The 288358-nt window shown below is 45.7% G+C and overlaps 4 protein-coding genes, 4 long non-coding RNA genes and 5 other non-coding genes across 32 annotated transcripts in view; 5 read left to right on the top strand and 8 right to left on the bottom strand.

Moving 5' to 3' along the window:
• Slc32a1 (solute carrier family 32 member 1) overlaps positions 1-4069 on the bottom strand; it is a 4852-nt gene extending 783 nt beyond the window's left edge. The window contains exons 1-2 of the mRNA XM_006971057.4: positions 3273-4069; positions 1-1147 (exon numbers count right to left, since the gene is read on the bottom strand). The exon at positions 1-1147 is cut by the window's left edge and continues 783 nt beyond it. Coding sequence (XP_006971119.1) covers positions 1-1147; positions 3273-3662 — 1537 coding nt within the window. The 5' untranslated portion in view covers positions 3663-4069. The remainder of the gene's footprint in view (positions 1148-3272) is intronic.
• Positions 4070-61853: 57784 nt separating this feature from the next.
• LOC143272787 (uncharacterized) lies at positions 61854-64093 on the bottom strand. Its single transcript, XR_013050365.1, has 3 exons — positions 63001-64093; positions 62443-62543; positions 61854-62177 (listed from the first exon to the last, which is right to left on the bottom strand). It is a non-coding gene; the product is annotated as an uncharacterized LOC143272787 (long non-coding RNA).
• Positions 64094-66626: 2533 nt separating this feature from the next.
• Positions 66627-108185, bottom strand: Arhgap40 (Rho GTPase activating protein 40). The gene is made up of 15 exons (XM_006971059.4): positions 108020-108185; positions 92768-92964; positions 88711-88928; positions 88105-88174; positions 87478-87629; positions 84605-84770; positions 80507-80598; positions 79937-80014; positions 79414-79573; positions 77230-77312; positions 75731-75934; positions 73042-73182; positions 72401-72570; positions 70930-70979; positions 66627-70023 (listed from the first exon to the last, which is right to left on the bottom strand). The coding sequence occupies exons 1-15, from the start codon at positions 108151-108153 to the stop codon at positions 69932-69934; spliced, it is 2007 nt and encodes a 668-aa protein (XP_006971121.3). The 5' UTR covers positions 108154-108185; the 3' UTR covers positions 66627-69931.
• Positions 108186-113914: 5729 nt separating this feature from the next.
• Adig (adipogenin) lies at positions 113915-119975 on the bottom strand. 2 transcript variants are annotated; one of them, XM_006971058.4, is made up of 3 exons: positions 119707-119969; positions 116180-116312; positions 113915-114166 (listed from the first exon to the last, which is right to left on the bottom strand). In XM_006971058.4, exons 1-2 carry the CDS (start codon positions 119831-119833, stop codon positions 116194-116196), a joined length of 246 nt encoding a protein of 81 aa, XP_006971120.1. In that variant the 5' UTR covers positions 119834-119969; the 3' UTR covers positions 113915-114166; positions 116180-116193. The 2 variants fall into 2 exon arrangements, with proteins under 2 accessions (XP_006971120.1, XP_015855079.1); XM_015999593.3 differs by having other exon boundaries at positions 114065-114201; positions 119707-119975.
• A 20-nt stretch (positions 119976-119995) lies between these two features.
• On the top strand, positions 119996-126260 carry LOC121828919 (uncharacterized). Its single transcript, XR_013050927.1, has 4 exons — positions 119996-120136; positions 122756-122889; positions 123038-123356; positions 125595-126260. It is a non-coding gene; the product is annotated as an uncharacterized LOC121828919 (long non-coding RNA).
• Ralgapb (Ral GTPase activating protein non-catalytic subunit beta) lies at positions 121976-213211 on the bottom strand. 16 transcript variants are annotated; one of them, XM_042276687.2, is made up of 32 exons: positions 212553-212692; positions 201298-201513; positions 196353-196555; positions 190720-190883; positions 188565-188751; positions 186254-186385; positions 183150-183328; positions 181703-181851; positions 181381-181597; positions 179220-179255; positions 177810-178011; positions 175007-175174; positions 174427-174541; positions 173647-173794; positions 172202-172266; positions 169758-169887; positions 167894-168027; positions 165866-165907; positions 164004-164186; positions 161637-161788; positions 155968-156155; positions 154085-154191; positions 152729-152881; positions 151680-151889; positions 147131-147289; positions 143368-143533; positions 140320-140442; positions 136356-136492; positions 129153-129261; positions 128430-128508; positions 126637-126785; positions 121976-125973 (listed from the first exon to the last, which is right to left on the bottom strand). In XM_042276687.2, the coding sequence occupies exons 2-32, from the start codon at positions 201481-201483 to the stop codon at positions 125780-125782; spliced, it is 4566 nt and encodes a 1521-aa protein (XP_042132621.2). In that variant the 5' UTR covers positions 201484-201513; positions 212553-212692; the 3' UTR covers positions 121976-125779. The 16 variants fall into 16 exon arrangements, with proteins under 16 accessions (XP_042132621.2, XP_042132623.2, XP_076427209.1 ...); XM_042276689.2 differs by having other exon boundaries at positions 167894-168015; XM_076571094.1 differs by lacking the exons at positions 179220-179255; positions 212553-212692 and adding an exon at positions 213020-213211 and having other exon boundaries at positions 190720-190915.
• A 24535-nt stretch (positions 213212-237746) lies between these two features.
• On the bottom strand, positions 237747-245811 carry LOC143273059 (uncharacterized). Of its 2 annotated transcripts, none has more exons than XR_013050926.1 (5): positions 245620-245811; positions 245119-245376; positions 244344-244427; positions 240863-240959; positions 237747-240775 (listed from the first exon to the last, which is right to left on the bottom strand). It is a non-coding gene; the product is annotated as an uncharacterized LOC143273059 (long non-coding RNA). The 2 variants fall into 2 exon arrangements; XR_013050925.1 differs by having other exon boundaries at positions 244349-244427; positions 245620-245741.
• LOC121829212 (small nucleolar RNA SNORA71) lies at positions 241770-241903 on the bottom strand. Its single transcript, XR_006071996.1, has one exon. It is a non-coding gene; the product is annotated as a small nucleolar RNA SNORA71 (small nucleolar RNA).
• On the bottom strand, positions 242803-242920 carry LOC121829216 (small nucleolar RNA SNORA71). The gene has a single exon (XR_006071999.1). It is a non-coding gene; the product is annotated as a small nucleolar RNA SNORA71 (small nucleolar RNA).
• A 15382-nt stretch (positions 245812-261193) lies between the features above and the next one.
• On the top strand, positions 261194-267983 carry LOC121828918 (uncharacterized). 3 transcript variants are annotated; one of them, XR_006071620.2, is made up of 6 exons: positions 261194-261348; positions 261694-261880; positions 262523-262681; positions 263953-264061; positions 266423-266489; positions 267688-267983. It is a non-coding gene; the product is annotated as an uncharacterized LOC121828918 (long non-coding RNA). The 3 variants fall into 3 exon arrangements; XR_013050923.1 differs by having other exon boundaries at positions 263893-264061; XR_013050924.1 differs by having other exon boundaries at positions 262523-262737.
• Positions 263333-263464, top strand: LOC121829215 (small nucleolar RNA SNORA71). The gene has a single exon (XR_006071998.2). It is a non-coding gene; the product is annotated as a small nucleolar RNA SNORA71 (small nucleolar RNA).
• Positions 265095-265225, top strand: LOC121829214 (small nucleolar RNA SNORA71). Its single transcript, XR_006071997.1, has one exon. It is a non-coding gene; the product is annotated as a small nucleolar RNA SNORA71 (small nucleolar RNA).
• LOC121829211 (small nucleolar RNA SNORA71) lies at positions 267107-267238 on the top strand. Its single transcript, XR_006071995.1, has one exon. It is a non-coding gene; the product is annotated as a small nucleolar RNA SNORA71 (small nucleolar RNA).
• Positions 267984-288358: the final 20375 nt, after the last annotated feature.

Below are 288358 nucleotides of genomic sequence, written 5' to 3'. Positions count from 1 at the left end.
CGAGTGAATGCACGAAGCCGGACACGCTGCAGATGCCGCCAATGACGAAGATGGCCACATCGAAGAAGACCTGGTGCCACAGCAGCTTGCGCCAGAGTAGGCGTAGGTGGAAGAGGCTGGGCAGCAGGAAGCAGAGGCCGGCGCCGGTGAGACTGCCGGTGAGGCCCATGAGCAGCGCGAAGTGCGGCACGTAGATGGCCATGAGCAGCGTGAAGACCACCAGCGCGCAGCGCAGCGTCAGCCCCCAGGACTTGAGGCGACCGTCGCCTCCGTAGCAGGCGGGGAAGAAGGCGCGGCTGCCTTCCTGGAAGAGAGACTTCTCCAGCACTTCGACCGCCGCGAAGAAGGGCAACGGGTAGGACAGCAGCGCCTTGGCCACCAGGAAGAGATTGACTACGGCGCGGATGGAGCCGGGCAGGTTATCCGTGATGACCTCCTTGGTCTCGTCGGCCCAGGTGAGATAGGCGACGAGCGCGAAGAGTCCCTTGAGCACGCAGGCGGCGATGTGCGTCCAGTTCATCATGCAGTGGAATTCGCTGGGCTGTTGCATGTTGCCTTCGAGCGAGGGCAGGAAGATCTGCGACGTGTAGCTGAACACGATGATGCCGATGGAGATGGGAAATTTCTTGACGTCGATGTAGAACTTCACCTTCTCCCAGGCCCAGTCACGCGCGCGAGAGAGACAGTAGGCGATAACCAGGATGTTGATGACGAAGTGGGCCAGCGTGCACAGCAGACTGAACTTGGACACAGCCTTGAGGTTCTTCAGAAAGGCGCAGGGCAGCAGCACCGCCGTGGCGATGATGGACCAGGACTTTTGCGACACGGGCAGCCCCGGGAAGCTATTGTACATAAGGTTGCCGCTCACGACCACGTACAATATGCACGTCATCACCAGCTCGATGATCTGCGCCACATTGACCACGCGGCCACCCAGCGTGGGGAAGCGAGGAGCGCAGCACGCGTTGGCTATGGCCACGTACGAGTCCCGCACACGCACCACCTCGCCGTCTTCGTTCTCCTCGTATAAGCATGCGATGAGGATCTTGCCGGTGTAGCAACACACCACTGCAGCGAAGATGATGAGGAACAACCCCAGGTAGCCGCCGTGGAGGATGGCGTAGGGTAGGCCCAGCACAAACATGCCCTGTGGTGCAAAGAGGCAACCAGACCCAGGAGCTCAGCGGAGGCAGCCTTGGAAGGGGACCATGCCAGTAAAGCCCAAAACTATCGCTAGGGGGCGCTAGGAGAGGAGGACTTGCTCCTAGGCCACCAGGAGGAGAGGGTGGGGGTTGAATCCTTGTGAAATGGGCCCTAACGCAGAATCGGAGCATTGAGTCAGTAGGAAGGCTAGTGCAGGAAGGGAATGGAGGAAGCTGAGGGTAGAGGGGATTATAGAGATCCTCTTAGGTGCTTCCTGGGGACACAATCAGAGGCGGGGATGGAAAGCAGGGACTAGAAGGAGCATGGTCCCAGAAGGGCGCTTTAGAAAGCTCTGGAGAGCTGGTCACCGAATTTAAGGTGGCCTGGAATGGGGTGCTCATCAACGAGGGAATACGAGAGTCTAAGGGTCAAACTAGAGGAGTGGAGGTCGGATAGAGAGGAACGGGCTGAAAACCGAAGAAAGCCAGAAAAGGAGAAATACGCAGACGCTTTGGGTAGGCTCGGGCCTTTGGGGAACGGAATGAAGGTGGGGGTACGGGCTTGGAATAAGACACCCTAGTGCAAGGCTGGAGTTGGGCCCGGGGCAAACCCTAAGAAAGGTATTAAGTGGGATCTGCGGTTGGAGATCAGAGCAGGGATGCTTCCAACCCAGGAAGCCCGATCGCTGCGGGAAGCCAAAGCCAGCGGGTTTCTAGAACCCGGTGAGATGGAAGGGCCAAAGCTCTTCAATGTCGTTTATAATTTACATAGAGAGGAAAAGCTAACGAAATATAGAATTCTCTAGGCCTGTGCACCTCCAGCCTACCTGTGTCCGAGCTACAGAACAGAACCTTGAAAGACCCGAGGAGAAGCACCCAGCAACCGCTGGGACCCCAACCCCGTCCTGTATTCTGTTAAGGCTTGTCTCTCCTATCCCTGGAATGGGAAGTGCCACGCTTGAAGACACCTATCCCTCTGAGTCTAAGGTCCAGAGAAAGCCAGCTGCCGCCTTCCACCCCTGAGAAACCTACGTTTCCTGTCTCAACGATTCAACACTCTAGAGATGCTAGGGAGCCAAGACACAGAGCCCAGGGGCTCCCAGAATCGAGGCCTCTTCCCTCCCAGAAGTTGGGGCCCAACAACCCCTGCCAGCTCCCGGGGTTGTTTTGAGCGCTCCAAATCCTTCAGCGGAGGAATTCCACGCTCCTGGTGGGACCGGGACTGGGATAGGGGTTGGGATTCGAGGTTATAGACCGCGACTTTGGAGGCCTAGGGCAGTTCTCAACCACAGGAGCGGCTTGGCGGGCAGGTGGAGGAGGAGATCCGGCTTCTGCGGTGCAGCCGGGATTTCGGAGGAGAGGAGCCAGTCTGCGCAGCTGCATAGCGCGGAGTCCCTCCGACCATAGGTGTTCCTATGTGCTAGCCTGTTTGTCTCCAACAAAGCTGCACGAGCCTGAGTGTGTGCTTGTGTGTGCAAGCGTTATAATCAAGCTAATACATGGGTACTTTCTGTGTAAAAGTACTGCTGCTATTGGGGAGCATCTTGGGGTGTAGGCAAGTGCATCTGGGGTAACCCTACGAACTGTAAATAGATGCATGTCATGCGCCTGTTTGTTCGTGGGGGAAAGGGGCTGCGGGTACGTGTCCCCCTCTGTACGTGTGCACGATTTCTGCGTGTGTCCGGAGGAGGAGACTCCCAGCTCAGCTGTCCCCCGCCCCCCTCTCCTCCGGAAAATGCAGCTGTGACTCCATTCCGGAGCCCAAGGCAAACTCTCCCTTCGGATCCTGGTTTTCTTTCTCCCTCACCCCCTCCCTCTGCCCTAAGCCTTTCCCTATTTCTCCAGCTTTTGCAGGGTCTCTGGATTTGTCTCCCCCCACCCCGCAAACATCAGCCAGACTGTCCTGCAGCAGGGGCAGTCAGAGGAGGCTCTGTGGATCTGAACAGGACACCACCTGGGGGCGTAGATTCCCACACAGCTAGGAAGGTCGGGGAAGGGGAGAAAAATTCTCCAGTGGAAGGGAGGGGGGCATTGAAGCCTAGACCTCTGCGGGTTCTTGTGGGGGCAGAGGCTGGCATTCACAGCTCAGGTGGGGGTGGTGACTGTCAGAGCTGGGAATCCCGCGCTCACCTGAATGGCGTTTGTCACGTTCCAACCCGCCTCCCACGCCGTGATCTTGGGCTTGTCTTGACCCCCGAACTCGCCACCAGCTCCCACGGCCTGGTCCTTGGAGCCAGACGGTGGCAGAGGAGCGCCGCCGCGCTGGTAATGGATGTCTCCCTCGACGGGCGGTTCGGCGCCCTCGTCTCCGCAGGGCTCGCCTTCCGATTTCAGGATGTCCATCTGCAGGCCCTGGCGATGCTCAAAGTCGAGGTCGTCGCAGTGCGCGAAGCCCACCGCCTCCTCATCCGTGGCCGCCTGAAACCCCATCCTGGCAAACATGCCGCTCACCTTGGCCTGAGACTTGTTGGACACGGATGTGGCCACATTGGTCAGCTTGCTGCGGAGCAGGGTGGCCATGGCGGCGGCGGGGCAGGAGAAAAGGACAGAAGGGGCTGGGGACGCGGCTAGCGCGTGTCAAGGCAGTGAAGGCCGCTCTCTCCGCTGGCTCTTTGCGCGGCGCCCCGGGGCGCTCTGGCTCATGACCCTCGCGCCCGGCGTTCGAGGCTGACTCCGGGTGTGATAAACTGGCTCTCGATGGGACCGGCCGGAGAGGCGACGAGTGCTCTGCAGAGCTGGCGCGGGTGCCGGCTGGGCTGCGGAGGGCGGCGGCGACGGCGGCGTCAGAGCAGCTACGCGAAGCTGGCGCGGCGCCCCCACGCGGGCGCAGCCCAATGCGCTTGCACCCCTCGAAGTCAGGCGGTGCGTGGGCGGAGGGCGGAAAGGGGATGCTGCCCAAGCCAGGGGGCGTGAGGTGGGGGCCAGGTGGAGGAAAAGGGGGCACGGAAGGTTTCGGAAGTGTGACAGGGACTGGAGAGGGGCACCCTTGGGAAGGCGGAGGGAAGGAGCACTGGGAGGCCTGGGTGGGGGCCCCCCAAGTGCTGCATTTCTGGAGGAGGTGCTAAGAGGGCGTCCTGGCCCGTCCCACCTCGTCCCCGCCGCAAGGAGGGAGGAGTTCAGTATGGGCTGGTTCTCGAGGTTCTCCACCCCCCGGCCAACCCTGCAGAGTCCCCAAGCTCTGCGGCCCCAGAACTTCTGGCTTGACATCCGGATAGCCATCAGGACAGTTGCAGGTCTCCAGCCGAGCCGGGCGGGCGGACGTCTCTCTCTCTCTCTCTTCCATCTATTACTCGCTCTTAAATCTCTCCGCAAGTCCATCTTGTGACAGAAGTTACCGTCTTGGATCACTTTGAAAGACGTTCACCCCCGGACTAGACCACCTAAGCTGTTTCTGCCGTCCAGGGATGCCACGATGGAAGCGGGTAGCTGGCCACCAACTGCTCTCCAGATGCGCAGAAAGTGGAGGCGAAAGGCTGGCAGTTCGCTTTTTCCCTCTCTCTCTTTTCATATGGAGGCTTGGAAGGAACAGGACTCCGAGGATGCCTCTCGTAGCAAATGCTTATGCCGAGAAAGACAGGATCACGGCCGGCCCCGCGAAGCAGGGCGCAGATATACGAGTGCGCTCGGCCAGGCTCGGATCATCGCCCCCTGGATTGAGAGCTTGGATGTTTCTGTTGAGTGCGTATGTGTGCGAGCACGAAGACCAAAGAGATCCAGAGACAAAGACATCGCATCAGATACCGCTGTGGGTCGGCGCTGTGTGAACTCTGAGCGTGAGGTTTGGTAACCGTGTGTATTCCGTGTGTGGTTTCGTGCGCAGTGGAGTCTCAGTGTGGAGCTGGTGTTCCTGAATGGAGTTGCCTGCGTGCGTACTGGCGTGAGTCCCTTTGTAGTCTCCATGAGGTGCTGAGGCTGCTTCGTGGAGGTCCCTGCCTGTGTCCTTCCTCAGCTAGGTTCTTTCTCTAACTCCTGAGCAATAAACCACGGGATGGGACCTGCAGCAGTCCCAGCCTAGATAAAGAAGTAGCATTGTCACTGGGCCGAGGAAAGCTGAAAGAAATGATAATGACTCCCACGACTCATGTCCCCTCTGGAGACTCTTTCTCCGTGGGAACCCCAGTCTCCCCCTCCCCTGCAGTATTCTTAAATTAGCCCAGGTCAGCGCACAAGTAGGGCGGCCTGAGGGCTTTGATCGGCGAGTAGGAGCTGCCAGGACTAGGCGGGCTACCCTTAACCCCTCCCCCTTCAACTCAAGCGCCTCACGATCTCTGGAAGAGGTCTCTGTGCCATACACGGGACGGAGTGCTCCTCATCCTTCCCCCACGCCCCCCACTTCCCTCTCATGCCCACTGCAAAAAACCCCACCTCCTGCCAAACCAAGATCAAAACCCTTCCCCCTAGCATGGCTAATTCTGGTCACCTCCAGCGACTTGATAGAGGCAAAGACAGGACCGAGATTCTTTCCCAGTAAGTAGTATGCAAGGACGATCTCCCTTCGAAAAAAGCTTGAAACAGAAGGACCCTTCAACCCAGAGGTTTGCCCTGCAGATTCCTCCAGACCAGGCTTTCCACCACCCACTCCCTCCTTGCCTCTTCTTCCTAGAGGAATTCCTCTGGCCCACCTGACATAAGTAGGCAGAAGGACCAGGTGCCTTTGCAGAGTGACCTCTGTGCCTCTCAACACACACTTTGAGATAGTCAGGGGTGCCTTCTTTGACATGCAAGTCCAAAGCACTTACCTTCTCTTCCATTTTCCTTACAGTGTTTGTTTATTTGTTTTTGTTTGTTTGTTATTATAGGACCAGAGCAGGCTCTAGGGTTCTTTCATCACTGAGAAATGGGACCATTTAGTTTTTCACTCGTTCAGTCCACCTTTTTACACCCTTAGTGTGTGTGTGTGTGTGGCTATTCTGTTGGAATTACCAGAGCAAGTGTGCCCCCCCCCAGCACTTCTCACCCCAATTCTCAACTCTGAGACCTAATTCTGAGAGAGCACTTGATTTATCCTGTCTTCCATCTTCAAATATCCCGAGAGAGCCTCTTTTCATCCCTAATTTTACAGATAAGCAAACCCTCATTCCTGTAACGAAATGAAGTGTCCTGCTCAAGGTCATCCAGAATCCAAGAGAAAGCCACCTTAGAACCCAGGGAGCTAGATGGTCCCCCCCCCCAGACCCTCCCCTGTGTAAACCTCCCTCCCCTCTCTCAGGCTTTGTTTGGTCTTTGATCCTCTACTGCCCAGAGAGATGAAATCCAAAATCAGATCTCAGTTGCTCTGGTTGAAATGAGCTGTGAGCAGCCATTGGGAAGGACCTCCATTTCCTGCTCTTTGCAGTAAATGCCTCTTCCTGGGCTGGAAGTGGCTGTGGCCGGCTCCTAAGCAGCCTGTCACTTACGTGGTAATCCTGCTTCATCATATCCCAGCTCTGGGGTGTTGGACTATCTCCCTAATTCCTCTTACTCTCATTTTCTCATCCCTACCATGTGAGAACAGCCTCATATAATTATTCAGAGAATTCAGAAAACTCTTGTATACAAAATTGTTAATGTGTGTTTTGTACCTAATATGTGGCAGCCATTGACATAGGTATTGTTGTTACTGTACCCAAATTGCTACTTATTATTGTTGTGGTGTGTGTGTGTGTGTGTGTGTGTGTGTGTGTGTGTGTACAAACAAAAAGCACATGGTTGAGTCTGAGAGTCTAATTGGGCTAGAACACTTTTTGTCTCAGCCCCCTGCCCCTTCCAGTTCTGAGCCTACCTGAGGATAAGGAAATGGTGGTCAGAAAGGGGGTCGAGGGCATGAGACCTGGCAAGTGGCCTCAGCTAGATGATGATGAGTTGGGCTGTGCTTTGATGAAACCATCAGATTCTTCTGCATGGCTTCTCTTGGGCCCCCACTATGAGAAGATTCTGCATGGGCTATGACCCTTAGTAGAAACACAGCATATACATATACAAGCTCACACACATACATGCTCATACATACATTCATACACACACAAACAATGACAAACCAAATGACAGAAACATGGAGAAATGAGAACCAGCCTACAGATTCAAGTACACTGGGAGACTCATACAGATGGACAGAACAATGGACAGAACTACATACAGATCAAGGACAGACCAACACATAGACAATGAAAGATTGGTACCAAGACTGCCCCCATACGAAGAAACGAGATACCGAGGAGTCATTCTCATATGAACACAGGGATAGATGCAAACATGGAGGATTATACACAGGCAGGCTCCCAAACATGAGGACATGAACACACAGAGAGACACACGATTCACATTGAGAATAACACTCAGGAACATCCTCCTGTGATGACTGATGGTAAAGAAGCGAGAACAAAGGAGGTGAGGGCAGGAAGACAAGAAGAAACAAGAAGGGAAAGAGACCACCAGGCAGAGCCACCAGCCAGCAGGACACAGAAGAGGCAGAGGTGCCGCGGATTTCCCCTCTGACCCCCAAATCCTGTGACTAAGAAACGGGGAGGCAGGACTTGTAGGACAGGGAGCTGAATCTGTAGCTATCCTGTCTGGGAATGGGTAGCTCTTCTAGGGCCACAGTGGGTCCCACTGCCCTGGGAGAACCTGGACTTCCTGGCAGAGTACAGAGAGAAGCTCCCAGGACTCCTTCGAAGCCTACAGATCCCAGATCAGGATTCTGGGGCCCAGGTAAAATGAGCCTCCTCTCCTGACGCATGAGCACCGTCAGTCATTGAAGCCTTTCGGGATCCAGGGAGTTAAATGTCTGCCCAGCAGAGGTGGAAGCCACTTTGGGGGAAGAGGTAGGGTTAAACAGAACTGGGCTTATCTCCCAGAGCAGGCAGTGACGTGGGGGAGGGGAGCCTGAAGCCCTTGAATTAATGGCCTGGAAAGCCATCATCATGAGCGTCATTTCGGGGCTGAATGATCACAGACAGACCCCCTTTCCCCGCCCCCACTATGGCTCAGAGCCCTCCTTTGCCTTTTCTGTCTGTGAGCCTTTTCCTGCTGAGGGCACAGGCTCTGACACCCTGCAGTTGAAGCATTCATTCTAAGGTTTTTCTAACCGCAGGAAGGAGCCATGCGGCCTTGCCCAACAGTAGAACCCGGGTTTTCCCATGCTATGTCCACAGGCACAAAGGAAGGGCCAGACAGCCAGGCAGAAGGCTCCAAGTGGGCAGTACACACATGGAACAATCGGGGGGGGGGGGGGGACAAACTAGAGGGTGTAAGGGCTGCCTTTGCTGATGACACATTCAAGTACATTAGTGACTGTAAACCTAGAAGACTTCCTTGCTGAGGTGGTGACATATCCTCTCCTGGGGACATCCAAGCAGAAGCTGAATGACAATACCCAAGGGATACTAGATTTCATGACTGTTGGGCTTCTAGATTCGTGATTTCTCTGCTGAGCATTCTAGAAAGCAACCAGGGAGCAAGACACATATGGGCATAGTCCATACCTTTGGTAACTAGCCCTTAAAGCCACAGGAAGCTGACCAGAATTGAAGGAAGAGCCCTAGACTTGATTTGTGGGTTAGACCAATGATGCTCTCCTTTGTGAAACACAGCCCACCTGTCGTGGGGGAGGGGAGCATAAAAACATGTTATCTTTATTTCTCACTGTCTCCCTACACAGCATAAAGATTCATTTTGGGTTGGTCTAAATCATCAAGGGACCATATATAATCTAACGGTCTAAGTCTGGCCCTAAATTTTGACTTCAAGGTAGATGTGGCTTCTATGCTCACGTTATCTTCTGTGTAGCTGAAAGCCAGTCTTACACACACATATGAGATGTGATTTTTATTTAGACAAGCTTAGGGACCATGATCAGATCCAGAGAGTTCCTTTTGGAACTTGAGCTCACCACATACAAGTGAGGGACATCAGGACAGAGGCTCTAGTCCCAGCACGCCATGTGAGAAGGACTCTGGACTCCAGGAGCTCAAAAGCACTATGGTCTGGCCTCCTAGACCCCTGGGCCTGCTGGGACAGAGCTGGTCTTTATCAGGAGCTGTGGGTGTGCTTGATGTTATTGAAAGCACTTGGTGGGGGTTGTTCCCCTACTGTCTCAAGGTGAGACATATTCAAATACGCCAGGGGCATCTCTCTTTTGCTAAGGTAGTCTTCTGCCACTGCAGCTGGTTTTAAATCATTACCTGCAGAACTGGACATGGGAAGATGATGCTGGATGGTTGGTGGCACCAACTAGGAGGAAAAGGAAGGCTGGGAGGGAACATGATGAGGGGTACGGTGTGTGTTGAATTACTGAGGCTAACAGAGTGCTCCTTGCTTCAGCTAGAAGCTTCTTCTCTCTCTCTCTCTCTCTCTCTCTACCTCTCTCTCTCTCTCTCTCTCTCTCTCTCTCTCTCTCTCTCTCTCTCTCTCTCTCACACACACACACACACACACACACACACACTAGTACTACTAATAAGAATTTTTAGCTAGCCTGGTCTACACAGTGAGTTTCAGGCTAGCCAAGGCTACACAGAAAAACCTTGCCTTAAAAAATTTTTTTAAAGATTTATTTTATTTGATGTGTATGGATGTTTTGCCTGCATGTATGTCTGTGTACCACATACATGTCTGTTTCCTCAGAGGTCAGAAGAAGCATCATATACCCTAGAACTGGAGTCATAGAATGTGAACCACCATGTAGGTGCTGGGAACTGAACCCAGGTCCTCTGCAAGAGCAGCAAGTGCTTTTAACTACTGAGTCATCTCTTCAGCCCAATAATAATTTTAGGTAATATTTAGTAAATGTTCATTCTCCACTAGGTCAAGACTAAATACCCAATCTGAATTACAACATCAAGTCTCAACATCGTCTTGAGTGTGGATAAGTTTCCTGTCCATTTTAGAGATGGGGACATTGGAATACAAGATTAAGTAACTTTCCCAGTGCCTCGCAGAAAGAAGGTGGTAGATCCGAGATTCAAACCCAAGAGCAGAAGGACTGACTTCCATAGCCTCAGTGCTCCAGGAAGTTCTTCTGCCAGGAAAAGCTTTTGTTTCAGGGCTCCAGGAGGGGGCTGCAACCTGTATGACTCCCTCTGGCCAGATACATCAGCTCTTGAGCATTCTACCTGCATAGACTCTGTGATGCTCAGAGAACCTTATAGACATCTGGCCTCAGTGGCTGACTCTTATGTCCTGGACTTTCCAACTTCAAGAACACAGGGCTTTTCCAACAGGATAACATAGTTTTTAGTCCTGTGCCTAACGAAGGGTCCTGGGACACTTGCTGGTTCCTAGAATGGCATGTGTGAGCTCATCCTGAGAATTGCCAAATTTCCTATTGTATTATTTTATATCTAAAACACTTACCAGCGGATTCTAAGTCTCTAGGGTGACCCAATCCTGCTTGAACTGTCATGGGTCTTATGATAAAGGGAACAGAGGGGGTCCAAACACAGAAGCACAGGGAGCTGTAGTCACCGGGCGAGTGCAATTTAATTTCAGCAGCACCCCCATCCATCACATTGCATTAATTGTGTTATTTTGAATTTGATGATTTCATAGCTCTGTATTGCAGTATTATATTGTATCTGCATTTCCAGTTGTATGTTGCTAAAAGGATAAGAGGTCTGTACCCAGCTTTCAGTCTGTGCGTATTCCAGTAACATTATAATAAAGATAACGTGTCAACTGTTGGGAAGCGGCTGTGGATTCTCTCCCCTTTTATAACTGGCTTGTGTGTTACTTGACTATGAGAAGCATGCGTTTAATTCAGTCTGACCAAGTAGAAAATAAGCTCCACACACTGGTGCCCCCCACTGCCCCTGCCACCTGGACGGGCCTCCAGCCTCCATTCATCTCCCCCACTGCTGCCTTCGAGGGGAAATATGACAGCATAATGAACAGTTGTACGACGTGCTATAAAAAGGCAATTAAGGGAACTATCAGACTGGGACAAGCCAGCGTGACCTGGTTAATAGCTCTGAGCTCTGAGTGGGGCCATGGGGAGGACGGGCTGGAGGGGGGGAGGGGGCTTGCTGTTTACAGCGAGGGGCTGAAGTTATTCCAGCAACTGTCAGATAGCAAAGGGCATCTGGCTGTCCTCATGACCTCTGGGCTCAGCGACAGCCCTAGGGTCATGCTGGTTGAGAGCAAAGCTCTGCAGTCAACCTTGTTGCTGCTGGTGTCCTTCTCCTGAGCAGGTGACCCCCTAGTCTCTTGGTCCAGTTTCCTTTGCTGTTAAATGGGTGATTATCCTGGAACTGCCCCCCAGCAGTGAGAAAAGGATGCGTTCATTGTTTTTGTTTGGTGTGCATTTATGTGTGTGTGTTCACCAGTGCAGGTGTGTGGAGGCAAGAGGGTAACATTAGGATGTCTTCTTCAGTCATTTCCTAGGATTACTTTTTGAGACAAGGTCCAGAGTGGCAGGACTTATAGAATGAATCTCTCTCTCTCTCTCTCTCTCTCTCTCTCTCTCTCTCTCTCTCTCTCTCTCTCTCTCTCTCTCTCTCTCATATATATATATAATATATATCCATATATATATATATATGGAATTTATTAGACTTACAGGTTATAGTCCAACTAACCCAACAATGACAGCTATGAACAGAGGGTTCAAGAATCCAGAAGTCACTTGGTCCACAGGCTGAATGTCTCAGCTCATCTTCAGCAGATGCTGGAATTCTGAAGAAGTAGATTCTAATGCCAGTGAAGGAATGGACTTGCTAGCAAGGTGAGAGCAAGCAGGCAAAGAGCAAGAGCTTCCTTCTTCCGTGTCCTTTTCTAGGCTTCCAGCAGAAGGTGTGGCCCAGGTTAAAGCTGTGTCTTCCCACCTCAAGATCCAGATCAAAGGTGTGTGTCTTCCTACCTCAAAAGTCTGGATTAGAAGTAGATTCACCCACTTCAAATCAAGCAAAACAATCCCTCACAGGTGTGCCCTCCATTTCTGGATTGTAGTTTATCCTAGATGTAGTCAAGTTGACAACCAAGAATAGCCATCCCAAGGTCTCCCACTGAACCTAGAGTTCACTATTGTAGATTGTCTGCCCCGCAAGTGCTTGGAATCCACCTGTCTCTGCTCCCCAGCACGGAGTTACAGGTGTGAGATGCCACTCACAGCCTCTTACATGTGTGTTGAGATCCGAACTCAGGTACTCATGCTGGCACAACAAACACTCTAGCCAGTGAGCCATCCCTCCAGCCCTGATGGGGAGCTTTTCATTGTTGAATGTCAGTGCAGGAAGTTGCTCATAGCATCCAACGGGACTTGAGTGGAGGCTTTCTGGGGTTTAACAGTGGGGTTTTCCAGTTCAATACAATCTTGGTTTGTGGCGGGTTCAAGAGGCTAATCTGCTCATCTGGCTCCTTCCCTGTCCCCAGGATGTGAGCTCTCTGTGATTTCCTATAGTCACCCATGGGTCATTTATTTCTCCTTAGGACCCTTTGTCTCACCTCCTCAACCACTCAGTCCCTGCTGCCTCCCTATTCTGTTTGTCCTTCACTTTCAGCATAAATGACATGCAGGGTGGGATCAGAAGAAACACTCACACTTGCCCTAATGCCTGCTTCACTCGGCTTCATAAAGCTGGTAGGAGGAGTGATGGCCCACAGAGGATGCAGGGCAGGGGGATACAGAGGATAGGGAGGATACAGAGGATAGGGAGGATACAGAGGATGGGGAGGATACAGAGAATGGGGAGGATACAGAGGATAGGGAGGATACAGAGGATGGGGAGGATACAGAGGATGGGGAGGATACAGAGGATAGGGAGGATAGGGAGGATACAGAGGATAGGGAGGATAGGGAGGATACAGAGGATAGGGAGGATACAGAGGATGGGGAGGATACAGAGGATGGGGAGGATACAGAGGATGGGGAGGATACAGAGGATGGGGAGGATACAGAGGATGGGGAGGATACAGAGGATGGGGAGGATACAGAGGATGGGGAGGATAAGGAGAATAGGAGGATACAGAGGATAGGGAGGTCACCTCCTGGCCCATGGTAGGGTTCAGTGAGTGCTGGTTATCAGTTAGATTTCAAGGCTTTGGGGTTGCATTTAGCATGCAGCACATGCTGGCCATAGAGTAAGTGCTTGTTAAGCATCTTTGACTGAATTGGTGAAGGAGACTTCACCTGGGCCCCATTGTCTTCTATCAGTTCTCTGAACCTGTTACCCATCAGTCCCATGGGGAAATGATCCTGCCCCAGAGAAGTACACTATCTGTGGAGTGGCCCCCACACATCCCCACGAGCATCCTGTGCCTGAATTTCTAAGAGCTCAGGCAGCACTCAGTTCTCCCACTGCACACGCTCATCTTAAAAAGGGAAACTAGTGTGCACAGGGGTCTGCACAGTCCCCATCCCCCACCCTCACCCCTGCTGCTGCGGATGGAAGTGGTTCTGACAGGCAGCCCAGTGACAAAGGAGCAATCAGCAGTCATTAGGGCTTATTTAAGGACAGCTCGAGGATTGCCTGAAAATCCCAGCATGCTCCTCACTCCAGATGAAGAGGGTCTGAGTCCCTGGGCTCTTCCTCTTCAGCACCCACCCCAGAGGAGGGCTGTGCCAGGCAAGTGGCCCAGGGCTTTATCTCCCTCAGGCCTGTGTGCCGGCATCCTGTACCACTGCAGGCTGCCTCTGTGGACACAATGTCACTCAAAGCCAAGTTTGGTCCTCATCATGGAGCTACCCGGTGTATTGCCCAGGTCTGAATCCAGGTGCTGAGAATCCAGGTGCTCAGTATGAAACCGATTTAAGAGGAAGCTCTCCACAGACCTGTGGAGAAACCACAGTAATAACAGCCAGGCAAGGACCAGATGGGGGTACCAAGTACTCACTGGGAGCATAGTTCATGTGAGTCTGAACTTGGGGAGGTGGGAATGAGTCCCTAAGCTGCCCAATTCTGTACTTCAGCAAGACTTGTCTTTTTATCCTCGTCCCTGACGGGATGTTTTCCTCTCCCTTTGGGCCTCCCATCTTCTCCAGGGAGTCGTATACAGGAGTCTTTCTGGACCATCTGCTCACAGTGGTCTGTAGAAATGGAATCTGCCCTTCTCCTGCCGTAGACTGACCCTCAGGGGTTGTATATGGGCCTAGTCTATATTCTCTTCCAAGTGTTTATTGTTCTCATGAATCAAGGATTCTTCCCATCTGATGTGCCGAGGGTCCCTCATGCATCACCTCATTGGACCCTCAACTTCAGTCATTAACTCCAGCCCAAAGGAACATTCCTGGAGGGATCCCAGGTTCTAAGGCATTGCAGGAAGGCCAGAGGCAGCATGGCTTCGGGAAGCTGGGACAGGGCCCTCTATGCTTCTCTCATTACAAGAGATTGGGCCAGAGTGGATGCTTGGCTCCAGCTGGCCAGATACCTTATGACAAAGGGACAGCCCCACCCAGGAAAGCCACCTTTGAGATGGAGGGATTGAGAGTGGTTAGCATTGAGTTTGCCATCTTGCTAAGATAAGCAGAAAGAGGTCACCCTGAGGTCCCGGGCCTGGTGCACTGTACATCAGTACTCTCTCTGTCCCCTGATAGCAGAGCATGATGCCTGCAGGACTGCTGGGAGCCTCTTGACAAGATACTGGCTCTTCCATTGCTTCCCCAGGTGGGTGTGGTTAGAATGCAATGAAAGCAGGGCAGGGGTTTCCTTTCGGCCACTCACCCTCGGTGTGTTCAGGCCTTCCCACTTCTCTTCACCCTCTTTCCCAAGGTGGCCTCTTCCCTCCCCACAGAGGTCTCTCTTGATGTCTTCATCTCTAGCAGCCACCACCAGCTCTGCCCCTCGGCCACCATGGGAGCACATCCAGGGACCACAGGCGACACACAACAGAGATGTGTAGTTTAGGGAAATGACTTTGAAAAGCCTGAGGCTCCTGGGAATCCATCTAATGCTTCTGATCCAAGATCAATAGGTGAGGAGACCCCAAGCCCATAATTAGCTTGAGTCAGCTTGAGGAGAGGGACGGGCAGGAGGTGTTCACTCAGTGTCCCCGTCGGCAGGCAAGGGACACAGCCTCTTACTTAGCCTTTCCCCAGAGCAGAAAGTCCCTGTGTTTGCTCCTTTTCTAAATTCACTCATGTTTCATGTGACTCAGGAACAAGTGCATCTGTATGTTCACAGTATGAGATGCATGTGTCAAAGACTTCCCTCCAATTCCTGTTTCCTACACACCTGATTTGAACTGCTTATTGCTTTCCCTGGAGAGGCACCATTTGCCTGTGAACACAGTGTGAACTACACAGACAGATAGCCCATTTCCCTGTCTTGTTTATTTATTTGCTTGTTTGTTTATATTTGTTTTGCTTTTTTCTAGACTATAACGAATTTCTAACACTTTGTTTTATGTGTTTACATGTATGTGCATGGGTGCACACATGCCATGATGAGAGTGTAGAGGTCAGAGGGCAACTCCCAGGAGTCATGTCTGTCTCTTGACCACATGGGCCTCTAAGATCAAACTCAAGTGGCATCAGGTTTGGTGGCAAATGCCTTAATCTGTTGAACCACCTTTATGGGCCCTTCATGTTTTTATTGGCATATAAAAGTTTACCTAAGAATGTGATTCATATAACATGCTTGGTCTGCTCACCTCCCCCTTGTCACCCTCTTTTGTCCCCTTCCCACGGATACCTGTCCCACTTTGACCCTGGTATCTTTTTAAATTTTGTTTTATTTTTTAACCTGAAGAATCTCATTATGTGTGCTTGCAGGGGCACAGGTGAGAGCGACTTCCCATTGGCTACACCACTGGAGAAAATCTCCCCTCCCCAGCAGCCGTTAACTGCTGTAGACCCTCATGGAGAGGTGGAGCCTTACGCTAAAGGATAGGAAGTTGATGGGTCAATATTCTGCTGGTCCTTCCATCTATTTATTTTTATGCAAATCACAGTATTCTCTGCCCTTTGTGTACTTTACTTTCTAAAGAGTTATCTTTGGAGTTCTTTAACTAATGTGGAAATTGGGGTCCAGGTGGGACTAGAGAGATGGCTCAGAGGTCAGAACACTTGCTGTTCTTGCAGAGGACCTGGGTTTGGTTCTCAGCACTCAAGTGCCCGTAATTGGAGTTCCAGGGGATCCAGCACCCTCTTCTGGTCTCTGTGGGCAGCAGGCATGCATGCATGCATGCATATATATAACACACAGGCAAAGCAATCATACACACAAAATAAAAATAATAGATCTTGGGTGTGTTTTGGTTTGGTTTCAATGTTTTGTTTTTTGAGGCAAGGTTTCTCTGTGTAGCCCTGACTGTCCTGGAACTCAGGTTAAAGGCATGTGCCACCACCACCCTGGCAAAAATAATAAAGCTTTCAAAACAAAATTTTCAAAAACATAGAAATTATTCATCATTTTAAGGACTGGAGAATCAACAGTGGTCTTTATTTTTCCTCTTTTCCTCTTATAAGCTTTGTGCTCTGTAGCTCAAAAATAGATTTTTCTTCCTTCTCCCTCCTGTCCTCCCTCCCTCCCTCCCTCCCTCCCTCCCTCCCTCCCTCTCCCCCTTCCTTCATTCTCTAATGCTGGGCCCTACACCAGTCCCTGTGCTTGATGCTGGGGCTACAGAAATGAATTTACTCACCCTCCTTCCTGGAGACAACGGCACCCCTCACAAGCTGTGACTGAGGGAAGGGAGGTCCTGGCCTCCCTTCATGTCTGCGCCTTGTGTCTCGCATGCCACCAATGTGACTGGAGTTCCCTTTTCTTCCCTTTGCTGTGCTGTGACCTTTGTATGTGCTGTGACCTTTGTATGCCAATCTGTCCGTCCGAATGTCCAGAGGAATCAACTGCCCCATTCAGAGGCAGCAATGGCCCAGCGAGGCCGAGAGACTTGTATGGACCTCTAACAGGGGCATGGGTCTGAGATTATTTTAACTTAATGTTTTAGGGTACTGGAAACTTAGGGTTTAATATGGGGAAAATGTAAACAGTGGAATAGGGGTAAAGGTACTCAGGAAAGATGGCTTCTGCCCAAGCAGCAAAGCCTCCCTTCCCAACAATCAAAGTCCACTTGTGGGAACCTTGGAGCACTGTACAGTGTGGCATAAGTTCATCACAACATAATTCATTTTGTCCTCCTATCCTTTCTGTTTTTTGACAGTCTCATGGAGCACAGGCGGGATAGGCTGGCCTTGAACTCCTGACCTTCCTACCTAAACCTCCCAAGGCCTAAATTTTATAAAAGAAAATCCATTGTCAGAATTTAAATGGGTCTCTGAGGGAATAAACAAACAAAAAAACCCATTGTATTTCTTTGTTCTAGTGTGGGTACCTCTGCATGCGACAGACATGTGTGTTCCGTGCTGTGTGTGCAGAGGTCAGGGGACAATGTTCAGGTGCCTGTTGGCTCTCTCCTTCCACTATGTGCATTCCAGGAGCAACATGAGTCATCATGTTGTCTAGTAAAAACACTTTTACCTGCTGAGTGGTCTCTCCAGCCCTCTGTTATGTTCTTAATACCCAGAACAGAAAACAATACCCAACCAAGCTTGCTGCCTGGGGAGGGGTGCAAAAGGCAGGATGAGAGAGAGAGAGAGAGCCCCATGGGCCTCTCATTGTGTGAATGAAGTCTCCTAATTACTTGTGAAGGCCATCTCCTGTGTCGGGAGTACCTGACACATCCCGTCCTCTAATGTTACTTAGAAGAAGGCTACAGCAGGGCCTCCCCTCAAGACACACACTCACTATTTATTAATACTTGAAGTCAGTCAGTGTCCCAGCAACCATATGAGGGGGACATGCTTGTCACCCCCACTTTGTAGATGAAGAAGCGGAGGCACAAAGAATAAGTAAGGCACCTAAGCCAAATGATTGGTGAGTAGCATAAACGGGTCTCTTTGATTCCAGAGTCTGTCCTGTTGCCACTGTGGAATACCATCCCCTAGAGACTGGTCAGCCTCTCTGGGTTTCAGCATACCTTATCAGTAAAATAGATTTCACAGGACATCAAAGGGCTGATTTAAGGATTTAAAGAGACAGTGCTTATGAGTATCATGCCTAATGACTGCCATTAATGTGATCTGAGATTATTACCAGCAATGCTGCCCTTCCTTCCCAGGCTTCAGGGAAGGAGTCACGTAGGGGCAGAGCCCTGAAAAGACTATGTTTTGTTGCCAGGAGGTGGGGATGGTGTGGAGTGAGGAAAGATCATTGTTTTAATAAACTCACTCTCCATCTCAACCCCCCTCTCCCCTCTTCTCCCCAAAGCTGGTCCTCTATTGGCATGCTAGGCTCCCTCTGGGCAGGGGAGTCTGTTCTGGTCCCATTTCCATTACACACTCCGTTGAGCATAGGAGAAGGGGAGCCAGGAGCCAGCCGGCAGTAATTAATTGCCTATTTGGACTCCTGCTGTGGCCTAGGAAGGAGGATGCTGGACAGCTCCCTCCTGGCCTGGGCCTTTGAATCTGGGAGCGCTGGTCTCTGCTCATCTGGACACAACCATCCACTCTGAATCCATGCCCAGGCTGGGAGGGACCTGGGTGGCACTGAGGCCACATCTGTTCACTTGGGGCAAAGTCAACAATGCTTTCCCTAGTATTGCTTCGGTTACCTTCTCAGAGAACGCCACCCACCATGGGGCTTTCTAGAAGGCCAGGAGGGCAGCTCTCAGTCTGAGGAAAGGGGCATCCTGAAAGCAAAGTTTTGAATCCATGGGCCTCAGTCCTGTTTTTCCTACACATTGGCTATGTGACTTTGGACAGGGCACAGTCATCTCTGGCTAGTCACCCTCCTCTGGGAAATGGGGACAGAAATGACAACAGCCCACCTTATCATAGGTTTCACTTTTGGGGTTTAGTTGCTGCAGACAACTGAGCTCTGAAAATGTTATTTATTCTGATTCTATCAAGAGAAGAGGCCACATCCCCTTAACGTTTTCTGTTATATATATATTGTAATATTGTAATAATACTGTCAATAGCTATTGAAATCAATCTCTTCGTGTTTCATTTATAAAGTAAACTATCCCATATTGGGCACACACACTGAAAGACATTGTGCTTGGTAATGTGGCACAGTACTGTCTGGTGTTTTAAGCAGCCGCTGGGGACATCTCCCTCACAAATAAGGCTGTTGACTCTCACACTCTCGTGTTTCGTCACTCCAGAGTTCATTCTCTCAGAGCATCATCTGCTCCGTCTCACACTCATCCTCCTCCAACCATGAGCTCTAGGTGAGGTCTTCCCTTTAGACTTCAGGGACAGATGTAGCCTGGCTTAGACCCCAGTGGGGAGTTTTCTACCAAAACCAGGGTGAGAGAAGTGTGTGTGTGTGTGTGTGTGTGTGTGTGTGTGTGTGTGTGTGTGTGTCGGGGAAATTGCTGTTACTTTCAAGTTACAAAGATCTAACAGAGTTTTGTTTCAATTACCCACATCAAGCGCCTCATAACAGCTCGTAATTCCACCAAATGGCCAGAGACTTTCCTGAGGACCTCAAGGCCCTGTACAGACTCCCACCTCCTCTGATGTCTTCTGCCTTTTTCATTTTACGCAGCTTGTTTATACTTGCTTCTCACTCCAGGAATTAGCGCTAGCTGTGCCCCACACCTAAGTATTCTCTCTCCCAGTATCCACCAGCTTGCCTCTCACTCCCTTTAGCCTTTACTCAAATGCCACTGCTTAGCACTTCTAGGTGGTCATATGAATGGCCCAGGCCAGCTCTCAGGACCAGAGGAAGTCTCAGGCTGAGAAGCAATGTGAACTGGGCACCTGAGATGGGCATCGGCCAATGGGCTCTGGAACTGTCCACCAAGGCTTGAGATCAGCTAGGAGGTGGGACTATGTGAGGAGGCCTCAACCATGTGCCTGAGGACATCACTGAACCAACCACTCTCCAGCCTCACCTTCCGGATGGCTTCTGAATCCTTGTCACTGTGGTGCTTGAGACAGCCACGTGTTCACTGGAGACATTCAAAATTAGGTCTGTTTGAGGCTCTCTGACTCCATCTTGAATGAATGGGCCTCAGGGCAATGGAGAGGGCAGGCTAGAATGGTGAGTGATGCTGGGTGTAGTGACACAAACTGGCACTTGTCAGAGACTGTATAGTACTGACCCTGAGACAAAGCCTGGACTCAGCCACAAGGGCCGACCTTCAGGCAGCTGGGTCCCATCAAAGAGGGGTCTTTTTTATGCCATGCATTCCTGCAGGAAACTGCCAAAGCAGATGGCGGGGCTGCCCGAGGGAGGCAGGCAGGCTTATCAGAGAGCAACACAATCTGATGGTGTCCACACTGCTCCTCGCCCAGCCTGAGCAGAGGAATCCTGTCCAGATGGAGCCGCCAGGGCTGCATCTGCTTGAGGTCTGGGCAGAGTGTGCCAGAGCTGCTGCTTCCTAGTCTTGGGTTTTCAGGGATGGCCCTGGCAAGGTGGTGACTGTGGGAGGAAGTGCTGGATGCAGGGGTGGAGGTTGGGGTGGGGTGGAATCCACACATAGCTTGTGGCCTCAAGAACAATGCTTTGGAAACGGAGACTTCAATAGATAGATTAAATGCATCAGGTACCTCAGGGGTCAAAGAAGGCCAGGTATGCTGGCATTTATCTATAATCCCAGCACTCAGAAGGCAGAGGCAGGAGGACCAGAAGTTCAAGGACAGCCTTGACTACATAATGAGTTTTAGGCTAGCCTGGATTATGTGAGACCTTGGTGGTTTGATTTGGTTTGGACATATATACGTATTTATATTTCATTGGTGTGGACAGAGGTGGCACTCCTTCTCACAGCCTTCTTCACTCTGACAGTTCCACCCACCACTCCTTGAACCCTTAGGCTAAGGGACCTTGTGGATTCATCTATTCACCTGTCTTAGGACTGGGGCTCTGAGAAGTCAACTTTGAGGCAATGGTGTAAGGGCTCATGTGTGAGGGGTGCAGGTGACTCTAAAACACTGGTAAAAGAAAAAACCAGTGAGGAAGGGAAGGGAAGGGAAGGGGGGAAGGGGAGGGGAGGGGAGAGAAGGGAAGGGAGGGGAGGGGAAGGGAAGGGAAGGGAAGGGAAGGGAAGGGAAGGGAAGGGAAGGGAAGGGAAGGGAAGGGAAGGGAAGGGAAGGGAGCCACAGAATAAACTGGGAATGGGGGGTACTGAGCCTTTTTTTTTTCTTGCTTGGACCGTTGGGGCTCAGTCCCACTGGGGATCTCTGGGAGACAGTATAAAATATACCTTTGAGTCAGACTGTCAGAGGAATGGGGTGGAGGGCTGGTTCTTTGTTCCCATCATAGACTGAGGGCTGCTCCCAGAGCAGGTGTTCCCAAGCGTTTAGTCACTGCATAGACTGGGAGAGTCAGGAGGAGGAGGAGGAGGAGGAGGAGGAGGAGGAGGAGGAGGAGGAGGAGGGAGAGGAGGAGGAGGAGGAGGAAGAGGGAGAGGAGGAGGAGGAGGAGGAGGAGGAGGAGGAGGGAGAGGAGGAGGAGGAGGAGGAGGAGGAGAAAAAGAAAAGAAAGGAAAAGAAAAGAAAAGAAATGTAACCTTTGATTACCTCCCTGGGACTCTCAAGCAAGCATCCCTGTGATTCCGAGGCTGTGGAAGCTGCCAGTCAAACCTCATTGCATACTGAAGCTTCCAGACTCTGCCTTGGGCTCGGTGGCCACTGAGATCCTCTTTGCTTATTCTTCCAGGCATTTTCTTTCCACCAATCTCTGCATCTGATACTTCCTGAGTGTCACCTCTGCCCCCGGACGGACCGTCCTAGGCTTGCCCCTTCACCTAGCAGCTGAAGAGAGAGGTGTTTTTTCAACCCACCAACGCCTATGCACATCTGGCCTGATGCTCCTCAGAGGGTCCCTGGCACATTGGGAAGGAAAACAGAGTCTCGGGTCCTTCTACTCACTAGAGCAGTGACAATAAGGACTCCCAGCCAAGCACAGTGCTCCCTGATTTCAGTGTGCAAAGTACCCAGCTCACAGCATCACATGATCGTATTGTCAGAAGGGAGCCTTTGTGTAGGACCAGACTATGCAACTCAGCCATGCAAATTCGGTGGTAATTTCACAGTGGTAATTTCAATGGTAATTGCAAGCACAGACACACAAAGGTGTCTCACAGTGAACCACCAAATCATACCCAATAAAGCACTGTTTCACATCACACACAGACTCACAGTTTATCACAACATGGAAATAAATTCTGTTTGAAAAGTACATGGTTCTCTTACCGGTGATCTTAAAATAACACAGTTACACATGACATAATGTTGTGGGGTAGACACCAGAGGAGAGTGCTCAGACATGGGAGTGTGTGTGTGTGTGTGTGTGTGTGTGTGTGTGTGAGAGAGAGAGAGAGAGAGAGAGAGAGAGAGAGAGAGAGAGAGAGAGAGAGAGAGAGAGAAACTAAGCCCATAGGAGCACGCACAGACTTCTACACACTGGCAAAAAGAAGCCCACCCTGATCATAGCCTCCATAGACCATGCAGTCATAGTCAAGGTCATGACATAACACACCCTCTTCAGTGGCATGCTGTCTTATGGCCTAGGGTAGAGAGAGGTAGTAACTTACAGCTCCAACTCACTAATGCAGCCAAAGCAGAGTAGGGAAAGAGAGTGGACAGAGTCCAATGTGAGGGCAAAGGGTGGCTTTGTTTGAACAGATGTCTCCTAAAAGAGCCTGGTATTATTTAGCTGCTTTACTGAGCTAATGGATTCCACCAGCTTGGGAGTCTGGGGGATTCATTAGTGGCCCCAAGAGCAGTTGTTTCCACCCTCGCTGATTTCTTACTTCCTGGCGGTAGCAGCAGCCTCCATCCCCGAAGCGATGCCCTGTTTGAACAAGAAGGGCAGAGCCAAGCAAATATTTGAGTCTTCAGGCTGGGTTAGCGTTTCCTGCTGGGACTGACAGCAAGCCTTTGCCAGGAAGATCCTGCTCAGCTTGGCCTGGGAGAGATGCCAGGAGCCTGGCTGGGGTCTGTCCTGTTCGTGTGCTCCTGGGATGGCCGCTCTCGCTGCCTCCTCTTTGTTCATAGCCTGCTTCTTCAAAGAACAGTCTATACTCATGGCCACTCCCTGCCCCAGCGCACAGCCCTCTGTAAGATAACTGCCACTCCACCCTCCCATGTTGTTTCACTGTGGACCGCTGAGGTCATCCTCACTCTCTTCACTTCATGGTCTTTTCTGCTTGTGACTGAATTTTTTCCTCTCTGACTTGCCACGTGTAGCAGCAGCTCCTGTTGCCTTTCCTGCCTCTCAGATCGCCTCTCCCTTCTCTTCCTGGACTTCTCTTCAGTTTTAGCCCACACCCTCCATACCTCCACACTCCTCATCAAGCTTGAGTTGAGGAAAATACTAGAACACAGGTATATTGATACCCTACTTCACAGCTCTTGGAACTACAGGAAGGAGAGGGCATCAGTGGAGGGAGGGGAGTCAGGGGCAGCAGAAGTCACCTCAGAACTAGGGCTCTAGTTGTGGGGTCAGAAGCTTTGCCGATGGGCAGTAGAGAAAGTGCTAGTGGGAAGAACCCAGAAAATGAAGATAGCAAGAGCTGGGGATATGTCTCAGTGTCAGGGTGTGTCCTCACTAAAGTTTCTATTGTTGTAACAAAACATCATGAGCATAAACAACCTGGGGAGGCAAGGGTTTCTTTCACTTCCACACCACTGTCCATCACTGAAGGAAGTCAGGACAGGAACTCAAGCAGGGCAGGAACCTAGAGTCAGGAGCTAATGCAGAGGTCATGGAGGAGTGCTGCTCACTGGCTTGCTCCTCGTGGCTTTCTCGGCCTGCTTTCTTATATTACCCAGGAACTCTAGCCCAGGGGTGCCATCCCTTCCACATCAGCCATCAATCAAGAAAACACACCACAGGCTTGCCCACGGGCCAGTCTGGTGGGACATTTTCCCAATCGGGGATCCCTCGTTTAAAATTTCTCTAGTTTGTGTCAAGTTTGCGCAGCACTGCCCAGCACGGGGCACTTGCCTAGCATATGTAGGAACTGGGTTCAACCCTTAGAATCTGGAAAACAACAGCAATCTGAAGTGCTCAGAGGCTGCCGAGGTAGGAGGGAGGGTTGCTGACAGTTTGAGGTCAGCCTTTCGTGTGTAGTAAGTTCCAGGACATAGGGTATGAGATCATGGAGGAGAGAGAGGAAAGGGGTGAGAAGGAAGAAGAAAAAAAGAAAGGAAGGAGGGAGAGAGAGAGGGAGGGAAGGAGGGAGGGAGGGAGGGAAGGAAGGAGGGAGGGAAGGAAGGAGGGAGGGAGGGAGGGAAGGAAGGAAGGAAAGAAGGAAGGAGGGAGAGAGGGAGGGAGGGAAGGAGGGAAGGAAGGAAGATGTCAGGTGTTGGTTGCAGCCCCTCTCTGGCCACTCCTCTGCCTGCTCATGATCCTGGAGAGGCTGTTGAAGCTGAGTCCATGGCTTGGATAGACCACTCACTCTATCCTGCCCACCCTGCTCTATTCCCTGGGCAGATTCTGTGGGGCAGAGACGTGGGGAGGAAACCTCTTGTCTGTTGTCCCTCATTAATACCTGGGCTCTAGAGATAACATGATTAATTCTTAAGAATAGAGGCCAGAAGACTTGGCTGCATAAGTGGTCAAAGGGCCCCAGGGTGACAGGAGGCAGCTCTTGGGGACCTCAGAGGGGATGGGGTCCTGGCAGCTATATGGGGTCAGAGACTATCTTAACCTTTGCTGCTCCTCTTTCCCTAGATAGAGGGGTTGCACTTTGTTCTCTTATCTCAGGGAGCCAGTGACAGTCTTTCCTCTAAGGCTGCTGATCACATGGCCTGTTATCTCTGGTGCCTGTCATCGCCAGGGCTGTGGGGCTGTTGATGTCTGATGAACAGCACCTGAGTGCCAAAGGGACTCTGTTCTTGGCCTTATCTCCGGCCCCAGCATCCTGCTTGGGCTCCATGTTCTGGTCCCTATGGGATGGTCACTGAACCCACAGCATTCCCTGAGGCACCTAGATAAGGCACTGTCTGAACACTGGAGCTCTGAAGTCAAAGTCTGGGGGAGGGGCAGTGACCAGCTGGCATTTCTGATCCAGGCCATTGTCTGTTGGGCACTGCAGCTGCCCTGGCCACATCACAGGCAGAGAACTTGGTTGTCTGAATGTTCCTGGATTCAACACTCAGCCCCTTGGCATCCTGGGCCTTCCCATTGTAAACTGTTTTCTCTTTCAGCTGAAGGAGAGAAATATAGGTCAGAACCAAGGACAGCGCCCCACGAGGCTTTTTGAGGAAGAGAGTGAGTGAATGGAGGGAGAGAAAAAGAGAGTCAAGAGAAAGGAGGTGAAAGTCAAGGGTGTGGTTCATGAAGGAGAGAGAGTCTCTCCAAAGGTCAAACCATGGTGAGGCATTTCTCAGTCTCCACTTTCAGCTTGCCCTGTGGTTGAAGAAAAGACAGCTCAGCAAGGAGAGACCACAGTAATAAAGACCAAAGAGAACATAACTGAATACAACAGATTGACATCTTGAATGAAAAACCAAAAATAGCTCTCCAAGCAACAAAAGAGTAGCAGAAAAAAGTTAAAAGGAGTAGAGAAAGATTTATTAGCTGCAGTGGGCAAAGAGAAGAGAGTTATTTCCAAAACAACCATGAACAAAAAAAAAAAAAAAGGGTGAAAGCTGAAAGACACAGTATGGAGTGTGCTTAACTCAAGGGTGATTAATGTGTGCCTCAGTTTCCCCATCCGCAAAGGAGGGATGCCAATAACATCTACCCCACAATTCTGAGGATAGGATTGATATTTCTGGGTACTACCTGTGCAGGGTCTGAAGAATACTCCCCAAATGAGAGTCCCATTTATCCTCAGCAAAATGTCAAACATTTTCCTCATTTAAAACACCACATGCATTGGCTGGAGAGATTAAGTGGTTAAGAGCACTGGCTGCTTTTCCAGAGGACCCGGTTTCAATTCCCAGTACCCACATGGCAGCACACAACTGTCTGTAATTCCAGTTTCAAGGGATCTGGCATCTTCTTCTAGGCCCCTCGGGTACTACATGCATGTGGTACACAGACACATATACAGGCAAATACCCTTACACATAAAATAAAAAATAAATTTAAAAATTAAAAAATATATGCAATTTTATTTTATTAACTTTCCCCCTCAGTGCTAGGATCAAACCCAGGGCTTTGAACATGCCAAGCAAATGCCCTACTGCTGAGCCCAGCCATCCCCCTCTCAAACATGGCGAGCCTGAGGCTGGAGTCTAAAGTTTCTCAAAGCAAGCAGTTCGTCACTGGACAAGCAAAACTCAAGCCACATCCCCTAGCCCTGTGGAGCAGTGTTGAATAGACACTTAAAACGACAACAAAAGAAACTTGGAGAGTGAACATATGAGTGTGGACAGAGAAGACAAGACTGGTCCTCAAAAAGATGCTGTTAGGGGGTTCTGGGTTCAGAAGTCATGACTGGGTGGAAACTAGTTCCCAGAACCAAGCCTGGCTAAGGACACACCAGCTCCCCATCTCACGTGTCTGGAAACTTTCTAGATGGGCAAAGATGTCAGTGGTCCCAGCTCCTTCCAAGTTCCAGAAGCCAATAAGACCAAGTCTGTGCCAGACATGACTGAAAGCCATTTGCCTCCTCAGATGAACCAGTGAGGCAGAAAATGCAGATAATAGAGGGAGTTAATGACAAGCTTCCCCAGCTGCTGGAGTTGGCCCCTAGGGAGGGAGGAGTCGATGAGATCTTGAGCTAGGAGTCTCAATTTCTCCATCTTTACATTCTTGCACAGATCCCTTCCTGGGCTGGCTTTCTACCCGGGACAATGAATGTGGAAACTCACATAGTGAAACAAAACCCAACAGGCTCTGGGGATGTTTGTAGGTCTGGGGGTGGGTGGGGTTGGAGGTGGGGGTGGGGCATAGTATCACCAGCTGCTTCCCAAATAGAACAACCTCAGACATCCTACCACAGAGGTGGTGAGCATGCAGAAGGGTCCTGCTCTGGAACTCATGGTTAGTAACAACAAATAATGAAAACTCACACCAAGGAGGGGAGTGTGTGTGTCAAGTACTGTGCCAGTGTATTACATATGATACTCCTGTTAGTCCCAGTAGCAATCTCTTCTAAAAAAAAATCATCCTTTTAGATTTATTTTTTTTTAATGTAGATAGGTGTTTTGCCTGGATGTATGCGTGTGCACTGTGTGTATGCCTGGTGCCCAGGGAGGTCAGAAGAAAGCACTGGATCCCCTGGAGCTGGGGTTATAGATAGAAAGGTGTGAGTTGCCACATGGGTGCTGAAAATCAAACCTGGATCCTTTAGGAAAGCAGTCAGTGCTCTCAACTGATGAGCCATCTCTCCAGCCCCCACAATGGCCTCTTAGCCACGGTCCTGTCAGCACTCTCATTTTGTGGTTGAGGAGACTAAGCTCAGAAGTGATATTATTCCCCAGGCGGGGATATAGCTTAGTGGTGGAGTACCTGACTAGCATGCACAAAGTCCTGGGTTCAAACCCATCACTGTATGAACTAGGCATGGTTGAGACTCACAGGACTTAGGAGGTGGAGGCAGGAGTTCAAGATCATTATCAGCCTAATAGTGAATTAACAGACAGTCTGGAATACATAAGACCCTGACGTTATTTTGAGAACTGTATTATTTCTATGGGGCAAAAAAAAAAAAAAAAAAAAAAAAACTCGGTGTGTTTGGGGACCAAACCTGACCCTGTGTCACCAGACACCACACTTTGCCATGTAAACCATCAGTCCGTTTCATTCGTATTCTTCAGTATTTGGCCAGTCTTGTCCTGAGGCTGTGGATGTAGCTCAGTGGTAGATCATTTGCCCAGAATGTGGTGATATTTTGCTTGTGATCTAACAAATAAAGCTTGCCTGAAGATCAGAGTGTGGAGCTAAGTCACTAGTTAGCCATAAAGGCCAGGCAATGGCGGCACACACATTTAATCCCAGCATTTGGGAGGCAGAGGCAGACAGATCTCTGTGAGTTCAAGGCTACCGTGGGCTACACAAGATTGATCCAGTCTAAAAGAGTCAGGCAGTGGTGGCACACACACCTTTAATTCCAAGGAGGTTGAGACAGGAAGTGATGTGGCTGGGCAGAGAAAGGAATATAAGGTGAAAAGAGACAGAAACTCCGGCTCTTTCAGGCTGAGGATTCAGTAGAGGTAAGAACTGTAGTGGTTGGCTGCTCTGCTTCTCTGATATCTGACTCCCTGTTTTTATCAATGAGACCAATTAGGATTCGTGCTACACCAGAATGCATCAGGTTCTGGGTTCCAGGCCAGCGCAGCAAAAAAAAAAAAGAAAGAAAGAAAGAAAGAAAGAAAGAAAGAAAGAAAGAAAGAAAGAAAGAAAGAAAGAAAGAAAAGAAAAAGAAAAAAATAGTTGTCAGTATGGGAAGAAAGTGGTCATTAAACCAAGTCTCTGTTACTTCCTTCCTCAAGGGCACTTTACCTTCACCAATGAAGCCCTGAGCTGTGTGCTCTTCTAACAGTGAGTCATGGGAATGACATTTCTGAGTTCATAGCCAACTGGAACCTCTTTCCTATGAGACAGAGTCAAGCCAGTGTTGGCTGATCTAATTCACACAATGTGCAATGGTGTCAGGAGGTTTGAATGGATGGCGATGTGACTCAGTGGCGGAGTGCATGCCTCACACAAGGCCTCGAGTTCAATCCCCATTATTTCAAAGAGAGAGGGAAGTTGTTTTAAATGCTCCTACTTCACACTACCTTCCATTGATCAGTGGTTTATGGAATGACATAGTAATAATTTATGTCATTCACTATTCAAGTTCACAAAAATCTGCCACCTCACAAGATCAACTCTAAGATTCACTGATTTGGGGTTCACAAAAAGATCAATGATTTGGGACTGACATAGTTTCAGTTTTCAGAGCAACCTTCATGCGTGGTGGCAAAGGCAGTAAGATTGCCAGGTCAAGGTTAGCCTGAGCTAGAGTGAGACTCTGTCTCAAAAAGCTGAAACCAAACCCTATCAGAGGATCATGCATTGTTGTGCATGGAGAGGACCATTAGCGTTAATGACATGGTATAGCACCCGATGCTGTGTTTCTTCTTGGCCAGCAATGAACTTATGAAAGATGCCAGGCCACTGGAGACCACAGAGCAGGCATTTGTCCCTGGGAGGGGTGGGTGCGATCAAGAGAGCATCTCACTCCGCCGTCAGCACCTCGGACAGCTCAACTGCGATTACAGGCGTCTCCAAGGAGAGCTAACTAAACAGAAAAGCATTTTTACATTATCTTTTCTCCACTTCGTTATTTAAACAAGCGCCCCTGTTCACACACATGCCTTCTCTTTACACTCTTAAGCCTCCCTCTCAGGCTGTCGGCCTCGTAGTCTGCAATTCCCCAGCAAAACGGCTAGCTACAATCCAAGCTTCAGAAATGCCAATTTTAATTAAAAGTGCAATTTTCAAATCTACCCAAAGCTCTGATAGGATATGGCATGTGTGCCTCCCCATGATCTTTCTGGCTTCTTTGTTGATTAAAATGGGTGCTGTGCTAAGTGCTTTGTCAAATCTTCACCAAAAAGAGGATGGGAAGTTGACATTTACACCTTTATACTGCAAGAAAAGTGATATATTAGATTCTCTCTTACTGCTACAAAAACCTGATATGGCTTAAGGAAGGCATTAGGGCAAAAGGTCCCCAGTGACAGCTCTGTTCTGATGCTTCAACCTTAGGGCTCTTCTTCGACTGCTGGTGCTTCTGTTAGCAGTAGAGGTGGAGGTAGGGCTGGGGGTGATAGAGGTGGGGTGGGGGCTGGGGTGATAGAGGTGGGGTGGGGTCTGGGGGTGATAGAGGTGGGGTGGGGTCTGGGGGTGATAGAGGTGGGGTGGGGGCTGGGGATGATAGAGGTGGGGTGGGGGCTGGGGTGATAGAGGTGGGGTGGGGTCTGGGGATGATAGAGGTGGGGTGGGGGGTGGGGGTGATAGAGATGGTGTAGGAATGGGGGTGATAGAGGTAGGGTGGGGGATGGGGTGATAGAGATGGTGTAGGAATGGGGTGATAGAGGTGGGGTGGGGGATGGGGTGGTAGAAGGGGTGGTGGGATGGGAGTAGGGGTGGGAGTGACAGAGGGAAGGTAGAGACAGGAGTGATGGAGGTGGATGGGAATGGGATGGATGTGGGGGTCACCACGTCCTTTTGTAATCTGTCTTCCTAGTCAGTGCCCTTTGCTCCTATTCAAAGTCCTTGAGTAGGGCCACGGTTCTCTACTATTAGTGACTACCAGAAAAACCTTCAAAAGCTCTCTTCAAGTGTGTGTGTGTGTGTGTGTGTGTGTGTAGACCACAGGGGAACAAGGGGTAATGTGATGGCTAACCTTGGCTGACAACTTGACTACATTTGGAACCAACTAAAGCTCAAGCTGCTGCGCACTCTTGTGAGGGATTTTCTTAGTCAGATTATCTGAAGCTGGAAGACCCACCCTAAATCTGGCCACACTTTGGGTGGCAGCCCACGTGAAAGGACACGGAAGGAAACTTTGATTTTGCCTGCTTGCCCTCACTCTCACTGGCAAGTTCTTCTATCATGCTCCTCTGTCATTCCTTCAGCAATATTAGAAACCATTTCTTTAGGATTCCAACAGTCTGAAGACCAGCAGGCCTCCAGGAATGCCCCTGTCCTTCAGTGCCAGGTTGAAGCTGTGGGACATCCAGCCTTGTGGACTGAACAACTAGGTTCTCAGCCTCCCCCGTGTGAGACAGTCATTGTTGAAATAACAGGACTGCATCCTATAAGCCGATCTAATAAATGCCCTTTGTATATCTTGGATCTCACCAATTTAACTAGACTGGCTGACCAGCTATTGCTCACTTCTGCTCCCCTCCCCCTCCCCCAGCACTGGGGTTACAGGGATGCTCGGCTATGAACAACATGGGATGGTGCTAGGGATCCAAACTCAGATCTTCAAGTTGCTTATCAAGCACTTCACTGTGGTGATATTTTGTTTGTGATCTAACAAATAAAGTTTGCCTGGAGATCAGGGTTCGGAGCTAGCCACTAGTCAGCCATAGAGGCCAGGCAGTGGCAGCCCACAGAGACAGACTGATCTCTGTGAGTTCAAGGCCACCCTGGGCTACACAAGATCGATCCAGTCTAAAAGAGAAACAAAGCCAGGCAGTTGTGGCACACACCTTTGATCCCAGCTCTCTGGATCTCACACCTTAATCCCAGCACTAGGGAGGTGGAGACAGGAAGTGATATGGCTGGACCGAGAGAGGAATATAAGGTGGGAGGAGACCGGAGCTCATCTCCTTTTCAGGCTGAGGGTTTGGTAGAGGTAAGAAGTCTCTCTGGTGGCTGGCTGCTTTGCTTCCCTGATCTTTCAGCATTTATTCCAATATCTGACTCCATGTTTTTATTATTAAGACTAATTAGAATTTGTGCTACACTTCACTGACTAAAACACTTCCAGCCCTGTAATCTGAATTTCAGTGAAACATTTAGTGATTCTGAAGGAAGCCTTTAAATGATGCTCTCAGAAAATCTGCTTTAATAACTCCCAGGAAATAGATTTAAGAGTCTGAGCTAAGCCGGGCGTTGGTGGCGCACGCCTTTAATCCCAGCACTCGGGAGGCAGAGCCAGGCGGATCTCTGTGAGTTCGAGGCCAGCCTGGGCTACCAAGTGAGTTCCAGGAAAGGCGCAAAGCTACACAGAGAAACCCTGTCTCGAAAAACCAAAAAAAAAAAAAAGAGTCTGAGCTAAAGCATGGGTCTAGACATAATCCTATGCAGGGGACATAGAGGCATGGCCCTCTCTAGCATTTGATACTTGCATTCTGGTGTCTATAGGAAACTCACTGCCCACTTCTCTGTCAATAAAAGATAGTGCACTAGACAAAGATCGTGATTATTTGTTTAAAGACAGTCTCGTGTAGTCCAGGCTATCCTGGAACTCACTATACACCTGAAGATGATCACACACTTATAATGCCCCTGCCTCTACCTCCCAAGTGCTGGGACCACAGGTCTTCATATTCTGCATTATGTGGTTCTGGGGATTGAACCCAGGGCTTCATGCCCACTAGGCAAGCCTTGGCTTCATGCTCTAAACGTGCAAAAATCTCCTGCAAACCAAAATACAATGGGAAACCATTTGACAGGAAGAAAAGTAATGCCTTAGCATCCCTAAAGAAGAAAATACAGCAATAAACGGGTGCACAAGAAGAAAATCAACCTTCCTAGTGGCCAAGGAAGTGTGAATTTAAAAATAACAGTAGTCTTGGTTTTGTTTGGGCTTTTTGTTTCTGCATTTTTTTCTTCTTTGCTCACTTGTTGATGATATCATGTCAGGTGGGTGGGTGGGTGTGGGGGAGCACCCTGGAAACTGATAACACCCAGTGTTGAAAGGTTGTAAATAAAGAAGAAGCTCCTGTGTCTGTGGTGAACGTGTGAATGACTGCAATCTTTGAAAGAGTAATCTGTCAGGGTTCATCAAAATCAAAGCATGAATTCTTTCACTTAGAATTTCAGCTTTGGGTATCTATTCTGCAGAAAAAAAAAAGGCCTAAGGATGTGTGGGTATAAGCACTGGACATTTATTAAACATTGTTTATGCTGGTGGAAGCTGGAAATTACCTAAAAGTCAATCAATGGAAACTGGTTAAGTGAATTCTCCTACATCTAAACGGAGGAATTCTCCATAGCTATTGGGGGGAAATCAACTGGTGCAGAAAAGTTGATCATAAATGATGTCCATGGTAGGTGGGAACATGGAAAATATCAAATCACAGAGAAATTAGTATAATGCGTGTACTGGCTAGTTTTATGTCAACTTGACACAAGCTAAAGTCATCTGAGAGGAAGGAATCTCAATTAGAAAATGCCTCTATAAGGTCGGGCTGCAGTCATGCCTGTTAAGGCATTTTCTTAATTAGTTATTGATGTGGGAGGGCCCAGCCCACTGTGGGTGGTGCTATCCTTGGGCTGATGGTCCTGGTTCTATAAGAAAGCAGGCTGAGCAAGCCATGATGAATGAGACCATCAATCCCTCCATGGCCTCTGCATCAGCTCCTGCCTCCAGGTTCCTTCTCTGCTTGAGTTCCTGCCTTCACTGCTTTTGATGATGAACTGGTATATGGAACTGTGAGTGAAATAAACCCCTTTTGGTCATGGCGTTTCATTACAGCAATAGTAATCCTAATTAAGACAATGTGATACCACTTTTTTTTTTTTTTTTTTTTTTTTTTTTTTTTTTTTTTTGGTTTTTTGAGACAGTGTTTCTCTGTGTAGCTTTGTGCCTTTCCTGGAACTCACTTTGTAGACCAGGCTAGCCTCGAACTCACAGAGATCCACCTGCCTCTGCCTCCCAAGTGCTGGGATTACAGGCGTGTGCCACCACCGCCCAGCTAAGACAATGTGATACCACTTTTTAAAAGAAAAATAAGCCCTGGGCTTTGTTTATATGTGTGTGTGAGCTTGGCATGAAGAATACATACTAATATATTTTGTGGGATACCTGGCTCATTGTGTGGGTTCTGGGATCTGAACTTCACTCCTCATGACTATTCAGTAAGCTCTCTTAACCTCTGAGCCAGGCCTCTAGTCCTAATTTTGGTTCCTTTGTAAGACAAGGCTGTGAAGAAGATGGGACATGGCATTGCCTTCTGTATTTATATCCACATGGCAGCGCTTGTTCCAGAAGAACAGATAACTCTTACGAATAAACTGTATGTGGCTTATCAACTGTCAAAGATCATAAGGCCTGGATTCAAGTGATCACTTAGCTCCCCTGAGCTCCACTCACATTGGGACATTCATGTCCTTCCCCAACCCTGACTTAAGCTCATTTGTGTCCCGAGTCACCCAGAAACAGCTTCATGGCAATGCCCATCCTGGTTGTGGTAGTTAATTGTCACTGTTAGCATGATCAAGTTTAGAATCTCCTAGGAGATTTGTAAGGCACACCTATGTATATGTCATGAGAGTGTCTCTAGATTACCCAAGGAATCTACCCTGAATGTGGGTGGTACCATCCCATAGACTAATGGCCTGGACAGAACAAAAGGGGAAAAGAAAAAAGGCAAGAGATTGCCACTGTTCCCTGTGGTGGTAATCTAATTGTATTGAAATATTATTTTGATTTGTACTGAAATATTAATTTGATTGTATGTTAATAAATAAAGTTGTCTGGGGGTCAGAGCTATTAGAGCCATAGCAAGAGTGTGGCGGTGGTGGCACACGCCTTTAATCCCATAGATATCTGTGTGTTCAGGGTCAGAGCTATTAGAGCCATAGCAAGAGTGTGGCGGTGGTGGCACACGCCTTTAATCCCATAAGATCTCTGTGTGTTCAGGGATACAGCCAGCATTGGAGACATATGCCTTTAAGACCTAGGGGGCTGTACATTCAGACAGTGACGAGGCAGTCATGTGTTTGGGTTTACAACCAATGAGAAGGCAGAACAACATACTTTAAAAATACGAACCGAGAGGAAGTAGGTCTCTTTTCGCGAAGCTGGGACAGCAGGAGGAAGGGTGAGATTTTAGCTCTGAGCTCTGACCTCTCGGCTTTCTCTTTTACATTGTTTCTGTGTTTCTTATTTAATAAGACGGTTGGTTACATCTACATCTGGCGCCCAACGTGACAAGAATCCATTAAAAACTGCTTGGCTTGGCGGCAGGTCCGCTTTCCCGCAAGGGCGGCAGGCGGCCCGCGGTGGCGGCGGCGCGCGGCAGCAGCGGCGGCACACGGCGGCCGGCGGCGATCGGCTTCTTAGTCCGAGCTGCTGGCGTCCTAGTCCGGGTAGCAACTTCTAGCCCGGGCCTAGGTCTGTGAGCAGCTTGCCTAAAGCCGGTGCTACAAACAACTCAGACCTGCCCTACCGAACAGGGCCCTGCCTGTAAAGCCAACGCACGTGGTCGGAGCTTAAGGAAGCCAGACCCAAGCCTTGACTCGGCACAAGAGGGAACACGTGGCTGCATTTAAGCTTTAGCCGGCTACGCTTTCTTGTGCGTTCTCTCTTTCCTCTCTCTCTCTCTCTCTCTCTCTCTCTCTCTCTCTCTCTGGATTTACACCTGGGACACTAGGTGGCTGCTTTGAAAATCCCCTCGGATTTCTACTGTTCTACGCAGATTTGGTAAGTCATAATATATCAGATATTTTAAAGGAAACTATCTAAAAGAGAATTTTTTTCCACATTAAAAAACAAATGGGTTTTATGTGTACATTGGAAGAAAATTGGTTTTTGTTCGAAATTTTAGGCAGTCTGGCAATGGAACAACTATATAATATTAGTATTGGTGGAATTATGCACCTCATCACTATAATAATCCACATTTTAATATTTAAAAAGATAGTCAATTTAAGTGCCAGGATAACAGCTTTAGAAGAACTTGTTAAACCTGTAAAAATTCAGACAGAAGAAATTAACAGTGAAGTTGTTTCAAGTCGGGATCATAAGGTTGCAGAAAGAAAGCCTGTTTTCACACAGTCACCCTTAATTTATCCTGTAACCGTACAGCAGATGCCTGATCAAATGGCTACACAAAATACTTGGGCTCCAATTGAAATGTTGGATTTAAAAAGGTTTAAGGAGGCAATAGTATCTTATGGCATGCATTCCCCATATGTAAAGCAAATGTTAAACACTTGGTCAACATATAATAGGATAGTACCACAGGACTGGCGGGACCTCGCACAAGGTGTTCTGGAACCCAGCCAGAGACTTCAATTTCTGACTTGGTTTAAGGAGGAGGCTAAAAACATAGAAAAACAATGGAGGGATAAAGGAGTACAAGTTTGCCAGGATCAGCTTATGGGCGAAGGCCAATATGCTTCAGCACAAGCACAATGTTTATATGATGTCCAAACCCTAATTTTATGTCGAACGGCAGCCTTGAATGCATGGGACAAAGTTGAGGAACCAGGAAAAAAATCTGAGTCATTTACAAAGGTGAAGCAAGGCCCAAAAGAGTCTTTTACAGATTTTTTACAAAGACTGGCTTCAGCAGTAAAGAGAACGGTCTCGGATTCAGAAGCTGGTAAGGCAATAATTGAATCTTTGGCCTTTGAGAATGCGAATGCAGCATGCAAAAGAATAATCAGGCCATTAAGGGCAAGATCTGCACCTATGGAAGATTGGATTAGAGAAACAATTAATGTTGAAGCTGATGAGCATGATGATACATGGGTAGGAGAAGTAATTTCAAAAGGTTTGAGGAGTGTTAGATGTTTTGGATGTGGAAAGCAAGGACATTTGAAAAGGGACTGTAGACAGGTCATTTCCAGAAACAATGTTTCTTCAAGGAACAATGGCAACAGAATGCCCCTTCCTTCTGGAGTATGCAGAAGGTGTGGTAAGGGAAAACACTGGACCAACGAATGTAGATCAACAAAGGACAGACAGGGTAATCCTTTGCCTCAGTCTTCGGGAAACTCCCAGAGGGGCCTCAGGCAGGCCCCCAGTGCAAATCCAGTTCAAACCTTTCCGGCAACCATAGAGGAAATGCCTGCTCTGGAGAGCGATTAAATAACCAAATGCCTATTGGAATAAATCATGCTGGTCAGAATGATGAAACACAGAGAATAGAAAATTCAGGAGAAAACATAAAGAAAATTTTTTGGCAAACTTCTATTAATGAACAAAGACCAAAATTAACGATAAAAATAAATGGTGTTTTGTTGTCTGGTCTGGTAGACACAGGTGCGGACGTTACCATAATTGCACCAGAATTTTGGCATCCAACTTGGCCTCTTCAGGAGGTAAACGTTCAACTGTTAGGAATTGGGACATTATCTCAGGTGAAACAGAGTGCAAGATGGCTCGAATGTATAGGTCCAGAAGGACAGAGAGGAAAATTAAAACCATATGTGGCTAACATAACTATGAACCTGTGGGGTCGAGACTTGTTGCAACAATGGAATACTCAGATTAACATCCCTCCAATCTCAGAAACAAATCATAAACTAGCACATGTTACTGAGAGAAATATTAGAAGATATTGTTCTAATGAGTGGTCACCAGCCATCCATATTATACAAGAACAGGGCACAATAACTGATGATCTTCCAAAGACACCAACAGCTCTACCTTTAAAATGGTTAACAGACAAGCCTGTATGGGTCCAGCAATGGCCTTTAACAACAGAGAAACTCCAGGCTTTAGAAGAGCTGGTAGAAGAACAGTTAAATGCTCAGCATATTGAAGAATCAACCAGCCCTTGGAATTCTCCTGTATTTGTTATTAAAAAGAAATCTGGTAAATGGAGAATGGTAACAGACCTTAGAGCAATTAACAAAGTAATTCAGCCGATGGGCTCTCTACAATCTGGGATGCCTTTGCCTACTCTGTTACCAAAAGGATGGCCTCTCATAGTTATTGATTTAAAAGACTGTTTCTTTTCAATACCCTTACAAGAAAAAGACAGAGAAAGATTTGCTTTTACAGTGCCTACTTATAATAATTCTCAACCGGTTAAAAGATTTCAATGGAGGGTCCTCCCACAGGGAATGTTGAATAGCCCAACTCTGTGCCAATATTTTGTACAACAGCCATTGGAAGTGATACGTAAAAAATTTCCTAAATCTATAATTTATCATTATATGGACGATATTTTACTAGCTGACTCAAATGCAGATACTTTAGAAATAATGTTTGAAGAAGTAAAGAAAATTTTGCCTCGCTGGGGATTACAAATTGCTCCTGAAAAGATACAAAGAGGAGATTCTATTAATTATTTAGGATATAAAATAGAGCTACAAAAAATTAGACCCCAAAAGGTGCAAATTCGGAGAGATAGACTACAGACTCTTAATGACTTTCAAAGATTATTTGGAGATATTTCTCATCTACGAACTATTGTTGGGGTAAAAAATGATGAACTGACTAATTTGTTCAAAACCTTAGAAGGTGACAAGGACTTAAATAGTCCAAGAGAATTATCACCTGAAGCTGAGAAAGAATTAGCCTTGGTAGAAAAGAAAGTGCATGAAGGACACGTGAATCGTATTGATCCAAAGCTGGATTGCATTTTGGTTATCTTACCTTCTAGGCGTTCTCCTACTGGAATATTAATGCAGAGGGAAGATATTATATTGGAATGGATATTTTTACCAAATAAACCAAATAAAAAATTAAAAACTTATGTGGAAAAAAATCTCTGACTTGATTTACAAAGGAAAATTGAGACTTCGTCAATTAGCAGGCATAGACCCAGCAGAAATTGTCGTACCATTAACTAAGGAGGACATTGAAAAATTATGGACAGAAAGTGAACCTTGGCAAAGAGCTTGCAGTAATTTTTTGGGAGAAATTAACAGCAAATATCCCAAAAGCAATAGAATTGATCTTATAAAGAGAGCTGATTGGATCTTGCCTCGAATTGTACGGCAAAAACCCATATCTGGAGTTCGTACATTTTATACAGATGCCAACAAAGAAGGAAAGGCAGGTTACAAATCAGAAAATTTAAGTAAAGTGGTTCAAAGTCCGTATAATTCAGTTCAAAAATCAGAATTGTATGCTATTCTGTTGGTATTAATGGATTTTTCAGAACCTCTCAACATAGTAACTGACTCTCAGTATGCTGAAAGAGTGGTGTTACATATTGAGACTGCAGAATTTATCCCTGATGCTTCAGAATTAACTTCACTACTTATTCAATTACAAGATACAATCAGGAAAAGGAATCATCCTTTATATATAACTCACATTCGATCCCATACTGGTCTGCCAGGCCCTCTAGCACAAGGCAATGATGAGATTGATAAATTATTGATAGGAAATGTGCTGGAGGCCTCAGAATTTCATAAAAAACATCACGTCAATAGTAAAGGTTTAAAAAAGGATTTTTCCATAACCTGGCAACAAGCCAAAGAAATAGTAAAGAAATGTCCTACTTGTTCCTTCTACAATCAGACGCCATTACCAGCAGGATGTAACCCAAAGGGTACTCAGAGAAATGAAATCTGGCAGATGGACGTGTTTCACTTTGCAGAATTTGGAAAATTGAAATATGTACACCACACTATCGATACTTATTCAGGATTTCAATGGGCAACTGCTTTGAGTTCTGAAAAAGCTGATTCTGTAATCACTCATTTGCTAGAAGTTATGGCCATCATGGGTATACCTGCACAAATCAAAACTGACAATGCTCCATCATATGTCTCTGTTAAAATGAAACAGTTTTTTGCTTATTACAATATAAAGCATATTACAGGCATACCACATAATCCTACAGGTCAAGCAGTTATAGAAAGATCAAACAGAACTCTAAAGGATATGCTAAATAAACAGAAATGGGTAACAAAAACCCCCAGAAATAGACTGCATAATGCTCTTCTAACTTTGAATTTTCTGAATGCCAATGAGAAAGGAACAACAGCTGCAGAGAGACATTGGATAATAGAAAAAACTACAGAATTAAATCAGCCTATATACTTTAAGGATGTGCTGACCTCAGAATGGAAACCAGGGTATGTATTACATTGGGGACGTGGTTTTGCTTTTGTTTCTACAGGAGAAGATAAGCTGTGGGTACCATCAAAATTGATAAAGGTTCGATTTGAACAAGAGAGACCTCTTAATTAGAGGAGGTGATAGTTCATCAACCAGCATGAACATCCAATTTAAACTAACTTGTATCAATAAAACATGCCTTTTCATTTCATCAGATAATAACTTGCCAAAAAGGAACATCCCCAAAATTAGTCTTGGGGAAAAGTTTTTGTTTTTGTCTTTTAGGAGAATGAAGGTTAAGGAATCTGAAGAACACTGGACAAATGAGACAACTGAAGAAAAGGGACAAATCATCTATCCCAAGAAACAGAGTGAAACGGTGTATGGGTATATATTATCTAAAAAAAAAAATTTTATGTCTTCCTAAATGTTTGTTTCTGCTTTTCTCTAAAGATTTAACACTATTGGTCTTCTAACAGTCCCAGTTCAATTAAAATTTAAAGCTGACTTTGGAGTTGGAGAATGGCTCTCTCCTTCTTTAAAATCAAGCATGTTGTTAAAAGGAAAATGCAAACTCCCTGTATCATGCCAGAATAGGAGCCATCTTCTGCTATGGTACAGGACAAAAGCAAAATTAATTAAGGGACTATTCTATTACTAATCTCAACTCTTTGATTCTATTCTGATTCTTTAAACTTTTCTCAAAGTATAAATTTTATATCAAAATTTACAAGATTAATATATATATATACATTTTAAACTTTGTTAAGATATGAATGGTCACATAGAGTACTAACTAATTCTAGAAAAAAGGCTAGCTGCATATATATGTTTTTGTGTTCGAGTCTCTTATCAGTTTTCTGCAGGAAATCACGGCCAGGCCTAATATCAACTGAAGTCTCCAGAAAGAAGATGGGGCCCCACAACAACAACAATTCCACGTGGACAATAATAATATCATTAAGCTGACAAACATCATCCACAGATCAGCTTTGAACTACAAGGTGCTCAGAGCAATTTTGAGATGACTAGCTGAGATGATCCAGTCTCAAAGACTACTTGAATAAGGACTTGAGATAAACCCTGAACTTTGGCATTATACACAGACTGGATAGTGAAGGATATAGTTACCTCTCTTAGAATTTGACAATTAACCTAAAATTTTTCTTTCAGGATAAAGAAAACTTCGCCCATACCCAGCAGGAAGCAATTTTAAGAATACGACGCCCACATTCCCAAAGAGGTGGTGTGGGGCAGGTGGTTTTTTGGTCTTTTTAATGGGTTTTGGGTCTGGGATAATTTTCAGTATTTAGGGGGGTTGGTTACAAGTTATTGTCAAGGGTTAGGAAAAAGGCTAAGCAAAGGAGATTAGATTTAAGGTTCTTGTTTAAAAAAAAAAAAGAAGGAAAGAAAGAAAGAAAGAAAGAAAGAAAGAAAGAAAGAAAGAAAGAAAGAAAGAAAGAAAGAAAGAAAGAAAGAAAAAAAAAGAAAGAAAAGAGAAAGACAATTACTAGTTTTAAATACTTTACATTGGATTGAATTGTTTTATATTGTACACAAATTTGAAACTGATATTGTTAGAAAATGCTATATGTATATTTCTAATTGTATTTATTCCATCCATTTAACAATGTAATGCAAATTTCTGATCCTTGAATGTTATTATTATCAACTATTAGGATATAAAGAAATGAAAGCTAGTAGTTAGACATTATCATAGAACTTGTAGTCATATTGGATATGTTTTAAAAATTGAGCAGAGATGTTTTAGACAGGTCATCTTCAAACCCTTCAGAGATCTACAGAATATGGCATTTAAAATGTTTTAATAACTTAGAAAATTTTTCTCTTTTGAGACATGTCGGCTCCTGGCAGTACCAATCTACTTTAGAGAAAATATGGGCATTGAAGAAACTGCATATGGAGTCAACTTTCATTCTGGCAAAAGTTAGCCACTGGACAAGAAAGTATCCTCGAATCAACAGGACAAAATGGACAGACAGATCACGAAACAAGGGACTACTGATTCTTGCCAAAACAAGTGTGGTTATGGCTTTATCAAAAGGCATCTTCTGAGGCCAGGACAATATGGCCCCATCCCTGAAGTGGCCTTCGCATCCGGAAAAGGTACGGTGCCCTTTTCTTCGAAGGCAGCTTAACAGGCAGAGGGCCGATGGATTCTGTTGTACAATGGAACAGAAGCTGAAAGCTCATGCCTCTCAAAAGTAGACTGGCATTTAATAGAGGGATGTGGAGAAGAAGGGGATGCTGAGATGAAGCCATATATACACAGCCAAGAAGAATGGACAGCTGAATTAAAAAACTGTCAACAATTTCCAGAATTTAAAATCCTGAATCATGACAGGACACTAGTGGAATTCAGGTGTTTCTGGTACGTGGACTGCTCTCACCCAATGTGAGGTTGAACTGTTGACCTTGTGTACATCCTACTTCACAAATGAGTCTGTCAGATACACTAAGCCTATAGGCTGAAGATGATGCCCCAACACTGCGGAGAAACCTCAGGTGACTGCCCAGGCAGCTGGCTGTTTCTGTCAACTCACAAAATTTTTTTGGAAGTTGCTTGCATGCACTTCCTGTTTTTATTTTTGTTAGCTAATATTATTCCCTTCTTGGGTCTCTGAGGGAGTTGAAGATTAGTTAGTTATGGTTGAAGATTAGTTAGTTATAGTTGAAAATTAATTAGGATAGAAAGTACATTAGATACATCTTGGAATTATCAAAATAGGATAGATAATGGAATTATTTTCTCTGATTCGTCAAATACCTGTTTAGGTATTTATTACTTGTATATATTGTATATAGTTATTGTACTTTTGTATATAGTTTTTCTTTTGTTAGTCATAACCTTTTGCTTTTTTTTCTTTTTATTAAAATAGAAAAGGGGAAATGTGGTGGTAATCTAATTGTATTGAAATATTATTTTGATTTGTACTGAAATATTAATTTGATTGTATGTTAATAAATAAAGTTGTCTGGGGGTCAGAGCTATTAGAGCCATAGCAAGAGTGTGGCGGTGGTGGCACACGCCTTTAATCCCATAGATATCTGTGTGTTCAGGGTCAGAGCTATTAGAGCCATAGCAAGAGTGTGGCGGTGGTGGCACACGCCTTTAATCCCATAAGATCTCTGTGTGTTCAGGGATACAGCCAGCATTGGAGACATATGCCTTTAAGACCTAGGGGGCTGTACATTCAGACAGTGACGAGGCAGTCATGTGTTTGGGTTTACAACCAATGAGAAGGCAGAACAACATACTTTAAAAATACGAACCGAGAGGAAGTAGGTCTCTTTTCGCGAAGCTGGGACAGCAGGAGGAAGGGTGAGATTTTAGCTCTGAGCTCTGACCTCTCGGCTTTCTCTTTTACATTGTTTCTGTGTTTCTTATTTAATAAGACGGTTGGTTACATCTACAGTTCCCTTTTCCTCATGGCCAGCCATGACATGATCTGGGATGTTCCACCATGCTCTCCCTCCATAACAACCCTCTGAAATGATAAGCAAAAATGAACCCCTCCTCTCTTCATTTGTTTCTGTCAGATATTGGGTCACAGTGGTGGGAAGTTACTAATATTCTGGTACACCCCTGCAGACCCCATGTGGGAGAGACCCAGGGTTCTTCAGTCCAGTTCCATGATCACATTGCACATTTAGGACCCAATCTGTTCAGAGATGTGTGGGCACAAAGCCAAGGCAATGTCAAGGCTCCTTGACAGAGTCCCACTGAGCATTGCCTGGCTCCTTCCTCACCCTGTGAAACTCTTGGGCCTGTCTGGGACTCTCTGCAGACTAAGCCATGTATATCTCATGGAGATGGTTTGGCAGGAGTCCAAAAGACTTCAGGTCTCAGGTGTGCATATACATGCATGCATGCACATACACTCACGCACTCACACTTACATGTATTCCTCCATACCACACATCCCAGAGCAGGATGCTGCCTCCAGAAGGTTCCTTGTGTTACTTTCAGCCTTTCCACTGTTGTGTAGGGCTTCTCATGGTTATGTGCAGTGTAGAGAACCCAGGGGCAGAGGATTTTGTAACAAGTCTTTTCTATACCACCGTCCAGCTCCCAAATCACGACATGGAGACTTCTTATTAATTACGAAATCTTGGCCTATAGCTTAGGCTCATTACTAACTAGCTCTTATAACTTAAATTAACCCATTTATGTTGCTCTATGTACTGCCACATGGCTGTTACCTCTCCTCTTGCACATCCTGCTTGCTCTGCATCTCCTGACATCTCTGCCTTTCTTCTTTCCAGAGTCTTCTCTGTCTCTTGAAGTCCCACCTAACCTCTTCCTGCCTAGCTATTGGTCATTTGTCTCTTTATTAAACCAATCAGAAGGCACCTCTGCAAAGACAGATCTTCATAATGTAAACAAATATTTCATAACAGGATTTCTTTTTTATTCTCTACTTGAAATATTTAAAATATTTTATATGTGTAGATATTTTGCCTGCATGCATTTCTATGCACTATCTGCCTGCCTGGTGACTGCAGAAGCCTGAAGAGGATGTTGGATCCCCTGGGACTGGAGTTATAGATAGTTCCGAACCACCATGTGTTGGTGCCGGCAACTGAGCCTGAGTCTTGAAGAGCAACCAGTGCTCTCAAACATGGAGCCAGCTCTCCAGCTCCTATTCTTTACTAAAGAAATATTTCACAAATGTAGCTAAATTCGGGAGTTTAATTGTGCATAGTCCATCAAATAATGATAAACAACATCAAAACTGTAACTCGGCTCAGTGACTAGAGCCTCCCCTGGACCTGCCCATGTGATCTTCCTGCCTCATGTCCTCTTTCTCTCTCCAGAAAATGTTACCTTCTGGCTTCTGCAGTCAAGAATCCCCTCATTTTCTTTTATAGTCTGCTGCCATTGGGTGCATTTCCGAACATTAGTTAGTTAGTTAGTTAGTTAGTTAGTTAGTTAGTTAGTTAGTTGTTTGTCTCTTTTGCAGGCAGCACTGAAGTTTGGATGCAGGGTCTTGCAATTGCTAGGCAAATGCTCTACCAATGAGCTACATCCTCAGCCCTCCAAAGAACATTTGAGCCTCACTTGCCTTGTGCTGGATAGAGTTGAACTTGTGTTGTGCATGTTTGTTGGCATTGCTGTAAGGAAGACTTGTCGTGTGGCTATGTCGTCTGCTCCACTCATTTCCACTGCTCTGCTGTGCTCTGTGTGTGATCACACCACAGTGTGTCCTTGTACCTGTGTCAGGGATTTGGGTCGTTTCATGCATGTCTCCTACTGTGCACATGTCTCCTACTGTGCACACGACTGTCCTTAGAAAGAAGCACAACTCTGGTCACAGGGCTTGCACACCTCCAACTTTACGAGACAGTCTTCAGTTGGTTTTCCAAAATGGCTACATAGCCTTTTGTGGGCACATTAGCAGTGAGTGAGAATTCTCAATAACCCAACATCTCACCAGAGTTATTTTTTGGAAGATCTTTACCTCAAAGTCTTTGAAAATGTCAGTCCTCTTTCCTGAAACATTCCTTTTGTCTAGGTCACCACCAAGGACCCTTCTTCCCAGACCCCTTTAGATCGTATTCCTTGCTACCCTTGGCTCCCATAGCTCCCCACACTGTCCACTCCACAGTAGACATCACAGTGCTCAGTTGCAGCCTGTCTGCTTTCCCATCCTACCTCTCAGTAGACTGGGAACTTCCTGAAGGCAGGGTGTTTATGGAGGACAGCGTTGGTGCACAGTTAGTGTTTGGTCCATCACTGCTGAACAAAATGGTTACAATCCCTTCCTTCCCCCAACCCAGGACTCTCCTCAACCACTGGGAGGCCAGGTGACTATTAAGGCTTTTCATAGAATTGTTGCCAAAACAACAAATAATAACTCCAGGGAAATTAATTGTCAGATCTGCTCTTTCATTAGTGGCTCATCAAAGGGCTGTGAGACCCCAGGGGAACTCTTAAAAATAAGTAACCTATCAGCATGGGAGGAAAGACATCTTCTCCCCGGAAGCCCCCTCTACCAATACAACATGCAAACAGACACACCTCCTGTGAATTGCCGGGCCTGGCCATTTAACACAGTTATTACCAACTCCCCCTTAGTGAATTACAGGCAAGAGCCTCGAGAGAGCTTTCAGAGATCTTCAAATGGATGTTAAAAAGCCTGCGGTTGCTCAGCCTGGCTCAGCTAATGGCATTTATTACTTGGAGAATAGGGTATTTACATAAAGCTGGATTTTTATTAGAGCGGTCAGGTGGTTCCTGAAGGGGAGGGAGGAAAGAGAAGGAAGGATGGAGGTGCAAGCATCCTACCTCAGCTCCAGCAGATGTTGTCAAGCTCTTGATCTCCACAGGAAAGCCGGTCCTCTCACATGCCAGCATAGGAACAAAGTCTGGGCTTAAGCAGGGTGGCCCTAGGGCAGGAGGGCACCCCACCCCCACGGAAGGCCTCTGAGTTTCCCCTAGAGTAAAGACTCGGCACCATGGATAGCTCACTACCCAGGTCCCTTGGTAGGCATCACTCTTGCTTTGCATTTGTGTGTGTGTGTGTGTGTGTGTGTGTGTGTGTATGTGTGTGTGTGTGTGTGTTAAAGTTAGTTCTTTGACGATTTCATACATTTGTATAATGCATTCTTACCACTCTCTACCCATGCTTTCTCTTACCGTCCTCCCATCTTACCCATTCTTACTGCTCCCTACACGCCCCTTTCCCAGAGTCGTGACTCTCAGCGTTGTTTTGTGACCTATTTAGTACAACCGGTGCCATCTTCATGGCCATAGGATTGGTACTCTCCACTGCACCCTCATGGAGTCACACAATGAAAGCGATGAGTCTTCCTCTCCCTGACTCTATCAGTAGGCAATAGCCCATCCATGCTTTGCTGCTGAAGGAAGGGCCCCTTCTCGTGCAGACCCATTACCGTCAGTCAGCCACAGTTGTTGGAAGTTCATGATTGCGGTGGCTATGTGGTTCCCAGAGGATGGCATTGCATGGCCCTTAGTAAGATCTATCATTGAAGATTTTGGGATGATTTCCCACTTCTTTCAATTACAGTCTGGATTAGACATAGTGATCTATTGGCTTCCCCGGCAGTTGGGGGAGGAGCGTTCTGTATACTCCCCAGAATAGCAAGGAGAGGATAAGGTAAACTGAGGCCACTGTATACTGCTTCAAGGAGCTTCTCTTAATTGTCCATTGCTAAGTGGGGCTTGAGAGATGGCTCAGAGATTAAGAGCATTTAATACTCTTGCAGAAGGCCAGAGTTCGGATCCCAGCACCCACGTCATGTGGGTCACAACCAGCTGTAACTTCAGCTCCAAGATATCTGACACCCTAGTCCAGTCTCTGTGAGCACCTCTCTTCATATGCAAATAAACACACACAAACACACACACACACACACTTTATATTTTTTAAATCTATCACACTTATGGGCTTAAAACAAAGCATCTTCTTATTTCTCATGAGTCGGTGGCTGATCAGGAGATTCCTTTCCTGCACTTGTTTGGATAACCCACGCAATAGCGATCAGCTGCCAGATCCCTTGGGACTGGAGGGCCAGATTAGGAGTATGGATTTAATGGAGGAGGTGATGAAAGGGATGAGTCTGGGAGAGGTGGCACTGAGAAGAACATTCCAGGAAGAATGAAAACAAATGAATGACACAACAAAGGGGCTGCCAGGGAGCCATGGGGATTGGTAAGCGGTTCAGATGGGAGAGCATCGGGGGTCATGGGGATTGGTAAGCGGTTCAGATGGGAGAGCATCGGGGGCCATGGGGATTGGCAAGCAGTTCTGATGGGAGATCATAGGGGGGCATGGGGATTGGTAAGTGGTTCAGATGGGAGAGCATTGGGGGCCATGGGGATTGGTAAGCGGTTCTGATGGGAGAGCATAGGAATTGAGAGTGAATGACTTCAGGTAACTTTGGCAGAAGTAAGCAGGACACTGGATACTTGATACTGTCCCATAGATTGAAGGGACTGGAGTGATAAATATTCACCAGTATATAGTTGCCACCTCTCAGCATCCCCATTCTACATATGAAAACATTGAGGCTTTCCCAGCGACAGAGATGTGATTCAGAACCCAAGTGTTCAGCTTCAGAACTTGTGGTTCTGATTACAATATTCCATAGCCTTTCCAAATGGGTAGGATGCACAAACCTCACAGCACATGCATGTACAGACACCACAGATACACACCCAGAGCCAAGAGAGATGGCACACACCTGTAATCCCAGCAATCTGGAAGCGGAGTGTTGTGTGACTTTTCCTGGAAAGAGGGCACCATGACAGTATAAATAAATTATCACATTAAGTCCAACTTAAAGAACCAGTGAGTTTATTGGGGTTACTTATGGGAGTATGGGGTGTGTGAGGGGCTACCTTACTGCCTTGGATATCTCAAAGGCAGCTGCATCACTGACAAGCCCATCTCAGCATGGGTGATAAATCAAAAGCCACACTAACACAGGAGATGACTCATGAAACATGTGTCCCTGGAGCTCCCTGTTCAATCTGCAGGCAGTTAGACTGGCCAGGAAGGTCAAGAGCTGGTGTTGGTTCCTAGCCTGGCTCACTCTGTTTACCATTTTGTACACCAAACATGCCTTGTGCTTCTCTGATGAGCCTGGCCCTGGCCCTCAGGGTGAATGAGCTGATCGACGATGAGCAAGCTTCCAGCAAAGACACACACAGTCTCCCTCCATCTTCCCTCAGAGGGAGGGCTGAAGTCATCAAAGCCAGCCAGTTTTTCTCTGCTCCTGCTCTCTGAGGGGCATGAGCTGACAACCCTAGGCTGGACCCAGTCTCTCAAAGCTCTTCTGCATTCCGAGGGAATCACTCCCCAGAGGTTTGGCAATGGTCACCTGCTAGGGATAATGTCAGTGTCTATCATCATGTGTCAAAGGGAGATCTAGATCCTTCCTACAGGCTCTAGGTGGTCTTCCTGGTGTCTCAGAGTTTTAGAAGTGTGTATCTGAACTGAACACACTCAGATAAGACTCCTACAAAAGCATCCTGGAGAACAAACAGTTAAAAGGGAGGGAATCATTGAAATGTTTTTCTTTTATTAGTCTGATTCTCCAACACAAACTGACCGACACCAGCAGGCTTAATTCAAATGAAATGCACGTCGTTGGCGCTATAAAAATGACTTTATCGCAGCAAGGAAGAGCGATTAGGAGAAATAAATATGTGTATGATTGAGGGCAGGATGCCCAGTGACAGGAGATGGAGGAGGCAGATTGCTATCTTGCTTCAGCCTAGGCTGGACTGCTGATGCCCTGGAGGCTGTCCCCCTCACTCTGTGGAGGTAGATGGCCACAGAGTCAACCCTGTTCCAGCCATACTGGGCAGCTGCCACTTGACACAGGAAACAGCCAGCCTGGGCTTACCCTGGCCACCCTGACCTCCTGGTGCAGTCAGTGCAAAGGAAACAGAAACAGAAGAAGGTATGTGGACCCAGCCTCATTGGATTTGGATGCCAGCTGCCCCAGTAACGGTTGTGTGGCCTTAGGAAAGTTGCTTAACCTAACCTCACTGTCTCCACTGGGAAATGGAGCTAATGATAACAGAGTGGGCCTTGTTGCTCTACTTTGCTGCAAAGATTAAGTGCTTAACACACATGGAGTAGTGATGGTTGACTGGGGATGTAGCTCAGTTGGTAGAGTGCTTGCCTACCATGCTTGAAGCCCTGGGTTCAATACCCAGGACTATAAAAAAAACCTACTGTGGTGGCAGATGCATATAATTACAGCAGTGGAGAGATGGATGCATCCTCAACTACATATCTAGTTCAAGGCCATCCTGAGACACATGAGTCCCTGTCTCAAAGGGAAAAAAAGTGATGTTCCTACTATGGAAACCAGGGTGGTTTATCAGTGCCAGCCTCTCTATTGATTTTCCTACTGCATTTCTGGGACTGGACAGGACCACTCAGGACCTATGCCTCCTTGAGAAGGAGTCAACTAGTGTAGCTAGAGTTTTCCTGCCTTGCCCACAGTCAGGACAAATCTTTGTCACCCGCCAGTCCCAAATCCGCTCAGACCCAACCAAGTAAACACAGAGACTTATATTGCTTACAAACTGTAGGGCCGTGGCAGGCTTCTTGCTAACTGTTCTTATATCTTAAATTAACCCATTTCTATAAATCTATACCTTGCCACGTGGCTTGTGGCTTACCGGTGTCTTCACATGTGGCTTTTCATGGCGGCGGCTGGTAGTGTCTCTCCACCTCAGCCTTCCACTTCCCAGAATTCTCCTCTCTCCTTGTCCCACATACTTCCTGCCTGGCCACTGGCCAATCAGTGTTTTATTTATTAACCAATCAGAGCCATTTGACATACAGACCATCCCACAGCACTTCCCCTTTTCTTTTTTTTTTAAAAAGGAAGGTTTTAACTTGTACACATCTCCAAAGCCAGCTTGGTATATTTGGGAATTTGGGCATAGCTTCTCTTACTACTTCCTGCTGGAGGGGGGCGCTGTATCTTATGGGGACACAGAAGTTTCCAGTCTGAGGAAGCAAGACCAGCTGAGGAATTGGCAAGGTGAGATAGCTGTGGCTTGTTCTGGCTCTGATCTTCCAGGGTTCACCCCAATAACTAGCCTCAGGTTTGACTTTATTAATAAGAACTTTTAAGATTCCTGCTACAACCTAGGGATGCCTGTAACAGGGCAAGTATGCCTGTGACCTGCTACATCAAGCAACAACATTTGTGCATGGAGCTTCCCATTAGCAGGACAGCTGTGGGGTGTAAATGGAAGTTTCTGTCCCACCAGCAATTTCTAAATACCAAATAATTGTTCAGAGGCTTACATTAATTATAAATGATAGGTCAATAGCTCAGGCTTATTACTAACTAACTCTTACACTTAAATTAATCCATGATTCTTATCTATGTTAGTCACATGGCTTGGTACCTTTTCTCAGTACGACATTTTCATCTTGCTTCCTCTGCGTCTGGCTGGTGACTCCTGACTCTGCCCTTTCTCTTTCTACCAACCTTAGTTTGGTAACCCTGCCTATACTTCCTGCCCAGCTACTGGCCAATCAGTGTTTTATTAAACCAGTTTGAGTGAGACAAATCTTTACAGTGTACACGAGGATTTTTCCACAGCGGTGGGGCTAACCTCTGAGGATTAGAGATTCCTGGAACTTGGTAGCTGTGTGGCTTTAGGCAATTATTTTACCTCTCTGGGCCTCAGCACCCAGCAACCCTTAAACCATAGGGTTGATATGAAGAAAAATAAGCCATTTTCAGGAGGCAGCTCAATCCCGAATGGGAAGGGTCAATAAACACCAGCAACTAATAGAACCTATTATTCTGACCTATCTCCCCTCACATCTGAGTCTAGATATTATCTGTCAGGTTTCTAAAAGGCCACTCCTTCATGTAAGTATTGAAGAAACATATCCACACACCCCTCTCTGCCTCCCCCTGCACCCTCCTTCCTTCCTCAGATACTAGATGATGCTATTCCACATCCCAGTGAAACTGCAGAGAACAGAACAAAGTCCTGTCCTCAAGATGCTCACAGCCTGGTGCCCAGACAGACTAGAAACCAACCGACTGACCGTTCCCGTACAGCTGTGGGTGCTTAGTGCTGTGAAATGTGGTCAGACCTGGCCTGCAGCAATGCCTCTTACCTGTCCCCTGTCCCTGGGTCACCCTTACCCCACCACCCCTCCCACCCCCAAATGGCGGAAGGATCATTCTAGAACACAAAAGTAGCCAATCCCCTCTCCTCACGATCATCCCCTCTCCCCTCAATCCCATCCTCGGATTATATGCCAGGCACTCTGTATGGAATTTAAGACCCTTCCAGAAGGAGACCCACTCAGTCCTCAGCTGTGGGCCCTGAGGCCTGGATCCCTGCAGGTTTGGCCAGGGTCTTAAGTGGGTGTCCTCATTGAACGAAGGCACCTGAGGAGTTGGGTGCCTCCTGTCTCTGGGTACTAGAGGGCATCAATCTAACACCTTTTCCTTTCCGTGGGGCAAGGGTCTGGGGATGGGACAGAGCCAAAATCAAAAGCAGGATGACAGGCAGTGTCTAGGGTAGCCTGACACTAATGAGATCATCAGATTGAAAGTCACATTTTGGTCCTGAAGGACAGAAAATGGGAGCTTCTGGTCACTGACCATCAGGACCCTTCTCCACACCCCTTTGGAGCAGGTGAGCACATTGGAGAAATGGGGCGGGGTGCAGCAAGGTCTAGCTTGGGGCACAGAGCCTCCAGAATACAGGTTAAGTCTCGGCCCCTGCCAGGCTGGAGCCAACTTTGAAGTCCACTGTGTCCCCACCTAGGGAACCATAAAGTCCTGGGCACGCTCACGGTCCTCCCTCTGTTTCCAGACAAACCGCAGCTTTCCTGTCTATTGCCTGGAAAGCGTAGACCCTACTGGCCGCTCCTTCTGGTCTCAGCTTAAATGCCACCTCCTCAGGGCAGCCTCCCTGGTCAGCCTGTCAGCCCCAAACTTGCTCCTAGGGTGTTCTCTCTGTTTCTTCCTCCTTCAAATCTTCTGGTGCCCACTGCCGGGCCTTCGGCAGGCTCTTCACTGTCTTCCCTGGCCCAGGGCTCACACTACTCTGATTTCTCCTTGGACACTGGCACCTTGTCCTCCCCTCCCTCTACAAGGCACTCTCAGTAGTACTGGCTAAAAGCACTAAGAGGCTGAGTGGTGCCCAGCCCGGGCTCCTGGCAGAGGGTGGATGGCCTCAGTCCTCACTGTGCCTGGGCTGGGCCTGTTGGCCTTGGGGATTGTACCCTTTCAGCTTTCTCCCGACACAAGCTTCCAGGCTAGGGTTTTTACAACCTCTAGCCCCACTGCTCAGTTTAAGGCTGTAGTCCAGACTTGCAAATCCTCCTGCAAGAAAGACCCTGCCTCCAGAGGGGGAGGGACAGAAAAGGTCAGCGGAGGGAGAGGACTTGATAGGCCACACTGGGAGTGGAGAATGGAGGTCTGAAACTGGATCTTAATCAAGGCAGCTGGACCTCATGACCAGTCTCCTTGGGCACTGTATTCCACCTCAATAGTAAGAGCCCAATGGGGTCATCCAGCAGCTACAGCTGCTTGCTTTATAGTGGAGCTCTTCAAATTATGTTGAAAATATTTAGCCCAGACATAAGCTGTGTCCAGTTGAAAACAGCAAATGTGAGAACTGGCACACTAGACCTAGAAGAGTGAAAGCTCAGAGTCCTGAGGGCCAGAGCATCAACGCTGGACCACTAACCGGCATGCCCTTCCCCTCCCCGGGTCTCCAAACAGAACCACCACCCATCGCCCGCTCCGCAGTGTGCCAGGAAATGTGGGAGGTTTTCTCATGCATCACGATACGCCTTACGCGTGGATGATCACCTTCACTTGGGAAAGGAAAAACCGAGGATCAGAAATGTGAAGTTCTTCATGAGAGGAAGGGTGGTCCCGGGTTCTGTGGAGGGAGCTGTGAGCAGCAGCTCTCTAGGCAGGGGTGAGGGGGAGAAGAGGCAGGGCCAGCCTCTGGCTTTCACAACCATGAATAGTTAAAAGGCAATTACAATGCTAATTTGCATCGCTGAAGGGCGGCAGAAGCTGAGCTGGGACAGCCAGCTCTCTGGAGATCCCCGCCTAGGCCATGGCTGAGACACAGCACACGCACTGGCTTCTCCGGCCCCGGAAGAAGCAATTCCCCGCTCTTTCATAAGGCTCTTCTCTGACAGGCTCCTGTGAATGTGGCCTGGAGCTCTTTTTATTTTTAAACTACTGTGTCTCAGTCTCCTTGTCTGTAAAATGGGATGATATAGTGTCCATGCCAGGTTTGAAGGACACAGTGCCTGCCTGAGGCTGAGGGAGGAAGATCACAAGTCAAGGCCACCCTGGCTACATAAATAAGTCAAAGCCATCTTGGGCTACACAGTGAGAGCTGTCTCAAACAAACAAACAAAAAACAACAAAGGACATGGTACCCATAAAGGCCTCAGGAAGATGTTTGGTGTACAGGAAGTGTCAGTCAGAGGCAGCACAGGGATGGTGCAGACCCTGGACAGGGCGCCTGGCATGTCCCGCTATGGTGTACATGGTCCCAGCCTGTGGTTGGGGGAGAGACAGTTAAGCAGTTAGGGAACAGATAGGAGAGGCTGACAGGTTAGAATGGAGACGAGAGGGTGGTGTGTGAGCTGCTGGCTGAGGGAGGACTTCAGGGCAGAAGACTCGTCTGTCAGGCCCGGAAGTGAGTCTATACTAGGTGTGGTGGCACACACCTTTAATCCCAGCACTTGGGAGGGAGAGGCAGGCAGATCTCTGTGAGTTCAAGACCAGTCTTGTCTACAAAGTGAAGGTGAGTTCCAGGATAGCCAGGGCTCTACAGAGAAGCCCTGTCTCAAAAACCAAAAAAAAAAAAAAAAAAAAAAAGGAAGAGGAAGAGGTGACTCTCTACACTCACCAGACAGAGGCTACAGTGAGGGTGAGGGACACTGCCTCTCACCACCCACGTCCCATAGTCTCTAAGCACACTCACAGGCGGAGGCCACTCACCAGGCACACATTGGCAGACAATGGCAAGCGTCTTAGAATTCAGGCTGGGTTGAGCCACCAGAGCGGTTAATGTGACCCTTGTTCTAAACATCAGCTCATAACAAGGGAACTGGCCATGAGTACGTCCTCTGTGACAGATGCTGTAGCAATGATCAAGAGTCCTTGAGTAAGAGACAGGGCCAGAGATTAGCATCAGGCGAGGTTATCTTATATTTGTATATTTCCTATAATTCAATCTATTGATATAACATATAATATATAAATATTAAAAAGTGTGTTTCTATAATTTTATGGATTATGTAAATATATTTTAATGTATAATTTATATTTATATTAGCATCAGAAAGGGCCTGAGGGAAAAGACAGCCTAGCTTCTCTCCTCCTGAATCAACTCTCAGGGTCTCAGGTGTCTCCAGGAAAGAAGATTTACAGTCAGGTGCCTGCAAGTGATCAAGAATTATTATTATTTTGTTGTTGTTGTTTTTTGAGACAGGATTACTCTGTATAGCCCTTCCATGCACCTTTAATCCCAGCACTCGGGAGGCAGAGGCAGGCAGATCTCTGTGAGTTCGAGGCCAGCCTGGCCTACAGAGTGAGTTCCAGGACAGCCAGGGCTACACGGAGAAACCCTGTCCCCAAAACAGCAAAAACAAAAAACAAAAAACAAACAACAAACAACAACAAAAAAGAATTATTAATGTTTTATAAAAGATAGGGTCTCATGTAGCCCGTGCTGGTCTCAAACTCGCTATGTAGGCCATACTGGACTTGAATTCTTAACTGCCTTCACCTCCTAAGTGCTGCAATCACAGGTGTGTGTATATATGTGTGTATGTGTGTGTATGTGTGTGTGTATGTATGTGTGTGTATGTTTGTGTATGTGTGTGTATGTGTATGTATGTGTGTATGTGTGTGTGTATGTGTGTATGTATGTGTGTATGTATGTGTGTATGTATGTGTGTGTATGTATGTATGTATGTGTGTGTGTATGTGTGTGTGTGATTACACTCAGTCCGTGCAGTGCTGGGGATTGTGTGTGTGATTACACTCAGTCTGTGCAGTGCTGGGGATTGTGTGTATATGTGTGTGTATGTATGTGTATGTGTGAGTGTATGTGTGCATGTGTGTGTATGTATGTGTGTGTGTGTGTGTATGTGTGTATATGTGTGTGTATGTGTGTGTATGTGTGTGTGTGTGATTACACTCAGTCTGTGCGGTGCTGGGGATCAAACCCAGTGTCTTGGGCATGCCAGGCAAGCATGCTACCAGCTAAGTTACAGCAATAGCCCAAAACTAGATGTTAAGGAGTGGGGCTACAGGAACATTCTGTTCCCGGGGCTGGCCGAGGCTCCCCAGCTTGTGCCTGCCACCCTGATCTCTGGTTGTCCCACCTCCCTGAAAACATTCCTCATGCCCATCACTCCACCAGCAGACAGAAGGACCATTCCTGCCGCATCCTGGCAAGTGGAAAGCATAAGAGTGGGGACCTCGTGGAGGGTTATCAATGTGTTGGGGGTGGGGATGCTGTTTCCTGCAAAATGGCTGTACTGGGGCTGGGAGGCTGGGCTGCCCCAGGCCCATCTCCAGCTCATTCATTGATGGAGACTTGGAGAAAATACTGATTTTTTTTTAAGCAGTGGAGACAGAGAGCAATCTGGGTTGCTATGCAACCAGCGCCTGTGCCCAGCAGATAACACCAGAGGAATTAACTGTCCTTGTCCTGCTCAGGCTCCAGAGGAGGGGCTGATGCCAGTGGTTGAACCACAGCTTCCCCCACCTGCCAACCCCTGGCTCCACTGTGTGTGTGTGGGGGGGGACCTGAAGCCAGGTCCCAATCCCTTGCTTTACAAAGAGCATCCAAGGGGGACCCCTTGCCTCCTGTTAGGGGGTACCTGACTGCAGGGTGAGGAGGGGCCCTCTGAGCTCTTAGATGCTGCATAACCCTGTCTGCTTTGATCTGCAAATGAGCTGTGAATTCAAGACAAACCTGGACTGGACGGGAAGCTGTGAGAAGGCCCTGGCTGGTGACAGGCTGCTGAGGGGCTGGCTAGGGCCAAGAACAAGATGGGCAGAATGAGGCCATCTCCTGGGGCTGCAGAGAGGTCTGTGTGTTCACTGGCCCCGCTCCTGCAACAAGCCTCCAGGCCCAAGGAGGAACCGGGCTGGGAGGAGGGCAGGCCATTCTGGAGTAGACGGGTCTGCTGAAGCTGGCAGGACCTTGGCATTCTGGGAAGAGCAGGGACAGTCAGATCCAGGGCTTGGAGAACTGAGCGCAGCCTGTCTGAGGGACTTGGGATGAAGGGGTGAGACCTAGGGAGATGCGGCAATACATGCATGGGCTTCAGACTGAGTCCTGTGCTGTTTGTGAATATGGGCCACCAGGAGCCTGGACAGCAGGAGCAGGACTCATCTTCTCAGGAGCAAAGCCATTGTATCTACAGTTGTGCGAGTCCCGCTCTCTCTCTCTCTCTCTCTCTCTCTCTCTCTCTCTCTCTCTCTCTCTTCTTTTCTCTCTCTGTCTCTCTTCTTTTCTCTTTTTTTCCCTTCCTTTTTGTCTCCTGTGAGTTGTAACCCTATCATGGGCAATGAAAGACTAAGAGTCTCTCTTCCAATTTTTGGCCCCCAAAATGGTAAATACATTTATTTTTCCACTTTCATATAAATAATATTGTTTCCTCTTAACGTGGGTAAGTGTTCAGACCCAAACCTGGGTTCAAACACACTCAGCGCTGTGTGATCTTGGGCCAGTCACTTTACCTCCGAACACCAGTCATTTGTCTATCCTGTGAACTTGCCATGAGGATGGAAGGGACTGTGTGCCAGGTTGAGCTCACGAAAAACTGCCTTTACTGTGGATGAAAGCAGGTTGACTATCGGTTCTTTCTTTTGGTTCAGACTTGAGGGATAGTCAGTGCACTTGGTCGGTGGAAGCCATGACTGCTGTCCTCTGCTGTCCTGGGCCTTCAGGTGCCAGTGGACTGCAGGGTCTAAGCTGCCGGCTGCTGCTCCCAGTATGCCCACAGTCTGCATCCCAGAGGATGCAGAGTGGAGATGGGGGAATCTCTGGCCCAGGGGCGTTCCACAGCATCAGAGGCCAAGCTCAGGGGCTGGCCTTCCTGCTAGGCCAGCAGCAGCCCCCATCCCCACCTGCCCTCTGTGTTCCTTCCTCTCCTTGCCCCACTTACTGAGCAAAAGTCTTGTTTCCATGTTGCCATGGTTACCATTTACTTGCGCACTCTCACACCAGGCTCCAAGCTAACAGGCTTGGCGGGGGCATTATTAGCTCATTTATTCCTAACAGCAGCCGAACTTGAACCTCATTTTTAACCCTTTGAGGTCATCTGAAAACTTTTCTTGCGCAGACACCATTCCCGAACAGGAAAATGCACTTATTCTCACAGCACAGTTCCAGGAGTTTGGACAAACATAGCAATAATCCACGTGATCATCTCTGGTCTAAGACACCTTCTTTATCCCAGAGAGCTTCCTGGTACTCAGTCTGTCAGTCCTCCCAGCTCCTCCACAGACCTTTCCTCCCACAGGCTCTGTCTGTCTGTCTATCTTCCTTCCTCCTTCCCTTTATTCCTTCTCCCCTTCCTTCCTCCCTTCTTTCCTTCCTTCCTTTCTCCCTCCCTCCCTCTCTCCCTCCTCCCTTCCCGCCTTTCTTTCCTTGCTTTTTTTTTTTGCAGAGCTACAGGTGGGACCCAGGGCCTTGGACACATTAGGCAAGTACTTGAATCACTGGCCCCAGAGATGTGCTTTCTATCTTTCACGTTAGTTTTGACTCTAAAAGTTATTTTATTTATTATTATTATTGTTGTTGTTGTTGTTGTTATTATTATTATTATTAGTGTGTGTGTTTTTGATGTAGAAGTGTTGGCATGTGTGCCACTGCTTGTGTATAGCAGTCAGAGGACAGCTTTGTGGAGTCAGTTCTCTCCAGGAGTTCAACTCAGGTCATCAGACTTGTGCAGCAAGTGCCTTTTAGGTTAAGACCTCTCACTGGCCCCTCACTTGAACTTTTCTACATCCTAAGAGTGAAATCAGTGTCTGTTTCCTACCTGCCTTCTCTTGCCTTGGACGTGTTCCTTTTCAGAAGGATTATTTTTACATGATTATTGTACTTTAATTACACCTGCCCCTCCCCTTTAATTACTGAGGAGTTGCTGTGGACTGATTTGTGAGCAGGCAGGGAAGCCTCTAGGGGAACTATGCAGGCCAGCACCTTGTCTTGGCCCTCTCTCCCCCAGAACTATGAATGCCCTTTCCATGGCCATGGTGGTGTTAGGTCAGGCCCACCTGATGAGCAGTTTATCTCTCCTCAGAGGCTTTACACACCAGGACCTGAGACCCAACAACACCCAGCGATGTGCACAAGGTGCTGAATCTCCACCAAGAACTATGAGAATTTCCCAGCCCTAGAACCCCAGGGCTCTCCAATCTCAGGCAAGCTTGGGATGGAAGGGCCTCTACTGCCTTGCACAGGGGTGAAAACCCAGGAATTGGATTGAATCTTTAATCTGGAGATCTGGCAACCTGACAGGAGGGTGAGTCAACACCCCACAGACCTGTCTTCCAGGCCTTTGCTAGCAGATTATGAAGGGAGGGGAAACAGTGGATCGTTTTAAAGTTTAGTCTTGCCCCTCTGGTCAGGTTCTCAGTCTTGACCTAGATTTGTGGGGGTTATAAATGCCATGCCTACTGAATCATGCCTTATATTTCCTTCTGAGCCAGGCAGGATTGTTTGGATGCCATCTAGGCTGACCCCAAAACAGGCACACCTCAAGTAGATTCCTTCCTCCAGAATGGAGTGCAAGTGTGCCCTTGGGACAGAGAATATCCAGCGTGTCTGACATTGAGCCCTTACCAGCCCCAGAGCTCAGCAAAAGAGGTCAGTGACCTGGAAGTAGCCATAATTGGAGCCCACCTGGCAATAGGAAGCAGGGTTTATTAAGCATATGAATCCTGAAGAAATTAGGGGGCCATTTGGCCTCAGCTGTGAGGTCTCTTATCTTTGCCCAGCAGGATTTCATTGGAGCTGTAGACACAGAGGACAAGTGAGGACAAGCTGGTTAATTAAGGCCACATTCTATAACTGGGCCTTTGGGTCAGTGCCCTCTGGTGCCCCAGACTCGCCTCCACCCTGGTCTCAGTCTCCTTCAGCCATGGTGACTTCTCAAGTCCTGCGGACATCACTACTTCCAGAGGTGGGAAACAGAGGGCCTGGCTGCCTGGTCCTTAAAGTTAGGTTCGGACATCAGCTAACTCTGTAAGGATGTAAACACTAGCTTTATGCTAAATTATCACTGCTGTGAGGTCCAGCCTCCAGCAGCACAGGGTTTAATGGGGAGCTTACAGGGTCGGCGGACCTTCCACCAGCAGTAAGTCTTTCTGAAGTATGGTTAGTCTAACAGAAGGGAAGAGTGATAAAAACTGGCAATTAATTTGTAAGAGAGTAAAACCAGTCTTGACTGGACTTCTGAGGGGACATCCACAGTAGGCCCGGATGAGTGAAGTAGCCCCAACCCTAAAATCCTTCTTGAGGTTGGTCAGGGCTATGCTTTCTCAGCAAGGTGATCCTGGGCTACAGTGGGGTCTTCCATACTGGTGGATCCCAGTAGGAGTTCTGGAAACTAACATCTAACTAGAGGTTCACTGTAGAAAGCGTGGAAGGGACAGGTGGAAATGACTGACAGGGCCACATCTGATGTTCCCAGGGACCGTAGTCTGGTAGCTGGACTTCGCTTCATTACTCAAACACTGTCAGCATGGGGACATGGGCTTGCTGGCTTTTTGGAAAGGCTTTCCATGTGCCTGACGCATAAGGAGGCGGCTAGTGGTTGGCCTCCTGAACCAGCTGGTCCTGGGGGACTTTGATGGAGAGGGCTCCTTGTTGATTGTGGTGTCTGTCTCTTCCCAGCACACATGCTTGTTCTGTGAAAAGTTCTTCCCTGCATAGGGACTTTGAGCTTGTGACATCACCCACCTGGCTTCTGTTCACATCCATTTTTTTAAAAGCTAGACATGTGGAGCCAGAGAGTTGGCTCAGCAGTTAAGAGCACTGGCTGCTCTTGCAGAAGACCAGGATTCAATTCCCAGCACTACAGGGCAGCTCATAACTGTCTGTGACTCCAGTTTCAGGAGATCCATTGCCCTCTTCTGGCCTCTATGAACACCAGACACATACATGATATACAGATGTACATGCAGGTAAAGCACCCATGCACATAAAAATAAATAATTTTTTGAGACAAGATCTCATGATGTAGCCCTGGCTATCTGGAATTCACTATGTAGACCAGGCTGGCTTCAAACTCACAGAGATCCACCTGCCTCTGCCTCTAAAGATGTGCATCACCATACCAGGCTTAAATAAATAATTTTTAGAAACTGGTCACATAATGCATATTTATGAAATATTAAGATGAGATGAACAACATATTGCAGTGTAGGGGTGAGTGGGAAAATTAGAAATGAAAAACCAGTGTCTCACAGAACTCTCTAGTGAGGACATTATAGAAAGGATCTATATGACTGCTTAATGGTAAGTTTACATTTTAAAAGCTTATTTAATTTACTATTATTGCATGTTTATGTGCTCATGCACATACACCATTGCATACAAGCAGAGGACAACTTGGTGGAGTTGGTTCTTTTTTTCCACCTTTGTGTGAATCCCAGGGATTTAGGTCACTGGTCTTGTGTGCCAATTGCCTTTACCCACAGATCCATCTTGCTGGGGCACCTAATACGAAGTTCACTCAACACGTCTTCCTCTATCTCTTCTCGGTGGTAAACCAGCTTTACTATCTTGGGAAGCTGCTGCAGGTTTTGTTCTTTATACTTTTGTCTTCTGAGACAGGATCTCATTAGGTCACCTGGCCAGGAATTCGTCTTCCTCTTGCCTCAGCCTCCCAAGTACTGAGGATTACAGACAGGCACCCCAAAGATCTCCTTTGAAGTTATTTCACGATGACAACTTATTTAACTCAGCTTTTAAACTCTCCAACACAACAAATTATTTGGTACATTTGCATTTATAATAAACTATGCTACACATTTCATTAAATATATTAATCAATATTAAATCAGAAACATACAACATAGTTAACAAAGCATTATGTGTTGAAATAAAGAGTCAATAAATAAAAAGCCATTAACTAATAAAATATAGTATTGATGTTGAATGTTAGAATTTTATTTATTTTTTGGAGGGTTCAAGACAGGGTTTCTTTGTGTATCCCTGGCTGTCCTGGAACTCATTCTGACCTTAAACTCAGAGATCCCCTGCCTCTGCCTCCAGAGTGCTGGGATTAAGATGAGCATCACCACTGCCCAGTAAATATTAAAATTTTTGTACCACACAAACAAAGTTTTACTAACTTGAAAGGGCTGCTACCGACTGCCAAATATTAAGGAGACTTTTTTTCCGGAGCTGAGGACCGAACCCAGGACCTTGCGCTTGCTAGGCAAGTGCTCTACCACTGAGCTAAATCCCCAACCCCAAGGAGACTTTTTGCCATTGCTTTCTGACAGGATTTTTTACAACGTGTGTGTGTGTGTGTGTGTGTGTGTGTGTGTGTGTGTGTGTGTGTGTGTGTGCGTGTGCGTGCGTGCCATGATGCACATGACATGTGGATGTCAGAGCACAGTTTTCCAGAGTTGGTTCTCTCCTTCTACCGTGTGGGTCCCAGGGATAGAACTCAAGTCATCAGGCTTGGCAGCTAGTGCCTTAACCTGTTGGGACATCTTGCTGGCCCTGGTAGGTTTCAAAGGGACTATGTGACACACAGCACAAATGTTGATTCAATAAATATGACACCACAGAGTTTCTTAAAAATTGAACTTTAATAAAAGTTAAGTAAATTAACTTTAAAATATTAATTTAAAAGAATCTGGCCACAAACTGTAGGAATTACCAGTGGAAAGTCCAAAGGCTTTCCCTGAGGCCTGTTATTGGCTTGGCTGTGCCAGGCCTGAGCAGACCCTAACATCCCTTAGGGTGCCAAGTGGAGCAGGGTGAGGGGAAGCCAAGGAGAGCAGTCTGGTATCTGGACAGTGAAGAGAAAGAGAACTTCCGAGCCACCCTCATGTGAGGGGAGACCGAGGCTGCTTCCTGGGGCCGGAGGACACGCTTGCCGAGGGTTTTGTTCAGGACCTGGCTCACAGCCAGGGTCGGGGGGGGGGGTCATTTGCTGTTTCTCCATCTTCTTACTTTGAACTCTTTTAGGGTGCAAGCAAGGTCCAAGTTAGGTGGCCATGAGGCATGGGATTCTGTGTAAGGTAGAGGATCCAGAGGTGTGTGTGTGTGTGTGTGTGTGTGTGTGTGTGTGTGTGTGTACGCATGTGTGTGCACATGGTTGGCATATATTTTTCCATAAAAAAGAAAAATCTCAGCAAAAGTGGAAAGTGGGGTCCCCTTTATCTCCCCACCCCCACCCTAGCATCCCTGTTCAGTTTGCTCCCACCCACCCACTCGGTGACTCACCCCCACCTCCCCTCAGATCCATCAGGGCCGATTGTTCTCTGGTCTCCTCAGTCCAAAGCTCTTGATGGATTTGGTAATTGGGGTAATTACGGTAATTTTACCTTAAAGACAGACAGCTGTGGGTTCCCTGTTGGGGCGCTCCTCCCTGGGCCTCCTGCCAGTGTTCAGGGACAATGGCAAGTGGCTCCCATCCCTCCCTCCCCCCAGAATACAAAGTGGCTGGGTAGGGGTGGAAGCAATGCCTAGACAGCCCCTCTGGCAGCTCAGGGTGGGGGCTGGGACAGCACAGGGTCATTTTCCTCTCCACCACCCAGCACTGGTTCTAGGGATCTGTCTAGCCCAACACATACCCACCCACCACCCCGCCACCCTTTCCCTTTCAGGCCTGAAAACCCAAACAGATTAACCCTACTGTCCCCCCTGTGTGGATGAAGTTCCTTAACGACGCCTAAAAGCTTCTCAGCACTCATCCTTGTAATCGCCAAGGATGAGGGACAAGAAAGAATGATGGACCTGGACCTTGAGTGTCATTTGCCCAAAGCCGAGACCTGCAAGCACCTGCCAGGCTTGGAGGAGCCAGAGTCCACGCTGCTCTGCCCCCAGCGGCATCTTGAGGAACTGCATCCTAATCCACCACCCGGACACCAGAGCCATCCCGCGCTGGAAAAGATCGCTGAATGCTCTGTCTTTGACTTTTGAGTTTAGAAGGCGTCTCCTAGAGCAGAGGTGTCAACCAAGGCCACCACAAATGTGTGAGATCCCCCGCTGGAGTGTCTGGCAGTGAGAGCCCCACGCAGGTGCTCGGAGCAGACCACCAGGACAGGCTCTTGCAGGGACATTGGGGGTTGTGTTTAGGGAGAGCTGAGGCAGCCCTGGGGTAGGCTCAGAATTTCAAGTTGGTTGTTTCCTGCTTCCAAACCTTTCTGGAATGCATCTCCTGTGCCTTCACAGGCAGCTCACTTCTCGGTCGCCGCTCAGGGTACTTGACCGAGCCTGCAGGGTCTGAGTCAGGAAACGACCTCAGGATGCTTGAGCTCCAAGCACACTGTTTCACCTGCTTTGGGGGCCCTTCCACCTGTCTCCTGCTTACCCTCAAATCTCACCTTAAATTCCACTGTGCTTAAGTGGCACATCCCTGGAAACTCACCTCTCCCCAAGGGAAACACCAGACCTGTTCCAGCTCCCCGACCACCTTCACTGAAGAACCCTGCGCCCCCCCATCTCCATCAATTGGAATTACACAGCAATTTGTGCGATGCCTCGTGTTTAACGTTTCTTCCTCCACTGAACTACAGGCTCAAGAGGAAATCCGGCCTCGATTTGGTATCCTGCAGCTGAGAGAGAGAATTCTGTTGCTGCATATTGGAAGTCACATGACCGATTGGCTAGAGCCGGTCTCCTTCAGCACTGGGGAAGGGGGGTGGTGGCTTCAGAATTGTCGATTTGCCCTGCAGCCTCCTCATCATAGTCCTCTTCTGGGCAGCACCTCTGGGTCTCTCCCTTCTTGCACAATGCAGGGCCCACACTTCCTGGATTTAGCCCCCAAGCCCCACCTTCTATACTGGATAGCCAATCCCTGACTCGACTGAAGATTGGAGGTGGGGAAAAGGAGAAAGACCGACTGGACAGGAAAGCTGTGGGTGTGGACTGAGTTGTCCCTCTGCGCCCCCGCAGCCGGAAGACCTCTCGGATTCATACACCCTGGGGTGAACTTCAAGGCGACCCTAGAGAGAATTGTCCAACTCTTTCTATTTGCAGGTCTTTGCGGTCAGTTGTCCCCACGGCTGGCCGCAGTTTGGAATCTGTTCAAGTGTCGCCTCTTTGGTAATGTCTCATTGGCCCATTCCATCACATCCCTTGGGCACCTATGACGCCTGTAAATGTCATTAGGGTTCTCTGTCCAAGGTCTTGTCTGTGACGGAGGTGGTCAGCCTGCCTGCACGTGGGTAGGACTGGGGTCGCAGAGAACGACACCCACCCTACCCCAGCTCTTAACCGAGAACAAGATTCCTGCAACATACACTCTCTCTACCGCTAGGTGGGTGGACACACGACTGAGACTGAGAACTCCCAGGAGCACTGAGCCGCTGAGCTGCCCACAGGCCAGCTTTGGAGAGCCCAGCTCTGGGCAGCTCTAAATGTCATACTTTCCTGGCCTCCTCTCTCTTCTCTATCCATTTGATTTTCTCACACTGTTGTGGTGAAATATTGGGTATCAAATAAAGCTTGTCTGAGGCTCAGAGGACAGAGTCGGCCACTAGATTAAACATAGAGACCAGGCAGTGGTGGCACACACCTTTAATCCTAGCACTTGGGATCTCTGTGAGTTCAAAGCCACCCTGGACTACATGAGATTGATTCAGTCTAGAGGAGAAACAGCCAGGCATTGATGACACACACCTTTAATCCCAGTACTTGGGAGTCACAAGCCTTTAATCCCAGCACTTGAGATCTCAAGCCTTTGCTACCAGTCTTTGGGAAGCACACACGCCATTAATCCCAGCACACGGAAGGAAGTGAAACGGTGGACAGAGAAAGGCACATAAGGCGTGAGGAGACAGGAATAAGAGACCCTTTTCTGCTGAGGACTCAGAGACTTTTGGTCAGAGGATTCATGAAGATAGGATCTCGTCTTCCATTCGGCCTGAGGATTCGGTAATGGTGAGATGTTTCTCTAGTGGCTTGTTCCTTTGTCTCTCTGATCTTTCAGCATTAGCTCCAATATCTGGCTCCAGTTTTTTTTTTTTTTTTAATTGTAAGACTGTTTAGAATTCGAGCAACACATTGTGATGTCTTCTATTTCTGGGTTGATGTCTTTCTTGCCAGTCTATGAGCTCCGTGCAGGCTGGGTCCTTTCCTTTGTAATACTCTGAACTTAGCCCAGCCCAGTGCTGAGCATACAGAAGGCATTCATTGCAGCCGCTAGGAGACTGTAGACCCCTCATATAGCTTCACGGTTCTCTATGCAACTTGAAAACGGTCTCCTGACCCTCTAAGAGTAGTTGGGCAGATTACATGCATCCTGCACAGGTGAAATGGAGTCCAAGACTTGAATGTCCAACCTGGTGTCGCCATGCTAAAGGTTTCCTCCCCCAGGGAAGCATGCGCCTGCGCATTGGGTTACTCCTATCTTCCGCTTGGCATCACTTCCACCCCTTGCCCTTTCCTTTTGAGGATATCTGGCTAAATCCCATCATTCTTCCTTTGGAAAGCATGCAGGGTGGGGGTGACCTGCTATGGGAACCTTAGAAAATTAGCGCCAGTCCCTTGCTGAGAGCACATCATCTTGTACTTTGATCTTGGATTTCTAGACTTTAGACCTGTGGCAATGTGCTTCCTGGTGGGGCTGTCTTCCTGCCTCGAGGCTCTCTGCCTCTTCTCCATGTCTTCTCCTGGCCCTTCCTGTGTGCTCTGGGTGGAGAGAGGACTCCTGTGGGACCTCTTTCACCAAGACTCCAGTCCTACCAGATGCTATAGCACGCCACACGACAGCCTCTTGGAACTTTAACCCCCCCCTTAAAGGCGTCACCCAAATACATTCATTTGTGGCTTCAACATATGGATTTGGAGAAGATGCAGTTTGGTTCCTAACGACACCCGGTGAGAGACTCAGGACTCAAGCCCAGACTGCAAAGAGCCTGGAGAAGCTGGGCCCCCACCGTGAGTTGCGCTAAGCTCACAGAGGGGCAGCTGTGGGATCATCAATCACGAAGACGCCACCGGATGGAAAGCGATGAGTCCTCAGATAGCTCTGAAGATGAATGGGGCAGCTGACATGTGATTAAACTGGGATCCTTCCCCACAGCCACGGCTTGCTGCCTGCAATGGTAGCACAGCCAAGCCGAGGCTCCCTCAGAACTTCCAGGGCGTGTGCCTGCCTCTGGCCGAGGTTAGCAAGCTAACTACAGAGTTTGTGATCATCCTGGCTGCGTGAGTTAGTGAAAAGGGTGTGCAGTGAGGCCAGCACAGGTGCTGACAGTGTGGGGACCGTGTTAGTCACCACCGCAGGCTGCCCGGCTCTCCTCAATAATCATAGTATTGAAAAGGTGCTGTGGACACTTCCGGTGAGTTTTTTCATCTGTGTCTACCTAACAGGCAGGTCAGAGTAAGGACAGGTGGAGAGAGCAGTGGATTGTGGAGGAAACAGGCGAAGGTCCAGAGGACAAAGAATGAACACATTCATTCATCCAGTGATGACCAGTTTTTATTACGCACTTAGAGTGCTGTCAAATCCACAAAGGTGAGAAAATCGCCACGTGACGCCTGCCTCTGAGGAGCTGTCCCCAACCAGGGAGACGGAAGTGAAAACTCATTCAACTGGATTCTTTCAGGCAGTGTTAAATGCTAAGTAGAAAATTAATGATGGGAATGCACATGTGTGGGGGAGGGAGGAAAGAAGGGGATGGAGGGATGGGGAGAGAGAGAGAGAACACAAGGGAGCAACTTCAGGTGGGCCAGCCTCTTGGAGAAAGGGACGTTTGACCTGAGACCTGGAGGTGGAAAGGGCTGGCTATGGGAGAGCATTCTAAGTGGAGATAACTGCAAGAGCAAGAGCTCTGAAACGGGGTGGACTTGGGCTTTCTGGGGACCTGGAGGGAGGTGCATGTGTCTGGCTGGGCAAACACAGGTGACTGCGGAGAGGTAGAGGAAGGAACACTAGACAGCCTAGAAGGCCAGAGAATCATCAGAATACTGCTTCCAGTGCTGTGAGATTCTTCTAGGTTGTCAGTGGGAAAGCTTTCAACGGGGTTGAGGTTATCATCATCATTGTTATCATCATCATCAATTACCACCACCACCACCACCACCATTACCTCCACCACTACCACCACCACCATCACCTCTACCACCACCACCACCACCACCACCACCACCACCACCACCACCACCACCTTTATCCTCACTAATCACCACCATCGCTTGCTGGCGGCCATGTCAGAGGAGCAGCAATTGACTTCAGGGGATCAAACCACCAGGAAACAAAATCCTGATGGGTGAATCCAAGAGCCTCGGCCCCAGGATGTTTCTTGCCACTGCTGTGTCTATTCGTGTTTGCCGCTGCCATTTTTCTCTGGTATCTGGCATGGTGTGGATGGGCATAAGGAGATCCCCACTGCCCTTAATGCAGTATGGTCATCTCTTGGAAATATCCCACTCTACTGGGCATTCTTACCTGTGGACATTATGAAGATGACTTCCTCCTAAGCTGTACTGTTTAACTGGAGCAATGATTTTATACAATAATGGTGTCAGTTTAAATAGGATTTTGATGATTGAGGGTTTTTTGGTCTTTTTTGTTATTTTGTCTTTTTTTTTCCAGAGCTGAGGACCAAACCTAGGGACTTGCGCTTGCTAGGCAAGCACTCTACCACTGAACTAAATCCCCAACTCCTGACTGAGGGTTTTTAATAAATATAAGTAAGGATTTATGATACAGATTAGTTTAGTGGAAAAATTAGCATAGGTAAAGGTAGGAAAAAATGTTGCCCCTGCCTCTGATGAAGCAGAGGTTGCAGAAGATTAAAAAATAAAATAAAACAAGGAACTGTCATAGAGCTAGAACACATGAGTTTCTGTTGAGGAGCCCATTTCTAGAATCATGAATAAAGCCAATACAATATTGTAATCTGGGACTGAAGAGTTGGCTCTGTGGTCAAGGGCACTGACTGCTCTTTCAAAGGACCTGGGTTTGATTCCCAGCACCCACATGGCATCTCACAACCATCTGTAATTCTAGTTCCAGGGGATTGGATGCCTTCTTCTGGTCTCTGGGGGCACCAGGCATGCAAATGGTACGTGGACATACATACAGGCAAAACATCTAAACCCATAAAATGATATTTAAATCTCCTGTCTTTATACAATCATGGCATCCAATATGGTACCACCATCATTGCCACCATCACCATCATTACCATCATCACCACTATCATCACTAGTACCACCATTATCACCATCATCCTGTCACCACCACCATCATCATCATTACCATCATCCTATTATGACCACCACCATCATCACTATCATTACCATCATCATCCTATTGTGACCATCATTATCATTATTACCAGTTGATCATCAACCATCACCACCATCACCATTATCCTGTTGTCACCACTATCATCATAACCACTGTTACCACCACCACCAGCATGCCATAGAGTGAAGCAGATGTCATCTGTGCCAAGCCGTTCCTATCCCCCCGGTATTACAGAATCAGTGTGCTACAACCATTTTGAACTGCATCTGTATCTTTAGCCAAGAGCTCTTTGGCAGACAGAGTCCACTCTAGCAAGGCCCTCGGGCAGCCTGGAGATGCAAGGGAGCAATGCCCATCGTAGTCAGGAGCAGCCTGGACTTGAATCTTTTCCTCCTCTGCTCCCCACGCACCCACCACCCTTGTTCTCCACCCCGGGATGGGGTGACTCAAAAGGACAGTTTCTACATTGTTTCTCAGGGTCTCTCAGGAGAATTAAGCTCTATCTGCCCATTGTGGCAACTTGTTTGATAACGCACCCTCTGATGGTGGTCTTCCCTTCCTTCTCATATGCTCATTCCCCAGGCTTCCAGGAGCACTGCTTGCTCATGAATCTGTCTCAGAGTCTACTGAGAAAAGCTGAAGTGGAAACACCGGACTATCATAAAGATGGAGTTTGTAAAATTAGGTATAAATTAGAGGGTCAACACATTCAATATTGAGTGAACAAATTATTGAATGAATGAATGAATGTGGTTTCACTTCCCCTGAGGAGAAGGCAGACTTGGGCAGGAGAAAAAAGAGATAGCTGGGATCATAAGTGATGGGTGTTGGGAGTGCTAGAGATTCATCCTCGCCCTCCTTCCTCCTGGCCCTGCTGGATGGGGCATGTTCAAGGTGGAGCCAGCGCCCACGGAAGAAACACTGCAAGGTGTTTCATCTAGCTCCAGGCAGCTGCCAGAGAGACAACGCCCACCATGAGCCAGGCCGGGAGAACAAAGTGAAAGTGGTATTGAGCTAGTTGTGTGTTTAATGCTGAAGCGACTTAAATATGCTATAAAACAAGGTTCCGTAAGGCAGCATTTAAGACACAGGGGTGCAAAGGGTCATCTGTCCAGTTCTCCTAGGACTGTCCACGGCATCTTGGGGGTCTCAGAGAAGACAAGCGATTGTCCCTGGTCCCAGTGATTTCCCACTCCACAGTGTGGGGCTGCCTCCAAAGCGATATTTTCTGGAAACTCCCACCTGTTCTTGAGAGGGGTGCTACAGTTTCATTCCCCCTGTGCCTGGAAATTGTGGACAAACTCCTGTGGAGATGCAGGTGCTCTGGGTGGCATCCTCTGGGGCTCCGTGTGCATGGTGAGGATGGTGACGGGCAGACCGAGCTTTGTGCTGTCTGTCATGGAAGAGGTATTTCCTGGGAAGGAAGACTTTGGAGGAAGACCCAATCTTTCCACGTGAAGAGCTCTGCTCCAGGCTGGGTGTTCCAGGCTGTTTCTTGGGATTCAAGGCTTAGGTGGGGCTCTGTCTAATGACCCACTCACCGTGGGGGTTGGCACGGTACAAATCTAAGAGGTAGGCATCTGGGTCCAGGCAATGTTCACCTGTAGGAAGAAGGGATCCCAGAGATTGAGAATGTGACTGGGAAAGACTATAATCTTGCCCAGAGCCTCTCATCAGGCAAGGCACCACCCTCTAGCTGTGGAGCCTTGCTGAAGCTCACAGTTACCCCTTTCTCTGAGGTGACTTCTGCTGGTAGAAGATGCTTTGCTGGGAAATGTAACTCCTCCTCCCCAGGCATCCACACCAGAGGTGCCTAAGACCATCAGCCTCCACCACTGATACAGACAGACATGTGGCATGAGTTCCAGAGCCCCCTGGTGGATCCTGCAAGCTCCTGAAATGCCTCCAGGAGCCTCCTCTACTCCTTACACACAAGGCTGTCTTTCAGCCACCACAAACTCCTGGACCTTGTCTTGTCTCCCCTTCTTGGCCAGTGGCTCTCTAAGGGTAGTCTGGTCCTTGGACAAGCAGCTTCGGTGCATGAAGGGACTTGTTAGAAACATGAGTCCACAAGACAGAGATTTTTCATCACAGCCCTGGAGGTAATTCTAGTACCCCACTCAAGTTTGAGGGTCATTGCTTGTCCCTGGTTCTCACAAAGCAAGGACCCTTGGAGCTATATGCTGGTAAGCCTACAGCATTCCTAAAGGCATCCACATGCAGGGCTGAGATTCCCCTTCCCTGGGGTGTCCTTGAGACATCTGTGGTAACACTGACAACTTCCACACTAAACACTGGTCAGTCTCCTTCCAACCAAGAGTCAGCCCTGTATAGAGCTGCCCATGCAGGAAGAGTTCCTAATTCAGCCATGCTCACCTTGGCCCTCACAGCAGGGTTCTACCAGTTGCAGGAGACAGGCCTGAAGGGGAAGGCTCATTCTGACCTTCCAAGGTCAAAGTGCTCCTAGGAGCCTGGGCCTTGGACTCACTTCCCACAGGGGAACTTACCAATATTCCCTCCAACTTCATAGACAAGGAAGTTGGCCTGCTTCGTGTTGCTGTAAAACAGAGAGAAAAATCCACTGGGCTCTGCTGGAGAAGGCAAGACCACCTCAGGCCTGGAAGGGGCATCCTCAAGGATTTGTGGTCCCAGTTGGAAGGGCTTATGGACCCTTCTGAGAGAACTGGAGCCAATAAAGGAGGCCAAAAGCCAGGGGCAGAGAGAGGCATCCAGGTAGTCCTTGGGAAAGATCAGCCCCGGATGCTCTGCCACAAGGTCCCTTCCAGCTAGGCATCAGAAATGGGCTTCAGAGGGATGAGATCAGGGTGATGAATGGAAAGAGGATCCTACTGTGAGGGTCCATCAAGGTGGAATATGGGCATTGTATGGTATGTGCGATAGCTACCATGATGTAAGTATATAATTATGCGATGGTAATTATAGGTATCCCAAATTCAGCTTCAGGATCTGCCCTGACTTGCTCTGTGGCTTTGGACATGCCCTGCCCCCTGTCTGGGACTTCATTTTCTCATCCGTAGCTGAAGGAACTGGATCAGACACTTGGTAAGGGCTGACACCCCGAGGGTCTTTGTGCCAAACCCATGAAGAGAGCTTCCGAGGGCTCCGGCTACTTCTCGCGCCTAGGACTGACCCCCGCATGCCAGTCTTACTGATGCATTTGACCGCGCTGCTTCTTGCTTCCTTAGGACCTTTGCACGGGCAATTTTCTGTGCCTGGAAGCCTTGCTTGCTCCTCAATAGAGTAGGCATCTCAGTGCACATTCATGCTGCTCCCTGACTTTCTTATAAAAGCTAATACAGTTTTTTGTTTTGTTTTTTTGTTTGTTTGTTTTTGTTTTTTGTTTTGTTTTTTTGTTTGTCTTGCTAATACAGTTTTTAACTTGACAATAATAGCTACTCGATTTATGTCTGTCTTTTCCATGTGGTATGAGCCTGTAAGGCCAGGACCTCTTTGGTTCATTTTTTATACTCATTTTTAATTATGAGTATGGAGGGCGTGTGTGCACATGTGTGTGGGTGTCTGTGGAAGCCAGAGTCATTGTGTACTCTGCAGCTGGAGTTACAGGTGCGTGTGAGCTGCCTGACCTGGGAGGCTGGGAACTGAACTCCGGTCCTTTCCAACAGCAGCCAGTGCTCGTAACCACTGAGCTGTCTCTCCAGTCCCTCTGTTGAGTCCTTTCATTACCATTTTAGCATTCCTCTTGGCATCTGACCTATAGCAGCCATTTATTAGATATAAATAAAAATCAGTAATGAATGGGGACCCTCTTCACTGTTATTCGGAGCCAAGAAGCTCTGGAAAGGTTGGAGACCCCATCGTGACCACCACAGAGAGAGGAAGCCCAGGAGCAGACAAGGACACGTATAACTCCTCGTGCCCTTCAGCTGGAAGGGACTGAGCCCTCCCAGTACCCTGCGGGGGAGAACGAGGCTCCTGCCTCGGGGAAGTGGCCCTTACCCTGACAGAGTGCTGCCTGGGTCCTCACTGCCGTCTTCAGGCTGTGACCCAGGGTTGAGGCGCTCTGCGAACAGTTTCAGGATGTGGGTCACTCTGGTGCTGGGGTTCAGAGGCACCTGCAGAAGATCCATGCTGGGCCAGGTCACCTGGACCTTTGCCACTTTGGGAGTCTGGAGATGGAGATGATGGGGATGAAGAACGAAAGGCTCTCTCTCGTCCCTGGAATTCACACACACACACACACACACACACACACACACACACACACACACACACACACACACACCTGCTCTGTGTTCCTCAGAAAGACTCCTTCCACATCCCTGTCCCACAAAGTGGCCTCATCCACTTTCTGACCCCTGACCCAGGCACACAAAGTGCCTTCTAAAAGTAAGGCCAAGTAGGTGGCCTCACCCCCACCAGGCCAGCTTCCCTCCCCTCAGCCGCAGCCTCCCTGGTTACCCAGCACCGCCTGCTCCTCCTCTGCCACGCGGCTCGGGCGCCCCCTGGCGGTCTCAGATGATTATGCCAGGCAGCTTGGTGTCAGGGATGATGAGAAACCCGGATGCCCTCCCCCAACCAGCTGCCTTTTCTCCACCTTCGGTCAGTTTCTCCATTCGCCTGCTGTGGGGGGCACTCACCGCTTCAAGCCCGTCCCCGGCCTTGTCCCTGTCTACATGTGTCCTCCGCAGCCACGTCTTGAGGCCCCCATCACAGAGCTGGGAACGGCGGCCATTGCTGTCATTCAGTTTTCGCACTTGGGCTACCAAGAAAGAGGCAACCTGGCCAGAAAGAATCAGGTCTCAGCCGGGTGCTGTGGTGCTGGGGGCAAGAGGTCAAGCAAGGCCCCATTCCGGCCACCGCGGCTCCTCCCACACAGAGCTTGGAAACCGAGTCCTCAAAGTGGCTACCGGAGCATTAGTTTGGCGGGATGGATGTTACACGTTTAGAGGACCCTGGAGTGTTGGATTCAGAATGGAGCGGTCCCTGAGGCTTCTGGACAGAGCTGTGCTCATGGGGAGCTGTTCATTAGCACACCGGACAGGGGTGTCCCCCGAAATACATCTGGGCTGGCCTCCAGCTGTGAGAAGCCCAACCAGTGTGCCTGGGGGTAGTTCCCGGAGGCCTGCAGGTCAGCTGGGCCACTGTGCAGCGAGAATCTAGCAGAGACTTCAGGGTCCAGGGACCCTCTTTCTGAGGTGTCACAGGTTATGAGGTACAGTGAGACTCTAGCAGAGACTTCAGGGTCCAGGGGCCCTCTTTCTGAGGTGTGACAGGCTATGAGGTATAAAAACCTAATTATAATGATACATCTGGGGAAGGCAATGGTGATTTCTCTGATCCTGCTGTATACATCTGTGCTGTCTGAAACTTACAAAAAAAAATCTAAGCAATCTCTCTAAAACAAACAAACAAACAAACAAACAAACAAACAAAAAACTTCCTATAACAGGAAAAACTGTAGCAGCCCGAGAAGTGGCACTGTAGTTAAGGGCACCCACTGCTCTTCCAGACGACCTGGTTCTGTCCCCAACATCAACCTATAACTCCAGTTCTGGGAGATTTGAAGTCCTCTTTTGATAGGAACCAGGAACATGTGTGGTACACCTACATGCATGCAGGCTAAACACTCATACTGATTTAAAAAAAAAAAAACTTAAAAAGATTGTAATTCACTATGTTTTAATAGTAATATAACTTCAGAAGGTTGCATGCAGAGAAAGGGGGATTATGGGAGTCTGGTAGGAGTGGTAGGAGACTTTCAGCCGAAGAATTGACCCTGAACTCAGTCTTAAAGAATGAGCAGAGAGCACCAAGCTCTGCCTTTGGAGAAATGGAAGGAGCATCCAGGCTGGGTGAAAGGCTTGAGCGAAAACCCAGAGGCGGGAAGCCCAGGGTGTATTTGCATGATTTGCTTGCATGTATGTAAGTATGTACAGCAGGTGTGTGCCTGATGATGTGGTGCCCATGGAGGGCTGAAGAGGGCATCAGAAGTCCTGGAACTGGAGTTGCAGACAGTTGTGAGCTGCCATGTGGGTGCTGGAACCCAGGTCCTCTGGAAGAGCAGTATGTGCTCTTAACCACTGAGCCATCTCTGTAGCACCCACCCCCAACCCAGATGCATTTAAAAGAGCAGCTGGTTCAGGACACAGAGGATCTGGGGCTACTCAGAGAAGGGTGCATATCCTGGGATCTGGGGGATAAATCTAATTCATGGATGAAGGGAGGGATAGATGGATGGGTATATGAGTGGACAGAGTGGAATAGATGGGTGGATAGGTGAATGAATGGGTGGATGATAGATGGGTGAACATGTGGGTAAATAGATGATGAATGAGTAAGTGGGTGAGTATTTGGATGAGTATATAAACGGATGGATAGTGGGTAAATGAGTAAATGGTAGGTAGGTGGGTGGGTACATGGTTGAATAGGCAATGGCTGGATAGATGGATGAGTATGTAGGTACATACATAATGGACGAATGGGTGGACAGAGGGATAGATGGTTGGGTGGATAGGTAGGTGGATAACAGATGGATGGATGACTCATCAGTGGAGATTGTGGATAAATGGGTAGATAGGTACATGAATGATGGGTAAAAAGGAGATAGGTAGATGGCTAGATTAGTAGGTACATGGGTGAGTGGGGATGGCTGGGGGTTAGTTGGACAAATGGGAAGGCAGATGGCTGCTAAATGGATAAATGGGTAGTCGGATATGTGGGTGAAAGGTGTTTGGACAAGTGGACAGATGGATAGGAGAGTAATGGAGTAAGCAAGTGTCCTGAGCTGCCCCTGTGGGTGGTACCGACTGTGGTGGGAATACTGAGTGCTAGAAGGTTCTTCTCAGGGCTCCTGTCTCACCTCCAACTTCAGCAGACCAGGACCAGCACTGCCCTCCGTGTGCCCCACTCCCTTCTTTGCTCGTTTTCAGGGCAACACTCATGGCAGAGGCAGGCCTGGCTCTCACATCTGGCTTTGACCTCCTTTGGGCAGGCCTTATGCCCCCAAGCCTCAAAGCTGGGACATTCTTGCTGTTGCTTAGGGAACATGGATGATACTAGGCTGAAGGGGAAAGCGGAGGGCTGAATCAGCTGAGAGGTGAGCAGTATGGTTGTAAGGAAAGAGAATGCAGACTCCTTAGACCTGAATGCAGAGAAGGAAAACACTGGCCTCTGCAGAGTCCCGTGGAGTCCTAAAAGAGCCCTAACTAGATTCACGAAACATGGTGCCTATGATAGCAGTGAGTGGGCAGCTGCACCTGGGGAGAGCAGGGTGGTGGAAAGCATGGACAGTCTGCCCCCGGGCTCGCTGTCACTGCTGTCACTCACCGTCCAAAGCAGGTCCTGGTACTGCACCATCATGCACACCACTTCAGCTGCGCCCTCTGCCAGCTGCTTCTCACCCTTGGGGAGCTTGGGAGGCCGCCCTCGGGGCAGGAAGAGGTTGGGGGCCATCACGGTGGAAACATTCCACAAGGTCATCTTGTTGTGCTGCTCCTGGGCTGCTACCTTCCTGAGGAATTCCAGGAGTGCCTAGGGAAGGATCCAGAACCCGCCTCCAATTCCAGCACAGCCCTGGGCTTCCCACCCACAACAGCCCTTCTTCACAGGAGTCTGGGCAGAAAGGGGTGGATCACAGCTACCACCTAGCGATGCCTTGTGTCCCCGGCCCAGCAGCTAACCTCTCACATGGGTTTGCCAGCTCACTGATGCTGTCAGCGGCGAGGCCACACAGGAAGTTTTACTGTTGGACCCATTGTGCAGAGAAAGAATATGGCTTAGAAAATGTGCCAAGAGCCATGTAGTAAAGATGAAGAGGAGAGAGGGATGGGTGGGAAAATGGGTAGATGGAAAGACAATACACAGATAGAAAGAAGAAAGGGAAGGAAAGGAAGAATGGGGGATGGGAAAGAGAGGAAGGAAGGTGGGTGAAGGAAAGACAATAGATGATTAGAAAGGAAGAGGAAAAGTCTGAGGGAAAGGACAGAAGGGGAAAAAAGGAAAGGAGGAAGGGGAGGAGAAGACGGAGGGAGGGAGGGAGGGAAGGAGGGAGGGAGGGAGGGAGGGAGAGAGGGAGGGAGGGAGGGAGGGAGGGAGGGAGAAGGTACAGTGAGCACCTACAGAGAGCCATAACCTCTACCCCATGATTTCTCCTGTGCTAGCTCCTGTCACGCCCAAAGCAATCAAACAAAATACTTCATCATCCCGTGACTAGAAGGGAGTAGAAATTCCAAGATGAAGATCCCAGCCCCCACCCCCTCCACTCCCCATGCAGGCTCACCTGGCTGACCCATCAGTCAAACCCAAGGACAGCCAGGAGGTGGGAGCCGGGAGCCAAGCCAAGGTTGCTCCCAGGCTCAGCCCTCAGCACCCACTCTCAGATCACACAAAGGAACCATTTCTCAAACTGGCTCTCCGGAGAACACCATCACCATACTGTGCCTCCCACAGCTGATAAGGACAGTGAGCTGCTGAGTTTGGGGTAGGCTGACTGCTCCAGCCCCACTCTGAGATGAACACAGCCTTGGTGAGCCCCTGAGGAGTCCTCAGGGAAGAGTGGTCTGGACTAATGTATCTCTTCCCTGCTCACCAGACTTCTCAGCACACAGAGTCCTTGCCCTGGAAGATGCTTGCCCCATGTGGATCAGGTACACTCTGAGAATTCTCCCGCTTTCTTTGGGGAAGACCCTCGGACAAGGACGGCTTACGTGGGTGGTCATCACACCCACACCTGGGATGGCTGTGTGATGAAGGCGTGAACAGGGCGAGCACCTTCAGAGCCAACACTGAGGCTGAGGGCTGAGACAGGGCATAAAAGGCACCCTTACCTTCAAGGTGTTGCGGTTGGGTTCAGGCAGGAGGAGGACCAGCAGGTGGAGAGCCTGCAGGCGCTGCCTCAGGTCGGGGATGTCTACAGAGGAGGGACGAAGGGAGGGAGAAGCAGCTCAGGATGCTCCCTCATGCTCTAGCCTCTTCCTGGGAGAAATTCAGAGCTGGGAAGCCCAGCAGGTCCCTTCCCCCAAGGCTTGCCACGGCTTCCTGGCTGGCATGCTCAGATAGAAGCCCAGCCAATGCTGGTCAGGACACTCACCACACTTTGTTAGTGAAAAGCAAACACACATGCTCAAGGCATGTACACTCACATATGCACATGTATGTCTGTATACATGCCCAGACAGACACTGGGCTGAACTATGACCCAGGGTCAAGAATGCCAGGGGCCAGAAAGTCATCCCTGGGAGGGAATATGTATAGCCCACCTGTCCAGGACGGAAGGTTTCATGATACCCTTTGCAAGATGGGGGCTGGAAAGGAAAAGATGGCCCACACCTGAGGTCAGAGTCTCCAGTGGGAGTTGCAGAAGTGTGTCATCTCATTGGGCCTCCTGAAACACTGACATTTGAACTTGGGCAGGTGGCAGTGAACCGGTGTGTGGGAAACTCTTTCTAGTCAGAGAGCAGCAGGCTTGGAGGAGGAGGAGAGAAGCTGAGGAGGAGGCGCATCCTCAGTGGGTGTCTTACTACAGGGAGGCAGGGCCTAGGAGGAGGTGGGTCAGGACCTGGGAAGCAGCCAAGTCCTTTTGCAAGTGTGTTGGGGATGGTTGGCTTCATGCATGTTTTGAAAGGAGGCCTTGAGACACAGAGGCAAGAGAGGAAGAACACTCAGAGCCTGCTGCTGTGGTTGGTGGAGTTCAGAGAGCGTAAACATGAGTGGGGGGGGGAGGGAGGGAGGGAGAGAGAGAGAGAGAGCGCGTGAGAGCGCCCAGGTAGGGGTCTTCATCAGTTGCTCTCTACCCTACTTTTTGAAATACTCGCTGAGCCTGAAGTTCACTGATTGGCTAGGCAGGCTGGCCAGTGAGCCTCAGAGGTTCTCTTGCCTGTGTGAGGGTTGCAGAGGTTATGTGGCTCCATCTGACTTTTAGCTGGGGACATGAACTAAGTCTCCATGCTTGTGTGGTGATTTATTAACTAATACATCTCATCAGCCCCATCTTGAAGCTCTTGGAGAGGGGGCATTGTCAGCCTTTCCCAGGTTTGTACGTGAAGGATTCTAAAGAAGCCCCAGTGAGGAATCTGTGTGTGTGTGTGTGTGTGTGTGTGTGTGTGTGTGTGTGTGTGTGTGTGTGTGACAGGAGGGTCTGACCTGTGTGCACACAGACAGAAAGATCAACACACACAGGTGTCCACAGTTGCATAAGCCTGATACGCTCCAGCCCAAGACCTCAAGGCACCACATGATAAAAGGAGAGAACAGAGTCCTGGAAGCCGTCCTCTGACCTCCCCATGTGCACCGTGGCATGTGCCTCTCCCCCACAAAACTTTTAAGATGTAATAAACATTTTAAGAAAAGAACTAGCCGGGTGGTGGTGGCGCACACCTTTAATCCCAGCACGCGGGAAGGCAGAGGCAGGTGGATCTCTATGAGTTCGAGGCCAGCCTGGGCTATAGAGTGAGATCCAGGACAGGCTCCAAAGCTACACAGAGAAACCCTGTCTCGAAAAACAAAACAAAACAAAACAAAAAAAACAAAAACAAACAAACAAACAAACAAAAAACCCCTAAAGTCAGCTAGCCCCTTGTCCTTGTCGGGACTGATAACAGGTCCAGTTGCCAAAGCCCCAGCCTCTTCATCTTCTCCCCTGTCACCCTATGCACACACGTACAATATACACACCTGACAGACACATGTACCATTACCCACCTCACAGGTGCCTGTGCATACATGTACATGCTCACATACATGCAAACACACTTCCTGCTCATCAGCTTCAGACTCCAGGAGATAGACATTTCTAAACAGGTGGAACAGTCTGCTGATACTGCCCTTCTACACACACATACACACATACACACACACACACACACACACACACACACACACACGCACGCACGCACGCACGCACGCACGCGCGCGCCACCAAGGCCAGGGACTCCCAACCTCCCACAATCACCTGCACATGCACGGAACCGCCACAACCCTCCCCTGCACATGCACAGGACTGCCACACGCACTGGGCACTGCTGTAAAAGCTGGGAGGTACTCGGCTGTGAGCAGAGGAGCCGGCAGCTTCCGGAGGAACCTCTTGAGCAGGTCGGACGCGTCGTTGGGATGAACCTTGTCCCAGCTCACGAGGCCGGCATAGAAGTCTCGCTCCAGCTTTTGCTCCAACCCCTAGAGAAAGGAGGGCCACCAAGAAGCTGCCTATAGCTCCCACGTAAGCTGCTCACCCTGTCTGGGCTTCAGTGTCCTCTTGCAAGGTGGGGACAACCGGAGGACCATCCTGACGTGGTTGCTATGAGGATTGGACGCCATCCTGAGTCAAGCCACTGAATGCAAGGCTCCATTCCACAGGTGTTCTCAGTGTGACCCCAGAGCCCATGGCTCTATTGGTCACCTACCTGTCTCTTGGAACCCCACAACCACACCAAAAGCAGGCCACAGGCCAGCCAGGACCCAGATTCTCTCCCAGCCAAACAGTGCACCAAGCGTGGAGAAGTGAAGCAGCCTTTAGAGGTAGAAGAAGCCAGCCATTACCTTGACCCTGGCCTGGGATCCAGGAACTCTGAGGATGCCTTCTGTGTCCAGCCCTCTTTTTTCCAAACAGGACAGCAACTATCGGAGGAAAGGGGCATCACTCAAGCCAGCCACTGCGGGCAAGCAAGTGGGGGCAGGGTGTGTCTGTCTCTCATGAAAACCAGGAAGGGGGGAGTGCTAGAAGGGTTCCTTCAAATAACAAGACGGAACCAGGGTCTTGTACATGTTGTACAAGTGTTCTACCCCTGAGCCAAGTCCTCAGGCCTTCTGAGCTTCCTGAACCACTTGTGTGAGGCAGGCACTGTGCTGAGAGCTTCAGGGCCATGTTCTCATTCAGCCCTCAACTAAAGGAGACTGTTGTCAAACCCCAGCTCACAGACTTTTAAAGGAAGGATCTAGACGTTCACAATTGCACCCCGGTCTCTGAGACAGCAGATACCAGTGACAGAATTTGAATCCAGCTCCCCTTCTCTAAAGCCCAGGCTCTTCCCCTTGTGGTAGGCATCTCCCAAATGTTCCTCAGAGCCAGCCCTTCAAGGGCTGAGCAAGCCCAAGCCGGGGATAACTCACAGCTTGCAGGAGCAGTGGGACCTGGGTGCTGGGGAGGACTCTGTGGTCAGCTTCCAGCAGGCTGTCAAGGGGCACGCCAAAAAGGCCCGAGTCTGCGGGAGGCCAGAGGAGCAGAGGGGGCATCTCAAGGTCTGCCGCGACTCCCAGCTCCACCCACAAGCCTGGCTGTGCCACCAGAATCAATCACTCCTTGGGAGGACCAAGTCCCGGGGAAGGGAGGACCTGAAGCATCTGGTGACATCAGGCATGCCACAGTGCGGCCATCTCCCCGGGGAAGGAGGCACTAAAGGGGCAAGTCCGGCTTCCCTGGTGTGAGCCAGCAGCCAGGGCAGAGCTGCCCCAGACACCCCCTCCACTGTCTTCTCTCCCATTCTCTCTTCCACAGCCCTTCTCCTCTCTGCTGGGAGACCCCTCCTTCCACCTCTCCAACCCACCCCCCACCCCACCCCCACCCCCGTCTTTGAAAAACCCTCACAAAAACAGCAGTGCATAGTGCTGACAGTGAGACAGTGAGATGAGCGCACACACTATTAAAGGGTAATAAATTCCCAGAACTTAATATGAGTGGGACACCATAGCTCATGCCTGTCATCCTAGCTCTCTGGAGGCTGAGGCAGGAGGGCAGAAAGCTAGGAGCCAGCCTGGGCTACATTTTGTGAGATTCTGTCTCAAAAAAATTATTTTAAACTTAGATGCATTCCAACCATGGCTGCACTTTGTAACAGGAGGAAAAATGGATGTAATACATATCCTCTAATAGGGAAATGGTTAAATATGTTACGGTATGACCATGGGAAGAAAAATAGTACAATGGCTAAAAACTATGATTCCCTTTAAACCACTAAAGGAAGAAATTGAGGAAGACGTAAGAGGACAGAAAGGCCTCCCGTGTTCACAGATTGGCAGAATTAATAGTGTAAAAAGAGGTGTATTGCAGATTAGCCACACTCCACTGACATTCTCCACAGGACTAGAAGAAACAATCCTAAATTCACATGGAAGCACAAAAGACTCTGAATGGCCAAATCAAAACCCCAAACAGAAGGAGCCACATGGGAAGCCTCACGATGCCTGGTCTACACTATACCACAGAGCCATAGTGACAGACCATGAGACAGAAAAACAGACACAGATCTGTGGAGCAGAACACAGGACCCAGGAATAACGCCACACAGCTGTGGCCACCTGACTTTTGACAAGGCTAAGAAAGGAAGCCTCTTCAACAGATGGTGTCGGGAACACTGGATCTTCACATCTAGAAGGATGAAGCTAGAGCCATTATTTCCACCCAATAAACTCAAAATGTACCAAAGACCTTAATGTAAGACCTGAACCTGAAATAGTTAGGGGAAAATACTTCAAGATGATGATACAAGCAAAGACTTTCTGGAAAGGCTCCCAAGAGCAAAAACACAAACCCAAGAATCAACAGATGGGACTAAATTAAATTAGAAAAAATAAATAAATAAACCTTTTGTGCAGCAAACGGAACAATTGCCAAATGGTCTACAAAGCAAGAGAAAAATGTGGCCAAACTATACATAAACCAAGGGATCAATATCTAGGGTGTATAAAGAACAATCAATAACAGGGTAACAAATCAAATAGACAATTCTGAAAATTAGAATACAAATAACTAATGAATATTTGGGGGGAAGTTCAACATCCTTGGTTATCAGAGAAATGCAAATCGAAACTACTGAGATTCCATATCTTCCATTCAGAACAGCTGTCATCAAAACTAATAAATGATAATCAATACTGGCAAGGACATCATGGGACATGTGCCTGTATATAATACATCGTTGGTAGGAACACCAGCTGGTGTAGTCACTGTAGAAATCCTTTGGTGATTCATAAAAAAAAAAAAAAAACAAACACAGAACTGTAGGCTATCGAGATGGCTCAGCAGTTAAGAGGTTCCCAGCACTCACATGGTTGCTAAAACTCTAGTTCCAGAGAATGTGATGCCCTCTCCTGGCCTCTGCAGGGCACTACACACACATGGTATATAGACACACAGGCAGGCAAATTCTCTATACATATAAAATAAAAATAAATCTAAAAAAAAAAAAAAAAGCCAAAAAAACTAGGCCGGGTGGTGGTGGTGGTGGCGGCGGCGGCGGGGCACGCCTTTAATCCCAGCACTCGGGAGGCAGAGCCAGGCGGATCTCAGTAAGTTGGAGGCCAGCCTGGGCTACAGCGTGAGATCCAGATCCAGGACAGGCACCAAAACTACACAGAGAAACCCTGTCTGGAAAAAACAAAAACAAAAAAACAAAAACTATAGGACTCCTGTGAGACACCCGCAGGAAGCTAAGCCTGTGTAACATGGGCTCCTCCACACCCACATTACTGCTACACTACTCACAATAGCCAAGATACGGAACCAACCTCGATGCCCATCAATGGTGTATAAATGAAGAAACTGTGGTACCTGGATGTGATGGCATTTTATTCAGACAGAGAGAAGGATGAAATGCTATGTTCAGGAGGCTTGACAGAGAGCAGCCTGTTAAGTGAAATAAGCCAGAATTAAAAGGAAAAGAGCCCTGTGCTTGTTCTCATGTACACAATCTAAATTCACACACACACACACACACACACACACACACACACACACACACACATAGTAGAAAGAGTCTATGGGGGGTGAAAGGGGGTCTAAAAGTTGTCTGGGGGAACAAGAGAGGGTGACTGGGCAAAGAAAAAATATGTTTTCTCTCATGTGTGGAATCTAGGTGTGTGGTGTGTGTGTGTGTGTGTGTGTGTGTGTGTGTGTGTGTGTGTGTGTGTGTGTGATGTAAGCAGAAGGGGGAATCTCTGGATGGGAATTTCTGAATGGAAAAGGACCAGCAGAAGTGAGGACTAGGGAGGGCATTGGGGTGGATAAGGTACAATGATACATGTATATGAAAAAGTCATAATAAAGCCCATCTTGCACAATAGCTAGAAAATTAACTCTAAAACCCATTAAGAAGTTTTTCAAAAAAGAAAACCACAATTTCTTTCCTTTCTTTCTTTGTGTGTGTATGTGGGGGAAGGTGCCTGCATATCACAGCGCACGTGAGGACAACATTTGGGAGTTGGTTCTCTTCTTCCACCATGGGGGGAGGGGTCCCCAGGGACCAAACTCCGACCTTCAGGTCTGGCAGCAAGTGCTTTAACTTGCTGAACTGTCTGGTAGTCCTGAAAATCATGTTTTCATGGAAATACTGATAGATGTGATAAGTGGAACTGTTGTTCCAAATTCAGGGCTCCTAGGGAACACCCTCTGCTGTGTGAACCTGTGCTTCATCCCCCTGGGAACACAGAGTGCACCCCACCCCGGTGTGGGGCCTGGCTGTGTGAACAGTTGAGATCGATCGCACAGTAACCTGCACAATGCAGGTGGAGGCTTTGTGTTAGATGGGGGTGCTTGCCCCCCATGTTTCTGCTCTTGCTGGGAGAATCTGCTCCAGATGGCCTGGTGGTCCAGTGAGGAGAAAGAGACCTAAAAATAGCCCCAGGCTCAGACACACCTGAACTAGATCAAGAGCAAGAGACAAGAATGATTAAGCCATAGTTTGGGGGGGGGGGGGGACTTGTTCATTATGAAGCATTGTTGCAGAAAAGGTGGGGGACACAGGACTGGAAAACGGAAAATGTCCACCATCATATCATATGAAGAGGAAAACAAATGAATACAGGATGAGAGAGAGAAAAACACTGAAACTGAGTACTGCTTATATCTGCATCGTATTTTCCATTTTGTATTTTCCTGTATGTTTACTCAGCTAGGGATGGAGGGAAATGAATATGAATTGGGTTTTGTTTCTTTCTTTCTTCAAACAGAATCTTGCTATGTAGCCTAAGTTGGTCACAAACTCATGATCCTCCTGCCTCAGCCTCCCTAGAACTGAGATTACAGTTGCACCATGTCCCTGGCTAGGAAATTGTTTTCACTTGCAGAAAAAAAAATCTACAGGTATCAGAACCACGCTGAGTGCTTCTTTGGGGTGGGGCAGCAGTCCAAGTTCACGGGGCAGAGGCTGGGTGTAGGAGGGTACAGAGGGGCAAGCTTGGAGGGGCAGCCAGGCATCTGGCACACAGGCTGACCTGAGCCTTTCCACTTTCCAGCTTTGCTCCTCTTCAGGTCCAGGCCCAGGACGTCATAGAGGGCCGTCAGCTCTATCAGGGCCAAGGGAGGAATCTTCTTCAAGTCCCTCGAAGACAAGTCTCCTATCCTGGTCACACCCAGTCTGCCTTTGGGGATTCTGAACCTCTAGGGAAGGGAGCAAAGACAACCTGTCGGGAGGTGTGTAAGATGATGTAAGGCAGGTCCAACCAGAAGGCTTTTGTGAGTGTGACATGAGTCTGAGGGTGACACTGTGTCAGGCTCAAAGCCAGCAAGGCCACCATAATGAAGATGGTTTTGGCAGCTACAATCTAACAAGGGGGCCTGGAGGAGAGGGCCCACCATGGACTTCTTATCATGTTTCTATTCTTGTCTTTTGTTCATCTCACCCATGCTTCTGCTTCTGTCCCCACCCTTGGCCTAGACTGTCAGGGCTCCACTTCCTTCCTATCAACAGTGGTAAAGCAGTAACTGAAAAAAAAAAAAAAGAGGGTTGCTCAGCTGCACCATCTAGAGGCCACTTTGGGGCACTGCAGGCAGCTTTCTGCATTGTGTAGCCAGAGGTGGCCAGCAAGAGGAACAATTCTGGTATTTCCTGACAGGCTTGATCAGATCACCCTCCAGTGTCCCTTTAGAGCACTCAAAGAAGATGGAAGCATTCTGAGTTCTATTTGTTTTTTTTTCATGTGTGCATGTGTGATATGCATGCATGTGTGTATGAATGTGTGTATACATGTGTGATACACATATATGCCCCTGCATATGGAAACCAGAAGATGAGGTGTCTTCCTCAATCATTATCTATCTATCTATCTATCTATCTATCTATCTATCTATCTATCTATCTATCTATCTATCTATCTATCTATCTATCTATCATCTATTTATTGCGACAGGGTCTCACTTTGTAGACCAAGCTGGCTTTTAACGCAACAGAGTGCTAGAATTCAAGGTGTGCACCACCACACCTGGCAATCACTCTTTATTTTATTTATTGAGGCAAGGTCTATACCATGGCTGCATTTTATAATTATGGCTAAAATATAGCACATAGGCCCTGGAATCCTATTTCATAGATTCAAATGCTGACTTGTCCTTCAATTCACACACTCAGGAGACAGAGGCACTCAGAACTCTGACCCTGAGGTCAGCCTTGTCTACATGGAGAGTCTAGGCCAACCATGGCTATGTAGTTCCTGTCTTTTAAGTGTGTGTGTGTGTGTGTGTGTGTGTGTGTGTGTGTGTGTGTGTGTGATTTCTATTTGGATGAACTGAAGGAATTTCTTTTTTTTTTTAAAGTTTTTTTTTTAAGATTTATTTATTTATTTTGTATAGAGCATGTATGACTACAGGTCAGAAGAGGACACCAGATCTCATTACAGATGGTTGTGAGCCACCATGTGGTTGCTGGGAATTGAACTCAGGACCTCTGGAAGAGCAGTCAGTGCTCTTAACCACTGAACCATCTCTCCAGCCCCAGGAATTTCTTTTGTTCTGGGATCATGGTCAATGTAGGCACAAGGCACACCCCCTAAACAGTAGAGAGCAGTGGCCAGTGGGAAGACCGGGACCTGGCAGCTGTGGAGTCCACAGTCTGGCTCTGCGTCAGCCAGCTCGGCACTTAACATCTCTTGACTCATTTCTCTTTTGACTGCCAGAAACTGACAGCATAATGGCATACTCATCTCCCAGGACCAGCTAAGCCCACAGACAGGTGTGCAGGAAACCTGGGGGCTGACACTTTGGAAGGTGGCCCTTGGTGAAATGGTCCCTGCAGTAATCCAAGCACATCATAGTGTGGCCAGTGAAACCTCCCTTAGTAACTAACCACAGGTCCTGGGAAGACTATGTCCCACGAAAGAATCAGAATACTGCTAACTGCATATGTGGGAGGGACTGCTTGAGAAGGGCGTTGTGGGGGCGTGCTTCAGGGACTGCGGGGGTTTAGACCTTGATCTGCGTGGAAGCTTCCACAGCTACAAACATCACATTGTGTCACAAATCTCTGGGCACTTTGAGTAAAATTTCAATCCTTTTTATTAGTACAATTTATTTAATATTTATTTGTTTATAGCCTCTGTAAGTGTATGTATGTGTGTATGTGGTATGTGGTGTGTGTGTGTGTGTGTGTGTGTGTGTGTGTGTGTGTGTGTGTGTGTATACATGAGCCACACATGTTAGCCAGTGGACAACTTGAAGTAGTCTGTCTGTCCTTCTACCACGTGGGACCCGGAGATTGAACTCAGGTCATCAGGCTTGGCAGCAAGTGCCTCTAACCACAAAACCACGTCACGGGCCCTAACTTTCACCCTTAAATATTTAATTATAAATTATTGATTCTAATATACTGAGATAACTCAGCATTGGGGAAAGTAAAACACTAAAACCAAAAAAGTTGGGTTTCTCTTGCCCAACAGGCACCAAGATTGATTTTAAAAATAACTAGAAAAGCTGGGTGTAGTGGCACATGCCTTTAATTCCAGCACTCAGGAGATAGAAGCAGTCGATTTCTGTGAGTTCAAGGTCAGCCTGGTCTATAGTGAGTTCCAGGGCAGCCAGAACTACATGGTAAGACCCTGTCTCTAAAAGCAAACAAAATAACTAGAAAAAACTGCTGAGAGGTGATCAGCTGGTTGGATGAGGGACAAAATCGACCAAAAGCCTCAAAGGAAACACCGGAAGAGCTCCGAGGTGCCCTGTTCCTGGTCCCTGACACCCAGAAGCCACCCAGCTCACAGCCGCAGGAGTCAAGTGAGTGAGTGATTCAACGACTCCCCTGCTGGGTGCCTGGCAGCCTGGCAAGCAGGAGGAGTTGATGGAGTAGTGCCCAGGGACCTTGGGGCAGCATCCTCACCGGCAGGGATCCCTTGCCCCAGGCACAGGTGCCTCCTGGGGATGGCCTGGTCCTCTGTAGGAGCACTGTAGCTTGTTCAGAATAGGCAGAGTCCATGTTGAAGACCTCCTCCATCCCAGCCTGCTCCTGTGGTCCCCTGGGATCTGTGGGTCCTTTAAAATGAAAGCAGAGAGGCGGGTTTGACTAAGAAGCAAGTTCTTAGGCTAAGGATTCAGGCTCACTGTCTAGGAAGTGATGTTCCAGCTGGGGCTCAGTGCCCAGGAAGTGGTGTTCTAGCTGAAGCTCAGTGCCCAGGAAGTGGTGTTCTAGCTGAAGCTCAGTGCCCAGGAAGTGATGTTCTAGCTGAGGCTCAGTGCCCAGGAAGTGGTGTTCTAGCTGAGGCTCAGTGCCCAGGAAGCGGTTTTGTATCTGAGGTCCACAAAAGTGATCACCTAGCCACAGATTTTCTGGACTGATGGCAGTAGTCCTTTTAAGAACCCAACTTGTCCCCTTGGAGTTTCTTCCTACTACCCTTGTGCAGGGACGGAAAGGAACCAGCAGAAGGGGCAGAGGTGAGCATTCTCTTGCTTCACAGGGAGGCTTATGCAGTCTGGATTCCCAGGGCCCTGAAGAATGAAGGCCACCTACCTACAGGAGGTGCAGAATCCACAGAATGGGTCCATTTCATTCCCGAGTCCCCATTCTCTGAAGCTGCTTCCTATACAAATTGTAGACAGCATCAGTTAGTCCTGTGGGAGGAACGGGGGGGGGGGCCCCCCCGCGGGACACAGACCCTGGGAAATAAGAACCATTCACAGGTAGAGCGACTGAAGCTCAGAGAGGCCGCAGCGGCTGAATGGATGGGGAGAAACACGGGGGCCTGACTACCTGGCTTCGATGCCTATCATCTTAACCACAGGGTTGTCCCCTTCCTGTGGATCCCAGAAAGAAGATGCCCACAGCTTGTCAGGCTTCAGTGCCAGCAGAACATACAAGTGACAACAGAAAGCACTATGTTTGCTTTGGTGATGACTTAGCCAGAACCTAAGCTTTCAGAGGCATCCAAGGACACGGTGGCAACAAGAATGCACACACTGGTATGTGCAGCACACACACACACACACACACACACACACACACACACACACACACGCACACACTGCCTGGGGACACAGTGGCATGCAGAGAGGCACATGAGAGTGGAAATGACATCACAGAGGCCCCAAAAGACAGTGCCTAATGGCCCTTACTCACCCTTGAAGTGAAGACCCCAAAGATATCCCTGACATCTCTGATGGGTGGCTTGTGTCGTCTTCGGGCTGAGCGGGCATAGGCGTCTAGCCGGCGGCACACGGCAGCCACCTGGGTCTGTGTCAGTGTAGACAGGAGTCTCTGGTGATCGCCATCCGAGCCCAGGCCACCAACAAGGCCGGACAGACCTGCGTCCCGCAGCCACTGAGACTCAGCGTCCCCTTTAGCCGACAGAGGGAGGACATCAGATAAACACACAGAATTCCATATGCTCACATAGACGAGAGGAGCTTCTGTGATGCTCATACTGAAGCCCATTAGCACCAAGCCGATTCTCCCCAGGTAAGAATTAGAGGTGATTGCAACACTGGCTAGCATCCAGATTTAAACTTCTATGAACAGCTCTTAGAGACAGCAAGCCAGGGAGGATCCCATACACTCTGGATCAGGAATATAGCCACAATATCTGGCAAAGACACCAATCCCAGGATCATGGAGGCCCAGGCATGCACAGCATGGACCCTCTGTTCAAGACCTTGATGTGTTGGAATAGTGGGTTAGGCTCCACGCCAGCATCCTATAGCAAAACCAAGCTGAGACTAAAGCTTCCAGTCCCACCTATGGGGACTCTGCTCCAGGAACTCAGGCCAGGGGCTGGGACACTGCCTAGGCCACTGTCCCCAGTTACCCAGACCACCCTGGGGAGGCACTGATCTTGTCATGGGGGAAACAGCCAAGTGTTCACCAAGGAAGCTGAACAGACCCGCGAGAGGGCTGGTGGGGCATGAGTAGTTGTACATTGTGGTGGTATTGTGTTCCCCAAAATATTGTGCACCCTAATAAACTTATCTGGGGTCAGAGACAGAACAGCCACAATATTAAACATAGAGGTTAGGCAGTGGTAGCACACGGCTTTAATCCTAGCATTCCAGAGGCAGAAATCCATGTGTTCAAGGATACAGCCAGGCATGGTGACTCATGCCTTTAATCCCAGAAAGGGAGCCTTTAATCCCAGGGAGTGATGGTAGAAAGCAGAAAGGTATATAAGGCGTGAGGACCAGGAACTAGAAGCATTTTGCTGGTTAAGCATTTGGCTAGTTAAGCTTTCAGGTTTTCAAGCTGCAGTTCAGCTGAGATTCATTCTGGATGAGGACTCAGAGGCCTCCAGTCTGAGGAAACAGGATCAGCTGAGGAACTGGTGAGGTGAGGTAGCTGTGGCTTGTTCTGCTTCTCTGATCTTCCAGTGTTCACCCCAATAACTGGCCTCAGGTTTGATTTTATTAATAAGACCTTCTAAGATTCCTGCTACAGTACATCATGTGTTGAATGAGGCAGTCAGGAAGGAGCTGGTGGTTTCAAAAATAGCTAAACAAGGACTGGGGGATGACTCGGTGGTTAAGAGCACTGGATGCTCTTCCACAGGACCCCAGTTCTGTTCTCAGCACTCTGGTCTGTAACTCCAATTCCAGAGGAGCTGACACCCTCTTCTGGCCTCTGTAGGTACTGCATGCATATGTTGCACAGATATACATGTCGGTAAAGTGCCCACACACATAAAATAAAAATAAATATTTTAAAACTATAATTTTTCTGTCAAATATTCTAGCATAGCCCTAATAAAGGCAACTAATACATTCTTATAGTCTTTACCTAGATTTAACTATCCTTGCATGATTATTTACTAAATATTTCTTTCTTAGTCACCAACCATAATTTTACCTTTTTTTTAATTACTATTTTTAAGCTTGAGCTTAAAAAATAAGCTCTATTATTAGAGCTTAAAGGAAAACTTCTAGGGCAGGCAAGCTGTAAACCTCAGCAGCTGCCCAGAGGAGGGCGAGAGAAGAGAGAGAAAAGGCTATGCTGTTGGAGTTAAGCTGGCAGATCGGCCGCCGGGGACGAGCAGGCACATGGGGGTAGGAGGGAGGATAGGGAGCTTTGGAGAATGCGTGGAAAGCCCACTGTACCAGAGGAAGGCAGCCTAGGCTCTGGCCAGCACCCGGAAGAAAGAGATGAGAGAAAGGAAAATTCAAAGGCAGGCAGACAGACCCAACAGAGCCTCGCGGCCACTTGTAGATGTCAGAACACGGTCCAAGAATGGAATTGTGAGAATTTTGAGTGCTTGTAAGAAAACAAGCAAGAGTCTGTGCTATCAGTTTCTTCAAAAGACAGAATCGTTCAGGTGTAGCGGATAGAAGTGAGTTTACTTCAGACTATTCATTACAACTGGCTGTTGTCATGTATGAGCTTCTACGGAAGAGCATTTTTTTTTTTTTTTTGCCACATGTGGCTTGTCCTTGTGATTGTACACTTTACCCAGGTGATCCTGCTTAACCCTCAAGAGTGTAAATTGTCTAGTGCTCTGAATAAAGTTGGCTATTGTATGAGACTTTAGTCTGCCTCATTTTTAGGCTCCCAGGTCCAACTGCTAAGAGAGCAATAAACAGTAGGGTCAAACTTAAAGCTATTGTGAAGGGACAATATCCCCATTAGAAGTGGAGTACACCACCACCTGTCATATGCAGAAGACAAGAGGAAAATGAACCACAGAAAGGACCATCAGGAGCAGGGATGGGAGAGGGCAGTGGGAGGCATGAGTATAAGCAAAGTAGAATGATCTATCTATATGACAATGTCACAACAAAAGCCATCATTCCTAGCCTAAAGTGTAGTGGTGATGATGAACTACACATGCTCTTGGCTCCCTCTGTCCTGAGTCTACACAAACCCTGTGTTTATTTTGTTGTCTGAAAAGTCTCCAGCTTCTGAGCCCAGCACAGATCCTACAAGGTAGCTGGACAAAGAGTGTTCTAGAAAGAGGAGGCAGTGAGGACAAAGGCAGGGGTGTGCTTTCATGAGCAGAAGCAACAAGGAGGCCCGGAGAGAGGAGAGAGTGGCAGAGTGGTGGACTAGAGGATGAGGCGGAGACAGGCTCCAGGCCAGTTCTGGAAAGGCTTGTGGGCTAGGGGAAGTGTCACCCCACCAAGAGGAGGTGCATGAGTGCCCTCCCCTGGAATATGGGTGCTTATGGGGAAATAGGAAGCACTAAGTGACCGTGGCTGTCTCCTGAGGCTGACCAGGAATAGCCACCCTGGCTCTTTCCAAGGCCCTTACTCATCACGCCCAGATGCCATGTTGTAAGGAGGCCTGGACCATGCACAGAGGCTACTTGGAGGAGTCTGAACCCAGGCCACAGGTATGGGAGGTCACACGCACTGCCAGACACAGGGGTAAGAAGCCCTTTGAGATGACGCTGACCCAGGTGACCTTGAGCTTGTCACTAAAGGAGAGACCCTAAGCAAACCTCCCGGGTGAGCCCTGTCACCCCCAGAACTGTGAGACGTGTTAGCAGTGGCTTGGCGCTGCTCTGTGCTACAGTGTTTAGGGGCCTATGATGTGATTACAGGGACACATGACTGCTGGCACCCTGAGAGACGGGGGAGTTGAATACCGTGCAGAGTGTGTAGAATCTGCTAGAGTGTCAGGTCCTCCTGGACTGTTCGGTGTTCTTCATTGTATCCCAGTGTCTAAACACAGCCTGGCAGCTGAGTGTAATAGCGCACACCTTTAATCCCAGCACTCAGGAGGCAGAGGCAGGCAGATCTCTGTGAGTTTGAGGCCCGCCTGATCTACAAAGCAAGTTCCAGGACAGACTCCAAAGGTACACAGAGAAACCCTGTCTCAAAAGACAAACAAAACAAACAAAAAACAAAAAACAAAAACAAACAAACAAACAAAAAAAGCAAGTTCCAGGACAGCCAGGGCTACACAGAGAAACCCTGTCTCAAAAGACAAAACAAAAAAATCCACTACCTGGCAGACAAGAGACACTCAATAGATGTCTCCTGACTTATTTCATCAAAGGGGGGACAAATTAATTGACCTTGCTGGAGGATCCCTTGACAAAGGCATGGAAAACACATGGCAGGGAAGCAATGGACAGACGTCTGCAGCAGTCCCAGCAAGTCCTCCATGCTCTCGCTCGTGTGTGGGTCCTGACAAATCCTCCCCTGGAATAAGGCCCTAGCATCCATCCTGCAGGCCAGCCAGGGTCGCTCACCTTCTAGGAGCTGGCTTCCGCTTCCACGGCTGCCCTCCTCCTTCGCTCCGGCCCTCTGTTGCATCCGTTCCACCTCCATCCAGAAGCCATCCATGGACAAGCTGTCTGCCCAGGATAGCCGTGAGTGGGAGGAGTCAGCAGGGCGTAGCCTCGGAGGCCGCTGTTGCAGATGTGTGGGGCCTGTAGGGGGGCCGGGGCTGTACAAGGGAAAAGGGGGTGTCAGGTCAGGCTCTGCTCTTGCTGTGCCAGGCCTGGGTCTGTCCTGAAGTTAGTGCCTCTCCAGATATCAGACACCGGCTCTCAGCAAACTGACCAGGACCCTTGGCCTTTTCCAGGCTCCGCTATTGCTGTGCCAGGACACAGAATCCTTGGTCACAAGCAATGCCGCTGATGCCATGGACAGCTAAAGGGCCTCATGCTCCCTCAGCAGGGCCGACAGTCCTTGTTTCGAAGGATGGTCAGTTTCAGCTGTCCACTTGATAAAATCTAGATCACCCAGGAGACCAGCCCCTCCCTGCAGCCATGAGAGATGGGGGCCAGGGTCTCCGTCCCAGACTCTCATGACAGTGACTGCGCAGCTTGTCCTCGGGGACTTTGCATCCCTCCCTTGACCCTCCTTGTCCTCCCACACAACATAGAACGAATGTCTACTTCGTGCATCTAGATAACTCCAAAACAAGACAGAGTCGGGCTCCTGGTCCCAGCAAATGACAGCTGAGGACGACCAATGAGCTTGGGATGACGTGTCTCTGCTTCCATCAGAGCCAGAGGCTTCAGGGACCTTGGTGCTAATAGTGCTCCAAACACACCAACCCTGGCACCCACAAGCTGCTGAGCCTTTATCTGGCCCTATCAGTGACAATACCTCCAGGTTCCTCAAATGGGAAGTGAGTATATCTAGAAAATTCTATAGCTGTTTGAGCTTAGGATTGATACCAGGCAAGATCCGGTCCCTCTAATAAAGACAATAAGCTTCTTCAAGCTTAGAACTGTCCAAACTAGAAAAACAAACCCTAAATGCTCAATTTAAAAAAAAAAATGATGAAGATGCTGCTTTGCAAAGACAGAAGAATACTGGCCACACAGCACAAGGACTGGAACTCAAATCCCCAGCACCCACATCAGTGCTGGGCCTGTAATCCCGGCACTCAGAAGGCAGAGAAGTGGATTCCCAGGGGCAAGAAAGCTGGCTAAAGAGAATCGCCAAATTAGCAAATTCTGGGTTCAAGTGAGAGATCCCTCTCCTTGTATAAGGTAGAGAACAATCAAGGCAGATACCCAGTGTGTCAACCTCTGGCCTCCTCATGAACACATGTGCAAACACACATCCACACACAAATTGAAATAAAAAAAAAATAAAGCACGTAATACAAAATGGCAAAGGGTAAAAGCAGAAGGAATGTTGGCTAGGGATATAGATCAGTTGTAGAGTGCTTGCCTGACTCATACAAGGCTCTAGGTTCAGTCCCCAGCACAGAACACACACACACACACACACACACACACACACACACACACACACACACACACGAGGGAAGCGGTGAGAAAATAAACACAGGCTGGGCACATGTTGGGTGAGCATTAACAAAGACAACGATCTCAATATTACTTTTAGATTAAGATGCATTCTGGTAAAGGGGCATGCATTCAGAAAGAGCCTATGGTGGGAACTTCCACACCTGTAACTGTATGGGAACATAGCAAAACCCAAACCCAGCCACCACCCAAGTGAACAAGCACCATTAGAAATGTCAACCTGGTAAGATGGGCTGACCTCTTGCCTAGCTGTTTCCCACTAAGCACTTGGCATTGAAGTCATGGAGTTTACGCTGCTTCAGCTCATCTTCCATTCCCCAATGTCATTGCAAATCCATCTCCTCAAAGCACCAGCCACCCTGCTACAGAGACAGCACACTCCTATTGTGTGAGCCCTGGCCATCTTGTGGTAGAGACCACCTAAAATGGCAGCCTAGAGAGGGAAAGTCTTAATGTCAGGTGCTCAGAAGCTCTGACATTTTCAAGTGGACGTTATGGCACATGGCTATGCCTGTCACACCACTGTGAGTGACTGCAGAGGAAGGCAGTGTTTCTATTGGGGGTGATAAAATGCTCTATGATGGCTTTGAGGATGGTTGCACTACTCTGAACACATGAGAGCCCATTGACCTGCACAGCCTAAATGCATGTGAGTTGCATCTCCAGCAAGCCTCTATCATTGCCAAGCTCAGGACCCAGAGCTGATGATAGTTACCTCTCAAGATCTTTCTGAGCTGGTGATAAACACCTATCATGCCGGTCCTCAGAAGGCTGAGGCAGGAGGATCTCAAGTTTTCGATGAAATTACCTGGAGACTTATTTCTCATTGTGAGCCAGCTTGAAGTCATCACAAGCATTTCTAACAGAAGCAAGAAAAGCAGAGGATTTCGCCACTGGCCTTACTCCACATCACCCCAGCAGATCCCGACAGGAAAGTTCAGGGAATGTCTCCTCAGGTTCCTTAAGCCTAGGCCAGAAGCCCTATTCTTTACACAGTGTGGCCCAGTTTCACCCCTCAGCCAAATTCTAGAGCTCAACTTCCTTACCAGCCACACAGGAGTCTCGGCCACAGAGGCTCGGAGGAAGAGCGGCTGCTGAGTGTGGTTTATTTCACAGATCCCCTCTGGGGAGGGGGTCAGCTACCCCGTGACGGCTGCGGTTTGCATTTGCCAGTGTGGTAATTGCTGCAGTACATGCACCTTTGTGCAGAGGCAACCATAGGAGGGACTTCTAGAAGCAGGATTGCTCAGAGAGTTGTGAGATGATGGCACTTCTCGCCAAAGTGTCCTTCAAAATGGACCGTCGGTTTTCTCTCTGTGTGTTGACTTTGGCCTCCTCTCTTGTGGGATCCCTGGAGCTGCTGCTTCCCCTCCCCTGATCTGAGCTCCCCACACTGGAATCTTCCTAAATTACGGAGGTGTGATCCAGGACCCAAGGCCAGCTCCGTGAGTGCAGACGGTGTAACCACCCAGGGAGGAGAGTGCGCACAGAAGTTTCCATTCCTGACTTCGTGTCCTTCCTTTTTTCTATGTATTTATTTTTATTTAGAGACAGGATCTCACGTAGCCCAGGTTGGATTCAAACTCACTACATAGCATAGCAGAGAATGACCCTGAGCTTCTGGAGTGTTGGGGTTACAGGTGTATACTACCACATCCAGTCTTCTGGGGTGCTGAGGGTCAAACCCAGGGCCCTGGGCAGGCTGGATGAGCACTAAGGGAACCATCCCTCCAGTTCTACCATCTTGGAATTTCAATGGTTCGTGCATGAAGATCTCCACACCCTTTTTACACCACGTGTCCTTCCTGTACCTCAGCCCAGGACCTGGCTCTGCCTCCCCCGTCACTGAGCTCCACATGGAGCTATCAGCAGTTCCACCCCCAAACACACTCAAGTGTGGCAGAGTGTGAGTGTGGCAGGGCCTAGGGGAAGAGGGGAGGGCTGGCCATTTTCTCCCAGCAGAAGCGTCCTAATTGGAGATCAGTTCCCAGTTAATGATAAAATTGGCTGCTGTGCTCTGTTTACGCTTTTCCAGAAGGCCAGAGCCAATGCCTCCTAGGAGTCTGTTTGTACCCCATGCTGGCACACACTCTGCTCTTAGCTGCCTCTAGAAGCATTTGGAAATTACCCGCATGTGTGTGTTTTCCTGACACTTTGAAAACTGGAAAAACTGAGCCCAAACAAGGGCCATCCGCGTGTCACCCTTTGCTAGCTAGGCAGCGAGAGCGGAGCAGTCACCCCTCACGGTGAATTTTCTCCGGAGGTCAGAGAGGACAAGCGAGAGTATGGGAAGAAGCCGCACACGTGCGGTTCCTGAGATCACATCGCGTCATTAGCAAGAAGAGGCAAGGTTAGCACGATCACGGAATTTTCTCAGGGCCTCACAACAATCCTTGGGTTGTTGCTAGTGTCTTGTGCTGCATGGTGTGCACAGGTGTGCAAAGCATGGCTACCTCCAGCTCCCGTTCCCATTTTGAACATCACTGAGCACGCGCAGATGCCTAACAGCAGATCCAGCCAACTTTCAAGTTGATGTATCAGCCCTGTGTGAGGGACACAATTTCCCCCAATTTACAGGCAAGGAAATGGCTCCAGAGAGTTGAGGGGACCCACGCAGACTCATCCAATAATCAAGGGACAGAGCCAGACCCTGATACCAGGTTTCAGGCTCCAAAGCTCTTGGTGTGTGGTCTGTGTGCAGTGTACATATGTATGTATGTTTGTGTGTGGATGTGTGGCGTGGAGTTCTGCCTCAGTCAGTTTCCACCTCATCATCATTGTTATTATTATTATTTGGGTTTTTTGGAAACAGGGTTTCTCTGTGTATCCAAACTCAGAGATCTGCCTGTCTTTGCCTCTCGAATTCTGGGATTAAAGATCAGCACCACCACACCTGGCGTCCACCTTATTGTTTGAGACAGGGTCATTCACTGAGCCTGAAATTCATTGTTCCAGCTAGCTTGGTTGGTCATTGCGCTCCAGGGCTGCACCTGGCTCTGTCTCCGAAGGACTCCACATCACAAATGCCGGTCCATGGGCCTGGGTGCTGAGCAATGAACTCAGTCAGGATCTCCTTCTGTGGCAAGAACTTTATCTCCTGAGCTATCTCCCTGGCTCTTAATAGCTGCACTAGATGGTTTAGGGGCCCTGGGTATAAGATGAGGGGATCTGAATGCATTGACGGTCCCACAGCAAAGCTGTTCCTCTCTGAGTTCCTTGTGGCACTTTCTTTTTCTCCAGTGGCCCTGGAAGTCCTTGGTGGAGGTCCACCCTCATCTATTCGGTGTGACAGTGGACCTGTCTTTCCCTCCGAAGCCTGGTTTCTGCAACTTTAAACCGCAGGATGAAGAGAGGTTTGGGCCCTGCAATCTTACCAGGCGACAGCGGCAAGGGCCTTGGCTGCAGAGCAGGAGAGAGCTGCAGGAACACACACAAGGCTAAGAGCCCACACAAGGGAAGGGAGAAACTCCTCAGAGGCCAAGGTCAACATGACTCAGGGACCAAGAATGTGGCACAACCCGGTGAGCAGGTAGAGGAGGCGTGGCCGGGGCCCCTTGCCACGCCTCTGAGGCTGTGGCAGGACAGGTGGTTAAGCCTGGCACCCAGAGAACAAGAGCCCTCATGCTTCACCAGCACTGACTGGAGTCCCAGCAGCAGCAGCAGCGCCATTATCCGTGCCATAAGAGTTAGAGGACGTTGACATGGGAATAGGCTCTTGTCAGAAACAAGTGATACAGCTAGAGTGACCGTAGACCCTAACACAGATCCCCAGGGAACTGGCATTTGCCTGTGCATGGCTCTGCTCCGAACTCCACAGTATAGTCCCCCCCACCTGACCCTAGTGGGTCACCGGTTTGTAGTGAGGGCCAAACTTTGCATTAGGTATGTTTAGAAGCACTTCTGGCCTCTGTCCAACTGGACATCAAACATCCCCCTGTTGTGGCAACCAGAATGTGTGAAATGTTGCCTAGGAAACAACATCATATCACTGTGGGTGGGGGATACTCCCCATTCCCATGGGCCAATTCTTTCAGTCCTCACTACTTCCCATTGTTATTACCCCATTCTGCAGATGAGAACACAGAGGTGCAGAACAAGAAGATAGTTTGTCCGAGATTTCCTGACAAACAGGGCAGCCCAGGCATTCTGACCCCATAGACTGTTTTCTCAAGTACTAGGCAAGTCCCCTGTGTGCCTTTCCTGCTGGGTGTGGCTTCTCTGTCATTGGCCCGATACAGCACCTGGATGGAGAGGGAATGCCACCAGCCTACACTTGGCCCTATCAGCTGAAATCCCTGCTCTGTCACACCAGCCACAGGGCTGCTGGTCTGTTTGGGAGCTTCCTCTTGTCTCCTAATTACTGTTATGCAATGATAAATGGATTGAGACAGGTCCTAATGGGGCGTGCTGGGAGTGCTGTAGGCCGTCACTGCTAGGTTCGCCAGCGCTGAGGTTTGCTTTGCTGAGCAGGGAATCAGAGGAAGAGAAAAGGCTGAGGACAAAGAGAAAGGAGAGCAAATGGTGATGGCCAGAGATGACCATGGAGGAATGGCTGGATGGTATGTCAACGCCTTCGGCTTCGGGCCAAGCCCTGTAGAGCCCAGGCTAGACTAGCTAACCTCAGACAAACTCAGACGCTTGGACAAGAACAAATGGTTTGTTGATTTTATAAATGATTGATGCTGAGTTCAGGACCGTTTGTTATGCAACCAATAGCTGACTAACACAGTGTACTGCTGAGCAACCAAATAACTCTGCCAAGAGGGGCAGGAGCCCACATTTTCCTACTCAGACACATTCCCAGATGCCACACACATGCCATCAGACGTGTACACACTTCACGTATTTCCATTTCCAACCCTAACGAGTGACTCAAACTCAAAGTAGGGCAGGAATCAGGCCTCTGAGAGCAGAGGTTGAATGGTGACCTCAGGACACGGCCATGTGCACAACATGACCGTGGCAGGGAACCCTGGGTGCATACCCTTCCACAGACATGTACACAGCGTGGATTCTCCATGCTTCAGGCACGGTCATGACACAGCCTAGGACCGCGGTGTGAATGGCATACCTTCGGAGGCACAACCTGAACCTTAGTGCAAGTGCACATGGGAAGATGGCCACACTGCCATCCGTGAGGCAGGGTCTGTGTGGGGAGGGAGACGGCAGGAGAGAATGAGAGGTTACAGAAGCCGTGAACGTTGATGTATCATCTGCCGGGCTCTTCAAAACCATCTAAGGCCGCAGCTTTCCTCTCAAGACAAAACAGTAAGAACCAAGGGTGACTCGGTCTTTGCGCTCCATCTTCCAATTGTAATAGTACTCACTGTGCTGAGGCTGTAGCAGCTCCGGAGTAGAATGCGTGCCTAGCCTGTGCACGCATGCACATGTGCACACACACACATACACACCCAACATTCATCTCTGCCTGCCTGCATCTCTGTTCCCTCAAACCATGGGCCAGATGAAGCCTCCTTTTCTTGGGTCGCTCTTGTTGGGGGCCTTGTCACAAGGAGAAAAGGAGTTACCATGGCATCGAGGTGTGTTTAGGGCACCGTGGGAGCAGGGCACCACTGCCCAGCGGTGACTCTGTGTGCTCTCGATGCACATGGAGACTTCCACAGAAGTCAGCATCACAAGGGATGTTGCTACAAATGGAAACAAGGCACCAGATTTGGACGATTCCACATTTGAAGCGTAAGATGTCTGCCCATTGAAATTTCATATTGGTTACATGCTAAAATATTTTTGGACACACCAAGTGAAAGAAGATGTATCATTAACCACATTAAGCAAGCCCCACAACCCGAGTTGTGTGTTCACCGTAGTCGTCCCTGTGCTGTGCTGGGTCACCTTGAAGGCCCCACCAACCCAGGGAGGCCCTAGGGGGTGTGGCTGCAGGGCTGCAGAGGTTGGGGAAGGAGGTCAAGGAGAGCTGTTAGAATCTCTGAGAGGGACTGGAGATAGTTCCCAGGGGAAAGTGCTTGCCGTACAAGTATGAGGATCTGAGTTTGGGTCCCCAGAACCCAGGTAAAGGCCAGGCATGGTGTGCGCACATCTGGAACCCTAGCATTGCGTCAGGGCGCACAGAAAGACAGATTCCAGGCTGGCCAGTCAGTTAGCTCCTGGTAGAGCCCAATAGAGGAAGACACCTGACATGAACCTCTAGCATAGACACATGAGCACACATGTGCAATTACTCCTACACACGTGTGTATAGGAAATACATGCACATGCAAACATCACACACAAAAAAAAACTTAAAAAAAAAAAAGCAAGAAAAGAAACTCCATGACTTGTAGGGTTTTCTCTCCAGACAGTGGCATGCACGTAGATGACCAACATTTAGCAGATGCCTTTTGTGGCTCTGAGGTCTCACAGGGCCCATCCTTGCCTCCCCAACACCTGCTCTTCAAAGCAGTCAGAAATCAGTATCACCGTGGGAAAAGCACCTGCTGCTTACCCTGGACTGGCTTATAACCCTCGCCTTGCCGTCAGGGCCCTCACTGCCCAGTTCTCATCTTTCTCCATTTCTCTTGGATAGTCAAGGGCTTAAGAGCCAGACTGTCAGGGCTAGGAGAGGGCTCAGTGGTAAAAAGGAACTTAAAAACCTGAGTTTGGATCCCCAGCATCTACCAAAACACAGGTGCAGTAATGTGTGCCTATCATTCTGCTGCTGGGAGAGGGTTGGAGATGGGAGGATCCTGGAGGATCCTTAGCCAGCCAGTCCAGCTAAAACAGCGAGCTTAATCTAGTGAGGGAGCCTGGGTCAAAAAAAAAAAAATGGAAGCTGGACAGTGGTGGCGCAGGCCTTTAATCCCAGCACTTGGGAGGCAGAGGCAGGCGGATCTCTGTGAGTTCGAGGCCAGCCTGGGCTACAGAGTTCCAGGACAGCCAGAGCTACACAGTGAAACCCTGTCTCAAAAACAAAGAAAACAAAACAGATCCCTCAAGTGAAACTCTAGCTCCACACCCAGATGCAGAAGCGGCATGCCTACACATGCATACACTGCCCCCACACACTAAGTAAATAAATAAATGTAATGACAAACCAAACGACAGTGTTTTATCTAATTATGTAACAAGCTCTCAGAAATCAATAATAAAATACCAATAGGCTGGGAAAGCTGACATATTCTACTCACTTTGGAGATGAAGTGTCAGTGCTCACTATGGAAGGATCCAGAACCCACAATTGGCAGGAAGATGCAAATCAGAGCTGGCGAAATATTTCACCCTTCAGAACAACAAACAGACACGGGAACCCTCATCCTTGACACAAGCATGAGCCAAGACAGAGACATTCTCACCCTCCTTAAGCATCTGCTGAGGAATTGGCAGCGTTAGGGATGCCTGGCAGAAGAGGATGTAAGCAGGGTCCACACTAGAGGCAGGATGAGAATCCCGGGGCAGTGGCTGACAGCCGAGTACCAGCACCCCAGCGACCAGGCTACATGGCCTTGGTGCTTCTGCCCAGCTCTGTGGGCCACAGTGGAGATCCCCAAGGATGTTCATGTGGACAGCAACCTCTCTCAGAATGGCACCAACTTGAGTACCAAAATGACAGGAATGAGGGGCTTTCGCAAGAAGGATGTAGATTCAGAACTCTAAGTCAAACTATCTACCACTGCAGGAAACCAGGGGGCCTGGATGTGCCTTTTGGGAACAGCCTCTAAGCATGCTCCCTTTGACCACTGAGGGGAACTGTTCATGTCATATATATCAGGCACTGGGCCAAGCATAGACTCCATTTTGCCCTCACAATGAGCCCATGTAGGCACTGCTGGCCACGGCCATCTAGGCCCAAAGAAAATTAGGCCCAGAGAGGTTGAGTAATGTCCCTTAGAGGCCCACAGCTGGCATGTGAGATGCAGGTTGACCTTGTCATTTGAATAGTGTGCCGGTGATTCATTCAGATCTTGCATCTGCAGACAGAGAATACTTGATATCTGAAGATCAGTTGACCCTGACCTCAGTGGCTGAGACTTGAGCTGCACATGACTGAAGTATGAGTTGAAGATGTTAAGGGTGATTTGGCTCATAATCTACCTAGGTGTCATCAGCCAAGTTACTCAGCTATTATTGATGGAGGAAATCTGATAGCCGACCTGGGATCAAAATGGGTCTTCCTGCCTCCTGGCTCCAGCTTGGAAACCCTGCCAGACCCTGAGCGTGGGAAAAGCTGTTCAACCTGTCAACGGTGATCTTTCAAAGGCAAATTATGGGGCTGGGCATGCAGCTCAGTTGGGAGAAGGTCCGCAGTGCCCTGTTGGACCGCAAACACAACATAAATGGGTGGTGGTGTGCACACTGCTAACCCCGGCACTCTGAGGCAGGAGGATTAGAGTTCAAGTTTGTCCTCACCTACATTATGAGTTTTAGGACAGACAGACAGGTACGTACACACACACACACACACACACACACACACACACACACACTCACACTGATTACAAGAAGTTTATCTTGATCCAATTAGCAAAAACTAGAGAGTACGATAATACACTGTCAGTAATGAGCCAGGCATGGTAGCACATGTCTTTAACCCCAGCATTCTAGAGGTAGAGGCAGGCAAATAAATCTCTATGAGTTTTCAAGGCTAACCTGGTCTACATGGTGAGTTCCAGGATAGGCATAACTACATAGTGAGACCCCGTGGTTTTTGTGTATGTGTGTTTGTTGTTGTTGTTTGGTTTTTGGTTTTTGAAGTCAGGTTTTCCCTGTATAGTCCTGGCTGTCCTGGAACTCTCTTTGTAGGCCAGACTGACCTCAAACTCAGTGTGCTGTGCCTCCGGAGTGCTGGGATGAAAGGCGTGTGCCACCATACCCGGCTCAAGACACTGCCTTTTTTTTTTTTTTCTTTTTTTTAAGAATACCAAGAGACGGGGCCAGCGAGATGGCACAGAGGGCGAGAAGCTTGCTGTGCAAGCCTGGGGCCTTGAGCTTGAGTCCCAGGACCCACACAGAAGTAGAAAGACAGACCCAGCTCCACAGAGTGCCCTCCTAACCCCACCTGTGCTGGGGCACACAGCAGTGTACACACCTGACAACAAAATAAAAGTTAGCCGGGCAGTGGTGGTGCACACCTTTAATCCCAGCACTCGGGAGGCAGAGCAAGGTAGATCTCTGTGAGTTCGAGGCCAGCCTGGTCTACAGAGCAAGATCCAGAACAGGCACCAAAACTACACAGAGAAACCCTGTCTCAAAAAAATCAATCAATCAATCAATCAATTAGTTAAGAACAAGAACATAAGGACTTACGATCATGACCTTCCTGAGACTGTAAGGGGCACAGCTTTCCTGGAACCCCCCTGGGGATGTGTTTCAATGTTCTCAAAGTCTTAGGATCAGTGACTCCTGTTCTGAGAGTTTGTCATCGGGATAAATATCCAGGGATTCATGTCTGAGAACATTGCAGCACACCTTACCACAGCACCCCTCCAAAACAAGAACCAGGAAAAGGGCCCCAAATTCCACTCAGAGGAGGCCAAAAGGAACAAAAGGAAACGCTAGGCAGCTGTGGAGAGGCAACGTCAACCTGTCCTCAGTAGTTGTCATAAAGTGGGAAAGGTCATTCACTGAGAGCCTGTACCATACACCAGTGAATAATGCACATGTGTGCACTGACACATGCAGTTAGAACGTGAAAGAATCGTGTATATTGTCTTAGTTCCTCTCCTGTTATTGGATAAGACCTCCAACAAATGCGCCTTAAGGAGGGCACACAGTTGGAGAATATAGCCCATCATGGTGGGGAACCCAGAGTGGAGGGGCTTGAGCACACTGTACCTGCATCCAGGAAGCCAGAGGGAGGGATACTGGTGCTCAGCTTGAGTCTGCTCTTTTACTTATTTGTTTGTTTGTTTGTTTTGAAATAGGATATCACTAAGTCACATTGACTGACCCGGAACTCTCTCTAGAGACTGGCCTTGAACTCAGAGAGAGCTGCCTGCCTCGGCCTCCTGAGTGTTGGGATTAAAGATGTGTGTACCCAAGACAGTTTATTCTTTTAGATGTTGTCCAGGAAATGGTGCCCCCTCCTTCAGGGTAGGTCTTCAATGCTAATCAAGACAGTCCCTCACAGGCATTCACAGGCATGCTCGGAGGATATAATGCAAATAATTCTGCACAGTTGTGTTGGGGTTCTGTCTCCTGGTAATTCCAGATCCTGTCAAGCTGACAACATGAACCATCACATATACATTACACATCTATGTTGATGTGTATTCACAAGCATAGCATCCTACAGGATGTGCACTAAACCATGCTTGGTGACTGTCCACGTGGGTTGCAGGTGGGACACAGCCATATGTCATCCCCCACTGTGAAACAAAGGTGCGCTCTACTACAGGGCACCAGCTGCCTGTCGTCCTCCAGACACACAGGCTCACCCTGTCCTCCAGACACACTGGCTCACCCTGTCCTCCAGAAATAGCTTGTGTTGCCCTGGTTTCAATGCGCTGATGGTCCCCTCACCAACTGTAGCCAAGAGTCAGCAGATGCTATGGCATGCTGGCTCAGTTACCGCTCACTAACCATGATGAGTGAATGCCGATGCCAGGAACCAAGGTGCCAAGTGGCTGTGGCCAGTGAGATGGTTCAGCCACAAAAGACACTTGCCACCAAACCTGACAACCTGGGTTCCATCTCTAGGTCTCACAGGGTGGGAGAAAAGAACCAGCTCATGCAAATTGTTCTCTGACACCCCCCTCCACACACACACACACACACACACACACACACACACACACACACACACACATGCATGATGTGGCAGGTATGTATGCACACACACACACACACACACACAGAGTAAATAATTGTAATATAAATATTTGCTAATCACCACATGGGAAATGGAACTTGATTTGCAATTCTGTGTAGCAAACAAAATATATTTCCATTGGGAAGTGAGAAAGGGACCCTGCCAAAGCCATCTTGCTCAGATGGGACTTCAAGGCTCCTCCCAAGGTCAACACCGTGACATGGCTATTTTTAAGGTTCTGTGCTTTGGCTCCATTCACTTTATAGGACGTCCTACCAGATAAACCCATGAGTTTTGCCACACCCCAACCCAAACCTTTCTGTGTCTTCCTCCCAGACTAGCCTACTTGGTCTTCCACCTCCCCGCCCACGTGGAACTTCACAAATATTTTCCCCAACATCTCTGAGGGGCCAGCCCTGGACCTCCACAGTAGACACAGGTGAACAGACCCATGTCAAACTGAGCATGACACCCAAAGGTTGTGGCTTCGCTGGAATTCGCTGGATAAATAAATGATTCAGTGAAGGATTGTTGAGATGAATAGGCGCAGTGGTGGAAGCCTTGACATAGCGACTTTGTGGATGGTATATAAAGCCTAGCCTGGAGGGGACACAGCCATGCCATCTCAGGGAAGTGGTTTTCTGTTGAGGGACAGTGGATGCCATTCTCAACAAAGAGAGAGAGAATACCCTGTTCTAAGCTCACGGTGAGAGTTCAGTGTAAGGCACCTACTGATCATATGCTTTAAAATCATTTTGATGAACAAAAATAGTCAGTATATAGCACATTTGAAGACATGTTTTCAGCAGTCATTTTATTCTGCATGTGTGTGCGTGTGCGTGTGCGTGTGTGTGTGTGTGTGTGTGTGTGTGTGTGTGTGTGTGTGTGTGTGTACCTGGGTGTACATGGGCATGTTCACCTGTGCAGGCCAAAGCTGGACAACCAGATATCTGCCTCAACTGTTCTCCACCTTATATTCTGAGACAGAGTCTCTCACTGAATCTGCAGTTCCCACTTTGGATGGACTGGCTGGCTCTAGACAAGCTCTAGAGATTCATCGGGCTTCACACAGCCGCACCCTCGCTCTGGGGGTCCAGGTGTTCATCATTACACCTGGCCTGCACCCTCACTCTGGGGTCCAGGTGTACATCATTACACCTGGCCTGCACCCTCGCTCTGGGGTCCAGGTGTACATCATTTCACCTGGCCTTTACCCTCGCTCTGGGGTCCAGGTGTACATCATTTCACCTGGCCTGCACCCTCACTCTGGGGTCCAGGTGTACATCATTTCACCTGGCCTGCACCCTCGCTCTGGGATCCAGGTGTACATCATTTCACCTGGCCTGCACCCTCGCTCTTGGGTCCTGGTGCACATCATTTCACCTGGCCTGCACCCTCACTCTGGGGTCCAGGTGCACATCATTTCACCTGGCCTTTACTTGCATGCTTGGGACCTGATCTTGGGTCCTCACATCTGCATAGCAAGCGCCTTACCCCCAAGCCATCTCCCCATTCCCTTAACTAGTTTGTTTTTTAATACTTAAAATGTATAATAATACTGAGCACGGTGACCTCATCACTGGGGAGGCTGAGGCAGAGAACTGAGAATTAGAAGCAAGTTTGGGCTACATAATAAGACCATCTCAAAAATAAATAATGCAAATGAAACTTAAGACAATGCTTACCTAACCCTGGAGTTTGGATCCACCATCGGGGAGGCTAGCATGTGGCTTTTGTTCCTTTTATGTTGTCGTAAGTAAACAAAGGGGATGCTATGAAATTTCACACTCTTAAAAATACCATTCATTTGTTCATTAACCACAATCACTGAGCACATTCAACAGGCCAGAGCTTCTCACAGTTGGATCCAGTATTAATAACAGGAGATTAAGGAGGGGGCGGGTAAGAAGAGTCGCTTTAGTAAATAGGTTATTAAGTTGATTTTGGATAGAGAGATGGAGTGATGAATAATGGATGGATGGATAGTGATGAGAGTATAGAGTGATGGGGTGGATGTGTAGATTCATAGATAGAGTAAATGACGGCTCCTCAAAGATGTTTGCGTCTTCATCTCCAGAATTTGTGACTATGTTCTCTTGGGGCAGCAGGGGAGGGTGGGTGGGGCAGAGAGGGACTTTATAGATATGATTGAGATTGTTCAGGTCCTCAAAGTGAGGGAGAGCCTGGATAACCTGAGTGGGTCCAAGGTCACCCACTGGTGTTACTTCATTAGTGACAGAGGCAAGCGGGAGAGGCAGAGGTTATAGAAGGGAAGGTCACAGTCAGAGTTGAAGGTGCTGGATGCTGGCATTGCAAATGGAAGAAAGCTATGAGCCAAGCGATGTGCGGACCCTTAGCATCCGGGAAAGGAAGCCAGGTCCCCTGAGAGCCTGATGGTGGAGAACAGGACACCTGACGTGCAGAACTCAAAGGTAGTAACTGTTGTGTCACAGGTCCAAACAGAAGCAGCAGGAAGCCAACACATCAGTCGGGCCAGGCTAAGTGGATAGACAAACAAGTTTCCCCTGTTGAGTCCATTTCCCCCGGATGGGTCAGAACCCTCACACGTCCCCCACAGGCTCTCAGAGAATGTGCTATGTGGTGCAAAGGTCTACAAGTGCTGCTACTCCCTGCCAGAGCCCGGAGCAGCCCCATCTGGGAGTACCAACCCCAATTCCTGAATCGCTCTCTGGGGAAGGACCACAGCCGGTCTCCAGGTGTTTGGCCTGCAAATGAGTGTGGCAGGAGCCGTCAACATTCCAAGGCTCCTTTCACACCTGCCATTATCCATCCAGGAATGGGTTTGCCCAAGCTAGTCCCCAGTATCACCTAGAACTATTAAAAACCAAGACCAACCGAAAAGGACTCTTGCCTCACGGGACTATTGCGAAGACCGAGGTGACACCTGTCCCAGGCACACAGCCTCCCTCCACCACCCTTGACACCAGTACCTGCTGCCCAGGTGGGCCCATCGCCCCGGCGGCCTGGCGATGCGGGCTCGTGGGATCCGGGGACAGGGTGAGGCCAGGGGCAGCAGGGCCAGCCCTTCCATCTGGACAGTAGGGAGAAGGGACGGCTCTGTCATGGACAGGCACCCAAGGCTCCCGATGCTGTCTCTGGACTGAGTGAATCACCGTGACAGTTGGAGGCAGGTGGGAGGGCCGGCGGCACACCCTTCGAAGACACCCCCATATTGAGGTGGGGCTGACTTAGCTCGGACCGCCTACAGGCAGGTATGTGTGAGCACACACTTGGCCCCTTGCCAAAACAGAAATGACACAAAAAGAAACGGACATAAATTAGGCATGGCACACATGCCTATCATCCCAGAAGGTAGAAGGTGGCGAAAGATCATGATTTCAAGGCCAGCTTGGGCAGTAGAGTGAGAGGACTCTGCAGTCTCAAGCAAGAAGCAAGAAGCAATAAACCAGAGCTAGAGCCGGGCGGTGGTGGCGCACGCCTTTAATCCCAGCACTTGGGAGGCAGAGCCAGGTGGATCTCTGTGAGTTCGAGGCCAGCCTGGGCTACCAAGTGAGCTCCAGGAAAGGCGCAAAGCTACACAGAGAAACTCTGCCCAGCGACTAAGAGCACTAGCTAATCTTTCAAAGGACCCAGGTTCAATTCCCAGCACCTACATGGCAGGCAGCTCACAATCATCTGTAAACTCCAATTCCAGGAGATTCAAATGCCCTCTTCTGGCCTGTGTAGGCTTTACATGTATATGGTACATAGACATACATGCAGGCAAAATATCCGTACACATAATTTTTTTAAACTAAAAAAAAAAAAGATTTAAAAAAACCAAGCAACCAAATACACATACAACAGACGCAATGAAACATGCTAATGATGTGGCCACTCTCATCCCCCACAGCCATTCCAATTTCAAAATAAAACCAAAAGGAATGAATAAAGCCAGTAACTAGTAGTGACCCAGGGCTTCATCTTGGCTTAGCCCTCCTATGAGCCTCTGGGAGCCTGACTTCCTCCTCTGTGAAAAGGGGGCAGTGACAAGCAGGCACAGTACCAATGGTCAGCAACGGCAGGCCGTGCTGTGGAACAGAGGATGCATGTGGAGTCGGGCGGGTGAGGGCGAGGGGTGGGCGAGGGCGGGACGGGGGAGCAGAGACCTCCTGGGAATTGGCATTTGGGCTGCAGGAAGGCTTCCGGGTAGAGGCAGTTTCTTAACCACTGTGAGAATTGAAGGCTAAGGGGCCTGTGGGCAGGGGTAGGAAGGAATTTCTGCAGAGGACGCGGCTGTGTAACCTGTGGTCCTAACCCTGCACCTGCTGCGTATGACGAGCCCCTGCAGCCTGGCCAGAATGCCGTGGCCTCATCACGAGGAGTCCTGGTTGTCTCTGCCCTTCTAGGAAAGCTGAGTGCCAGTGACCTTGAAATCTTATTTACCTTCAAGAAGAGAAGTCCCAGGTACTCTGTAGCCAGGGAAACAAGTACACAGGAATCAAGAAATGGAGTCGAAGAAACTCGAAATACGGTTACGTAGAAGCCTCAGTCCTAGAACTACATATTCATGGTCCTGTAAGATGGAAGACCTCAGGAGGAAAAAGGACCACAGGAGCCCTAATTTGCAGGAAACCATCACTGGCTCAGACAAGCTATGCAGGTGAGCAACTGTACACTTTCCCAGCCCTCCTTCCTCACGAGGAGACAAAAGAACCACGTCACAGGAAGGGAGAGGAGCTGGGGTCTGACTGCTGCCCAGGCTCCCCCCAGAGTGTAAAGTGAATCAGCATGGGGGACAGGTGTGAAGCTGGTACATGATGAAGATCCACAGAGCTTTGTATGGGGAACACAGTAGTTGCTTAATAAAGGATAGATGCATAGGTGGGTGGACAGGGAGTGGGTGGGTGGATAGACACATGGATGGATGGATGGATGGATGGATGGATGGATGGATGGATGGATGGATGGATGGATGGATGGATGGATAGATGAATGGATAGGTGGATGAATGGGTGGATGGATGGATGGATGGATGGATGGATGGATGGATGGATGGGTAGATGAATGGATAGGTGGATGAATGGGTGGATGGATGGATGGATGGATGGATAGGTAACTGGATAGATGGATAGATGGATGGGATGGACAGATAGGTAGATGAATGGATAGGTAGATGGATGGATAGGCAGATGAATAGATAGGTAGATGGATGGATAGGCAGATGAATGGATGGATGGATGGACGGATGGATGGGTAGATGAATGGATAGATAGATGAATGGTGGGAGAAGGAGGAGGTGAGAGGAGGGATGAGAAAATGGCTGAAAAGATGACACATTGGTTAAGAGAACTTCTGTTCTTGCAGTGGGCTGGAGTTCAGTTCCCAGTGTCCACCTTGGGTGGCTCACAACCACCTGTAATTCAAGTTCTGCACATGCATGGTGTACATATGCACACACACACACACACACACACACACACACACACACACACACACACACAATCTTAAGAAAATGGCTGAGTGAGAGGGCTCATCGGGAAGACCTTTAAGGCAGGGACGAGATGGCTGATGGGCAAACAGGTGTCCGGGTGAGGGGAAGAGTGACCGTGTGGAGAAACGGGAGCCAGCAGGGCTGAGTAAAGTGATGAATCATCGAGTCACTGGGGAATGGCGAATGGACGCAGGAATGGATGCCAAGTGAGGGAGCCAGGGCCTGAGTAAATCACTGACCTAGAAGAACAAACCCAGCCGCCAGGAGAAAGCAAGAAGAGTGAGCAATCAGCCCGGATCCTGCACAGTGAGCTTTGAGCCTCTGGCAGGAAGTGCCGCCTCCCTGCTTCCTGGAGAGTTGTGTGTCTGTAGAATGAAGCCTGGAGGCGGGAGTGTGCCCCACCTCTGCACCCCTGGCAACATTCCTCAGCCCCATGGCCCTGCCACTGGAGTGAGTATCGGCCAGGCCGGCTGGGTCACAGTGGTGACTCAGACCTGTGGGCCCCTGCACCTGGCAGCCTGCCAGCACCTCCCTAGGCAGCTTGAGATCTGGACAAGCCTCTTCCTACCATGGACTCCTGTGTCCCTCACACCAGTCGGCCCCCGGGACCATATTCTAGGCTGGGAATCTGCTCCATACCTCTGTGCCCTCAACACAGCACATTACCCTAGGACAGCACTATACCACCCAGGGCAGTCTAGTGGTGCCTCATCCTGGGGGTGACCTTCAGCTTTGCTACTAAGCTGTGCAACTTCTGGCAGATGCCTTAACCTCTCTGAGTCACAGCTTCCTCATTTACATTAAAACATCGCACATCCTGAGAGTTGGTGTAAGGACTCAGAGAAACCAAGGACAGGCAAGCACCTCAACTTCCCTGGCACATGAGGCACGGTGCCCCTTGTTTCCAGGGGCCTGACTCTGTGTGTGTGTGTGTGTGTGTGTGTGTGTGTGTGTGTGTGTGTGTGTGTTTGTGTGTGTGTGTGTGTGTGTGTGTGTGTGTGCATTTAATGGAAACTTATAAGCCACTCAAAAAATGCTCTGCACTCAGCCCTGCATGGGCGTCCCCATATTGAAGTCCTAACCCTAGGATCTCAGGATGTGACCTTATGTGGACACAGGGTGTTGACAGGAAATCAAACCAAAAAATGAGTCATTAAAACAAGCTCCAGTTCAGCATAAGCAGGGTCCTTGCAGAGAGGGTAAGTGTGGGGGAGACAGCATACCACAGACATCCAGGGAGACTGTGTGAAGACAGATTGATGGCATTGCCTCAAGACAAAGAACCCAGTTGCAGCCACCAGATGTTGGGGGGCCCAGGAGGGATTCCCACATACAGCCTTCAGTGGGCTCAGTCCGGTGTGCCCTCACCTCACACTGGCAGCTTCCGCCGCTCAGAGGTACTGCCTGATGATGCTCAAGGCCCCTAAGCTTGTGCCTTGTGCTATGGCTCCCTAGAGGAGACTGGTTCTGCAGATGAGGACATAAGGCTCAAAACAATGGGGAACATGGGGCTGGAGGAAGAGGGATGACTGAGGTGGGAGAGTCCTGGCCTGCAACTCAAAGTGCAGATGGAAAATGAGGGCAAGACTGCAGGTGTGACAAGAAGCATGAGGCAGTGTGAGAGACCTAGAAGCTGTGGAAGGACCCGGGCAAGCACCCCACGTGATGCTGGAGGCCGTCCTCTGCATCTGACTGGAGGTGTGACCAGGGACATGGGCTGCATCAGAGATCTCCAGACAACCATATCTTCTCCCACCAGTCCAAGAAGTCTTCTCATCCACCTTTGCAGGTGCAGAAGCTCCTGGCTGCTCCCGCTTCCCCTCGGGGTCCATCCCACGTACTTCCAGACAGGTTGGGTCAGTGATCTGGGGGCTGGACTGCATGGCCGGGACTGCAGGGAAGCTGAACAGTACCCAGCATGCCCAGCGACAATGGGCTTCTGACCTTTGGGCAGTGCTGGGGTTCCTTGTGCCAAGGGTTTGTGTGGAAGACTCCAGGCAAAGCCCGGAGGCAGCTCCCGCCGTGCTGAGTGGGGGCCATTAACAGAGGGATTTGTTCACTTGCCGGAAGCCCAGCCCCATCGGATGGATTAAAGCACAATTGGGGCTGTGTGTGTGTGTGTGTGTGTATGTATGTGTGTGTGTGTATGTGTGTGTGCGCACGCGCCCATGTGAGTGTACACACATGTGAGAACGTGAGGATGTGTGTTTGTGAGTCTATATATGTGCCCATGTGCTGGAGGATGTGGAGAGGCTTAGAGAAACATGGCCTCCTTGTGCACCCTTGGCGTCATTCCTTGTCGGGAGACTTAGCAACTTCTGCAGGCTGCACTGTGTGGCTATATCATACACACTACGGTCTCCCCTACGCCTCTGGAACATCTCCATGCAGGGGCAGGCTTGTGGGTGAAGTACAGGCGTGGTCATCGAATCCCACGGGTGGGAGAGAGGCCCCATCCATCAACGTCAGCTGGGCTCACATCCCAAAGGGCAGTGCTACCCTGGATGAAAAGCTGAGACTCCAGCCAGGACCACAGTTTTAGGGACAGTCTTAGGGAGCTGAGAGGGGGTGTTCTAATGGGCGCTGTGGGTGGATCATTCCGACAGGACAGAAGGAACAGTAGCCAATGGCCACAGATTAGCAAGTCAGCATCTGTCTTCTCCCCAGGACATCTTCAGTTTTTGTGGTGCCCAGTGGGATGCTGGGGGAAGGACAAAGTGATATCAGATGGTACATGGGAGGCCTGTCCCCTCCCCTAGTCCATCTTTCCTGTTACCTTGGGGTAACCAGAAGGGCTACAGGTGACTGTGGGAATTTTCCAGGCACAGTGGCACATTTCTTTAATCCCTGTACTCGGGAGGCAGAGGTAGGCAGGTCTCTGTGAGTTTGAGGCCAGCCTGGCCTACATAGCGAGTTCCAGGCCAGAGCTACATAGAGACACCCTGTCTCAAAAAAAAAAAAAAATTAAAAATCTCCCACCACCTGTCCCCAGTTCCCCACCTGGAGAGGATGGACACCGTGGGTCAGCACCTGGCTCAGGAGCCACTGGGCTGGGTTTGAATCCCTGATCCTCTAACATGACTTGGCAAAGTTACTCAACGGCTGTGCCTCAGTTTCCCTCTCTGTAACAGAGGGATAACCAAGCTCTTACCTCACAGAATTCTTTTGGCAACGGCCCCACATGAAGCACTTAGGAGAGTTGGTTCACATGGTGCATACTCAGAAATGCTCCTGTTGTAAGGAGCACACAGCAGAGACTGTAGACATCCACACTGCAGTCTAACCAAAGTGAGCTTGCTGTGTGCTGTGAAAGTTGAGCGCTTGCCTTTGAACAGACGTAAGGGTGAGACAGTCCAGAGGGAGTCGGGGTGAATGAACAGACACCAGAAGCTCTGCCAGGGCACAGGAGAACCCCCATTTCTTTAATAGGTACCCAGCACCTCGTGTGAGTTGAGCTGGCGGCCAGCTGTCCCCCGTAAGCTGCTTGGGCCCGATTCTTCCCTGAGGGGCCCCAGGTCAGCTCTGTTGATGGAGGACAGATGGTTCGGCCAGAGGCCTGGCGGGTCTGGCTATTGGAGGTCCCAGGAAGGCTCCTCGGTCACCAGTGCTCTCTTCCCTCCATCCACTTGGGCCCAGATGACACCTAGACAAGCGGGCCAGGAATAAGTCGTGCTTGGGCTAGGAATGAAGTCAGAATGAAGAATAAGAGATGCAGTAGTGAGGTGGGAGTGGCTATCTGCAGATGGACAGGGTCCTTTCATGAAGTCTGAACATTGTGTTCTTGCCCTGTTCATTGGCTACAGGGCCCATTAACAATGGACATGGATGGTCTCTTGTCCCCAGACTGAGAATTTTGGATTGGGATTTGTGTGACTCAGTGGTACAGTGCTTGCCTGGTATGCCTGAGCCTCTGGGTTCAAATCCTAGCACTACTAAGATACCAAAAAAAAAAAGTTTAAAGACAGTCGTCATAGCAGGGGGTGGAGTCAAGCAGGCTTCTGACCGTGGGGGCCTTGTGTGATTTCGACAGTTGTGAAGCCTGCCCTGTGTTCCAGCCCCATCACGTGCCTCGGTGTGAGTTTTTCTGAGGAAAGGGCCTCACTTGGCGAGGCTATGGCCCGGACAGGTTAGGCAAGGACTCTGAGGCACAGAGAGGGCTCCATGAGGGGCCCTGGTTCTCAGTCCCACCTCCTCCCACCGTGTAGACTAGAGAACACGGTGCTTGACCACGCTTCACAGTCAGGCAGCTGTGAGGACAGAGAGAAGAAGAGGCGGGTGTCTTCTTCCTCTCCAGGACCTGCTGCCATGGCTGGATGTGAAGGAGTCTGAGGCTGTGCCAGGAGGTGGTGGCTGGAGCCGCTGAGTCAGCTGCCCGCTGTGGAGAGGGAAGTAGGCAAGAGGAGGGGACGAGGTCAGTGGGCTTTGATTTGCTGGGTGGCAATGGGCGTGGAGAATCCCACCCCAGACATGGAGAGCTTAAACGCAGATGACAGAGAGCAGAGGAAGATTAGAGTGACAGCATGTGTTTGGGAGTCACTGGATGGAAACAGCGTTAGCCCCGTGGGAATGGATGCCAAGACTCTGTTCTTCTGAATAAAAATGTGTTTGTTTGTTTGTTGAGACAGGGTTTCTCTGTGTAGCTCTGGCTATCCTGGAACTCACTCTGTAGAACAGGCTGGCCTCCAACTCAGAGATCCACCTGCCCCTGCCTCCCAAGGGCAGGAACTAAAGGCTTGCACCACCACTGCCTGGCATTCTGGGTAAATTCTTTAACAGCTCTGGTACCCCCAAGTTCCCACATGTACATATGGGAATATCCTTACCACAGCTCTCACAATGAGAGGCTAGAAGGCACACACTTGGCACATTCCGGGACCATTAAACCAGGATGAAAACTGTATCATGGGCTTCTGCCAGTGCATGTCGAATGCCCCCACCATGCGTCAGGAAGGGCTTTGGGTGTTTGGATGCCTCCATTATCTATGTTTCTGGAAGTTGGTAAGTGCTGCACCACAGAAATAGTGCAGGGTATTACATTGGAAGGAGCAATATAATATCAAATATTGGGGGAACCCCCTGACAAAGTGACATTTGAGCAAGATGTGAGAGGTAAGAAAGGGTATCCAACAACTGCGTTGGGGAGGAAGCTGCTAGGCAGAGGGAAGAACCAGCACAAACCTCTGAGGTCAGGTCAGAGGGGAAGGGAGTGGGAGAGTCCTCATGGCAGTGGTGTCTGGTCCTCCACACACCAGGCAGCCAGCTGTCCACCAGGGGACAGTGTAGGAACTAGTGACATTGTGAGTGAATGTGTGTTGATAAAAGCACAACCATGTAAAGGACGCCAGTGCCACAGATCCATGGGAGTGTCCGTCCCCACCACCACCACCACCAGTGGCCCGAGGCTCAAAGGGATGGTGAAATCTTCCTCTGGTCTGAGTGTAAATGTTCACAGTGTGCAGACAATGCCCACCACAGCTCTTTCCCCAGATGTCTATGGCCTGAAGACTACTCCCTTACAGAGACTGCACCTATGAGTTTATCTAAACCTGCCTCCTCGTCCAGCTGTATACCAAGGCAGCATGCTCCAACGAGCCAGCTGCTGAGGCTTTGGGCCTAAGGTCTTCTTGCAGCCTCCTATCCCCCACAAAGGCCTTACCTGGTAGAGCAGGCTCACCAGCGGAGGTTGTCCTCATGGTCACAGAATGTCTCCTCCTCACAGCCAGACTCAGCCGGTCCTTTGCTCCAGGGCTCCCAGTTGAAACATAAATCTGAATCATCTTCCTTTGAATCTGTGGAGACCAGAGACAAGGCTTCTGGGGTAGACTCAGCCTATAGTGCTCCCCAGCTCCAGAGGAGTCACCTGCAAGTGTGAACCCACCTGGTCTCAAATAAACATGCAGAGGCTTAATGTTACTTATAAATGCTCGACCAATAGCTCGAGCTTGTTACTAGCTAACTCTTACACTTAAATTAACCCATATTTCTATTTATGCTTTGCCACGTGGCTCATGGCTTGTTACCTCATTTTTTACACATCCTGCTTGCTCAGTAGCTGGCTGGCGTCTCTCTCGACTCCCCTTCCTCCTCCCATCATCCTGCATCAGGCTGTCTCACTCAATCTCCCCTTGCCCTGCTATCAGCCAATTAGTTTTTTTTTTTTTTTTTATTAACAATGAGCTTAATCCTCAGCATGCCAGGCCTGGGGGCCCTGGGGCCCTCTATGAGGCCAGAAGTGGAGGGGCCAGCGCTGAGACTTCATGGCCTTGGATGGAGAACAAGGAGGGATCTAGGAGGAAGATCCAGAAGGACCCAGGTGGTGTGAGATACCCCGCTGTTACAGTCTGAAGGGGAAATGGCCTGCACAGGATCACATGACTCTTGGTCCCCAGCTAGTGGTACTGCTCTGGAAGGCTTTAGAAACTGCAGGAGCGGGTGCCTCACTAGAGTGGGAAGCTGGGGCCACCTGAGGTGTCACAGTCCTGCTCCTCCTACCTCCTCTCTGCTTCCTGACCAAGAATGGGATGTGAGCGACATCTCAGGCTCTGCCACACGTTCCCCCATCACAGCCCCTTCTTAAACCAGGAGCCAAAATGTCAGGTTTTTTTCCCCGTCATAGTCATAAGAATGGTAACTAATGTACCTGCTGTATTGGGCATTGTCCCACTGAAGGGACACCAAGTCACTGACCTGTCCACCATTCATCTTCTAGGCCAGTCATTACCAAATATCTGTGATTTCTACTGCTTGGTGTTGAGCACACATGTGAATGAAAGAATTCCTAAAAGCACACACACCTATCGTGAGCGGCCTGGGTGACTCAATCACCACACTCACCTCACGGGAGACCTGGTCCAGCCACTCAGTGGCACACCGAAGCTGATGAATGATTCATGTTTACCTGTATCTTTTGGCTTGCATGCTGCTAGAAACCCACAGGCTTGAGGTTCCTGAGGCTGCAGGCCACCAACCACCTGGGGCCAGATCCCAGCACAAGGGCAGAACATACAGAGAAACTAAGAGCAGACAGAGATGCCAGGATGCTGTCACCTCTGACTGGCCAACTTCACTGAAGACCAAAGGGCTTATTTCAAAGGTAGAGGTAAGATGTCATCTCCAGAGAAGCCACCCAAAGTCACTGCTATACCCCTTGACCCCCTTCCAGTGACAAAACCCAGCATTGACTCAGCCAGCACTGACTGAGCCTACAAACACCTACTATGTGCCATGTACACAGGTCCTTGGCTCCCTGCACCAAGAGCCCAAGACCTCATAGAACCTTTCTTTCGTCTGAAAGATGTGTGGGGTGGGGGTGGTTACCTTCACTTTGTGGTGGGGAACTGAGGCTCAGGCAGCCCTGGTCTAAAGCCACACAGCCAGTCGGTGCAGTACCGGGATTTGAAGTTTGCATTGATAACACTGCACAGGCTGTGACCCTGGGAAAGGCTTCTCCTTTCCAAGCCTCAGTTTCCCCACCTGGGCAATACGGACTCTTTCATAGAGTTCTCAGGATAGGAGGGAGATGGTACGCATCACCCATTTGGTATAACTCCTAAGTGTTCAAAAGAGGTTAACTTTATTATAATCTATCCAGGAACAGGACTGATACTAGACTCCAGAGGGATAGGGGTTGGGTTTTGAGAGAGTCTCATGTACCCCAGACTTCAAACTTGCTATGTAGCTGAGGATGACCTGATCCCCTTGTCTTTACCTCCTAAGTGCTGAGATTACACCATGCACTAGCATGCTGGAGATCAAACCATGGCTCCCTGCATGCTGTGCAGGCAGGCATTCTATCAGCTTACACCCCCAGCCAGAGATCCAGCCAGCTTCCACAGCCAGCACACAACGAGCCTTTGTCTCCCCTAGCTGCCGGGCCTAATGCCTGGGCTGGGCCCCAAGAGAGAGCTCTAGCTCACCCTGAAAGTGAGGTGAATTAAGCTTGAAACATGTTTTTCGGAAACCCGAACACTCCACCCCACCCCCAACCCCGCAGCTCTTGCCAGGAAATTGCAGCGGGACTATTAGCAGGCCCCACAAGAGGGATCGCGGGGCAGGTCATGCAGGCTGCTGCTCATGTTGCCTCAGCAGCTTGTGACCAGAGCTGGCAGCAAGCTGGGCACACTGTTGCCCAGTCGGTCTAAGGTCCCAGAGCCGAGAAACAGGGAAAGAAAAGCCTCTGAATTAAGAGGGGTCTTCAAGGAGACAGACAGTGTGCCTCTGGCCATATCCCACCCTGTCTGCCCCCTACCTCTTTCATGGTCAGTCATGTCTGGGCCTTGAGCTCAGTGGGTCTCAGCCTTCCGAACACTGTGTCCCGTTAATACAGTTCCTCATGTCGTGGTGATCCCAACCAGAAAATTATTTTCATTGCTACTTCATGACTGTAATTTTGCTACTTTTGTGAGCTGGAATATAAATATCTGATATGCAGGATATCTGACATGTGACCCCTGTGAAAGAACCTTTTGACAACCCCCCCCCAAGGGTCAAGACCCACAGGTTGAGAACTGCTGCTTTAGCGTCTCTTGATAGTGTGCTGAGGTCAGGACCAACGTCAATAAGCTTCCATGATCCTGTGTCCAAGAGAAGGCCAGTTCTTCTGTGAGTTTGGTCTGGCCAAAAACTAGGATAGTGTGTGAGCACCCCAAAACAGTGAAGGCTGCTACGTCCCGCTGTTCAAGTTGTTTGCAAAAGCGCACGAGAGGGTCTGAGTGAAGCTGAGAGCCAGCCCAAGCTCTGCTCAGTGCCTTTGCATTTTCTAATTCAGCAGTCAAGCCTATGTATTAGCAGTGGCCCTGAGGGCCGCAGACAAGCATCCGCCTCAGTCCAACTTGGGGACTCTGTTAAGAAACTCCCAACTGCCGGCATGATGGTGCACACCTTTAATCCCAGTACTCAGGAGGCAGAAGCAGGTGGACCTGAGTCTAAGACCAGCCTGGCCTACAGAGTGAGTTCCAGAATAGCCAGGGCTATCTAATAAGACCCTACCTCAAAACAAACAAACTAAACAACCCCAAAAACAAAACTGAAAAAAAATGATAGGGAGGAAGGAAGGAAGGAAAAAACTCTTTTCAACTGGAGCTGCATTTAAAATGCTGTGCAACCCCTTCTGTAGTTCAGGGTACTTTATCCTGTTTAGGCCCCTGCCCAGCTCCAAAAAGAGTCCAGCCTGGACCAGCTCACCTTGACTAAGTAAGAAGTGTAACCAGACGATCATCAAGAAGAGCAGCAAACTCACGGGCAGGCAGAGCCAGAACACCAGGAAAGAGAGCGTGAGGTCGTTCACCAGCGGCGCCAGAGGGTACCTCATTGTGCACCTGCAGCCATGCGGGGCCACCTGGATTGAGCGGGCAGGCTGCCCCTGAGGACCCGGTAGCTGGGCCAGGCTCTGCTTTCGGCCCAATTGTGACTTAACAGTGAGTGTGATGTAACAAGGAAGTCACAGAAAGAGCCTGCAGCAGAAGGCTGAAGGAGACACACTGGTTTCTGAGAAGGGTGGCCAGGGCTGCGGGCCCAGCAGTCACTGGGCTCATGTGACCCTCTGCTCTTATGAAAGGGAACTGAGGAATTCTAAAGTCGAGAAACAGTCAGGACAAATGTCAGCCAATGTAAGGTACTTGCCTACCCATGGTTAATGTGGCCAGGAACCAGCCACGTCCCTGGGTCCTGCCTTCCAGTAGCACATCCACACATCCACTGCCACGCTTGTGGGCAGGGGACCCGGGGAATGGAGAGAGCCCAGTGCTGGAAGGTAAGAGGCTGGGTAGTTCCAGCAACAGTTGCTGTACAGGAAAGGCAGGTCCAGCATTGCCACATTGCCCACCCCCACAACAGCCCAAAGTCTGGCTTTTATGGGGAGTCTCCCAAGTTTAAAATAGGAGATGGGGGAGGGGTAACACACCTGTCCCTCAAGTATGAGGCCCAGAGTTGGGAGCTCCAGAATCCACATCAAGTTAGGTGGGCTTGTTAGCCTGCCTGTAATCCCAGCAGAGGCAGGGAACCCTAGAGCCAAGCTGGCCAGCCAGGATAGCTGAAACAGCAAGCTCCATTCAGCAAGAGACCCGGTCTCAAAATTGATGAGGAAAATGTCTTGGGTGCACCTGCCCCCCATACACCAACAGATGGGATCAAACTTTGTTAGAACATTGTAGGCTAAATCTGTCGGGTCACTCACTGAGCGGCTGCTTAGAACTTTTAACAATAATTCATTTTGAGGCTTCTCTCACTTACCCTTTTAGGAGTTTTAGCAAGGGATTTCTAAAAGCTTGCCCCCTTATCTCAGTGGGCAAGACAACTTGTATCAATCCTCCTCTCACCTGGCCTGTATTTACTAATACTTGTGGCAGGAAGTAGACACTGGGGGTCGGGGGAAGTCTGTGCACAATCTTCAAAAGATGAATGGGGCCGGGAGGTAAACATGCCAGTTCCTAAGCTCACCCTCATTCACTGAGGCTGCGCCCGAGGGTGTCAGGTCTGAGGGAAGGCAGGCTTGACTTGGGAGAACACAGCATTTCACAGCTGAAGAGCACAGGTTGAAGTCAGGATCATTCTAGACTGGAAAGCTGATGCATCAAAACTGGGTTAGAGGGTGAGTCATGGAGGAAGACACCAGTCTATGGAGAAGGGGAACCAGGCCAGGCTGAGTGGACCCACAGAAGGGGTCTGGGCAAACAGTATTAAACATGCACCCAAGAGCAGGATGCAGGCGTGGACAATGCAGGGACAGAGGCCAAAACAGGGGCAGTCAGGACTGGGATTTCTAGTGCTGGGTCAGAGAGCTGAGCTACACAGGTGGGAAAACTTGAACGCTTATATTTTTGGCTAGTTATGAAACTTTCAGACACCAAAATGGGGCCACTGAAGTCAGCTTCTGCCAACAGGCCAAGCTGGAGGTCCTGTGACTGGCAGGTAGAGCTGGGTAAGAAGTGGGGAGGTGGCTCTGGGTCCCAGGCAGTTCAGATCCAGCAAGAGAGCAGCTTTGTGGGGTTGGTGTGCCTCGCTGCAGGGGTGGCTCTGGGTGGAGGCAGGCATTCTAACAGCTCTCACTTATGTTTCCAAGATTTCACAGGCCATCACCTGAGACCCAGATTCATGGCCCCAACATCCTTCCTGTAAGATTCTCTGCAGCCAACCTCTGCAAAGGGCAGTGAGGGCATGGATGACCTCTGTGCCTTCCCCCTCTGGAAATGTCCCTACTTACCCCAGGATTCACTCACTCCCAACTTCCACCCTTTGTATCTTAATGCTACACAGATCCTGCCAGCATTAGAAGGGCATGTCCTTTTCTCTTAAAATTAGCCTAATTTTGAGTATTTCAGGACAACTAAAAAGCCAGAGTGAAAACCTAGATTTAGATTAGTTAAAACTGAGCAGACCCTCCTTGAGAGTCACTTAACAGTGACCATGCAGGAGCCAGCCCCGTGGCCTGTAACCAAAAGGACACACCAAGCTATTAGATAAGAAGCTCCTTAAAATTTAATTGACTGCATGTATTACATTCAGTATCCCGTGGGTTTCTTGTGGACGGAGGACAGGCATAAATACGAACAGCTCTGCACCTTCTTCCCAGGCTGACGCAGATTCGACACAGGCAGCGAGGGACACAGGCACACTTTCTTTCATATTTACATCTCCTTTACTTTACAGATCAGTGGCAGAAATATTTACAGAAAATACAATAGGAAAAAGATCCCATCTTGGCAATATACCGAAATTCATACAAATTGTAAATATGGTTTCGAGCAAATAATGATACTTAATTTTTAGCCACAGCTGCAAAGCCCTTCAGAGGAAGATGCCTTGGTCACTGTGGGGACAAAGAACTTGATTTGCTTCAACAAATAGGTATTGGGCGCCTACTGTATGCAAGGCACTGTGGAATCCCAAATTACACATTTTCCCTCATCACTAACAAACCTGTCTGAAGAACGAGGGTGGCTATTCTGAGAAAACCCCACACAGTGCATGGCTCTGCCAGCAGCAAGACCAGTGACTCCACTGTCCAGGTGGGCCCTCAGGAAGAGGGGATGTTAGGGAGTGCTGGGAACAGACCAGTGGATGCCAATGGTCACTGTTAACACAGAAGGTCCGGCCTGAACAGGCTTTAAATAATAAGGGACAACTGTTGCCAGGAGAGTGTCAAATGACCTCCAAGACAGCTGTCACTGTCTACCCAGCTGTGCCCAAGGCTGATGCTGTGTGTGTGTGTGTGTGGTGCTCCACTTTTCAACAGGAATACACCCTGGAAAACTCATCACTGTAGAGGTCAGTCTGCAGAACCTGATTCTTCCCTAGCTCAGACAGGAAGCTGTTCTTCCATGCTGTCCTACTACCTGTAAGCCAGACACCAACAGGGCCAGCCAAAGTGTAAGTATTTTTATAGGTAAGACCAGAGATGGAGTTACCCTAAAATCAGGAAGCTGGAAGAGGGAGATGCTCATGTATACATGTGCATGGCACACGCATCTGTAGCTGGGGGAGGGGCTGCCCTACTACTGTAATTATTCTTTTCTAGGGGCCAAAGTCCAGGTCTTAAGAGGAAACTCTAGACAAATGAGGAAGGTGGCTGCCAGGTTCAAAGAGGCTACGAGTCCCGTTTCCTGTGCTCCCAGTCAAAGGAGCAACCCCCTTCCCAACCCAGCCAGCTTCAGAAGTGAACAGGAGGGGCCACCAGCCTAAACAACCTTAAGAAATGTTTTCTCTTTGAGATTGCCTGGGCATCCAAGTAGAGCAACTGAACAGCTTAAGCCACAGTCCAGACTGGTTCCAGTGTTTCCCCAAGTGTCTGAACCGAGGCGGCAAATGTACCAAGTGAATGACTAAGACTATTGTAGGTACGAACTACATTCCTCTGACAAGATTCTGTTCAAAGTGATCTGAGCACAGGCAGGAGGGTGAACTCAGTGAGCAGCATTCCAAACCATACTCTGAGGCCCAAGGCTCTTACCACACTCCTTTGGTGGGCAGATGGTGTGTGGAACAGAGGGGGCCAGTGAGGGGGTGCATCCCAAGTTCTGATGGCTGTGCACACTAGGACTTCTCTGCCTTAGGGGTATGTAGCCCTCCTTCCTTGGGGAAATACCATGTACTCCAGATTTCAAACTGCATCTGCCATGGTTTTTCTCTTAGCAAAGTCATCAGAATTACAAAGAGTTAGAAATTAGAGCCAACAGAAGGGGAAGGACCAGTAAGCTCCCTCCAACACACATATCCCATACATTATCGTTCTAGTATCATTTAAACAATATCCAAAGTAAAAATTTTTCAGAAGAATCACAAGAAGGAAGTACAACTTTATATCAGTTATTTGTAGCCTCTGGAATGTTTTAAATTGCATGTGTATGTATAGATTCTTTGTTCACCTTGGACAGAACAAGAACCCACTTTCCCCATGAAGTGTCAATCTGGAAGCATCTTAAAAGTTGTTCAATTTCACCTCTTCTGAATTACTAAAATATTTTTAGGGCAAAACTCACTACTAATTTTTACCATTCCTCACCCCATGTTATCACCTAGAAACCTTAGATTATTGCCTGACTTAAAAAACAAACCAACCTGGGTGGTGGCGGCGTACACCTTTAATCCCAGCACTTGGGAGGCAGAGGCAGGTGGATCTCTGTGAGTTCAAGGCCAGCCTGGTCTACAGAGCGAGATCCAGGAAAGGCGCAAAGCTACACAGAGAAACCCTGTCTCAAAAAAACAAAACAAACAAACAAACAAACCAAAGAGTAGAAACTGGGCTCACAGCAGGAGTTAGAGGGTGACATGAGGGACAAGCATGACAAGGGGTGTCTGTACCTGAGCTGAGAAAAAAGGGGGTGGCGGCAAACCAGACTACAGGCTGCTCCACGCATGGTTCTTGCTCCGAGACGGCAGAACACACACTTCTAGAATGGAGGACCTGCACAGGGCAGGTCCAACACTGCCCCAATAGCCTAGGAAAAGAACAGAACCTCGCTCAACCCACACCGAGGAGCCCTGACCCAGACTGTAATGACAACAGAGGGCCACTGGGAGCACCCCTCTTCAACTAGGATTCTTCTTCTTTGGACTACAAATGTCACTTGTTTTCTAAGACAAATAATCTTACTGAAGGAGTAAGAACATAAAAGTAGGTATATACTGAGCACTGTAACAGGAGTCCTTCTAAAACAATTTGGTTCTGGCCACCTCCTATGCTTTGTCCTTGACAGAAGAGACGTAGTCAGGTGACAGAAATATTCCAGAGTCCTGGCAGGGACTTGTACCTTCAGCTGGCTAAGGCCAGGAAGGGTAACAGCAGCCGCCACCTAAGGAAATGACACTGGTTCTGTGGACTGTGAACCAGGTGCTCTCTAAAAGAGCCGAGTGATTGGCGGTGGGACACTTGTTCCTGAACCATGAACAGAACCCTCCCTCAATTACTGCAGCTTGCTGCTTGGTCCTGAAATAAATGATGGATGAAGCCAACTCCTTTCCAGCCCCTGTTGTGAACTCACATTTCTTGGTATTCAATGGAGGACCCATGTCTAACATATCATCATGCCATCAAACTGAACAGTAATGGAGAAAGGAGGCACCACTGCTCGCTCAGTTTTAACCCCAAACATGACCACTAGGCCAAGAGAGAACACAGCTGTGCCTCCATTTCCATCTGACTGCTAAGAAGCTGAAGCCATGTGACAGACCTCCACGGCAATGAGAGGGACAACTTGCTTAAATATGGAGAGAAAATAGGAAATATTTTAATGTCAGACTTATCTGAGCAAAACTCATTTATGTTTTACCCTGTCAGTGTGACAGGAGACAAATGGATCAAAATGTGAGGACAAAGCTGCAGCCTCTTTCCTTCATGGTGTCAACTGAGCCTTAAAAAGTTCTAGAAGATTCTGAGACTGATTTTAATTTGAATACACCCTCCTAAAAAGCGAGGTATAAACTATCTTCAGCTCCTAACTTGTAAGCCTGTTGACACTACCAATGCACGTATGTAACTGATGCATAAAAGCCTTTATCCTCAAAAGGCTTGTATTTTACTAAAACTGTCACTTTAAAAGAAAGTTTATGGCTAAAATGCTTGTTGTCATTTTCAGCAGGAGTGTGACGTGTGAGGTCCATTCATCAGGAAGCTGGCACTCCTCCAGCCAGTGGCTTCACATCGTGCTTCTTCTGGTGATTCAACAGTGAGTTCTTGGGAGTGATTCCTTTATTTTTCACAAATGTCTTGCTTTGATGTCAGAGCCCATACTGCAGTCCACTGCCCTGGACAAACTGTGCTCTAAGAACTGCAGTTTTTCAGTCCGACCTCCTGGAAAAGGGCAGTATAAAACTCTGGCTCCAACTGCTTATTCCGGTACTTGTTGACAATGTCAGTGATTTTCTGTTTCCGACGGACATGTGGTGGACTGTAGGAATCACTCTCCAGTCTCTTTCTTCTACAAATGTTGATTACAGTCTGCCGCACCAGAAAGCCTTGAAAACAGATAAGAACGCCTGTCAGTGAGCTCACAGGCGAGCGGTGTCAGGGAACCCATTTTCGGAATCCCGCAACCCTCTTTCACTGCAATCCCATGATTCCCACCTCAAAGACAAACAGGGCACTGAGACGAAACTGCTGAGAGACATCAGCACAGGGCCAGAGTCAAACCTGCTCGTCCACAGCCCCTTGCCCTCTGTGCCAGAACAGCCATTTTCTCTTCAGTTAGTTCACTCAGTGAAGGCCCACTGGTATCACCAGATTAAAGCTTCAACAATGACAATACCACCCCTCCCCCTCCCTTCTTCTATGGGCAGCAGCGTTTTCTACATGCAGTGACTATTAAGACCGTTTCCTTACTTATTTGTGGTTTATGAAATTGTTAAAGAAGGCAGTCAGTGGTATAACCGCTGTCATTCTATGCTACAATAACCTCCCATCCCAGCCCCACCCATACAGGGAGCCCTATCTCAATTCAGTGAGTCACACAGACATGAAAGGTTGGCAGAGTCTCAGCAGAACAAAGGGGAATGCGGCAAGGCACTGTGACGTGAAAATACAGGTATGAGATTGTCAAAGAATAAGAATCAACTAAAATGTAAAGGTGAGGGAAAAAAAGAAAGCCAGGACCACAGCCTTTCGGCACACAGAGCCCTTACCTAGTGCTCGCCGACTGACTATCATCCCATCAACAAGGGGGATGACCATGTTAAATTTTCCAGTGGCTCCTTGGATTTTTATCCGGAACAATCCAGTGTTTAAAGGGTGGATGAAGATTACTGGGACTTCTTTTTCAAGAGTTGTAGATCTTAGGAAAGAAAGTCTTTTTAGTTCAGTCACAAGAATCTTTCCTATGAGGTCTAACAACACATACCAGGGCCTGGGGAGCAGAATCTGCCCAGAGTCCTCTTCCTGGAACCTGTGCTGCCTCGGCCTGGAACCACTGGCTGTAAGCACTTATCCCCAGGATTAGGCTTTTTAAGTAAGAAACAGTCTGAAAAAAAATTCTTAGAAGACCACTTCTAAGGATGTGGCCTAGAAAGACCAAGCAAGTATACTGTAGAGGGCTAAACATGTGGCTGCCAAATACATGACCTTCGCTCAGTCTATTGTTGCAGAAGTAGAAGCATGACTGTTACAGCGTCAAGGCAGAGCCCAGAGTACAAGCAGGAACATCGAAAGCCCAATGTGGGAATTATATTATATATGTGTGTGTGTGTGTATACACACACATATATATATATAATATACACACACATATATATACACATATATATGTATGTATATATATAAATTTTTTTTAACAAGATAGGGGTTGGGATAAATCTGGAAAACAGTATGCTAAGAGAATTAAGTCAGGCATAAAAAGATAAATTCTACATAATAGCATTCCTCTGAAGAACATAAAGTTAGAGTATGGATGGAAACAGGAAGGTTTTTATTGGAGGAATACAAAATGCCAGTTATGCAGAATAAGTTAAGTCCTAGAAATCAAGTGTCCACTGTACTGAGTAAGTCTGTAATACAGTCTTGTATTAAAAATCTAAGAAAGCAGGCCGGGCGGTGGTGGCGCACGCCTTTAATCCCAGCACTCGGGAGGCAGAGCCAGGCGGATCTCTGTGAGTTCGAGGCCAGCCTGGGCTACCAAGTGAGTTCCAGGAAAGGCGCAAAGCTACACAGAGAAACCCTGTCTCGAAAAACCAAAAAAAAAAAAAAAAAAAAAAAAATCTAAGAAAGCAGAGCAAATAACTAACAACAACAACAATAATAATAAATGATAGATACATGGGTGATAGAAGACTTTGGGAGGTGATATGTATGTTTATAGAATATACTGTGGTGATGGTTTTATGTGTATAATATACCTCCAAATTTAACAGATTAAATTTGCCAAATATGTAGAACTTTTTTATAACAACTGTATTTCAATAAGGTAAATTTCTAATTTTGTTTTTTTCTAAGCATCTCATATGCTGGCTTTTCCCCTTTCCAGAGCTCCTGGGAAGACTGAGGACTGACTGGGAGATAAATGGAATAGCTAACAGCTGTATTCACTAGTCTATCAAATGTTCAAACATGGAAAACAGGGCCACAAGTATGCCATCTTGCCAGCCCTTTGACTCTTTATTTACAAATTTTAATTTGTTTATTTTTATTTGTATGAGTATTTTGCCTGCATGTATGTGCACATGTGTGCCTGGTGCCCTCAGAGGTCAGATGAGGGAGGTGGACCCCCTGGAACTGGAGTCACAGGTAGTTGTAAGGCACCATATGGGGGCTGAGAACAAAAACTTGTTCTGCAAGAACAAGTGTTCTTAACCACTGAGCCACCTTGCCAGCTCCTAGCTTTCTGCCTTTACCACTGTTTGATTATAAGTCTTTATTCTTTATTAAGCTGTAACCAACCGATAAAAACACATGCTGATGAACTCAAGCAAATAAGAGGCCATACCTCAGAGAAGTGCTACTATTTGCAGTAGTTTCCACACCAGTGCTGATCTCTGTCATCAGATCTGAGAGGGGAAAGTTTTCTAGAAGAAAAGAACATTATAGTTACCACCACCTGATTTTCCCAAATTCATTTCCTAACCTCTTCACAGACAGCAACAAGTACCATCTGTGCTACACCACAGTGTAGAATCCTAATGACTCCCCACATAAAAGCAATTGTCCTTCACAATAGGTTTTGGCTGAGTTCACCTAAAGCCGAGGGCTTTCAGAGAATATGATCTGTGGCTGTGTGGTTAGAAGCAGCTGTGACACTTTCCTATAAACTCTGAGCTGGACAGGGTTCTAGGCCAAGCATGCATTTCTGATGTTCTTAAGTCACATATACAAAAAACCCTAAGAAACTTTCCATGCAGAACTTTTAAGGACAAAGGAAGCAATTACATAAAAATGAGACCACGTGTGCACATGGAAAAGGTGGCCCGGAAGACTGGGAACACTGCTAGGAGACCAAAGAAACAGCTAACAGCTTTGTATCTATTACTCTATCAAAACTAGAAAACATGGCCACCATGCCCAGTTAACAGGTTTCTTGAAAATGGGTAGAGGCTGGAATACAAAGCCAGGTTTATGAACTGCAAGTCTCTGTATCCACCCTTTTCAGACACTTGGCAAGTCACTGTCATCTTAATCATTCTTAGAGAAACACTCTTTCCTTATACAGTACCTATATCATCATAGCGTTCCACCCAGACTACAGACACTCTTGTCTCAGGTCCAAGGGGAGGCACAGGACGACCCTGAGGCAGCTTCTTCATTCTGGAACTGGGACTGAGCTATATGAAGAGGAGAGGAGAAAGAATTTTTTTCTTTTGGTTTTTCGAGACAAGGTTTCTCTGTGTAGCTTTGCGCCTTTCCTGGATCTCGCTCTGTAGACCAGGCTGGCCTCGAACTCACAGAGACCCGCCTACCTCTGCCTCCTGAGTGCTGGGATTAAAGGAGTGCGCCACCACCGCCCAGCCAAGAATTTTTTTTAAAACTACCTGGTCAAACACTTATCAAGATAACTAGTGACATGTCTATGTCACCAAAGCCACTTGGGAAGAAAGTGTGAAATAAATTTGCCAAAAAAAGCTCTTCATTATCTCTACTTAGGAGCTTGACCTAGAAAGGGAAATGAAGTTTAACAGCATGAGAGGAGCCAGGGAGAGGCACTTGCCACCAAGCCTAATGACCCAAGTTCTAGAAGTCAGTTGTTCTCTGATGTCTACACATGCACAATGGCATATTTGCACACATGTGCAGTTGGGATACACACATTCCAAGTAAATAATGTGATACAACTTTTAAGTATCAAAGGAATACTAAACAATTACAATTTGCATGAATAGCAATAAAATTTGCATGTTTTTTTAGTTTGGTTGGTTTTTTTTTTTTTGGTTTTTTTTTTTTTTGGTTTTTCAAGACAGGGTTTCTCTGTGTAGTTTTGGTGCCTGTCCTAGATCTCTCTCTGTAGACCAGGCTGGCCTCAAACTCACAGAGATCCGCCTGCCTCTGCACATCATCCGTCTGGCGCATGTTATATTTTAACAAAGGTTTAAAAAAAGGATTGAATCTTTCTGTGGCCAGAAAGCTGTATGCTTCCCAGGTAAAAAAAATACCAGTACTGCCAGGTGGTGATGGTACATGCTTTTAATCCCAGCACTCAGGAGGCAGAGACCGATGGATCTCTGTGAGTTTGAGGCCAGCCTGGTCTACGCAGCGAGTTCCAGGACAGCCACCACTGTTATATAGAGAAACCTTGTCTCAGAAAACAAACAACCAAAAACAAATAACACTACTTTGTCTGGGGATCTTAGTCTCTAAAACCAACATCAGGAAGTTATTCCTAGTTCCCAGATGAAATGTTTCAGTAGCAATCTATACCTGATTTTCCTTATATTGTCTGCAAAAGACAAGAGTTCACTAGACTTTTCGGCAAGCTCACGCTCAACATTTGTCTTTTCTGCCACTCAACTGGCTTTTTGTTATTTGTTTTTGCTTTCCCAATGCCTTCAGATGTATCTTTGTTACTAATTTATGATCTCCCAAAATTTCTGATGTAGACATTTATCCTACGAACTTTTTTTTTTTTTTTACAGTTATAATATCTGGTCTATTTTTTTTTTAAATTTTATTTATTTTATTTTACAATACAATTCAGTTCTACATATCAGCCACGGGTTCCCCTATTCTCCCCCCTCCCACTTCCTCCCCTTACCCCCAGCCCACCCCCCATTCCCACCTCCTCCAGAGTAAATCCTCCCCCGAGGACTGCGGTCAACCTGGTAGACTCAGTCCAGGCAGGTCCAGTCCCTTCCTCCCAGACTGAGTCAACTGGCTTATTTTTAATGAACTATTTTTGGTATGTCTTAAGTCAATATTTTAAGGTGCATTTATTATTATGGATGATGTTCTAGAGTACATACATTTTACTATTTAATTATCCTGAAGCCAGTGGCCATTGGGATCTTTTACTTTCACTCCCCACTGTTAGTTCCTTTTGTTGCTCCACATAATTTCATGTCTACTTTCTTTTTATATATACATCCATAATTTTATGTGACTATACAAAATCCAGAACCCACAAAAAGAACATATCTTTCTGAGACTGGCTTAGTTCCTTTAGTTGCAGCCATTTTTTTTTTTTTTAAGATTGATTTATTTATGTATCTGTATGTTTTTGTATGTGGGTGCCCAAGGATGACAGAAGAGTGCAGTAGTATTTGCTCCGCCCATGACCTTGGGCTATACGGGTCTGAAGGAGGGGGTGCTTCCTGCTGTTGCATGTGACCTCTTAAAGGAGAGGGGGGGAGGGTCAGAGCCCCTTCTCCCTGCTGCCTCCTTCCCGGTTGATCGAACTGCCAGGTGGATTCGCTCCTGGTCGGATCGGAAGACGACTTCAGCTGTCTACTCCGTTCTGTATTGAGTATTGTGAGTGTATTGCCTCAATTTACCCTAACAAATTTCCCTAATACTCCGAACTTAAATGTGGATTTATCGCATTAGAAGAGGGCACTGGATTCCCTGGAGTTGGGGTGATAGGCTGTTGTGAGGCACCCAACATGGATGCTGGGAACCAAAGCCAATCCTCGCAAGAGCAGTAACTGCCTTCATCTCTGAGCCTTCTCTTCAGTCCCTCTTCAGGGCTTTTCTCACGAAGGGATTCAGGTCTTGTCATAAGGCTTTTCTCAATCTACTGAGATGATCGTCTGATTTCTACCCTTGAGGAAACGTTTATGTAGTATATTACATTTATTCTATGTACCTAGAAAATTGTCCGTGTTTTTTAGATTTTCTGTGTAATATACATTTTTAAGACATGTCTTGACGATTTTCTGAATTTCATTGTTATCTGGTGTAAGAAACCATCTGCTTCGCTTTCGTTTCTAGTTTTATTCATTTGTGACTTCTCTTTCTTTCTCCTTTCTTTTTCCTTTTTGTTTTTCCAGACAGGGTTTCTCTGTGTAGCCCTGGCTGTCCTGAACTCACTCTGTAGACTAGGCTGGCCTCAAACTCAGAGATCCACCTGCCTCTGCCTCCCCACTGCTGAGATTAAAGGTGTATGCCACCACACTCAACTTTCTTTCAGTTAGCTTGGCTGAAGGTTTGTCCATCTTGTTACAGAACCAACTCTTTGTTGCAGTGATTCCTTGTACTGTTTTTCTGTTTCCGTTTCACTAATTTTTGCTCTCATCTTAATTTTTCTGTCTAAGGACTGTAGGTTTGGTCTGTTCTTATTTTTCCAGGATCTCAAGGGGAAGTGTTAGTTCATCTGAAATCTGATTTATTATATGTGGGCACTTACAGCTATAATCCTTCTCTTAGGTCTGCTATTGTGTTTCCCATTGTATCCCATATTTTTTGGTATTTGTGTTTTCATTTTCATTTGATATTAGGGATTTTTGTATTTCCTTATTTCTTCAGTGACTTATTCATTATTCAATTGCCATTAGTATTTTATACCTGTTAAAACTTGCTTTATATCCTATTGAATGATCTGTTTTCCTGTTTATTTTTTGTTGGGATGACCTGTCAAATGGTGAATATTGGATACCTTTACTATGCTAGGGTTAATGTGTGAATTTACATTTAGTAGTATTTGCTTTATGAAACTGTGTGCATGCATTTTCAATGTATGTTTTAGAATTACAATGTCCCCTTAATGAACTGTTCCCTTGAAAAGTATGGGGAATTTTCTGACTAATTTTGATTTGAAGTGTATTTTTATCAGATTTAGAACAACAACAAAGGCTTGTTTCCTCATTTCATTTGAGTGGATCACCTTTCTCCATCCTCTAACTAAGGAAGTTAGTCTTATCTGTCTTTTGTGGTGTGTTTCTTGGAGGCACAAAATTCCCTCTTTAAAATTTCATCTGTTGTCTGTGTTTTGACTAGAGAAATGAGACCACAATACTATTGAAGAGTATTATTAATAGGACAGTATTAACTCCTGTCACTTTGTTGGTCTTAGAATGGTGTTTTCCTATTTCTCTTTTGCTTAACTAAAGTCTGCTCACTCCTATATCCTTGTAGATGTACTTTCTATGTAGCCAAAGGACTCCTTTCGGTATCTTCTACGGAGCTAGTTTAGTGGTCCTGAGTTCTTTTAGTTCTTTTACCACAGAAAGTTTCTCTTTCAAGGATGGCCATTTTGAGGTGTACAGTAGTCTGAGTTGAAGGTTGCCTTACAAAATACATCATTCTCTATGGTTTTTAAAAATTTCTATTGAGGATGGAGAGAGAAGTGAGCTTTAAAAAAAAAAAAAAAGGCCATGAATTTGAAAGAGAGCAAGGAGGGGTATTTGGGAAGATTTGGAGGGAGGAAAGAAGGAAAGAAGGGAAAATGATATAACTATATCATAATCTCAAAAATGAAAGAAAAAGAGCTGGGTGTGACAGCACACCCCTTTAATCCTAGCACTCGAGAGGTAGAGGCAGGTGGATCTCTGAGTTTAGGTCAGAGTGGTCTACAAACTGAGTTCCAGGACAGCCAGGGCTACACAGAAAAAAACCTGTCTTGAAAACAAAAACAACCCCCCCTCAAAAAAAAAAAAAAAGAGAGAAAGAAAAAGGAAACAAAATCTCTAAAAAGATTCTGTTGAAGAAATAAATCTGCATTTACCTAATGTGTCTTCCTTTATCCATGACTTGGTGATTCTCTTTTGATGCTTTCAGTATTTTCTTTGTATGTGTATACATGAACATTCTGTTAGTGTGCACATGTGTGGAGGTCAAGCACAACTCTGACCTCAACCCATCGACAAACACAATTTTACTCTTCGCTTTCCGATTTTTATGTTTTGCCTTACTTCTCTGTGTTAGGACTTCTCCACCAAGAAGCAGGAGAAAGAGCAGACGTCTTGGAGCTCCCCTCCCCCTGCAGAGAGGACACTAGCTGCTCTTTAGTCAGCGTGCTTTATCATGTTAAAGAGGCTTACTTCTGTTCAGGGTTTGCTGAGACTGTCTCCTCAACAGCAAGTGTTAAACAACAGTTTTATTTTTTCTTTTATAAAAGATATATTTATTTAATGTATGTCTGTATGAGGGTGTCAGATCCTCTGGAACTGGAATTACAGACAATTGTGAGCTGCCATGTGGGTGCTGGGAATTGAACCTGGTCCTCGGGAAGAGCAGTCAGTGCTCTTAACCACTGAGCGATCTCTCCAGCCCACTTTTGTTTTTTTCTAGTCTGAAAAGAATACATAATAAAAAGCAAGAAACTTTAAGAGCTGTCATTCTCTGAGTGTGAAGGCATAACTGTTAGCACTCAGAACATGAGGGTTAGGGCAGGCAGCCACTAAATGTCTGCATTCCTTACTCCTTTCCACTGTGTTCTGTGAGGCCTCTTAACCTCTTCAAGTTTAAAATCAGTCCGTTATTAGGAGTCATATAACTTGATATTTTTACTAAATAATTTTAATAGTGGAGACTTTTCTTGACATGCTGTGGGATGTCTTTCTGCTGTGGATATGTGTTGCTCTGATTGGTTGATAAATAAAGCCGTTTGGCCTATGGCAGGGCAGGATGGAGCCAGGTGGGAAAATCCAAGGGAGATAGTGAAAGGAGAAAGGAGAAGCAAAGACGCCAGTCCACAGTCCAGGGAGTAGCATGTAATGGCACAGAGGTAACACCGTGGAACATGTGGCAAAGCATAGATTAATAGAAATGAGTTAATTTAAGTTATAAGAGCTAGCTAGCAAAAAGCCTGAGCCATTAGGCCATACAGTTTTTAAGTGACATAAGCAAGCATCTGTATGTTTACTTGTCCGAGTGGCTGTGGGACCGGGCGGGACACAGGAAAACTTCTGATTACATTAACATGTATCTATGCTAAAAATAATCTTCACAGTTACACATAGTGAGGCAGAAAAACAAGGAGAAGTTCAAGGCTTGCCTGAGCTACAGAATGTGTTCCAGGTCAGCTGGGGCAATTTAGTAGATCCTGTCTCAAAATAAAAACAAGAGGACTGGGGCTATAGCTCAGCGGGAGAACATTTGGCTAGCACGTGTGAGTCTCTAAACTTAATCCCTAATACTGGGGGCAGAGCAAGGGGGGAGTAACAATTTTTACTGTGTAAGGAACCAAACTAAAATCCCATATAAATTCAGGAATGACTTTGGTCAGGTTTACACTTCATCTTCTTTAGTATTTGTTTTAAATCAATCTTATTCTTACAGCCTGATCATGAGTTCTTGTTACCACTTACTTGGTCACTTTTCAATAAAGATTAAGGGGTAAACACAGATAAAGAGATAACATTTGCTGGTAAGTATAAAAGCAAAAGGCTCTTCCTATGTAGTAAGAGTTGTGTGCATACTTAATAGATTTAGCCATACACAGTAGCCCCCACTTATCCATGCGGGTACATCCAAAGACTCTCCATGGGTTCTTGAAATCAGTTACTACTCAATACTATACGTATTCTTTTCCAGTGCACAACTACACACACACACACACAGAGAGGGAGAGAGAGAGAGATAGAGAGAGAGAGAGAGAGAGAGAGAGAGAGAGAGAGAGAGAGAGAGAGAGAGAAGGAGAGAAACACCCTTGAAATAAATGTAACAATAGTAAAACAGAACAATTACAGTATGTTTCAATAAAAGCCTATGTGAATTTGGTCTCTTTCCCTCAAGAAACCTTACCATACTATATTCATCCCTCTTCCTGTGATGACAAAAGGTGATGCAATGCCCACATGAGCCACAGTAAAACACTATGACAAAGAAAATAATTACAGTACTACATTCCATGACACCAAACCAATACTAAAGTAACAGATGAGGGTGGGGTAGGGTAACATACACAGTATACAGATACTGAACAAAAGGATGATTAACATCCTAGATTGGAAGAAGCAGTATTCTGTGAGATTTCACCAAGCTATCCAGAATGCTATATTATTTTAAACTTACAAATTGCTTATTTCTGCAATTTTCCTTTTAATATTTTTAGACCATAGTTGAGCATGGGTCTTAAAACGGCTGAAAGCAAAGCAACAGACAAAGGAGAACTGCAGCACTTAGAGTCTCCAAATGCTGCCACCTTTGCAGTCAGTTCCTAGCTGAATAGTGTGAGATCACGAAATCTACAGACAGCTCCTGCTGTAATGCTTAGTGGACACAGAATACCTCAGCTTAAACAGGTGTGAGCAAGAGAAATGACCACAGCATCAGAATGTCAAATACAAGGAAAACATTGTCTTAGAACCAACTATTTATTATAGATTAGAAAAATGAAAAATTCAAGAATTCATTTTCAAATACTTCAGTTAATGAATCAGCACTCTTGCTATACCTCCTACATTACAAAAAATGAGAAACTTTCAGACTTGGTTCTACAATTATTGCCACTTCACAAAATTTGGGGCAAATCAATAAAACAACTTACCCTCTGTGAGGAATTAAGACTGTCTGTGTGATTGGGGACCAGCTCAAGTGTCAGGGGTGGCTGCTTCAGAATTCCAGGCATAAGATCCATATTTGAGTCACTATCTTGGTCTGAGATATTACTTTCCAAAGAATCAGCTACAAGAGAAAGAAAATATATATATAAAAATTTGCTACTCCTCTGGAGCAGAAGTTTAATTATGTTAACTAGTCTAACTACCCTAAGTAACTGAAAGCAAAGCACTGTTTACATAGCAAGTCTTGGCAGACATCCCATGAAGGAGCAGGTGACCTTATTGTAGGATTTGCTGGTCATAGAGTCTTTGCAGCACACTCTTCTTTGCATTTTATAACACTTGAAAAAATATAAAACTTGTGACTAACAAACAGCTCAGCAGTTAAGAGCAATGGCTGCTCTTGCAGAACTGGGTTTGGTTCCCATCACCTACAAGGTGGCTTACAACCATCTTTAACTCCAGTTCCAGGGGATCCCTGCCCTCTTCTAGCCTTCAGGGGCACAAAAGGCATGCATGAGTGCACATAATACAAGCAAAACAATCATACACATAAAAGGAACATCTTAATCTTTTAATAACCATAAAGCTCATTCTTGACTGAATCTGGTTTGTGTGCTAGTTTGTCATCTCTTGCTCTACACGATAAGTGAGGTAAGGCTAGAAAATCATAAATTCAAAGCTATCTGTTATTCTCTGAATTACTTATATAGTCAATCAAAAGCACCATCCTAAGTAGACACTGAGACACCTGAAAGCCATAAGGACCTAGTCTGAATTTAAAGAACAATCTGGTGGGAGTAAAAAACAAATGAACAAACCCCCCAGGAAAATAGAGATGTCATTTTATGCAAACAAATGTTTTGCCTGCACACATGTATATGCACTACATGTATGTTTGGTGCTCAAGGAAGTCAGAAGAGAGCATTGGATTCCCTGAAACTGGAGTTAACAGATGGTTGTAGGCTACCACATAGGTACAGGAAATCAAACCCGGATCATCTGAAAGAGCAACAAACATTCAAAATCAGAGCCTTCTTTCTAGTCCCAGAATATGAATATGAATATTAACAGAAGCTGAGTCACAGCACACAAATGGCAAGTGGCATTAGGCATATATCATGATCGCAGGCTAAGACCCAACTGTGGGAAGCCAGTGTGAACGAAGGTTCTAGGTCTGGGAAGACTTGCTGGTGCAGGCTGTTCAACCAAAGAAACCAGGCAGGTACTCAACCCACAAAACAGCTGGGCCTCAACTGCTGGAATAAGGAGGCAGATCACAGCTTTGAATGGAAGGCAGATAAACACTAAGATACTGATCATGGAAGGCCCATTCTACTAGGGACAAAAATGACAGAGTATGAAACATGGGAACCTACAGTGAGAAATCAAGGTCAAGTACAAAGGTAGCTACTAAGCTAGACACAGCACAAGTCTTTACTCTGGAGATGAGACTATCAAGTGTGATGTATATCTCACACTTCAAATGGTCTCAATAGAAAAGGTGACATTTTCTGCTCACTGTCTAGCCAGACAAGAAGAAATGGGCTTAATCTGCAAAAAGACCAATATTTTTTTCAAATTTATTTTAAATTTATGTGTCTGTGCGTATACCCAGAAAAGCCAGAAAAAGTTGTAGGAACTAGAACTGGAGTTACAGGTGGTTGAGCCACCCAGCATGGGTGCTGGGAACTGAACTCAGGTCTTCTGGAAGAGCAGGTGTTCTTAAAGGCTGAGCCATCTCTTCAGGCCCACACAATATTTTAAGCAAAATAAACCTGTGACTTTAGATTAAGAAAGAGTAATCACACTTAATCCGTAAGAACAGTGTGCCATTTTTTCTAGGGTGCTCAAGTTTTTTCTGCTGAATGTCCAAAAATCATCACGACGTCATCATGAGGTCCTGCTAGCTGTAAGTTTATATGGGGTTCTGTATAAAAGTTTTCACATGGGAATCAAGAGCTACTTGGGCTTCATTCATAACTTATGAAAGGAATGATCAAAGCAGAAAGTAAAGCCTGTACATACTGGTTAAGTTAGATGAAAGACAAAACCAGGGCTGAGGTGGAGTTGTACTTAAAGAATATTTGATACCTATCATTAGATGGATGCATAAGAAAAATGAAATTATGCCACATACAGGAAATAAGATGGAATTGGAGATGATGGTGTCCAATGAAATGACTCCTAAAGACAACCATCTAATTTTCTCATGACATCTAGACATATATATACACAGCACAACATATATTCATGAAAATGTAATAGCAAAAAAAAATTGTTATCCTATTTAAGTATACCCTGCTATATTTTCAATATGTAATAGCCTTCACAGTCTCATGTTTGGAATACTTCTTTAGCAGTGGCACTATTCTGGTAGGCTGTGGAAACTTTAGGGGGTGAAGCCTTGCAGGGGAGACTAGGTCATTGGGAGAGGTCCTTTGAAGTACCTAGACATTGGTTCTGACCCTGCTGTCTGTTTCCTGATCTGCCATGGTGAGAAGCCATGCTACATGCTCCCATGGCCATAGAGTAAGCCACTGGGTCATGCCATTATCATCACGGGGATGAGAATTTCTGAACCATCAACCAAAAGTAAACCCTTCTCCCTGATTCCTGTCAGAGATCTCTGTAATGAACACTGTCTAGGTTAGCTTTCCTCTCAACACGCCTGGAAGAGGGAACCTCAAATGATCAACTGCCTTGATCAGACTGGCCTGTGGGCATGTCTTTAGGGTATTTTTTAATTGTCAATTGATACAAGAGGACTCAGCCCACTGTGGATGTGACAGCTCTCCACAGGAGGGCCTGAGCTGTTTAACCAAAGTAGCTGAAGAGAAGCCTTAGGTTAGAGCCAGTAAGCAGCATCCATATGTGTTTTCTGCTTTAATTTAGCACTGATTCCAGGCTCCTGCTTGAGCTCCGGCCCTGGCTTTCCTTGATGATGGACTCTCACCTTTAAGATGTAATAAACCTTTTCCTCCCTGTCTTGGTTTTTTGGTGTCATGTCACAGCAACAGAAAACAAACTAAGTCAAACAAAAAAACTATTAAAGAAAACTGGTAGCAAAGAAGTAGAGCAGCTTCTGGGCCCAAACCTGACCATGTGGTTCTTAGGTCGTAAGAACTGACATGCAGGGGGTGTTTGGAGAGGCAGGCTAAGTAAGCTCTAGAATGCTGTAGGTAGAGCTTACTGGTCAGTTCTAGTAGGATCAGAAATGCCGACAGAGATTCAAACAGTAAGGACTGCTCACTGAGTTTCAGAACAAGGATTCTACTAGGGACTGACTAGAGGCCATTCATGTTACATTCTAGAAAAAAAAAAAAAAAAAAAAAGAAAAAGAAAAAGGAAAAAAATTTGCCTACATTCTATCCATGTCTTGAAAAACTCAATGGGGCTGAAATAAAAAAATGGACTAATTTATTTGGCAGACATCAAGACAGCACAGCATCCAGTGGCATTGGGGTTAATGCTGGCTGCTTCTAGCTAGGTTACGCGGGAACTGAGAGCGAAAGTGGGGGCAAGACTGGGACATGGTACAGTTCAGCCAGGAAAGGAACATGAATGGAATTAAACTCGTGGACAAAGCAAGGAGAATAGCAGCACTAAAAAGAAGCTGTCACGTTGTATGGGAAAAACAGGAGGAATGTGCTGTGAGGATACTCCAGGAAGGGGTTAGACCCTACCCAGTGCAGGCTCCAGTGTATCAAACTGAAAGCTCATCTGAAAAACGTTTTGTCTGAGAAGAGTACTGCTGAATGCCTGCTAGAAAAGGCCAGCTAGAGAGAATTATTTCCAGCCACCTGGTCCTTCAAAACCACTGCACCCACCCTTGCTTAGAAGCTCAAGAATGCCTCTGATGACTTCAAAATCTCCTCCAATGCATAACACACCAAATAGTGAATAGACAAACAGATCCTAAAATAGCACTATGCAAAACCATGCTCTTACTTAAGGACTCCACAGGAGAAGGAACCACAAAAGCTATTTCCGTCAGGGCGTCAGCATAGTACAGCACCTTCTTCTGCCCATTGAAAATGCTAGCCCCAGTGTCTTCAGAGGAAGTTACTTCATCTGGGAATAAAGAACAATGCATCAGTACTTAAGAAAGCTGGGCACCTTCACCTCCTGTTCATGAACCCCAGCCAGTTAATAAAGCGATGACAGTTCCAAAGAGAACTAATCTGTAGGTGAGAAGAACAAACCATGAGTGTTGATTAAGTGTCCTTACAGTAATTTTATATAATAATTTTCTAGTTTGTGAAATTACAGCAGACCTGGATACTCTCCCTTCTCTGGTAATGAGTGATATAAAAACATAATGGGAGTTTTAGTAGGCAGAAAAAATGAATTACAACAGTCTGAACTAGTCTAAGTCTCAGTGACAATGAGCATCTAATAACCACAGTATGACATAAAAGACCAGGACCTTCACAGGAAGATGGCACATAGATTTTGGGGAAGGGAATAGTAGAATCAGAATCCACCCCTGGTGCATGAGCAGGCTTTTTGGAGCCCGCTACCTATGATGAGACACCTTGTGCAGCCTTGAGGCAGGGGGAAGGGCTTGGACTTGCCTCTAGTGGATGTTCTTCCCCCTAGAAGGCTTTGCCTTCTTGTGTGTGTGTGTGGGGGAATGAGGAGTCAGCTGAGGGAGAAGGCTGGAGGGGTGGGAGGAGGGAAGAGGGGGATCTCGATTGGTATGTAAAATGAAAAAACAACAAAAGAAAATGCTTATTTTTCTTTTCTTTTTTCTTTTTTTGGTTTTTCAAGATAGGGTTTCTTTATGTAGCTTTGCACCTTTCCTGGAACTCGCTTTGGAGACCAGGCTGGCCTTGAACTCACAGAGATCCACCTGCCTCCCGAGTGCTGGGATTAAAGGCGAGCACCACCACCGCCCGGCAAAATGCTTATTTTTCAATCACAAAACTAAGAAAGGTTTCGCCTAACATATTAGAAGATACTTAATGCTGGTGAAGGTGTGGAAGGCAAGAAATTTAGAGTAGAGGTTGACACAATTTTTCCTGCAAAGGACAAGATAGTGAATTTTTTCTGCAAAGGACCAGAATATCTACTCTGCCTGATTCTACTCTGGAGCAGGCCTGGAGCTGAAGTGTACTCTATCAGTCAGGGGCTAGGGAGAAAAAGAGACTGCAGCCCAGCTACCCTCCTCTTCTCGCTATGGTGGTGTATGCACGTCAAGTCTGAAACTGCCTTTCTTTACTAAGAAGGTAACCAGGGACTAAGCAAAATTCAGAGAACAGATCTAACAGAAAACTGCAAACACAATGGAGTGCTGATAATTACATAAAACACTTAACCAATCTGGAATTTCTTCAAAATTTAAGCCAGGGCCCATGAGATTGGTTTAGGGGGTCAAAGTGCTTGCTGCAAAGCCTACCACCCTGAGCTCAAGCCCAAGAACCATGTGAAGGTGAAAGGAAAACTGACTCTACAGAATTATCCTCTGATCCTTACCTGTGTAGTGTGCCACACATGTACACATGTATACACGTATGTATATGTATACACACACACACACACACACACACACACACACACACACACTTACTTTTTTTTAAGACAAGGTCTTACTACATAGAACTCTCTATAAGAACCAGGCTAGCGGGGTTGGGGATTTAGCTCAGTGGTAGAGCACTTGCCTAGCAAGAGCAAGGCCCTGGGTTTGGTCCTCAACTTTGCGGGGGGGGGGGGGGGGGGGGGGGGGGGGGACCAGGCTGGCCTTGAACTCAGAGAGATCCACCTGCTTCTGCAAAGATATGAGTCACCATGCTGGGCCAATAATATATTTTTTTTAATTAATAAAAATCTCAGCTAGTTTCATTCAGGTTTTCTGTCACTTAAAACTATAAGCGTTAGAAGGACTTATTTATAAAATGGTGCAAAAAATTCTACTCAGTGGTAGAGTTTGCTGTAAGTTCAACTCCCAATACCATATATACAAAAGCCCTACCATGCTCAGTGACCTATTTATAAAAATGAAAATGTGCATATTCTTTATTAATTCTACTTATAGAAATTTAATGTATACATATAATCAAGCATGGGTACATGGAAATTAAAATTATGATAAATCCCAAAATATCTTACTCAAACGAGTAAAAATTAGAAGAAACTAGAGATCAGTTCACAATGGTGCTGAAGGGAAATTCTGAGCTAGTATATCTTGAGATAAGAATGCTGAAGATTACTCACTTAACCTAAGGAGCCTAAGAACACGTGAGTTCGATTCTGCCTCAAGTTTCAGTCTGTACTGCTCCTTGTTGCCTGGTTACAGATTCTCCAAAGGCTGTGTGGAGATGGGTAGAAACCTGAGATAGATGCAAACTACAGTCTATCAAACATTCTTTTTCCCAAGACAGGGCGACACAGGCTGACCTCTCTGAGCTCCAGGCTAGCCTGGCATACACAAAGAGTCTCTCTCTCAAAAAAAAAAAAAAAAAAAATCTAGTAGCGAAAACCATTTATTAAACAGAAACTTTTGTTTATTAGACATATCTTAGGTTTATTAACATTTTATAGGAAGCTGTATTTGTTTGTTCACATATAAAACGGAACACATCAGCACAGTAATAATAGTTTACCCTACTATTACAACTTTCACACACAGAGGAAGTATCTACAGAACTAGACAAATTAGGGGTGGCAAGAGGGCTCTGAAGGTTAAGGCTCTTGCCTCCAAGCCCACTGACCTGTGTTCATACCTGCAACTCACAGAGTGGAGAGTGAGCACTCCCTCAGGCTGTCCTGACATCCACAGGCTCATGCACTCCCCTCCTTACCCAACCCTCCTACACAAAATAGGTAACTTTAAAAAAGAAGAATATACAAACTAAACGTGACCCATGAAGACTAGGACTGGGGAAAGAAGACTTTTCCTCGATACCATCTGTTTAAAATGTCAAGGTTCATGGGAAAGAGGAGGGGGACAACGAGTAACCAAACAAGAAACTATTAACAGCTATTTACGAGCTTTACCTTGTTCAGACCCTTCGCCATCATCACAACTATTAATTGACCAACTGGTAGACACGTGTCCCGTCCAGCCAGGGTGTCTGCCCACATCTACTGACCAGCCAAGGGAGAGCAAAAATTCTAGGAAATGTGGCTGAACATTTCTGGAAGACTCCACATTCTTTAAAATCTGAAAGGCACAGCAAGCATCAGTTATGAGGGGAATACACGAACATATTAAAAAAAAAAAAACACAAAAAAACTAATGAGCTTTGATACTTTTGACAAATCAAGGCCCAGTTCAGAGTGAATCTGGGAATACATGACCACAGTGAAAATGCGTGTTCTGGAGTTGGTTGGCTGGACTGGCTGGCCCTTGTCTGTTTCTCCATAGCAAAGTAAGGATAATGACAGTTGTGAAGATTATACCAGACGATGTAAGTAAAATCCTAAGCTATCCCTCTGGCAAGACAATTACTGAGGCAGGCCTATTTATTAAAAATAAACAAAATGTACAATGTCCTTGACGTCACAGTTAACAGCCTATTAATAAGAAATGTTAAACACGTATGTGCTAACTGTTGTATTTTTAAAATGGTGTGGAGCAGGAAGGAGTCACAGATACAACAGGGCCCACAAGGGAGATTTATTGAGGGGAGGGGAGAGAAGGGGCAGAGACCAGTCCCTGGAGATGAGAGTGAAGGAAGAGAAAGAGAAAAAGATGGGAGGTGTACAGGCCTTCCTTTTATAAGGAAACTTAGTGAATGTACACAAGGGGTGCTCCTAGTGACTGCAGCTGAGGTCTATCCTGTCAGGACCCTAAGGGTAGGCCAGTACAGATGCCTAAATGCTAATAGTAACAGCCTTGACAAATAGAATAAAACTACAAGCCTCCTGCAAATTCAGTAGAGATTAAGTATAACTAATAAATGAATATGAAAATGCTGTTTCCTTAGTCCAAAGAAGGGAAGACAGGCAGTACAGGAAAACAAAGTAATCAGGAGGGTCCCTCTCCTACTGGCCAGAGAGGGGAAACCCTCATTCTCAAGAGGTTTTAAGGCTGGCAAAATGGCTCAATGTGTAACGGAGCTTGTTAATGAGCCTGATGACCTGCCTTTGATCCCAGAAACCCACATAATGGAAGGAGAAAACGGAGTCCCACAAGTTGGCCTCTGACCTCCATCTACACACCATGGCATGTGGATGGGCACAGGCACATAAATAGACAGGAAAACATGAGAAAAAATTAAATAGTCATTCTCACCTGGAGGTCAAAATGACAATGGTAAGCCTAGAGACATGTTTGGCTGTCACAGTATGATGATGTTAATTATCTACTTGACAAAATCTGGGTAGAGAATCTCTCTCTCCTTTTTTTTTTTTTTTTTTTTTTTTTTCCCCCTGAGACAGGGTTTTTCTGAAACAGTCTTGGCTGTCCAGGAACTACTCTGTAGACCAGGCCTGCCCTGCCTCTGCCTCCCTAGTGCTGGGATTAATGGTGTGCACCACCACCGCCCGCCTAAAATCGCCATATTTAAAGGCTCTTTTCAGATGACTGAAGAAGCTCATCCATAAATCTCTAGTCATTTATACAATACTAATTGATGGCAACACCCTGCTCACATACCGGGAAAAGCAACAAAAAGAAAGAAAGAAAGAAAGAAAGAAAGAAAGAAAGAAAGAAGGAAGGAAGGAAGGAAGGAAGGAAGGAAGGAAGGAAGGAAGGAAGGAAGGAAGGAAGGAAGGAAGAAAGAAAGAAGAAAGAAAGATACCAGGGAAGTTATAGCTACTACTTCTCAGTCTATTGTATGTCACTGTCACAATCTTCTTTTGTACACAGAATCAATCTCTATAAGCATATTTGTTTTATTCACCCATAGCTCTCAAATTCTTTTTTAACACTGATTAACTTATTATTTATTTATTGTGTGAGAGAGCCAGAGAGCAAAAAAGAGTGAGAGAAAGTGCAAGAGTGTGCAAATTGCCACAGCAAGCATGTGAAGGTCAGAACACAATTCTAGGAGTCACTTTCTCTTTCCTGTGGGTCTAGGGATCCAACTGAGACCACTAGACTTGGTTAACAGTAAGATCCTTTATCCAAGGATCCTCACATCGGCCCCTCCTTTGGTATTAGGAAACAGGGTCTCACTATAGAACCCCAGGTTTCTTTGAAGCTTTGATCTTACACTGTAGCCTGGCTAGATGTGAAGTCTGTAAATAACTAACTTAGATAATTTAGTCAAGAAGCAACAGGTGATTCAAATGCACCTTGCAACTTACCTGCTAGCATCCATAAATTAATCTCCATTGACTAGGAAGAGAAAGGTTTCAGACATTCTTAAGAAGTCTCCAGAAACCTTTATTGTTTCCTGATCACCCACAGCTCCCAGAAGCTCAAGGAAACAAAATGGATTAGGCAGTGCCTCAGGGCCTGTGTCTTTTATAGGCAGGAGAAAAACTGCCCCATACTTTCATGTGAGCAACACCCTAGTCTTACTAATCCAATTTACTGGGGTTCTAATAAAATAACACAAAGTCTCATTGCTGGTTGCCACCATCCTCCCTTCTCAAAAGCTCCAAACATATTGGCACCATGATGAATTTCATAAAGATGCAAATATTCTTCCTCTGGAGAATTTATGCTGTAGTCAGTGTATATTCAGAAAATGCTGAAATGGCCTTGTTTCAGAACCTTAAATCAGATTAGGTCTCTCAGGCTCCTAAGGCACAATTTAACACCCCTGTTAACATGCTATAAATGCTTCTTCAGGGTCTGCCTTCCCTTAGATAATTCTATGGCCTACTTCGTAGATCCTGTTTATCAGTAACCCTGGAGCCTACCAGAAAGCAGAAACTTAATGAGTGTGTGCTGAGTCAGTAAGAGAAGGAAAAGAACTTTCTCATGAACTCTTTTTTTTTTTTTTGGTTTTTCGAGACAGGGTTTCTCTGTGTAGCTTTGCGCCTTTCCTGGAGCTCACTTGGTAGCCCAGGCTGGCCTCGAACTCACAGAGATCCGCCTGGCTCTGCCTCCCGAGTTCTGGGATCTTTAGCAGCTCACTAATGCACAATTTGAAACACTCTGTAACGCCAGTCAATTTCTACAGGGGTGGTGTATTAATTTAATGACTTAGGGTAATGATACTGCAATTCGAATCCTTCGGTCACAGCACCCTAACGTCTTCTGACCCTCTTCTAGTCACAGCCACCGTCTAGCCTGTTTCACTACTTGCTTCCAACAGAAACTTCAGATCCCCTGCCATTCCTCTGACTCTCCATGCTCACCTACTTATACATCCCTTCTCCACCTTCTTAGTCTTTTCTGTAACCCATATCCAACTGTGCCTTCCTCCATCATGTTTTATGCTTTACCTTGGCTGAAATGGCTTAGTGTAGAGTTACCTGTAAGGAGAAAGCCTGCTGCTCACTTCTACCTGGCAGAAGCCCCAGGGAAGATGATCAGGAAATGTTTAAGACTGCTGTCCTACTCTGAAGCTTCAGGCCTTGCTCTGGCTCCCTGTGGCTAACCTTCAGCTGTTTTAGTTTCCTTGGCCTAGGAGTACAAATTCCTTAAGGAAAAGGAATCCACATCCACACTCACTCCTACCTAGCCATGCTTCTTGAGGGTAGAAAGGCTCAGGACACTAGGCTTCAGAATCATGAGTGTTCACTTTCTAGATGAAACAAGTCTTGAGCATAAATACAAAATTCTCATGTCAAGTACAAACTGCTGACATAAAAGTCTTGTATGTTTATAACACAGATGAGGGGGGAAATTCCGAGTTCTTACCTCTTGGTTTGTTTTCTGACCTGGTTTCATGTAGAAAATAAAAACTGTGTCAAAAGGACGACATGGCAAGAGATCCAGATACCCAATGTCATCAAAAAACCCAGGTATGGTAGAATCGAGTGCAATGAGGTGAGGAGGTAGACGACTATTTGCAGGTTCCTGTCACACAAGAGAGGAGCAATTGTTATCACCACATTACTCCAATTATAAATCAGCATTTACAGTTTCCATTCTAGGACAGTGTCTCAGTATAGCTTGGCAGCCAGGGTAGCCTCCAACTCACTATGTAGCCTTGGATGTCCTTGAATTTGCACTCTTGCTTCAGCCTCTTAAGTACTAGGATTATAGATGTTTGTCACCACACCCACATTTTCTCATTTTAATAAAAAATAAATAATTATAATGTAGCAGGAGTATAACCATGATCCTAAAGAAACTACTTAGTGTGTTTATGCTTCAAGTTATTATTTGCTTCAGACAACTGATGTTACAGTGTGAATATAATTTGAGAGCCTGTTTGCTCTAGAAGATGTGCTTTACAAAATGTAAAAAAAAAATTTTTTTAGATTTAATTATTTTACATGTGTCATTTTGCCTGCATATATGAATGTGCACCACATGTGTGCCTGGTGCCCATGAGGCCAGAAGAGGGCATAGGATACTCTTGAGACTGGAGTTGTTAGCAGATGGTTGTTAGCAGCCATGTGGGTGCTGGGCATTCCTATCTGTGTCCTCTGTAAGAGTAGCCAGTGCTCTTAAAAGCTGAGCCATCTCTCCAGCCCCTCTAGAGCTTTTTTAAATGTATTTTAAAAACTTACCCATTGCTCACACAGATGCAACACTACAGTTACTTTGGACGATAATAAGTGACAGTTTCTTGCCAACATACTGTCTTAAATACAATGTAGCTACTGCATACCTTGGTATTTTTCCCCAATGAGAGAAAAGCTTAATTAACCACAGAACATGATGGACATGAATTTTATAGCAGCTTTATTCATAACTGCCAACAGATATAAGCAGCCAAGATGTTTTTCAATAGGTGAATAAACAAACGGCTTATTAATGAAAATAAATGACATAATAAATCCTAAAAGGACATGAAAGAATTTAAATGCATTGTTAATAAGTGAGTGGAAAAATAACAGTCTGAGACTGCATTTACAAGATTCCAACGATGTGCCATTCTAGAACAGGCAAAACAACACAGGAAATAGAAGAGACCAGTGTTTACAGGGATCTGTGGTGGCAATGGGGACTCTGCACATGGTAGCATGCACATGCCAATGCACGCATACACACACAACCCATGATATTTCAAGAACCTAAAAGTTCTTGAAAAATACAAAATCCATTAACTTTCCAAATTCATTTTTGTTTCATTTTTCTTCTAATCCCTTACCTTCTTTGATCTTGCAAAATAAAATTTTAACAAAACAAAGTTTTACTCAGTTTATGATTTCGTTGTTATTTTAGAAAAGCCACTCCCAGGGTGTAAGAATTACTCTTTTTCACACAGTAGAGGTTCTGAGCTTGATCTGTTAATATGAACCTTAAAATTCCTACCAAGGCTTGGGAAACACTGACCACAGATATTATCTTCCTGATACAAATGGAAGACAAGTCATAGGAGAAGATTACAAACAGTTCTATGCCAATTCAAGGCAGAGGTTTTCGTTTTGATTTTTAGAGATGAGGTCTTATGATGTGTCCTTGCCTGGTCTGGGTCTCTCTAAGGTGGCCTTGATCTCAGATATCCACCTACCTCTGCTTCCCAAGTGCTGGGATTAAAGGTGTGCTCAGATTTTTGCCACTCAATGAATTTTTTTGAAATATAATCAGAGGGCTGGAGAAGATGGCTCCGAGATTAAGAGCACCAACTACTCTTCCAAAGGATCCCGGTTCAATTCCTAGCACCCACATGGCAGCTCACAACTATCTATAACTCCAGTTCCAGGGGACCTGACACCCTCACACAGACATACATACAGGCAAAACACTAATGTTCATGAAATAAATAAAATTAAAAAAAAAAATAAAGTCAGACCTTCCAGTTTTCCTCTTTTACTTAGAAATTGTGGAAGAGGAACTATGGATGTTGGCATGCTGTAGACACCATGTGAGCAGTATTCACATACCTGTGTTCTTCTGTTAAGTTTCTTCCTGTAGCTCTTGCACAAAGTTTTTTTATTTTTTTTTTAAGGTACATGTATTTCGTGTTAGTATTTCAGTTGCAGATGGAATATTTTCACATTCCTTGGGTTGTGTGCGTATATGTTTTGTTGTTTATTTATTTTTGAAATAGGATCTCACTATGCAGCCTCAACTAGGACTCAACCATGTAGACCAGGCTGGCCACAAACTCACAGAAATCTGCCTGCCTCTGCCTCTGCCTCCAGAGTGCTAGAATTAAAAGTGTGCACTGCCACACCTAACTTCACAATGCAGTTAAAATTTTTATTCTTTTATTTTGTAAAGTGTTTGCATGCACCTATGTGATGGTCAGAGGAGAACTTTTGGGGGTCAGCTTTCTACCTCTGTGGGGTCCAGGATCAAACTGTTTGCATAGGCCTTTGCACATGCACCTCTCCCAGCTAAGACATTAAGAGTTCACCAATCACATTGTACTTTGAGGTGGATCTTACAAATAGCCATTAACTTAACACATTTATTTTAAATATTTTATTGATGGTTACCCAGTTAAGAAGTCATACTCCCTTCAAACTGTCTCCTTTCCAATGAAATCTCTTATGTAGCTTATTTTCATTTTTATTTCTTCATTTTCCCATTGTAGTGTAAGATGTTTCCACAGGTGGAAATCTTCCTCAACATTTATTTATCAACAATGACTTTAGGGCAAAAGTTAAAAAACTCACTGTCTGAAAATTTCTCATTGTTATATACTGCCATACGGTCAAGGTACAAATTACCTTATTTTTACAAAAGGTGCCTCTAACTTGTTGGAGGGGCTGACACTTCAAAGACCTTTAAGGTATGGACCATGAATAAATTTGAGGGTATTATTAAGATCAGATCAATATTGTTCTACAAAATCTTGATTTACTTTGTTTGATGGAGTCAAATTATTTTCTTAGTAGTTTTACTAATATTTTCCAATAATCAATTCTCCTTACATTCTTTGACAAATCATACTAAGTTGTAAGAGAATTCATTTAACATGCTATTGACTCAGAATTCAGTTAGTATCCTAATACTTTTGTATATTTATTCATAAAATTGGTTTGCAGTTGTCCTTTAAAGTATGTAATATCTTATTTAAATTATTAGAAATATGCTAAGATTCATAAAAATAAACTTGTAACTTGCTAACATTTTCTTAAACTCTGGTAGAAAAATTCTTAATGAACATTATTTTCTTAAAACCTTAAATATTCTAAAATATTAACATGAATAGAAAAACTACACTCTCAGGAACAAGGCAATTAAAGGATTTAATAATTTTCATCCCAAATATTTTGATTTACTGCTTCTACTATGATAATTTACTCCACTAGGAATATCACTGATGATTTGTAGGCTGGATCTTTGTTTTGTGCCTTCCTTGTTTACTTCTATATCTATTGTTTTGTACTATCTGATCTTTTATTTTGCATTTATTTAATTTATTTGGAGATGGTCTCACTATACACTGGTTTGAAACCCACTCTGTAGAGGCTGGCCTCTAAGAAATTAAGCTGCTTGCTTCTGCCTCTAAAACACTAGGAAGATTAAAGATGTGCCATCAAGCCTGGTTCTTTCCTTTTCCATTTTAAGAGGTTTTATGTTTGCCATACACATCTCAAACTATTTTCTATATTATAAAACATATTCTCTTTACATGCTGAAATCGAAATTGAACACCAATGTCTTTCCACTTTCCTAAAAAAAATTAAATGACCTATGGTCAGGTCAGTTGCACTTTTCAGGTAAGTTATCTACCTACCTACTATCTACAATACTAGGGCATATAGCCCCAGTCTATTTTAATTTTCTTTAAAGACAGGCTCTCACTATGTAGCCCAGGCTGGTCTTGAACTTTTGTCTCCACATGATAAGCACAAGCTACCACGATTAGCTAATCTTACCAACTATAAAACATAGACAACATATAAGTATGGCTTGTGTTACAATAGTACAGAATTGGGGCTGAGGATGTAACTCACTGGCAGGGTGTTTGCCTAGCATGTGCACAGCCCTATATTCAATCCTTAGAACTATAAACCAAAGACCAAACATATTAAATTAACAGATGAAAATTTTAGAGTACTACAGAATTAGCTTCATTCTTTTAAAGAGTACCATGAAAGAGCCAATTCAGAGCTGGACTTATCACTGAAGCAGTCCCTTCCCAGGTGCCCTGTCCTGGAGCCCATATTGAACCCACAACAGCAGCACAGAATTCCACTGACCTTCATGCAGAATAAGTGTAAGCTGGGTTTTTTGTTGTTGTTGTTCACTTGTTTTAAACCTTTCTTCATTTTGATAAAAGTATTATAGCTCAATGGTTAATTTGTGAAAACATTTATTCATAGAATTTCCTAAAAATTACCTTTAATGCCTCTAAGGACAAAAATCCAAAGTGAGAAAGGAAAAGGCGGGCTGTCTGGAATTCCTGGGCAGGAGGTGGAGGCTTACAATCCGTAACCGGGTCAGGGAAGCTTCTCTTCTGCAATTCTCCCTCGCTCTGCTGTTCCAGGTGTATTTCATAAGCAATCTGCTGGGCCATACCACTTCTTAATTTTTCATGCCTCTCTTCTAACTGAAATGAGTCAGATATTTTTAGAGGATTCCCTTACAATGAAGTTAAGTTTCTTTTGATTTTAAAACAAAATTAAAGTAAAACACAACAAAGAAAACGCTAAGTTTTATTGGTCAACAATATGTTTCAGTTAAACATAAGAGCATAGAATTAAACAAACATGGTTCAAAGTTAGATCTATATCTGAAAATTCTTCCCCAGAGCCTAACCAATTGCTTCTTCATCTCCTGGCTGTAAAAGACACTAAAACTCTGCTCTTGGAGGGGCAGAGTTGTTTTCTCACTGGAGCCCTGGATGGTTATCTTCACCCAACAGAATCTATCCTTGTGTTTTAAACTTACCCATATGATTCCTTACCTTTTGGTCAATCCTATTTTAAAGTTTCACCCCCTCATATGTGAAGATACTTCTAAATAAACTGGCTTAATTATACAACCACCTCAACCTTAACTACTTAGATCACACATGAACAAATGCTTCTGAGTCTCAGATGTGAACCACTTTCAAGGGTTGTATTTCTCTCCAACCCTAACCACACTTCCTGTACTATCAAAATGTATGCCCTTATTACCAGAGTTTGATCATGTTATCATATACTACTGAAACCTATTATGAAGAGCCTAGGCAGCCAAAGACCCTGTCTCTAAAAGATGTTTAGTTCTTATCAACTGCCCAAATCTACACATCCCATCCTCTGACATGTCCACGTCCAGATGACAGAGACCCAAGTCATCTTCTGCCTCTCCTCCCTAACACTAAAGGCAATGCCTGACTACATACACCATCTAAAAATGTTTGCATTTATCCTTTTAGAAAGAGTTAATAGTAGCTTGTCTTACTTCTTCGGTGACAATTTCATGTAAATCTGGAATGCTCAAATCTGCTTTTACAAAAGGAATCTTGTCCACCTCTTCAGGAAATGGTCGATGTTTCACAGAATATTTAAATCCAACATCATTTTTAGGAATTGGACGAGGTTCTGGCACAAAAAGCTGTTAAAATAGCACAAATGACATTATGGATATTACACATAATCCAATAACTACCTGTGATGATGTGTCTTCTAGTCATGTCCCTGGTCTGCTTTAATGCATCTATTTTATCTATTTTCCGAGGCATGCGTATCCCCAATGCTCAGCAAGAATCTGCACATGCTATACTAATGGTACAAGTAAGAAACCTATATACTATGTACTGAATTTCATTTTTCTAAAAATGTTTGTCAATTTATAGACTTCATGACTAATAAATAGCTTGCAGACCTCTAGTGCCCAGACCTCAGTCACCCACATTCAATTCTAAGTTAACGACTAAGGCAGTTTAGAGTTTTTAAGAATCAAGCTTCCAGCCTGGTGTGGTGGCGCATGCCTTTAATCCCAGCACTTGGGAGGCAGAGGCAGGCAGATCTCTGTGAGTTTGAGGCCAGCCTGGGCTACAGAGTGAGTTCCAGGATAGCCAGGGCTGTTAGATAGAGAAACCCTATCTCGAACAAACCCGCCCCCCCCCCAATTTATAATTTAAAAAGCAGTATATCAAATGCTTATTTCTTTAAGCTGTTAATTGTATACAGAAATAAAAGTGATTTGAAGAAAACTCAGTAAAACATGAACTATCAAACTATGGCTAGCTCTCACTGAAAAGTGACTACAAGTGATTTAACATTTCTTTTCTTATCTGAACTTTCCAACAAGCAGAAAATAGCCACATAATTTCAAATACTATAAAATATTGCAGTAAACTGTATAGCATAGTAGCTATTTTATACAATTATAAAAAATGAATCATGCAAAACAATGTGAAACTAAGTCCTACATGTTAGACCTCTCAAATTTTTCCCATATATGACATGCATCTGACTTTTAAAGCTGCAAAGAAATGCCTGGGACCATTGTTTAGAATAGTAGTCCTTATTCCTAATTGAGCATCAGCATCACCAGGAAAACTTTGGAAAACTACCTTTGACTTACAGGTACCTGTAAGGAGTTAAGTAGACCTGGAAGTCTAGGTTCCTAAGATGATTCTTAAGTAAATTCATTGACAGAGGACCTTGCTAGGGATCAGAAACATGTAACCTTTGACTTTCTGTTGGTCTGTTTTTAGCCTTTAAATCACTCCCACACATGGATGCACACACGCACACAATCATATGCACCCATGTATATGTACTCTCGCACACACTGTAACTTCTGATGTACCTTCTGATTTGCTTTTGCTCCTCTGGGTAAAAGGCAAAGCTGCTGAGCCCAAGCAAGTCTTCCCGACATTCCCCGAACCAGCACAGTGACAGAGGGGAAAAAATCATCTAGAATAAAATGGATGTGTAAAAATGTTTACTTCAGGTAACAACCACTTAATATACAACCTGCTATCCCGCAGAACATTTCATGATCAAAGCCCTAGCACAGTGCCTCCTCAACTGCAATGCCACAGCTAAGGTCCATGAGTTAGCACTACTGCCCCACTCTGTACCAACCGCTCCACTTTCCTTCCCTCACATCCTCACAGCCCTCTACACATGTTTTGGTGAAATGGTATATATCATGGCAAACACTCTTAAACTTCCAGTGTTGAAGAGAACTTTATGAAAGAAAACAGGCTGGTTATGTGCAGTGTTGACATACATTTGCTCATAGATTGGGGTCCTGCAACTACAGGCAGACACTGTTTCCTCCCAGCAGAAGTTCAGGGATGGAGACATGTAAAAATTCAGGATCCTTTTTCTTCCCTTTCTTTGTCTCCATTATGGGAATTAAAGTGGGTCAAACTCTCTCATTTCTTCTGTTATTAACTATTTCAATAAACAAAATGTTCTTAATTTATAAAACTATTCTTTATTTTATTTTTGTAGACTACCTATGCAGTAAAATTACTTGGAATAAGAGTAAGGCAATCCTAAAAAAAACTTGCAAGAGAACCCAGAAACTTAAAGGGATTTGAAGGATTCGAAAGGATTTTGCAGGCTGTTCAGCAGATGGCTTAGGGGTAGGAGGGTGGTGGAATACTGAAAAGAAGGCAGCAGGGAGAGAAAGCCAGGCAAGCCTTAGCTCTGGGGTAAAGAAGGTAGAACTGACAGTGATGAATAGTGCCATTCTATTTCATAATATCGTCACTAACCTTAACCATAACATGATGGAAATAGTATCCTTCTATTGCTATCAGAGCTAGGTCTCTCTTTCTGTAGAATTATGACATCCTGCTTATAGTCAACAGAAGCTGTACAGGACTCTGCTTACCTTTGTGTGTGGCTTTAGTCAGTGAGGAAGTCCTACTGTGGTGGGACAACAGAAAATAGTATTGTTTGGAAAACCTGAATTTGAATCCTAGTTATATACTTCTCAAGTTACCTAAGCAAATCACACGCCCTCTGTGAGCCTCCTAACTGTGGGAGAGTGCATGTCTTGTCAATGAACAATCACTGAAGTTTTTTCAGCAGATCACATCTACATGCTTAAGGATGAACACTATGGTGCAAGGAGGGCAGTGGTAGGGCAAGCAGATTTTTGAACTGCCAACGGGGTATCACACCAGGCAGAAAGAAAATGCAACAAATCAATGTAAGAAATTAATAAGGCCTTGCATTTAGATATATTGGGAGGAATACAGAGGGAAAATTCAAGAGTCACTGGGGCAGTAGAGACACTGAGACTAATGATATAAGGAAGGAACAGGAGGAAGAAATGAAGATGACTTCTCAACTTTCTAGCCTGTGTGGGTAGTAGTAACTGAAACAGAACAATGATGGGTGAAGGGAAAGGGATAGAGGGGCAGGATCCAAGGTTCACAAGGAAAGACAGAATGGCAATGATTTTTATCAATAGTAAAAATAAAATATCGCACTAAGGTAAACTTTACATAAAAGTTGAGACACTTTGCTATTTCAAGCACACATAAAGAATCTTTAAACAGTTCTACTTCATTTGCACAGTCTATTTTTTGACCTGTTTCTCCAGTGATGTTATCCTATAGCTTCAAGTCTTTCTGACAAATAGTTATTTGGAATTCACAGTCTTTGCTTCCCTGAGAGAACTGAGAACACACTGTTTGAGCAGTAGAGAAAGCTAAGAGTGCTACAACTTACTCTGCTCATTTCCAAGCGGTTGCTCCAGCATTGCCAGGATGACACTGTTATCCAAGACAAAGTACCGGAAACTATGCTTGTTTATGGTTGGCAGCCTGGAGTATTTGATCAGAGTGGTCTCATTCACCAGACTACAAGGAGAGGCAGGACCACTGGGTGAAGGAAATGCGCCAAGCAACTGCATGATACTACGGAGAATGGAATAAAGAACAATTAATTCCCAAAGAAAACTCTAACTTTACCTCTTGGATCTATGTATCCTTCTGCTCCTCTGAATTAAGTGAACACAGCTATGCTTCCTGTTCACAGGTCAGATTTATTCCCTGTGGCAAAAAAATACCCTGGCAGGCTGGGTAGAATCTGTACCCCAAGAATGAAAGGCCACTCTCCCAGATGCAGGGTAACAATAGCCACAGCTTTCAACTGTCCTGGGAACTGCCCTCAACAACGAATGCCTCACTAAGGACCACTCTTCTTTCTGGGACAGGCCACATCCAACACCTGTTTAGTGCAAGGTTCCTAGGTCCCAGTCCCCTCCCAGCTAGAAAGAAAACTCAGGGTCAAGTCAGCTTGAGCACTTTGCTGCAACTGCCTCTATTGTCCTTTGTTAAGAAGCCAAATCCCAGCCGGGTGGTGGTGGCGGCGGTGGCGCACGCCTTTAATCCCAGCACTCGGGAGGCAGAGCCAGGAGGATCTCTGTGAGTTCGAGGCCAGCCTGGGCTACAAAGTGAGTCCCAGGAAAGGCGCAAAGCTACACAGAGAAACCCTGTCTCAAAAAAACCAAAGAAAAAAAAAAAAGAAGCCAAATCCCAGGGCATGCTGCCTTCTTCCTGCACGTCCAGGACTAGATAGATCCTCATTTCAGGAAAGGAATCTGAGGCACTAACAGTTAAATCTCAAAACTGTCATAAAGAAATCTATGGCACAAATACTTTATAAAGCAGAGTTCCACTGATCAAGACTTACCATTCAGAAATGTTTGCATGTGTATACAAGGTGTGTATACACTTATGCACACACAGAAATAGAGAGAATAAAGATTTATGCATATAAGCAATGAATTTAACTCATCTAGTTCTTTGTGTCAAGTACTGTTCTAGGCACTTTATATACATTTTATCATATAGTTTCAAAATAACCATATGAAATAGGTACCATCATTATTTCCATTTTTATTACCCTCATTATAATAAGAAATTGATGCTCAAATTTTTACCATGTAATATCAACATGGCCTTTCATGTGCACCTCATACAGAAAACTATTTCTCAACACATTTGTGTTTATGTGTACACACATGAATGTGTGTTGCATATGTGTTGTATGCATACATAGGATGTGCATATGTGGAGGACAAGAAGTGTCCTGTTCTATCATTTCCTACCTTAATCCCTGGAGACAATGTCTCTTAATGAATGTGGAACCAGGCTAGCAGCCAATAAACTCCAGTGATCTGCCTTCCCTTTTAGCACTGAGGTTCCAGGTAAGAACACAGCCATGTCTAGTTTTTCACATGGGTACTGGAGCTCTGAAGTCAGGCACTCAGGCTTGTACAGCAAGTGCTCTTACGCACTGAGTCATCTCCACAACCCTTGACACCATTTATCAACTACTCTTCAGCTAAGATCTCTGATGATGGAAGGCACTGTTTCCCAGCAGATGGCTTCCTTGCAGTGCAGGACTGCAACAACTCAAGGAATGAGGGACTCAGTAAGTTCAGTACTCTAATGACTGTGGAAAACACGAACCAGCCCAGGAGACTAGTACTAAGAACAGAGAGAGATGTCACAAAGCACACAGGCCTGTAAGCTTGTTGTCATGTTCCATGTAAGATCTAGGATGTTATCAAACAGGCTTCTGGAAGAGGTTAGGCTGATTAGATGAAATCATTACCAGCCTCACCACATTCTTCTCTTCCCGGAAGTGAGTAGACTGGAGTCACTCGAGTAAACATCTCTAAAATTAAGACAAGTACTTGACTGTGTCATGATAAACCTGCAGATAAAGATTAAAAGTCCTTGTGAATCTCCAAGGAGTCTCTGCTAATATACTCTGAGGTTCAACCTCTGCTTTCTATAAGCAGTGTTCTGATAAGAACATAGAAAACAAGCTCATAATGTTTGTTCATGCCTGTAATACCAACATCCAGGAAGCTGAGGCAGGAGGATTGCAATGAATTTGAGGCCAGCCTGGACTAAAAAGTGAGAATCTGCCTCAAAAACAAACAAGAACCAGTAGGATGGCTCAGTGGGCAAAGACTATTGCTATCAATTCCAACAACCAGAGTTGGATTTCCTGGAACTCACATGAAAAGGAGAGAAAGACTCTCAAAAGTTGTCTTCCAACACCCACATGCCCATGCACACATGTTTTGCTTTGTTTTTGAAAAGAGCAGGGTATGGTAGTGCACACCTTTAATCCCAGCATTCAGGAGGCAGAGGCAAGAGGACCTCTGAGAGTTCAAGGCCAGCCTGGTCTACAGAGTGAGTTCCAGGATAGCCAGGGCTACACAGTGAGACCCTATCTTAGGGAAGAAAGAAGGCAAAATAATTAAGAAAAAAAACAAAACCCTATGACAGACTAAAACTTAATCTGCGGAGATCATATATCAGAATAAGAGCTAGGATTTAAAAAGACTACAGATGATGTGGAAGATCCCACAAAAAGAAATTTCAGCACTTCCAAACAAACAGGCACAGTATGAGAGCACAGAAGAAAAGGAAACATGCAAAGACTCAAGAGTCCAGTTAACGTAATACGACTCTCCAGTGCTTGAAGTCTTGCTGCTATCTCCCAACAGAGGATGATGAAATACACTGTTCTACGGAGTTTGAAAACATTCAGATCCCATGTAGAACACTGTCCTCAGTGATCTATCTACCTGTGAAAGATACATGCTCAAAGCTATACCAGTTGAGTGACAGTATGATCAAGGCATGCAAATCCATGTAATATGAAAACCACATGAAGGCACTAGCAGAAAGGAACCAGAGCAACATAAACATTATCTCTGTATACTGCTGCCGCCTGGAGAAAGAATTACTACTAAAAGTCTGAACAAGAACCAATGAGAACAAGTTAACATGAGAGTTTGATATAGAACATCAAGCTTTTAACAATTGAAATGAAGTGGGAAATCTTAGGGGCTAAACTTTAAACCCAAATTAAAGGTAAGCTTTTAGTAAATGCATCTTAAGCAGCGGGACCGCTGAAATGACTTCTAAGAGCACGAATTCTGAATTTATACTTTAATATGCCATGGTTTAGAAACCCAACAAGTTAATATGTACTTTATGAATGTTATCGAAGACAGACTGGCATGTACCAAATAAACTCAGTATGACTCTGATAATATGGAACACAACACTATGTGAGACAGGCAGACAATGAGTGTAAAGGTGAAAAACACTGTCCTTCAAAAATCAGAATAACAAAAGGAGGTTTGTACAAGTAGCTAGATTTACTGTGAGCATGGAACGGTATATGACACTGCCTGAAATACAGGAGAGATGCATAAGCAGGTATGAACATGCCCAGTTCACCACTACAAGTGGCCAAACGATGGCAAGGGAGTACTAGGGAGCAGTGGTGGGAGGACCTCCCTGGCCCTCCACCGGAATTCAGACATGGTAGGAAACGAGATCTACTCAAGGTTTTTAATCACTCAAGCAGTAGGATGAAATGGTGTTGAAGAAGAGTTTAACCACAGAGTGCAAGACAAACAGGAAGAGTTAAAAGACTAGAAACAGAAACCATGCAAGAAGTGAGGTGACCTAGTACAGAATACTATCTAAGGCTTCAGGGGACAGTGTGAAGTCCTTACAATGATAAGTGTATTGGACACAGTTGCTGCTGGTCTCATGAGGAACGACAGAGATACAAATCAGAGAAAAAAAAAAAAAACTGAAAACAATGGTAACAGCTAGTTGTGGGGGCGCATGCCTTTAGTCCCAGCACTTGGGAGGCAAAGGCAGATGGATCTCCGTGAGTTCGAGGCCAGCTTGGTCTATATAGTGAGTTCCAGGACAGCCAGAAACAGTGAAACCTTGCCTCGAAAAACATCAAAACAAACCAGAACAACCAATGGTGATGCCGACAAACAAGCAGCAACTATGAGAGAACAGAAAAACTGGTTGGGAACATGCTCCACCATGATGGAACTCTGCACTGTTCAAGAGTGGAAACCAAAGACATCCTGGCAGATGGACTTGGTAACAGAGACAAAACAGCAAAAAAATAAAGACAGAGCCATTCAGAGAACTATAGCTTGAGGGAGAAAGAGCCCAGGCACATAGCCAGTCCCTAGCAGTAACTATGCTCTCACAGGAACAATCAGGCTAGAGTGGAACAAACTTCCTGCAACACAAAGAACTCAAAAACTCCTAGTGAGCAAGATTCTCCCTGCTTATCTCCTATCTTCTTCCTCTTCCTGATTCATTATCAAGTCCCAGTGCTGTGCACTTTATGGCTCCCCCAGCCCACGTGCTGCACGCGCACATGCTGCCATAGCTATCCTCATCAATTTTCTAGCTATTAGCTAAAGCTCAACAAAGGCACTAAGTTTAGCTATTACCAGAGTACACAGTTCTAAAGAAAAGCAAGCATTCTGAAAATTATGAGCTAAGCCCAAGAACAACAGAAACAAATCCAACTAATCTGAATATAACCCAAAGAAGGAAAGGACACTGCACTCACAAAAGATGTCAGGATCTTAGGCAGAGCTGGTTTACACACAAATCTCCAAGCCAGCCCTTACTAACCTGACACTCTTCCTTCCTGTGGCTGTTTTCCTAGGTTTTCATTCATACTCATCCTTGAATGAGCCACACAATCTATGACTCTATGCAATCTCTACTTATTCAGTCCCTTCAATCTGCAAATGGGCCCAAACTCAGTCCTCTTCCCAGGCCTCCAATCCACCAAGTACAAAGGACTTTCTTAGCTCTTTCTGCCATTCTTTTAAAAAAACAACCCCTTGTTTCCATGTGACATACATTATTAATTGCCTGCGATACTGCTCACAGCTCAAATGTTGCCCATCCTCTCAGTCGGGGTCAATGTGGCTCCATAAGCATGTTACTTTGCTTTCACTTTATCTCAAAGTACTCACTTCCTCCTCCCAGGTCCCTGCCATTTGATTTGTATCTCTTCTTTGGGGACATTTATATCCACCTGATATTGAAGGACTTTGTGTTTCTATTCATCTTCCCTACTCAACCAGATAGTATTCATTCAGTAACTGAATCGGACTTATCTGTATGATTCTATTACCAAGCTTTGACAAGGGAGTTTAAATTAAAAAAAAAAAAAAATCTTAGCTGAACATAAAAGGTATAGTAGAGACCACCACTGGGTAGCAGATCTGATGCTGTGACATCTCTAGGCTTAGCCATGAAAGAAGGGGAAGAAGTAGCTCCAAGATAATTCCTGGCTCTAGTATGAGCTGACCTGAGTTAGTTATCAGCCAGCATGGAAATATAAAGATCCCAACTTTCTGGTTTCTTGTTGGTCTAAGAATGAATACAAAAAGACTATTTCGTTCCATTTTGTGTTTGGAGATGTAGTACCCTACAGGGGCTGTTACTCTGTGCTGAACAAGGAAGACAGAGCAGCACAGACCACTGCTGCCCTGTCTGTTACAGCTCAGTCTTCAGCAGCTGCTTCCATACCATGTTAAAGTGGCTTCTGCAGCATCCTTTACCCTCATAGATGCAGGATTTGGCTCTTTATCGCCTTTGTACTTGACCTCTTGCTCACTGTTCTTGGACTTGCTTCCTGAGATACCCAGTTCTACAATCTCCAGTACTTCCTTAAGGCAATCCTAGAAGGAGGAAAAGACAGAATGAGTTTTTAAAATATTTCAAACACATTTATTTACTTTATTTAAGAGAGGGTGTATGTGTGTTTATGTACAAGCCAGGGTCAGAGAACAATTCTGGAGAGCTGGTTCTCTTCTCATACCATATGGGACTCAGTAATCACACGAAAGTCATCATCAGACTTGGTGGCAAGCACTTTCACCTGCTGAACCATCTCACCAACCCTGATCAATTTTTATACACATTACTTAAGAGAAGACAATGGTTATGTTTTGGGGCCGAGCTCCAGTTTCTAATGCTCTTTAACAGATACGTTTGTATCATAATATAATAAACTTAACCTCCATCAAAAGAACTAAATTTCTGTGTCCAGAAGGAGACTAAAGACAGGTTTTAATTTGATCAGTTACAGAGCTCACAAAATTGCCATGGATTATCACAAACCCTGAAAGGCTAATAAGTAAAACAGATTCAGAAGTAATTCCGCCAAACCCAGATGGTTTAAGATACATCAGATTACCTAATATATCAAAGAGGTTAATTATTTATTTTTTGAGGCAGGATCTCACTATGGAGCTCAGGCTGGCCTCAAACTCACTATGCAGACAAAGTTGACACTGAACCCAGGACCTCTGCTTCTGCTGCTGCTGCTGCTGCTGCTGCTGCTTCTTCTTCTTTTTTTTTTTTTTTTTTTGGTTTTTGGTTTTTGGTTTTTGAAGACAGGGTTTCTTTGTGCAACAGCCCTAGCTGTCCTGGTACTAGCTCTGTAGACCAGGCTAGCTTCAAACTCAGAGAGATCTGCCTGCCTCTGCCTCCCAAGTGCTGCCTCCCACATTAAAGATGTGCATCACCACTGCCAGGTCTATCTCTGCTTCTTAAGTGCTAGGATTACAAGCAAGTGCCACCATCCCCAACGATTGGCATCTTAAAATAATTTATATTTAAAACTATTTTGTGTAACAGATTTTCCTGTGGCCCAGGCTCGTCTCTAATTCATTATGTAGCCCGGGATGACCTTGACCTTCTGCTCTTCCTTCTATCTCCCAAGTACCTGGAATTAAAAATAGGCACCATCACAGCTGCTGGTTGATGTAGTTCTAGGGATCAAAAGGAGCACTTCAGAAATGCTAAGCAAGCATTGTGTTAAACTTGGCTACAAGTCTAGTCCTGTAAACAATTTTTGCTATCATAATTTTAAAAGCTACAATGAAAATAACTCAGACTTTATCAACAATATTACTTACAAAGATCTCTATCTTTCTAAATATCCAGTGACATTGGGAAGCTCTACTGTCGCTGAGCTCATTATGCCTGCTTCCCTGTAAGGTACAGTGGCAGAGAAAACAGACTACATATCTGTACCCATTTGAAAGTGCAGAAACCTGTGAGAAATACAATGTTTCAATAAAGTAATGTTTACAGCTAAGCTGTGTCCTTGCTTTGCAGATTCACAATTAAGTGCCCTTCTTTGTTTGATAACAAGAAACCAAGTAGCATTAATAGCTATCTCCAGTTTGCCATCCTATAAAAAAAAAAAAAAAAATGGACTTTTCCAGATCCAGCAGTTGTCCATATGAGCGCATAGCAACTGTGAACACATACAAAAGGCTTGAGCTTGCTCAACCAAAACTCCAGCACTGAGGCGGTAGAAATAGGCAAAAAATACTATCACTAGCTGGGGAGCTATTGGCATGTGTGATCATATCTGATAACCACTGGGAGGGATAGAACCAACTTTCTGCAATGACATGATCAGTGGGAGGTTGACTGTACTCCAGGGCAGGACCCACTCCCCATAGTAGCTAGAAAATACAAACTGGACTCAATATAGGGAAAAAAGATCTCAAAATTGGGTAGGTAAGGAAGTGAGGGTAGATCTTGGTAAAAGAGGTTGAGTATGTTCAAAATACACTTTGAATTTTTACAAGAATTAATGAGAATATTATTTTTTATAAAAAGAAGTCTTGCTGTTTCAGAAAAATTAGGCAAGGTCTTTTCTTTCATTAAATCATTTCTCTGTGGGATTGTGTGGAAACAAATCTACGCATTATGACAGTTTTCAAGTTATGCTCAAAAGAGTAAGTGTCCTACTGAAATCAAACAAGCACATTCAAAGTATATGACACTGTATTTAAATTCAGATGTTCTCTTTTAAAAGGTATTTTCTCAACAAACCGTTTTATTCCTACCTAGTGTTTCAAGACAGAATAAGCTCACCTTTTCATCCAGCATGTCAGGGTGCTCTGTCAGCCAGACACAGAGACACTGAAATGCTGCCACTATCATGGAGTGCAGATCCCGGGAGTGAAGAGGAGCTGGCCGACTGCACTGGTATACAATATAACTGCACACAGAACTGATGGCACGCTTTCGGTCTCCCAAGTCAACCATCACCTTCACCTAAGCATGTCCATTTAAGGAACGAAACCAGTTAGTCAGGAACCATTAAGCCAAGCATTTGCCCTGCAACTGAGCCTATCTGATAATATGATACACAAGAGGCCTTGTTTTTAAATATTATTTATATACAGGAACAGACTGTTACAGATAAACTACAAAAAAGTGGCATTCTCAAATCCTAAAACAGTACTTTACTCTAGCATGGTTGTTCACACCTTAAAACCCAAAGTTCTTGGATGCACTTACTCACATTGTAAAATGTGCAGGAATAGCCAGAAAAGGAACATGTGTGTGTTTTAAAGTCCCAAACCCAACCTCTTTTTGCTCTGCACAAAGTCTAGTGAAACAGCTTAGAAGGCTCAATTATCCATCACAGTAAGTTACACATGTTTCAAAGTATGTAACCTCAGAGAACTGTCGCTACAATGGGGTAATAAATATAAGCATCACCCCAAATGTCCTCATGCACCTCTGTAAGCCTCCTCCCATTCCTCTTGTTCCCTTCTGTGAGGAGCTGCTTATCTGCTATCATAATAGATTGGACTATATTTCCTAAAATATAATAAGTTCTATAATATCTACTTGGGGGAAAGGTATTTAGCTAGCTTCTTTCTTCTATTTGGCATAATTAATTACTTTCAGATGTATCTACTTTTTGTAATGTTTTTTACTTTGTATTGAGTATATTCCAGTATATGAATACAGCACAATTTTTCTACCCAGTAACCTGTTAATGGACATTTGGGTTATTTCCATCCTGTGGATATTACAAATATAGTTGCTATGAATATCCACATCATTGACTAGATGTATGTTCTCTTATATATTGGGACTGGAATGACAGGGTCATTAGATACATGTATTATTAAATTTTTAAGGATCTGCTAAACTGTTTTCCAAAATGGTTATTATAATTAACATTCTCATTAACAATTTCCTTATATCCTAATCAACATTTGATATGGTCAAGTCTTTTTAAATTTAGCCTATGTTTGTTTGTTTGTTTCTTTGTGTGTGTGTGTGTGTGTGTGTGTGTGTGTGTGTGTGTGTGTGTGTGTGTGTTGTATGCATACATGTACATGTTTCTATGGGTACATGCATTTGTGTGTATGCAGAGGCCACAGGAGGACAGCTGGGTGCCTTTCTATCACAGTGTCTTTCAACCTTCCTAATGTTACAACCCTTTAACATAGTTCCTCACCTTGTGGTGACTCAATAAAACTCTTTTTGTTGCTACTTTATAACTGTAATTTTGCTACTGTTATGAATAGCAATGTAAACATCTGTTTTCTGATGGTCTCAGGCAACCCCTGTGAAAGGGTCATCCAGCCCTCAAAGGGGTCTCAACCCACAGTTCTATTGCTTTCTACATTATTCCCTAGATGGGGTCTCTCACATGACCTAAAGCTTCCTGTTTCAGCTAAGCTGAAGGCTAGGACACTCCTGGCGCCTGCCTATTTCCACATGCCACTCTGAGGTCCCTGTGGTCACTCCTGGCTTTTTAAATGGGTGATGGCAATATGAATTCAGGTCCTCATGCTTGCACAGCAAGCACTCTTACCCTAAGCTATGCTTCTCGCCCTCAATTTTAGCCATTCTATTGAGTATATAATAGTCTTTCAAGGTGAATCTAATTACATTTCCCTAACAACTAATGAGAGTGAGGTAGGAAAACTCACCTTAAAGGAGAGTGGCACTATTCCCTGGGTTTGGGTCCTGGACTGCACAAAAAGGAGGAAGCCAGCTGAGCACAAGCATTCATCTGCTCTCTTCTTCCTGACTGCAGACTCAACGTGACTAGCTGCTTCAAGCTCCTGCTTCCTTGACATCCCCGCCATAATACCCTTGAACTGTGAGCCAAAATAAACCCTTCTATCCTGAAGCTGCTTTTTTGTCAGGGTATTTTGTCACAGCATGAGACAAATAACTAATACATTTTTACATTTAAGTCTACAATCCATTTTTAGCTGATTTTTGTACCTACCATATACAAAACAGGTATGAAACCAAGTTTTCTATCAGTACCACTGGTCAAAAAGACTACCCTTTCTCCTTAGTTATCTTTGTACCATGTGTCAAAAACCAGACAGTCACATAAGTGTGGTCATGAAGTCTCAATTATAGACCACTGATCTATTCATTCAACCCTGTTCTAACACCAGACTGTTTAATCACTTTATCTTTACAGAGAGTCATGGAATCAGGTAGTATTAGCCCATTATATATGATGACCCAGGTCCAGAGCAGTGTTCCATCCAAGCTAACTGCATCTTAAACTGAAAATAGATCACAAGTCACAGGGAACAGCACCTTGCTCTCTGTATGGTTTACCATGTCTCATGAATGGGTATTCTAATATTTAAATCAGCAACTGTTCCTCATGTATCTATTACATTGGGGGGTTTTTGAGTTAAGTTCCAAGTAGTGTTCAAAACACACTAAGTTTTCTTGTCTATTTTGTCTCTCACAGTTTGTAAGACAACTTTGAAGTAAAGGCCTACGCTTCATCTCAGACACTACCACTTCTGTGATGAGTACCACTATATGAGCACAATGTATTTTATATTTTCATCTCATCTGATCCTCACAATACCAAGTGGTATATGGAAAATAATCTTTTCCATTTTAATAATAAAAAACACTCAGATGATAATGAGGATGTGGGGAAATTGGAAGCCTTGTATGTTAATGAAAAGAATGAAAAAGGACTCAGTGTTGTGGAAAACAATCTGCAGTTCTTCAAAAGCTAAACAGAATTTCCATAAACCCAAGAATTTCACTCCTTAGTACATACCCAAAAAACTGAAAACTGATATTCCAAATAAATACATGTTCCCATACATCCACAGCAGCTCTACTAGTAAGAGTCTAAATACCTCTCAATTAATGAGCAGGCAAACAAACAGTGATAATTACATTCAGGATGGTGCTGTGCAATCCTAAAAAAGGGCTGAAACTCAAAAATTACTTCTCAAGTGAGAAAGACAGGCACTCTCGTAATGACACACATTACATGATTTTCCTACTGATCCCTTTCGGTGAATGATCCTGATTGGGTAGAGCCAAAGAAACAAAATGAAGATCAGTGGCTGTCAGAGGAGGCGGTGGCTGTGAGAGTGGTCAAGAAAGCAACTGCTTTGAGGCTCAGGGATTTCCCTCCAAGGTGACAAAAACACTTGGAAATGGAGATGGTAGGTTGCACTACACTGCAAATGTACTAACAGTCACTGAATCACCTGCTTTAAATGGTTAGTTTTATGTTATATGAATTTCAGAGAGAGACTGAGACTTAAGTGCAAGTGAACCCCATTTCTAAGGTTCCACAAAACTGAAATAACTGTGAGAGAAATATAAATATATAGTCAATTTTTGCTTAATACTGATAACAGAAAATAGTAATCACAGAAATACTTTATGATAAATGTTCTTTATAAAAGCAATAAATATACTATTATTTGCAAAGAGTCATCATTATTGAAATGTTTTCTGTACCTTAACAGAAATATTCACATCCTTTGCATCTATTTTTCAGCTTGCAAAATTTCACTTGGAGGCTCGATTTTATATACTCTGGATGTAAAATATGCACATATACTGACAATCCTAAAATACCTACACAAAGGGGGTGGGTGTCAAAATACAAAAAAAAAAAAAAAAAAAAAGGCATGACACAAGCCTGCTGAACTAAACTAAGGGACAGTCCTCACCTTTGCCAGGCCAGAGAGGAGTTCTAGAGCCGCCAGGGATATGCTCATGTCTTGCCGCCACTGAGAGTTGAGTCTTTGGGTGACGAGATGAATGCTGCGAATCAGGAGCCCAGCAGCTGAATCTGTATTAAGAGCTAGGATATAACCCAATGCCACATCCACAGGGAGGGAAAACAACTAAGCATTAGTAACAGAAGCACAGCATTCCACCAGGCACAGACCACAGCAGCCACAGTGAGCACAATGGGCACCCACACAGAGCTATGCTCCCCACCCACCAGCCTGAGCACCAGGCCTGACTGATGGTGTGCAAGGCACACATGAGGCTGAACCAGCTTCTAGCTCCCAGTCCACTCTCTGACAAAGAACACTATGGACTTGGCAGTTTCAGTACCATCTTTATAATGAAAAATGGTGTCTTTAATTTTTAAATGAATAACTTATAGAGTTTAATTTTCAAAAAGAACAATGAAAAGGCAACCAAGTATTTCCTTAGAGTTTTACAGAGGCAAGAATTCAATCTGATAGCCTCCTCGGATGCTAGGAATTACCTTAAAGCATCTCTTGAAATGATAGGGTTTAAACCAGTAAAAACCACATGCAATGCCTTTTCAAACCCAGGTTTACATTTAACTCTTTACCACTATTTTAAAACCTTTAAAAAGGTTAAATAACCAAGTCATTGTTTTTCTTGGACTTCAATTTTATATTTAAAGTAATTATTACTCAATTAGGAGTGAATTCCAAGAAATTAAAGGAGGATAAATTAAATTGTAATTAAAAAGGAAGCTTTAGGGGCATTATACCTGTGGATCCTATCAGAAAGAGGGCAGTGACAACAGAAAAAGGAATGATCATTAAAGAGACAGTCATGCGACACTGACACAAATCTGGATCTTTTAGTAAAAACTATGACATAACAAGCAGAGCTCACTAACACCAGCTGAAAATGCTGGAACAATCAGTTCAAACACTTATATACGACACATGCAGTAACACGAAGTATCTTTAGTTTTAAATGGCTTAGAAACAAGAATCAGTTCAACCTAGAGAATGCCTAAATCTACATAAAGAGTGACAATTTAAATGTACTGAATATCCACATAATGACTCTATGTATTTGACATGCTGACAGGTAACGTATCATCAATTCAATTATGAAAAGCATGCCTCATGAACATGGCTCATGGATTCTCCAGATGATTACAAAGTTAGGCTCACATCTAGGGAATCAGATATTCTAATCTCAAGGAATAAACCCAGATTCAATCACTATCAGCATTTGTGCATAAAAAACATTATACAGTGCTCACACTAAGCCCATAAATTCTGCTCAGAGTAAAGGACATCACTGAACAGGATGTTTTCCTGGCAAGTGCTTTATTTAGCAGAGCAGAAAATCTCTCTTTATTCTTGTAACTCAAGAACCTTACAAGACAGACTATCTAAGTTTAGCATGGTAACACATGCTTCTCTGGGTCAACTTCCATTACTCCCCTCACAGCTGCAGTGACGGGGCTCACTGACCATCTCTGCCATTATTCTGAGAGCTCTGAAGCGAGGCCCACATCTTGTGTGAACCTGTATCACTAGCGCCTGGTACAGAACTCAAACACCTCATGACCTCTCATCATACACATCTGTAAGATCTAACAACCTCTAAAACCAGCTACAAGAAATCAGAAAAATACCTTTTCCTTAGTTTTTTTTTTTAAACTAACATCTTCTGTCAATCACACCTAGTAGATAAAACTTTTATTTTTGTTTTCGATTCTTGAGAAGTTTTAATTTTGCTTGTTTTGTAAATCAGAGAATTAATTAGTACACGTGTAAATGCTAACAGACTGTTTTAAACACAGCTCACCGTAATCCCTTAGGAGAGCCTGAGCAGGCCTCTCACTATCAGGCGTCGTAGGTTCTGTGCTTCCTCCACTTGCTGAACTAATGCCACTATTAGTGCGACTATGACTCTTCAGGTTGTTTTCTCCACCACCCTAGCCAAATGAAATGAACCAAGATGAACAGTTTACAAGTATAAAAATAAGTTATTAAAAATTTGTTAGATAACCAAGTGATGGTGGTGCATGCCTTTAATCCTAGCACTTGGGAAGCAGAGGCAGGCGGTTCTCTGAGTTCAAGGCCAGCCTGGTCTACAAATCAAGTTTCAGGACAACCAGGGCTACACAGAGAAACCATCTTGAAAAACCAAAACAAACAAAAATTGTTTAGAGTCGGGGCTGTGGCTCAGGAGTACAGCACCTGCCTCACAAGCATGAGGCCCTAGGTTCATCGCAGTAATGCAAACCTAACAGGCTAGCTAGCAAAGGTGGTAGATACACAGAGAAACAGACAAGGGGTTGGAATCACTGTGGGGTTGTTGCTCTAATGCCATCTGTTAAAAGGGTATACAGGGTTTGATAACTACAGGTATCCATACTGGGTCTCCCATGCTGTTTTTCAAAGGGCCACCTCAGAGCCCTTTACATACACTACAGTTCACTAGTTAATAACTGAGTCATTAAGGAAAATACTTGAAGTGCCTCTGGAACAAAACCTCTGAACAGGAATATAAATTTCAAATAAAGACAATATGGGGCTAGGAGATTATCTCAGTCAATAAAGTGTTTACCACTCAAGCATGAAGACCAGAATTTGATCCACAGAACCTACTTTAAAAAAAAAAAAAAAAAAAAAAAGCTAGAGGGAAAGAAGGGTAAGAGCACTCACTTACAAGCATGAAAACCTCAGTTCAAATCCCTAGACCTATGTAAAAAGCTGGTCATGGCCACCCACATGTCTATAATGACAGCACTGTGCAGGGTGGAAACAGGAGCATCACTGGGCTTGTTGGCTGCCAGTTTAGCTCCAGGATCATCAAAGACGTGGTCGTAAGGCAATAAGGCAAAGCAATAGTGCAGAATACCTGACATCCTCCAAGGTCACCTCCACCTATACCCATTTGGGTGCGCGCACACACACACACACACACACACACACACACACACACACACACACACCAGCAACTTTTAGATGTAGTTGTACCATAGAGTACAAACAATAAAATAACTACAGTTAGTATAAATTCCCATACACAGAAGAGCAAATAAACCCATTTGTTAAAGATTTCTTGTAACTTTCCCCACATAAACAGAACCTGCTGTATCCAAATCAGTACATTATTAGCCATCTACTAGAACATTAATGAATTTCATTAATAATTTTTTCATTTCTCCAGCTCACCCCATTATACCTTACTACTTCCCCATACCTCAACCTACCCCAAGTGTAATGATCACATATCTAGAAGGAAGAAGCAAGAGACACTGTCCATCTCTAGGGAGATTTTAAGTAATGGTGCTTTGGGCACCTGTACACTTCTGTCTACAGGAACTACAATAAAGATAGCAGATCTTACAGGTAGTCTTATATCTGTTAGGGATAGAAGGAACTAGGAAGTCCTTTCCTAGAATATTCGGACAAAACTATCCCAGCTGGGTTTCTGTCATGCAGGATTCCCCCTAGGACCTGATGAGGTACTGAACAAGCAAAAATCTCAAAATGTGTGATGTTTTAAAAAAGGACCATTCTGAGTCTATAAGATGAAATTTATGAACAAAACACCTTTAAAAACCAGGTGTGGCTAGTGGAAGCCCATGAACTGTAGACTAGTGACTGTGGAGCCCCCATGGGACTGGACTAGACCCTCTGGATACTGAAGATGGTTGTTTGGCTTGAACTATTTGGGGGGCACCCAGGGAGGTGAATCAGGATCCATCCCTGGTGCACGGGCAGGTTTTTAGGAATTCGGTGCCTGTGGCATGACGCCCTGCACAGCCTTGGTGCAATGGGAAGGGGCTTGGACCTGCCTAGGCTCAGTGTGCCGGGCTCTGCAGACTCCCCATGGGAGACCTTGATTTGGGAGATGTGGGGATGTGGGGTAGCTTGGGAGAGAGGGCTGGAGGGTGGGAGGAGGGAGGAAGTGGGATCTGTAGGTGGTATGTGGAGTGAGTAGAAAATTTCTTAATAAAGAAAAATGGGAAAAACAAACAAACAGGTGTGGGGGTGCACATATGTGAAGACAGAAGGACCAAGAGTTTAAGGTCATCTTCAGCTAAATACACAGTTTGAGACTTGCCTGGGCTACATGTGAGACTGCCTCAAAAAATAAAACAATGGGTTGAGGATACAGCTCAGAGGTAGACAGTTTGGTTAGCATGTGTGAGGCCCTAGGTTCAGTTCCAGCACTGTTAAGTATGATTTAGATAAAATCAGAAACAGATATTCTATGACATTATATAAGCTTCTTACCATCTCCATTTGGCAACCAATGGCTTCTAAAAGTGCAGAATCCTGAACAATATTTAACATTGCTCCTGCAATAACAAAACAAACAAAGCAGTTTACATGACATATAATTACAGTCAATAGCTCAGTCAGAGCAAATATTTGGAGCCAGGAGTGGTCATACACATAACCCTAGCACTCGGAGGCCTGAGGCAGGAAGGCTGCTATCAGCTAAAAACACTTGGGCTATACAAGACACTGTGTCTCTTCCCCTCCCCCTAAAAAAAAGAAAGGAGAAATTTTGGCAAAGCATTCCTGAAATTCTCTGAAGATTATGAATAAATATATTGATGGGTTAAAAAAAAAAAAGATAATGCTTTATAAGTCCCCAAATTCTGATATGCCTGCAAAGACTGTATTTTTATTGGGTGGGAGGTGCATGCATATTCACGCCACAGTGTATGTAGATGTTAAATGACAACTTTCAGGAATCAGTTCTTTCCTTCCAAAGTAGGATCCAGGAATGAAGCGCAGGTCATCAGTTTTGCAAGGCAAGAACTTTTAACCCAATGAACCATCTTGCTGACCAACTCCAAAGCATCCCCTCTCCCCCAAATGCACTGGATTAAACTTTTTACATTCTTTTCTTTCTGACAATACCATCCATGTGAACATTATTTTTTTTTCCTCTCTGGTTTAAAATATTCTTATAACATGGAAAATTTATATGCACTTCCCAAGTACAGAATTTGCATGGCTCCACTTCTCTTGCTTCCAGTTTTCCTCCTTGGCTTTTTTTCTTCTTCTACAACGATGTGAGCACTAACACAAAAAGGTGTGTGTTACCTCCTGTTCCTTCAGCTCCTTGTCAAACTAAACAATTCACAATCACTACTGAGTCCACCTTCCTACTGCCTACCTACCAGACCAGACTTCCTAAGCAATCACCCCAACTACTGGAAGGAAAAAAGGAAGAGAGGGAAGGAAGCTAGGACAAAGGGGTGGGGAGGGGCACCATAAACAAGACAACTCAATGCTTTCTATCCCTCATCTCATCTCCTTAAGTCTTCTTTTTTAATTGCTTACTACATTTATTTATTTATTTAACTTATTTGGGGAGAAAAAGGCTATGTGCATACCATGGCATTGTGTAGAGGTCAAAGGACAGCTAGAAAGAACCAGTTTTCTCCTTTCACCATGTGGGACCTGCGGATCAAACTCAGGTCTGTGAATCTTGGTGGCAAGCATCTTTAACCACTGAGCTATCTTGCCAGATCCCCTTAAATCTTTCTATAAAAAGCAAAAAACAAAAACAAAAAAAAACTCTACTTCTGACTCAGAATCCTAAGAGTTGTATCAGGCTTAGGATCCTCTCACTTGTGTCCCCAGCAGGCCTGTGGTCATTAGTACCTGGGTTTCACTTAGCAAAAAAAAAAACAAGCAAACAATCAAACAAACTGAACACAAACCTAGTATCATTTGGGTGTTGTTAGGGTCCGTTTCTGTTTGCAAGGCACCTATTAGTATATTCACAAGTCTCAACTTCAAGGACAGAAAAGTTATTGGTTTATCATAAGAAGAGCTGTCATCATTACTAAACTTTCCTTCTAGGACCACCTGGAGAAAAAAACAAATACTTCACATCAGCTCTTGTACATGACGCCCATTTAGAAACAGCAGGAGGGGACAGAAGGTGAACAGGCTAATGAGCTAATGGTCCAAGCTTCCAGTCTAATTGTCACTCCCATTCAACACCTGTAATCAGATGTCATTAGCTACAGACACATTAATAGTAAGTCAAGGCATGTTGGCACTTTCAAAAGAAGAAATACCCAAACCAGAAAAAATTCATTAATCTATTAGAAATATGTACTTATCCATTGAAATGTATATTTTAAAATAATCATTTATTTATGTAATGTTGAGGCAGGGTCTCACTGTATAGCCCTGGCTGGCCTCAAACCCACAAAGCTCCATCTGCCTCTGCCTCCAAGTGCTGGGATTAAAGGCCTGTGTGGGCACGCAGGGCTAAAAGGTCACTTTTCTAAAGCTCCTGTTCCATTTTGTTAAAAGTACAATTTGACTTAAATTAGCATAAAAAAAACAGTATATAGAATACAAAAAAAACGTTAATAATGGTTGGCAGGATGCTGAGACAGAAGGGTTTCAAGTTTACAACCAAACTGGGCTTCCTAGCAAGACTATGCATCATGAAAAAGGGGGGGGGGGTATATTTAAAGAAACATTACCTCAGATCTGACTGTGCCAAAATGGTGAGGAAGGGGCAACAAAGAAAGCAGGATATTAATGGAGGATCTTCTCAATTCTGTTGGATTTACATAGCTTTTGAATTTTGAGAGTTCTCTGCCAAAAGATAAAAAGTTATTAGCATTTTTCAGTTAAAGAGTATTTTTACCTACTGCCAAATATATACTGTGCCATTTTTTCCCCACAATCCAAGCATATATGAGGACTTCTATGTTACACTATTACTTGGATATATGAGAACATCTATGTCACACAAGTACTGAATTAAGCTAGAATTTGACTGAAAATGTAAGGCCTACATTATAACAGTAGGATCTCAGGCTGGGTTTTTTCTGACCCATCTAGACCAAGCCAGAAAGGATCCAGTAAGCCCATGGTCATATCAGAACTGAAGGCATTCAGGGATTGGGAGGGTTTGGATGCTCTCTACTCAATTTAATGTAGCCTGGGTCCCACTGGACTGTGAAAACAACTAGACAGGATAAATTAGCAAACAAGAGGAAGTAAAACAGACCAAGCCAAACTACACAACTAACATGTAGTAGAAAAATGACAGCTTACCTGTCAGGCAAAATGGTTTCAAGAGCTGAAATAAAGTAAGGAACCACAACATCAATCCCTTTCAAGTCACAGCAGAACAAAGGAGGGGAGTTTAGAATAACGCTGGCCAAGACAGGATGGCACACATAATCATTTATCTGCAAACCTTGAATTAAAAGCATGTAAAATCTAGGAAAGCAAGAAAAAAATTTTCAACAAACTGCTAATCAAATATTTCCAGAATTATCAATATTTTCTATATAGTGATCTGAAGAGCCTTTGTCCACTCTTCACTCTAGTATATAGACTTTAAAGGTACTACTAGGATTCAACAATTCAGAATCATAGATCTGTAGCTATTACACTTTTTTAAAGTTTTAAATTTTTGTAACTCAAATTACAGGTGCCTACAAACGAGGCACCCATAACAAAGCAAATGTCTGGTTACTTATCAATAAATTGATGAATTCTAAAGCAATAAATTTTTGCAGTATTCCAATCCTAGGAAACAGAGGTGAGTTTGTATCTTTTCCTTCCTCCATCCACTGCTTCTGAGAGGTTAGTGAGAGAAAAGAACCACACTAAACTCTGCATTCATCATAACATGAAAACTGTGCAAAGAGTCCTTTGAGGAATCTACCTGCACATATCTTCCTTACCCTACAAGCCCCAACCGAGCCACTAAGCATTAAGAGCAACTGCACTTCTGTACTCTTCTTACCACTAGACACTACTTTCTTCTCTGCGAAACTCTTTGGAAACAATCTTCTCATTCACTGGGGCCTGTTCAACTCTTTTAAATCTATCTCCTGTGCATACATAGAATTAAACTAAAAACAGGAAACTTAGTGTGCAGCTCTGGATAAATATCCTACAAGCCAGAAATGCAAGACTGAAACTTAAATACATCATTTGTCCTCTCACAAATCTGCTAAGCTTGTCTCATGACCCCTCACCCAGTCTTCTGGACTAGACAGAAAGCTCATGTTCATAGCTTTCTCCCTTTTTTTTTTTTTTTATTTATTATGTATACAGTGAGTATTCTGCCTGCAAGCCAGAAGAGGGCAGCAGATCTTATTGTAGATGGTTGTGAGTCATCATGTGGGTGCTGGGAATTGAACTCAGGACCTCTGGAAGAACAGCCAGTGTGTTTAACCTCTGAGCCATCTCTCCAGCCCATAGCTTTCTCCTTTATTGCTACTGATATAATTCGGGATATCTATCCAGCCCAAAATCTCCCTCAGAGAAACAGGTCCTCCTCATGAGCAGTAAGCTCCAGCACCCTATGTGACCTTCCCTCACAGATATATGCAACTAGAGCAGAGACAGAAGCCTAATCAATCAGATCTTCTTTCCCAAGAATCTTACATGATTTCAGAGATGTTAACTGACCCCACTGGTCATAGACCAAGGCTCTGACCACCAGGAACTTGGCCGCACACTGAGTAGAAGGGAAAGGATCTACAGAGAAAAATGAAGCACTCTGAGGAGACAAGCGGCACAGGAAGCACGAGAGCTGCTCTGGTCCCTCAATGCCTTCCAGACCCTGGCTCCTGCTTTTTCTAGTCCTTGCTGTACTGCTTCATCTTAGACTCTGTTCAGTATCACTAGCGTCTTGTAATTTATTCACTGACTTAAACCAGATTTCAAGATAAGAGCCCATGGTCAAGGTTGTTCTGACCAGTACACACCATGTTTTTCTATGTCTTATGTTTCAGATGTGGTTCCCTCTGCTAGGAGTCAATTGACCTAATCTTTCCTGAGCAGCACAGGTATCTCAATGTTCTACTTGAGTGTAACCTTACTTAAGCCGCTGTATAGGTAAATAGTGGAGAAGACCAAAGCAGAATCAAAAATTATAAATTTAGGAAGAATAACAAAATCTGAAGGGCCGGCCGGGCGGTAGTGGCGCACGCCTTTAATCCCAGCACTCGGGAGGCAGAGCCAGGCAGATCCCTGTGAGTTCGAGGCCAGCCTGGGCTACCAAGTGAGCTCCAGGAAAGGCGCAAAGCTACGCAGAGAAACCCTGTCTCGAAAAACCAAAAAAAAAAAAAAAAAAAAAAAAAAAAAATCTGAAGGGCCATGGTGAGAACAGAGTGGAGAGAGAAATAAGAGGGTCAAATGCTACAAGGCAGGAGTTGAATAATCAACTCAACACAGAGTAAGCAAAAGCCAATGATGCCTAGGTTCTGGCCTGAGCAGCTAAATGGACAACAGAGCCACTCACAGATGGTGAAAGCCAGAGATTTGGGAAAGATAATCCTACCCAACTTCCAAAAGTGTAAACACTACCCAACCTTTCTAAATCCAGCACAAACATCTAATAATATGCAGAACTCTTTACTGAGCCCTGTAGGCTAAGTCTGGGCTGCTACTTCCTCCCAACACTCAAAACCATTTATCTGTGTATGTGTCTCTCTCCTGCCAACTTCTGGTTCCTACTGAATCACTGTTATTTTTGCATGAACCTATTCACCACAGTCACTAAACTCCTTAAAGATTCACAGCTGACTTATTTTTGGACTGTATACAGAACCTAATGTTGTGCCAAAAATCTATTAACAAACTATTTTGGTGCTTCCAATCTCTCCAGAATTTATAAATGATAGAGTAAGTAATAGTTCTAGAATAGAACCTTAGAAGTCTTTACCAGATCTGATGGGGCAGATAAAATGGAAGATTCAAGCAAGTTTCAATTACATAAAGACACTGGCAGGCATTTCAGACCAATAATAGCTTATTGAATTAGCCTACCAAGCCATGCCACAATAGTGTTTCACCATCAAATGATATAAATGCAAAAATAAACAAAAAATTCTAAAACCTGGATAAATAAGCTGGCAGAATCTCTTCTCCAGTCTTCTTGCTACAAAAAATTCTACATAATGTCCCACAAGCCTCAGCTCTTCCTGCTTCATAGTTATCAGGAAATTCACTTGCATCAAACACAGGATTGGAAACCATGGTGTCTGTGGACATTTGGGACCCTTTTCGTCGAAACTCCATGCTAGCTTGTGTTGCAATGGCTGGGGAGAGAAAAGGAGCATTTTATTACTTTTGTCAAAATGCCAAATAGGCTCATGGGACCCTGGACACAAAGATCAAATACTAGTGTCATTACATAACTACTTCAATAGAATCCAATAATGCTTTTGTTTAGCAACTATGTCTTAATTTTTTAAAAAGGGCTCTCTGGCATCTTCTTTGAAATGGGTAACAATTTACAATAGCATTGTCAACTTAACAGATTCTACAAAAAGGATTTTTTCATTGAGTTTCTAGTCAGAAGACTACAATAGTATACATCTGAATACAGATATATACAGAATTTGCCTTTTCTATTATTTATTTTCTGTTTTTTTTTTCCTCCTTCTGTAGAATGATGCTTAACCATTAAGAAGAGTAACAACTACAATTTACACAATTAACCCAAATGGACAAAGTAATTAAGAGGGCAACTATATGCCAGTTTGAATACGGCAGGTAAGGATGAGAACTGAGTAAAGGAGGAAGAGAGGGCATTCCCACCCCCCGCCCCCAACACACACCAAAGAGCTGCCCAACCAAGCAAATGAGAATGAATTTTAACAACCACAGACAGCAGCAAACTTGAGGTTGATAAATCAGAAAACTGGGTTGGTAAGGAGGATCATGGTCATTCGTTGTCACCAAAACGGAAGCCCTTCGAAAGTTGCTTTTAACAAAAGATTTCATAGCACACAGATCATTCTGAAATCTTTTATTACTCTACATAAAATGTTTAAATTGTTTTGTAATGATAGGAGTCTTAATAGATGCAGAGTCAAGCATAAATCTTTATGCAACTTCCCATGAGCCATTTTAGTCCTGAATAAGCTATCCAGCAATAATACATTTGGAAAACACTACATGCAGAATGCATACAAATCAAACACTAAATCTGTATAAAAATAAGCTTAAAGCTTAAAAAAAAGAAAAATAAAGAAAAGAAGAAAAGAAAAAAAGCCAAAACACAGTTAGTGCAAAGTCCTGGAATTCATGACATGACCAGACTAGTATACAGAAATAATGGGATTGATTCAGGCAGATTAATTTGCTTTTGCCAACAATCTTCCCCATTCAAAACACAGAAAAAATATTTTTCTTCCCAAGTGCAAAAACTACAATAGACAATGACAATCAAAAATTTTAATGGAATTATGGAAAAAATAAAAACATGACTGCAATTAAGGAGAAGCTTCTGGTTCCTACTTACAAGATTTATAAGAAAGAAGAATTTGGATAAAAGATGCTGCAAGATAATAGAAATAAATGGAAACAAATCAAAGGACAGCAGTAATTATAAAATACTTTAAAGATGGTGAAATTTTACAATAAATTAAGAAGCTTTTTTAGCTTTTTAAAAGTTAGATTTAAAGTTTTATGATACCACAAGCTAGTTCAAAAGCATAGGAAATTGTGCATTCAGGTCCAAAATTATGATTTTTGTATCATGCAAAACAATGAACAAAGAAAAATTACATAGCTACAAAGAATTGAGGTTTTGAACTGCCCATAACGTGCATTAAAATTTTTAGTTCATTAACCCTTCCCAGCTCAATGTTACTTTTATAAAGCATAGTGCATCAGGTAAATTGAAAGCTAACAAGTTCAAAGAAGCAAATACTTGAGGTAAAGGTGAACTGCATGGCAGAATTCCCTGATGGCAGCCAGTACTTAGAAAATATCCCAACCCCTCCACCTCCCATCCAAGACTTCAAGACTGGCACCCAAGAGCACTCTAAATTCACTTTAACTATTTGGACACCTCAAATGTCCTGGGTAATGTAACAGCCTTTAGCAAGTCTGGACATACACAGGAGGAGTGTCTCTCCTTCTTCCACCAGGCAGAAGACTAAGAATGAAGGGAGAGTGAGATGTTACTCACTCGCCATTTGAATTCTGGTTCTATCTTCTAGTGCAGTGAGCAAACAAAGCTGTTACAAACTCCCCAGAGACAGAAATCTCTCGATTCTCATTATACAAGCCCAGCAGAAAGCAGCAGACTGAGGCATGCTAGACTCAAGAGATTGCAAAGCCAACAGCTCCACACTCAACAGGTTGTGTTGTAAGAATTATACCTTACCAAAAATAAATAAATAAATAAATAAATAAAAGGCTGACTCACGCTGGACAATACCATCTAAATTAGTAAACATGGTTCAGAAAATTCAAAATATATAGCACATAAAACATAATGAAAATATACTGTGAATGGTTTTTTAGACTTTTCATTTAATCAAGTTCATGAATAAAACCATAATGTGGAAAATATAAAGTACCTACATTTGAACAAAATAAAGCAAGCAAAAGAATCTCTAACTCATTCATGCAGCCTCACATCCCATAACATCTTCATACTTAAAATTTTTCTAAATTATTTAAAAGATTTGTAAAAACATCCAAAATAATTACACTTATAAAATATTCACAGGCATAAACCTAGCTGTGAATGAGTTTCTGAGAAAAAGCAGAGACCCTATGAACACTGTTAATTTTATCAATGAATTCAACAGTCTCCTTGGAGACTAATACTATCAGAAAATAATACTATCAGAAATCTTTTTACCTCATCTGTCTCCAACCCTTGTAGAAAAGTATTTTTTAGAAAACAACTAATGCACTCATTAATGCATAAACATGGGACCTGGCACATACTAACAGCAGCTCAATAAATGCCAGCCACTATTATTATTCAACTGTGTAAGACAGATGATAAACATTCAAAACATTCTGCCCTGCTTCATCCATCCATCTGGCACTTGTTCCAAGCATAATAGTAAGATGACAAAATAAATCCAATTTCATTTAGACAATTTCATTCTACAGTAAAATCTAATGAAGATACTGGGGTTGATTTATTGATTCTCTACAAATCTTACAAAGTTATAGAGCAGATCGTATTTTCTCTATACTAAAACCTAAGAGGTTAGAGTCTACCACAAAGAAAACAGAAAATTCCTGATATTTACATGTAATGATGATTAAATGGCTGTGAAAAACCTAAGATAACATTTCAATGAGTAAATTTTCACTCAAAATCTTTAATTGTCCATATATCTATTATTATTCTGGCTGACATGAAGGGAATTTCCAGATCACCTACAAAAAGGAATTTGATTCAACAAAAAGTGGCTAACCTGAAGTGTCCCTAATAAAACCAGACAAAGGGTCAAACTTCTAAAGTATACATAAAAAGGACAGATAGGAATGCTTCACAAGTTTCTATTGGTTCAGCTGGAAGGGGTTAAGCACAATATATTGCTTGGTGAGAAACAGAGTGCTTTTCAAGAACCATATTAATCTTGCAGGTAGGAAAGACTAAAGAGAAAGAAACAGAAAGGGAATAATGACTACATGTTTCTGGGCATATTTACCAGTCATGCTGCTGTCTCTGTTTATTCCATTATGGAGTTTGCAGTGAACAAATGCTGCATCGAATAACCACGATCCAAAGAGATTCAAGATGCTGTTAACTTTTGGTCTCCGAGGGGCAGGCAGCGGCCTGGGTTCTGAACTAGTCTGATTTGGACTTGACAGAGGAGAAGTGGAGGATGCCTGGTGCTGGACTTTCGAACTGTGAACAGTAGTAACCTACCAGAAGAACACAAGTAAGTGTCCGCAGTCATGAAAAGTTGGAGCAAGTTGAGGACTTGTAAAAGTTATGCTTCACATCAAAACAATGATGAAGGTTCTTACTGCAGTCGTCTTCATGGTGGCCTTATTCACAGTAACAGCCCGGTGCCTGCGGTTATGTGGTGGTGTGGTATTCACAGCAGTGCTCTGAGGCATACTTAATCTATTCACGGGTGTTGGGGGAGCGCTGTCTGATCTCGGTCGAGAAATGCCTTTTGAAAAAAAAAAAAAAAGGTTTTGTTTTTAAGAAAGATGGAGCTGCCCCCTAAGATTCACATACCTTTTCTTCTGAGTAATAGAGCCCTATTTCAGTTGGACAGGGAAGCCAGAACAAATGACCACACTTTCAAGCTTCCCTTACAACAGGGGGTGGCCATGTTTAAGTTTAGAGAAGTAGGTGACTATTGGATAGTCTCCCAGAAAATCTTACAAAAGACAAGCAGGTTTCCCTGTCCTTCCTGACTCCTGGAGTAAGCTCCTGGGCTCCTCATGAATGAAGGCCACAACAAAATGGACAGCCACCAGACAGAAGGGCCTTGATCCATGACAGTGAAGAAACTACTACAGCAACCACACTGCCTGGCCTGCCTCACACATGTGGAAACAAACTTACGTGTCAACCATGGAGAGCTTAGGCTGTTACGTGGCAGCAATCTAATCAGAACAAGTATGTTTTTTCTATTTTTAAAAATTTTAATAAACTTTATTATTCAAAGCAGAGGCAGAGGCAGGCAGATCTCTGTGAGTTCAAGGCCAGCCTGGTCTACAAAGGAAGTTCCAGGACAGCCAGGGCTACACAGAGACACCCTGTCTCAAAAAAATCTACCAAACAAAAAACCAAAATTAACCTGAAACCGAAGTCTACACATCTCAATGACCATTTAGCCATTCTGTACAATCCAGTCTAGAGCTTCTCACTGTATTTTACATTTTCACTATCAAACATTTTTGTGCACTTATTCACCACCAAAAACAAAAAAATTCCATGACAGAGGAAAAACCCTCAACTATATGATACATTTAACACATATACATATCAATTGTTTTAGAAAATGACAGCGATTAAATATCACTCCTTTTCAACCGATTAAAAATACACAAAAAGATACCGTTTTTGTGTGTCTTTCCTATGAAAAACTAAAAACTGGTTCACAAAAGGTAGCTTACCAATGATATCCATGAAAAAAGTCACTTGAGCATTTTAAACTATTTTTGTGGGTAACTCGTGGAATGAGTTAAGCAATTTACAATCTGTTCTGTAAATTATTTGTGTCTTTTCTCCATCTATCTTAGCTTACTGTCCTTTTCATGGTGTTTTGTTAGATTTATAAAAAGACAGTAGCATTCTAGCTATCACTATTTGCTGAAAATCATTTTTCCTAAATTGTTATTTGCCACGAAGTTTGTTCCTCTTTCTCTAGACTTTCCTAAGAGCTTCCAGCATTAAACTGTAGAATAAAATATCTAAACACAGTTCTTCAAACATCTAAGAAACATACACAAAATTCACCTAAGAATGCATCCACCAGACAGCTGATTCCGCGCATGGCACGAAAGAATATCTGAGGCAGATGTTTAAGGCATGGGTACTGGCTCAGCTCCTGCGGCATCCCACTCACACTCAGGAACTGTTCCTGAAACTTGGGGGTTGAGCTTATAATGGCTGGGTTACTCAGATCCACAGGATTACTAGTGAAAAGGAGAAAGAATTAATTACACACTTAGAAATGTCTATAGCAATAAAAATGCATGCAATCCAATTTAAAAATTAGGACTATCACCCACACATGGTGACGCACACCTCTAACCTCATCACTTTGGAGGCAGAGGCAGGCAGATCTGTGAGTTTGAGGCCAGTCTAAGCTATACAGTGAGTTAATTCCAGGACAGCCAGGACTCCAGAGGGCAACTGTCTCAAAAAAACAAGAAACAAACAAAACAAGAAAAAAAGAACAGGACTATTTGTGCCTGTTTCTTTGACGTGAAGAGGAAACTGAATTTATTTGATGAGTTAGGGACATGAATGCTTCTCTACAGGCCAGCCTGGTCTATAGAGCGAATTCAGGACAGCTCGAGCATTATACAGATAAACCCTCTCAGGAGAAAAAAAAAGAAAAGAGAGAGAGGAATATTTTTTTTTCTTATGTTTGGAACTAAGTAATAGAAAACTAAAGTCAACAAGAAGTTCACAGAGAAAATTTTAATATAAACATCTATCTTAGCTGAGCTGTGGTGGCACTTGCCTTTAATCCCAGCACTTACTTGAAAGGCAGAGACAGGCAGATTTCTGTGAGTTCGAGGCCAGCCTGGTCTACAGAGTGAGTTCCAGGACAACCAGAGCTACACAGTGAAACCCTGTGTCAAAAAACCAAAAACCGAAAACCAAACACCAACAAAAAATACCAAACAAACCTGTCTGTGTGTTTGGACATACCAACAAGTGCAAGTAAGAATAACATTGGTAAAATCAACGGGAACTGTGGTGTTTTCCAGGAAAAAGATGACGCTACCATACTAAACAAGATTCTGTTTATAGTCCACATCGCTTTCAGCCCTCTTCCCAGGAAATCTGCCAATGGACAGTGGCCCCTCCTGAGTAATCCTCACTTAAACAAAGACATAAAACTTATCCAAAGGGAGTCCATCCAAAGGTCTGTGAGAAAATCACGACCACTTTAGCCTAAATAACAAAAGTAATTTGGTCTAATGTATCTCTTTTGGGGAGTCTGAGCAAAGGGAATGCTCCAGTAACCTAAAAGAGCTAGAAGTGGAGCTGCACAGTGTTCACAGCTGTTCACACTGAATCACATACTCCTGAAAGGCACGGGGATCCAGACAGCCAGAGATAGTATACATGTATAAGAAAAGTAAGAAAGCTGAGAAAGAGAAGTCTAAGTCTTCTTGATTCAAGAATAAGATTAAAGGCTTGACTGTGTGTGTGTGTGTGTGTGTGTGTGTGTGTATGTATGTGTGTGTGTGACAGAGAGAGAGAGAGAGAGAGAGAGACAGACAGACAGACAGACAGACAGACAGACAGATAGACCTAGGTTTCTATTATTTATAAGGAAACAACCCCTGACTAAAATATCAATGTCATCCCAAGAACAAAACTAAAGCCTAACAGATCAATTAGGAATGGAGAAATTAGAAAATATTATGCAACAAATTTTTAATTAAAAGAAATTATTTTTTGGAAACAGGGTCTTAACAATGAAGTTAAAGAATAGTGTGAAACTCACTACATAGCCCAAACAGGTTTCAAACTTGTGATGCTCCTGCCTCATATAAGGATATAGCAACATAAAAAAAGGCTAGCTTCCCACTATCTTAGCAATGCTTAAAAACAATGATGTAAGAAATATGCCAACTTTGTGAATAAAGTACTCCTGTTAGCTATGTAAGAGTCTTAAAAAGAGGACTGCAGGGTGACTGAGCACAGCGGCTCAATACCCAGTACTCAGAAAGCTAAGGTAAGGATGGTAAGTTCAAGGCCAGCCTGAGCTACACAGCAAGGCCCAGTCTCAAAAAGATAAATAATAAAGGAAGGAAGTATGTCTCAGTAGTAGACTACATGCTTAGCATGTCAAACCCAAGTTCAATTCCTAGCACCAAATCAACAAGATGTTTGAAAAGAGGCTAGAAAGATGGCTCAATGGTCCAAAGTGCATAATGCTCTTTCAGAGGACCTGAGTTGGGTCCCCAGCATCCACACTGTGACTCACAACCTCCTATACTTCAGTTCCGTAGATGTGATGCTTTCTTTTGCCATTTAAGGATACCCAAATACACAGCATACACTCACACACAGAAATACACACACATACACATAAGTAAAAAAAAAAATTTTATTCAAAAGTGGATCCTAGATATACCACAGTTCTTATATTTGGTAGAGGCTAGGTATCTTCTACTTTCCTCTTCCTCCTCTGTTCTCTTTCTAAAATTTTTATTTCATTGAGCCAGTGAGATGGCTGTGGGATAAAGCACTTGCCACCCACTGGATGACGCAAACATGATGGCTTAAGTTCAATCTACAGAACCCATGTAAAGGAGGAAAGAAGCAACTTTACAAGGTCAGCTTTGGGGCTTCACACATGTGCCATGGCACAGGTATCTACACACACACACACACACACACCTTAATATATACACAATAAATAAATGTCATTTTTAAAGAAAAGAAATAGCAGGAGGGGAGGGAGATTTACTCTTCAGTGAAATTTAAGGTTTATTTTTCAGTGAAATTTTAAACAAAGCTGCTAGAGAGCACTGAGATCAAGACTGATGAACCAGTACTGACAGAGAGGAGCATGGCATGGTGACATGGTCTCTAAAGAATGTGACAAAAGTCCTGGGAGAGACAGCATCATCTAAGATGCAGTAACAAGCAAGAAAACAAATTTCTAGAGAGGGTTCCAAGAACAGCTGAGGGAACGGAGAGAGCAGGAGACGTACACTGCAGATATGCATCGTAATGGAGACATGTATGTGTCCATTCAGCTCCCTCCAATGGACTGTACTTAGCACTCACATGCCACATTCCAACAGAAGCAGTGTGACTCTTGCCCTAAGATACTTACTAGGTAAAGAACACATGAAATAACATGACAATACCTTAACATGTGCAAAAATCGAAACCATGTTTGTGCAACACACTCATTGTCCATTTCTGGAGGGATCAGATTGGCATCTTCATCAGGAACTTTAAACGGAGGAAATGAAGGGCCGTATGTAAAGCGGAGCAATCTGGAAAACAGAGCCACACACCACTAAGTCCATTTCTCTCTTTTAGGTTCTTGTTTCGTTTTTCTTTTGATGGTATGGAGAACTGAACCTAGCTCCAACATTCTAGGCAAGCACTCTTCCACTGAGCTATTTTAATTTAATTCAATCCCAGTTCATTTTAATTTCTTACTTCAAGACAGATAAGATCTCACTCAATTGCAGAAGCTAGCCATGAACTTCTGATCCTACTGGCTCTTCCTAATTAACAAAGAGATAGTCCTATACCATCAGATCCAGCTACCATGTCCATTATTAACAAAATTAAACATATATTCAACCATTATATGAGAAAACGGACTAAACATACCTTAGCAAAGTGAAAAAGCTGTAATGAAAACCCTGATTTGTAAAAATGATAAACTGCAAGGGATTTCCAGCTTTTAAAAGATGATTTAAACTTTTATCTGAAATATTCACACTATTTAACTTACTATTTATATTACTTGCAAGTAATAAATTATGTATGTTTGTTATTGTACCTATAGAATTACATCATTAAACATGGAAGTAGTATATAAATTATTTCTTTCTTGTTGTTTTGTTTGGATGGTAGTGGCTTTTGTGTTTGTCTTTTTGAGACAGGGTCTTACTATGTAGCTCTGGTTAGCATGGAACTCACTATGTAGAGCCAGGCTGGACTCAAACTCAAGAGATCTGCCTGCTCCTTTCTCCTGAATGCTGAGATTAAAGGTATGTGCTATCACACTCAGCTTTCTATTATTTTTAAAAAATTGATATCACTGTAAATCCTTCAATAAACTAAGGTATAATTTATTCACAACAATTTCACATGAAGTTCAGAATTTAGTATTTATATGCTTAGAATATAGTACATTTTTATGATGTACCATAAAAACTAACTGAATTCAACAACTTAGTTATTTACTTAATAGTAATATTCTACATGTACTAGGACTTTTCAAAGCCATTTGACTCAATTACTCTGTATCTAAGGTTTTTATCTTAATAAAACACCAAAATATATATAAAACTGTATAAAGTATTCCTTCAACAAAATTTCTAAAGTTAAAAAAAACTCAGAACAGCATATTTATCAAAATATTTAATAGAAATTATTAAATTATCTAAGAATATAAAGCTAACTAAAAATGCAACCTCAAAAATTATTTACAAATAAATACAGGGAATTAAAATGACTTGAATCGGGCATCAAATAAAAAATAGGTTACAATACTATCTCAAACTGGTTTTTTGTTTTGTTTAGTTTTAATAATTTATTTGTTTTTATTTATATGCATTGGTGTTTTATCTACATATATGTCTATTTGAGAATGTTGGATCCCTTGGAACTGGAGTTAGACAGTTGTAGGCTGCCATGTGGGTGCTGGGAATTGAACACAGTCCTCTGGAAGAGCAGCCAGTGCTCTTAACTGCTGAGCCATCTCTCCAGCACCGTTTTGTTTTTAATAAAAGGGAACTAGATAGGGGAATACATTAAAAAACATTTCCATACATTTAAAAACTTTTATTTTGGGGTTTTTTGTTTGTTTGTTTGTTTGTTTGTTTCAAGACAGGATTTCTCTGTGTAGCTTTGGAGCCTGTCCTGGAACTTAACTCTGTAGACCAGGCTGGCCTCGAACTCAAAGAGATCCGCCTGCCTCTGCCTCCCGAGTGATGGAATTAAAGGCATGTGCCACCATCGCCTGGCTTAAAAACATTTTTAAGTGATGGAATGTTTCTTTCATTCTACATTTTCCAATTTTTCGATTATCAGTACATATTGCTTTTGCATCAAAACTAATTAAAAGAAGACACAGTATTAGCCATCACTATGACATACCACAATGTGGGGGTCAGAGAACAACTCTGGAATCTGTTCTCTCCTTTCACCTTTTACATGGGTTTTGGGGATTAAACTCAGGTTGTGAGGCATGGCAAGTGCCTAAACCATGAGCCATCTCCCTGAGTTCTTTATTTCTTTTATTTTTGGTTGTGAGCCTAGCCTTTAATGGCTGAGCCATCTCTCCAGCCCCTTTATTTCTTTTAAATTGGTGTAGTCTATAAAGTACAATAATGATAGGTCCAGGCTTTTCAAAATACATTCCATGAACCCCATAAAGACACAGAACCAGAGAAGAGTTGCCCCAAGGTCAGAAGGATGAGGAAGACAATGACCTACCTGGAAGTAAGTGCACAGATGACCTTGCTCCACTGCTCCACCACTGCAGGGTGGTGCCTCCAGTTAGCCACCATCTCCTTGGCTGTCTTCCAATAAGGAGGTGTTGGGAAGCACCGGGTGCAAGCTAGTAACCAAACTTCAAAGAGAACACCAATCAGCTTCTCTGCTAGATTCTCAGCAATGCCACCTAGCCAATGAAAAGAAACATATCTTTGGCATACTCATTTTTAAAACAGACTCTTTCATTCATTGTATAGGAAACTGATCAAAAATTAAATAGTTGTAATGTTAATATCAATTTTTTTAATAACTAAATTGAGATGCTTAGGAGCAAGCTCCTATGAAGGAATCACAGAGAACATCAATGATTACTTGTTGAGAATTTTCAAACTGCCCTGCTAATTTTTAGTGCAGATCTTAAGGTTCCAGCTAAGGGAAAAGGAAAAGGAGAAAAGAACAGAAAAAGGAGAAAGGAAAAGATGAATGCCAACAATAAGTGACCACTAGAAGTCACCTTCCATGCCAAGTAGTTCACACATGACCTCACATAATCTCATTTATTTCTGCAGGACAGGTATTTGTAAATACCTATTAGCTTTTTGTTTAAAGACACGGTCCTGTAATATAACTCAAGTTAACCTGAAACTTAACTATGTGGCAAAGGGTAACCCCGAACTTCCAATCTTTCTGTTTCTACCTCTCCAGTGCTGGGGTTATAGGTGTGAGCCACCTTGCCAGTATGTCCCCATTCCATACAGCTAATGAAAAAGGAATCAGAACAAATACCAAGGTCTTCTGACTCCAAAGTTTGCAACAAAATGCTCCAGGTGCTTAAAGCTGCCCCTGAGTGGAGAAAGACAAAAGGAAAGCTAAGCTATGGCACCAGACAAGGGCAAACTTTAAACAGAATGCAGAGCTGTCCTTCCAGTCAAAGTCCTGAAACCAGAAGGGGCAGTGGACTTTACTCTGCACAGCTCAAAAAAGTAAAGTTAGGACTAGAAGGAAAAGTAATTAGAATGCACATAACAAGCAAGCAAAATCAAAGTTCCAATAATAAAGAGCCCAAAGAGGGGCAAAGTTGCCTGACTCACACTTCTGAGATCAGTCACTGGCATGGGGGACCAATAGCAGAGGGCCAATGAATCAGTGCTGTGACTGGCAAGCTACTGTCAACACCAGATCGTATTCCTACAGGGTCCTTTCCCACATTACAATTCCTTGATTCCTTCTAAACATTTCCTTGGTCACTGCATCTATCTGACAACATAAGCATGCTAACTTACATTAGTAGAGAGAATATAAAGAGAATAAGAACAACAGAACCTGGAAATCGAATATCAATTTATAGTTTATGTATACTCTGCTTTAATGTACAAAGCAGGGCTTCTGAAATACTGCAAAACTACATGAAACTAGAGGCTTTTAATGGCTAGCCAATAAATGTCATACTTTCAAACCAAACACCTTAAGACTTTGTAGGTTTTATTTGCCAAATAAGATGTTTTCTGGGCTGGGGGTAAAGCTCAGTCTCAGTGGTTAAGTACTTGTTCAGCATGGACAAGGCCCCAGGCCATTTCTTTAAGTACCTCAGGGGACAAAAACAAAAGGCATCTCACTATCATCACTATCAAGCATTTAGACTCTACTTTGATAAGAACTTTTTCATCCAATACATTATCTGTAGAACCTAATTTAGCATTTTCTGTTCCTATAGAGGCTCCATACCACTGCACAAAACAAGCTGTTGTTCCTATCCTTCTCCAATATGCTTGATTACAAATCTTTCTTTACATTAGCAAAATAATCACTAAAGGTAAAATAACCTAGACACATACATAGAAACTCTTTTTTTTTTTTTTTTTTTTTTCAAGACAGGGTTTCTCTGTGTAGCTGTGGCTGTCCTAGAACTCAATTTGTAGATCAGGCTGGCCTGAAACTCAAGAGATCTACCTGCCTCTGCCTCCCAAGTGCTGGTATTAAAAGTGTGTGCTACCACACCCAGCCCATATTGTTTCTTTCCAGTACAAACTGGTACTTTGGTTTGTCAACAGTCTTACCAAAATTTAAAATTGCACTGATTCTATCACTCACTGAGTTTAAATGTGAACTATATTTTGAGTACAGAAACATAAGGGGGAAAACGTCATTAACAAACCTTGAACAGTTGGTGGGGCCAGAAGTATGTCATTAATTTGCAGAAGAAACAACAGCAAGACTTCCCAGGTTTCTCGAGCCATGATGGATGACTCACGGGCCAGTTTCTGAATGGCTCTCAGAACCTGTAAGCATAGTCGGATCTGACTGGAGCCCTGTTCCTGTCTGAAGAAGACAGACAGATATCACTGACAGGCCTGGAAGAGAGACAGCAACAGCCAAAGAACAGGAAACTTACTGACGCAGAACAGTGGTCCAATGACATTACCTAAGCATCAGTGGGCAGGGCTAAGCACAACTCTCCTCAGTGGACAGCTAGTTCCCCCCACTATTCAGTTCAGCACCCTGAGATCTCTACCTGCCTCTCCTGTGAGAAACTAGCTTCTGTGAGAAAGAGAAAACTAGAATGTAGACTGCACCTCTGGATTTTCTTTTTGAAATGTGTCTGGCACATAACAGCAGATATTCAACTAGTTTCTGCTAGATGAGTACATACCTAGTTTGTACCTTTGCTCTTCACACTGGAGCAGAAAAGCCCTTATATTCTTTTTCAATTTTCTGAAACACACATTTACAAGAATTCTTCAAGTTTTTACAGTTTTCCCAGTCACCTTAAAAGCTGACATCTGTTACAAGGCCCAATGGAGTGTCTAAAATTGATAAGCCATGCCAGCATTTCCTCAGAGAAGAAGACCTGCTACTATTGCTCTACTAAAAACACAGGCATTCCAAAGGGATCCAAGGGTTCCTCAAACAACAGCTGCAAAATTCTCTTTAGTTAGAACATTTTTGCTCCTTAAGAGAAGACTTGCTAAGTGGAGTGGTGCACGCCTTCAATATCAACACTTGGGAGGCAGAGGCAAGTGGATCTCGATGAGTTCAAGGCCAGCCTGGTCTACAGAGCGAGTTCCAGGACAGGCAGAGCTACATATAGTAAGACTCTGTCTTGAAAGGGGGGAAGAGGAGGAGGAAGAAAACGGCAACTATTCCACAAAATGGGGCAGAAGAGAAAACAAGAAATCCAGGGCCTAGCTCTTGCCTCACTTTCCAAGATGCCCCACCTGAGAATTTCAAAAATGGCTTTAATGACTGGTGAGCTGGCCTCCAGTTTTCTCATGATAAACCTAACACAATAATGATGTAAACACTAAAGTCAAGTTTCTATAAATTGTGGCTTGACACAAAGAGCTGGAGTGTCCTGAAAAAAAATGTCAGCAAGTCATCTACTCCCCAAACTCCTGACAACTTAAAGTTGCAGACAAATGACACAACTAAATAACTAAATCTTCCCTAGAGAAGTCAAAGCTGGGCCAGAGAGATGGCTCAATAGGAAAGATCATTCACAGTAGAATCACAGAAGGACCTAAGCTCAAACCCCAGGACCTAAGTTTGACTCCCTAGCACACACATAAAAAGCTGGGCATGGCTGCGCCTACCTGAAACACCAATATTGTAGGGTGGAGACAGTGGATTCTGGAAGCTCACTAGCCAGGCAAATTAGCTGAAATGGCAAGCTTCTGATTCTTAAAAGGCCCTGCCTCAACGGAATAAGGCACAGAGCAATAGGAAAAGACATCAATTTCCTCTTCTGACCTCTGGAAGGGGGTGCACCCACACTCATGCATGCATCACATGGAGAGAGAGCTGCCCATCCCACATTCATCTAGAGGTGAAGCTAGTTACAATCTGCCATAGACAACTTGACTAACACTTGCCTTTGTAGTACTCTATTTTTTATGTATTTATTGTTATATAGGCATTCTGCCTGCAGGTACGTCTGTGTACCAGATATGTACATTGCCCAGAGGCCAGAAAAACACATTAGATCCCCTGGACTGGAGTTCCAGATGGTTGTGAGCCACCATGTGGAGTGCTAAGAATCAAACCCAGGTCCTCTAGAACTTAAGTACACTGTTGCCTCTGTAAGTAAAGTTCTTGTTTCTTTAAATTTAGGAGTCTATGGCCACTCTCTGCTCTACCACAGGGCTGAGGAGTTGCCACACCATATGGCCTGTAATATAGGAAACATTTACTAGCTTGTTTAAAAAAAAATATTGTGACCACTGCTTTAGAAGACATGTACACATGGATGGGGGGGGGGGACAGGAAGATATTGCATTTCTTAAAGATACTCCATTTCTTTTCTTCTTTTTTTCTTTTTCTTTTTGGCTTTTCGACACAGGGCTGCTCTGTGTAACCCTGGCTGTCCCCTGGAACTTGCTCTGTACACCAGTGTAGACCAGGCAAACTCACTGAGATCTGCCTGCCTCTGCCTCCTGAATGCTGGGATTAATGGTGCATGCTATCACGCCCAGCTGATACTCCATTTCTTATAGTGCAGTGTATCTAAGCAATTAAAAGTCCAGTCAACTTCAACAGATAGTACATTCTTCATTCAATTATGAAAAAATATCAGGTTAATGGGCAAGAAAAAGCCATATTTACTTAATCTCTAGCAAAAGGTAAAGGCAGTTTCCTCTATTTTCAGAGTCAGTTTGATATAAAAACAACTAATTAAGTAAGCTCTGATGACAATTTGATGAACTATTTAAATTTAAACTGAAACTTCTAGTAACTGAAGACTAGATCAGAAGTCCCAATATACAGCATTGAAATTATTCACCTAATCTTCATATACTATCACTGGCCAAGAGAACTCTAACAATTAAATTCACTGACCTGTACACACACACACACACACACACACACACACACACACACTTCTGAGGAACAAGCTAATTATCAAATAGTAAAAAAAAAAAAATCACAGTCATACTTTTCAAGAGAGAAAAGTAAAAACAAAAGGACATTTTGTTCAAATGCCATTACTGTTTTTTCAGTGATACAAACTGAGCATTAAAAGATGGTAAAGGGAAGCCGGGCGTTGGTGGCGCACGCCTTTAATCCCAGCACTCGGGAGGCAGAGCCAGGCGGATCTCTGTGAGTTCGAGGCCAGCCTGGGCTACCAAGTGAGCTATAGGAAAGGCGCAAAGCTACACAGAGAAACCCTGTCTCGAAAAACCAAAATAAAAAAAAAAAAAAAAGATGGTAAAGGGAAAGAGATGAAAGAGATATAGTGACCTTTCAAACAAGATCATTTCACACACACAAGGGAAAAAATAATATAAATCAATCTTCTGACGACATGACAAGAAAAATTAAAACTATACCATTTCAGAGACGTGGTTTCCATTTAAGATCAACAAACATTTAATCTGTACCTAAGGCCAGTACTGCATTATACTTAGTGTAGATGCCCCCAAATACAGAAAGCTAGCTGAGTTCCTGTCTTCAAGTTGGTTAGATGGAAAATGAAACAGAACAAGTTAAAGGACATGGAACAAAACAATGAGAGACAAGAGAGTAAAATGGGAAGTACCAAGCAAATTCCAAGGAGGTGTGATCACAGAGGGTCTGTGTGGTCATATAAGACTTCGAAGACAGACTTTACTGGAAACCAGGAAGAGTGAGTTAGACAGCCAAGCAATAGACAGGGGAGAAAAAAATGACATAAGGACAGGTGAAGACAGGAAAGAGCCTTGAGGGGACTCAGACTCAGGGGACTCATACAAACTTAGCAGTGGCTAGTGAAGTTAGGCCAGAAGGCCCTAGGTGGAACTTTGTATGGGCACATCTGACCCATAAAACAGTTCTACAGACCTCTCTTTTTCAATTTGGATTTTCTAAAAAAATTTCCTTCTAAATTTACAAAGTTAAAAATTTAGAGCTGGTTTTTGAGTAATTCAAAGTCCTTCACCATCAGACAGACTAAAAGCTCTAACAAAAACTTTCCATGAGGAGACGAGCCCCACGGCCTCTTTCACAAATACAAAACACTCTTGTGAACTGGTGGGGAACGACTGCTTTTTTCTTCTACACATGCGTTTCTCTGTTTCTCAAAGATCTGCCATAAGGATACATACATTTCTCGGTGACGCTCAGGATGGAAGCCATAGCTCTTGGGTATACAGGTAAATAGTCTGGCTAAGCTATAGCGTTAGACTCTGAGTGTAACACTCTTTTGTTGTTGTTGTTTGTTTGTTTTTTGAGACAGGCTCTCTCTATGTAGCCCAGGCAATCCTGGAACTCACTATATAGACCAAGCTAGCCTCATGAGTCTTAGGATTAAATGCATGAGCCACCACATAGGGCTGGAATGTAAAATTCTTAAAAATTAGGAAAAAAATATTAAGTAAGATAAATAACTTGCATTTTGGCATTTAACACCTTTGCCTCAGAAGATGGAGAAGAAATTAATAACAAACTTTCAAGGGTAATCTTTTGGTTTACCATAAACATCTGTAACTTCTAATTTGCTCACCAGGTGTTGGGGCACACGGATTTAATCCCAGCATTTGGGAGGCATAAGCATGTAAATCTCTGAGTTCAAGGCCAGCCTGGCCTACACACTAAATTTCAGGCCAGTGAGACTTTATCTTTAAAAAAAAATATCCAATTTCTTTATTTCTTCTTCTTTTTAGTTAGGTTGCTTTTTTAAAGGAGATTTTAAATTTTATTTCAAACTTTTAATTTTTACACTTGTATATGTGTGTGGGGGAGGTGTGAACATATTCATGCCATGTCACTCATGTGAAAGTCAGGGGCAACTGGTGGCAGTCAGTTCTCTCCTTCTTCCGTGTAGACTCCAAGAACTGAACTCAGGTCATCAGGCTTGGTGACAAGTATCTTTACCCCCTGATCTATCTCACCGGTCTTTTTTGGTTTCTTTGAGACAGGGTCACATGATATATTCAGGTTTGCCTTCAACTCCTTCTATAGAGAAGGCTGTCTTCAACTCCTGATCTTGACTCCACCTCTAAAGTGATGGGATTATAGGCATGAGTCACCATGCCTGACCTGTTTGCTTAATTCTATGCCTTTATACTCTACAGGATTATTTTAAGGTAAGAACAGTTCCTTTGGGTGTACATGGAGACAAGAATTATGATATACAAAAATATATACAAGTTGAGTGGTTTTTTTCTAATATTTAATTGGTGTGCATGTGTGTGCACATGTATCATGGGGCACACGTGGAGGTCAGAAGACATCTACAAGTGTACACCTCTCCTTCCACTATATAAGTCCCATAGATCAAACTCTGATCAATGAATGGTTTAGTGGCCAGCACCTTTAACCACTGAGCCATCATGCAAGAGCCCCCTTCCCCCCCCCCAAAAAAAGTTTAACAAGGGAAGGAAATATGTCACCATCACCATATTTTAATATCCAACATCTACAGAGTTCAGAAACAAGGCCAAAAAGTATTCAAAATAAAGATACATCTATTAAAAAATTGTGGCAAATCCAAGAGTGGTAGAACACACCTGCAATCTCAGAACTCAAAAAGCTAAGACAGGAGGATTATAAATTTGGGTCAACATAGGCTATATAGAAAGTTCAAGACCAGTCTGGGCTACACAATGAGATGCTATCTCGAAAGACAAACAAAAACCAACTGGCAAATATTACATAACCCTATAAGCCTATCTCTTTTAGTCATATTAATAGAATCTATAAGTAAATGACTAGTGTTCAAAGAACTAACAATAAAATCAGCGTCTATATTTAATAAAGTAACATTTATAAATACTTTATTATGATATTGATAATGACCAGATAGGTATAACTTACCTTGGTACAAAAAGATTTTGTAGGTGTTTTAATATACTTTGAACATATAGATTAGGCTCTTTAGTAACTGGTAATGGAATAGAATCTTTCGGCAACACCAAAGCCATAATCCAATCTGTATATACATCAACACAATATTTTACAGTCTCTCCATCCAATGGAAGGGTCAATCCATAGCAAATTACTTCCATGGTCCATTTTACCTAAGGAAAAGAAAATATTCACAAAAATTATAGATCTTTATCTGTATTTCACTAGACTAATTTAAAATATAACATCTCCTAATACCCAGATGCTTTAAGTTGAAGATACAGTCATCTCAACATACATATCAAATTTACTCTAGACACATACTTTCTATGTATTAGACAGATTCATGTCCTATTTGCCACACAAATTTCAGGAGAAATTAAATTCATTATTTTTAAATATTAAGCCTATGCATGCTTTTATCCTTTCAATTAAGCCTATGCATGCTTTTATCCTTTCAATATTATTACCATTCACTCTGTGAAATGAGTCTTTCAATTTTCTACAGATACCAGAAATATAAAAATAGAAAATGTAGGATTTTTAATCTGCTTAACTTGCATATGTAAATATGTATCATTTAAGAAATCAAATATATAAATTCAATTACATTCCATCTTCAGATTATGCAATAGGAACAAATGACAGGAAGGAAGATGAATCGTTCAACTTATACAACTTGTTTTCTCTGTCAAAAAATCTAACACTAAAATGGACAGACGAGAGCACATACAGGTGAAGAGGGACTGAATGGGTAAGGTCTTAACTAGGCATCCAGCCGCACTTAACCTGACCACCTGAAATACTTATCTGTGCTTCGAGAAATTAGATGCTAAGAGAAAGGAAAAATCTCCCAATTTGGAAAAGAAAATGAAACTATATTTTTATATATTAAAATATATAAAGCTATATATTTTAAGCCTAGAAAGTTGAAGTGAATTCTAGACAAAAATATGGGACAAATTCTAAGCAGACGATCAGTAAACACTTAGCAAAAGGGATGTATGATCACTGAAAACAAGGCTGCTCAAAAAGACCACATCAAGCCAGATAAACTTCATTCCTTTACTAACAGTCTTATTTTGAAGAGAGCAACAACTGTATAATCATTGCAGTTAAAACAGTACCTTCATAAATGTCACCACAATAACCCTGGCATAACAGGGTAAACTGGCCTGATTTTATACATCAGAAAAATAAATTTAGCATGTTTAAGTAATTCAGCCCACCACTGGTTTATAAATAGTGAAGCTGAAGACGAACCTCGTCTCCCAATGATAAACACGAACCCAGTTTTCCAACCACAGTTTTGAAGTATCTCATCAATCCATTAACAGGTGTTTCTGGCATAGGGGTATACAATGGGCTGCAGGATGGCCAGATTTATAAGTGGCCAAAATACCACTCAAGACAGTAACAGGATGAAGGTTCTGAAATTATTTAGGGAAATGATGCCCCTGGCTTACCAAAGGCCATACCAAATTCTAGTTGTCTGCTGTTTTGTGGTGTAGGGATTAAAGCCAGGGCCCTAAGCACAGCAGGGAAGGACTCTACTCCCGAGCTATACCACCAGCCTACCTTGCCAAAATTTTTATTTAGGTGACTGGTGCTGCATGCCTGTAACCCCAGCACTCATGATGCTAAAGCAGGGAGATCTCAAGCTCAAGGCAGCCTGAGCTACACACTGAGTCCAAGATAGCCTGAACTAAACAGAAAGATCCTATCTAAAAAAAATAATAATAATAAATAATAATGGGCAATCATATGTAAACATCATGAAGACAAAAAGGAAAGTCAGCTTGCGAGACAGAATTCAGGATTCAAAAATACTTTAAAGGCTTGATAAATTTGAATCTGATGAGATAAATAGATATATGGAGGTACAGGATAGGTGGAACTGGAAAAGGATCTTGCTAGATGGCCCTGGCTATCTGACACTCAGGATCCTCTTGCCTAAGCCTGCCAAAGGCTGAGACTTCAGGTGCATGCCATTATACCAAGCTTATATTAAATGTCTTTGGCTCAAAAACAACTACAAAAGGCTAAAGGTAGGCAATTTATGGTTAGTAGTGATAAATACTGAAGAAAACTGTAACCATGGTGAAACTGTGACAAATTCAGAGCAGAGAGTGTTGGATGTTAAGCCACATACAAGAACAAAGTGTGGACGTGTTCAGATATACATGGGCATATGCGTGTGTGCCTATGTCTGCATGTAGAAGCCAAAGGTGTAGCACGAATCTTAAAAGGTCTTATTAATAAAAACAAACCCAGTGCCAGTTATTGGGGTGAATGCTGGAAGATCATAGAAGCAGAACAAGCCACAGCTAACCTCACCTCGCCAATTCTTCAGCTGATCCTGTGTCCTCAGACTGGAAGCCTGAGTCCTCCTCCAGAATGAATCTCAGCTGAACTGCTGCTCAAAACCTAAAAGCTTAACCAGGCTCTAGTTCCTGGTCCTTACACCTTATATACCTTTCTGCTTCCTGTCATCACTTCCTAGGAATAAAGGCGTGTGTCACCATGCCTGACTGTTTCCAGTGTGGCTTTGAACTCACAGAGATCTGGATGGATCTTTGCCTTCGGAAATGCTAGGATTAAAGGTGTGTGTGCCACCACTTTCTGGCCTCTATATCTAATGGCTTTCTGTTCTCTGACCCCAGATAAGTTTATTAGCGTGCACAATATATTGGGGAACACAATATCACCATACAGAGGTCTGCATCAGCTGTTACTGCTCAGGTGCTGTCCACCTTGTTTGTTGAGACAAGGTGTGTCACTGACCTGGGGCTTGCCTTTAGCTTAGGTTGGCTGGCCAGTGAGCCCCAGGAACCCTCCTGTCTCTTCATCCCCAGTGCTGGAATGAAAGTGATTGAAGTTCATGCCACTATGATGGGTTTTTTTGGTTGTTTGTATTTACCCCACCCCCAACCCCAGCCTGGCAGGGTCCCACTATGTAGCCCTGGCTGGCCTAGAACTTTCTATGTAAACCAGACTGGCCTCAAACTCAAAGATCTGCAAGCCTCTGCCTCTGGCATGCTGGAATTAAAATTAAAAGTGTGTGCCACCATACCCAGCTTGCATGGGTTCTAAGAATTAAACTTAGATCTCTATGCTCCATAGCAAGCACTTTACCAACTAAGATCTCAAGTTCAAGGCAGTCTGAGCTACACAGTCATCTCCCCAGCCTGAGAAAGGAATCTTAAAAGGAGCTACAGGTTCCTAATAATTAGATGAAAGAAAAAAGACAAGTTATCTTTGGCAATAATGTCAAAGTAGTTTAAAGGGAAAGTACCCATGATGGCTCAGTGGGTAAAACCATCTGCTGCTCATCTATAGCCTGAGTTTGATTCTGAGGACCAAAAGTGGGAGAACTGACTTCCAAAAGCTGTCCTCTAATCTCCACATGGTCACCAAGGCACACATGTCCCCTTGCCCCCCATGCCGACCCTCACAATAATAAATAAAATTTGAAAAACAGTACCTTCTCATCATCTCCTGAAGGTAGTAAAGATAATAACTGAGGGCTACACTAGATCACTTTCTATCTATCTACATGACATTTCATCTAAGGCAGCAAGGGATCATAACTAAAGTCAGAGCAGAGTGTCAAGGCTTATGAGGGTCCTCAGAGGAAGCTAGGGTACTCTAATGAGAAAACTACAAAGACTGAAGGATTTCAATCTTTGGCCATCGGAGGATAAACAACCTACCTCTGGAGCTGAAGGCTTCAGTTTCAGCTAAGTCTGATATTCCATGAATGATCAAAAGTAAGAAGAGCTAGGTAGGCATGCTGCCTCATACCTGTAATCCCAACACTTGAGAGGCTGAGACTGGAGAATGACTGTAAGGGGGGACGGGGGTGAGGGGGAGGGTGTAAGCAAGCCTGTGGAGCATCTGGGGTGGTGCCACATCTGGGCTGGTGATTCTGGGTTCTGTAAGGAATCAGGCAGAGCTAGCCACAATGAGCTAGCCAGTAAGCAGCATTCTTCCATGGACTCTGCATCAGTTCCTGCCTCCAGGTTCCTGTACTATTTGAGTTCCTGCCTTGGTTTTCCTCAGTGGACTGTGGCGCTGGATACACAAAACAAACTCTTTCCTCCCCAGGCTGTTTTTGGTCATGGTGTTTCATCACAAGAATAATATCCCTAACCAGCAGGGATTTCAAACAGAAACAGACATCTGAAGACTGAGCCTAGTGCTTAAGGGTCTGACACATGAATCTCTGTCCTGACTACTTAGCTCACATGGAGAACTAGGTGTAGCCAAATGAGAAGTGTCAGCAGCAAAAAGGTACAACCCTTCTTTATATCTTCCATAGGCCCCAAGCCCTAACACACAACCCAAATGAGATAAAAGCTAGAACTCTCACTACATCAGGCAGCAATCCATTAAAAAGTCAGCATAGTAATAGTGCATACTGCTCCTGCAGAGAACCCAAGTTTGATTCCCATCAACCATGTCCTATTTAGCTCACAACTGCCCCTAACTCCAGGTGCAGAGGGATCCAACAGCACTGGCTTCCACAGGCACCTGCATTCATGTGCACATACTCACACACAGACTTACGTACATATACAAAATTAAAAATAATAAATAAAATAAAAAAATAAACCTTTGTTAAAATGTAACATGTGCCAGATGGCGGTGGCACATGCCTTTAATCCCAGCACTCGGGAGGCAGAGTCAGGCGGATCTCTGTGAGTTCAAGGCCTACAGAGTGAGATCCAGGACAGGCACCAAAACTACACAAAGAAACCCTATCTCGAAAAACTAAATAATAATAATAATAATAATAATAATAATAATAAAACAATTTTAACTATTACTTTTTAAAAGGTCAACACTAAATACAATTTTTAGTGAACAATTCCTATTTTCTTTATACAACAGAAGGAAATGAAGAAACACTTACTTCTTTGTCAGTTTTTAACAAACTCTCACTACCAGCCGCTGAAGAGGTACCTAATGCCTGCCCCAGAGGACGGACCACTGCATTGGCCACCTCTCTCCCAACACTCTCTGGATAGCTGTGTAGCACACTGGTATGGCCTTGATCATTCTGAATCACCAAATGCAGTGACCGCCACTCAGAGTACATTGTGCCACTAAAGTACTATCCAAACGGCACCTGGAAAGACAAAACAGACATGCATGTCAAATTATGCTTATTGCTAATACAAAAAAAAAATTTATACTAGGCAACATAATAAAATGGACTACAAGACACTGATTCTAAAAAAAACCATTGTTTCAGAAAAATAAAAAAATGTATCTAGAGGGGCTGAAGAGATGGCTCAGAGGTTAGGAGGGCTTACTGCTCTTCTAGAGGACCTGAGTTCAATTCTCAGCACCTGTATCAGGTGGCTCACTTCCTGGACTCCAGTTCAAGGAAATCCAATGTCCTCTTCTGGCCTCTACAAGCACCTGCATTCCCATGTACATACCTCACAAAGACACACACAAGCATGTATAATTAAATATAAATAAATTGTAAAACATATCTAAATGTTTTGAGCTATTGTGAGATCAGGTGACAAGATGGACCCTGAAAGGTAATTGTATGAGCACCTAGACTACAGAGCCACTCTGCTTCTGAGTGAATTCAAGGCCAGCCTAGGCAATCTAGTAAGACCCTGTCTTACTGAGAATATACACCAGTGACAGAAGACTTGCCTGTAATGCTCAAGGCCCTAGATTCAAAACATTAGTACTGGAAAGAAAAGCAACACAAAAGCCCTCAGAAGCCCTGTAGCAAACCTGAGGAAGAGGCCATTGTGCAAAGAAATGGAAAGATAAGATCCAGAAGCCCCATAGGTGAAGACTTCTCCCCTTCCACAGTCCTAAGAAAGAAAACAAATGGGAGCGCACTAAGGGGCTAAGGGAGATTATGTGCACACAGTCTCTCAGGTTTCCCTTCAATGATCTTCACAAACACACATCTACTTCCACAAATACTGTAAGAAAGCCTGTCTTTCAGATGTGCAGTTGGGTGGGCATCGTCTATTCAGAAGACACCCATGGTGTCGTCACCCATCCCGCTGCCTCTTACAATCTTCCCACCTCCTCTTCTGCACGGCTCCTAGATCCCTGAGGGGAGGGGTTTGATGAAGACATACCATTTTGAACTGAGTGTTCCAAAACTCACTCTCTACACATTGTGCAGTGGTGGGTCTCTATCCAACTGACAACAGCTTGTAAAGAAAAAATTAGTTTTCTCCAATGCAGTCTCACTGGGTATATAAACTACACTTAAGGGGAGGCCCAACGTCCAACACAAAAACAAAGCCAATGACATCTGTGTGGACTGTTTTGGTCTCATATTGCTTTGTCTGGCATTTCTTATCTTACTGGTCTTTTGCTTGTATATTACAATTTTGGATATTGTGTTTTTATGGGTTTCATTTGTGTATCTGTATGTTTCTTACTTTCTCATTTTGTTTTGGATTTTTTTATTTTGATTGGTCTCCCCCATCCTTTTTTTCCCCCTTTTTGGGTTTTTTGATACAGGGTCTATCTGTGTAGTTCTGACTGTCCTAGAACTATGTAGTCCAGGCTGGCCTCGAACTCACAGAGATCCGCCTGGCTCTGCCTCCCGAGTGCTTGGATTAAAGGTATACGCCACCACCACCCGGCGCCTGCTCATTTTCTAAAGAGAAAAAAAAAGGTGTAGAGTTAGATGGGTGGGGAGGTGAGGAGGATCTGAAAGGAGATGGTGGAGGGGAAACTATGATCAGAATATATTATATGAATTTTCAATTTAAAAAAATACATTCTTATGTCATTAAACTGAACTAATATTTTCTTTGTCACGCACTTTGCCAAAGACATGATTTAATTTCAGTAGCTTTACAGGATATTTTAAAACTGCAAAGAAAATCTCCCCATCATTCATATTAAAATTTTTATTGGCTATTCTATGTATCTGTCCTTTTATGTAAAATTTATGGACTTTTTCTAATTAAAAAAAAATTAAAACTTGCTAGAAATCTAATTGAAATTGCCTACACACTATGCTGGGGATCAAACCAGGGGCTTTGCACATGTTAGGCAACTCTTCCACCACTGAGTCACAACTCTAGTCCTTGAACTTGCTCAGACCATTTTGTTTGCCAGTGTCCCACAATCCCTGCCTCCATTCTACAGCTTCAAAGGACTACTGTTCACTGCTTGAGCCCACCAATTCTACCATACTCTGTAAAACTGGTTTTTTGCTACTTCTACTGACTGATAATTTTGACCCACCTTGTAAAGTTTCATCCTTCAAAGCTCAGCTCAGATACCATCCTTTTGCTAAAAATTTTACTCCTACAACCAGCTCCTCCCCATTCTGAGTGCCTATTAGTCTGTTTACAGAACTTCACATTCAAATACTCAATACTTGTGTATAAGTTCTCCACCCACGCAACTTCAGTCTTCAGTAGAAACTTCAACTCCTAACATACAGTGGGATATTTGAGAATGCCAAGGTTTGCTGTACCAGTGGGGAAAGAGGTGAGTGGGTATTCCATCTATTTTACTAAAGTATGCCCAAAGATTTTTATTTATTTATTTATTTATATTTTATGTATGAGTGCTCTGCATGTGTAACTGCATGACAAAAGAGGGCATCATATCCTATTATAGATGGCTGTGAGCCACCATGTGGTTGCTGGGAATTGAACTCAGGACCTCTGGAAGAGCAGCCAGTGCTTTTAACCATTGAGCCATCTCTCCATCCCCCCAAATTTTTATACTGTCATATACAAATAAGTGAAAATGTTTGTTTCAAGCTAAGTTATTAGTAAAACTACATCAGTCTCCAAATGTCAAAAAATAGTTAAAATTTAAATTGATATTATAAATTATTATTAAAGGGAACAAAAGTTTTAAGAAGACAACTTTTTATTTAAAAAAAGTTACACTGGCTATCAAATCCAATTACACATAAGAATTATCCATGACACTTTGGCTGGAAAATGCAGTTTCCTGGGCCTCAACTTTAGAAATTCTGATTCCATAGGTTTTAGGCTAGAGCATGGGGACATTTATTATTATTATTATTATTATTATTATAGATTTATTTATCATTATTTTATGCACATGGTTGTTTTGCCTATAGGTCTGTCTGTTCACCTAGTGCATGCAATGCCCATAGAGGCCAGAAGGAGGCGTCAGATTCTCTGGAACTAGAATTACAAACAGTTATTAGCAGCAACACTGTGGTGGTAGGAACTGAACCCAGGTCCTCTACAAAAGAAACAAGTGCTCTTAACCTGAGCCATCTCTCCTGTCCCTAAAAAGTTACTTGTCCCCTATGTCTGAGTATCCTTACCTGTAAAAAGGAATAGTCATGGGAGAATAGCCTGCTTCACTGGTGTTGCAAGAATTAAAGAATCATATACATGTTATATTAGAGATTTTTCCTAGTTAATAGTAAAGAACCAGTAAATGATAGTTATTAAGTGGAGAAAACCATATATTATGATAACAACTAAGGAAACATGTATAACTCCAGATTAGAAATATGAAAGACAAATGAAGGTAGTACTATTAGTACAATTTCATGCAATAAATTTATACTAATATTCATTTCAAAGAATTGATAAAAATGTCAGCATCCTGATTACTTGTGACCATTCAGTCACTGGCGGAAATCACCAAGTTGACTCATTCAATAGTTATTTACCATCTATTACATACAATGAACCATGATAACACCATTTAAATGACTAAGAGATGTGGTTCCTGTTTTCAATTAGGTTACAGTTTAACATACAATAACTATGATGCAAATTTTAACATTCAGGTGCTAAATGGAAAAAATTATAAGCAACTATAGAAATTCAGGGGAAAGATTACTTTTGATTCAAGAGAGTGAACGAAAACAGGGTAGATTTGAGGTAAAAGAATGATATGGGCATATAAATTGGACATTGATTACAAGAAAACTCGGTGGATAGGATGAGAGTAAAAAAGAGCAATCATAAAGGACAAGACGTAAAAACAGGGAGCAGAGTACAATGGCAGACACCTGTAATTCCAACACTTCAAAGGCCAAGGCAAAGACTGCAAGTTCAAAGCTACCATAGGCTACACAGTAAGGTTCTTTTGTTAAAAACTAAAAAAGAAAAACAAAAAGTAAACAGGACCAGAGAGATGGCTCAGCAGTTAAAAATGCTGCTCTTCCAGGGACCTGAGTTCAAACACCAACACCCACATCAGGTGGGTCACAACTGCCTCTGCCCTCCCTGGGTACCTGGCACACCTATGGCACACTATATAACACAGACACAGACACACAGACACACACACACATTTTTTTCTGTTTTAAAACAAATTCACATCAGGAACAAGATGCTCAGAGTGGAAGGGGTTCTGTTGTAGAAGGTAACAGGATTTTTTGTTTGTTTTTGTTTTCAAGATAGGGTTTCTCTGTGTGTCCCTGGCTGTCCTGGAACTAACTCTGTAGTGAATATTGGCCTCAAACTCAGAGATATGACTGCCCCTGCCTCCTGAGTACTGGGATTAAAGGCGTGTGCCACCACCACAGACCAGGATTTTTTTTTTTAAAGGACAGATTGGTGGTGCATGCCTTTAATTTCAGCACTAGGGAGATGGAGGCTGACCTATCTTTGTAAATTCAGGCCAGCCTGGTCTACATGATGAGTTCCAGGCTAGAAGTGAGACCCTGCCTAAAAAAAAAAAAAAAAAAATTAAGTAAGCAATGCCCAATTTTGAAGGACTTTAAGCTAGAATTGGAGATTTATAATTAAATAAAAACTGGAGGTAAGGCCCTCGAGATGACTCAGCAAGGCACTTCCTATGAAGACTGAGCAAGTTCAATCATAAGATCCACACAGGGAAAGGAAAGAACAGACTCCTGCAAATTGTCTTCTAACCAAATTGCACAATGGCGTACACTCACTCAGTTAAAAAATAAAAACAAAAAACTGGGGTCAGACTATGTCCACATGAACTAAAACTTTCCAACAAGAGAAAAGTACAAGTACATCCAACTGCAGACATGGGATTCAGAAAATTAAACCAGAAGCCACCCTCCAAAGATATACCCTGGGGGCCCCTTCTGAAACATCACCAGTCATTCATGTACAGTGTTCTAGAAGAATTCTACACACCTATCTATCAGAACCAGTGAATGTATACAGGGCCTGAACAGCCATCTGGGAAGCAGTCAATGAATCCACTTGCTGAATACCAATAGAGATATTCCAGGGGTTCAAGCCTGTCATGTCCCTTTATACAGGATTAGACATGATTGGAGTGTGCAGCTGTGGGGAGTTGTGCTGGTAGATAGAAGGGCATCAAGTGGGCCAAAAGTCTATAACTTGCTCCCTTCTCCAACTCCCTCCTATCCAGTTAAGTTTACTTTACCTCAGGAATGATGCGACAGGAACTGAACTTCCATAAAGTAATTTGATGGAAGTGTCCAAGACAGGCAGGAGATCAGCAAACTTCAATGTTACTAATATACTGGGCAGGACAGTCGCCATAGCTCATGAAACAATGAACGTAACTGAAGACAGATGATAACCTCCTCCTATAGGCTATCTCCTATCAACCTCAGCTGCTAGCAGACCTGTCTCTACCTTCAGTGTTCTAGAAGCAAACACTATGGGAAGAAAATAAGGTGCACCCTGTGGATCCCTAGTTTCCTCCCCAACTCCATATGGATCCTTTTCCAAGCATCTTCTCTAAAGGTTGTCATCTTATGACTTTGTGCTCCTTACCAGCTCACAGTTTATAAACACTGCACAGTAACAATGTAAGTCCAGTCTAAATGACAATAACCAAAACAATCAATACAGTGGTGACCCACAAAGACCACAACCGAGTATTAGTCACCTCAACTGACTCAAGCAATAGCCACATGTATTCTATACAGCAAACACTGTGAGTTCCACAATAATAAAACTATTCCCAAGGAGCTTCAAATCAAACAATAAAGAACAATTGTTTGCAAACTTTCTGAAGTAAATCCAGACATCAGTTATGTCACTGAGCAAATACTATTAAACACCTGTATGCATCAGTTTGTCCTAGGATTTAGGTATGCAGATGTAAACAGAACACAATGGCTGTCCAAGACAAAGTTTTATAATGATGACGACAGAAATCAATGAGACATCATCATACAACAGCATTTAATATGACCAATGATGTGATCAGCTGTAAGGCAGCAGATTAGAACTACCAGAGATCTTGACTTGATAATAATGTGCCTTTGTGTAACTGTAATTGACCAATTCCCAAAAGAACTTTCACATGATACTTCATTTTATTCCAACAACTACCCTAGATGCTTAAATTAGAAGATCCACTAGCCATTAAAAAGCAGACAAAGTAAGATTATGACTTGCTCAGGGTCATATTAAGTAACTGCAATGTTAGGACAAGAAAATCTACCTCTTGCCTCAAGGTCCAACGCTTCTAACTCTGTGACTCACCATATGACCTTGGACAAGTCACTTTACATTTATTTTTTGGTCTCCCTGTCTCACTGTGTGCCTATCTAAAGTGCCTATAAGTGCCTATCTAAAGTAACTAGGCAGAAGGATCAAATAAAGCAACCTAAGTCAACACACTTCTGGACATACAAATAAAGGTACATGTTAAGCTATGCCTGTTTCTCTGGAGAAAAACAGGGTACAGGGAGGGTACCAGTGTGCTGAGTAAATAGTTACTGGACAGAAGCACCACATTTCTTAATTCTGTTGCGGTCTCAATGATTCCACAAGGCAAACATCCATCAAGCTGGCACTTTAAAAAAAAGGAATGGACTCACCTATGCACCAGAATGTAACCGCTAAGGATCCTATCAAGCAGCTGAATTACAAGAGAGAGACAAGTTCTGCCTGCATTTCTTCCCAAAGATGAAAACAGATGGGTTTTGCTAGTCTATGAAAGAAAATGTGAATACATTGCCTGCTAACAGCCAGCATCCTTAACAACCATCATCTGTCTCTAGCCTGATAGTCCCAGTGTCATATGTACTGGCACGGGTAACTATAAATTTAGAGCTCAGTTCCTTTATTGCATTTAAAGTGTTTAGTAAGCACATAGAACTAGTAAACAGTGTATTGGACCGATCAGACATGACAGATACTTCTACTTCACAAGGATGCTTAAGATACTATATTTTTATTTTTATTACAATTCTAACTATAGAACTTCTTAAGGACAGAAGCTATGTCTTATACTCAGTACCTCCAGTTTATACAACAAAATGCATATCACATACTAAACATTCCCTACAGTTCTAATTGGTTAACTTAAAATACAGCAGATAACTGTCCACTTTTCCCATCCCCAATTTTCTCTCAACAAAAAGAGCATCTCACATGAGGGACAACAGAGATGATATGGAAGACGACACTGAGTCTAGTGGGAGAAGGCCCATTTTTCAGTTCTGGGTGTGCCAGGAGATCACCATAGAGCTATAGGCATGATAATTTATCTATAAAAAGTTAAAATTAAACTATGCAGACATTAATTTTAAAACTTCATCTTGGGAGAGGGAAGTCAGACAGGCTCTCACTATATAACCAGGCTGGCCTCAAAGTTGCCCCAATCCTCCTACTTTAGCTGAGATTACAGGTGTATGCAGAACGTCCAGCTTAAAACTATCTTATACCACAAAAAATGATTCATTCTGTCTAAAAGATCTTTGTCTGTGTCAAGAACATACCAATAGGTACCTCAAATTAGACAGAGTTCCTGCCAAAGTCCTAGGTTATTGTGATTAGAACTACTTCTGATCACTAACTGAGAATGTGAACATTTTCACCCACACACTGGAAGTCAACTAAAGACTTAAAGCTCAAGCTTAAAAAAACTGAGTTTCGGCCAGGCAGTGGTGACACACATCTTTAATCCCAGCACTCTGGAGGCAGAGGCCAGCCTGGTCTATGGAGCAAGTTCCAGGACAGGCTCTAAAGCTACACAGAGAAACCCTGTCTCTGGGAAGAAAAAAAAAAAAACAAAAAACTGAGTTTCTTCCATGTGCCAGGACCAGAATTGGATACTCTGTCCATATCTGATCAGAGAAACAAGGGCAAGTTTCTTGAGCAGCTGAATTTAACACCTTTTGTCCCATCACCTTCTACAGTAGCCTCAGCCTAAAAACCAAGTAAACAGTACATAAGTGAGACGGGAAAACCTCCCCCTAACAGTATTATACTGTAAAAAATTATTTTATGAAACATTTATTTTTATTCAATCTTCACATTTAACTGGGGGAAAAAAATCTCATCTAGGCAGACCTACAATCCCAGCTACTCAGGAAGCTGAGCCAGGAGGATCTTAAATTCAAGGCCTGCTTGGGCTACAGACTAAGTTCAAGGTCAACCCAGGTAGCTTGGTATGACCTTGTTTCAAAGTAAAAAAAAAAATTAAAAAAAAAAAAAAAAAAAGCCAGGTATGGTGGCACATGCTTTTAATCCCTTGGGAGGCAGAGGCAGACAAATCTCAGGACAACCTGATCTATACAGCCATTTCTAGGTCAGCCGGGCTACATATATATAAAATGGGAATGGAGACACAGTGGTAGAGCATTGTGTAGAAGGCCCTGGGTTCAACCCCTAGTATCAACATAAAAAGTGGGGAAGGGGGAATCTTCATTGTCAACAATGCTCTTCATGACCTTCCTATAATATTTAACCTCCTTACTTTTATAAACTTTATATGGCTTCAAGAATAACCAAGAACAAAGGGCTGGAGGCTTGACTCAGTGGTTAAGAGCACTGATTGGCTGTTCTTAAAGGGGACCCAGATTCAATTCCCAGCAACCAAATGGAAGCTCACAACTCTGTAACTTTAGTTTCAGAGGATCTGACACCCTCTTCTGGCCTCTGCAAGCACCAGGCATCCAACTGGTGCACATACATGCATGCAGGCAAAACACCCATACATATAAAAATAAATTCTAAAAAGGGGACCCAAAACAGATGCAATGTGAATTATTGCCTTGACTTCCTTTAAAGTTGGTAAACATGTACAGCAATGGCAGTTCAGACATTATGTAATAAAATTACACCAAGTTTGTCAGTTGCTGATACTAAGGTTTTACGCTGTCTCCCACTGAATGGGATGAACTATAACGGAGAGTTATCCCATCTGCTTGTGTTTATACATACTCACAAGGCAATAGCTTTTAGATGACACTCTTTCAGAGGAGGAAGGAACACATGCAAAACCCTAGTGGCAATAAAAAGTCTCCCACTAGAGAAACAATTGTCTGAGACGAAGTTAAGACTAAAACCCAACCAATGTTTTTGTTTTGTTTTTGTGTGTTGGGTAGGTGGGTGGAGTTTGTTTGTTTGTTTTGAGGCAGGTCTACACTTGCTATGTAGACCAAGCTGGCCAGCCTCCTGAGTGCTGGGATTAAAGGTGTGTGTTACCTCACTCAGATAAACTAATGTTGTTGGAAGAGCCATACATAGTGTCGTGCCATCGATAAGAATTCAACATTTTATTCATCTGCTGAATAAATGAATAAAGCCTAGAGTATCCCTAAGGAAAAAAAGAACAAAACTCCAATGCTAAGAACATCAAGTATCTCTTACAAAAATAGATACAGATGTCTCTGCAGCAGGAGGTCTATCTGTCACATAAAGGGACTAAATTAGTATTGTATTCAAAACAGGTTTGTCGCCCCTACTCAAAGTACTCCAAGAAAACATGGTCCCTGCCTGAAAGCCCATCAAAATCTCAAAGAGCTAGAACTAGGACAGACACACACACACACACACACACACACACACACACACACACACACACACACACAAATCCATGGTAAGCTACACTATGATAGTACCAAAGGCTGATAGGAGAAATGAAGGTAGGCAGGGGCAAGGGGAGGGCCAGAAGGCATCTTGAAGGGAATGTTGAGAGCTAGGCAGCAGACAGAAATGATTATGTGTAAGAGAGAAAGAAGTGTATGTGCTTGGATAGAGTGCTGAGAAAGCATGAAGGATTGTCATGGAGAAAAACCAGTATACGCAAAAGCTCAGAGGCAAGAGAAACCATAACCTCGAGTACTGTATATTAAGGAAAATTGCAAACCAAAAGTTTTTGCAGGAGACTTACACATTTTTTTAAAAGCTCAGCTGACTAAGAATTCATAATTACTTCTCACCCTCAAGGAGGCCCAACCTACCAAAGGGGTGGTAGTCAATGGACCTAAGGACCAGCTCTCGCGTGGCATACAGCTACTATCTTAGCACTCGGGAGGCTGAGGCAGAGAAACAGAGAATTCCAGCAACAGAACGAAGGCACGCTGGGGGGAGGGGAGTGACAATATGAATCTCTACCAATGGAACCCGCACTTTTAACAAGCATCCTCCTGCACACCTAAACTGGAGAGACACTCACGGACCTCTGGGATGAAGATTACCTACATTCACAGTTGCCAAACCTTACAACACCCCAGAACCACTAGGGGCTCTCCAGAAAGATACTGGCATTTGGCTCCCCCACCTGCCCTCTAGGCATGGTGGTTTAACTAGTTTGGGGTGCTGTGGTACTTGGAGTCTTTTCAAAACTCCCCAAAGTGATTTTACCGGGCATCAAAGTTGGAGATCCTATGACCTAATTGTTAAGAACCTGGACTGGACTGTCAAGGCTACTTGAGTTCCAATTACCCAGCTCTATGACCTTGGGCACCGAAGGCGCCCGATCGCTCCGGGCCTCGGTTGCCTGGTCGGTAGAATGGGGTAACAGTCCTGCCGTGCAGGGCAGTGAAGTTCCCCGTCTAGCCTGGGCCTGGCAGACAGCACGCGCTGGCTCAAGGTGGCTGTTTACTCTCCCCCAAGCGTCACCGTGCCCCCCGGCAGCAGCATCCTCCCCGGAGGGGCAGCGACTCCACCAGCCCCACCGCGGACCGCGTCCTCCTCTGAGTTGCCGCCGCCACTCCTGACCCGCCCCCCCGTCCCCAGGCTGCCAGGGGCGCGCGCGGCCGGTCCGACCCTCCAGGGTCCGCACACACCCGGCAGACTGCGCTCCCGCGCCCGGTGCGTCCGCTTCAGCACCTAGAAATGAGCTGGCCACGGCCCGGCTCCGGGAGCACCACCACGGGGCGAGAGGGCCCCCGCCTCAGTGGCCGCCCAGGGTGGGGGGAAAAAAAACCACACAGCGAGAGGGGAGGGTCCGGCCGCGCCGGCCGCCGCGTACCTGAGGCGACGGGCGGGGCCCGCATCGCTGGGCGGGCGCACCGCGGGCCGCACTCGGCCTGCCGCCTCACGCGACCCGCGCCATCGGGCCCGCGCTGCCACCGCCCAGGCCGGCCCTCCTCCGGCGGTCAGTCCGTCCACCCGTCGGTGACTCTCACGGGGCGCCCCGGGGACGACGAAGACCGGTCTCTTGGCCGGCCGGCTGGGCTCCGTTCAAGCAACTTCCGACTGCCAGGGGCGGTGGCGTCAAATAATTCCCCCGCCGAAGGGACCACTGCGCCTGCGCGGCGCGGCTGACCCCCGAGACTTCTGAGGGAACCGAACGGGCGGCGTCAAATAAATCCCGAAGCCAGGAGCCGGAAGCTGCGCGTGCGCAGCCGTCCCAGAGGTCCGCGCGAAGCGCGGCTCTCCACCCCCTCCCTTTCGGACTCCGGTGGAGAAGGAGGAGTGAAGTGACGGGGCAGTTACCTCATCGCGGTGCCGGCTTAGGAGGCGACCTGGCTTCTGCTTGTTCACAGTGCGGAAGAGTTGGGGTCTTCTCTGTGAAAGTCGGCTGCCATTCAGGCTCAAGGAATATCTCGCGTGCCGGCATTGTAGCTCTTCGTTTGCTCAGCCCCTTATTACATGGGCGCAGCATTATGAGCAATGCCCTCGCCAGGCCTGGTGTACGTTAAAAGGATGAATCAGACTTAAGATTCAGAACCTGTCATCACCGAGTTGAATCCGATCTAGGAGATAAGATATTAATAGCGAGCGATACAAGTTTGAGCACCTGCAACGTCCGGTTTCGCGAACAGCACCCCTTTCAATAATTTGGTTTCAAATTCCACGAAGAAAGTAACAGCATTAGAGAGGTACTTCCCGTGTCAGGCTGAAAGGAAGGAGGGGTGGTGAAGTCTTCTTGGAGGGCCTGGCCTTGTTGCTGGCCTTGGAATTCAGAGGTGGAAGGATCAGTATGTCAGGTTGTGCAAAGACATATTTGTGTGGAAAGAGCAGAGAAGATGGTGACTCTCCCCCTCAGAAGAGACTATGGACCACAGTAGGAGTGAAGAAACTGGTGCCCTTGTGGAAGAGATAAAACAAGAATTTCTTCCAGACCACAGCCCCACCTACCCCCATGAAAGTAGCTAAAAGAAGGAAGAGGAGGATGGTGGGTAAGAATGTGCCAGGACAGTGTGTAGATGAAACAATGTAGTTCAATTAAAAATAGTTTTGACCAGTGCTTTAAGAAACTCAGTCATTACTCCAAGCATCTCTCCTTCCCTTTTATACACTACAGAGGCCAAAAAGCAAATCCCCCGGCCCCTTGACAGAGCGTAGCAATGAAACGAAGTCCTAGTCTATAAAGCATAAACCAAAGTTCCGAGAGAGAACCTGGATGTAAAGGAAGTCCTGGAGAAAACTGTGTCCTTCAACTTTCCCCTACTTCATGATTGGAACCATGATTAGCACACAGTACCAGGAGATGTGGCCGTCATTTTGAGACCTTGAAAAAGACTGTACGAAGAAGTATAAACCAAGGCAAGGAAGCCTGCTTCTTTGAGATATACCTAAGTAGATGCACAGCCCCTGGACTACTTTCCTGCTTTAAGGAGAGAGTGGTGGATCTAATTTATACCATTTTCGACCACACTCCTAATACTGTGATTATTGAGTATCTATAGTATATCAGACAGTTATGAATGATAGATTTGAAGAGCAGCAGGCGATAGGAATTGGAAAAGTGACAGGCACAGGGTACTTGGAACCTCTTTAAAGTACATGGGATGTAGCTCAGTTGGTAGAGTGCTTGCTTGGTGTGCATGAAGTCCTGGGTTTGATTCCCAGCACTGCACAAACCATACATGGTGGCATATTTGTCTTTGAACTTGTTACACAGAGTGTTTTAGGCCAGCTTGGGCGACATGAAATCATGACTCAGAAAAAAAAAAAAAAAGAATACTTGGGAAAGTGAAAATATGTCTGCCCCTTCACTTTCTTTAATTCATGGCCAACATTGTTCCTTTAAGGGGAGCTGTGGGGAAGGGGTATTTCTAATACTTTAAATAGGAAAAAGAAGTTGTGTTCAATTCTGACTTGAGGCACCTAAACTTTTTTATCATTTTTATTTCTCCCCAAAGAATTGTAAAAGAGAATAGAAATAAAACAAATAGAAGTTTTAAAACTGGTAATTATCCAGATATAAATAACCTAGTTGTTTTTTCTGGTCAAGTTCAGTTCAGTTTGTAACTGCACTTGTCACAATAGATACAAATTTGAATTGGGATTCTTTCCTACTCTCTAACATTTAATTTATATCATGTTTTAATATTCTTCTTGATTGACACCTAGTATTTGTACATGGTACACATATTTATGAGGTCCAGTGTGACATTTCAATGTGTACATGTATTCACGTAAACAATGGATAATGAACAGATAGAATGCCTTAACTTAGTATCTTGCTGTGGTAAAATATTGGCAAACAGCTTAGAGGAGAAAGCATTTCTTTTACTTCATAATTCCAAGTTACAGTCCACTGCCTGTGGGGAAGTTGAGGCAGCAGGAACTTGAAGCAGCTAGTCACATCAACAGTTGAAAGCAGAGAGAGAATGAATGCATGCATATGTACGTTTACCTCCAGTTCATTCTTACACAGTCCAGGACCCACTCCTGAGAGAACAGTGCTGTCTACAGTGTGCTGGGTACTCCCATATCAATTCATTTCATCAATACAATCCCCCACAGGCCAATCTGATCTAGACAGTCTGTCACTGAGACTCTCCTCAGATGATTCTAGCAAGTTGACAATCAAAACTGACCATCACACAGGGTTTAGCAGATCTGTTATCAGATACACAGCATTTTGTGTGTGTTGGGAATGCTCAGTTTCTCTCCCCTAGGTATTCTGAAGTATTTCATTAACTGTTGTCAACTATAGTTATTCCACTATGCAAGGTAAATCATAAAAAGTCACTCCTACCCAACTGCATCTCAGTACTATTAGTTGCCATCTCTCCGTTTGCCCCTCCCATGCACCCTTCTACTTTGAGATTAACTTTCTAGCTGCCATGTGTACATAAGGATGTGTGGTCTTTGTCTATCTGTGCCTGTCTTATTTTTCTTCCCGTGATGATACCCAATTCTACCCACGTTACTGTAAAGGGTAAAATGTCATACTCTTTATGGCTCTCTACTATTCCATTGTGTTTTGTACTGGCTGGTTTTGTATGTCAGCTTGACACAAGCTAGAGTCATCAGAGAAGTAGCCTCCCGTTGAGGAAATGCCCCCATTGAGATCCAGCTGTGAGGCATTTTCTCAATTAGTGATCAAAGTGAGAGGGCCCAGTCCGTGGTGGGGGTGCCATCCTGAGTGGTCCTGGGTTCTATAACAAAGCGGGCTGAGCAAGGCCAGGGGAAGCCGGGCAGTTTGCAGCACTCCTCCATGGCCTCTGCCTCAGTTCCTGCCTCTAGGTTCCAGCCCTGCTTGAGTTCCTGTTCTGACTTCCTCCAATGATGAACTATGATCTGGAAGTGTAAACCAAATAAATCCTTTCCTCCCCAAGTTGCTCTTTGGCCATGGTGTTTTGTTGTAGCAATGGAAACCCTAAGACAGGTATGCATGCCACACTGTCTTCACTTATTTGTACATCAATAGATACCGAGGCTGGCTCCATATCTTGGCTGCTGTGAACAGTGCTACCATAACATACAAGTGCAAGTGTCCCTTTGACATTCTGATTTCAATTCCTTTAAATGTGTTCTCTCCCAGTAGTGGGGTTGATAGATCAGATACTTTTTCTGCTTTTTTTTTTTTTAAGGAACTTTCCATAATATCTGTAGTAATTTATATTGGTATATGAGAGTTGTCTTTCTCTCTGTCTGACCAGGACTTACTTTACTCTTTTTAATTTTTAAAATGTTTTATTTTATGTGTTTTGCATGCATGTATGTCTGTGCACCACTTTTGTAACTGGTACCAATGGAGGCCAGAATAGGGAAGCTCACAACTGTCAGAGGGCGTTAGAGACAGTTGGGAGACACCATGTGGATGCTGGGAATCAAACCCTGGTCTTCTGGAAGAGCAGGCAGTGCTTTTAACTACTCTCCAGCCCTTCCTTTAGTCTGATTTATGATAGTCATTCTAAATTGGGTAAGATGACATCTTCCCATAGTGCCCATGTAGGGTTTTTTTTGTTTGTTTGTTTGTTTGTTTTGTTTTGTTTTGTTTTTTCTTGAAACAGGGTTTCTCTGTATAGTTTTGGTGCCTGTCCTGAATCTCGCTCTGTAGACCAGGCTGGCCTCGACTCAAAGAGATCTGCCTGGCTCTGCCTCCCAAGTGCTGGGATCAAAGGTGTGCGTCGCCACCTCCCAGCCCCATATAGTTCTTGATAGTTCCCCAATTAATCTTTTTTTTTCATAGACTTGTTTGTTGGCCATTTGGCTAATGTTTTCTGGGGAAAAATCTACTCGTGACATTTGCCCATTTTAAAATCAAATTAATTGCTTTTTTTACTATTGAATTTCGTTTCTTACATAGTCTACAGATTAACCCTCTATCTTGGATGAATAGCTTGCAAATCTTAAGCCCTCTTCCTCAGGTGGTCACATCTCTCTGTTTCATTTGCTTCACAGGAGATTTGTAATTTGATGCAATTCAATTTACAAATCTTTGTTTTGTTGTCTATTTCTGAAAAACAAAAAACTATTCCTGAACCAAAGCACAGAGCATTTCAACCACGTTTTCTTTTAGTAGTCTGATAATATTTAAGTCTTTAATTCATTTTTAAGGTTTGGGGTTTTTTGGGGGGGTTGTTTTTGTTTGTTTGTATGTTTGTTGTTTTCGGGGATGTTTTTTGTTGTAGCTGCTTTTTAGATTTTTTCTTTTATGTGTATGAGTGGTTTCAGCTGCATGTATGTATGTGTACCATGTGTGTGCCTGGTGACTGCAGTGTAGCTGGAGTTTTCCTGGTCCTGCCTGGCCCACAGGACAAATGTCTCTCACCCACCAGTTCCGCAGCCACTCAGACCCAACCAAGTAAACACACAGAGACTTATATTGCTTATAAACTGTATGGTCGTGGCAGGCTTCTTGCTAACTATTCTTATATCTTCAATGAACCCATTTCTATTCATCTATAAGTTGCCACATGACTTGTGGCTTACCGGTATCTTAACATCTTCTTATGGCAGTGGCTGGCAGCATCTCTCTGCCTCAGCCTTCCACTTCCCAGAATTCTCTCCTCTGCTTGTCCCGCCTATACTTCCTGCCTGGCTACTGGCCAATCAGCATTTTATTTATACAGAACGATATCCACAGCACTGCAGAGAAAAGAAAGAGAATGTCAGATTCGATGGAAGTGGAGTTACAAACGGTGTGAGCCACCATGTTGGTGCTAGGTACCAAACCTGGATCCTCTACAAGAGTAATAAGTGCTCTTACCTATTGGAGAAATTATTTTGGCCACTCCACGTAGTTAAAAGGATATTTATTTAATGGCGTAACTCACAAATTAAGTAACGGGTAGGTCGCAGGGTCTGGGGAAGGTGTATTGCAATCCAGCGGTGTTCTCCGGAGCTCTGCACAGTCCACCTTTCACCTTCAGCATCCCGGCACCGAGAGAGCGCTGGCCCATCCAGCTCTCGGGTCCCCAGGCGCCTCCCCTCGCCCCGCCTCGTAGGCGTGACAGTTGCCAGAGTCTCAATGAGGGTTGGAACTTCCAGATCCAAGCTGGAATGGCTACCCACTACACTTACCTGCTGAGCCATCTCTCCCGCCCCTGAAGCTGTTTTTTATGTAGTGAAAGATGGAGATTTAGGGGTTTTTTTCTTCTACATATTAATATCCAAATTTCTTGCAGTTTTAAAAATAGGATGTTGTTATACTCCAAGGCTGGCCTCCAGCTCATGATCATCCCGAAACAATCTCCCAGCTTAGAGGTTATAGGCATGTGTCATCACACCTATGGATTGGTAGTTAAAAGCATGTGTTGCTCTTCCAGAGGACCAAGGTTAATTTCTCAGCACCCACATATCAGCTCACAAACTTCTGTAACTCCAGTTTCAGAGAATACAACCCTCCCTTCTCCATGCATACACACATACATGCATGCAAGCTAAACTCATATACATAAAATCTTTTTTTAAATCAGTTGGCAACAATTATGTGCATTTATTTCTGGATTCTCTATTCTGTCCCGTTGGTCTGTGTGTCTGTTTTTATGCCAGTACCTGTTCTGGTTACTATTACTTTGTAAGATATGTATATATGTATGTGTACACACACACACACACACACACACACACACACACACACATTTCTTTGTTGTTTTTTGTTTTTCAAGACGGGGTTTCTCTGTGTAACAGCTCTGGCTGTCCTGGAACTCACTTTGTAGATCAGGCTGGCCTTGAACTCACAAAGATCTACCTGCCTCTGCCTCCCAAGTGCTGGGATTATAGGCGTACATGCCTGACACATTTAAAGCATGGTATTATAATGGAATGCCACTTGCTTTTCTTTCTTTCTTTTCTCACCTAAATATTTGACCAAAAATTATATCAATGTAACAATGCAAATAGACACCATAAACTTAATGATCTTAAAAATATAACTTTTAAGGATAAAGACTTACTGTGTGGCTGAGGAAGTAAAGTTTAGTATCAGGGGTTGATGTAAGAGAAATTCAAATGAATTGTTCTATAAATGGTGATTTTTTTTTTATATACTTACTTTTTTTTAATTTGTGAGAGCTTCACTTAAACCAACATAAAACACATACACATGCACACATATTCCTTGAGGGAAAGTTAAAGATTAAATATCTGAACACTTTGAAACATGAGGACAGCAAACATATAATAAACTAACATGGGAGACTGAAGACAGAGTAAAACAGTTTTCTTTGTGCACAGTGTGATTCTCATTTGTTCCACAGCAGTCACTGCCTAGAAATGCAGAATAAATGGGAGATGTATTTGTATGGAACCACAATGTTAAAATGTTACTTTGTACAGTGAAAGGTATTGCCCTGGAAAGAAGGAAGGACCAATAGTATGAGCTCTTAGGACAGACTGTTTTCCAGAGATGGCCATCAATTGTATGACACATCCTGCAGGTTTTATTACAGTGTAACTGATGCTTCTCCTACTGAGAGGCAAATCAGGGTTTCAACTCTCTTTGAATCTAGCTGAATTCATTCCAACCCATAGGGCAGAAGTGATGCTATCAAAAAGAGGCAGGTGACTTTCTGGAGCCAGTTACAGCATCTAGGAAGGGTGCCTGAAGTTTTTTCCATGTTGTGCATTGGTCTTGTTAGCCAGGGTTTTATACTTTAAAAATTTCTCAGTCCCGTGATTGGACTGGCCAGGGCCATGAGTGCCAGCTTGCAGAATAATAGGGCCCCAGACCAAGTCCACCCCCTGTGGGTCCCAACTACCATGTTTGCCTCTTCAGAGTACTGTGTACAGAGTGAACTTGTGTGGATGTGTTGACTGACTGACTCTTACATTCAACCCAGGATGAGTTTAAGGCTCTGTGCTACAAAATTTTAGGAAGGATGGTCCCAGTCTTGGCTTTTACCTTTGTGTTCAAAATTCATCACCCAGCTAGGTGGTGGTGGTGCACACCTTTAATCCCAGCAGTAGGGAGGCAGAGGCAGGTGGATATCTGTGAGTTTGAGGCCAGCCTGGTCTACAGAGTGAGTTCCAGGACAGTCAGGGCTGTTACACAGAGAAACCTGTCTCAGAAAAAAAAAATCATCACCACACCTGACTTGTTGCAGCCCAGATGGTGTGCCCCAGGCATCCTTTGCCTATGTAGCCCTTTGGCAGACCCCAACTCTTATGTCAGTCTGTTCTCCTAGAACAGCAAGCCTGTTCTCTGTCTCAGTCTGCTCTGGCTGCTGTGACAAACACAACAGACTGAGTAGCTTATTTCTCAAAGTTCTGGAAGCCCAGAGTCCAAGCTCAAGGTGCTATCCAACTGAGTTCCTGGTTTGCCTTCTTGCTGTGTCTGTACTTGGTAGAGGGAGGAAACTCTGGTGTCTCTCTCTCTCCTTAGGAAGACACTAAACCCATCATTAGAGCCCCACCCTCAGGGCCCTAATTGAAACTGAATTACCTTCTGGGATGGTTAGTGTTCTCAGCTTCATAGGATCTAGAATCACCTGGGAGATAGGCCTCATAGGTCAATTGATGTGGGAAGATCCATCTTAATTGTGGGCAGGACCGTTCCCTGGGTGAAGATCCTAGACTGTAGAAATGGAGAAAGCAAGCTGAGCAGCATGCATCTGTCCCTTTCTGCTTTTTGACTACAGATGCAACATGACCAGCTTTCTAGCTCCTGCCCCTGTGACTTCCATCATGATGGACTGTAAGCTGGAATGTGGGTCAGAATATCCCCTTCTCCATTAAGATACTTTATCAAATTATTTTATCACAGCTACAGGAAAAGAAACAGACACCTTCCAAGGCCCTGCTTCCTGACTGAGCCACAGTGGGACATAGGATGTCAACATGCACATCAGAGGCCATACATGTCCAGCCCATAATTTAGTTACTGTTCTGTGGCTATGAAGAGACACCATGACCAAGGCAACTCTTATAAAAGAAAGCATTTAACTGGGGCCTTGCTTATAGTTTTAGAGGATTAGTCCATTATCATCATGGAAGGAAGCAGACAGGCATGGTGCTGGAGCAGTAGCTGAGAGCTTTACATCCTGATCCATAGGCAGGAGAGAGAGAGAGAGAGAGAGAGAGAGAGAGAGAGAGAGAGAGAGAGAGAGAGAGAATGCCTGGCATGGGCTTTTGAAACCCAAAATCCACTCCCAATGACACAGCTTCTCCAACAAGGCCACACCTCTTAGTCTTTCCCAAACAATTTCACTAACTGGGGAGCAAGTATTCAAACATGAGCCCATGGCAATCATTTTCATTTAAATCAACACGATTGCTGTGGAATAATCCTGTAAACTGTGACAATGTGTTGGTCTCATTGTTAATAAAGAACTGACTGGCTGGTAACCAGGCAGGAAGTATAAGCAGGACAGCCAAACTGAGAATGCTGGGAGGAAGAAGGGCAGAGTCTGTGGAGTTGCCAGGAGACATGGAGGGAGGAAGATATGCTGGGGGACAGGTAAAGCCACAAGCCCCATGGCAATACATAGATTAATAGTAATGGATTAAGTTGTAAGAACCAGTTAGTAATAAGCCTAAGCTATCAACCAAGCATTTATAATTTATATTAAGTCTCTTGTGGTTATTTAGGAGCAACTGCCAGGGCACAGAAAAACTCCACCTACATACAACACCAGCATTTGGAGGCTTTTTTGAGAGACTTCACAACACTAAGGTTCACCTCCCACAGCTGTACTCCAAATGTCTCTAAATGACACAGTGGCATTCTCTCAATGACCTTGTGTTGCACAAATCCTAAATGGTTTTATAATAAAACCCCAGAGCCAGATATTGGGATAAATGCTGAAAGATCAGAGAAACAAAGGATAAGCCACAGACACTTCTCACCTTGCCAACTCCACAAATCCTCTGACTGAATGTCCCTGAGTCCTCAGTCAAAAGGGCCTCTAGTTCCTGTCTCCTCACAACCTCCACCCAGCCATTTCACTTCCTATCTCAAACTTCCTAGTGCTTGGATTAATAGCGTGTGTGCTTCCCAAATACTGGTAGCAAAAGCATGAGATCTCAAGTACTGGAATTAAAGGTGTGTGCCACCATTGCCTGGCTCTGTTTCTTTTAGACTGGATTAATCGTGTGTAGTCTAGGGTGACCTTGAACTCACAGAGATCCAGACAGATCTCTGCCTCTGCCTCCTGAGTGCCAGGATTAAAGGTGTGTGCCACCACTGCCTGACCTCTGTGGCTAAATCTGTGGCTAGCTCTGTCCTCTGATCTTTAAACAAGCTTTATTACAGTACAATAGAATATCACCACATTTCCCTTTTTTTTGGTCTAAAATAATAAAATAAGGTTATAACTAATATAATAAAAACTATAGCCGGGCGGTGGTGGCGCACGCCTTTAATCCCAGCACTCGGGAGGCAGAGGCAGGCGGATCTCTGTGAGTTCGAGGCCAGCCTGGGCTACCAAGTGAGTCCCAGGAAAGGCACAAAGCTACACAGAGAAACCCTGTCTCCAAAAACCAAAAAAAAAAAAAAAAAAAAAAAAACTATATACAATATGTAGAATAACTACAATATATACAATCAAGAATTACATTAACAATGTCTAATCCATTAACATTTGACAGATTCAGAGAAAATATTCCATTATTTACCCTATTTTGGTGAGTCCAAAATGTTGTACCTAATTTACTTTCTATCCTAACTTGTATTACCAACCCAAACTATATTGTCTTTCAAACTTATACACTTTATACCTCTTTAATGAGTTTTCTGAATTTGTTAAAAAGGAAAACTATTACTATCTAGTCTTCAACTCCATCAGAGGCCTAAGAAGGAAATAATATTACCTAAGTAAACAGGAAGTGCAGGCAAATGACTTCCAAAAAAATGTGAGAAATGACTGAAATAGTTGGCAGCCTGGACAGTCACCCAAGGTTCCTCTGCAATGTTGGGGCATCCATCCTTGGCCTACAGGCCTAGCATATCTGACAGACTTACCTGTGAAACATGATATTCTGAAGGGCCTTCCTATCTTGTCTTGGCAAGGTTTGGCAGTCCTTTCTTTTGTGTCCTGCTTATTCATTTGGACAGCATACTGTCAGCAATTGAGGCAAGAGCATTTTCTTGACCAGTGGCTAACTTTTGCCACAAAGAAAGTAAATTTCATATAGAGTTTCTTCGATGCCCGTCATATTCTCTGAAGTAGATTGGTGCTACCAGGAGCACCAATTGTCATTTAAAAAAAGAATCTATGTTACTAAAACATCTTAAATGCCATATTCTGTAGCTCTCTGAAGTATTTGAATGACCCGTCTATCTAAAATATATCTCTGTTTGACCTTGAAAACATAACTAACATGACTACAAGTTCGATTATAATAGGTGACTAACTACTAACCTGTATTTTTTATTATCCTAAATAGTTTGTCTTAATAACTTTCAAGGACTAGCAATTTGTATTACATTGTTAAATGAACTGTATAGGTACAATACCTTAAACAAGAGTAGAAATACATGTACAGTATGTTCCAACAAAAATAATCTCAACTTTGTATCAATATACACAATTTGTATACAATATACAAAAATCCTATCCAATGTAAAATATTTAAAACTAGTGGTTGCCTTTTTAAAAGTAGATTCAGTAATCTACCTTTTTATCTTATCATATCCATAGTCTCCCTTTTTTCTTTTCAGAGTAAATTCAATAATCTACCCTTTCAGCCTATCATTTCTATATCTTTTTTTAGAATAGATTCAATAATCTACCTTTTATCTTATCATATCTATATCTTATTTTTTTCTTTTCAAAACAAGAACCCTGAATCTAATCTCTTGTTTAGCTTTTTTTCCTGATCATTATCAGTAAACAACTTGTAACCAACCATCCTAAACAATGACAATTATTCATAACCCATTGAATGACCAAAAACCACCCACCTCACCTCTTAAGAATGTGGGTGTTGTGCTCTTAAATTTACTTCCTGCTGTCTGTGGGTGAAGGCATCTTTAGGGGATTCTGAAAAGAAAAGTTTTAGGTTAATTGTCAAGTCCTAGGAGAAATAGCTGTATTATTTTTTGTCCAGTCTCTGGGGAAGGGCAGGGCTTGTCTAAAGTCCTAGCTATAGCAGTCTGTGAGGCTGTATCATCTCAGCTAACCATCTCAAAATTGTCCTGAACAGTTTGTAGTCCAAAGCTGATCTTTAGGTGGTGTTTGTCAGCATTATCATCGTCCTGATGGAATCGTCTTTTTGGAGACTTCAGAGATTTCATTAGGTCAGATTGTTTCTTTTCTTGGTAATTTTTTCCAGATAGTTCTCCCTTCTTCTTGAGATGCTTATTTGTCCAAAGGTCTTTAAATTCCTCAACATGGTCATTTTCATTGTCCTGAAAGCACAAAAACAATACCCTTTCCCAGCCCTAACTTTGGAGAGTTTCCAAATCTAATCTTTATCAGTTTTGACTTATGGTTTCTCCTGAAATTTTTGTTCTCTTTTCTATAGCTGTTCTATCATCCAGAACAGTATGGTTTCTTATAATAGGCATTAGGTTCTTTAACTGCTCTGGGAAGGAGTTTCCTTCACAATGACAGGAAATGACTGAACTGAATTTAATGTGGGGGCCTGGGAGAGGCCCCTCAGGGCATTTCCCTATGGCAAAGACAAGGGATTACCTTGTCTGTCCCTTGTTGATCTATGTTTGTTAGTCCAATGTCTGCCTTTGCCACATCTTCTGAATAACCCAAAAGGGAGGGACATTCTGTTGGGATAATTTCTTGAAAAAAACATTGTTTCTAGGAATGCCCTGTTTGTAATCCCTTTTTAGGTGACCTTGTTTACCACAATTAAAACATTTCATATTACTATTTTTCTTCAAACTTCTGGAAATTACCTCTCCTATCTAAGTGTCATCATGGTCATGTACTGTGGGATAATGCTTTTACTAATACTGGTTCAATACTATTACTGGTTCAATAAAACTCTGATTGGCCAGTAGCCAGGCAGGAACTATAGGTGGGGCAAGCAGATGAAGAGAATTCTGGGAAGAAAAAGAGTTAAGTCAGAAGTTGCCAGCCAAACACAGAGGAAGCAAGATGACAAGGCAGAAGTGAGAAAAGGTACCAAGCCACTTGGCTAAACATAAATTAAAAAAAAAATGGGTTAATTTAAGTGTAAGAGCTAGTCAGTAATAAGCCTGAGCTAATGGCCAAGCAATTATAATTAATATAAGCCTCTGTGTGCTTACTTGGGGGACACAAGTGGGAGAGATTTGTCCCAACCACCAGCTGGGTGGGACACAGGAAAACTTCCAATTACAATCATGAGATTCAATATTGATTGTATCTCGGATCCATTCCTCCAAAGGTACTGATCTTGCCATTAATGGCCAAATTACCCTTTTGCATTGTGCATTAGCATTTTCAAAAGCCAGGGATTCAATTATTATCTGTCTAGCTTTTGAATTTGGTATCTTTCTATTTACTGCTGAAGTGAGGTTTTTTGTTTTTTTGTTTTGTTTTGTTTTGTTTTTTTTTTTGTATTTTGGTTTTTGGTTTTTTTTTTTTTTTTTTTTGGTTTTTTGAGACAGGGTTTCTCTGTGTAGCTTTGCGCCTTTTCTGGAGCTCACTTGGTAGCCCAGGCTGGCCTCGAACTCACAGAGATCCGCCTGCCTCTGCCTCCCAAGTGCTGGGATTAAAGGCGTGCGCCACCACTGCCCGGCTGAAATGAGTTTTTGTAAGAAATCAGTGAATGTTTCTTTTGGACCTGTGTAACTTTTGTAAATGACTCAATTTTCTTTCCTACTTCTTCAATTCTGCCCCAAGCATTCAAGGCTGCCTTGTGGCATAAAACTAGGGTGTGGTCATCATATAAAGATTGTCTTTGTATATCAGCATAATTGCCCTCCCCAAGAAGTTGATCTTGGCAAATTTCAATACCTCTAGTCCTACTCTGTTGTTCAATGGTCTTAGCCTCATCCTTCCACTAGGTACTCCATTGTTATTGGGGACCAGCCTCTAAGACATCTGTAACCAAATCTCTCCAGTTTTGAGGGATAATTCTATTACAAGTTGACCACAAGTTTAACATCTGCTTCACAAACAGTGAGTGCATGCCAAATGAGACTTGCTTCTTTGAATTTCCTCAAATCTAACATTTGCACAGGAGTCCATTCAGCTCTTACACAGTGTTGGGGACATCTATCATTTGGCAGTCCCTGTAAGGTTACTGGATAAATTAAGGTTGGCTGTTTGAAAGCCTTAGGCTATTTCTCTGTAACCTTATAATACGATGCTGGAATTGGTTCTCCTTTAAATTCCTCTGTCTGGGTTTGAATATCCCTATGATCTGTTTTAATAAGTTTTTCTAAGACTTGTATCTTGACACTCATATCAACCAACTTGGCACTCATATAAACCAGCTTTTTTAGGGAAAAAATGAGAATGATCAAACCGATAATGTTTATAATTGATATTATGTCATTCCCATCTAAGTTAATTATCCTCTCATTTAATTGTTCAATTTTCAGACCATCTAATTTATTATCAGAGACCAAACTCCTTCCATTGTAATAGTGTTTCTCTCTCTCTCTCTCTCTCTTTCTCTCTCTAATGTGGTGGGGAACCTCTCTTTTAACTAATTTCTCCCTTTAAGAAATCCCAATTGATTCATCAAATCTGCTGACAATGATGATTCAGATGATGGTGTGGCAGCAGCCCGAGGAGGGAGCCCAGAGAAAGCCACAACCCACTGGGAGAGGTGAGAAGCCAATGAGCCAGCAGTCTGCACCGGGAACATGTGAAAGCAACTAACTCTGGCATGTTTGGAGCCTGGGCTGAGCCTGGCCTTGGGTCTGCGCCTGTGGAGTCAGCTGTCTGCACAGAGGAGTGTGTGAAAGCGTCTAACTCCTGTGGTTTATGGAGCCCCAAATCCTATGGAGTTTGCTGCGGAGCGGCTGCATCAAAACTTAGCCGGCAGGGTAGGGACCCTGGACCATTCGGGGTGGGCACTCCAGCCGTGTGTCGCTTCAACCTGTGCTGGCGGCTGCAAAGCCACAGACAGGTGGCTTTTTCTGAATTCGTGCTCCAAAAGTTGGACTCCAGATGTTGCATGAATTCTAAATGGTCTTTTAATAAAAACCCGGAGCCAGATATTGGGGTAAATGCTGAAAGATTAGAGAGACAAAGGAACAAGCCACAGCCACTTCTCACCTCGCCAACTCCACAAATCCACTGACTGAATGCCTGAGTCCTCAGCCAAAAGGGCTCTCTGAGGCTCACTAGCTCTTTCAGTGGAGGATCATCTGTCAGAGAATTAATCTTTATATACAGGGTCTGGTTCTTGACGAAGGTCGCCAGGTTCTCCAGTTGATTCATGTCCATTTTCCCCATGAGGGCGTTCATAGCATAGTCCCTGAAGAAAGGCCCCTTCATGCCCAGCAGCAGGGCATGGAGAGGAGACAGGTGTATTCTGTAAACCTTGAATACATAGAATTCACACCTGCATTGCTGCCCACTGGTGGCCGCAAATGGGAGGCAGAGACAAAGTCAACACTCAGAGCAATCAGTTGGAGGAAGGCAGCAGTCTTGGACTAAAAAGTTCATGACAATGCTGGAAAGTGTGTTCCTCTATGTCCACATGTTCTTTTTTTTAATTTTTAATTTTTACAGGGCCAGAGATTGAATCCAGGCCTTGTACATGCTGCTAGGTAAGTGCCCTACTGCTGAGCTTCCTCCCCAGCTCCTTGTTCTATGACTCTGAAACAAAATCTAAATGATGTATGTGGTATGACCAAAAGAGAATGATTGACGTTTTCTCACAGACTCTGGATAAAACATCTGTCTGATGTCTCCCTCGGGGAAGCATGGTATTCTGGTTTCATTCCTATGGCTGTGATAAAATACCAAAGCAATTCAGGAGAGGAAGGGCTTATTTTAGTTCACAATCCCAGGTCACAGGCCTTCCTTTTGGGGAATTCAAGGCAGGAACTCAAGAAGCTGTCACATCACCTCCATGATCAAGAATGCACCCTTGCTGCCTGTTTGCTTAGAGCTCTCTGGATTTTCACACAGTGCTTGACCCAGCTAGTAAGATGGTGCCACCCATACTCATAATGGGACTTCCCATTTCAATTAACAATCAAGGCAATCTCCGACAGACGCTCCGCAGACTAACCTGATCAAGATAATTCCTTCTGGAGACTCTCGTCCCCAGTGATTCTAGATTTGTCAAGTTGACATTAAAACTAAGCAGCCTACACAGTAACACTGTTTTTGTTTGTTTGTTTGTTTGTTTGTTTGTTTGTTTGTTTGTTTGTTTGTTTGAGACAGAGTCTCATGTATTCCATATAGGCCTTGAACTTGCCATGTTGTCAAAGATGGTGAATTTCTGATCCTCCTGCCTCGACTTCCTGAATGCTGAATTTTTAAAGGCATATGGCACCTTGCCCAGTTTCGCAGTCTTTAAGAACAAGTCATCCACCCATAGGTGATGAAACGTGAGAAGTAATGATGCATCCGCATTGAAGAAATGGGAGGGCCATGCAAAGCCAAGGCCATCTATGCTGCCTCCATAACAAATTCCAAACCAGGTATATTTTGTGTTAAGAAATAAGAGAAGAAGCAGGAGGGCTGGAGAGATGGCTCAGTAGTTAAGAACACTGACTGCTCTTTCAGAAGACCTGGTTCAATTTCCAGTACCCACATGGCAGCTCACTGTAGTGGGAGGTTGTTCGTGCCATGCCCTGACGTGAGGCAGCAGGTAGCTGCTAGGTACCTGCTCTTTGGGTGTGGCCGTCAGGGACCCTTAAGACCTGGGATGCACATACGTGTGTGTAGCTGAAAGTTTTCCTGTGCCCACCCAGCTCCTTCGACCTCTCTGTCCTGCAGCCACTCAGACCCAAATGAACACACAGAGGCTTATATTAATTATGAATTGTATGGCCTCTTGGCTCAGGCTTCTCCATAGCTAGATCTTTTCACCACCTCATGGATTTTGGATGCTGGTGCAGATCAAGGCAGAGCTCTCCAGAGAACCACATTGGACCATGTCCCACTCCTCCAGGATTCTGCAACCAACTCCTTTATTCTGGTTGTGAGTTATCCCCAAAATAAATTCCTTTGATTATTAAGGATTCTGTGGGTTGACAGCGATTAAATCACATTAGCTCACAACTGTCTGTAACTTCAGTTCCAGGACATCCAACACCCTCACAGACATGCATGCAGGAAAAATACCAATGCACATAAAATAAAAAACAAATAAATTTAAAAAAATAAATGAAGCAGGAATGGAATATTTTAAAACAAGATTGAATCATTTGGAGACTTGAACAGGAAGAGATAGGAGCCCCACAAAACAGCAGTGGCCGAGGGCCTTGGACATAAAGGTGTGCCTTGGCTGATGTCTCCTCTTCTACCCATAATCCCCCCAAACTCACCTGAGTTCATGTCCTAATTGCCCATTTAAGCACTCATTTATAACTCAGAATACTAAAACATCCAAAATGCCCAGTTCACAACACTCCCTGCTTGGAGGAAATGGGCCTGCAATTGTGTGTGTGTGTGTGTGTGTGTGTGTGTGTGTGTGTGTGTGTGTGTGTGTGTGTGTGTGTGTTACATTATCTGTGTACCTGTGTGTAGGTGTGCATGGAGACCAGAGATCAATATCTGATGTCTGCATCACTCTCCACCTTATCTTTGAGACAAGGTTTCTCATTAAACGGAAGCTCATTGATTCAATGACAGACCAATGAGCTGGAGGATCCACCTGTCCCTATGCCTGCACCCCTAGCTCTGGGGTTACACATGCACCCTGCTGCACCAATCTGTTGTGTTGTTTTTTTTAATGTGGATACTGTAAATCCATGCCCAGGTCCTCATGCATGCTCAGCAGGTACTTTACAGACTGAGCCATCTCTCCATCCCGCTAAGCTCCATTTATGATGCCTGCTGATGTGTTTAGGGGTCAGTGAGTACAGGAGAGTCACTGAAGACAGTCTGAGTGCTGCATGCAAAGGCCACCAGAGCAGCTTCACCATGAGATCCCAGCCTGCTCTTCTGTTTTCTGGAATCTCGAGGTGGGTAGGTCAGTGTCACATGTGGTGTGAGGAAGTCACCTAGATAGGCAAAGTGTCCACAAGCTGTCACATGACAGCCACACCCTGATGACACATCTTAATGACTGACCATCTGGGGCAAGTGAAACAAAGGACTCAGGGTTTTAACCAGGACTCCTGGGTGAAGGGGAAAGGCAGGTAGTTACTGGAATGTTTGTGTTCAAAGATGAGAAGGAGAGCAAAGGTTAGGCTGGATTTGCAAGTCAACCCCAGAGAGCAGAATCCTACTGGACTTCCTGTCCCATATCATGCCCCTTGGTGTGTGTGGACTTCTGGTTTCATACTTACTCTGGTTCCTTGCATATATGAGAAATGCTGGGCTTCCCCTAGGGTCCATCTCCACCCATCTTCCGCTGAGGGATGGACAGACTGCCATGCATAGTTGGGCAGTTGCTACAATACACAGCTCATCTGAGGAACTTGCTGATGTGATGAGGGACCTTCAGCCTTGGGGTAATCTCCCCCTAAACCTTCAACCTCCAGTCTGATTGTGAGAAAATGGCAGAAGAACCCAAGCTGAGCAGCACCCTGCAGGACCCTTGGCTATCCTTCTGACATCAAGGTCAGCTAGACATGGTGGCACCCACCTGCAATCCCAGCCCTTGAGAGGCTGAGAGGCCATAGGATCACCAACTCCAGACTAGCTCATGCTACACAGTGAGACTTGGTGTCAACATAATGAAAAAAAAATCAGTTGTCATGGTCAGGAAAAGCAAAACTGTCTCCAACTGCGGGAGACCATGGAGACACCATAATTCAACACTATGCTGTTTTTGGATGGGATCCTGGCAAAGAAAATAGGCATCAGTGGGGAAACTGGTAGAATCCAGCTACAGCCTGTAGTGACACCATGGCAGTAGTCTGAGCAGCTGAAAGGACCAGTGACGTGCCTCAAATTTCAGGTTCCCATGGGAAACCAGCACCCACTGGGCAGGTGTGCCCCTGCCTCTTGTGACCAGTCCTCGACACTGCACATGCCAAGAAAGCCAGTGCTGGCTGAGCCACTCACTGGGCGTGAAGTGGGTCTCTCTGTTTCTCTACGCCTTGGCTTCCTAGCTTGTAGAAGGCTGTCAATTAAACCTACCTCACTGGGTTGTGAGGATTAAATGAGGTAATTACGTATATTGGCTAATACTGTGCATGGCATTTAGTGCAAGTTCAAGCAATCCACAGTGATGATTGACAACTGCCCCACTGAGATGCCAGCAGAGATGATTGACAACTGCCCCCACTGAGATGCCGGCAGATTAGCAGACCAGAAGGAATGTGATGCCACCTTAGCAGAGGAGGCTACTGTGGCGGCATTTTGTACTTCTTATTCATTTTATCTATCAATCATCCATATATGCTCATCAGACAAAAATAGCTGACATTTATTGAGCACTCAGCACGAGGTGGGTACTCTGTCATATATTTAACACGTATCATCCCATTCAGTCCTTGCTATTTACGGCAAGTGCTAATTTGTGGTCAACTTATGTAGGCAAAAGCTGAGGTTCAGAGAGGCAAAAGAAGGTGCCCCAGGTCTCACAGCAATTAAGTGACTGCATTAGAACTTGACAGGCCAGTGTGCTCTCACTAGGTGGCTTCTAGACAAAGGCTGGACCAGGAATCCTGGAGGCATGGTAGTTGTTAACACAGAGGCAGAGGGGGCTGCATGAACTCTTCCTGACACACGCTGTCAAGGCCACCTACAGCATTATGCCTTGTTCGTTTGTGTTGATGGACCCCTCCAGGTGTTAGGCACTCTGCTGATATGTATGGGAGAAATGGACAGAAACTGACTCTTCCCTCTAATAACTGGAACAGTGGTGGCCAAATGGAAAGAGAAGAGACAGGAATCTTGATCACATGACTGTAACATGAATTGCTAAACGGTCTTATTAATAAAAAACCTGGAGCCAGATATTGGGATGAAAGCTGAATGATCAGAGGGATAGAACAAGCCATCTACCAGTTCTTACCACAAGGAAATCCTCAGCCCCAAAGAGAGCTACTTCCTGTATATCCATGTCTATATGCTTTTCTGTACCCTGCCATCTTACTTCATCTCTCCGCCCAACTACATCACTTCCTCTTTCTGCCCAGCTCTATCACTTCCTGTCTGTCTGTACAGACCTCCAGACCTCTATGGTTAACTAGTGCTGAGATTAAAGGCATGTGCTACCATGCCTGGCTCTGTTCCCAGTGTGGCCTTGAACTCACAGAGATCTGGATGAATCTCTGCCTCCCAAATGCTAGGATTAAAGGTGTGTGTGCTACCACTGCCTGACCTCTATATTTAATATAGTAGCTGGCTTTGTCCTCAGATCCTCAGGCAAGCTTTATTTGTTAGAGCACAAATAAAATATCACCACACATGACGACACTTTATTTTAAAAAAAAAAATGGAGATGACTGCACCCCTGGGCCTCATGGATTGAAATTACAATTTTTGTAAAGCTGTATGTATGCATGTATGTATGTATGTATGTATGTATTTAATGTGTATGAATGTTTTGCCTCCGTGTATGTAAGTACCATGTGCATGCCTAGTGCCCCCAGAGGTCAGAAGACAGCATTGGATCCCCTGGGACTGGAGGTACAGACAGTTGAGTTGCCACATGGGTGCTGGAAATTGAGCCAGGTTCTCTGCAACAGCAACAAGTGCTCTTAACCCCTGAGCCACCTCTCCAGCCCCTGAAATTATCATTTTACGTGGTAAGCTAAGTAAAATACATTACTGCATAAATATGATTGAGGAACTAGACACTCATCTTCTGCCTGTAAGCTTCTGAGACGCTGCTCCCTCACTTGGAGCAAGAGTTCAGTGTTCTGCACTCCAGGTACAGCTGTTGAGGCCTGGTTTCTCTCTCTCTTCACATGTCTCTACCTGTAGTCCATCACTCACTCAGACTCTTGTCACAATGGAGCTCCCCAGGAGGAATCTGAGGTCTTGCTCACTGTCGTTGTCATGGCTTAGGCCATCAATAGCTGTCCTTGGGTGTCTATGTTTCCCTGTGTGCTGTGGATATCACTCTATATAAATAAAACACTGATGGCCAGTGACCAGGCAGGAAGTATAGACGGGACAAAGAGAGAGGAGAATTGGGGAAACAGGAAGAAGGAGGGAGAGACACTGCAGCCACCACCAGGACAAGCAGCATGTAAAGACGCTGGTAAGCCACCAGCCATGTGGCAAGGTATAGATTTATAAAAATGGGTTAATTTAAGATATAAGAACAATTAGCAAGAAGCTTGCCACGGCCATACAGTTTGTATGCAACATAAGTCTCTATGTTTACTTGGTTGGGTCTGAGCGGCTGTGGGACTGGCGGGTGACAAAGATTTGTCCTGACTGTGGCCAAGGCAGGAAAACTCTAGCTACACCTGTGCCCTTGGGTCTACTGAGCTATGGTCAGGGTAAAGGAGAAGTGGAGTTGGCAGGTGTACAGCTTGGCCACAAGGTATGCCCAGGCTGGTGCTAACTGCAAACCCTGGCCAGACCCAGCTGCCACCTTTACCTTAATGACTGGCAGAAATTAACAACCAGAACAGCTCCTGTGGCCTCCGACACTGTGACCTTCCCAGATGACACTGGGTCTGGTCTCCATGAGGAGAGCTCCTCTCCATCCTGGTCTACACTGTGATAACACTCGCACAGGCTACAGTGATGCCCAGAGGCGAGAAAGAGAAGCCCACTTATCCCCATCCCGTGGCCCAGGTGACTTTCAGTCTACCTGGTACAAACTGCCACTCCTCCAGACTTCCTGGTCTGTCTCCCTGCTTCAGAACTTTCCCCTTGCCCTTCAGCACGTTAGTTCTTCTGTCAATGGCATGCCCCTGTCCCCGGCAAGGTCAGTTCTAGGAAAAAGAAATCTGCTCTTGATTTGTTTGCTCTGCCAAGTCCTAGAACTGCCGGCACAAATGGTATGGGATGTGACCCGGGAGGGGTACGGGGTGCCCTTCCTGGAGGAGGTGACATTGTTCAGCCAGCTGCCCAGTGCAGGACACAGTGAAAGAACGCATTCAGAACTAGACACAAGGGGCTGGGACTGGGGTGCTCATGGGAGCTTACTGCACAAGGGAAAGGGAGGGCTGGCCTGGGAGAAAAGAGAGGGGGCCTCACTTGTGTCCTCTGCTGGGTGAGAGTCAGGCAGAGAGAGAGAAGCTACGAGCAAAAGGAAGATCCAAGAGGCTGGGCCACATAAGGGTCACTCAGCTTGAGTTGGGAAGAGCTGTCCTTTACTGAGGGCTGGCTCTGGAGACCCGTACTATGTGTGCACTCTGACACATTCTTCCACCGACTGTCTTAGCTGCTTTTCCGTTGTGATAAAACACATGCCCAAAGGCAACTTAAGGAAGAGTGCTAATTGACTCACGGTTCCAGCAGGCGGGGGTGGCACCATGACTTCAATCCCAGCACTTGGGAGGCAGAGGCCGGAGGACCTGTGTTTGAGTTTGAGGTCAGCCTGGTCTACAGAGTGAATTCCAAGATAGCCAAGGCTACACAGAGAAACCCTGTCTCAAAAGAAAGAAAGAAAGAAAGAAAGAAAGAAAGAAAGAAAGGAAGGAAGGAAGGAAGGAAGGAAGGAAGGAAGGAAGGAAGGAAGGAAGGAAGGAAGGAAGGAAGGAAGGAAGGGAAGGAAGGAAAAGAAAGAGAAAGAGAAAGAGAAAAAAGAAAGAGCAGCGGACAGCAGGTGTGGTGGTAGGAACATCAAGCTCAGAGATCACATCATGAAGAAAGCAGGCAAGATTTCTAAACTCTCAAAGCCCACCCTCAGTGGAAACCTCCTCCATCAAGGCTGGACCATGCCCCCATAAGCTCTCCAAACAGCTCTACCAACGGGAGACCAAGTGTTCAAACGCCTGAGCCTATGGGGGACATGTCTCCTTCAAACCATCACACCTCCCTTCACAGCAGCCGCTTCACACCAGGATGTGCAGAACGAAGCAGGAGATGTAGACTCCACCCGTCAACCAGTCTGAGACGCATGTTAGGAAGCAAATATTGAGGACTGGGGAACCAAGTCACTTAAGCAATCATGCCACATATCCCCGGACCCCTGACTCCTCTCCAGCAACCCCTCAACCTCCCTCTTCCCTTTTCTCCATCACCCACAGAGCACAGACTAAGCAGGGTACCAGGGAGCCCCGGAGAGAAGTATTTGAGAGGGAGAAACACTAGGGAAGAGGGGTAGACATTGCTCTCAATGGCTGATGGGAGGCCATGAGCAGGGACAGTATCTGTTAAGGGAAGAGGGCCATCGTTATCAAGGCACCAAACAGCAGCAAAACTTCACTGAAGACAGTGGACTCAGAAATAGGAGGGACTTTTGCACATATGGAAGAAAATGCACTAATTTCTCACTAAAAATAAGGGGTAACTTGAGAGTGGCCAGAACATAGGATAGGCTGGAAAGATTTTCCAGAAGGCCAACAGGATGGCTCTAGAGAGAGATGAAGGCCAAAAACAAATACAAGGTGGAGTGGACTCTTCTGCCTAACACTGCCTCCTCCCGACTCTGAGGACCTGGCTGCCTATTTCAACCTTAGCCCCAGTCGTGGTGGCTGGCATTCAGTGGAAGGAGTATGCCAGGCTACTCTCTCTCAGCTGTGTGTCCTGGCCTCGGGGAGAGGTCTCCTGTGCAGAAGGTATCTGAAACATAGGGGCAGAGAAACCTGTGGCCATTGTTGTCACAACTGCGACTGACCATCATCTCCAGAGACCAAATATGTGTCACGGTAACAGCAATGCCAACGCTGGGCATTTGCCCACTATGCCCTCAAGGTCTTCGAAGGCGGGTTTGAATAATAACGGCCCCTAGAGGCTTATATATTTGAATGTCAAGATTAGAAGGCTTAGATGTGGCCTTGTTGGAGTAGGTGTGGCTTTGTTGGAGTAGGTGTGGCTTTGTTGGAGGAAGTGTGCCACTGGGGGTGGGCTTTGAGGTTTCAAAAGGCCACGCTGGGCCCAGTGCCTCTCTCTGCCTGCTGCCTGTGGATCAGGATGGAGCTCTCAGCTACTCCTCCAGCACCGTGCCTGCCTGCATGCCGCCATGCTTCCTGCCATGACCATGGACTAAACCTCTGAATCTGAAGCAAGCCTCGGCTAAATGTGGTGGAGTTGTGGCGGCCTCACGGTCCCCGATCAAGTCTTAGAAAAGTGCCACCAAGTGTGACTCCCCAGTGAGTCACACTTGCTGGTGCAACAGGGTATCTGTAAACAAAAGAAGGTAAGAACAAGCAGCAGGCACGCTTCAAAATGTATTAAGGTGGGGAAGAGGATGGTGGCCCAGGGCATAGGAAACTTCAAGGTGTGGATCTAAAACCTTACCCAGGAACAGGCAAGATGCCTTTTATCCCCCTGACAAAAGGAATTTGGATTCTGCACTGACAAGCTGGGAATTAACATGTAATATAGCCAGTAAACATATTTTGGGGGGGGTCAGTAGTATTATGTCCTTGTTGTTTTCCCAAAGTCTTGGTTTGACAAGTTATAGTCTTGATGTCTCCCCAAGTTATTGGCCCACAGAGCCTGGCCACAGGAGACTTGGCTGGAATAAAGGAAGCCAAGGCTTACACACCATGGCTGTGGTGGTCTCTGCGACCACCAAGGCCAACAGAAAAATGGTCCGAGTGAGGCAAGAAGGCAGTGCGACTGATTCAACACGACTCAGTAGCAGGTGTTGGTTCAACTTTAGTAAGCAATACATCAGATATTCTTTTTCATCTAGTTCATTTATACAGTTATAATTTCCACTATCAGAGCTTTCTAAAGAGTACTTGATCATGCTAAAATCTATATTATTACATTTGTATTAAAAACCAAAATATCCCCTATTCATGTAACTAGATATCTGTATATCCTCTTTTGTCTGGACAACTGGTCCCAAAGGATAAAAACAGTTTTTAGTATGGTAAAACAACATCATACTCTCCTATTACAGATGTGCCTTTTATCCCCCTGACAAAAGGAATTTGGATTCTGCACTGACGAGCTGGGAATTAGCATGTAATATAGCCAGTAAACATATTTTGGGGGGGTCAGTAGTATTATGTCCTTGCTGCTTCCCCAAAGTCTTGGCTTGACAAGTTAAAGTCTTGATGTCTCCCCAAGTTATCGGCTCACTCTTCCTCTTGGGACGTCTCCTTTTGATGGCTCTGTCGTCTGTCTCTGGACACTTCGTTTGTCTGGTGGTCTCTGGGATGCTGTCCTCGTTGGATGTATCAGGGCAGGAGACATCTGGGACTTCATTTATTTTCTGTAAGATATAAGCATAACCTCGCCTCGATGTTAGAACACCGGGCCCTTTCCATTGATTAGTTTTTAGATTTATTTTTTTTAAACCTATACTTTAGGTTGTATCTCCTTTAGGGCAAAATACTTTAAATTCTTTAAAGTGGAAAACAATTAAAGTTATTATAGCTAAATGTAGCAAAGTATGTGGAGATTTAAAGTTGTGTATCAGTATCTGGTGTTCAATTTATTTATTTATTTATTTATTTATTTATTTATTTATTTATTTATTTATTTTAATGGCTGGAGAGACAGCTGTGGGTGCTGGGGATGGTGTTGTTTTATAATAGTTTGACCCTGTCGATTATAAGAGATTTCAGTAACATGATTAATACTTCATAAACTGTGAAAATTTTTAAAGTGTTTCCTAGTATAAACAGGTCCATTTTCAGTTTTTAGTTGTAATGGGAGTCCTAGGAAGGAAATGTTTAAAGAGCTATTTGATAAAATAAAGTTCTAGATATGATCCAATGGTGTTTTCCTGGAGCCCCCCAGGACCCCATGTCATGCTGGGGTTGTGCTCTGTAGCTGACCAGTTAGGGAGAGGCACTGTGTATGCCTTTGGTGCACACTGAGCACAGGTCTCTACACACAAGTCAGTAGAGAAGGCCCTAGACACAGACAGCCTAGTTCTAGATGTCAAGCTGATGTGAGAACCACTCACTACTACTTATGCACTGGAATACTGTTTAGAATAAGCCTTCAATAGAGGACAGGCTCTCACGAGCCTCCTCTCACTTCCTCCCTGGCTAAGGGTCTGATCATTTATGTCAGACCAAGGGCAAGCACAAACCTAAAACATAAGTAGAACCACATAATTCACAAAGGGTATTAACTTTCAAAGGTTTAGACCTAAGGCTATTGATGTAAGATTTGGGATCTTTAAAATTCAGGGCAATTTTAGTTTTGAGTTCGAGAAGACTTTCCTATTAGGTAACAGGATATTCAGAAGTACCTGAGAAACAATCACAGAAAATCCTGAAGGAGAAAACAATTGGGTTTTCCTATGTGAGTATGAAAGTACATATCCAGCTGATACTGCAAACAAAACAAAAATGTGAACATCATCAAAGCACTCCGGTTCCATGGAGGAAGAACTTGCCAGAAGGCTCTAGTTCTCACTACATTTCACAGATTCTCAGTCCGGACCAAAAATAATTTTAGGTGAAAACTTTAAAATAATCTAACTCACACTGATTGCATTTCCAGTTTAACCCCTTCTGCCCTCCAAGGAAATGTGAGAAACATGCAATAATGTTTTCAGTCCTTGGCCACCGTGTTATCCAGAAGAAATATCCTAAAACTTTTTTTTTATTCCAATTTGCCCCTATTTTTTCCCTTAAATCCATGTTAAGTTTGTTCACATTACTATTTTTAAATTTTTTGTTATGCTGTACAAAAATACAAATTTAAAAAAATGAAATTTTAGCAATCATAAATACAGAGGAATCTAGGTGGTGTTTGGTCTCTCAGTGCCTGAAAAGCCTGAAGTGAGAAAGTCTCCATTTTTTTATGTAAAGACAAGATAAAATTCCTTATTTTGCTAAGACTGTGAGTACATCATTAGATGGATGCTCTGAGTTCCATCAGACTGAGCATGCCCTGACCAAGCCTGTCTGGGTGACCTCCAGGAAACCAGAGTAGCAGCGAAGTCCACTTGACCTGCAGAGAAAACAAAAATTCTTTTTTCAATGATCCTCCTGAGAGTCCAGGCAATATATTACTGTACTCCAGCTTGCAAAATAATTGACAGGAATTTTATCTCCTCTTTTATGGGCCCTTTTTACATTAGCTCCTATGCATTTCCAATTTTCTTTTTGGTTTTTCTCAACAGGGTTTTTCTCTGTGTAGCCCTGACTATCCTGGGACTTTCTCTGTAGACCACACCATCTGGCTGAATTTCCAATGTTCAACATCAATAATTTCTCGTTCAGGAAGCCAAGGATTGAATTTTACAGACACTTGGACCAAGCTGCGAAGCTGTTGCTCTGAATGTTTTGTTCCTTCGGATCTTAACAGACACCTCGGTAATTGTATAAAATGCTTTGTCTGAGAAGGACTGAGAAGAAGCCATGCTTATTTTACTCTCTCACTCACCGTTATGACCTCTTGGGTGAGGGCACCGAACTCCTACTCCTATTCTATTAAAAGAAAAATCTTACCTTCTCGCAGAGTTGAGTCCCTTCCGTTGGTCGCCAGTTGTGGGGGTCTCTGCAGACACCACAGGCAGCAGAGTAATGGTCCAAATGAGGCAAAAGGGCAGTCTAGTTCAACATGACTCAATAGCCAGTGTTGGTTCAAACTTTTATTTGATTTTATTTGACTTTATTGTGTTTTCGAGACAGGGTTTCTCTGTGTAATCCTGGCTGTCCTGGACTCACTTGGTAGCCCAGGCTGGCCTCTAACTCAAAGATCCGCCTGCCTCTGCCTCCCAAGTGCTGGGATTAAAGGCGTGCGCCACCACCGCCCGGCTAAGTGTTGGTTCAAACTTCAAGAGTCTGACACCAGGTATTTTATTTTAGGTATATTTAAGCACATCACACAATACATCAAAACTCTTTGTAAAGTACATGTTGACATCTCCAGAAAGATGGGTTCTATAGATTGACTACACACGACATCTTTTTAAAAACTTTTATTTATTTATTTTTGGTTTTTTCGAGACAGAAAGTTTCTCTGTGTAGTCCTGGCTGTCCTGGACTCACTCTGTAGACCAGGCTGGCCTCGAACTCAGAGATCCATCTGCCTCTGTCATACAAGTCCTGGAAGTAAAGGCATGCACCACCACCACCCGGTTAGTAGACTACATTCGACTACATCTTAAGGGTCTGGGGGAGGCTCTGGCACAGTCTTGGTCATACAGATAGCACAAAGGTCAGCGGAATATTAAACATCTCCACTCCCAGCCTTCTGGGTGGAAAACAGTTATACGTCTCTCCCTTTGAAGAGACAACACTGCGCGTTTAATATTCCTGATTATCCCTGGTGCTCACCTGTGAGAACAAGGTCCTTAGGGCCACATGGCATTCTGTGGCTCTAAGGGGAGTGCCAGAACCTGCTTGAAGGGTCTCTAACTTTGGTCCCCAAGTCTCCAGAGTCAAGGCCCTTCCCTCTGAATACTCACCAAAGTAAAAAGATGTTCCTTGATGGTGAGCCAGTGGCAGCGACCTTGCTCTCCACGCTATGTGGCACCTTCGGACACCGCCACCATAGCCTAAAGCAGAAAACCAGGCAAGGCTAGCAACTTAAAATCTCCACTTCAGAATGCACATTCTGATCCAGTAGTCTGGCAATAGTTCACCTGGATGAGACTCGTGCAGGCAATCGTGATGAGATGGTTAGTGTCTGCGCTGTCCTCCTGATTTGGTCTTTCCATCCCGATGTCAGTGAGAATGCTCCTAATTAATGAGGGATAAAGAGTCAACACGAAAGCACGTCCTATTCATCTAAAACAGCTCCATACAGGACAACTGATCAGTCACATAAAATGGCGAAGACACAGCCCGGAGGCTCACTCTGAGGGCCCCTCCCACCAACGTCCCTCCATCCAGCAGCCTTCCCTATATGCTGTCATGAGTGGCCTGCACCTCAGCCTCAAAGTCCATCTCTCTCATGCCTCTTCCTAAAACAAATCTCCTTTTGTCCATTGAATCACATTTCTCTGAAGGCCCACTCAGGCACACCGACTCCATAAGATCGCTTCTGCCGGGCATGATGGTGTTCGCTTTTAATCCCAGCACTCTAGAGGCAGAGGCAGGAAAATCTCTGTGAGTTCAAGGCCAGCCTGGGCTACAAAGCGAGATATAGGACTACAAAGAGAGACTCTGTCTCAAAAAAAAAAAAAAAAAAAAGGAAACAGAAAAAGATAGCTTCTCTATGAAAACCTTGTAGCGGTAAGTACATATCACCCATTATGTGTAATTCATCCTGGCTTTTCTAGATTCTAAAGTGTCAAAACCGTGGTCTCTGATAGCAGGGAGAGCAGCTGAGAAGGCCAAGCCAAAATATCTCCTGTAAAGGCATGGTGGCACACGCCTTTTTTAAACCTAGCACTTGGGAGACAGAGGCAGGCAAGCCAGAGCTACACAGTAGGGCCCTGTCTCAAAACGGCGGCAGAACGAAAACAAGATGCCTCACATCACGACTCTTACACAGTAACCCACATCCCACAGGGAGGGCTGAAATGTTGCGCAGGTCAGAAGCAGGAGTGTGTGAAAGCGCCAGCATTTGAGAGGGATAGGGGAGGACCCTTCAAACACGGGAAATGGCTTTCAGCAACTCCTCTCCCTGCATTATGGATGACCAGAGCACAGGCAGCCCGTGGTCACTTCTAAATGCAGGTCCATACACAGGAACAGACATCAGGCCAAGAAGAGGTGCAGATGCCAGAGGCCAGCAGCCTGAGTCCAGGAAAAGAGCCCAGCCAAGCACAGGCCCCCACAGTGGTCCTTCTTTCCTACAAAAGCCCCATAAAGCCTCATGGTCCTTAGTCCCTAGGCTGAGACTCTGGGAACTAGCAGGGATTGGGACAGACATATGCTCTCAAATGGAACAAAAGTCATCTCTGTCATCCTTTTATTTTTCAAATACTGAAAATGAAGTTCTGAGTGGGTCTTTGCCCAAGAGTGACAGACCCAGCCCCGCCCCCATCTAGTCTATTCTTATATCATCACTCGAAGCCCTTAGAAACATGCATGGTGCTGTATCAGATGCAAGGGATCAATACTCTAGAGAATGGACTGGACAGGAGACCCACCTCAAGTATAGGTGGGTCTGTAATGTTTCTGACAACTCCCATGATGCTCCTGTATACAGTGGATTCACTTGCAAACAACAGGAGACTGACAAGCACCTTGATGTTGCTCACAGCAGGGCATGGCGGTGATGGGGAAAGGGGCTGGCACAGGAGTAACCGGACAGTAAGCATCCCGAAACTGTTGGCTCTCATTCCAAGAACAAACCCATTGTTCCCACTGACTCCTAAAAAGCACTTTGTGTATGGTCTGCAGTGGGGCAGCCACTGCCAATTATACCACTAATATAAGTAACCCCCAACAGGATGAGATGGATGCAAACAGCAGGTGTGTGGAAATGTGCCACTGTGGGCTGACAATGACCTTGCTGGCCATCTAGGAGAACTTAATAGCCAGGGAAGGAAGCAGAAGTCCCAATGACAGCAATGATGTACACATGGGTACAATACCCTAGGGCCCAAATGTATGCAGAGTTCAGAAATCACAGTATGGGAAAGCCCCCAGCACTGGAAGGCGTGGGTGTGGACGATTCTTTCCACATTTCCTCTGCCTGTACTACCAATGACCAGGGCATGCGTTCCCCCTGATCACTTATAAATGCAGAGCCAGAGAGGGAGGGCAGAGGACTTACTGTAAAATGCAGAAGCTAGGAGCAGCCAGCTTGGCTGAGTATAAGGACCTAAGAAGTACGTCTAATCCTATAAAAATTCCTTCCACACTGCCAACACTGAGACAGAGGAAGATTCACAGCAAGAGTTCTTAGGCTGTGGAACTGGGGGTGGGGGTGGGGGGGCTCCTGATCCTAAGGAAAACAGCTTAGTTGTCCTGCTTTCTGGAGCATAAGGCCTTGCCCTGGCTAGTCTTACATCAACTTGACACAAAGTAGAGTTATCTGAAGGGGGGGGGCCTCAATTGAGAAAATGCCACCATAAGATCCAGGGGCAGTTTTTTAATTAGTGATTATTAATGGGGGAGGACCCAACCCATTGTGGGTGGGCCCATCCCTGGGCTGGTGGTCCTGGGTTCTTTAAGAAAGCAAGGGAGCAAGCCATGGGGAGCAAGTCAGTAAGCAGCACCCCTCCATGGCCTCTGCATCAGCTCTTGCCTCCAGGTTCTGGCCCTGTTTGAGTTCCTGTCCTGACTTCCTTCAGTGATGAACAGTGATATGAAGTGTAAGCCAAATACACCCCTTCATCTCCAAGCTGTGTTGGTCATGGTGTTTCGTCTCAGCAGTAGAAACCCTAAGACAGACCTGGGTCCAGGGGGGTAGGATGCAGCATCATCCTTGGTGCTTCTGGTTCAGACCTCCTGCTGCTAGCCTACCAAAGCAAGGAGGATCACAGAACTCTGGATTGAAGCAGGCAGGACAATCAGATGTACATCTGTTGCCCAAAGGAGAATAAAAGGGGGCACTGGACACAGCCACCTTCATCTTCTGTCCATTTACTTCCCAGTCTATCCCATTCCTGGGGACCTGTGAGCATCCCTTGGGGACAGCCATCTTTTTTTTTTTTTAAGATTTATTTATTCATGTATATGAGTGCTCTGTCTTCATGCACACCAGGAGGAATCTGATACCATTATAGATGATTGTGAGCCATCACGTGGTTGCTGGGAATTGAACTCAAGACCTCTGGAAGAGCAGTCAAGTGCTCTTAACCACTGCGACATCTCTCCAGCCCCCATCTTTTTTTTTAATTGATTGGTTTTTATTAAAGTTTTTTATTTATTTTTCCATATATGGACCATTTTCCCCCTACCTCCTCTCCTCTTGTTCCTTCCCGGCTCCTCCCATCCCCCCCCCCCCACTCCTTCATCTCCCATGGGCGTCAACAAAGCATGATGCATCAAGTTGAGGCAGGACCAAGCTCCTCCCCCTGCATCAAGGCTGGGTGAGGCATCCCAGCATGGGGGAACAGGCTCCCAAAAGCCAGTTCAAGCGCCAGGGACAGGTCCTGATCCCACTGCTAGGAGCCCCACACACAGACCAAGCTACACAACTGAGGGGCAGCCATCTTAAGTACAGACCTTACCAAGGGAGCACTGTGGTCCAGCTGCTTCCTGGCAGGATGAAGATGCCTCTCGTGGCCCCTCTGCACCAAGGTGTCAGTTCTGCGGTAATCAAGAAGCATGTAAATAAGCATCTAAATGTCACCTGTTCAAATCGGTCCTGGGCAGCACATGAAGAATTCCCAGCGCAATGGCCACATAGACCAGAAACAAGGGAGGCTACAGTAGTCGTGACTCAGCATTTTCTCGGGGGGGGGGGAGAGAAAACGTTGGCAACATCACAGGAAGAACAAATCATCTATGACAGGGCACTCTGCAGATCTTTTGTGCAAGCTCTGATGCACTACAGCGGTTCCAGAAGGTTCCTTATCCTCTCTCCTGTCAAAGAACCCCAAATGGAAAAATACTGGCTGACTGTCCAACTGCCAACTTCGAAGACCTCAGACCTGTGCAATCATCCTTTCAGATAAGACCCGACCTGCCATCCACAAGAAGACCAGTTTAGGGTCAAAATGAGAAACTGGTTTCATTCACACCACAGATACTGCAGAGATGCCATGCAGCCAGATACAGATCTGCCTTTGCAGCTTCCCAACCTAAGAAGGAAGGAACTATATTCACACAGGACCTGGGGTCTTTTCTGGCCTGAGTCCAGACTCCCAAGGCTTTTCTGCACAGGTCTTTGCCAGGCTGTCATCAGAACCTTGCTAAGGTCCACACCACCCCTCTGCTGGTGCCCATGGGAAAGCTATTAGGTGCCATTCTGGCTTCAAGGCGCACCCGAAGCACTTACCTCGACTCCTGCTTCCTGGGCCGTGATGCCCACCAGCGAGTGCGAAGAGTTGGGGGGAGGGGCGTTGGCTGCCGCAGACCAGCTTCGTCATCCTTCGAGGTGTCAAGAGGGCCTCGCAGCCAAGGCCCAAGCAAGCACTGGGGATGGGGTGTCACTGCAAGGCGCCACACCGGAGTCCCAGTGCTGCGTCCTTGGGTCCTGGGCGCATCAACTTGAAAGGATGCAGATCAGAACCCGCGGGTCAACAGTCAGAGGACCCTGTGTGGAAAACGACAAGCGGCTTCGGATGGCACCGGGGCTCAGCCCCCAACCCTCCACCTGCGCCCAGGCGCACTGGCACTGCGTCCCCAGGTCACCCTCCCCAAAGGCTCCCTCCCCAGAGGTTGGGCCATCAGCCCAGGGAGGCCGAGGTCGCAGCCCACCACCGAGTTCCTCCCCGAGTCCCCCAGGGAAGTCCACAGTCCGTCCGCAAGGGTGGGAGAATCAAACCTGCACCCTAACCTCCGCGGTCCTTGGTTTCCCCGGTTAAAGGAGACTGGAGGCCTTGGAAGCGGCCAAGAGCGCAGATCCGAAGTGACCTGGCGAGCTGAGATGTGAGGTAAAGTGCGTGTGAGTGCTGCAGTGTGGGACTGCGCAGGACGCTCCCCAACAACCGCAGTGTCCACACAGCTGCGGCTGCGCGCGCCGCAGGCTCCAGCTGCACCAATGTGCGCACTGTCAGTGCGTGTGGCTCTGCAGCGTCCCCTGCGGGAGCAAAGCTGAAATGCTAATGCCCCAGCAAGGCTCTCCTTCCTCATCCCTAGCTTTCATTCTATCAAACCGTTTTTTTCCATCCACCTGTCCATGCTTCCATTGTGCCAGAAAATATGTGTGGAACATCAGCTTTCTCTCTTCTTATCTGTCATCTATCCTTTCGTCCCATCTGTCTTCTCATGTACCTAAATATCCATCCCCCCACGCATGCGTCTGTCTGCCTGTCCGACTATCCATCTATCCATTCACTCATCTTTTCATTAACCTACCCATCTAGATTTGCGCCCACCCAAAATATCTACCGAGGAGCTACTTCGTATCAAGGGCCAGACTACGCACTAGAAATAAAAGGTATAAGACAGACACAATCCCTAACTTAGTTGCTTTTTAATGGGCTCAAGAAACACATAGGCCAGAAAATTCGATCGTTAAAAATCATAAGCACAGCCAGGCGGTGGTGACGCACTCCTTTAATTCCAGGATTCCGGAGGCAGAGGCAGGCAGATCTCTGTGAGTTTGAGGCCAGCCTGTTCTACAAAGAGAGTTCCAGGACAGCCAGGGCTGTTACACAGAGGAACCCTGTCTCTAAATATCACCATCCCCCCCCCACCCCAAAATTAGAAGTGCTACAAAGGAAATAGGCATAGCAATAGGCAGGTTGTGACAGTGGTGACCTGTTTATCCGGGGCTTTCTCTGAAGAAAAGACATTTAATCTAAAGCCTGGTGGAAAACAAGGATGAATCATGAAATGTTCACTGTATCATATTCAGAAGTATGTTAAAAAGTGAAGTAAAGTGGAGACAAAGTTCTTGAAAATAGGTCAACAATGTTTCTTTTTTTGGTTTGGTTTGGTTTGCTCCATACAGGGTCTATACTTTCCCTTGGCTGCCCTGGAACTCACAGAGATCTGACTGCCCCTGCCTCCCGAGTGCTGGGATTAAAGGCGTGTGCCATCATACCTGGTCGTTTCTAGTGCTTAAAAAAAAAAAGTTGATTTGTATGTGTGTGTGTGTGTGTGGTGAGCACACATGTGCCATGGTGCACATTTAGATATCAGAGGACAACTTCCAAGAGTTGGTTCTCTTCTTCTACCATGTGGCCTAGGATTTGACCTCAGGTTGCCATTCGTGGTGACAAGTGACCTTACTGGTTGAGCCATCTGGCCCAGTCCAGCCATGTTTTCCCAGTGTGATACGACTGCAATGCCTGCTCTCAATGCAACAAAGGAATGCAACTAACAGCCGGTACTTTGGGGCACATAAAATGGTTCAGGTGTTTTGACCCATTTAATTGTTATGCCAGTATTACGGACTAAATGGACTTCCTCCCCTAAGTCCATTTTGTAATCCTACCTCCTACCATGGGCTTGCAGGATCTTCCGGGGGTGATCAGGTCATGAGGGTGGAGGCCCTTCTAAGAGTCCTCTGGAGCTTGCTTCTCCCTTCTGCCATTTGGAGACAATAGAAAGGCAGCCATACAGGGGTGGGGTGGGAGTGGGGGGCTCGCCAGATACTGAATCTACAGGGGCTTTGACCTCAGACTCCCAGTGTGTCACTGTGACAAAATGCTGTGGAACAATCTTTGTACACTGTAAATATGTATTCCTCTCATTGGTTAATAAAGGACTGACTGGCTGATGGCTAGGCAGGATTTGAGGGGGTCAGAAAGAAAGGTAGGAGAAGGGCAGAGTCAAAGGAGATGCAGCACATAGATTAATAGAAATGGATTAATTTAAGTTATAAAATCAAGCTAAAAAAAAAAAGCGTGAGCTATTGGCCAAGCATTTATAATTGATATTAAGTCTCTGTGTGGCTATTTGGGGAGTGACTTGTGGGGCAGAAAAGTCATGTCTACAACAAAATACTGAGGAAATCAACTTAAAAGAGGAGAGATTTGTTTTAGCTTTTGGTCATTTGGCCTTGTGGTTTCTGGGCCTGCAGTGAGGCAGATTGTTAAGTGGTCATGACAAGGAGTACACAACGAATACAAAGCTGCTTGGGGTGGCCAGAGAGCAAAAGAGAAAGGGCTGAGAGTCTAATACCACCCCCCACCCCCCACCCCCCCACTCCCCCCACCCCCCCACTCCTCCCACCCCCCCACTCCTCCCCACCCCCCCACCCCCCACCCCCACCAACCAGTGTGCCTCAAGTCACCTCTCCTCCTTCCACAGGCTCTACCTACCAAGTCATTAGCACATGGCCTTTGGGTCATTTCCACTCCAAAGCATAACATCCAGGCTCCAGAACTACAGGAGATAGATTTCTATTGTTTATAAGCCATCCAGTTTATTGTATTTTGTTATGCCCCCTTAAATGGACTCAGAGCCCAATTCTATAAGGCAAACATTAGCATCATTCTGTTTGCTGGTAAGATAATAAAAGCCGGGACTGTTTGATGGATGTACTCCATGTCATAGAGTTCATATTTCAAGAACTGTGCATGCTCTAAGTGTCAACCACACTTGCAAGCTGAGAGTTAGCCTACTGTTTTACGGATGCTGGCAGAAGGTAGAGACAGGGGACTCCAGAGCAAGCAGGCTAGCTAGGCTAGCTGTATCCATGAACTCTGGTTTTTACTGAGAGACCCTGCCTCAGTGAAGAAAGTGGAAGAACAGTTGAGGAGGACTCCCAGCATCAACCTTAGGCCTCTACATTTGTGCGCACACATGCAAAAAAATATGCATGCATACCATACACATGCATACACAGAGAGAGAGACAGAGGCAGAGAGACAGAGACAGAGAGAGATGGAAATGGGGGTAAGCAGTAGACAGAGCTTCATGTTTGGTTGGTTCCTAGTGCCTTGGAATCAGGGGTAGGGTGGCACAGTACACCTGCTGTGAATCTACACCTGGTGTTTGCTGGGAATTCACCATTTTAGAGAGCAGAACTAAACTGCTTTTAGTTTATGAGGGGTGTTTTCCTTATCTCACAAGGTCACAGGCTGCAAACCCTTAAGAAACTGCCCAGATAGCCAGCAATCAGGGCCTTGCATTGGTTTCTACCCAGTAGTAATGTGCACAGATGTTCAGGACCCACAGCAGACGGCCCTTCCCAATAGTGGATAGCACAGTCAAATCAGACCCAGAAAGCAATCCAAGGGATGACAGGTCCCAGGATGGGGACCTCACAGATGGGATCAGTGTTCATATAAGGAAGATCCTAGAGGACCTCTCTGCCCTTTGTACCATATGAGATATATCTCTCTGCCCTTGCATTTGAAAGTGATTCCCCAGCCACCTACCTGTGCCTTGATCTGGTTGTTGCAGCCAGAGGCACATGGAAAGTATGCTCTGGGTTCAAGGGCCCTTGACCATTCCTGGGGACCAGGTGCTCTTCATGTATATGGCTTCCTTTCTGCCCACATGTTCAGACATCAGGGTATTATGGACTGTGGTTTCCTTGTGTGGCCTTTCTTTTCTTTTCTAAAATTAATGTATATATTTTTGAAAGTTTTTTTCTTTTTGGTTTTTTGAGACAGGGTTTTTCTGTGTAACAGCTCTGGCTGTCCTGGAACTCACTCTGTAGACCAGGCTGGCCCTGAACTCACAGAGATCCGCCTGTCTCTGCCTCCTGAGTGCTGGGATTGAAGGTGTGTGTCACCACTGCCCTGCTAAAGTTATTTTTAGTATTTGTAAATACATGTATGTGTCTGTGTGTGAGTGGGTATGTGCACATGAACTCAGGTCCTCTGGAAGAGCAGTACATGTATTTCACCCTTGGGCCATCTTTACATCCCCTTGCTTGGTCTTTCTGAGTTCATTTCTTGGCTAAATCCAGACTCTGTGAGTCAATATTCTTTGTCCCCAGAATATGGTTAGCTGTAAGGGATGACTGAAGGCCACAGAGCAAGATCCTGCCTTACTAACCAGGAAAATTGTAATTAACTGGTGGAGGGCTGAGTGTGATGTTGGGCATACATGGGAATTGCCCAGGTTGCCAAAGAAAGATGGTTCTTGGGGGTGATAGGAGCTGGAGAGTTTTGTGGAATGTGATGTAGCAAGGGGCAAAAGGGGATTTGTCAGGGCCAGGAAGGAAGAGGAAGGCTCTGAAGCTAAAGCCTGAAAGGAATGAGGGACCCACGTGCTGGGGTGTGGGGAGTGAGGAACCAGATGTAGCAGAATTATTCCATCTTGTGGTCTGGTCCAAAACCCTGATAGAAGAGATAGAGCGAGCAGTGCTCATTGGAGTTCACTGTAGAAGGGAATCAGCTCCTCCTGAAATAGGATAGAAATTTCTTGTGCTTCAAGCTACTCTTGCTCCTATGGCCTGAAAAAAATGAATAAAAGAAAAATGAATGAAAGGATTAAAAATCTGATACATAAATAAAACTAACAAGCTGGGAGTGGTGATGCCTGCCTGCAGTCCCAGCACTCAGGAGGCAGGAGCAGAAGGACCTGTTCAAGGCCATCTGAGGCTACCTAGGAAATTTGAGGTCACTCTGGGCTGCTCGAAACCCTGTCAAGAACAAAACCAAAAACACCAGGGGACAACATACCTAGGTGTGTAGAGCACTGGACTACATGCATGGGAGCCTACATTCCATTTCCTGTAAGAGCTAAACAAGTAAGTAATTGGGGGCTGGGAGCTTGGCTCAGCAGTTAAGAGCATGCATTGCTTTTAAAAGAGGATCCAGGTTTGTTTCCCAGCACTCACATGGTGGTTCATACCCATCCATACATCCAGTTCCAAGGGACCTGATGCCCACTTCTGACTTCCATGGGTACCAGGCACACACATGATACACATAACAACAGGCAAACTACTCATACAAAAAAAAAATAGATCTTTAAAAAATTTAACTAAAAAATCATAAAGTAAATAGATTAACAACAGAAAATGAAATCGTAAAAATGAATAAAGAAGAAAAATCTTATTTGGACCAAAGCAGCCAAGCAGTTTGAGGACTGAGAAAAGGGACAGTCAGAGCTGAGAGTAAAAACCAGAGACCAGAGCTGGAGAGACGGATCATCAATGCAGAGAGCTTTCTGCCCTTCTGAAGGATGGAAATGCAGCTCCCAGAACCCACTTCAAATAGCTCATAAATCATCTGCACCTCCAGCTTCCAGGGGCCCCAACACACTCTGCTGACCTCTGCAGGCACCAAAACACACACACACACACACACACACACACACACACACACACACACACACACACACACAGTTTCTCTCTCTCTCTCTCTCTCTCTCTCTCTCTCTCTCTCACATACACACACACACACAAACTCTCACACAATCACACACACTCTCACATACACACACACACTCACACAAACATAAACACACACTCTCTCTCACACAAACACACACAGACACTCTCACACACACAGACATACATATTGTTAACATTTCTTCCAGTAGTTAACATCTCCCAGGGTGTCAGGGGGCATACCTATGAACCCAGCACTGGTAAGCCTGAGGCTCAAGGACTGAAAGGGTGAGGCCAGCCTGGGCTATAGGGAGCGGGGCGGAATATAGCTCAGTCTAGCATGCTCAGGACCCTCTGTTCTTCAGCATCTAACAAAACAAGGCAAAAATCCGACCCTAGTGGTGTAGCAGGAATCTTAGAAGTTCTTATTAATAAAATCAAATCTGAGGCCAAGTATTGGGGTGTACACTGGAAGATCAGAGAAATAGAACAAGCCACAGTTAACCTCACCTGGCCAACTTCTCAGCTGGTCTTGTTTCCTCAGACTGGAAGCCTCTGTGTCCTCATCCCAGTGGCTCTCAGCTGAACTGTGCTGCTCAAAACCTAAAAGCTTAACCAGCCAAATGCTTTTAGTTTCTGGTCCTCACGCCTTATAAACCTTTCTGCTTTCTACCACCAGTCCCTGGGATTAAAGACTCACTTCCTGGGATTAAAGGTGTGTGTCACCATGCCTGACTGTTTCCAATGTGGCCTTGAACTCACAGAGATCAAGAGGAATTTCTACCTCTGGAGTGCTAGGATTAAAAGTGTGTGTGCCACCATTTTCTAGCCTTTGTATCTAGTGGCTGTTCTGTCTCTGACCCCAGATAAGTTTATTAGGGTGCACAATATTTTGGGGAACACAATACCAACACATAGTGGGGTTTTTGTTGTTTTGTTTTTCTTTTCTTTCTTTTCTTTTCCTTCCTTCCTCCCTCCCTCTCTTTCTTCCTTCCTTCCTTCCTTCCTTCCTTCCTTCCTTCCTTCCTTCCTTCCTTTCTTTCTTTCTTTCTTTCTTTCTTTCTCTTTTTTTGATAACAAGGTTTCTCTGTGAAGCAGCTCCTGGTTAGCCTGGAACTCACAGAGCTCCACCTGCTTCTGCCTCCCGAGTGCTGGGATTAAAGGCGTGTGCCACCATCCCTCAGATGACCCTAGTGTTTAACAGGTAAGTATATTCATTACTTTTACTGTTGCTGAGACAAAAAAAATACATGGCAAAAGAAACTTCAAGAAATCTCATTTTGGCCTATGGTTTGAGCAGACACCACGCTGTGGTGTGGAAGTCACGGTGGAAGGAGTGTGAGGCAGTTGGTCATGTAGCATCTGCATTCTGGAAGCACAGAGACATGAATGCTGGTGCTCAACTCACTTTCTCCTTTTTTTTTTTTTCTTCTGTATTCAGTCTGGGCCCCCAGTCCTCAAGATGGTGCTACCTGCCTTCCAGGTAGGTCTTCCCTCCCAGTTAAACCCTACTGGAGCTGGGCAGGGGTGCACACCTTTAATCCAAGCACTCAGGGGGTCGAGAGAGGCAGATCTCTGTGAGTTTGAGGCCAGTCTGGTCTACAAAGCAAGTTCCAGGACAGCCAGGACTGAAACCCTGTCTCGAAAAAACAACAACAGAAACACTGGAAAGATCCTCACAGACATGCTCAGAGGTGTGTCCACCATGTGATCCCAAATCCAGACAGGCTGACAATGATCAACCCTCACAGTGAGTTCCGTAAAGCTTTTCAAACAAAGCAAAAATAGTAACTTCACTGGTACACAGTCTCCCAGATGACCACGAAGAGGGAAGAGGCTTCCCTCACAGACTCATCGTATGACAGTTAGAGAAGAGCATAAATTAAAGTTATAGGCCAATTCACATTTGTCTGTAGACATAAATATCTTTTAAAAACACTGGCAAACTTCAGACCAAGACAGCCATGCTCCAGTGCCTTTGAAGGGCTGGGAAAAGTGTCTTTTCTTTTTGAGACAGACTCTCACTGTATAGTCCTGGCTAGCCTGGAACTTGATATGTAGAACAAGCTGGCCCTGAACTCAAAGAGGTCTGCCTGCCTCTGCATCTCTTTGGTGCTGGGATTAAAGATGTATGCTACCACACCTGGTGTCTTCTGATGCTCCCGCTGGTGAGGAGTAGACTTGAAAATCAAGGAGATGGAAATAATGGCATCTTTATCAGTGGTGACAGAGAACTAACCTTGGCCAGCTCATCTGCAGTCTTCCTGGTCCCTGTCCTCCTGCCTTCATCTCTGTTGCGGGTACCCCTCCCACAAAGCCTATGGTTGGCCAGAAAGAATCTGGGATCTGGCTGAACATTCCAGGTACAGGCAAACCCTGGGGCCCCATTGGTGACAAGCACATTCTCAAACATGGAGACAAGTTAGATGTTGGGCATCGGAGGAGGACGCCTTCTTCTGCAGCTATGGAAAGTGTGGAAGTGAGGATCCTTTGTGTGAGGGTGAAAGGACCGAGAAGACGCCATTACAGGCTGCACAATCTCCTCTCAGAGATCAGGCCTCAGTTTCAGTTTCCTGAGACTTGAGCAAGCAGTTTCTGGGAGAGTCATGAACAAAAGACATAGTCCTTGCAGTAGCTCCCTTTCTGCACGTACTCTAACTGTTCAAGGTTCAGTCAATTGTTTATTGTCTGGAACCCCTCACCAACTTAGAGCTTTGGGCATGGGTCAATGTGAACATGAGAGGCCAGCCAGACTCCATGGCAGCTCAAGGACAGAGCCTGGGACTTGTCCAGGCCTGCCCAAAAATGATAACTGTAACCCCCGAAACCAGTAAATTCAAAGATTACATACCCTCACCCAATCATATGATGCCAAGGCTTGTACCACCCTGCTTGCAGTTTTTCCCTTTAAAAACCCCTCACCCTGAGAGCTCAGGGCCATCCTCCTCCACCTGCTGTGTCAGATGCTAAACACGACCAAGCCCAGGCTTGCTTGTTATCAATAAACCCCTGTGTGTTTTGCATCAGATATCGGCTCTTCGGCGGTCTTGCTGGGGGCAGGGGGGGGTGTCTTGTGACTCGAGCACAACAAGGGCTAGTTTTGTTTGTCAGCTTGACAGGATTTAGAATCCCCTAGGGAATGGAGCTCTAGAGTGGGTGAACTAGGGAGAAAATCTCACTCTGAATGTGGGTGGCATCATTCCTGGGGCGGAGGATGAATTAAGAGGAGGGGGGAGCACCAGCATTGTCTTTCTCTACTTCCTGCTTTCAGATGCCGTGCAACCAGCTGCCTCCCGTTCCTGCCACCGCAATGGACTGTAACTTAAAACTGTGAGCCAAAGGAAACCTTCCCCTCCCTAAGGAGCTGGTGCCGAGTATCTTGTTGCCGCAATAAGAGAAGCACCAAATACACTTTGGCTCAGAAGGTAGCCAAACATTGAGCTCAGAACCCAAGAAGTGAAGGACTGCATTTCTCAGGAAGCCCGCCCACTGCTTGCACATTCTCCTCCATCTCCAACAGCCCTGCACAATCTCACTATCGCAGGCTTAATATTCTGCTTTGCTTCATGAAGCAGGGGTGGGGGCGGGGTGGGGGCGTCAATCCCGCAAACACACTATTCGGAGATATTCTCAGGAGTCTTTATTAGAAGGACCTGCTGTTTAAGCACTGGACGATGTGACACACGGTCACTCTGCTGCACCAGAGGGGGCGTCCTGGGAAAGTGTGTCCCCTGAGTCATACATTTCTGTGGCATCCGCTCAGTCAAGCATTCCCAGCACTTCTGCTTCCCAGTCACAGACTATGGTGCTGATCGTGTGCCCTGTGCACAGTCTGCATGACTATACATGCTAGGAGTCCCTGGAGCAGTTTAGGAACATCTGAATGGCCCTGGGTGCCGGGCTGCCCAGGCTCCCACCAGGCTTCAGCCCCCGACCTCAGGAGCCTGAGCTTATTCTCGCAGATAGACGCAGTAACAAATGAGCAGGAAGAGGCAGAGGAGGAAAATGGACAGGTACAACATAGCACCCAGCAGGACAGCCATTGTGTTCATGGATAGGGCCTGGAGCGCTTGCAGGCCTCAGTGAACTTGGTGCTGACTTCCTGCCTTGACCCTAGGCCTCACCTCCTTGGAACACTCTGCGTGGGCAGCCTCGACTCCTTCTCCTCCAGGTAAGAACCTCAGACCTCAGGGATCCACAGCCACTGTGAGGTCACAAACTCTCTGAGGGTGGAATTTTTTTCCTAGCTCTAGCCAGACTCTATTGGTAAAACCTGTGTGTTGAAAGAAAGAATTCTGATATAGAATCATATTTGTTTCTCTCTTTACACTTGCTAAGTGGACATATCTCTTTTTTGCATCTAGAAAGTGCTGGGCATGTTCTATAACTCTTTTGAGTCATTCTTTAAAAACATTTTTTTTTTATTTTTATTTTTATTTTTATTTTTTATTTTTATTTTTTTTTACAAATCCTGGGTGTGCCTAGGGGCATCACAACCCAGACCTTTAATTCCAGGACTTAGGAGGCAGAGGCAGGTGGATCTTTTGAGGTTAGCTTGGAGTATCTAGTGAGTTCCAGGCTTCCAAACATGCAAAGGCTACATAGTGAGACCTGTCTAAGTAAATATTTTAAAAAGCTGGGTATGGTGGCTGTGGTGGTTTAACAAAAAAAAAAAAAAAACGGCTCCCAAAGGGAGTGGCACTATTAGGAGGTGTGGTGAGTAGGTGTGGCTTTGTTGGAGGAAATGTGTCACTATGGGGGTGGGCTTTGAGGTCTCCTATGCTCAAGCTACACATGTGGAATTCAGTTTACTTCCTGTTGTCTGTGGATCAAGATGTAGAACACTCAGCTCCTTCTCCAGCACCATGTCTGCCTGCACGCCATCTGCCATGAAGATAATGGACTAAACCTCTGAATTGTGAGCCAGCCCCAATGAAGTGTTTTCTGTTATGAGAGTTGCCTTGGTCATGGTGTCTCCTTACAGCAATGGAAACCTTAACTGAGACAGTGGCACAAACCTACAGTCCTTGTTCTCTGGATGCTGAGAGTTTATGTCCAGCTTGGGCTACAGGACAAGATGCTGTCTTGTAAGGGCTGGGGAGGTACCTCAGAGGCGGCATGCCTTCTTAGTATGCACAAGGCCTTCAATTTGATTTTTACCACAAAATATAAAATAAATCTTCAATCACTAGAAATCGGAAGCAGAGTTCCTTTTCAGTTACTTTAATGCTTAGCCTAAGCATGTTTTCCATAGCCATTCATAGATAAGAACTTTCCCTTCCTAACCAGGTAGGGGAGAGCACCAGGGGCTGCTGGGAACAGCACCAGGGGCTGCTGGGAGAGCACCAGGGGATGCTGCGGGAGAGCACCAGGGGGCTGCTGGGAACAGCACCAGGGGGCTGCTGGGGGAGAGCACTGGGGCTGCTGGGGGAGAGCACCAGGGGCTGCTGGGGGGAGCACCAGGGGCTGCTGGGAGAGAGCACTGGGGCTGCTGGGGGAGCATCAGGCGGATGCTGGGGGGAGCACCAGGGGCTGCTGGGGGAGAGCACCAGGGGCTGCTGGGAGAGCACCAGGGGCTGCTGGGAGAGAGCACTGGGGCTGCTGGGGGAGAGCACTGGGGCTGCTGGGGGAGCATCAGGCGGATGCTGGGGGGAGCACCAGGGGCTGCTGGGGGAGAGCACCAGGGGCTTCTGGGGGAGAGCACCGGGGGGCTGCTGGGGGAGAGCACCAAGTGGATGCTGGGGGAGCATCAGGCGGATGTTGGGGGAGCACCAGGCGGATGCTGGGGGAGAGTACCTGCTGGGGATGTTTTTCTGTATGCTGTGAATGTGTTGCTCTGATTGATTGATAAATAAAATGCTGATTGGCCAGTAGCCAGGCAAGAAGTATAGTATAGGTGGGATAAGGAGAGAGGAGAATTCTGGGAGGTAGAAGGCTAAGTTAGGAGCCGCTGCCAGCTGCTGCCATGAGAAGCAAGATGTAAAGATACTGGTGAGCCATGAGCCATGTGGCAAGGTATAGATTTATAGAAATGGGTTAATTTAAGATATAAAAACTAGATAGCAAGAAGCCTGCCATGGCCATACAGTTTATAAGTAATATAAGTCTCTGTGTGTTTAATTGGGTCTGAGTGGCTGCGGGCCCAAGCAGAACTGGAGAAAACTCCAGCTACAAGCACCAGGGGCTGCTGTCTCCTGAGGGTGGTCTTCTCCTGTATCCAAACCCACTTCTCTACTAGGAGACTTCTGTCCACTCACACATTCCTAGAACACCCAGCAACAGCCTGGTGGAGGGCAGTGTAAGGTGGAGGGGACATCTCTATTGACTGGCCTGTGCCCTACTGTAACATCCTGAAAAGTGCAACTCCCCTTTCCCTTCTCCTGCTCCTTCTGCATTGTTAACACCCTCTCACTAGAAAAGCTGGGCCACAAGGGTCATTCTTCCTCAGTGCCTCACTTCCTGTGGACACTGAGGATGGAGCGTGAACTAGCCCAGATGTCCTCCCAGGTGTTATAGGTGATGCCAAATGTGAGGGAAACTTTCTCTCGGTGATAATGGAGATGAAACAGAGCCAAAGTGTAACAACACTCTGCTGTGGGATGGTCTATATGTCAAATTGCTCTGATTGGTCAATAAATAAAACACTGATTGGCCAGTGGCTAGACAGGAAGTATAGGCGGGACTAACAGAGAGGAGAAAAGAAAGAACAAGAAGGCGGAAGGAGACACTGCCAGCCGCCGCCATGACAAGCAGCATGTGAAGATGCTGGTAAGCCACGAGCCACGTGGCAAGGTATAGATTTATAGAAATGGGTTAATTTAAGATATAAGAACAGTTAGCAAGAAGCCTGCCACAGCCATACAGTTTGTAAGCAATATAAGTCTCTGTGTTTACTTGGTTGGGTCTGAGCCGCTGTGGGACTGGCGGGTGAGAGAGATTTGTCCTGACTGTGGGCAAGGCAGGAAAACTCTAACTACAACACTCAGACAAGACCTTCACCATAAGCCTTGCTCACCTGGCTTGTTGGGCTGAAAGAACCCAGCACTGAGTCAGACCAATCTTGGACAACAGAGGCAAAGGTGAAACTCTTGTCCATATGCAGTGGGCCAAAGTCAGAGAGAGTGTGTGTGTGTGTGTGTTTGTGTGTGTGTGTTTGTGTGTGTGTGTGTGTTTTGTGTGTGTGTGTTTGTGTGTGTTTGGGCAGTGAACTGCTGGGCCTGTTGGGCTGTAGCTCTGGCTGTCCTGGACCTCACTCTGTAGACCAGGCTAGCCTTGAACTCACAGACATCTGCTTGCCCAGCTCTGGGTATGGCTTTAAGAGATGCTTTTCCTTGTGTGTATATCCTGATTTCAATAGACAGGTGCTCAGCTTACCTGGAACTGTGGCATTTGGTGTCTGCTCGAGTTTCTGTTGTTGTGATAAAATGACCTGATCAAAATCAAATGGCAGAGGAAAGTGTTGATTTGGCTTCAGTTTCAGGGCAGAGCTTCAGTGAGAGAAGTCAGGACAGGAACTCAGGGCAGGAGCTTCCGGTAGATACCATGCAAGGGTTGGGGCTGTGGGAGGGATGGGCTCTCAGCTTCCTGCTGCCCCCTCTTCCTTCTGGTTCCAAAGAGCTGATCAAAGCCTCAGATTTGAGCTGTTAAGTGTGGTGGTCACCAGCCAAGTGTGGTTTACTCAGCCCTAGGAATGTAGCTAGAGCTGTAATATGATGTAAACATAACACACCACCATTCCAAAGACTTTGTATAGATAAAAGAAAATAAAAATGTAAATATCATTAATTAAAAAAAAAAGGTGCAGTAAGGCCCAGAGAAATGCTTAGTGGTTGTAAGCGGTGCGGCTCTTGCAATGGACCCCTGTTTGTTCCCAGCATCCGTGTCTTGTGCCCCTAACTCCAACTCTGGGGGATCCAACACCCTCTTCTGGCATCTGCATTTACCTGCACACTTCTGCCACACACACACACACACACACACACACACACACACGTAAATAAAAGGAGCAGGTGAGATAAATCAGCTGGCAAAGGCACTTGCTGCCAAGCCTGACAACCTGAGGTCCTTGGAAGCCAAGCAGCTGAAGGAGAAAACCAATTCCCACGAATTGTCCACTGACTCTCCTACAGGTGCACACATAGGTGCAAATGTGCACACACACAGCACACTCACACATACACAGCTGCACACGCACACACATGCATACACTCACACCCATGCACATACTCCTGCCCACTAAATGAATAAGCAAATGTAAAAGTTAAAAAACAGGTGGACCTGATGACGCAGGCCTATAATCCCAGCTAATCAGGAGGCTGAGGCAGGAGGATTGCAAATTCACAACCTTCCTGGTTGAACTTCTCTGTGTTACAGAGTGAGCTGAAGGGCAGCCTGGTTAATTTAGTGAGAGCTGTCTCAAAACTAAAAGTTAAAAAAGAGGGTGGGGGCGGAGCTTAGCGATAAAGCAGTCACCTAGCGGGGATGTAGCTTTTAGTACTGGTCTAGTTTCAGGATGCAAAAAGGAACAAAACAAAACGATATGATGCCATGCTGTATGGCTGCTTTTCTCGTTGCTCTATAAAATACCCTGACAGAAGCCGGTGAAATGGGGAGGGGGTTGGTTACTCGGGCTCACAGGCTGAGTGTACAGCCCATCATGGGAGGGAGGTTGTAGTGGCAGGAGCTTGAGGTGGCTGGTCACACTGACCTCAGAGCTAGGATACAGAGGATTGCTGCTGCTCAGTTTGCTCTCTTCTGATTGTCCAGTTCCGGACCCCAGACCACGGAACGGTGCTGCCCACACCATTCACTGTCCTGTAAAGGTGGCTTTTCTCATCTCATTTAATGCAATCTAGATAATTCTTTTACAGACACGCCCAGTGGCTAACCTAACCTTTGTCCCTTACAGGTGTGCCTAGGGGTTTGTCTTCTAGGTGATTCTGGATCCTGTCAAGTTGGCCATATTAACCATTACAATGCTAGCATGATATTTTGGTTACAGTATTGAGTTCCTATGATACATCATGAGAATTAAATCTATTTTTTTTGCCTTTAAAAAACGATTAAACAATTTTACGTGCATGAGTGTTTTGCCTGAATGTAGTACCACGTGTACCACATACACGCAGTGTTCACAGTGGCCAGAAGAGGGCATCAGATCCCCTGGAACTGTCGTTAGAGATACCCACAGGGGTACCTCATGTGAAGACTGTGAACTGAACCCAGATCCTCTGCAAGCGCTTTTAGCGCACTGAGCCATATCTCCAGTCCAGACTATCTTTTGTTTTTTAAGAGTCATTCTCAAAAAATGTAAATTTAGGGCTGGGCATGGTGGCTCATTCCTTAACACAGCATTTTGGGAGGGGAGGGGGGGACAGTGAGGTGTGTCTGTAAGAGTGCATCCCTCAGTGTATCCCAGCAACAACATCCCACAGTTCCTTCCCATCACAGAGTCCCACAATGTTCAATCCCAGAACCCTGTGAGTATCTCCTAAGTGTGGAATATGGTATCCATCCACCCTCTAGGACCCCCATTTCCCTCAAGGTTGCACAGGACAAGTCTGGATGTTCCTTTTCTCATGACCTAGTGAGCCTCTGGAATCTTCCAGTGGAGTTCCTTCTTCAGACTCAAGGGCAGGGCTGCTCTAAGGCCAAGAGCCACATTTGACCCAGGATCCAGGCAGAGTTTGCGAGTGTGAGGACTTGGAGATGTGAGCCCCTTCCCAGACATCTGTCTTGTCATCTCCGCCGCACGGATCAGGTCTCTTCTGGCTAAGGGAATCGCTCCATCTGCCAAACCTTGAGATTTTTAGAAAGACCTTTAGTAAAGCATTCGTTCTTTGTCCACTTCTCTGGGCTCCTCATCTTCTCACCTTCATATTCCAGCCTCAAACCATCACTGTCATCTCCAAGTGGTGGTTTTGAAGAAATGTGACTGTAACTCATCATTTGTTCCTTTGTGGCACCACTGATCCAGGTGCTATTGAATCAGTAGTGAATAGGTTAGATCTGCTTCAGAACAACAACAACAACAAAGGAAATAAGGGAAGGTTTCCTTCTAAACCCCCGCCACTATTACAAATTGCGTCCAAGCAGTTTGTTGGCCTCCTCTCCTCCAAGGGGCGCTGGAGTTCCCGACGGTCGGAATTGCCGCTCTAGGCTGCAGCACACTTCAGTATCTGCACTTCCGCCGGCGTCCATCGTGAAGAGGGGAAGTTCCTGTCGCGTGTGTGTGGTTCTTGTCCGGCTAGTGCCATCCATCGAAATCTTCAGGCATCTTGCATGCTCTCGGTCTGTCTGCTTCCCTGCCCAGTGCAGGGCGCTCAGGTAAGTGCAACGGGGTGCGCCGTTCCCTCCACCGGGGAAACTGAGGCCGGCGAGCAGTCAGTGGACAGTGGACCAGGATCTGGAGGAGGAGGGCGCCGAGCCCTCGTGTTCCAGCCCTCCACCTTTGAGTTGTGGTGTCTGAAACACCAGAGCCATGTCTGTCGCCTACAAAGTCAGTCGTTGTTTACGACCTGTGTCCCATGCTTTTAGAACCCTTCCAGGGCGAACCTTGTGGACCAGGGTTTTAGTTGAGGACCCTCCCAGGACCCAGGACGCGGTGTCTGGATCCCCGTGCCCTGCCTTGCCCTACAACCCTTGCCTTGTGCTTTCCTGCCCGGCCTGTAGGCGGTGCAGCCCTCCTGGAGACCGATGGAAGCACCTTGGATCGACAGATTACACCTTCTGCAGCAGCTGGGGGCCCCTATTCTCTTCAGCTCCATGGTGGGCGTCCCCTGCCCAGGGAGAGGATGCCTGGGTAAATGCTGCTGCTCTGGAGCAACGTGAAGCACAGATGCCTCTCAATTGCCTTCAGGTGGGCACCAGCAGGGTGGTGTGGAGTTCAGATGGCTCTTGGGAAAGGCCTGGCAAAACCACTGTGCATAGAGAAGCCTGGCGGGGGCCAGAAAGGCCAAAGACCAGATGGTTGATGTTAAGTTTCAAACCTGGGACAAACAGCTGTGGTGCCGATTTAAAAGCCGACCTGGCCTCCAGGTTTTTTCCCAGCATTCCTCAGTCCTTGTTACAGGGTGTGGCTGGCATACCCTACCTCTACCCTGAACTCTCGGGTCCAGGGGCTGGACTGCCCTTCCCCCAGAGGCTCTTCCCTGTGTTATCCAGACATTTTGGTTACCTGCCCTTTTTGGAGCTTTGGCCTCCTAGCTGCTGACCTGGTTCCCCTCTCCTCCCCCTCCCACACAGCTATAATACACTCTCCTCCACCATATCTAGGGGCAGTCATGTCCTTTCCTTTGCTTTAAGTTTTTTATTCAGTTATTAAGCCACAGACTTAATGGCAAGACTCTGGGGGACAGTTCAGGTCCATATTGCATAGTGGGAGTCTCTTCTACCTTTCAAAGGAAGTGGAGAGGAGAGTCCATGCCACGTGGTTTGCTGGCTGGCAGCTTCTGTGTCTGGAAGTCTCTGTTTCCCAGGTGACGGGGCTTGTTGTTTGCAGAAGTAACAGCTTGGCTGCACAGCGTCCGGAAGAGGGGTCTCCGTCCTGCCAGGCTGATGGGCCGTGGTGCTCCTGAGTGAGGATTGGCCCCTGGCATCTGGAGCTCCGTCCCACAAGGATATTTGCGGTTTCCCCAGTTGCATTTGGCAGTGTGTGAAGGTGAGAGAGAGGCTGAGTTCATCACGTCCACATTTCCCCTCCTTGGGGCCTTGGAAGTAAGCCTGCTTCTTGCCGGACCCACTTAGGATCTGTGTCCTCAGTCCCCCTGTCCACACTTCACTTGGTGGGTTGTCAGCAGGAAGGATTTGGGGGGTCATCCACTACCCATATCTCAGTCACTGCTCTCTGCCTTGGTTTCCTCATCTGAAAATGGGGGCTGCCGGTCCCTGTCTCTGACACGAGAGTTCTCTTACCTTCAGCTCCCCTGGCTGGGCAGACTGTGTTTATATAAGAAGCCATAGGAAGTGGCAGTGGTGGCGCAGGCCTTTAATCCCAGCATTCAGGAGTCAGAGGCAGGTGGATCTCCGTGAGTTCGAGGCCAGCCTGGTCCACAGAGCAAGTTCCAAGACAGGCTCTAAAGCTACACAGAAACCCTGTCTCCAAAAAAAAAAAAAAAAAGATAGGAAGTGCTGGAGCTGCTGCAGGTCCTTCTGAGCTCTGCTTAAGGAGCCATACTGCTCAGTCATAAGCCACTTCTTTCCTCTGTTACAAATCTGGCTGCTGCCTGTCTGTCTGTCCTTTTCCAGTGTAGCCATTTCCCAGCTTGGTGGCCATGGCCTTCCCTCTCAACATGCCCACTGCTCTCTGTGCCCCTGTATTCGAAAGTGATCGTGGGCTGCCTGTGCCCTGGTCATTGATACTGCAGGGAGAGGATGCCGAAAGCCTTTCCCCGTGTTTGGAGGATCCACACCTGTCCTTGCCAAACCCTGGTGCTTTCCCACACCACGTCCTGCCTGTTAGGTGCCCCGTGCTGCCTAGCGTCCTGGCACTTCTGCCTCGGCAGGGCATGGAGCTCAGACTGTGCTCTCTTCCTTCAGAAGCTTTCTCAGCCTCCACACCCATTGTCACCTCCCAGGACACTTGAGACCTGGTAGGAAGTGTTACCTTGCTTGAGCCCTAGCATGCATGCTGCTGTGTTCTGTCGGTCGAGAGTCGGGGTTCTGACTGGAACACATGAAAGACTAAGGGCAGGTACTCGCTGTGAGGCACTGTTGCCCTTAAACTGAGTAAGCAGCCTGCACAGACAGCTTCAGGAGGAGGCAGATCTGCTCTTCTCCCTCCTTGAGGAATCCTTCCCTTGTGGCCTACTTTAGATCGCTGCCTTGGGTAGCCACTCAGGAAGGGTTTTCCTCTCCGCCCCGTGGGAACAGGCAAGAACGAGAAGTGGACAACACTGAATGATGACGTGTCTGTGCTGCCCTTCCTGCCAGGCCCGTGCCCAGTGCCGCCAGAGTGCCGTGGCCCCGGTGTGCTCTTGAGCAGCCCACACAGCAGAGCCTCGTCAGGCTTGTCTCCAAAGAGCTCCAGTCTCTCCCCCAGGTAAGACGTGAGTCCGTTGTGGCTGCTCAGGTGGTTGTAGCAGGTCGGGCAGGTACTCAGCACTGTGTTCAGAAAGGCCTGCTCAGGGTGTCGGGGCTTGAGAGAATCCAAAGCTGCCTCTGTCCAGCCTGGAGCTTCATTCAGCCTGGATGGAGCTCCTGGAGTTGAGTAGTTATCTCTGTTGCTTTGGTGGCTGTGTAGGGGAGGTGAGGGTGATGTGGATCCTTCCAAAACCTGGATCATACCTGGCACCTCCAGAGCCCTGCTAAGAGAGCTTAGAGCCTCTCCATTGTCAGTGAGTTGTAAGGGAAGAGAAGGGCATTGAAGACGCTGCCTGTGTAGTCCACCGTTCCCCTCTGACCTTCTCTTTGTCATTGCACTGGGTAGCAGTGACTTGTCAGCGGTGCGGGGGTGGGGGGGTGGTGGTGGGGGGGTGGCGGCGGATACTTAGCTGGCCAATGAGGGAAAGGAAGGGCTAAGGGTAGTGTGGAGCCCCTGGCTGGCTTCCTGAGGCACCATCCCTCAGCATCAGAGAGCAGAACCCATTTCTCCCCGGTCCACATGTGGGCCTTGCTTCATCCCGGGAAGCTGTATCTCGGTGGCTGTGATTTTTCTGTTCCTGGTCACATAAGCACTGGCTGTCCAGTGTGACTAGTAGTCCAACCTCACTGGCAGAAAGCAGGGGCTCAGCCTAGACATACTGTCTGCCTTGAGCCCCCAGCCGGTGACCAGCTGATCCCTAGCTAGTCCCCAGGCCCCACCAGAGGCCATCTCACCTCTTTTGAACCTGCATTTGCTGGCTTGGAAAACCAAAGCCACCCCAAGATTTTTATGGACATGAGTTCATAGGACTGACTTCAGCCCCAGCAGGTTCTGGTAGTTGTGTCCGTTGAGTATCCCTTGTTCTCCTGGGCAGATGGATGTGGGTCTGTGTGGTTGATGTTAGCACAGGACCCATGTGTTCACTGTGGCTTGCACCTGGCCCTGGCATAAGTCTCGTGTCTTTCCTAGGTCTCCTTTTGTCTTTTTCTGCCCCTGCATCCGAAAGTGATCTCAGCTGCCTGTGCTCTGGTCATTGGTAGTGCAGGGACAGGATGCTGAAAGATGTGTTCCTGGGTTTGGGGAGTCTATCCTGACCCCTCAAAGGCCTGGAGCTTTCCTACACTCTGCAGTGTATTACTTTCTGGAAGTCAGTGCTGGGTCTGTGAAGCTTGTTGTCCTGTTTCTAGAAACTGGTGAGGTAATAGGCCAGTACAGATTTCCAAAGAGCCACGTCTGAAGGCATTGTGCCTAGACAGGTTCCTAAAGTCCTCACACGGGCAGAGGGGAGATAATGGGGGGACACAGGTTGAGTGAGCAGAGCTATGTGTTTGGCAGGCGTGGGGTAGGACATGTAATAGGAGTCCTTAGGTGTGTGTTGAGAGAAGAGGAACTTCCTGGTACAGAGTGCCGCTCGCTCCCTTGCGTTTGTGTGGCCTGCGGTATGTATTGGCATCACTTGCGAGCCACAGTTCTTAGCCATTTTTTTCTTCTGCCAATTGTCTGGCCCTTTGGAACTTTCTTTAAAATGCGTGGTTTGCAGACCAAAATATAATTTACATTTTTATTTATGTGTGTGTGAATGCACACGCATTTATACCATGTATGTGCCTAGTGCCCATGAAGAATTTATTGGGGAATTGGAGTTTGAGAAGGTGAGTCGGTGACCAGCATGAAGGCAGGCAGACAGGCATGGCCATGCCGGAGCAGTAGCTAAGAGCTGCTTGAGACACATTTAGAATCTCGAGACACAACCACCAGGCAGAGAGCTGACTGGGAATGGCAAGGGCTTTTGAAACCTCAAAGCCTCGCTCGCCACCACACCTCCTTATCTTTCCTAAAGAGTTCTACCAACTAGGAATATTTATTAACTATGGGGTCGTTCTCATTCAAACTCACACACACACACACACACACACACACATCCAAACTGCTTCTTACCAAAATTAGAAGCGGGAAAACCAATTTTTTTTAATCATTAATTACAATGTATTCAATATAGGGGAAGAAATAAACCCATAGCCCTGAGCCAAGACTCAGCCTTCACCTGTGGAGGATGGGTACAGTCAGCAGGTAAAGTTTGAAAGTAGGAGGCTGGGGATGTGTCTCAGGTAAAGCACTGGTGTGTTGAGTGTGAGGCCTTGAGTTGAGTACCCAGCAAGGAGAAAGGCTCCAGGGAGAAGTTGTTGCAGCCACTTTGTAGCGTGCGCGCCACGTCCCCCCCCCTTGCTCACCCCCCCCCCCCCACCTACTAGTTTTATCTTGGTTCCTGTAGAACATCTTGGTTGACTCTGAGGTGCCGATTGTGGTTTGTCTCTGTAGATTGTCAGCTGATCCCTGCTGTGTCTGTCAGTGGTTCCAGAAGCAGCTGGAACAGGATCCTTGCCAGGTATGAATCCCACATGCTTCACTAGAGAACAACAGTCGTCCAGGAACTGCCTCAGCCATGAGGAAAAGCAGAGGCTGCTCCCTATTGCTGCCTCCCCGCCCAGGCCAGCAGGGACATGCCTCCCCCTGTCACCTCACTTTTCCTGTACATCTTTATAGTGTAAAGTGGGTACTTGGCCACTCTGGAGACATAGGAGCCCCTGGGAAGTCGTGTGCCCCTCAGTTCATTGGGGGGTACAGACAACTTTCTCTGAACTGTGGTGGGGTACTTGTTAGGAAGCAGTGCCGTGCTAGACTTCCAGACCTAGTGAGTCTTCAGAGGTGCCCCCAGGTTTGTCCTTTCCCTCAGTTTATCCAGTAGGAGACCATCGAAATAATGGTTCTCAAATTGCGCTTTCTGAAGCAAGCACTGCCCTTCACCTTGGACATGTAAGAGGTCATGCCTGGAGTCAGCGGTATTTAGCAGGCTCTCCAGGGGTTCCTAGCAGTGCTGCATTTGAGAAGCTTGGGGAATTGGGAAGCTACTTCAGTTAGGGGCTGTAAATATGATCCCTGTTTCCTGGCCACTTATCCCAGTGTGGCCCTTTCCTAAGCTGCCCAGCGTGGCTTCCCTTTTACCCCTGTATTCGAAAGTGATCGTGGGCTGCCTGTGCCCTGGTCATTGATACTGCAGGGAGAGGATGCCGAAAGCCTTTCCCCGTGTTTGGAGGATCCACACCTGTCCTTGCCAAACCCTGGTGCTTTCGAACAAATCTTCCTTCTCGCAGCTTCTTGGTCCCCTGGCTGCTGGCACCAGGCTCACTGAGTGCTCTCTACCAGCGCTGGGCAGTGTCCAGAGGCTTATGGAAGAGAGAGGTAGAAAGCAGGACTCTCTACCTTGAAGGGTTTTATTCTGGCTCAGTTTTGCAAGTATCCCATGAGCCGCAGTCACATCCCCTTGTGGAACAGTGTTTCCTGCCTTCCATGGCTGTGGAAGAGAGGCCTCCAGAAGCCTGTGTGGTAGAGGGCTGGCTGCACTGTTCACTGTCAGGAAATGGGTAAACTTGGGTGCAGGGACTCGGGTCCCTTCTGAACCTGTCTCACTCTGACCTGCTTTCAGCCTCCAATTAGCTAACAGTGAGAGGCTCAGTGGTTATGTAGGTAGCGATCCAAAGCATTGTTCACTTTGTTTTGTTTTGTTTTGTTTTTTAATTCTCTAGGTGTGGACACCAGAGGGCCAGGGAGTAGACAGCAAGACTACCACTTGAAGTGAAACTAGAGACTGCCCATTTGGAGCATCATGAAACATCTTTTTGTTATGTTTAGTAATTGGCTCAGGCATGGGAGACTCCAGCATACAAGGTCTTAACAGCAGCACCTCAGAGGACTGTGTCCTGTCCCCATGTCCATCTGCCAGTGCCTGGAAGGACTGTGACGAGAGCTTTTACGTTAAACTTGTTGCCAACTTTGCTGCTACCTCCCCAACTGTGCAATAAATAAAAACCTGATAGATGAATTCAGCCTGCCTTTTAAATCCGTGTCAACCCCTGAGCTCACAGGGCTAGGGGTGGAAAAGGAGGCCTGAAGGGCAGCTCCTGTCACTCCTTGTCCCTTTCCGGTTCTTGATGCCCCCATGAGGCTTGGCTTCGGGGTGTTGGAAGTGGACAGGTAGGGCTGGTAGCCTTTGTACATTTAGGACTTGGGAGAGTTGAGAGGTTGCTGAACAGTCAAGGTCAGGGCTTTGGGAAGGCGCCTGTGTCAGGGTGCTTTATGGCATGAGGTTGGTCCTGTGTCAGTAAAGAAGGCTAGGGTGTCCCAGAGTTCTAAGTCCAGTTGAGGGGCCTCCTAGGAAGTGAGACCTCATTGCTAAAATTAGGGAGGTGAATGGGCAAACAGACTGGGATGTATAAATTGCATGGCATCCTGACATCAATTATTGTAGAAAGATGGGAGTAGTTGCCATGGGAACTGGGGTATGCTCAGGGACTTGCTTGGAGGCCCTTGAGGTACTAAAGTGCTCCCACTGGGTGAGATGCAGGTAGGGTGGAAGAGAAGAAGCCCTTTTGATAACCATTGGGTACCAACAGGGCCAAAACAACAGTGGCAAAAAATGGAAGGGTGTAATTGCTGAGAGGTTGTGACTAGGTCTTTACTGTTAGAGAAGTTAGGGACCCGAGGGATGGCTTAGTCTATGGATGGAGGTCTGCCTGTGAATGCAGTTGCTCACAGAGACTAGAAGAGGGTGTATGATGTCCTAGACTGGAGTTATAGGCGGTCTGTGTCATGAATGCTAGGAACTGAACTTAGGTCCTCTGCAAGAGCAGTACTCATTCTTACTAATGAGGCATCTATCCAGGCTCACCATGAAGAGGGTTTATAAGTCTCAGCCTGTTATCAGTCTGTAGGTGTGGGCAGTTAAGATGCTCCTGGGGTTGTGGCAACACAAAAGGTAAATATTCTTACTTGAGAGAGTAATTTTGAGTTACTCAGTCGGTGTGGGTGCGGGTGGCCATGTCAGAGGAGCAGCTGGTGGCAATTGAGAGGTTCTGCCCACCAGAATGCAGGACACTGATGGGTGAATCTCAGATAGATAAGGCCCCGAGGGCTTCGGCTCCAGATTGTCCCTTGCTACTGCTGTGCCTTTACATGTTTGCCATTGCCATTTTTCTCTGGTATCTGGCATGGTGTGAATGGGTGTGGGAGGATCATTAATGTAGTGTAGTTATCTCATGGAACTATCCGTTCTACTGGGTATTTTTACCTATGGATTATTATGAAGATCATTTCCTCTTGAGCTGTACTGTTTAACTGAAGCAATGATTTTATACAATAATAGTGTTAGTTTAGATAGAATTTTCATGATTAAGAGTTTTTAATAAATACAGTAAGGGATTATGATAGAGGTTAGTTTAGTGGGAAAATTAATATAGGTAAAGGTAGGATGTAGTGTTGCCCCTGCCCCTGATAAAGCAGGGGGTGCAGAGGCTAGAAAATAGTGCCAAGGAAGTGCCACACAACTGGGACTTGGGAGTGTCTCTTCGGGAGCCGTATAGGGTATGGTTTAGGGTAATGATTAAGGAAAACACCTGAGTCCCAGGAGTTAGCTCTAGTTCTTTTTGATATTGGGAAATGTGTTCACAGGTTTCAGTATGCATCATAGCTAAAACAAACTTTCAATAATTGACTTCATGTAAATAGAAAACAGAATTGGATGGTTAGTTAAGATAATTGGATAGGACCCTAAAATATGGAAAGTGAAACTAGTAACCTGTTTTTCTGGCAATGATAAAAACTATTGCCTATGTAAGTGGTTATGGCTGAAAGGCCCCTGAACTATGAGGAGTCTAAAAGATAAATGTTTAACTGTAGGTGGGTTCTGGGGGATAATTTGTTTTTCACCTGTAATACATAAAATGCTTAATCATTTAAGGGCTATGGAAAACATGTTTTTTACTTGTATTCATTGTAATCATTCACTTAAAAAATATAATGTAACTAACATTGTAATTTTTATATTGTGTTGTAGGTATTTAGGAGAGTCACTGTTGATGGGGTAAATATTAGAATGAATAGCTGTTTTTTAGAAGTACTTTGACCTTGAAGAATCTGTGGAAAACAGTGATTGTTTTCCTGAAGGGGCTTTGCAGCCATCATTACTTACCCATAAGTGTATGATTTCAACATTAGTATAAGGTTCTACAGTCTCAACTGGATCCATTCCTGACAGTTGACAAAAAGAAGAGCAAAAAATACAGAATGCCTGTATGGATAAATTAGCTCTCATAGCTGAATGTATTTCGGTCATTTTACCTTCTACCCATTCCCCTACTGGACTTACTATGCAAAGGGAAGATAACATTTTAGAAGGGATATTTTTAGCTCATAAACAGTAAAAAGTTAAAAACATAGGAAAGGTTTCTGAATTGATTATGAGAGAATAAGACTCCATCAATCCTTGCGTACCAGGAGCAGCAGTGCCCAGTGGAAACAGACATCTTGCCACCAGCAGATTGCTTTTCAGAGGTCTTCATTTCTGTTTGAAGAACAGACAAAGGCAGGGCAAGAGCCGGAGCAGGGCAACTAGGGAATAGCCTTCGGCCGTTGTGTGAGAGGCATCGCGACTTGGGTTATAGAGGTGGAGACAAGGCAGGAGTTCTCGGTACAAATATGGAAGGATGGGGCATAAGGTTAGACAAATGAAACCAGAGTCAGAGAAGTATGAAAAACATAATACCATATGTGTGCTGAAAATGGGTATATATCTGCTTACGTATATAGATCTATAAAATGGGGAGGTATTCTACACATGTATATAATATACACATTTATGTATTATACAACATATAGTTTTAGCTTTTCCTCGTATGTAATCTTTATTCTAGTATGTATTAGGCTTCTTTAGGCCTGTTTACTGCTCCTTAATACTAAGGAACAGACGCGGATGACCTGTCCCATGGAATCTTCCAGATATGTGGGAGAGAAGCTTTTGTCCACAATGAAGGCTTAGCTGGGACTAGGCAGAATGTGGATATAATTATGGGCCACAAGAGAGAAGCATATCACTTTCCTGACCTTGAAGGACTGAGGAAGGAGGAGAACAGAGAACTATGTGTCAGGAAGCTAAGCAGAGTTTCCCAGCAGGAAAGCAGAGAGCACGAAGGCTCCATTTCCCTTGTCTGGACTCTGGCTTGGAGGGTGCAGGTCTGTGGCTGGAACTCTGAAGAAGGAAATCGCAGACTCTGCTTGTCACTTAACATTTGTAAGAAGCCGCCTCTTAACACTGTCCACCACCTCAACCTGAAGAATAGCCAGGACAACAGGACACTGGTGTGAGGCAGAGGTCGGTGTATCAGTCAGCTAGAGATGCAATAGCAAATGCCACAGGCTGGGTGGCTTAGGTTGGTGGAGCTATTCTCTCACAGTTTTGGAGTCATCAAATCCAGGGTCAAGGTGCCAGCTGGTTCAGTGTTTGTGGGTGTTTTCTACATGGCATGCAAAAGGTCACCTTGCTATATCCTCACATGATGGGGAGGAAGAATGGCCTCCCTGGGGCCTTTGTAGTAAGGACACCTATTCTACCAGTTGGCCTCATAGAACCTTCCTTACCTCCCTAACCCTCCTGTCCCCAGACACGGTCCCATTGGAGGTCAGGATTGAACATACGGATTGGGGAGGTAGTGACACTATTTGGTCCAGCACAAGGTGGGACCTGCAACATTGTCAGCAGGAGCCGAGGAGCCAAAGGTCTGCAGGAGAGCTGGCTGAAAGAGGCCATAGTACCAGATCTGCCTTTTGCTTAGGATCTGGCATTGGCCATGGTGAATGGTTGGCATTTGACAAAGATTTATCAAAAGAATCTGTGTGTCATGCAGGGGCTTCCCTAGTTCTCCAGCCTCTAGAAGTCACGGTTTCCTTGGGTGGTCAGTGCGGTAGCTCTTCTCAAAGCTGTTCTTTTCCAGCGCCATTTTGTTCCAAGCCTCCTTAGGTCCCGGGCAGTAAGGACCTGCTCTGGCTGGTTGCTACCTCTGCTTCCACTTTGCATGTGGAGTCCTGGTATAGGACAGCATGAAGATGTCTTCCTGCTCAGAGAGACAGAGCAGCTCATAGGGGTTCAGCAGAAAGAAAACAAGATGGACCAGAGACCAACAGTCTTCTGTCTTGGTGGAAAAAGGAAGGAGATCTTTAGCAAAGGTCACACAGCTGTAACAGGTCACACAGCTGTAAGTGTAAGGAAGAATTGAAACGTGGAGAGGAAGATGAGCGGGAGGGGCACACTTCTTTACATCAGGCAAGAAAGCAAGCCACGGTTGATCAGCTGACATTCAAGACACTTGAGGTAAACATGGCTCTATCTACTTAGCTGTCTAGAGGAAGAATGTGCCAGGCAGAGGAAACAGATCAAGGTCTCTGGCAGGCAGAAGCCTTCTCATGAACTTGGAGCAGTTAAACTGAGTCTTAGGGGTCTCTGAAAAGGTATTGCTGTTTTGTGGGGGAGCAAGGGTGTGAGAAGACAGGAGGCCAAGAGCAGGGCAGGAAATGAAAGAAGAAAAGGGGCGGGTATTACCGCTTAAGCCACCGGGTGTGAACTTGACTTTGCATCAAATCCTGGAAGGCCCATTAAAGCAAGATCATGGCGCTCCAGCCAGTTCTGAATCTGGAGGTGTGGGGTGTGGGCGAGAGTTCTTCCTTCCAAGGATTTATTTCAGTTTTGGTTATGTGTGTGTGTGTGTGTGTGTGTGGTGTGTGTGTGTGTGTGTATCTAGGTGCACGTTAGTGCACGTACCTGCAGAGGCCAGAGGACTGTTAAATCCCCTGGAGATGGAGTCACAGGTGGTTATGAGCACCTCATGTGGGTGCTGGGATCCAAACCTGGGTCCTCTGGAAGAGCAGCAAGTATTCTTACCCACCTCGCTGTATTTCTAGCCTGAAGAGTTCATTTCTAATAAGCTCTTGTGGCCGCTCAGGGCCCACACTTGGCTCTCCGCCTACCCTGGAGTAGCCTTCACAATGGACAGGCGGGCCTGCTCCTTTCAGAAGAGCATGCATCCAGCTGCCTACTCCATCTGTTTGTACCATGGCAAGATGTCCACAAATCTCTCAGGAAACACTGATAAGCAACTTGGATCCAGTCCTTCACTGTCTTGTCAGAGGAAAAGAATCCATGCTTGGTAACAAGCCTTTGGCCCTCTGTGTTTTGTTATCTAGTTGACAAGTACCTCATCCTGTGGTAGCGGGCAGACAGCCTAACCAGGTTCTATCTACCCAAACAGCACACAACTGACCCACCACACTGGGGGAGAGTGAGTGAACCTGACCCTTCTGAAACCCATTTATTTCTGTCAGTACGGGGTGTGTGGGTCTACATTGTGCAGAGGACACGATGGCTACTTCTTCTACTTGCCTGTCCCACAGCACTTTGTAGCCACCCCGCACAGCAGCCTCACCCTGTACTGAGCATTCTAAGCGGAAGTGGGATGTGGGGGAGACGATAACAAACACGTCACGACATGCTTCAAGCTGGGCCGGTCACACAGTTATAGCCCAGGCCAGAATGAAGGCTAGAGAAATGTCAGCTGTGCTCATTGTGATTAAGAAGAGAGAGACCCCATTTGGGTCTGGGGTGGAATTCTCTCTTCTGACACAACTCACAGCCTCCTATAAGAAGCCATTTACTATTCCTGGTGAGTGCTTAAGCAATTTTCTGATAAACTTTAACGGGATTAGAACCTCTTTAGGGAAATCAACTACTCAAACACCCGGTGATTTCAGAGGCCCTTTGTCTTGTATTCAGTTTAATAAGGGTTATTCAACCATTCTTTTCTTTTTCCCTAAGAACCCCCCTTCCCAAAAGGAAGCTGTCGACTCAGTTCTGTGGCAGGCTAGAAATATAACTTGGACATATGCTCATAACCAATTTATCTGGGAAAAGATGTAAAATAGACATCTTTAGAGGACGCGAGAATAGTAGCTAAGGCTTGCGTTACTGCCGCTTGCCAGACAGTGTAGTGACTCTCCCCAGCTCTGTGTGATGAACTGAGTTGAGATAGTGGTTTTGTTTCTGAAGTGCGCTCACGGTCACACAGCCGGCAGCAGAAGACTCCAGGTTTGGAATCTAAGCTTTCCGGTCCAGGGCTGGGGCCTGCCATGGAGTCGCTCTTCTGCCTTTGCTAAAAGAATTATACCAAGAGACAGAAAGGATGGTCCCCGTGAGAGGGTCGGTGTTGTGCTCTGAACTGTAGAGGAGAGAAGGACCTCCTCAGTAGGGGGCTTGGGGAAAAGATGGCCTGTTCCAGAAGAGGATGGAGGGGAAGGCCTTATGGAGACAGAACAGAGCATGCCACAAACCGCGACAACCTGAGTGTGTTGTGAGGAGACTGCAGATCCACACACAGCCATGGGCATTGAGAGCCCTGTCACCTGGTGGAGTGGACTTCTATGCTCCTACCTCCCTTACTTTTTATTCCTCTGGATTCAAAGAGTCCATCCCAGTCCCATCCCTCATCAGCAAGGTGACCCCGGGCATCTCCTCCTGGACTAAAGATTTTCTCACCTGCAAATGAAGGGCAACATCAGCACCTCCTTCATCGTCTGCTGAGAATTCAAGGACACAGACCCAAAAAGGCAATTAGCAGCTGCCTGGCACCTACTAAGGCTCCATGAAAGGGAAGCTGTTACTGCTTGAGTGTGGCAGGCTCCAGAGGGGCATTAGACCTGTTTATTTTTCACATTTGAGAGGAAAATTAGCTTGTCATCTTGCCTAATTTCAGACTTTTTGAAAAGCTGCAAAAGCTGGTACAAAGAATTCCTGTACAAGGATTACACAGAGTCAAGACTGCCTACTCAGTTTGAGGGTAGAGCTTGCCTCATGTGCATGAAGCCCTGGCTTCCACCCCTAGAGTCTCATAATTTGGGTGTGAATGTGGGGGTTCCCACCTGTAATCCCAGCACTTAGGAGGTGGAGGCAGGAGAATCAGGAGCTCAAGGTCATACGTGGCCATATAGTGAGTTTGAGGCAAGCCTGGGCTACATGAGACCCTATCTCAAGGTAAATATATGTAGAAATACATACAGAATGCCAGGTGGTGGTGCACACTTTTAATCCCAACATTTAGGAGGCAGAGGCAGGCAGATCTTTGTGAGTTTGAAGCCATTCTGGTCAGGACAGCCAAGGCTACACAAAGAAACCTTGTCTCAAAAAACCAACAACAAACAAACAAGCAACAAAAAAAAAAAAAAAAAAAAAAGAAAGAAAGAAAGAAAGAAAGAAAGAAAGAAAGAAAGAAAGAAAGAAAGAAAGAAAGAAAGAAAGAAAGAAAGAAAAGAAAAGAAAATTACGGCCACCATAGGCCTTGAGAACCTGGTTCACATCTCAACCTGGTCCTCCAAGACTACCTGAACTCACTTCCCTATCAGATCTGACCAGTTGTCCACTGTGCCTGAAGCATTAAGAGGAGGGGAGCCTTATTATCCCCAGTCACTATTTGCTTGGAACCATGTGGGAACCTCCCATACCTGGTTTAGTGGGGAGTGACTGAAGGAGGTGAGGTGCCTCCCATTCCTGACTGGAGATTCCTCCTTGCCTCTTGGGGGGCCTCCCCTCCTGGGGCTCCCTTTGTGTGCCCCTGGGTTGTCGCAGCAGCTTGTATGTAGGGCCAAGGCCTGAGCTCCACTTCCACCCTTGTGTGTTTACATGTTCCCAGTATCTTCATGCAAACAGTAGCGAAGGGGGATCTCTAGCTTGTTCAGAATCCTATTTTATATTTTCTTACAGCCAGTCTAGGTAATAAATTTTATTATGAAGGATGGATGACATAGTGCATTTATTTGTCCCATCTCTTTAATCTCTCTGAGTCACTCTGAGTCTCCACCCTTTCTCACATATCTCATGGCTTGAACATTTTGTTTCAAGGTTATAGACCTCAGATGTTTGGGGCAAAGCTTCCAACTACCGGGGGTGGGGGGGGGAGTCACATTTTTCTGCACATTTTGTTGACAACCTTACAATAGGGTCCCAGAATGGGAATAGGTGGGGAACACTGGACCATATGCCTGAGGGCTACTATAAACATCCTCTAGAATCTATGCAAGTGGCCTGGGGTGCTCTAGGTTGACCATCACCCCCAAATTGACCAACTTCTTCCAGCTGGGACATTCTAAACACCACCAGCAGATGACTCTGCTGCCCATGTTTTTTGATGTGACCCCACAGGTTTGGAAAGCAACCCACTGGGATTCTGGGGATTCGGGTGAATGTGCCAGGAGCCCAGGGCTCCATTGCAATCCATTTCCTCCGCTGCTTCCCTAGAAAGGGAATTCACACTGTCCATCTCCTGTCTCTTCAGAGTGACTTCTTTGGATGCCTTGGGGTTTTACAGGGCTCAGAACTGACTTGGGGTTCTTAAGCTAGAGTTGATCCACCCCCCAAAGTGGGACCCTTCTCTGTTACTCCATAGAGCAAGCTGCTAGCTGCTCAAGGAATAGTCCACTTACTGGGGACTCGTGGCATTCGAGACACTGGCAAATTTCCCATGCACATCTGCATTTAACGCTGAGACTCAGTTAAAGGACTCCCGAGAAGGGCCATCACAGAGAAAGTAACCTACCCGGGGTCACATAGCCAGTTGCCATCTCTGTAGCCAGAATTTGCTTGAGTTGGAGCTGATGAGAACAGTCATGTCCACTTGCTGCCTTGTGCTTCGAGAGCTCTGGGGTGTCTTGAGAAAGGACAGTCTTCCTCCCTGCTGCTGGGTGACTGGTAGGAAGTGGTAAGCGACCCACACTGAGCCAGCCTCCTGTTAAAGGGCGGGTTCAGATGGTCAGAGGGGTAACAATGCACGGTCACAGCCAGACTGATACCTAGCATGCCAAAAGCCTAGAGGACTGGGGGGCTTTGAAAGAAGGGGGGACGGGGGGAGGGGGGAGACAATGGGGGACATTCAGCCTGTGTGACGTCTAATACCACAGGGCAATCATCTTTGCTGAGTTTGTTCCCATGTACTCAATCCTTTGCCAACAGATTCTGCATGTAGAGGGCTTTGAAAACAAAACAAAACATGCTGTTCTACCACCCAGGGCCATGGTGCTGTCCAGGCCCAGGCTGCTGCTGAAGGCCATGTCTGGGTCCATGGTCCTACCATAGCTGGGGTCTATGTTGAAGTCTGAGGCCCGTGTTGCCCACCAAAGGTTACGCAGAAGCCTGGGGTCAGGCTTTGTTGGTATCTGGGGGCTGCGCCACCACCAGAGCCATCATAATCTGAGTGGCCTGTGCTTCCACCCTGAGCCAGTATGTCATTGGGCCCAAACTGCTGCTGAGGGCCATGCCTGGGTCTGTGGTCCTAATGCAGCTGGGGTCTGTGTTGATATCTGTGGCCTGTGTCACCTCAGGGGGCCATAGGAACCACGTGTGATGAAGTCAGAGGGCCATGCTGAGCCGCCCCACCCTACCCTGGCCCTTGGACAGCTTGCCCCACCCCTTGCTGGACACTGCAGCAAGAGAGCTGGCCCCAAACCTCATGGGAGAGCTGGCCCCACCCCTTACCATGGGCAAGTGAGAACTGACCCTGATGGCTTGGGTATAGGGAAGCTGGCTCTGTCCCTCGCCCGAGGAGGGCTATCCCAGTGGCCTGGACTGACCAGCTCAACTTACCACCCAGACCCACAGCCGGACCTTGGGCTGGCCCATGTTAGCATCTACCCCATCTAGGACCTGCTGGAGCTTGTAAAGGGACGGGTCCTCTGAACAATACCTGCAGGCTCTCCATGACTCAGGGAGGCCGAGGGATATCCCAGAGGAGTTTCAGTGAGGGTCCAGTGATGATGGTGTACTAGGAACCAGAGGCCTTGAACCAGACCAGTGACTCATTTACAAGGAAAGCTGATTGGACAAAAGGGTATACTGAGTGACGCACCAAGGCTCCCATGCCACCAGGGCTCTCCCAGATGCCCTCTGATGCTCTATGATTACTAGTTGCTAACTCAGCCTCCTGACCCAAGGTTCATTTTATTTAATTAGGATAAATGCAAATTCAGAGTTCACAGTGTGTCAAATATCCCCCAACACCGGTGTGCACCTTCGTACTGGTCTTTTAAAGAGCGTACTGGGGATTTGAACTCAGGTTCTCATGCTTGCCCTCTGAATCATCTCCCCATCTGTTCTTACAGCTGAGATAGCCCCGGACCTGGTGTTTTCTTACTGAGGCTGAGATGCAGGCTTTGGAAATGAGTGGCAATGCCTGTGGGTCACTGGATGGCAGTCACTGTGGTCTGCTGGAGGAACTCGCTAGAATCTCTCTTGAACTTGCCCCTAAATGTTCCTGCATCCCTGGGGGCTAACAGCAGTTCCACTGGCTGCACCCCCCCCCCCCGAATTTCCACAGTACATGCTGGGACAAAAGGCTGGCTTTTTTTGACTGGCGGCTGCACAGCCCGCCTGTATGGGGATGGGGGTGGGTGGGAGGGTGGGGAGCCTATGGTGCAGAGGCAGGCTGCTGAGTCAGTACCCCTGAGCCAGTCATGGCTGGACTTCTGGGAAACCAAACAAACAAAAAAAGGTAAAAGAGATTGTGTTTGGGCTAGCTTTTCCCTTCGTCCTTTATCTTCTCCCTCTTCTGCTTGGAACGTGGTCAGGAAGGCTGCAGCCATTGTCCGGATGGATAGGCCAGAAGAAGATAGAGCCCCTGACGTCCAGCTGGCCTGGTCCTTTCTTCCTGGGACGGCTTTTCTTCACACTCCTCATCGTGAGAGAAGAAAGTAAGTTCCCGTGTGACTGTGATGCCTCCCTCATCAGGGTTGCTTGGCTCCCTGAGGATGAGTGTAACTCCTAATGGATGCTGTTTCCAGCTGCGTCTGAGGGTTCCGGAGAGCTCTGCAGCCAATGAACATAAAGCTTCCCACAAACATGGACTCACCTTTGATCATAGACACACTTAGGCTTTTTTAAATGGCAGGTAGACAATGATTATAAGAATTAAAAAAAAAATGCTTAGTTTAGGCTGTGGTGGCACACACCTTTAATCCAGCACTTGGGAGGCAGAGGCAGGCTGATCTCTGAGTTTGAAGCCAGCTTGGTCTACAGAGTGAGTTCCAGGACAGCCAGGGCTACACAGAGAAACCCTGTGTAAAAAAAAAACAAAAACAAAAAACTAAAAGCAAAACAAAAAAACAAACAAACAAACAAACAAAAAAGCCAGGCAGTGGTGGCGCACGCCTTTAGTCCCAGCACTTGGGAGGCAGAGGCAGGCGGATCTCTGTGAGTTCGAGGCCAGCCTGGTCTACAGAGTGAGTTCCAGGAAAGGCGCAAAACTGCACAGAGAAACCCTGTCTCGGAAAAAAAAAAAAAAAAAAAAAAAAAGTTTAAATTGAACAAAAAAAACAAAAAGATTTGCGGATATGGGAATCACTTGTGCAAAGGCAGGCGAACTTTAAAAATGGGTGGATCAGATGCAGGGGAATGGTTTTGTTGGTAAAGTGCTTGACCTTCGAGCATGAGCTGCTGAGTTCAAGTCCCAGAACCCCCGTAAAATTCCGGGCACAGTGATGTAATCTCAGTGCTGGGAAGGCAGAGCCAGGCAGATTCTTGCGGCTCCTGGCCAGATAGCCTGGCCTAAAATCAGCCCTAGTCTCAGGAAAACAGCTCTGCCTTTAAAAAGAATTAGGTGGATGGCTCCTCAGGGTAACCTCTGGCCTTCATGCACACACATGCACCGGAGTGCATGGGAACACACATATACACACATGCAAAAATTGGGGGAGAGGGTAAGATGGCTCAGCAGGTAAAGGGGCTACCACACAAACCTGACAACTTTACTCTGGAACCCACATAAAGGTGGAAGGAAAGAACTGACTCCACAAAGTTGACCTCTGACCGAAGGCATACTGTGACTCGTATTCACATATATATCACTCACTGGTGCACTCACGTGCACACACACACACACACACACACACACACACACACACACACACACCAATGATAAAGGTTTTTTAAAAAAAATTATTACTTGAAACAGGGTTTCATTAAGTAGACCAGGCTATCCCTCAGACTCATAGTAGTCCATCTGCTTCTGCTTCCCAAGTGCTGGGGATTAAAGGCCAACACACTTTTAAAGAGTAAAATGTGAATGAGTAACGGGAGACTAGCCTGGAGACCAGGTGGGAGATCCTGGCAACAAAATGCACCAATCTTAAGCTGTACAGGGCTAAACATTTTCACAAGGTGGACAGGCAGACATAGCTGCTGGGATACGGAAACGTGATTGACATGCGTCCCAGAAGCCCCCCTCATTCTCTGCTCAGTCATCACTGAGGGAGCCGTGTCCCAACTTCTGACTGCGTAGATTGTTTTGCCTCCCAACTTCTGACTGCATAGATTGTTTTGTCTATTTTGAAAGTTACACAAATGGCACCACACAGCAGGAGGCCTTTTGTGTCTGGCTTCTTTCTCGGAACATTGTATGGGTGAATTCATCCATGCTGTTGCCCTGGGAACACTTACGCCAATCCCCAATCTCAAGGAGCAGCTGGAGGGAAACGGTGCGTGAGATGGACAGACTTTGGGAGAAAGCCTAGCTGGACAGGGCTGAGGGAGCAGGCTGAGGGAGCAGGTGTCCATGACCAGGCCACGCAGCTGCTAGCCTATCACATTCATGTTGGAATCTGAATTCTAACACACAAGGCCAAGGTTCTGGGGACAGATGGAGAGCTACTATTCCCTAGATAGCAGCCATCTTTGGACTCACATGTCTTTCAATTTATGTACCCAACAGTCATTTCACTGTCCACTGCCCCTTACCATACATTGTATATGTCTTAAAACAAATTATTTTATTTTATTTTTTTTTTTTGAGACAAGTTTTCACTATGTATCTTAGCTGGCCTAGAACTCACTATGTAGACCAGGCTGGAATTGAACTCATAGAGATTCACCTGATACTGCTTCCCGAGTGCTGGAATTAAAGTCATGTGTCATCATGCCTGGTCAGATAATTACTCTTTAAATATTCATAGACAGGTAGACATCCTTCCTTCTCACAGGTCTCCATGAACCCACAGTCTACAACTCAAGTGACATCACTGAGAACATTTAAGTGAAGTTTTTACTACACTCTTCTTGCTGTGACATATTTATTTTGCAGCTTCTTATCCAGAATCATCATCCTGTTTTCTTTCTTTCTTTTTTCCAAGACAGGGTTTCTCTTTGTATCCCTGGCTGTCCTGGAACTTGCTCTGTAGACCAGGCTGGCCTCAAACTCAGAGATCTGCCTGGCTCTGCCTCCTGAGTGCTGGGATTAAAGATGTGTGCCACCACACCCAGATTTGAGGATATATATTCCACTGGTGTTTTGCCTGCATGTATATCTGTGTGAGAGTGTTGGATCCCCTGGGACTGGAGTTAAAGACAGTTGTGAGCTGCCATGTGGGTGCTGGGAATTGAACCTGGTTCCTCTGGAAGAGCAGCCAGTGCTCTTAACTGCTGAGCCATCTTTCCAGCCCCAATTCTCCCATTTTCTAAATGCTACTTTCTAAATGGAAGAAGTGAGGCTGGACCTGGATCCTGTCACCACAATGGAAAAGGCTGTGTGTGTCTGAAGTGGCCCAGGTAGCACAGGAACAAAAGAAAAATAAAAAGGGACCTTCCTCTGAGTTCTTGACCCTAAGCCTGAAGTCTGAGCTCATTTGGGCCTCATCAGTTCCATGGCTGCAGGGTCTCTTTCATGTCACAGTTGACCTTGCTGGTTTTCTGGGGCCCAGGGAACAAACTCTGTCAGATATATTGAGTGAAGAGACCTCGAAGGTCAAGAGAAGCAGCAAATCCCTAGATTCCCCAGAGCCCCAGACGTGGTCCCCATATCTGACAGTTGGGCCGTTTGCAAGTCTTTATTTCTGGATCTCACTTGCTCACAGAGAGGCCCCAGTACAGTCAGTCAGTGGGCTCAACTCTTTATGTGAGTTTCTTTGAATGAAACCAGCCTGGAGGGGTTGATGCATAGCTGTGTGAGCATCTGTGTCTGTCACTGCTGAGCCTTCTGGAAATGATGACTTGTTTAGGAAAAACTCATTGGGAAGGATTTGGCTGCCACAGTCGGGAGGTGTTGAGAGACTGAGGAAAGTTGGACAGACCCAAGATTTCACAGGGATTATTAGGGACTACAGACTGGGTCATGTCTTGGGCAGCAATGACACAGGAAAGTCCCCCCCCCACCTGTGCAGGAGAAGGAATCTATGCCCTAAGGTAGACAAAGATCAGCCTCAGCCAACCGGCGGCGTGCAGCTAGCCTTTCTCAAAAGGATGAATGTGTCAGATGTCAGTCAAGAAACACCTGGAGTCAGTGACTGGCACAAAAGACAGGGCTGACTATATCAATGACTTTGCTTATTTTATGGGGTTTGGAATGTGGCCATAGTCACCTGGCTGGCAAAATGGCAGTTAGGACCAAGATGGCTTCAGTCACGTCACACTGAGACCTTAACATCAACTCTCCATAAGGCCAACAAGCCCATATTGGGTCAAGGGTGACCGAGGACTTACTATGAGCCGCAGTCACAGGTCAGGTGGGGGATCTGAGCTGAATAGCAGCCAGGCCAGTGTACAAGGTAGTGGCACAGTGAGTGACCTGCACACAGAGGCCATGTTTCTACAGAGACACACACAGAAGCATTTACAAAACAGCCTGGCTGTGGTTGACTCAGGTTGCATATTGGCAACTTGATAGGATCTAGAATCGTCTAGAATACAAGCCTCTGGGCTTGGCTGGGAGGGGGTTATCTAGATTAGGTTCATAAAGGTGGGAAGACTTTACCTGTGGGAGCACCATTTCATAGCCTGGGGTACCAGGCTAAATAAAAAGGAGATGGCAAGCTGAACACCAGCTTCTGTTTTCTGATTGCACATGCAATGTGACCAGCTTCTTCAGGTTCCCAGTGTCATGACTTCTAAATCATGATGACTGTACCCTCGGACTGTGAGCCAAAACAAACCTGTCTTATGTAAGCTAATTTTTTTTAAAAAGGTCATTTTATTATTTTATGTGTATGAGTGTAGTGTTTTGCTTGCAAGGATGTATGTGCACCATATGCAAGCCTGGTGCCTGCTAAGGTCAGGAGAGGGTATTGGATTCCCTGTAACTAGAGTAACAGACAATTGTGAGCTACCATGTGGGTGCTGGGAATTGAACCAAGGTCCTCCACAAGAGCTACACGTGCTCTTAACCACAAAGTCAACTCCTCAGTCCCCTGGCAGCCACTTCTATCAGGGTATTTTGTCACAGCAATGAGACAAGTGATTTACACGGTGACTAATACAGCGTGTTCCTGTGATAGAAATAAAAGAGACATTGTTAATTAGCAATCAGTCAACCAGAAATTAAAACTAAAATAGAAATGACACAAAGCCCAGACACCTGTAACATTTGACACCCGCCCCCCTTCGGCTCCATTTGAGAACAGAGGGAAGTCACAATTGCAAGTTCAAACTCAAATGAGGAAAAACAGAAACACTGTATCAAAAGTGATAAAAATAAATAAATAAATAAAAAGCTGCAGGGGCTGGGGAGATGGCTCAGTGGTTAAGAGCATTGGCTCTTCTTGTTCCCAGCATCCATATGGCAGCTCACAACTGTCTGTAACTCCAGTTCCAGGGGGATCTGACACCCTTTTTTTGGCCTCTGCAAACACCAGACATGCACACGATGCATAGACATACATGTAGGCAAACAGTCATACACATAAAATAATTTTTTTAAACGATGAGATCCAGCTAAGATCGGATTGAAAGGAAAACCGTCATTTCTGAAAAAGAAAAAGGGAAACACGGGTGAATTAGTGAAATATTCAACTCGAGAAGACATAAAAAGAGCAACAAAACAGATGTAGGAAAAGACAGAGTGAAGACAGAAATGAATGAATCTGAGCCCTTAACGGAAATAGATGCGATCAACTCAAGAGCTAGCTGCAGGATGGGCAAAAAACCTCTAGAGGGAGCTCCGAGCCAGTCTAACAAAAGAGAAAAGCCGATACTCAGAGGAAGTGCAATTAGCAGGAGAACAGAAAAAAAAGCACAAGACACTTAATATGCATTTTAATTGCATAAATAATGCATGGGCGCATGTTTATTGGAGATAGGAGTCAAATAAAAAGAATAGAAGAGCACAATGCCGAGGTCCTCGTCACGCTCATCAGGGCCACGTGGCAGATTGCCACAGGCTGGGTGTCTGACACCAGAGAAAATGTTTTTCTCAGAGTTCCAGAGATTGAAAGCAGGGACAAAGGCCCTGGAAGGCTCCCGCTCTTCTGAGGCCTCTCCCCATGGCTGTCCCTCTTTACATGGTTGTCCCTCTGTATGTAAGCACCCTGGTGTCTCTGCACACCTGACTTTCTGCTGCTACTCGAGGTCAGTGAGATTGAACCAGGTGCCCCTGATCGCCAGGTTGTAATTCAGTCACTTTCCAAAGGTCATGTCTCCAATCACAGTCCGCTTCTGAGGTGCAGGGTGGAGGTGGGCACAGGGGTGAGGCCAGGGCTTCTACACACATTTGGAAGGTCACGGCTCAGCTCGTGACACCCTCTTTCACCTGCACCGCGCCCCCCCGCCCCCAATTCTAGGTTTCTTTCCAGGAGTCACATGACTGCCCATGTTTAGCAGGGCCAGCGCAGAGTCAAACCAAGGCTAGGCAGGTTTGCATCGCTCCTTCCTGTGTCTACATTTCATGGTCAGATCCCCTTCGGCAGGAGCAATTCTCTTAGCTGAGCCAGCACGCTACAATAGAGAACCGTTGTAAACTACAATTCCCAGGCTCCCCTAGTTCCCAGTCCACTTGTGGTAGTGAGTCCTAACTCCCCCTGCCAACTCCATGCAGCACATTCTGGATCCTCTACAGTGTAAAGTCTACACCCTTGGCCGCTGGTCAAGCCTGGCAGGGGTCACACAGTGGTGTGCTCTCCACCCTAGAGGACTTGCCTGGGGTGGGGCCCTCACAGGCTCTGGGGAATTCCAGGGTCCCAGGCACACAAAGCCTGATCTGGAAGAGGGCTCGGGTTCTTCAGCAGTGTGTCCTTTTGCTACATCTGTGGGACAAGTGCCTCTGGAGGGAAGCAGGAGCAGACCCGTACTGGGGCAAGGCTAAGGTTATTGGCTTGGCTCTAAGGACAACCTTGCTGTTGGTTAGCATGCAACTTTGCAGATCTGTTGCTGTCTATTCCACGCATAGGAATGAGTCAAGTTCCAAAAGAACTTTTTGGTTTTGGTTTTGTTTTTTGGGTTTTCAAGACAGGGTTTCTCTGTGCAGCTTTGCGCCTTTCCTGGAACTCGGTAGCCCAGGCTGGCCTCGAACTCACAGAGATCCGCCTGGCTCTGCCTCCCGAGTGCTGAGAGTAAAGGCGTGCGCCGCCGCCGCCGCCGCCGCCGCCGCCGCCGCCGCCGCCGCCGCCGCCGCCGCCGCCGCCGCCGCCTGGCCAAAAGAACATTTTATACAAAAAAAAGGATTCTCCATTTTTCTGAAGCTGACTGTATTTCATCATAGCCTGAAGATCTTTCCATCTGTAGCATCTCCAGGTCTCTACAGGTCTACTTTCTTCTCTTCAGTTATGGTATGCTATTATACAGTGTTATTTCAGAGGGGAAAAAAAAGAAGTATACGAGAGTGCTTAACACAATGCAATACTAATTTCCTTAAACAGTAAGGTCACTTAGTTTAAAAAAAAAGGAGGGGGGCTTAAAAATAAAAATTGCCAAAATTGACTTAAAAAAAAAAAAAGATCTAAACAAGACTGATAAGGTCTGAGAACCAACTGGAAATGGTTGGAATTAGCCAATGGTCCACCCAAGAGGATAATGTCTTAATTTCTTCTGATGCTCTCAAAAGGCCAATAAGATATGCAGGGGCAGCAAGTGAGACCATGTTACCGAGGAGCATGAGACCCTGGAAGACATGGGGGAAGAACTCAGCCAAACAGCTCTGAAAACCGCGTTTTGACTAGAGAACGTAAGCCTATATATTAAAGGATCTCACACAGGTATATTCTATTTTGTACATCTGTGTACATGGCAATCAAGCTCTTAAATAAAATGAGCACTGAATAATGAGAGCCGGGGTCTCTGCTAAGAAAAAGAAGTTGCGAGGAAGGAGGGTGGGGGTAGGTAAGTGGTAGGGCACTTGCCTGGCACTTGTGAGGCCCTGGGCTCAGTCACCGGTGTAGCCGGACTTTCTTGTTGGACTTTCTCTTGGGGACCTCCAGCTCCCAAATAATGACATGGAGACTTGTTATTAATTATGAAAGCTTGCCTTTAGCTTAGGCCTGTTCTCAACTACCTCTTATAACTTAATTAACCTGCTTTCTATTAATCTACGTTTTGCCATGTGGCTTTTTACCTCTCTTCCATTCTGTGTGTCCGACTTCCTCAGTGTCTCGCTGGCATCTCCCGAATGCCTAGATTCATCCCGAGTTCCTCTCTCTTTGCGGAAGTCCTGCCCATTCTCTTCGGCCTAGTTATTGACTGTCTAGCTCTTTATTAAACCAACCAGAAGGCGCCTTAGCAAAGACCCATCTTCACAGTGTACAAAAAGATTATCTCACAACACCCTGGCACTGCAAAGAAAGAACTAGGGTGGACTCCGTGTAGTTTCAGTTTGTAATCAGGAATGGTAGTAGAAATCATGATTTGTAATAAATAAATATACATACATGTATTATACACATAGGTAGACAAATCCAAAGGCAAACACATGTTTGAAAGCCCTTGCTCTGTCCTCTCAGAATCCCCACAGGCAATGACACCCCAGCGACACCGGGCACATCGAGACAGCTTGTGGTTGGATCTTGGCCTCTCAGGCCCACTTGGCAGTAAGAGCAGACAGAATTGTCTGTGGAAATGAGTGGACCTGGGATGTGGCAAGGCAAGATCCAGGTAAGCCTGACTCCGGTTATGGTGCTATAACCAACGCACCTTGGTGTTTATTGCCAGTCTCCTGCCCATGAAAATCTAAAGTTTGCGAAAGTGGGGAGTCAGGGGTTTCTTTTGCTCATTCACGTGCCCTAAGCATGCAGGGCTGTATCAGTACTGACACAAGCATCTGGCCTGCAGGGTACACTCAATACAAATGTACACCTTGACGGGATTTCCTCTTTTGTCACACAGATCGGGACACTAACTCTTCCCACGAAAACAAAAATAGAACCTTCCGGACCATCGAGCACTAAACAGCAGCCTGCTGAACCTCTGCCTCAGAGCATGTGAGACTCACATAGATGGGCTGGGAGAGTCCCAGGGAAGCAACCTAGAACACTCCCCCAAGAAGGGTGGCCGCCATCGGCCTGGTAAAGTTTTGGGTAGTTTTTCTCGAAAGGGATGCTCTCTCTGCACACCTATGGTTACTTTGGAAACCCCATGAGAAGGTGACTTTCAAGAGGTCAGCTGAAACCCACAGGATTGTTTTAATCTCAGTCGAATCCCTCCCACTCTAGTGAGGTCACTCTGTGGCCACCTGTGGGTACAGAAAAGGGACAAGGACAGCACATCCATATCACAGGGCTGCTGGATAATGGTGTCACTCACCAAGGGGATTAAAACAACACATTGTCACAGACTTCTGAAGACCAGAATTTAGAAATCTAGGTGTCCATAGGTCACGGACCTTATGAGATGCCCTTGAGCCCCCTCCTTGCCTCTAGGACTCAAGCATCAGTGCCTGCCTCCAGCGCCACACAGTTATGTCAAACCACCTGTCTGTGTGTACCTCCAAGTGCCCCTAACACAACACTACCAGACTGACTGGATGAGGGCCCATCCTAGTAACTCCGTCTTAGCTTGGCAACTTCTCCCAAGACCTTCTCTTTAAATTGGATCACACTCTGGGGAATTAAAGTGGATCACACATTTTAGAGATCCTGGGGATCGAGACATCAACATATCTTTGGGGATAAGGGTAACAAACCAACTTGTATCTGTAACTACAACTCACGAAACACTGAGGCTAAAAGAGAGTTTTTCTATTTCATCTTTGCTCTCTCTCTCTCTCTCTCTCTCTCTCTCTCTCTCTCTCTCTCTCTCTCTCTCTCTGTGTGTGTGTGTGTGTGTGTGTGCATGTCTGTGTGTATGTGTATATGTGTGTGTGTTTGTCTGAGCCATGTGCAGACTTTCCTGAAATGGGACATCGTCACAGAAATTCACCAACAGGCCAGCTCTGATAAAGGTCACCTCAACCTTCCAGGCCTCTGGTTCCTTAGTCACCCTCTGCTACTTTTTTTTTCTTTTTAATGTGCATTGGTGTTTTGCCATGGGTGTTGGGTCCCCTGGAACTGGAGTTGCAGACAGTTGTGAGCTGCCATGTAGGTGCTGGGAATTGAATCTGGATCCTTTGAAAGAGCAGTCAGTGCTCTTAACTGCTGAGCCATCTC

This window comes from Peromyscus maniculatus, chromosome 4 (genome assembly GCF_049852395.1).
Source record: "Peromyscus maniculatus bairdii isolate BWxNUB_F1_BW_parent chromosome 4, HU_Pman_BW_mat_3.1, whole genome shotgun sequence".
Lineage (NCBI taxonomy): Eukaryota > Metazoa > Chordata > Mammalia > Rodentia > Cricetidae > Peromyscus > Peromyscus maniculatus.
The sequence above is the reverse complement of the archived record's forward strand: the minus strand, read 5'-3'. Positions and strand labels throughout refer to the sequence as shown.

Coding starts and splice junctions, on each gene's coding strand:
- Adig (XM_015999593.3), bottom strand. CDS start 119,833: ATGAGGTACCCTCTGGCGCCGCTGGTGAACGACCTCACGCTCTCTTTC. Junction 116,313..119,706: donor ACACTTCTTACTTAGTCAAG/GTGAGCTGGTCC, acceptor TGGTCTCCACAG/ATTCAAAGGAAGATGATTCA.
- Ralgapb (XM_042276687.2), bottom strand. CDS start 201,483: ATGTACTCTGAGTGGCGGTCACTGCATTTGGTGATTCAGAATGATCAA. Junction 129,262..136,355: donor GTCTTAATTCCTCACAGAGG/GTAAGTTGTTTT, acceptor CTCTTCATATAG/CTCAGTCCCAGTTCCAGAAT. Junction 128,509..129,152: donor GGAACGCTATGATGATATAG/GTACTGTATAAG, acceptor CTTTTCTTCTAG/AAAACTTTCCCCTCTCAGAT.
- Arhgap40 (XM_006971059.4), bottom strand. CDS start 108,153: ATGACAGAGCCGTCCCTTCTCCCTACTGTCCAGATGGAAGGGCTGGCC. Junction 84,771..87,477: donor GGGGCAAGGGATCCCTGCCG/GTGAGGATGCTG, acceptor TCCCTTCCCTAG/AGGTTCAGAATCCCCAAAGG. Junction 70,024..70,929: donor TGAAGTTGGAGGGAATATTG/GTAAGTTCCCCT, acceptor TTCTTCCTACAG/GTGAACATTGCCTGGACCCA.